The sequence below is a fragment of the Labeo rohita genome, chromosome 14 (assembly GCF_022985175.1).
Source record: "Labeo rohita strain BAU-BD-2019 chromosome 14, IGBB_LRoh.1.0, whole genome shotgun sequence".
NCBI lineage: Eukaryota > Metazoa > Chordata > Actinopteri > Cypriniformes > Cyprinidae > Labeo > Labeo rohita.
The window spans coordinates 3,515,926-3,759,718 of record NC_066882.1 but is presented as its reverse complement, the minus strand read 5'-3'; the positions used below and the strand labels follow the sequence as shown (position 1 = coordinate 3,759,718).

Genomic DNA, 243,793 nt, shown 5'->3' with positions numbered 1-243,793 from the left:
CTCTTAAGAAAAATAACCATGGTTTTATTACAGTAAAAGTAAGCATGTTTCTTTCTTTTTTCTTGTTCTTTCTTTCTTTCTTTCAGTAAAATCATGATTAACTTTCACAAGGGATGTGTTTCCAGGTTAACAAAAAAATATTACATTTACACCTTAGGACACATGATGAATAGACATGCAGTTTTGACTGCTTTAGGATGGACAGAACTTTAGACAGTTCCATATACTTGTCTAGATTAACTTTGAATAAAGAAACGAGAGATTTAGAGCCACATTTTTAAAAAAAAAAAATGTCTGTTCTTTGCCATTATGCCTCAACCAATGCCAAAATCAAGCCTGCCCTTGCAAATTAATACTTACATTTTGTACCTTTAGATTTTTTATTGTAGCCTTCTGCAGTCTGAGGAACTTCTACATCACCAGTCAAAAGTCACACACCTGAATGTATGTTTCTCATGAGCTTAAAACACTTCTCCCTAAATAAATACTTATAATGTTTCGATATGATTTTAAAGCAGTCCAGGATGCACCTCATGGAGCTGCTTGAGTGAATGAGTGAGTGTGAGAGCTGTATATCTTGACCAATTCAAATAAAATTGTCAATAACTCACTGAGCCGACTGGAGTGACTTTAACCTGCCATCATCTGACCGCAGCCATATGAAGTGTTATTCTGCCCTCTGCTGGTTCACTCATAATGGCTTACAGTTCAATAAAAGTCCATTCTAGCTACATGGCTGATTATTTAAAATGTACATTGTCACTGTTATGGTTTACCAGTTAACCAAGTTAAGATAAGCATCAAGTTATGACATAAGTCATAAGCATCTTGGGAGTTCACATGTAACTTATCGTATTCACTAGGTCATAATATTACCATGTTGTCATTTTGCATTGCAAATATAATTGCATTATAAATATAATATAATATTTATTTATTTATTTGAATCATTTAGTTATTAAAGAGTGCTATGGACATTTTTACTAGAATTCCAAGGATGCCTTGACTCATACATGCATCAATAAATCATTGCCATAGATGTCTCATAGGCTTGTACTTTAGGCATCTAATATTGGGACAAGTTGTCCTCACGGTTTAGGTCAATAATGTAAAAGGTCAGCAGAGCAAAAATCACAAAGCAGAGTAAAAGGTCAGGGTAAGAGTGAAAGGCTTAACTGAATAAAGTACATGCAGGGAAAGTTCAATGTACATTTTAAACAGACAAAATGTTATTATTGCTGTGTATTATTAATGATGTCTGTGTGTGCATAAAGTTTAATCCTTTTAATAAAGTGCTTAAAATATGTGTTATTTTATTTATTTAAGTTAGCTTCCAAATAACATTATTTGCCGTATGTATTGGGGTTTTTTTATTTGAAATTTGTCATCTAATATATAGATTTTTTTTTCCAGTTATATTTCGATTAATTTTAAATATTTTATTGTTTTTGGTTTCTGTTAACAATAACAACGTTGTTTCTAAGATTGAAGTATTTCTTCTTTTTTTTCTATTATTATACCCCAGGTTGTTGTAATGAGGCAGTGTGAGATGCTTTGAATAATAAAGTTTCTGCTATATGCTGTGTAGCTAGAAATGTCAGGGCCTGTAAATTGATTGTGCCATTTAGAAACCCTCTGCGTGGCCTTTCCATTCTCTAATGTTAAATTCTTGTTAATAAGGGTATGTTTCATAACGTGCATTTAATGCAAACCAGTCTGCAGTTACCGCAGAAAACCAGCTCTTTGCATTTCCGAACTACATTTAGATTGATGTCTGAAAAAGTGGGACATCAGATAAAGTGGGTCAAATTCATTTCACGCTGGAGTGCCCTTTAAATATCAAGAGCCAATCATATTGTAGCAGTCATGAATAATTACTATATCACACTGTTTTCATTTGCCTGACATCACGGTGGTGGGCGTGGTCAAGCGTCAACGCAACCGATCACAAGAAGCACATGGTAAGTTCTCCGTTTAAAAGCCTTTAAATGAAATAGTAATCGTAAAGTAAGAAAAAATGTCTCTGCTTCAAAATAATCAATTAACGGGGGTTTAATAGGCAAAATTGCGTGTGATCATTTGTAAATATGATAAAGTAGTGACCCACTTAGCTTAGCTTAACGTGTTCGGTAAAGTGGGACAGCCTATCTGTCAATGTGGGACACTACACTATTTGGATGAAACACGATCATTCATCAACTTATATGAGCTGTCCTGTCTTGGTTCATGTCATAAACCTGTTTGCTAGTAATTCCAATGTAACTGTGCTAGGTGTAACTGGATGCTAATGTCTAAAGATTTGCGTGCTTTGAATTAGAACTTAATAAAGATCTACTTTATCTGCAGACTGCTGGTTAGAAGATAACATTACACACACACACACACCCATAATGATCAGATAAATCCAGCCTTGATGAGCATATATAATGAAAATTCAGCTGTGCATCACAGGAATAAATTATACAGCGCCCTTTAAAAGTTTGGGATCAGTAAAACATTTTGTTTGTTTCTTATGCTCATCAAGACTGCATTTATTTGATCAAAAATACAGAAAAAAAATGTAATATTGTAAAATGTTATTGCAATTTAAAATACTTGTTTTCAGTTTTAATATACTTTAAAATATGATTTATTTAAGTGATGCAAAGCTGATTTTTTACATCATCACTCCAGTCATTAGTCTCACATGATCCTTCAGAAATCACTGCAATATGCTGATTTATTATCATTCTGTTAAAAACAGTTGCTTAATATTTTTTGGAACCTGTGAAAACTTTTTCTCAGGATTCTTTTATGAATAAAACTTTAAAAGAACAGCATTTATTTAAAAAAAAAATTAACAATATAACAATATAAACTACTGTTTAACATTTGGGGTGAGTAAATTTCTGATAGAAATTAATACTTTTATTCAGAAAGAATGTGTTAAATTGAGAAATGATTAAAATGAATGCGGTAGTTTTAAACTTTTTGTTCATCAAAGAATCCTAAAAAAGTATCACAAATTCCAAAACAGTATTAATCAGCACAACTGTTTCCAACATTGATAGTAAATCAGCATATTAGAACGATTTCTGAAGAATCATGTGACACTGAAGACTGGAGTAATGATGCTGAAAATTCAGCTTTGCATCACTGGAATAAATTAGATTTTAAAGTTCATTAAAATAGAAAACCACTTGATTAAATTGCAATGATATTTAACAATATTACTGTTTTTTTTCTGTATTTTGATTAAATAAATGCAGCATTTGAGAAACGTATTTAAAAATAATTACAAATCTTACCACTCCCAAACGTTTCAACAACAGTTTATCTAGTAAATCATAACTTTGTAATAAATAACTGATTTGTAGTTCAGTCTAGAACATGTATTTTGCAAAAGATGACAATATTAGTTGAGTAATAGGGATGCCAGAATATTAGACCTGATTCAACAACATTCTGATTTATCTTTTCAAGGAAAAATGGAAACGCAAAGCGAGTTCAAAGGAAGAAAGGGTCTGAAGATGAATCAGTGGAGTGAGGAGCGAATGAAAGCTGCAATCGAGGAGTACAAAGCGCAGGCTGAGTCAGGGCAAAAACCTGCGCTACGATTGCTGGCGAGGAAGTGGAACGTGCCGAAAACGACCCTTCAGAGACGCGTGAAAGGGCTCGTTGAGGGATCCGAGCATGCGTCTGGAAGAAAGCCATTCATCCCTGTTGAATCTGAGCGGGAGTTAGCGCGCCTTCTCACCTTGCTTTCGGAGAGAGGCTTCTCGTTGAGGAAGACTGATGTGCAGTCTCTCGCTTTTGAGTTCGCCAAGATAAATGGCATCCGAGGCTTTTCAGAAGAGAAGCAAAAGGCAGGCTATTACTGGTTCGAAGGCTTTATGAAGCGAAACCCAGGGCTGAAAATAAAAAAAGCAGAAGCCACATCACCAGCTACGAGGATGAATGATGAAGAGCGTGGAAAGTGGTTCAAAATGTATGAAAACACCCTCGATGACTTGGGAATTCAAGACGTCCCTTCGCATATTTGGAAGTGTGATTTATCAGGACTACAATATGTCCGAGAACGAGACGATCCTTTCCTTCAGATCACAACTGAGGAGGAAACAGCCTCAACCATACTAGCAGCATTCAATGCCAGCGGTGCATTCGCTCCTCCACTTCTCATTTTTAAAAGAATAAGAGTGAAAAATGAGTGGATGAACGAATCTCTGGAAAATATGTGTGTGAAAGCATCAGACAATGGCTGGATAACAGCAGAGCTGTTCATTGAGTGGGGGGAAATGTTTGTCGCACACCTCCCGAAGGATGACGCCAGGCCCCACCTTCTGCTCCTCGATGGCCAAAGCAGCCACGTCTTCAATCTCAGCTTCCTCAGTCTCATGAAGCAGAACAGTGTGGAAGTCATATGCTATCCTGCACTGCATCCGGCTAACACGGCTCTGTTTAAGAGCCTCAAACACAACTGGTGTGAAGCGAGTCGCAAGTGTAATCAGCAGTGTGCTGGAATGAAATTGCCCAAAGCGCATTATTATTCTGTGTTCATGGAAGCGTGGAAGAAAACTGCCACTACGGAAAGCGCCAAGGATGCGTTCAGAACAACAGGGATGTTCCCGATAAATGAGTTTACCCCCATTGGGCAAAAAGCACCATGCCATCCGCTGAAGACACCGCACGTTGCAGCACTGAGAGCGGCTCTGATGAGCCTCCAGCTGTTGAAGCAGGATCATTCGAAGACTTTGTGGTCATACAAAAGAGTCACAGGGGTGTAAAGACACCCAGAGCTGAGACAGTACCGCATTTACATAGAAACTCAGAGTATCTTCTTAATAATGAACATTTAAAACAAAAAAGTGAACAGATTAAAACAGCCACCTTCTACAAATGCGGAGGCTGCTTTATAAACCACGGCTCAGACGATGATCCCAAAGCTGCTGAAGCGTGGATCAGATGCAGCAACTGTAAGGCCTGCTACCACGAGTCTTGCGCAGAAGAGGACGGGATATATGAATGGGTTTATAATCGATAAACTGAAGGGTGGACAAAGAGCGTAATTTCAGAACAAGTAAAGAATCACAGAATATACAATTTCTGAAAACACTGGTCTTTCATTCGGTCGCAGCAGTCTAGCGGTGTTAAAATAAAATGCTGTGGAAATTGAATATCAGATAACATTTTAAAACAGTACTGAATAGAGCCTTAAATTAAATTTGGAGTTTTCCCTGACTAAAGTCTGTTAATCCTTGTGCACATCTTAGATAATTACATAATTTATTTATACAAAATTGTATTTCATTACTAATTTTATTTAATTAAAAGTACTTTTTTTTTTTTTTTTTTACAAATAAATAATACATTCATTTCAATTGTATGTAGTCAATGTTTTTGGTTTTCAACTAGCTAAACTTAAAAAAAAAAAACATTCAAGCAAGAAGTCAGAATTTTAAAAAAAAACACATTGCAAGCAAAAAAAACTGACTGTATTAATCAAGCAGTTACTGAATTTTCTCTATTTCTCAACATTATTACTTTTATTTTTGATGTTTCTTTGTGAAGTTTGACATGCTGAATATGAAAATCACTTTACTTTTGTGTATCATTAACACTGCTCATGAAACTAAAAACAGATTGGCTTAAACAAGTCATTCTGTTATTACTCATGTATAAAAATGACATGATACATGCATAATACTGAGCTAACAACAACAGTTTAACATAAACCGTTAGCAAAAGTGAAGCGTCCAAAACTTTAGAAGTGTACGTTGATTTTGACAAATGATTTATGACTAGTCCAACAATGTTCTGGAATGTTCTAGAACACAGTAGATTATTACTAAAGCAATAAGCCCCAAGAAGACGTGATTTACATTGAATTTATAACAGCTAAGAGTCGTTGTTAGTCACTGTAAACTACGGCTTCACTGGGCTTATTGCTTTTATAAAATAGTTATTCCATAGAGGTAGTAAGGTTTCACAAAATAAAACAGAGCAAATAAAGTGTAATGATATAAAAACAGTATTCTTCCACCAAACAATGTAGTTCCTCAGAAATGGTTGTGGTTGCAACAAAGTGGTTGCCGAGCAAAACACAGACGTAAACAAAGGTGTATGTTAATTTACAACAGCTTTGAATGCGGCTCAACCAATCAGAATCAAGGACCGGAGCTATCCGTTTTATAATTAATGATAGAGGTTCTAAAATTTACCTGACCTAAATATTTACCAAAATAATGATGCTATGTGAAAATAAATAGTACAGTAAAAATTAGCACCACAGAAGTATGGAAAAACCATTAAAAATGTAAGAATTTCCTTGTGCTATTATGTAATTATATAATATTCACAGTGGCAGATCTTATAGACTACATTCTACACAGATTTGTATTGTATTTTTGTATGTATTTTTAGTTCGGATAATAAGTAAATAAGTGTGAATTATTTTATTATTTTTCACGCTAGAAATAAATATACTTTATTAACATGTAGGCAAGAATGAACAGCTAGAATGCCACTTTGTTCTTTCTTGCCTATATAGCGATTAGATTAACTGTTTTGAACTGCCGTCTTGAATTTTAGGCTTTATCCAGCATTAGCAGCACAGTATTCAGATTGGAAAGTATAAGTACACTATTCAGTATTCAGCATTCTTCTGTTTCTGCTTGTGTCATCAATGCACCCTGCAAGAAATGGCATGCTGGAGCTGTATTCTTTGTCCTACGGCTCTTAATAAAGCTCTCAGTGCATACTAGAGCCAACAGGCTGATGTCAAGCAAGGTATCTGGGTTGCTCATGACTGCTGTGAAATAAGTTTTCATAGTATTTGCAAGCCTTCTTCCTCGTGTTCAGTCCGGGCTATTTCTTCAACATGCCTGTCATTGTAGCTGCTTTTATTGTGTCTTGCCTAGACTTTAATGGTCATATCTTGGCACCACATGATGAACATTAGTTTGCCCATGAGTTCTAAAAGAAATTCATAACCACTAGGGTATTTTCTGCATCATGCCTGTGTTGAAAGGTCACAAAACCATATCCGCAAGAGCGGTCAGTTTTTCTGTCTCTGCACACTTGTGTGGAACAGATGGGGCGGAATAGGAGGAATACTGCATGCGGCTCTTGTTCGGTCACGTCTGAGTGCAAATTACTCACAAGCAATGACCTTGGTTCATCAGAGCTGCTCTCCCTGGGCTCAGTCTGTTATTTGTCTTCAGGTTTGCCGTTCCCATCACAGACCTTTCTGCATGGCAGGACCTATTACTGTGTCTTGCCAGGACCTTAACAGTCATGTACTGGGCCCATGTGATGCGCATTGGTTTGCCTATGAGCTCTAAATAAGGAGCTACTTGGACATTTTCAGCACGATTCACGGTGCTGTTCAAAGGCCACAAAAGCATACCTACGGGACCAGTCTGTTCTTTTGTCTCTGCACATTTGCATTGACCAGATGAGTTTGAATGGCTGGAATACTGTTTATAGTACTTGTTTAGTCACATCTGAGTGCAAGTCATTGATAAACAATGACCCCTGGTCTTTTGGTTAACTATTATCCTCATTTAAAGATATCGAAGTGCAGTAAACGGTAAAACTTTTTTGCACTACAAACCAGTGTGTTCATAATTAAAATAATACATTAAAATAATATGGTAAGACACACCAGTTTGCCATATCAAGCAGCAAAACAAGCTTTTTCTGCAGCTAAAAATAGCTGGAAGTGGTTGAGACCCAAGCCAGACACAAAAAAATAATACAAATGGCTGCAACCACTCTTAACCAGAAAAAATAAGGTGGATAAACAGGTGGATTTTTTTCATATCGTAATATAATAAATCATAGCAAAATAAATGAAAAATGGACTTTAAAATTAGTTTCGACGAAAAGCAGTTAGGACTTTTATTTTGAAATTCATATCGGAAGTGAAAAACGCCTTCGTAGTCGTTTCCGCTTTCACGTTGTGCGCAGTTGCCTAGCTGTTGATCTCGTTTCACTTTGTGCAACGTAAAGAACGTGAAGGTTAAGAAGAAGAAAACGAAAAGAAATGTAAGTAGCAGCGCAATGCATTCGATTAGCAGATATATTATACCACTTGTGTTTTAAGTACAGGCTATAATAAACCCAAGCTGCAGAATTGTCGTTACACGTTTAAAGGTTGCAAGGTTGCGGCGTAACAGTTAGGCCTTGTCTTGCACGTTTGGTCCTGTGGGTTTATTTTGTTAGCTTTTATAATATTTCGTCTATGTTTTGTATTTAAAGCGGCTGCTTTCTTGGATTTTAATGTATATGGTTCGCCTAAATAAAGAATTTACACAGTTTAGCGGCTAATATCATGAATGTTATTATCGTAGCATCAGACTAAAACTCAACGGACTTTTTCTTTCATTATTGAAATCCGTAAAAAGGCGTCGCGTTGATTTATTTTGTTTCTTCTGCACTTGGAAGATTTCTGTCCAATACTTTCTTTGCATTTCTTTCATCTGCAGTGAATCTGGATATTAATGCCAATGCCATTGCCATGTCCACACATTTGTGTTGAATTCATGTTCTGCATAATGTATATTAAGCCTCATATTCCAATTCTGACTTGCACTGTGCTGATACATTCTTTTTACTAATGCATATAATTTCAAACTAACTTAATCAGTCTTTTCAACACAGTCTTATCATGTAATGCAATTAAACATTCAAATCTTATCAGCTGTAGCTATTTCAGTGCCTTGCATCATAGTGTTTATACCTTTCCACCATCCTTTCTGGCCTTGTCATCAGTTTGCATTGCATTGCTTAGAATGCTCAAAAAGTCCTTAAACATAACAATATGTGTATGCATATCCTTTCCACTTCTCATGTTTGGAATGCAAAAGTTTCCGCCCACTTTTTCCGCAGCCTTGGTTACGGAATTGTCTTCCTGTTCATTTTCCACATTGGGATTTAAAAAGTCGTTGTTATAGAGCCATTAATTAAACAGACTAGCTTGGAGGTGAATAACAACATTACAAACGTTGATTTTAGACTTTCAGATTGATTTCAGATTTGAAGTAAAACATTATTTGAAAAGTGGGAAAAAAGACAAAGATACAAGACTGTACTTAAAGGCTTTTAAAGGCTCAGAATGAAATTGATAGAAAAATATTAAACTACAAATATTTAAGTAGGTTTGTCATTAACAGTCTGTAAGTTATTTTACAAATTTGCTATTGTTTGGAGAAAATAGGGTTTTCATTTCTGGAACAGATTCCTTTATTCCTTGCATTAATGCATATTTTTGTGACTTTCTTCCACTTAAAAAAACTGGATGCTACACATTGACATTAATACATTGCTGGAACTTTACTGACCAATCAGATGCAAGAACCAGGACTTTTGATGCACTTTAAATGGAAAAGTAACAAATATAATTGGTGGCTATGAGTTTGATGTTAAATGCTTTTCTTAGTATAGTCAGTTTTTATGTTTTTAATTACGTTTTTCACTTTAATCATGTCAAAATATAGTGCCGTATTTGATTGCTCCTGTCCACGTGAAACGTTTTCATTCATTCACACAGTCCATCAAAACTTATGCTTTCTCTGTGTTCAATTGATTTCACCAATTTACTTTATTGATATTCATTGAAAATGACCGCACAGAAATCACTGTTTTTATGCTGATACTTAGTGAAAATATCAGCCTGTTTAATAAGACACACTTTTCTCACAATGTCATTTCAGCTTTCCGAAAATAATATTATCCAAACAAGGATGACAGTCTTTTGCATCATGTGTTATCTTCTCATAAAATAATAAAAGTAAATAGTCAAGTAAGACATCATGTCCATATTTTTCCATTTTGGACAATTTTTATAGTCTTTTGCATTATAACGACCACAGATTCAAGTCACAGTTAACATGTTTAAAATTTCACTTTTCTTTGGATGAAGATGCATATCCTGTTCAGAATCCCTGCGGTCTCTTTGCATCCTCCTGTGTTTCACTTGAGCCCAACTATTGGCTTTATCAAGATCTTTTGATGCCAAATTATTTTTGCATTTAAGCGCTAAAGTTGATTAGCTTGATTTCAGTTAAATTCGTTTCCATTCATGGATTTCTGATTTGTAGTTTTTGGTCATGCAGTACAGCGTAGAGGCATGAACACTATCTCTCTCCCTGGTTCTCTCCTGACCGAAAAACTGCAATGCTTTCCCTGTCTTTCCCATCCACATTTAAGGATCTAAATTTGATTCAGACTCTATTTTATTTCCTCCTTCAAAGCTCTATTGTACTTTCCCAATAAATTGCTCTTCATGGTACCTTTAAATCTTCATTTTATGGTCTATTTGGTCAATGCACCAAACTGTTCATGTGTACCCCTGTCATTTGTAAATAATTTTGACTTTTGCATTGAATGGATTTGTGGAGCTCACTGTCTTGCTTTCCTATGCCACTGCTAACCATTTCGCGAGCATGCTAGAAATCATTGCTCCATTGTGTTTCTGCAGACCTGTTTCATTCTGGAGGAGCTCTCTTTTCTCGATCCAGGCTTAAATCGACGGATTGTCTTTCTGCGGACTTTTTGATTCGCTTTGTTCCTCTCTTTTTCCACTCGTCCAGAGCGCCGTCATGTCCCAGAAACTGACCGGTGATGATGCTCAGAAAGGCTTTGCCGTTGGCCGTGGGCTTTTGGCAGCCGCCGAGACTTTGAACTTTAGTATGGGCGAGACTCACTCGGACCCCTACGGCTCGTCTTCCCAATCACACGGTGGCATGTCTGGTTTAGTCGGAGGGGAGGGAAAAGACCACGACTCTCAGCTGTCCCGCCGAGCGGGCAGCCACATTAGCAATACCATGAAACTGTTCGCCAGCCTAGGCCTGTCGCCCACCGATCTGGACGCGCTGGCGCAGGTTCCGGAGGAGAACATCAGCGTGGAGACCTTGCCCCATCTTATCATGCAGCTTAAGAACCGCAAGATGGAAGCCGGCCGCCGCATGGGTGGCGATATGTCGACCCTTTCTTCTGAGACTTCGTACAGAGGCGGCCGAGACGACTGGAGCGGCTCGCAGGGCGGAAGATTGGACCGTTCCGGAGGACAGTCTCAAAGCCGCTCGCAAAGCGACTTCGGTTACACTTCCATGCAAGAAACGTCTGGTCGTGGATACGACATGTTAGATTACAGCAGCGGTAGCGGCAGAGACCGCCAGTATTCCGATCTTTCCCATGACTCCTACCGCAGCCTTGGCATGTCGACGTCATCGACATCTGACGACATGTTCATGCAGAGAAGAATGGGCACCCCGTCTCAGGGAAAAGTGCAGGATTTCTTGGGAGTCATGCCAATCATGTTTCCCCATGTGTGCTCCCTTTGTGATTTTGATGTGCACTCTGTCATGGTGAGTAATTCAAGCCGCTTGCCTCCTGCACACACACTTTCTTCTTCTTGTGTCCTGCTTATTGAAGAAGACCCTCTTTATACACCATTTGTTGCATTTAAATCAGCACACCTTAGTATCAAATTGGTGTACAATAAAATGGCTATATATTTCATTTGGGCATCTATAATATGAACTGTTGTTAACTGTATTACTGACCTTTGGTCTTTATGCTTGGCTCCAGTTAGGACAGTCAGTATGTAGAAGTCATTTCAGATCCATTGTCGCAGGTCAAAGGACAGCTTGTCAAGTTAGCTTTGAGCCAGTTTATCAAGCCTTGAATTGTTTAGATTTTACAGCTAATTTACTGTCATGCACAGACAATGTTTTTTCAATATATTAAGGATATTTTTTCATCCTTTCCTGTGTTTGTGAAGGAATGGACTCAGCACACAAATGGGATTCGTCACTCTGAAAACCGCAGACTCCTTCTGCAAATGTAAGTGGACTGTTTTGTGAAAACTGGTAAACTGTTCAGTTACACATTGAAAGATTTGGCCTCCAATAGATGCAGTTCCACTTTGGGTCTTTAAGATCGTTATAAAGTTATAAAGAAATTTATGTGAAACCTCATTTTTTCGTCTGCAAATTCACTTTACTTTAAGTGGTAGTATTCTACTGACATGACAGCCAATTAATAAATGACAGAATTTTCATTTTTGGGTAAGCAAAACCTTTAAAATGAACCCTCTGGTGTTGTTGCATTTTGGTTTTTAAAAATTTTTCTTCATCGGAATGGTACAAAACTTGGTAAAGGTTGTGACACTTGCTATATGAACACACACACACATACAAAAAAATCACGGACATGATTTAAAAAGGTTAAATGATCTTGAAAATAATAGTCACTTGTATTGTTCACATTCAAAAATGTATTGGAAACAAATGGAAACCTAGTTTCATCTAGTGGAAAATTTTGGTACTGCACCCAAACAAAATCTTACTGAAAGCTATTTTTTTTAACTATCACCCAATTGTAACATAACTTGATTTTTCTAGTGGTTTTAGAGTAAAACATGCTTTGGAAATTGAAATATTTTGTCTGAAATTTTTAAAATAGTTTTTTTTTTTTTTTTATAATAATTATAAAACTTTTATAACTTTTTTTTTTTTCACTTTAACTTTTTTTTTTTTAATGTCAGCAATTGTCTGCCATGTTTTTTTTTAAAAGAGACTTAAGTCTGTGCTCCAAAGTATTTAAGATTTACGACAGTTTAAGTTGGAAATTTCATTTTCAGGTCTAAGCTCAAAAAGCGGCTAACAGGTAATAAATGAATCTTCATTTAAATAAAACATAATCATTTTTGACCATGCAAACAACACCAGAGGGTTATAAGAAATTATGAAGAAATTCAGTATGTCACCATTAATCAATCAAAGTGGACCGGTCCAAATTCATACTTGTTTAACAAAGATATTGAACCTTTTAGTTATTTGAATGCAGACTTCAGCCTACGTCTAATATACAAGTATAATCGAAAAGCAAACATAAAGAACATGTTTTTTTATGTGTACCCTCAGAGATGATTTTCCTATATGTGACCCTGGACCACAAAACCAATCTTAAGTAGCATGGGTATATTTGTAGCAATAGCCAAAAATACATTGTATTTTAAAATTAAAGATTTTTCTTTTATGCCAAAAATCATTAAGATATTAAGTAAAGATCATGTTCCATGAAGATATTTTGTAAATTTCGTACCATAAATATATCAACTAATATGCATTGCTGGACAACTTTAAAGTTGATTTTTCTAAATATTTAGATTTTTTTGCACCCTCAGATTCCAGATTTTCAAATAGTTGTATCTCAGCCAAACATTGTCCTATCCTAGCAAACTGTATATCAATGAAAAGTTTTTTTCATAAGTTCAAGTGTTCTACATTTAGATCTCAGCAATTTCAAATTAACCTAAAAACTGTTCCTGTTGTTTTCTAGGTACCCAGACTGGGATCCTCAATTGCCCTCTAGTCGCAAGTATGTTACTGTTGTTTTTCCAAATACCTCTTTCATAAGTATGATGCATTGTGCTTTTTATGAATATGATCTAAGCTTTAAAGCATTAAAAATACATTCCTCTCAGGTCGACATCCCTTTCCCTGGACACAAAGAGTCGTTCGGATGGCTTGCTGGGGGCAGCTCCAATTGGTGCCAGTCTACAAAGAACAGGGATGAGCTCCAGCTGGGGTAATAAATCTGAGAGAGGATGTAGTCTGGTGTAAAACAATTGCTTTCCACAGCGGACATCCTATTCACTATCTGTCTACAAGTAAATCGTTTTGCTGAATCAGCAATCCATTTTCATTCAGTGTATTTAAGAGCAGTCTGAATGTATTTGTCTTTCTGTGGGTTTCACTGTTTAAGAAAAACAGTATATTAAACATTAAGTTGACAGACACTTTTCTTTTTACGCACTGTCTATTTTTGGTAATTTAGTTTTACATTTAAATTTTCAGGATCTGATTCCAGTATGGGAATGACAAGTAAAATGACATCATATTCATCAGCACCACCCAAGGTAATAATCCACTGGACGTTATCTGTTTTGTTTTGCTTTTTACTGTTAAAGGTGTTGTATTTGATTTGACTGTGCATATAAATAGCATAATATGTTTGCAGATGTTAAGAAAACAGGCTAAATTCAAATACTTGTTTCTCAGAAAATCAATATAGTCAGTTATTCTACTTGCAAAATGTGTTTCATGTCGGAATGTCTTTTGTTTTTGGTCTGACTCTGCCCACTTACAGTTTACCCAATAGAATTTTGGCAATGTGGGTTGCCAGTTGTTGGAAAACACCGCGTATTGCAGCCATGGAAGCCAGTGAACGAACTGAATCAGAGATGGTAGATTCTACTCGACTTAAAAAGCCTTGGCATCCTACTAAAAACCTCTATGACCAGAGGCATATTAAAACGTGAATAAATCAACTCATCAACTTACAGCATAAGGCTCGTTGCCTTTAACTTTCAGTTGTGCTTGTTCATGTTGTGTGTCCTCAATCTGGCAACCCACGTGAAAGTCAGGTCTGAGAAAGAGGGGGCAAGAGGAGTGACTCTTGAGTATTTCGAATTTGGACTGCAGTACCCATTTCAACCTCTAGCTGTCAATATTAAATACTGCACCTTTAAAATCAATCCATCAGTTTTGTTGCATTGCAAATGCACCTGCAGTTTTTTGCATTAGATCTTTTGGTAAAGTGGATGGTTATCATAGCACTTGTACACTTATAAATGTTTTTGTTTTAGATAAGAAGTAGGGTGGTTGTGGCAAAATATGAAAGGAAACCGATGTCTCCAAACAGCCTGTTTGCCCTGGCAAAACCCTTTGGCACCATCTGTGAACATCTAATACTGAAGAACAAGGTAATGCTGTAAATGGGTCATTGACGTGACGCCTACATTTTCTGTCCGATTGCATTTTAATTTTCAGTTAAAAATTGGTTTAAATGCATTAAGATGCCATATCTTTTGGTGCGACTGTGCCGTAACTGTTGTTAACATGAAAACATCAGAAGGTATCTTGTTTCACCTGTGAAAAGATGTCAATACACAATTTTTCACGTTCAAGTCTACCGACTTTAATCTACTTTCCTGTCAGGTATGTTTGTCAGACAAAAATTACAGATTTGGTGTTATGATTGGTCAGATCGCCTGTTAATCAAACTCCCAGCAAAGGGTCAAGTGAGCAGCCAAGATTGGGCAAAGTTCAGGAATAACTGGGGCTAATGAAATGGGTCCCACTTTATATTAGGTGGCCTTAATAACTATGTACTTACATTGAAATGAATAATTTCATACAGTGTATTTATTGTGTACATACATGTATTTACATTGTACTTAGATTTTAAAAATACTTGCATGTAATTACATCTGCAATTAATTTCTGTAATTACATTTATAATTGTACTGTTGACCCATCCTTTACACCTTAACCTACCCTTAAACCTACCCATACCACCAGACCTCTCCCTAAACATACCCATATCCCACCTCGATAGCAGCAAAAGTGTTTTGCAATACAGTATGACCACATTAAGTACTTATTTTTTGATGCCAGTGCATAGTAGTTAAGGCCACTTAATATAAAGTGGGACCATGTCATGTGCTGCACTTTTTACACGTCTCTTTAAATAGATTTTTAATGATATAAGGCATTTGTGTCATTTGGAGCGACCACTCATCATGTGGAGTGACCAATAATAGGAATAAGTGTATAAAATAAAAATAAGATATATCATTTATGTGGTTGAAATATGTGAATGGTATTAAGTTCATGGTATTTGTAAAACATTTTTAGGAGTTTTATGCAATTTACAGGAATCTACAAGTCTGCTAACTACATTTAAAAAGGCAACTCTGAAAATCTAAAGCAAAAAAAAAAAAAAAAAAAAAAAAAAATATATATATATATATATATATATATATATATAATCATTATGTACAAAAACTCAAAATAAATGCAAATACTTTGTTTCTAAACACTTAAAAAAAACTTTTAAGCACATTTAGGAAAGGAATTAATTTCAATATAAATCATGGTGCACCACAACTTTTTTTTGTTTTTTTTGTTTTAAAGCTATGACCAATTCATTGAGATGAAAAACACTCAAATTAATTAATTTTAAATTTGAATTTGAATTTGTGTACACATTCTTAATGTTTGAAGAATTACAAAAGATATTTTTGTTGTTTTGTTTTTTTGTATTTTAAAATTGGCTTGCAAAAATCCTTATCCATCAGTGACCCACAGTGATTCAAGATCAAAAGTCATAACATGATTTTTCCCCAATTTGGAATGTGAATGCCCATAATTGTCTATATAAATGATCTGTTCTGGGTAAATAATGGCATTATTTATAACTTCAAAATTCATTATTTGTTTTGTTTTTCAAAGGCTTTCCTGGAGATGCAAACTCATGAGGAGGCTTTGGCCATGGCTAATTATTACCAACGTAAACCCGCCATTTTGCATGGGAAAGAGATACACATTTATTTGTCAAAGGAACTGATGGCTATTGAGGTAAGAGTGTTTTTTTTATGAGTAAAAAGATGTTAAGAAAATCAACCAGTCAGCTCAATTAAGCTTATTTGCTTTATCGATTAAAGAAAAGCGGAAGGCCGGACAGAGAAACTAGGCCCATTAAGAGAGCAGTCAGCCAGGTGGTGTTTTTCTCCAATTTGCCACGAGGTGGTGAGAAGAAAATGGAGCTCCTCACAATAGCTCGTAGATTTGGCACGGTTGAGAAACATCTCTTTCTAAACGATGAGGTAAGTTACATATATGGCATGCATCTTTAAAATATGTCCTGTTTTAAGAATCTCTTTTAGACCAAAATTATCTTGCCTTTGCAATAAAAGGAACTTTTCTTACTTTTAACATCTTTTAAAACAGGCATTTATTCAATTGAGCAATCCTGAGGATGCAGAGATGTTGGTGAAGTACTACACCCTCAATCCTTTGACTATCAATAGAAGAAACATTCGACTAAACATCTGCACAAAGTACAAGACACTAACGTAAGTTGTCCTTCCTATCAAGAGAAACCACTTATATCTTTAAAAAGAGAACAAAACCAGATCTGCTGTAAATGTGCTTGATTTTTCAGGGTCCCACCAGGCAAGGGCGACCAACCAAGGGAAGCACCTCCCCGTAAGAGCAGCACTAGCAGCAGTACCACCAGCAGAACTGCTGATAAACCTTCATCGAAGTCCCAGAGGTCCTCCTCTACATCTAAATCTAAAGAGGGCTCTGATGAGAAAGAGGAACCAAAGGCTGAGGAAGCAGAGGCCGTAGGCGATGGGTCAGGAGACGAAGACGCTGATGTTATGGAAGCACGCGATGGAGACGAAGAGGGCTTTGAAGAAGCAGATGCAGATGATGTCGAACTGTCCGGTGATCCAGAGCAAACCGGTGAACAACAAGAAGATATTGATGACACCAATGTAGAGGAAGAGGAGGAGGAGGTGGAGGAGGAGGAGGAGGATCCTGATGCAGAGCAAGCCAGAGATGCTTCGTATGAAGCAGAGACCGCAGAGAACCAAGAGGATGCTGATGAAAAACAGGAAGAGACTGAGCTGGAGGAACCTGCAGCTTCTGAGGCAGAGCAGGAGGAGAACGCCTCTGATCTTCCTAAAGAGCACGAGGAACAGAATGAAGAACAAGCTGAAGATGAGGGTGCTGAAGAGGACAGTGCAGAGCAGGTAGGAGTTTTAGCACATAATCTGAAATACCACTGCCTAATTCTTTGTTACAGGGATAGTTCAATGAAAGATTGAAGTTGTATGTGAAGAAATCTTCATTTAGATATTTTCCACATAACGAAAGCATACAGTGTTCAGAGGCTGTCAAGCTCCTAAAAGGACCAAAAACAGAATAATTAAAAAGTACATGGTAAAAAAAATAACGTGGTTGCCAGGTATTCAACTTAAAAAAAAAAAAAAAAAAAAAAAAAAAAAAATACAGTTGCATTGTTTCTAGTTTTACAGAATGGCATGTTAATATCTGTATTTTTTTACAACGTAACAACTGCATATTTTATTAAGTGAAATAATAATAATACACCAATCTTCTTGAACTACCAAAGTCTGTTTTTTACCTTTAAAAATGTCATGTGGGGACTGTCCTTTTTACTGCTTTACACTGTAAATTATATGGTAATTCTTGGTTTTTACTGAGGGGATTTTTTTTTTATATCAATGTAATAAACTTTACAATTTTTCACCATATCCACCTGATTTTTCCTGTATGAGTGGGCGTGGCCATTTGTAAATTGTATGGGTGTGGCTTCCAGTCTCATTCGCGTCCAGCTATTTTTAGCAGTACAATACAGAAGTGTGTCGTAGTATATAACGTACTATATAATTTTAATGTGTTATCTTAATTCTGAACACACTGGTTTGTAGTGCATACCATTTTATAGTATACTGCACGTTGTTATTCTTCTCGTTATTTCCCTACAGCGGATAATGAACCGGAAGTCTCGCCTGTAGGCTTGCTTCCGCGTTGAAGAATAAGGTGGATATAGTATGGTCAATTACAGTTAAAGGTGGAGTAAACGATTTCTGAGAAATTGTTGATATTTCAAATGAGGGTCACGCCGCCTATCTTGATAGCTCCGCCCCCTGAATTCACAAGCATGCTGTGCTACAGGCACCTCCCCCATCCTGAGTGGACACACCCCTTGCTGATGATTGGCTGCAAGTGTTTTGGCACTCAATCCAATCCACTTTCAACAGCATTTCTCAGAAATCGCTTACTGCACCTTTAACCAATTATAAGTGTTTTTTAACAGTCTGTATCCCTCATCTGCTGTATTCCAAATCTTCAGAAGCTGTGCAATTGTATGAATAACTTTGTTGCCCTTTTGTCATCTTTGGAGCTTGACAGCCACTGTTCATCACAGTGTAAATAGTCTCGTTTTGCAGTGCACTAATAATATTTAATATAAGTTGCGTGTTTTTCACTGTTTTGACCTGCAGTTCGCTTGACTCTATCTGTGTCTGCTTCTAGGAGAGTCAAAATGAAACGGATTTCCCTGAGAACATAGATGAGTTTGTTACTCTTGATGAGCTAGCAGAAGAGGAGGACGCAGAGAAACAAGACTCAAAGTCCAAATCTAGAAGCACATCAGGTAATGCTCTTGAGCAATGTCAGTGGCTTTTGCAGTGAGTCATGACAAGGGTCTTGTCTTTGGATTGAGTCTATAGCAGGGGTGCTCAACCCTGGTCCTGGAGATCGACCTTCCTGCAGAGTTCAGCTCCAACCCTGATCAAACACACCTGAACCAGCTAATTAGGATCTGACGGAACACTTGAAAATTACAGACAGTTATGTTTGATTAGGGTTGGAACTAAACTCTGCAGGAAGGGAGATCTCCAAGAACAGGGTTGGGCACCCCTGGTCTACAGTGTTAAAATAAAAAGTAGATTATCAGTGAAATCTAAAACAATGCCAATGTTCTCTGACATTGACGACTAGCTAGAACAGACATAACAGAGGTTGACACCCAAAAATTTAAATCAATGCTTACTTTACTAAATAATATACATTATTATTAAAAAGGGGGTCAGTATAATAAAATACTTTTATTCTCCAAGGATGCATTAAAAGTGACATTCAACACTTTTTATTTTTCATCAAAGAGTTTTGAATGAAACTGTAATCTTGAAATAGCTATTGATGAAGCATGATTTTTCTGTAATGCCTCTTCTCATCTTGTTTGTTTCAGGAAGCTCCAAGGATAGTGGAGTAAGTCTTTTATTTCATGCATATGTATTCTAATAATTTGCAATTAGTGACTGAACATGGATTTGCATGAGATATTAATATGTGTTTTCTAATTGTAGGGATTGAGAGTTGTAAATGTCATTGGGTTTAAACGTGGCTACGGTTATCTGGATGAAGTCCTTGCTCTTGCAAAGCCATTTGGTAAAGTCGTGCGGCACCTGGTTTTGGACGTGAGGCCTGAGGTAACAACTCTAGGATGTTCTGTTCAGGCCGCCTCACAACAACTTTAGTCTAGTTATCCACACATTTTTGATGCTAGATCAGTTAGTGATGTATGTACAAATGATTATTATTTAATGACAAGCTGCATTTATTTTGTTGCAGATTGTCTTGAGGGAATGTTTTTGTCATTTTGTCAGTTGTAAATCACTGTCTGTGTGCAATGCATTATGCTCAAATAGCCTGAAGATTTTTTTGTTGTTGTTGTGCTCTTAGGCCTTTCTGGAGCTTTCCAGTGAACAAGAGGCAAGAGCAATGGCTAGTTTCTACAGTGGAAATGTCATGCCATCTGTGTGTGGAAAACCTGTAAAGGTCTATCATTCACACACCTATCCGACCATCCAGGTAAGACTTGGGCTTATTAAATGGATAGTTTACCCAAAAATAAAAATTTGCTGATAATTCACTCACGCTTGAGCCATCCAATAACTGTAGAACAGTAAAGAATATTTTTAGCTGAAACTGTGGCCCTTGGTGATTCATAAAATGCAAGTCAGCAGCAGCCCGTCTTTAAGAGTGGGGAAAAAAAAAAAAAAAAGCATGTCAAGGAACACAAAATTAATCCCCGTGGCTCATGGCAGTGTATTGATTTCTTATGAGTTGAAACGATTGGTCTGTGCAAGAAACTAAACATTATTTACAACATTATTACCTGTAATTTAGAGACTCAGGCAAATGGTGCAGAGTGATGTCCGGCTCACGAACAAATCTTTCTTTTGAACCGGTTCTTTTTGGTGAACTGTTTGAACCAGTTGACCGGACTGAATCGTCTGAAAGAGTTCTCAGCTCGTGCAGTAGTCAATACGACTTGAAATGAGCCAAAATGCCAGCATATATGATCCTACGATGCTGGTTTTTGCCAACTCATTCAGTGCTCCAGTTCCTCCGATGAGGAAGGAAGGGGCAAAATGAATGGTTGTAAAAAGATGCTTTATACATTAAAAAACATTTAATGTTTAATAATATAGTTGCAATACATTGCATTATTGCATGATTATGTAAACAAACTAGGGAAGCATGCTTATTTATGAGTGAGCTCTCCCTTTAAAGGAATAGTTCACCAAAAAAAAAAAAAAATGCTGAAACTCACCCTCAGGACATTGAAGTAATAGAACTGTATTTGGAGAAATGCATCACTGCATCCCTTTCTCCCCAATGGATCCTATGCAGTGAATGGGTGCCGTCAGAATGAGAGTCCAAACAGCTGATTAAAAACATTACAGTAATCCACAAGTAATCCACACCACTCCAGTCCATTAATTCACATCTTGTGAAGCAAAAAGGTGTGTGTTTGTAATAAACAAACTTTTTTTTTTAACCTTCAAACCTTCAATCCTCTATCCATATTATTGCTTTCACCAGTGAAAAAGTCACAAACAGGAGAGAAATATGCACAGATCAAGCTTGTATACAAAACTGTTCTATTAAAAATATATTGGTGGATTTTGATGCGAGAGAAAAACATAAGATCGACTTTATCACTGGATTCTTTATCACTTATCATTGTCTATGTGAAAAGATAAGCTGATGAAGACTGGTTTATTCATTTTATATGCTGTATACATGTAAAAGATACACATTTCACAGGTGATAATGTTGTCAGTAATGTTCAGTTTCTTGCACAGAACGATTGTTTTGCTTCATAAGGATTCAATATATTACTAGAAGCCCTGGGAATTCATTTTGTGTTCCTTAATGTGCTCTTTTTAATGTTAGCAGCTTCTGACTTGCATTTTATGAATCATGAAGTATTGCTGGTTTCAGTTTTACTGTTTTACTGTAGAAAAAAAAAATTACCTCTTGGATGGCCTGAGGGTGAGTAAATGAACAGCAAATTAATTTTGGGGTGAACTATCGCTTCATCTCTCCTGTGAATCTAAAAGGAGCAGATTCTAACACCAGTGCTTATGTGCAATTTCTACAGAGTGGCCGAGTCCTCTACATTCGTAATATTCCACCCTTCAAAGGCTCTGATGCACTAATTCTGAAAATCGCAGAACCGTTTGGAAAAGTCAAGAGATATTATCTGAACCGAATACGTAATGAGGTAACGTGAAAATTTGACACTTTCTGGCGGATACATAAGCAAAGTAAATATGGTGTTTATGATATTTGTGGTATTTTTGCCCAGTGCTTCATTGAGATGGAAAGATGGGAAGATGCTGAGAAAATGGCAGAGGCCTACAAGGAAAATCGACCTAAATTTGAAGGCAAAAGACTGCTCGTCTATGTGAGCAGGAAATATAAGCAACTCAAAAATGGGTCAGTTGGAAATTCAGATTCTTCTGATTTTTCTTTTCAAAGAATCTTGCATGGCATGTGTTTTGAAAATATAACCCTGTCACAGACACAGACCTCCAGTCCCAGAGCCTGAGGACAAACGGCCACTCAAGAGGGAGCGCTCCGGAGAGTCTGAGACACAGAGCAGCTCCTCTGGCAAAAGTAAGGATAAGAAAGAGGAAGAACCTTCTGTCAAGAAGATGAAAGTGGATGAGCCTGTCACTGTTAAAGCTGAGGAGCAGGAAGAGAAGGAAAGCCACAATGTTTCAGCAGAAACTGTTCCTGAAGTGAAGAGCGGGCCAGAGGAGGAGCAAATCAAAGACTCATCAGAGCACCACAATATGGAGACTGAATCTGTAAGTGACCTCATCATTTTTGTTTATTCAATGAATAGTCTGCTTGCCATTCCATTCTGGACGAGGGTAGCATACTTACTAATGAGTGAGCTTTTCCTTTAAAGGAATAGGTCACCAAAACCAAAAAAATGCTGTTGAAAAGTTCAAATGTATTTGAAGAAAAGATGCACTGCATCATTTGCACACCAGGGGATCCTCTGCATTGGATAGGTGCCGTCAGAATGAGAGTCCAAACAGCTGATTAAAAACATCACAATAATCCACACGACTTCAGTCCATCAGTTAACATTTTGTAAAGCGAAAAGCTGTGTGTTAAAGAAATCCTTACCATTGATTCTGGTTAATATACTATGGAAGCATATGGGTAGCTAAATTCTTTTTGAAATGTAATGTGAAAAATGGCAATGTATTATGTAAAATAGCAATGTATTTCTATATTTAAATTTGCATTTTCCCATATATATGTGTATGTCTGTAAATATTAAAAGTAAATGTATATATGTGCAACGTTTAGTGCAAATTCAAAAAAATTCAATGTCATGTATTCATTTGCCATTTCCTACACTAGTTTTAATATGCAAATTTAAAACACTTTTACCCATTTATAAGTTGCAAAATTTAAATGAAAATGCATTACCCAAATTGATTAGATGTTTAACTGTAAATTAAAATACATTGCTATTTTACATATTTCATTGCCATTTTGCATATTATATTTGAAAATGAATTTTTCTACCCTTATGCTTCCTATAATATACTAGTCTTCTATCCATAATATTGCTTTCTCCAGTGAAAAAGTTGCAAACAGGAGTGAAATATGCACTGATCAAGCACCGTTTACAAGTGAAAACAGTCCAAAACTGTTCTATAAAAATATATTAGTGGATTTTGATGTGAGAGAACAACATGAGATCGTCTTTATCACTGGAGGAAGCGTTATTATGAATTATGGCCTCACATTTTAACAGTGATCTCAATCCAGACAGGATCCCCAGGCAGAATTTAAAGATTTTTAAAAATGCTTTCACATTGCCAAAACACTTGATTTATCCTCTGCTGTTCTTTTGCCCACAAGCATCAAGACGAAGAGACGGGTGCGACTCCCCCTGTTGTTGAATCTGAGAAGAGCGTGAAGACTGAGGAAAAACCCATTACAGCAGCGCCCGAAACAAAGCTTGAAACTAGCCATGCTACTCTTGAGCCGTATGACCCTAATGTCCCAGTGGGTAAGATCACCTTGTCTGATAAATCCATATTCATATCACATAAAACAAATTTACTAAATCAGTTTAGTTTGCTACAAAATGCTTCAACCAGACAGTGAATGTCCTATGAAAATGATGCATCCTAAGTGGTATTGGCCTCTTTAATCACAGTTGTTCACGTGTGCAATATAGTCTTGATAGATTGCATGTAAAAAGTCTTATTAATGAATCCCATTTCAGGTGTGGAGTTTGTGAAGATGGGATACTACTGCAGAGTCTGCTTCCTGTTTTACTCTAATGAAGACACTGCTAAAAAGATCCACTGCAGTAGCCAAGCACACTACGATAAACTTAAGGTGACAGTTTTTACCTTTTTTATTAGTAAGCATCAACATTATTACATTGACATATTTGTTCTTGTTCATTGTTTCTATAACAAATGTTATTTTTCTCATCAGAAATATTTGGAAAAGGAGAAAGCCAAAGCACAGAGTAACGGGGGGAAGAAATAAACCGTTCAGGCTGGACCATCTCTTAATATGTCCCTTATGCTGTGTTTTCTTGTGTTAATTTTTTGTTTTGTTTTCTAAAAAAATATTGGACTGAGGTTTTGCTCTTTTTAAAGTAGTAATGAAAGCTGGCGCATTCATAAATCATATTCCTGGCTGTTCTGTTATAGCGATTTAGATGTGAAGTTTAACACATTTTACGCCTTAATTGCTACTACTACAACTGTTTTTGTTTTTCCTTTCTTTAATTAAACTCTCAGCAATCCTCAGACTCTGACTGTTTTTAATCAGTTTTTCTATGAAAGGAGAACCTATTCATAACCCCATTATTGTAATGTAATTAATCAGCCTTACAAAGAGCATCTTGCAGTAAAACTGTGTGAATGACTTTTGTCTCAAAAAAAAAAGTTGTGAAGTTTAAACCTATTTGTCAAAATAAATTCCTCTAGTCTATAAATGTGCCTTCAGGCACAATTTTGTGAAATGGTCTCATTTAGCTATGTATGATCACATTGTTTTCCATTAGTGTCAATGCTAATGTTGAATGTGGATGACTGCTATTGGCAGAAACTGCATTGGGTTTAATTTTTAAACACCCTAAACCCTTGATCACTTGGGACCCACTTTGAAGCTGTTTTTTTTTCTCTTTTTATAAATTAGTTTTATATACCATTCTATAGATGTAGGGATATGCATGTGCTTTGGGATTAAATTAAAACACCACTATTTAAAAGTAATTGTTAATTTTTTCTTATTCAGAATTCCTTTTAAGAAGTAACTGCTACGTGGATTTTGATGCATTTTCAGCACATTATAAAATTAGTCAAATGAATTTATATTTTTATATGGTATAAAAGAGACGTTTTACTTTAAGAATAAATTGCATGGTTGTAGCATTAAGGCTAAACGTTTTACCTGTGATATTACACGTATAATCCACAAAAATCTTAACCCGTTTTTCTAAATTTGAGGGAAATGCATTAAAATAACATTGAAAGGGTTGATGAATGAATCTTGACGCATGCGCGTTTTACGCCAGACATATTTACGATACAACCCGGAGCGCTGTTTACAACCGAGCTGTGCGCAACTTAATGGGTTATGCTGCAAATTAGCTTCGCTTCCGTAGTGCATTTGTCTCCATTTCACAATGGTGCGTATGTGTGCTTTTCCTGGATGTTTCAACAGACAGAAAGCAGTGAGGTTACGACCGCGGCCGGTATCGCCAGAGGAAAGGCTGACTTTTCATAGATTCCCGTTAAATGATCCCGAGCGTCTGAAGCTGTGGCTGCTCGCGGTTCACCGGGACGCCAGTTTACCTGTTCAGTCTCTCGACGTTTTGAGGCTGTGCAGTGAACATTTTTCACGAGACGATTTTAAATCAGACGAGGGAAATGCACGACGATATCTGAAGTCAACAGCCGTTCCTGTGTTATTTTCGAGAACTGAGGTATGTGAGAGGATAAAAAGTTAAAGAGATAGTTACCTAAGAAATGTGCATTCTGATGCAAATAAAAAAAACCTTTTACTGTAATGTTGTTTAAACTTCCAAATTTATGACTGACTTTTGCGTAGTACAGAAGTAAATATTTTTAAGCATGGTTGTTTTTATTTTTTGAACTGAAGTGATTTTAATAATACAAGAAGGAGATACAGAAGAGGCATTAGAGGTAAAACATTACTGTAGCACTAGCTATATCAACATCACTGTCATCATTGTTATTTGTTGTGTAATGCACAAGTCAAGTCACCTTTATTTATACACTGTGTGCATAATTATTAGGCATGTTGATATTCTGGTCATATTTTTTTTCCAAACACATTTTACCAATTCCAAACCACATCAGTCTTAATAACTACTGTTAATTTTGTATTTAATCATTTGTAAGTGATATATAACTGTCCGTGAAGGCTGGAAGTGAAAAACTCCTTATATTCAGGTGTGCATAATTATTAGGCATTTTTTCTTTTACAGATAAAATGAGCCAAAAAAGATATTTAACCCAGACTGAAAAGTCCAAATTATTAAATGCCCATGAGAAGAATGCAATACTAATGCATTACAAGAATTTGCAAAGTTAAGGCTTGACCATTGGACAGCAAAATGCTTGTTGAGTCTGCATGGTCAGAAAAAACAGGTGGAGAAGAAAAGATGCATGTTAACTCAAAAGAATTAGGAATTAAGGTGAAGAATTAGGTGTGACACCATCAGGAACTGTTTAGTCTCCAGCGCCACCATTTTCCAGAACTGCGACCTACCTGGAGTCTTCAGAAGTGCAATGTGTCAGGTTCTCAGAGACTTTGCTTGGTAAAAAATCCTAAAAAATGCCCCTGACTTAATAAGAATAACAAGCTGACGTGTTGTGAAATACATGAAGACAGTTTTTTTGTTTGTTTTTTTATAGGCTTTATATATCATATTTTCTTGTACCTCTGATTCAAGAATTTATTTTCCAAAATCTGGCAGTAAGTTTTGGGAGTTCATTTTAGTCTCCTATCCTGAAAAGTCTGACTTGCAGAGATGGACTAAAATGAACTCCCAAAACTTACTGCCAGATTTTGGAAGATAAATTCTTGAATCAGAGGTACAAGAGGATTTGATGCTTGTCCTTCAAGAGTCACTCTCAACTTATCTGTCTCTAAAGCCTATAAAAAAAAAAAAAACTGTCTTCATGTATTTCACAACACGTCAGCTTGTTATTCTTATTAAGTCAGGGGCATTTTTTAGGATTTTTTTTTACCAAGCAAAGTCTCTGAGAACCTGACACATTGCACTTCTGAAGACTCCAGGTTGGTTGCAGTTCTGGAAAATGGTGGCGCTGGAGACTAAACGGTTCCTGATGGTGTCACACCTAATTCTTCACCTTAATTCCTAATTCTTTTGAGTTAACATGCATCTTTTCTTCTCCATCTGTTTTTTCTGACCATGCAGACTCAACAAGCATTTCGCCGTCCAATGGTCAAGCCTTAACTTTGCAAATTCTTGTAATGCATTAGTATTGCATTCTTCTCATGGGCATTTAATAATTTGGACTTTTCAGTCTGGGTTAAATATCTTTTTTGGCTCATTTTATCTGTAAAAGAAAAAATGCCTAATAATTATGCACACCTGAATATAAGGAGTTTTTCACTTCCAGCCTTCACGGACAGTTATATATCACTTACAAATGATTAAATACAAAACTAATAGTAGTTATTAAGATTGTTGTGGTTTGGAATTGGTAAAATGTGCTTGGGAAAAAATATGACCAGATTATCAACATGCCTAATAATTCTGCACACAGTGTATAGTGCTTTTTACAGTACAGATATGTTAAAGCAGCTTTACAGTATTAAACAGGAAAATAGTGTTTTCCTTTGCTGCCTTTTGACCAGGAGGCTGAAGATGAAGAGACCATTGCTTCTCCTTCTGTTGTGTCAGAGAAGAGCGTGAAGACTGGGGAAAAAGGCACTACACCAGCACCACCTCAAATAAAGCTAAAAACTAGCCGTCCCACTCATGGTAATGTCCCAGTTGGTTTTGATTTTTCGAATAAATTGTTTCTCAAAGCCATGCATTTGACTTTTGTATTACAGAAAGCAAGCAAACACTGCTGAGACATTCTGTGTCAACTCAACCAGAGGTCCCCGACTCTAATTTTTGATTTTTTTTAACAGTTTTTCTCAAGAAATATAGACATAAAATATTAAATGTCATGGATGAATATTTACTGAGTAATCCACTATTTTGTGGAGGGGGGTCAAAATGACAATTTTCACTTGAAATTCAGAGCCAGATTACAAGGGGGTAAAAATGACTTCAGAAAAATGGCAGCTTCATAATGTTATTTTTTCACAGATTGTTAGGTCTGTTAGTGAAATTTGTTGATTTTAGCAATCTTTGTTGCATTTTGTGCCAGTGGTGATCATTCAGAAATGGGGAAATTGCACTTTTCAAGTTTATACACTAAAGTTTGCATGTCTGTAACTTAAGAAGTATTAAATATATCTTAATTCCCTTTTAGATATTAGGTCTTAACCAACTTTCCTTTTGGCATTTTCATTTTAAGGCTCTGTATAGTTCAGTTCCACAGATATTGGAATTTTAATATGGCTGTAGGAGTAAATCGTTAAATTGTAGACTTTTTGACCACTGAAAATCAAAAAGTTGGTCACTTTGCAAAAATATGATACTTCTCTTCTTTTAAAGAGGAATGTCTGAAGAACAAATTGTGTTGAAACTAGAAATGTATCTTGTTTCCTTCTGTCAAAACAACTGCATTGAACATACCGGTCTGAGTGCCATAAATATTATTTTTCCTAAGTTTGCATGCCTATAAGTCAAGAAGTATTGAAGATATTACAATATGATTTTAGATTGTAGTTCTTAATAAAGGCCCTACATTCCAGGCCCTACATTGTTCAGTCCCAGATATATAGGGGCCTTAATGCAGCTCTGTTTTTAGATTCTTGAATATTACCCATTTTCAGTGGTTGAAAACCAAATGTTGGTCAAAGTCTGAGAGAACAATGTCTGAAGAATAATTAATGTTGAAATTAGAATTGTGTCTTGTTTCCCTCTATCAGAAAAATATGCATAGAACATACCTTTTGAGTGTCATAAATATGGCACATAGTCCAAAGACTGCTGAAGTCAACCGATTTTACTGACAGACCTGCCAATCTCTGTGTACAAATAACATTAGGATGCTGCCATCTTTCTGAAGTCATTTTTAACCCCTTGTAATTTGACTCTGGATTTCAGGTGAGAATTGCCATTTTGACCCTTCTACAAAATAGTGCACTACTCAGTAAATATACATCTATGACATTTAATATTTCATCACTGTTCATGTCTATCTTTCTTTAGAATCATCAACCTTCATCTTTCTGCAAAATCTAAAATTTGAGCCAGGGAATTTTGAAATTTGGTTGATTAGACACGGAATGACCCTGCTCCCTTTATGAGCAATGAAGCTGTCAGTCACTAAAGTTTAGTGTGAGTTAACTGAGTTTTGCACAAATATCTTATTTACATGGTGTCTACATTATGTTGTTGAAATGAGGTTTCACTAAAATGCAGAACCAAAGTAGTTTTGACCTCACTAATTGTGTTGTTGTTATGCAATGTGTTTCTGAAACAAATCTTCTGTTTCTTTTCTTAAATAAAATATTTGAAGACGAAGCCAAATCTCAGAGCAACGGGCTGAAGAAATAAACCACTCATGCCGGAACATCTCTTAATATGTCTGTTGTCCGTCTTTTTTTTTTTTAAATATAACAAATGATCATACTGAGTAAGTCCTAGCTGTTCTGTCACAGCTTAATTGCCACTACTGTATTTTTGTTTTACTACTTTCTAAAAATAAAAATTCTTTTTTTGCATTTTGTGAAAGAAGATACAATTTGTGACCTCAGCATTTTATTATTATAATGTAATTATTAATCAGTCAAGCTCAGAGCACCTTACAATAAATCATTGTTTTTTAAAATAAAAACCAGAGTTGTCAAATCGATTAATCGCGATTATCGCATCCAAAATAAAAGTGTGTGTTTACATAATATATGTGTGTGTACTGTGTATATTTATGCGTATATACAAATACACATACATGCATGCATATGTTTAAGAAATACACTACCGTTCAAAAGTTTGGGGTCAGTAAGACTTGTAATAGTCTTTAAAGAAGTCTCTTATGCTCATCAAGGCTGCATTTATTTGATTAAAAATATAGAAAAAAAAACAGTAATATTGCAAAATGTTTTTACAATATAAAATAATGTTTTTTATTTTAACATACTTTAAAATAGAATTTATTCCTGTGATGAAAAGCTGAATTTTTATCAGCTGTTACTCCAGTCTTAAGTGTCACATGATCCTTCAGAAATCATTCTAATATGTGGATTTATTATTAGAATGATCATTGTTGGATAATATCAACAGTTGTGCTGCCAAATATTTTTTGGAACCTGTAATTTTTTTTTCAGGATTCTTTCATGAATAACAAGTTTAAAAAGTACAGTGTTTATTCAAAATATAAATATTTTATAACAATGTAAATTATTTATTATTAACTTTTAATAAACTTTTAATTATTAACTTAATACATCCTTGGTGAATAAAAGTATTAATTTCTTTAAAAAAAAAAAAAAAGAAACAATAAAAATGTACTGACCCCAAACTTTTGAACGGTAGTGTATATATAATATAAATAAATAAATGTATGTGTATTTATATATATATACATATGCACAGTACACACATTATGTAAACAAACTTACTTTTACAATCAATTTAACAGCACTAATAAAAAATAAATTGTCAGTTTTAGACTTTGTTCTTGTCTGTGTCTGGTCAATTGGAAAAAAAAAACCTCCAAGGCTTTTATTATTATTATTATTATTATTATTATTATTATTATTTTTATTTTTTTTTTTTTTTTTGGCAAAGGAAAAAAAAAATTCTTTATATAATACAACTTCTTTATATAATTAAACATTTTAACCATAGTTTAGTAGCATCACTGGTAATGGCAAGTATTGACAAATATTGTATACATGTAATACACGATGTAATAAATTAGTGTTATCAGATCTTTATTTTTAAGTTAACCTTATATTTAAGTTCTGTTCTAAACAATTAATGCTATAGTGTGTATATTATTTATTTCTAAATAAATAAGTCATCAAAAATGTAATAAGTCATTCATTACATTTTATTTACATTTAACCATACAAACAACACATCTTTGGTGACCTCTATTTTGAAAGATCGCATTTCCGGTTTAGACACCGAGACGAGAAGAAGAGCTGCTTTCACCATAACCGCTGCTTTGCAAAGACTTAGCGATCAATTGCGCTTTATCCCAGCTTGTGCAGGTGAGTTTTTAGTCAATACAAAGTGATTAGTTCCTTACTAATATCTGTAATGTGATGATGCGTCGTATGATGTTATTGCGGGAATCTAGCGGTTAGCATTTAGGGCCCAAGACGGAAAATGGCGTTTAGCATCAGCACCCGAAAACAACAGATCAATCTTTCCAGGAAAAAAAGTTGTCAAGTTATTCATTTTTAAGCTGAAAAACAAACTACCTCGTGAAATTGCAAGCACTGGCATGCCATTGTTTTTTCTTACTTAATGATTAACAGCCATTATAAACGCATGTTGAAATGAAAGCGAAAGTGATTAAAAATGTGAGCATAAAGGTGTCCAGTTAAAGTTGCTTTCCCTTAAACATATTTTTTAACAAAGTTCATGCACATTTGTCATCTAAAAGTTACTTTAATATTTATTGTCATATTGCTGGTGTGATACAGCTTAAGTTTTATTAAGCAAACCCAGAGACATCCACAAAGTGTGAATGATTTGATTTTTCATCTCAAGGTAAGACTGATACAGGTGACGCCTCACTGGATTCACCGGCAGATCTTTCCACCTGGAGCTGATGCCTTCAATAATGTAATATCAATACGAGGAGAACAAATTCTCCTTACTTAACATCTTTTTAACAGGTGAACAGCCACTGGAACAGCTGATTTTTTGATTTCCTACATTTATCTGATCTGTCTTGGACAGTCTTGGACATTGGACATGTCGTACAACCATCCATACCGAAACCAACCTGATGATTACGGCGCGAGCAATGACAAATACAAAGACTCGCAGCGACTTTATCACCGGGAGTCTACCGCTTACAGGTCGCGAATTCAGAGCCGATCTCCAGAGCAGACGTCTCCATCCTCATCAGAACCTGTCCTCTCGTCTGTCAAGGCTTTGTCTTTTCTGCATAGCTGTGGACTGGATGCCGAAGACCTTCAAACTCTGGCCGAGCTTCCTGAGCATCTTATCGCCACCGATACTCTTCCTGACCTTCTTGCGCAGATTAAAAAGAAGAAAGCGTCTGGCACTTCTTCATCTAGGTCCACTGTGCTCCAAGCCAGTTCGTCATCACACTCCTGGGACGACAGGGGCCACACTCAGCTGGTCGAGTATCCTTTGGATATGCCAGTCCGTCAGTCATATTCCCTTCCTCGAGAGCAGCTTCCAACCTGGGACGACCACTGGGAAAATGTCCAACAAGCAAACTCTCCAGCGTGCACCTACACCAGCTCTGATTCCAACTACGTGGTTGAGTACAACCATCTGAAAGACAAGGAGCCTTATTTTGATAAATCGTCTTATGCCACAGAACCATCAAGGCAGAAAACGTCCGCTGTCTCGCAGTCTTACTCGAGCTACAGCAGAGACGTTGGTCAATCCTCACATTTGTCCAGCAGAGACGACAGCCATTCCTCACATCTGTCCAATAGAGATTCTGCAAGCCAACCCTCCCATCGCTCCAGCAGAGACGTTGGTCAATCCTCACATTTGTCCAGCAGAGACGTCAGTCAGTCCTCATATCTGTCCAGTAGAGATGTCAGTCAGTCTTCACATCGCTCTAGCAGAGACATCAGTCACTCCTCACATCTGTCCAGTAGAGACATTGGCCAGTCCTCACATCTGTCCACCAGAGATGTTAGTCTACAGCCGCTTCTATCCAGCAGAGACACCGTCCCACCCTCGCTCCTGTCCAGCAGAAACATCGCTCCACCTTCGCTCCTGTCCAGCAGAGACGTCGGCTCATCTTCTCTCCTGTCTGGCAGAGAAGGCGGTCTACCCTCGCTCCTGTCCATCAGAGACCTTGCTCCAACCTCGCACCTGTCCAGCAGAGACATCGGTCAATCTTCACACCACCGGAGGACGGAGTCGGCTCCTAGAGTGCCTACCAGGAAGGAGGCGTCAGATTTCCACGGGAAAACTCCACCAGTATTTCCCTACGCATGCGTGCTCTGCGATATCACTGTCCTCTCTAATAAGGTAAGTAGTTTATTTTTGCTGTCACAGATTCTACATTACCAGCTATTTACCTGAAAGTTGCAGGCAAAATACACATGAGCATACTGTGGCGTATGAGGTAAGTCGAAGTAGCATGTTTATTGTCGATATAGGTAGTAATGCATTAAAGGTATAGTTCACCCCGGAATGGAAATTGTGTCATGTTGATCTAAACCAGGTTTAACATAAAACTTTTACATAAAAGCAGTCCATTCGACTCATGCGCTCTATGCCAAATCTTCTAACGTCACTATCCCACTGCCGTAGTCCTCAAATCTCATTCCCGTTTCCGCATATGCAGATATGCTGCATCATGTTTGGTCACAAGACATGGAAGGACCACAGACCAAGTCATACCCGGGTGTGATGCATCTTGATGCAACAAGTTTGAATATATGCAGTGGGAATGAGATTTAAGGGCTACAATGAAGGATTTTCACTTAATGACTTAATAATTGACGGGTCATTGTGCTCTTAAGAAGATTTTGTCGTTTTTGTTTGATTTTTGACTTTAAGAGAGAAAACACCCAATATTTAAGATCTGTCAATTTTGATAGCATATGCAGTTAGAGGGTGTGAAAAACTCATTTTTTTCACAAGAGTATACATTACTTTTGCAAACACTTTTTATTTCAATTCGATGGAAGTCTGTCGTAACTATATGGGCCATAAATGTACTTACTCATACATTTTAATGCCTCATGAGTGAATATTTAGAGATATTACTTGTGTTTTAGGACTGGTCTGTGCATATAAAAGGAGCCCAACATGCTAATAGTCAACTTAGTCTTGTGGAAAAGTAAGTATCTTCAACTTTATTCTTACATTTTGATCTAAAACTCCTATGTGGTCATGTTGTAGCGAAATAGTTTTTCTTCCAAACATGAAAGAGTGAGGGCATTAACAGATTTAACATCATAAGTTAATAGTAGAGACAAGGTATGTGCACTTCACAACATATTGTATAAAGTAAAGTTTTTTTTTTTTGTTTTTTTTTTTGTATTTTCCACCATGACGCTTTGTAATTTGGTATGACCTCATATACTGATAAAATGCAAACCTTGAATGTATTGAAACCTTTAGAAAAAAGCGACGGCCAAAATGCTGAAACCTAAATATCCTTCTTCATTAGATATCCAGCATGGGATCAGACTATCCAATCTGCTCGAAGGTATAGTCATTCCTTCATTTTATAAGTCATAAAACAGCACATTTCCAACATTTGTTGAATTACGTGCTAAACATATACCCTTTAACAGAAATGACCCCCAACCTGTTCGACCCACATCCAGAACAACACAGAAACGAGGTAAAGTCTTCATCCTCCTCTTCATAGTGATTTAAGCATCTAGATATTTTAGATACTATAGATGTTGTGCTTTTGTCAGGTGGAAAATCAAACAGTAGAAATGGGTCGTCAGCCAGCAGAAGTGGAGCGTCGAACAGTAAAAGTCAATCATCAAGCAACCAAAAACGCAATAACACTGAAGCCAATAAGGTGTTTTTTGTTTTTTTTTTAAATTTATGTTTCACTTACTGCTGTTTTAATGTTTATACATTATTATACTTATTTATTTACTATGTTTGATTACAGTGCAAAGTGGTGTGTGTCAAGTTTGAAGTGGATGAAGTGAACGAAGCTTACCTGAAAAAATTGCTTGGCCAATTTGGTGCAATTTCCAAAATTATTATGTTACCTAGAATGGTAAGGCATTTTATTTTTAGAACTCCTTTAACAAATGCATGAATCTTTTTAATATATAAAACTCCACACATTTTTTAAATTTTGGCTTAAATACATTTTTTTTTATTATTATTATTTTTTTTTTTTATTATTTAATATTTTTAGGCTTTCGTGAATATGGGAACGGCAAGCCAGGCAGAGGATATAGTAAAATATTTCTACCAAAACCCTTTGAGGATCAGAGGAGAACTGATTGTATTTACTCTGTCTGCAGCATTCAGTTTCCTACAGGTGAGTAATGAATGCTCATCAGACAAAACAGCACTTCATCTAAATGATAACTGCTTATGAAGCAAAGTATGGTAATTAACTTGAATGATCCACTTCAACTACATTCACTACCATTCAGTTGTATTAGGAAAGGATCAGAGATGTTTTCCAAGTGCCATTCCATTTAGAAATTTTACAGATTTTACTTGATTTGTTTTACTTTGCCACCAATGGTGATTGAATGATTTCCTTCATGTTCCACAGACTTCTCGTGTGGTGAGCTTTTCACCGTTACCTTCTGGAGATGGCATACGCTCAGAGTTGACGGCCGTTGCGAAGCGTTTCGGAGCAGTAAAGAATTCCCTGTTTCTCCCAACCCGGGTAGCTGAGCTTATTATTTTGCAAATATTTCTACTTATTTACTTATTCTTATGGAATGTCTTTCTCTACAGTCACCTATGTTGTATAAAGACTGTGTTTTTTACAGGGATATGTGGAGATGAGCAGTGCAGAAGAGGCTGACAAATTGGTGAAGCACTATTCAACCAATTCACTCAAAATAAAAGGAAAAACCATTAATGTTTGCTCCTCAACCGAGTACCAGACGCTTGGGTAAACCTGTTTCTTTTGCATTTGGACATGATTTTAGTATGTTTTGTTGAATGTCACTAGAGATATTACACTTTTGATCTTAAAGGGGTCATATAATACGATTTCACCTTTTTAACTTTTGTTAGTGTGTAATGTAGCAAGTTCTGCGTGATACAATTAGTTCTCACTAATATCCTCTGCATCTCATTCGGTCTCAAATTGATAAGCAATATTGACGGCGCCATTGTTTACAATACAATCGGAGCACATGCCGCTGATGAGGGGCGGGACGTTTAGACACGCACTAGAGGCGGTTTAGGCAATCGCAACACAGTCGGCCAGCTAACCAATCGGAGCCCAGTGCCAACTTCTGTAGGAGGGCCTTCACAGAAACAGGAAATTGACCGACCGTTTTTATGCTAGCTGATAATATTTGACAAACAATGCAATTTGTAAAAAACGAAGCATAAAGACATGTTGCTTTGCATCACAACAAAACACAATCAACCCTTCGAAAAGATCCATTAGACCATCCCTTTAATTTGGTGTGAATTTTTCCATTCTACTTGTATAATATGCTTGATCTTTCTCTTCATGGTCTAGTACGAAGGATGCTGACAAAGAAAAATCACCAGTACCTTATAGCAGCAGCAGCAGCAGGAGGAGGAGGAGGAGTTGCAGTCCAAGAAGGAGATCCCACAGAGACTCTCCCAGCCCCAAACGAAGAGCTTCTGAAGAGAGGTCTAGATCTCGCAAGAGTCAGGACTCTAAGAAACGAGAAGAAAGTCGACGCTCACGGGAGAAAACCAAAGAGAGCTCTAGACGGGACAGCTCATCCAAGTCGCGTTCCAAAAAAAGCTCTCCTTCGAAAGACCAGAAGTCAAAAACAACGACGGAAGAGAGCGTGGAGGAGAAGGTTGAAGACGACAACGATCAGTCTGACATCATGGCTGATGATAGTGATCTTGAAGGAGTGGCTGTTATAGCAGATGATGGTGAAGCACTGAATTCAGAAGATGAGCTCACAGTAGACGATGAGATGGATGATGAGGCACATGATACCTCAGAGGAACAGGAGCAGGATGCATCTGAAGATGCCCAAGCTATGAAAGAGTCAGATGATCAGACTACACCTTTAGACATGGACACATCTAGCGTAAAGCCAGAGACGTCAGAGTGTGTACCAACTGCTACAACTTCAGATAGATCAGGTGATTGTAAGGAAGCCAAAGAGCTTCAACAAGGAGAGCAGAAAGAGCCTCAAGAAATGCAGAAAGAGCCTAAAGAAGAGCCAAAAGAGCTTAAAGAAGAGCCAAAGGAGCTTAAAAAGGAGACAAAAAAGCTTACAGAAGAGCTTCAACAAGCAGAGCAAAAAGAGCTTGAGAAAAAGCAAAAAGCACTTAAAAAAGACCAAGAAGAGCTTAAACAAGAAGAGCAAAAAGACGATACAGTGGCGATGGAGGAGGTAAACACAAATGAGAATAACAGTTACCTACATTATGAAATTGGGGACTAAACATTTAGAAAAGGAAATCAAAAATTTGTTATAGCCATGGCCTAGCAGCTTTGGTGCTCATTCTGGTGACACATGTTCAAGTCCTGCTTGCTTCATTTATGCTGAATTCATATGGGACGTCAGCTTTAACGCTTGACAGAGGGCGTGTCTGAAGCTTGGTGCTGATGTGACTGTCAGCCAATCGCAATGCTTGTGTGGTGTTGCATGAACATGAATGGCTAGCATCTGTGAAAGGGTATTTGCATAAGGCGATCTGATTGGCTGACGCTTGCGCTGGTGCTACGCCAGTGGCGCAGTGCAACGGATCCACAATTCAGTTCGGCAATGCATGACGTCACCAAAAGTAAATGAAAGCGTTAACACTGATGCCCTATGTGAATAGACTATTACTGATTCCCATTTGATTGAAAAGAAATGTACACATTTTATTTAACTTTGTGGTGATAATGTGGTATTCTGTTTTTTAAAAAGAAACACAATAGTCTGTTTGTTTGTGTAGGAGGCAGCAGATTTCTCAGAGAATCTAGACAAGGAGGAAGGTATTTTACACAGTTATTGAATAATTCAGTTTTACAAAAACAGTTTTTGTAGTTTTTCTTTAGTTACTACATTTCAAGAATATTTAAGGAAGTATGTCTGTTCTGTCTTAGGTGATGAAATGGAGATCTCGACTTCAATCACTGAGGTTAGTCTTTTTCCCTTCAAAGGGTTTGTGATTATGTATATGGAACACAAATGATGATGTCTTCTATTAATTATTCTATTAATTACATTTTTTAGGAAAAGTTTGGCAAAGTTCTTGAGGTGGCAGGTTTTCCAGTGGCTAAAAAATATAGTGAAGCAGATTTGATGAAAATCGGGAAAAAATACGGAGATGTGGCAGGCTGCTGTTTGGTTCGCAACAATCGAAAGGTAAAATAATCAAATGAAAGTATAACTTCCACATTAAATAGAAGGAAAAAGTAAGCTAAATGTCATACTGTTCATTTGCAGTCTTAATTTTTGTAATCAAGCATTGTAGGATTTGTCTCCAATGATACACTACCAATCGAAAGTTTTTGAACAGCAAGATTTTTAATGTTTTTAAAGAAGTCTGTTGTGCTCACCAAGCCTGCATTTATTTGATCCAAAGTACTAGAAATATATAGAAATATATATATATATATATATTTAAAATAATTTTGTTTGAAAAATTTTATTTTTTAAAATTATTTTTACAGTGTAATTTATTCCTGTGATTTCAAAGGTGAATTTTTAGCATCATTACTCCAGTCACACGATCCTTCAGAAATCATTGTAATATTCTGATTTCTGATTTACTGCTCAAAAAACATTTGTTATTATTACTATTATTATTATTATTATTATTGTGTTGAAAACAGCTTCTTTGATGAATATAAAGTTCAGAAGAACAACATTTATCTGAAATATAAATAATTTGTAACATTTTAAATGTCTTTATCATCATTTTTGATCAATTTAAAGCATCCTTGTTAAATAGAAGTATTAATTATAATTTATTTCTCAAAAAAACAGTTCTGACTCCAAGCTTTTGAATGGTATAGTGTATAGCATGGGTGCCCAACCCTGTTCCTGGAGATCGACCTTCCTGCAGAGTTTAGTTCCAACCCTAATCAAACACACCTGTCTGTAATTATCAAGTGCTCCTTCAGATCCTAATTAGCTGGTTCAGGTGTGTTTGGTCAGGGTTGGAACTGAACTCTGCGGGAAAGTCAGTCTCCAGGACCAGGATTGAGCACCCCTGGTGTATAATGTTACAAAAGCTTTTTATTTCGGATAAATGCTGATCTTTGGATTTTCTATTCATCAATCATAAATGTTTCTTGAACAGCAAATCAGCATATTAGAATGATTTCTGATGTAATGAGGCTTTGATCACAGGAATAAATTACATTTTAATATATAATCAAATAGAAAAGCAGTTATTTTAAACTTCTTTAAAAAACATAAACTCTTAGTGTTCAAAAACTTTTGACTGGTAGTGTATGTGTAGAATTATGTTAATTAAGTTTTCATTGCAGGTGGAGAAGGCCTTAATTGAGATGGTGAATGCTGCCGATGCTGCAAAACTTGAAGCCGAGTGTAAAAGGCAACACATTAAACTAGGTGGCAGAAACTTGAGGATAACCGTGTCAAAGATATACAGCCAATTGAACGAGGGGTAACTTATATTTACTTGACTACTTCTGCTTTTGTGCTCGTGTGGTCTGAAGAACACATGAGATGATATTTGTTTCTGTTTTAGGCAAAGTGTTGACACTGACTCTGAAAAAGAGAAAGTTAAGCAAGATATTGAAGAGACCAATAAGGAGCCGCCAAGCACACTGGCTTCCAGTGAGGAGAGAACAGTAGTGATGGCTGAGACGGAGATCTCAGAAGAAGATGCTGAGGTTCAGGAAGCAAAGGAAACCAACATGGACACAATCATGCAAATGTCTAGTGATGAGGAGGTACAATCAAGAAATAATTTCACAAAATGAATCGCAAAGTGTCTTTTTATGAAGACCTCAAAATGTGTAAACACTGGCATATCATTGATTATACATTTGCTGCTTTCCAATACTTCAGGGATCATATGGCAGAGTTCTTCGCATTAGAAACCTTCCAATGCCCGATGAATACACTGATGCAGAATTTCTGAACATCGCAGAGCCGTATGGAAAAGTAGTACGCCATTGGATGTTGCGCGTCCAACGAACGGTTAGTAGATATAACTGCCATTCAAAAGTTTGATTTTTAATGTTTTTTTTTAAAGGAATTTTCTTATGCTCATCGTGGCTGCATTTACTTGATAAAAAATTTAGAATAAACTGTAATATTGTGAAATATTATTACGGTTTAAAATAATGGTTTTCTGTTTTAATTTTATTTTAAAATGTAATTTATTCCTGTGATGTAAAGCTGAATTTTTATCAGCTGTTACGCCAGTCTTCAGTGTCACATGATTCTTCAGAAATCATTCTAATATGCTGATTGATTACTTGTATTGTCAATGTTAGAAACCGTTTTGAAAACTGATTCTTTTTTCAGAATTCTTTGATGAATTAAAAGTGAAAAAGAACAGCATTTGTTTAAAATAGAAATCTTTTCTAACAATAGAAGTCTTTGCTATCACTTCATATCAATTTAACACATGCTTGTTGAATAAAAGTATTTATTACTATTAAAGTATTTAAAAAAAGAATAAAAATAAATTGACCACAAACTTTTAAATGGTATTTTGATTTTGATTTTAAATAAGTGCTGTTATTTGTAACTTTTTATAAATTAAAGAATCCTTAAAATATATCAGACTCCATAAAAACTTTAACAGCACAATTGTTTTCAACATTTGTAATAAATCAGCGTATTAAAATGATTTCTGAAAAATCATGTGACACTGAAGTCTGGATTAATGATGCTAAAAAACAATTCAGCTTTGCATCCCAGGAATAAATTACATCTTAAAATATATTCACATAAAAAATTGTTATTTTACACTGAAATAATATTTCACAATTTTGCAGTTTTTTTCTGGATTTTTAGTTAATGCAGCCCTGATGAGCATGAGAAACTTCTTTAACAAAACGTTAAATCCCCAAACTTTTCGACGGCATTTCAAACAGATTCAGTGCTTTGTTCAATTGAATCTTAAACTGTTTTTCTTTTCCCCTCAGGGACTGATTGAAATGAAAAGTCCCGCTGATGCTGAAAAGGTTGTCGCTGCAGCCAACATGAATAAAATTACAGTTGCTGGAAAACATCCCAAGATTTTAGTGTCAACCAAACATGCTCATTTAAATAAATGGTATTGGATAGTAATTTATGCACTTCATTTTTGTGTACTGTAATTCATATTCAAAATAGCAGTGCTGATTACTTAGTTGTCATTTTTTTTATTGCGTGTTGTAAGCTATATTGTTTACTGAATGTCAAACACAAAATTGATTATAGTCAGCATCATTAACTGTTAGTCAAGTGGTCAGTTTACAGTAGGGAAAAATGTTTTTCTTTGGGTAAAAATGCTTGTTAGAAAGTGCACAAAAGCACTTCATATTCAAACAAGGTAATAAAGCATAAGCTTTGACATTGATTGCCTTTTTAGGTGTTTGGACAGTAACTGTAATAGGATTATTCATATAGTCACAGGAAAAATAAAGAGTTGCGTGTTACTGTTTCTCTTATTGAAAACTGGACAAACACTTTGTGTTGTGTAGTAGTTTTTTGGACTTTTTTGGCAACAATTTTCTCACATTCCATGTTTTGCATGTTTTCAATTTGCACATTTTCTTAATGCAAACAATGTATGTGTAACACATGTAAAATGTGACCAGTCTGATTGAATTGAATAATCAGTTACATATTATTCATTACATCCCTCCACCAAATTTACCCCTGTGTTTTGTTTGCTAGGTACTTCCTACATGGACCTCGTGATGGTTCTATACCACCACCTATTGATTTAGAAGAGGATGATGATGATGAATCCAAGATAGAAAACAGTATTTCTGAGCAGCAAACATCAGCGAATGTCAAGGTTGGTCAAATCCGTGTTTTGTAAGCTTTCAGATGCTGCAATGCAGTGTACTGACTGATACTATGTTTGATGATGAATTACACTGGTTTTAGGAGTCCTCGAATGATAATCAGGTTGACAACTCAAAGGCAGATGAGAAACAAGATTCTGCAGCTGATGATGAAAGTGGAACAAAGGCAGAAAATTCAGACGTTGTGTCTGAGACGCCAACACCTGTGCTGGATCCAGCTGGTAAGAATGTGTTTCACAGGCCTCTGAAAGCATGATGCTTAACAAAACTGAGCTATGAGAGGTTCTAACACCTATGTACAGTTTAATAAAAGCAATAAGACACTCAAGGTTGTGCTATATGGACAGTACAGTTCTGCTTTTGCACAACTGATCTATTGTACTTTCAATAACAGGTACAGAGTTTGTTCGACCTGTGGTCGGATACTTCTGCAACTTGTGTAATGCTATCTATGCTAGTGAGGAAGAGGCCAAGAACGAACACTGCAGGACCCCAATGCATCATCAAAAGCTGAAGGCAAACCAGACTTCTTACCTGCATGATTATTTTGCATGTCAGTCAGATTTCATTTAATGTGGTGGAAAATCTACTGATGTGTTTTCATTCTTTTTCTTTTAGGAGCACAAGGAGCGAAACGGTTCAACATAAACCATGATATGAATCAAGTCAATCTGTAAATAATTTGTGGACATTCGTGATGACAGCATACTGTAGCTAATTCACATCATCATAATATGTGTTAAGTGATTAACTGATTCATTACTAATGCAGAAACTGTCATTTTATTTTATTTTTTGTCATTTTAGCCTGTGTTTTGTCTTTGTTTCATACTTTAAAAAGCATGTAGTTTCTTACAGTGTACTGGATTCAATTTATATGTAAAACAGAATACACTAAAATGTTTCTCCGCAAATAAAGACACATCCAGTTCTCAAATAAGCGCGCTTGGTTTCTTGACGCGTGTTTTGATTGGACAGCTAACGGGTGTCTCCGCCCACAGCATGCCTTTTCCATGACAATTCAACATGGCCGCACACGGTAAGCAGAAGGATGTGTGGGATTTGATTTTGACGAGAGTTGATTTTAGCTTGGTGTCAGTACATATTAGCTTAAATTTATTGTGAGTTGAGCGTTTGGCTTTTATGAAGCCAAATAAAATGTTTTGGTAAAGGACAAGCGGTCAGTTAATGCCTTTTTGATTCGAATGGAGGGGAAGCGTCGTCAAGCTAATGTTAGCCATTCACAACAGCACTGTCGTTTTGTCATCTCGGTTAAATATTTGATTATTAACTCGAATTCGAATGAGTTGGCTGTGATTTACTCATGAAATGAACATTCAGTGTAATGTAACTGCTAAGTTAGACCGTAATGATTGTGTAACATGGGTTACTACTTCTTATCGCTTGTTTCATAAACTTAAAGCTGCACTCAAGGTGTCATTCGGGTAAATTACCCACTTCATTCTTGTTGTGTTTAAGATCTTTATTTGTTTAAGAGAGATCTCCAAAATCGTTTTCCGGTAATGTTAGTGAATCTGCCGTATGGAAAATAGCTGCTGAATAAAAATAAAAAGGTAATTGCAAGCTTTTATCTCACAATTCTGTTTTCTCTATAAACTAGAAACTCGCAATTCGTAGAAAATAGTCCTTTTCCCCCCTCAGAATTGGACTTTATAACTCGCAATTGCGTTTATATCTTACTATTTAGTTTGTGTCTTAATTCTGAGAAAATAAGTCAGAATTGCTAGATGTGAACTTGCATATATGTCACAAATTCGCAAAAAATAAAAAATAAAAAAATTATAATAATAATAAATAAATAAAAAATAAAATAAAAATCCAAAACTGTGAAATAAAAAGTCGCAATTTATTTAGTTATTTTATTCTAGTTTATTTTTTTAATATATATTTTTTAAATTCAGTAGTGGAAATGGGCTTCCAAACTAAACTTACTTCAAAATAAATAAAACCAATACATTTATAAATCAAATGCAGATATGATTAATTTTCTTTAAAAATGCAGTGTTATGTATTTAAATAGATGGATTTAATGAGAATGTGAATTCCAAGTTACACATTACCTAATTAATTTCACATACTCCACATCATAAAGTTTGCTTTATGATGACATTATCTTAAAAAGGCTGATATTTATAGTGGTCAGATGTGGGTAGATAATTTTTGAGAGATTTAAGACCAAAACAGCCAGAGAATTCCTTTTTTTTTTTTTTTTTTTTGAAAAAGTGTAATTTTTAGTGAGTTAACCTGCTCTCTTGATTGCAAATCAAGACAAATTTCAGGGCTCCCATGGGTCCTTGAAATCCTTTAAAGTTTGTGAATCTGGAAAAAAAAATTTCAAGGCAATAAAAACATACATAGATACAGGTCCTTGACACTGCTTGAATTTTGATAATCTGTTGCCCAAATATTTTATTTAATATAATGTTGAGTTGCTTTGCTTGTTAAGATAATCTTAAAACTTCTGGTTACATGAACCTAAGCTCTTTTCAATACAATCCATGCAAAAGTTAATATCATCATTTTAGAATACAGTGTAGAATGTATTAAATATTCTTCAGTTTTATGCAAAACAGAAATGTGACAAATAGAATAGCTGCACAGTTGTGTTTGACACATTAAAACTGCAACAGTGCATCTTACAAGGTAACACAATGTAACCGTTCTTATTTGAAATTTGAGGGTATTGGACCTGAATTACTTGAATTTGAATTTAACCAAGGTGTGGGAACCCAAGGATGAATTAACTCATTTAATTTTATTTTTGCAGGAAGACAACCTGTCGTATCCTTTCAAGCTGTCCATTATAGTTTTCTGAATTACACGTCTGTCTTCATTCATGTTGCTTCTTAACAAAGTATCTCAGTTGTCCTCCACACCACTGCAGATCCTGTTTCATTTGAACGGCTGGTATTTTGCAGCGTTCTTCATCGCTGAGATTCTTATGTTTATCTACAAAGGTGATGTATGGGCTCAATAAAGCATCTAGAGTTTGAAATTTTCTATGTGAATTAATCTGTGTTTGCACTTGCGTTTGTAGGGGTGATCCTCCCTTACCCACAGTCCAATCTGATATTGGATGTTGTCCTGCTGCTCCTCTTCTTGGGCCTGGAAACCCTCAGACTCTTCTATGGTCAGTGTTGTTTAGTGTATTGTACATTCTGCTTGATCATCCTCTTTGGAGCTGGGGTGTGCAAAACTCAAAATTTAACAATTGTCTCCTTATATAATAGTTGGAGTTGGGATATGAATTAAAATGGCAGGAAAAGGTATTTACTGAAATGCAATTCAAAATACAGCATATTTATAATATTAATACATTTGATACAATCGCACAACAGAGGAATTAGTCTTTCACAGGTTTTGCAAAATAATATTGTTAATTATTACACTATTAATTTAATACTCTGTTTACAGTTTTTCATACTTTTATTCAGTGAGAATGCATTACACTGATCAAAGATGAAAGTTAACATATGATGAAATATAAAAATGCTGTTCTTTTGTAGAATCCTGAAAAAATGTATCACGGTTCCCTGCATAACTGTCTTCCACGCAATATATACACTGTCGCTCAAAAGTTTGGGATCAGTAAGATTTTTAATGGTTTCTAAAGATTATTCTTATGCTCATCAAGACTGTGTTCATTTGGTCAAAAATGCAGAAAAAATGTAATATTGTGAAATATTATTATATGTTTTTCTATATTAATATACTTTAAAAATTGAATTTATATCTGTAATTAATCTGTAAATAAATCTGCAATCTGTTGACTTTTCAGAATCATTACTGCAGTCTTTAGTGTCACATGATTCTTCAAAAATCATTCTTATATGCTAATTTATTACCAGTGCTGGAAATAGTTGTGCTGCTTAATATTTTTTTGAGACCTGTGATTTTTTTTTTTTTCTTTTTTTTTTCAGGATTCTTTGATCAATAAAAGCTTTAAAAGAACAGAATTTATTTGAAATAGAAAGGTTTTCTAACAATATACACTACTGTTCAAAAGTTTGGGGTCAGTAAATTTTTATTCTTTCTTTTTTTTGAAAGAAATCAATACTTTTATTCACCAAGGATGTGTTAAATTAATAAAAAGTGATAGCATAGATTTACATTGTTAGAAAAGATTTATATTTTGAATAAATGCTGTTCTTTTTAACTTGTAATTCATTAAAGAATCTGAAAAAAAGAATCACAGGTTCCAAAAAATATTTGGCAACTGTTTCCAACATTAATAATTCTAATAATAAATCAGCATATTAGTATGATTTCTGAAGGATCATGTGACACTTAAGACTGGAGTAACAGCTGATGAAAATTCACCTTTGACTCACAGGAATATATTATATTTTAAAGTATATTAAAATAAGAACTATTCTTTTATATTGTAATAATATTTTGCAGTATTACAGCTTTTGTTCGTTATTTTTGATCGAATAAATGCAGTCTTGATGAGCATAAGAGACTTCTTTAAAAAACATTACAAGTCTTACCAGTCCCAACTTTTTGAGCGGTAGTGTATGTTTAAGAAAATATATTCAAATAGAACAGAGTTGTTTTAAATTGTAGTAAAAATGTCGTAATACCACTGTTTTTATATGTATTTTTTATTTAATAGAGCCTTTTTTCAGATGTCAAAATAATTATCATAGCATTCATTTTCAGTTCATTTATAGTGTTTGACATTGGGCTAAATAACATAAAGCATTCTGGAAAATATATGGGGAAAAGGAGTTTTTACATTATTCTTAAAAGTACATTTATTAAAAATAATTAAAAGTTTTAATTAAATACAATATGTTACACGTTAATGGTAATTCATATAAAGGTAGAAAATAAACACTGCTTATTTTACTATTTAATTTGAATCTAAATACCTTAAATTTAAATTTGAATAACTACTATCATTCTACATCCTGTATGTGGCATCATTTTAAATTCTGTTAAAATTCCGAGAACTGAATTTGAATTTAAAAGACTTTCTGTGTTCAGTTCTGAACCTCTCAACCTTGCTATGGCAATGAGTGGCTGAATGTCATCATAACAGATTGATTAGGCTGTTTTTTGTTTACAGTTTGTATTTGTGAAAGTGCATTGATCCATGTAGCAAATAATGACTTGTGATTAATGATTTTCAGGCTGGAAGGGAAACCTGTGTCAGCGCACTCTGGCTCTGTTTGTGAGTGTTGGTATTCTGGTGCCCTGTGCGGTGCTGAGCGTCTACTACCTGCTGCTGCAGACCTTCGTCTTACGGCTGGAGTTTGTACTCAATGCTGTGCTGCTCTGCTTCTACAGCTTTGAACTGGTTCTGGGGCTCATGACCATCTCTGTTTTTTCAAGGTAACTGCTTCTGTGTTTTTTGTAACTTTTTCAACACATTTAACCCATAGTTATAAACACGCATACACCTTATGAAAAGATATGTTCGTGGAATAAAATAGAGATGTGGAAGTTTCTGGCCTGCTTTTTAAAATACTAGATATTTATAGTTTTTCCATTCTCTTTCAGGGCCAGCGTTTATTAAGTCCGTCTGCTTTTTGGATGTCAGGATGAAAACACTGAACAGAATAAGCTGCAGTCTTTCAAACTGAGAGCTGTCAACAGTTGCCTTTTTTTTGCAATACATGTAAGTTACATAAAGCAGACATTTCACTTGTACAGTTTTTCCAAACAAATATCTTAAGCATCTTTATTAAGTTGATCTTGAGATGTTTTAAATACTATTTTCAGTGTACACAGTGTAAATAATGTGCTGTTAATTGCAATGTAAATGTATTTATGTAAATATAAATCGCCTTTATTAAATGGAAGACTAAAACAATTCTGTCATCATCATACTTACCACACATACACGTTTTTCAAATGTAAAGCAATAATATTGTGAAATATTATTAATTTTTTTTTTAATGTTCTAAAATGTTATTTATTCCTGTGAATTTTTTAAATGAAGCTGATTTTTCAGCATCATTTTTCCAGTCTTCAGTATCACATGACCCTTCAGAAATCATTCTATGATGCCCGATTTTGTGCTCAAGAAACATTTATTTTGATTATTAATGTTGAAAACAGTTGTGCTCCTTCATATGTTTGTAGAAAACCATTATACTTTTTTCAGGATTTTTGACAAATAGAAAGTTTTGAAAAAAATGCATTTATTTGAATTATGTCACACTTGATCAGTTTAATGCATCCTTGTGTTATTCATTTTTTTTAATCTTATAAACCCCAAACTTTTAAAAGGTAGTTTACACTACCAGTCAAAAGGTTTTGAACGGTAAGATTTTCAATGTTTTTAAAGAAGTCTCTTCTGCTCACCAAGCCTGCATTTATTTGTACAGCAAAAACAGTAAAAGTTTGAAATATTTTTACTATTTAAAATAACAGTTTTCTCTTTGAATATATTTTAAAATGTAATTTATTCCTGTGATTTCAAAGCTGAATTTCTAATATCATTACTCCAGTCACATGATCCTTCAGAAATCATTCTAATATTCTGTTTTGAAGCTCATAAAATATTTATTATTAATATTTTTACTTTAAATTTTTTAGGTTTATTTAATGAACATAAAGTTCAGAAGAACATTGTTTATGTGAAATAAAAAACTTTTGTAACAATATAAATGTCTTTATCATCACGTTTTATCAATTTAAAGCTTCCTTGCTAAATAAAAGTGTTAATTTCTATAATTGCTTTTGAATATATAGTAATAATATTACAAACGTTTTTTTTTTTATTTCAGATAAATGCTGTTCTTCTAAACTTTCTGTTCATCAAAGAAACCTGAAAAAAATTCTACTATATATAAATTCTATATTAATAATAATAATAAATGTCTTTTGAGCAGCAAATCGGAATATTAGAATGATTTATGAAGGATCATGTGACACTGAAGACTGGAGTAATGATGCTGAAAATTCAGCTTTGATCACAGATATAAATTACAATTTAAAATATATTCAAATAAAAAGCAGCTATTTTAAATAGTAAAAATATTTCACAATATTACAGCTTATGTTGTATATTGGGTCAAATAAATGCAGGCTTGGTGAGCAAAAAAGACTTCTTTAAAAACATTAAAAATCGTACTTTTCAAAAACCTTTGACTGGTGGTGTATTTGAATTATTATTATTATTATTTTTTAATTATTATATTTTATTTTCCTTCTGAGTAAGGATACAACTGACAGCCTGGGAATTGAAAGCTCTTGAAACCTCGATGGTAGGTTTACAACACTTAATTAGTGACAATTTAGGCAAGCAACAACCTCAGTGTTAAAACTACAGCTATTCTTTTTCCAGATGTTTTAACAGTGTCACATGTTTATGCACACTATGACTGCTGTCAGGTGAATGTCATAATCCTAATTACTATTGGACGCAGGATTATGAGCACACAGACGCCTCTTTAAAACCATCTCCAGTAATCCCAAGTGTTTCTCACCGTCCTGCTGCCCAGTTGCATAAGACAACACAGAGGCTTTGGGCATCTCTAACCCTAGAAAACCCTTTCAAGTGTAACACTTCACTGACAGCTAACAAAAAAATGGCTGCAGTGGACAAGGATGTGGCTGAGAAGTTTTTGGACAGTAATCCAACATTTGCCAAGCAGTACTACGACTCCAGGTTCCGAGCGAAGGTCATCTCCGACCTACTAGCGACCACCAAGAAAACAGAAGTGGACATCAGCTCGTACCACGACCTGAGCTCTATTGAAGAGTGCGAGATCATTTTCGACATGGTGCGGGACATGCAGGAAAACCTGCAGATGGAGAGGGCCGTGTTCAACCTCATGCGGCATCTCACGTTCATGATCCGAGCCGACCGCATGAGTCTCTTCATGTACCGCCAGAGGAACGGCATAGCTGAGCTGGCCACGCGAATCTTCAACGTTCATAAAGATGCCACGTTGGAGGAGTGTCTGGTGCAGCCAGACAGTGAGATCGTGTACCCGCTGGACACAGGCATTGTGGGCCATGTGGCCACCATCAAGAAGACCGTCAATGTACCTGATGTCACACAGGTAGGAGAACTAACCATGAAGAGGAGCAGATCCAGTCTTGTGTGTTATGAAAATGAAGTGCAATTCACAATATGACCTGTAGAGAGCAGTGTGATGTTAACAATTCTTACTCATATTTGATTCAAAGTCATTATGATCACACTAAAAGATACACAAATGACTATTCAGAATCTCATTTTTACAAGCAGAATAGTTGTGTACAGCCTGTTTAATGAATTATATTAGAAGGAACTGTTTTAAGACATGAAAATGGAAGAAATTGTTAAATAGAATCCACACTCTCAGGCTAAAAGCACAAAAGCTATCATTGCCTTATTCAACTTTGTACCTTATTTAACCCTAAAAGGTACACATTACATAAATAGTACATAGTAGTGAGAGCTTAAATGGGATCCTATGCTAATTACTAGTGGCTATTGCTGATAAACTTGAGAAATGTGCAAGAGATGTTGCACAGACAGATATGTATTCAAGTACAGCCATGAAATCTCCCCCTCTCTTTGATTAGAAATTACTAACCATTTTTCAAAGGAACAGGCTGTCTTTGGCACAGTGTGCTTCGCAGACAGCAATATACTTTCCTCTGTAGTGCTCATAATCACTTAAAAAATGGGGTTTCTCAATCTTATGTGACTGAAATACCAAGTGGGTCTGTTTGAAACCCGGAGGTGGTGACAGCTTGCTATCTCGGTTTCAGATGTCTGACAGACTGCTGACTAACCACAAATATCCACGGATATAATGTCTGTATATACAAAACGAGTGATTTTGAGCATTTTGAGAGTTAGATTTCTTCTCTTTTTATGTGCAAGACACTGTAGCTCTGTTAATATGCAAGGCTAGTGCTGGATTAGCGCAGGTCAGCGCTCTTCCCCACTGTGTTATGTTACCGGGTCTGGAGGGGATAAAAGTCTTTAATCTGAGTTGAATTAGAGCGATCCTGGATTAAATCTAAAGGTCAGTTCCTAACGCCATGTTCCACAAGTCAGCAGAATAGCACTGCTTACCTTGATTCTACATTTTACGTTCTCTTTCTAGTGTTGATGTGGAAGAGAATATGGAGAATTTAATGTCTTAGGGACACCTGGGATGAGAGAAATTTAGTAATATCAGTTATTCAAATATTATCCAGAAATATTTGTCTGATGTTTACACATGAAAACAATATGTGACCATGGACAACAAAACCAGTCATAAGGGTCAGTTTTTTTGAATTTGAAGCTGAATAAATAAGCTTTCCATAGATAATATGGAAATATTGGAAATACAATATTTGGCCGAGATACAACTATTTGAAAATTTGGAATCTGAGTGTGCAAAAAAAATCAAAACATTGAGAAAATTGCCTTTAAAGGGGTCGTCGGGTGCAAAATTCACATTTGCATGTTGTTTGATCATTAATGTGTGTTGGCAGTGTATGTACATATCTACCCCATGATGATACAAAACAATGCAGTGGTTATTAATTAATCTGTGGCGTCACACCGACAGAGGCCGCTCCCACAATAGTTGATTGACATGAGCGTCTTAGACCCGCCCTAAATCAGCTGTAACAGTCCGACCTCCATTGTTTCGATGCCGGAGCAGGGATGTAAGTTAGACAAGAACATCTCCGATTGAGCGATTGAGGTGTTGTGTTGCTGGATGTAATGATGAACATAGTGGTCGTCATTTACTCCCGACATCTGAGCTGCTGAAGATGCAGTGGATTACGTTTGTTTTTGAAGGGAATGCGCCTCCCGATCTACATAAATGTGTCTGTGTTCGCACAAATCATTCGTGATCCAGCTTCACTTACAGCAGAAGTGAGTATAAGGTTTTTTTTTTTTTTTATGAATCTCTGCAATCACCTTCCTAATAACGTGCTGGTTAGCAAGTTTAGCAGCTAATCTCTCAGAGCACAGCTCCTCACTCCACAGACAGAAGAGAGGGGCGGGGCAAGCAGAGCTCATTTGCATTTAAAGGAACAATCCCTCAGAATGAGTTGATTTTTGCAGAGCTGATTTTGACAATGTAAAAAGGGTGTTGTTTTACACAACCATTGAGAATTTTTAACCAAAGTATATTATAGACTTTTCATTAACACCATAAAGAATCTTATCAACTTGTGGAAAATGGGCATCCGATGACCCCTTTAAACTTGCTCAAATGAAGTTCTTAGCCATGCATATTACTAATCAAAAGTTATGTTTTGATATATTTATGGTAGGAAATTTACAAAATATCTTCATGGAACATGATCTTTACTTAGTGTCCTAATAATTTTTGGCATAAAAGAAAAATCAATAATTGTAACCCATATAATGTATTGCTGGCTATTGCTACAAAATGTGACCATGCACCACAAAAGCAGTCATAAGGGCCTATTTTTTGAAATTGAGATTTATACGTCATCTGAAAGCTGAATAAATAAGCTTTCTATTCATGTATGATTTGTTAGGATAGGACAATTTTGGCTGAGATACAACTATTTGAAAACCTGGAATCTGAGGGTGCAAAAACATCAAAATATTGAGAAAATTGCCTTTAAAGTTGCCCAAATGAAGTTCTTAGCCATGCATATTACTAATCAAAAGTTAAGTTTTGATATATTTACGGTAGGAAATTTACAAAATATCTTCATGGAAAATGATCTTTACTTAATATCCCAATGTTTTTTGTCATAAAATAAAAATCGATAATTTTCACCCATACAGTGTATTGCTGGCTATTGCTACAAATTGGTTGCACTTTATTTTATCCTAGTCACAGTGTAATTATGCTTTTAAATAATGAATGTTAATTAAAGGTGTATTGAACTACAATGCAAATAAAAGTTGTAAAATAAAGTGTTCCCAAATATTTATTTGCATTTATTTACAAATATTTGGTAATACTTCACAATAAGCTTCCATTTGTTGACATTAGCTTGCTGCATTAGTTATTAGTTATAATATCAGTACACTTATATCAACATTTCAAAGTTTTATAACAATGAACAGCTGTATTTTTGTTAGCTAATATTAACAATGGTTATTACACATTTTTAAAGGTGTCTTGTTACAGTATAATTATACAATTCTGAGTAATTTATAACATGTACTAACAGTATGGTTAGGTTAGGGTCTGGTTGTTGCATGCAATTATGCATGCATTGCTGTTATTACAATAGAATGTACTTGTAACATTGGTAACAAAGATATTGTAAGATAAAGAGCTAGCAAATACTGTAACAAATGTACTGATTATTGATGTTTTTCCCAGCTTAATACACGTGTGGTGTTCCCAGGTAAAAATGGGCAGCTAAACAAAAATTGCTTTTTCGCATTATACTATATTATTACCGAATATTGGATTCAATCTTTTTCTCGTTTTTTTTCCAACTAGCACACATTTTGTACTTCTTTTTGGAACTGATTTATTGTAGTCCTCAATGATCTGTGCTTATGCACTTCAGTTTTTGAGTGAACATTGCCAAAACTATTCACACTCAAAATCTGAAGTGGATAAACTCCGATCAATAAAGTGTACAGTCAATCAAATCCAAAATGAAAAACCTGTGCCACACTGAAATTAATTTTTAAAAAGCCAGTCATTTTTGATTAGGAACACCAAAATAGCTATTTCAACACAGCACAAAATAAGCACAGCTTTATTTTAAGCTAAATTAAACCATGTAATAACCATGTATTAATGTCAAGTTCAAATGTGCTTCACTCTCCAGGACAGCCACTTCAGTGACTTCGTAGACACCCTCACGGAGTATGAGACCAAGAACGTGCTCGCTACTCCCATCCTAAACGGCAAAGACATGGTGGCCGTCATGATGGCGGTCAACAAGATCGGCGCTCATCATTTCACCGCTCAGGATGAAGAGGTAGCATTCACTCATATCATCCTCTGTGGTAGCGAGTACAGCGCTTTGCATTTATATACTCAACAATAAGTCAGAGTCTCGGCAAGGATGCCAATTTGAAACGTAAACAATGGCAGAAAAATTCATTATATGCATTGTGCTCCCCACACATATTTTTAATCTCAAATCCCCAGTGAATGTAACAAGTGCAGTTTCACTGAATATTAATACAGTAAAAGCATTTTGATTAAACAGACTTCGACAGAACAGATTAAACGCTCTATTGGAGTAAATCGAACTCTCTGTCTTGTAGACGCTGAAGAAATATCTCAACTTTGCCAATCTTGTGCTTCGAGTTTTTCACCTGAGCTACCTGCACAACTGTGAAACCAGAAGAGGACAGGTGGGATTTCTGTGAGACTGAGATTTAAGACAGTGACCCATAAAGACATGATCTCATTATTTTTCCTCACATCTACATTAAAGGTGTTGCTCTGGTCTGCCAGCAAAGTGTTTGAGGAGCTCACTGACATTGAACGACAGTTCCACAAGGCCCTCTATACAGTCCGAGCCTTCCTCAACTGCGACCGCTACTCAGTGGGCCTCCTCGACATGACCAAAACTAAAGTGACTGGTTACTTATTTATTACACAAAATATTCAGCTGGATTTGTAACTATTAACATGTATATTTGTCTGTACTGAAATATTGTTTTTATTTATTTGTCTGCAGGAGTTCTTTGATCTTTGGCCCATACTGATGGGAGAGGTGCCCCCTTATAGCGGACCAAAGACCCCTGATGGCAGAGTGAGTATTACCCCAAATAAATGTTTATACTTTATAATATGAAAGCCGAATAAATAAGCTTTCCATTGATGTATGGACAATATTTGGCCGTAATACAACTATTTGAAAACCTGAAATCTGAGGGTGCAAAAAATCAAAATATTGAGAAATTGCCTTTAAAGTTGTATTGCTAAACAAAAATTGAGTTTCGATATATATTTACGGTAGGAAATTTACAAAATATCTTCATGGAACATGATCTTTACTTAATATCCTAATGATTTTTGCCATAAAAAGAAAATTGATCATTTTGACCCATACAATGTATTGTTGGCTATGGCTACAAATATACCTGTGCAACTTATGACTTGTGGTCCAGGGTCACAAATAGCAAATATGTGTTTGGGTAATCATGTCAGAGAAACACAAAACCACCCTGAATTAATTCTTACATGCTGTCACATGTTTGACTTACCGTATTAATTCTGCTTCAGGAAGTGATTTTCTACAAAGTGATTGATTACATATTGCATGGAAAGGAGGACATCAAAGTAATTCCGTAAGTTAATACATTTTATATTGCTTGTTAAATTTGAGCTTCCACTTGGCATTTAATTAAGCCCAGTATCCACATGCATTATCATGCATCATGCTACATTACATGCATTGTAATTATCGTACCTTATAAACATACTGTATCATGAAATAGCATGTCTGGCTCCAGCTTCAAGATGTAAGGCTGGTCATAGGACTCTCAAGGTGGGCCAAACTTATGAATAGGGCCTCCTGTTGATTTTAAAGTAAAAAAAAAAATGTATTTCTAGCATAGATACACTACCATTCCAAAAGCTTTTTAATACTTCTATTCAGCAAGGATGTACTAAATTGACCAATAGTGACAGTAAAGACTTTTATAATGTCACAAAAGATTTTTATTTCAAATAAAGGCTCTAGAATCTAAAAAAAAAAACACACATCATGGTTTCCATAAAATATTAAGCAGCACAACTGTTTTCAACTGTGATGATTTTAATAAATGTTTATTAAGCATCAAATCAGCATTTTCGAATGAGATCATGTGACACTGAAGACTGATGCTGAAAATTTAGCTTTGCACTACAGGAATGAATTACATTTAAAATGTATAAAAATAGAAAAGTTATTATGAATTGTAATTTTATTTCACAGTATTACTGTTTTTAGTTCTATTTCAGTCAAAAACAGCTTTGATTAGCAAATAAACTTTGTTTTTATGTTATTGAAACTACATTTTTGATTTCTGTAGACCATCTAGATTAGAAAATAAAGAAAAGTGCTCAACTGTTCTGGTTAGACGAATATGCATTGTTGTTACAGTAACCCTCCAGCTGACCACTGGGCATTAGTAAGTGGGCTTCCCACCTACGTTGCAGAGAACGGCCTGGTAAGAGTCTAGACCTCCATTCTCCTCTCCTGACGCCACAGTAGTCAGACAAGTTGGAAGCTATTATGGTTTATAATGCTCCTGTCATGTGCACAGCGAGGGGGAATAGAATGTGCTCCCACACTGAAATGATGGATAATTGTAATTTTGTGAGCAGTAATTAATCAGCAAGCAATGCCCCTTCTCAGTGAGCGTGACTTCTGCTCTCTCTTCACTCTGTCTTACAGATCTGTAATATCATGAACGCCGCTGAAGACGAGTTCTTTGACTTTCAAGTGAGCTTATGCTTCTGTGAAAGCCATAAATAATCAATGAAATTAAATTAGTTTTCCTGTACACCTCAGCTTTTTGTGTATCTACAAAACTTAAAGTTTATTTTTTGTCTTGCCAGAAAGAGCCTCTGGATGAATCTGGATGGACAATAAAGAATGTACTCTCTTTGCCCATCGTAAACAAGAAAGAGGAGATCGTTGGCGTGGCCACATTCTATAACAGGAAAGATGGAAAGCCTTTTGATGATATGGATGAAACACTAATGGAGGTATTTGAGGCCACAGTATAGACCAGTAGTGTGTCATAGCTAAATATATAGTAATGATTGATCAGCAGACTGCATTATTCATTTGTGAACTTTTCATCAAATAGAACATTTCATAAAGTAGTGAAAGTTTACCATGTTTTCATTCTATCATGCTGGGTTGCTTAACTGCTAAGACAAATCTCCAAAAAGTCTCCAAAAATTACTTTGTACTAATGTTTTATCTTAGTACTACAGTCCACAGAGCCTTTCAACTGTGTTCAATTATGTTCTCTGTGGAGATATGATGCTATTTTGTAGTTTTCACATTAATTTCCATCTGATTTAACTGTCAGAATGTTTCAGTCTTCTTGTTCTCTGGTAGATTGAGACTCATGTAATTTATCACAGTGTGAATCTTAAACTGAATGTGAATCTTAACCTGAATCTCAACCCACAGTAAATGTGAACCTAAATGTGAATGTGAATATAAACATGAATCTCAACTTTCCGTAAATGTGAAACTGAATGTAAATGTAAATCTGAATCTGAACCAAACTCTAAATCTACATTAAATGTGAACCTGAAAGTAAAATAGGAATCTAAGCCTGAATCTCAACTTACAGTAAATATGAACCTGAAAAAAAAAAGTGAATTTTAACCTGAATGTCAATCTGTGGTAAATGTGAACCTGAACATAAATCTGAATGTAAAACTATTTGTAGACCTGTATTTAAATGTGAATCTAAATCTGAATCTGAACTGCAATCCAAATCTAAACCTGAATCTCAATTTACAGAACCTGAATGTAAGTGTGAATCTAGACCTGAATCTCAACCTACAGTAAATGTGAACCTTAATGTAAATGTGAATCTAAATATGAATCTGAACCAAAATCTAAATCTAGATTAAATGTGAACCTAAATGTAAAATATGAATCTAAACCTGAATCTCAACTTACAGTAAATTTGAACCAGAATCTAAATTTACATTAAGTGTGAACCTGAACATAAATCTGAATCTCGTACTAGTTGTGAACCAGAATGTAAGTGTGAATCTAATCCTGAATCTCAATTTATGGTAAATGTGAACCTTAATGTAACCGTGAATCTAAATCTGAACCGGAAAATGAACCTACATTAAATGTGAACCTGAACATAATTCTGAATCTAAAACTATTTGTGAACCTGTATGTAATTGTGAATCTAAATCTGAACTGGAAGCTAAATCTACATTAAATGTGAACCTAAATGTAAAATATGAATCTAAACCTGAATCTCAACCTACAGTATATGTGAACCTGAACATAAATCTGAATGTCATACTAGTTGTGAATCTGAATGTAAATGTGAATCTAAACCTGAGTTTCAACTTACAGTAAATGTGAACCTGATTGTAAATGTAAATCTAAGTCTGAATCTGAATCGAAATCGAAATCTGCATTAAATGTGAACCTGAACATGAATCTGAATCTCAACCTAATTGTGTACCTGAATGTAAGTGTAAATCTAATCCTGAATCTCAACCTACAGTTATTGTGAACCTTAATGTAAATGTGAACCTCAACCTAATTGTGAACCTGAATGTAAATGTGAATTTGAACCTGGATCTGTATCTATTTCAGTCACTCACTCAGTTCCTGGGCTGGTCAGTGCTGAATACAGACACGTACGACAAGATGAACAAGCTGGAAAATCGCAAGGACATCTTTCAGGACATGGTCATGTACCACGTCAAGTGCAGGAAGGATGAGATTCAGAATATCTTGGTGGGTTTCTCCAACTTGACAGGGCTTAGTCCCTAGTGTGCACTAATTAAAATAAATCACACTACACTGGTAAAGCTAGTAATAGCAGGAAATCCTATTTGTAGGGTATGAAGTATCTTGATCATGTGGAGAAGCAGTGCTGTCATATATGACAGTATGATTGATAGTCTGATTAAAATGGGTTGTATGAACATAGAAGAAGAGTCTTAGAATATCAGCCTTGTGAAACCAATGGTTTTCTATGTTCAGAACACACGTGAGGTGTATGATAAAGAACCTGATGAATGTGACGAGGACGAACTGGAGGATATTCTGGTAAAATCTGGAAAAAATCTGCATGGTTTAAAGTCTAGTTGTTTATAGCTGCATGTGTTCAGCTGTGCTGTCACTCTCTACAGTACGAAACGCTGCTAGACTCAGAGGAATCAGAGATCTTTGAGTTTCACTTCTGTGACTTTGAGTTCAGTGAGTTGGACCTGGTGAAGTGTGGCATCAAGATGTACTATGAGCTGGGGGTGGTAGACAAGTTCCATATTCCACGTGAGGTGAGTTATGACGGCAGCTCAAATCCTGTTGGTGTATTTTGACTATATACTGTATCTAATAAATTTTTATATTTTTTAAAGAAAATTTAAGAGGTTAGAGTTGTTTTGGGACAATGCTTACTTGGATTGTTCCTGGCCAAATTCACAAAAGATGCAAAATACAAATTAAATTCTACTTAACTGCTATTTCCTTCCTACTGTCTAACTTAAAGTTAAGAATATTTCCGAACAACATTTCTTAAGAATGTTATCTTTTGTGAATCTAAATCTGAATTTGAACCAGAATCTAAATACAATAATTACATTAAATGTGAACCTGAACATAAATCTGAATCTCATACTAGTTGTGAACCTGAATGTAAGTGTGAATCTAAACATGAATCTCATCTTACGGTAAATGTGAACCGAAATCTGAATCTACATTAGATGTGAACCTGAACATAAATCTGAATCTAAAACTATTTGTGAACCTGTATGTAAATGTGAATCTAAATCTGAACCGGAATCTAAATCTACATTAAATGTGAACCTAAATGTAAACTATGAATCTAAACCTGAATCTCAACTTACAGTAAATATGAACCTGAATGAAAATGTGAATCTTAACCTGAATTTCATCCTATAGTAAATGTGAACCTGAATGTAAATGTGAATGTGAATACAAATAAAATTCTACTTAACTGCTATTTTCTTCCTACTGTCTAACTTAAAGTTAAGAATATTTCTAAACAACATTTCTTAAGAGTGTTATCTTTTGTGAATCTAAATCTGAATTTGAACCAGAATCTAAATTTACATTAAATGTGAACCTTAACATAAATCTGAATCTCATACTACTTGTGAACCTGAATGTAAGTGTGAATCTAAACATCAATCACAACTTACAGTAAATGTGAATCTAAATCTGAACTGGAATCTGAATCTACATTAAATGTGAACTTGAAGATAAATCTGAATCTAAAATTATTTGTGAACCTGTATGTAAATGTGAATCTAAATCTGAACCACAATAAATGTACATTAAATGAATGTACATAAATAATAAATAAATTTACATTAAATGTGAACCTAAATGTAAACTTTGAATCTAAACTTGAATCTCAACTTACAGTAAATTCTGTTTTCATAATACCCTTTGTTTTAAAGCAGCTTTGTGGAAAAATCTTAAACATATTTAATATCTTAATGCCGTATTTTCATATTTAGAGCTGGGCGATACTACCAGTCAGAAGTTTTTGAATAGTGAGATTTTTAGTCTCTTTGCTCACCAAGGCTGCATTTATTGGATCAAAAGTACAGCAACAGCAGTACAATTTTGAGATATTTTTACTATTTAAAATAACTGTTTTCTATTTGAATATATTTTAAAATGTAATTTATTCCTGTGATTTCAAAGGTGAATTTTTAGCATCATTACTCCAGTCACACAATCCTTCAGAAATCATTATAATATTCTAATTTGCTGCTCAAAAAACATTTATTATTATTATGTTGAAAACATTTGAATTTTTGAATTTGAATTTTTTGATGGATAGAAAGTATAGAAGAACAGCATTTATCTCAAATAGAAATCTTTTGTTACATTATAAATGTCTTTGTCATCACTTTTGATCAATTTAAAGCATTCTTGCAAAATAAAAATATTCATTTCTATAATTTCTGTACCAAATTACAAATTATACTGTCTCCAAGCTTTTGAATGGTATAGTGTATAATGTTATAAAAGCTTTTTATTTCAGATAAATGCTGATTTTGGATCTTTCTGTTCATCAAAGGATCCTGAAAAAAATCTACTCAACTGCTTTAAATATTGATAATAATAATAATAATAATAATATAATAATAATAATAATAATAATAATAAATGTTTCTTGAAAAGCAAATCAGAATATGATCATTTCTTTTATGATTTCTGAAGGATCTTGTGACACTGCTAAAAAATGTAAAAATATGTGCTTTAAAATAGTAAAAATATTTCAAAATTGTACTGTTTTTTCTGTACTTTGGATCAAATAAATGCAGGTTTGGTGAGCAGAAGAGACTGCTCTAAAAAACATTAAAAATCTTACTGTTCAAAAACTTTTACATTTTGTGATGAAATGTAAAAAATCAGGCAGCTGAGATTTGCTATATACTATAATTTTTTTCTGGAAAAAGAAAAAACTGGAAAAAGTTGCATATAATGTATACTCTGAAGTAACACCAGTGATTAATAATATAAACAATCCCATTTCTTCCTTAGGAACATTTATGTGAATCTGGCCCTGGTCTCTATCTGTCTTGAGTCCCTACTTCAGTGAATTTTTACCCGTTTTATTTTTTTTTTTAAATGAGATATAATTTATGTCTACAACAGAGCAAGTTAGGATATGCATCCAAGTTAAATTTTTAAAGCTATCATCAATGTTTTATGTATACACACCCAGCAGGCACCACTAACTATTACATCAAAAAGAAACTGTGTTTCAATGCACTGTGTTTAAGATATTTATTGCACGTTCAATGTAAATACAATATTTACAGTACTTTGTAAGACTTAGCTGAAATTGATTTCTCTCTAGACCCTGGTGCGCTTTGTGTACTCAGTCAGTAAAGGTTACAGGAGGATCACCTACCACAACTGGAGGCACGGCTTCAACGTGGGCCAGACTATGTTTACACTCCTCATGGTAAGAGAAAACCCTCACAGAATGACATTTGAAACATTTCAATTCTACACCCTGTTTAGGGGGCCTAAAATCTCATCTCAACCCCTAAATCTGCCCTCGCTTCAGATACAAGACCTCATCCTGCTCAGCAAAGGCTAGTGAATCCCTAGCTATGAATACATTTACTGTTCTCACCCTGCAAACAAGAACAATAAACAAACCAGCCATGTTAGCGTCACAACATAGCATTTGATAAATTTTTCCCTCTCTTTAGTGGGTGCAAGATTTTTAGGGAATATTTTTTAATGATACGGCCCATCTCCAACGCGCATTCTCTGAAATGGCAGACGGCCCCATCTAATTAATCAGCCGAGTGTAAACCTGCTCCCGGTTAAGTCATGTGTAATCACAGCGAGCTGGCCGTACGTCAGGAAGGATGGAGTGTTGGAGGGCTGGAAGAAACGCAGGCCAGGCTGCTAATGAGCCTTTCTCAGCACTACTCCCATGCTTCACTGAGCCTAATGAGCCCTCACTAGTCAGCCTCTTGCTCTACAAGAGTAGGGGGTGTGTCTTAAGGAGGCTCCGCCTTGAAGCCTATTAAACCTGTTCTAATGTTTTTCAGACAGGTGACCTGAAGCGGTACTATACGGACCTGGAGGCGATGGCAATGGTGACCGCTGGGCTCTGTCATGACATTGACCACCGTGGCACTAACAACCTCTACCAGATGAAGTATGTACTCATTACAGGCAATGTCCCACTGCTCTTACCAAAGAAAAATGCGTAGGTATTACAATATTTAGAAATACAGTGTGGAGGCATTCCCATTTTTATATCACCACTATTCAGAGGTATCATGCATCTGTTTTTTGAGAGGGCACAAGTGGGTCACTTGGTCTGCTACACCACCAGTCAAAAGTTTTTGAACAGTACGATTTTTAATGTTTTTTAAAATCTCTTCTTCTCACCAAGCCTGCATTTATTTGATCCAAAGTACAGCAAAAGCAATAATTTTTTTAAATAATTTTACTATTTAAAATAAATGCTTTCTATTTGATTATATATTCAAATGTAATTTATTCCTGTGATTTCAAAGCTGATTTTTTTGCATCATTATCCTTTAATTCTAATATTCTCATTTGCTGCTCAAAAATCATTTATTATTGAAAATAGCCAAGTAGAATTTTTTCAGGTTTCTTTGATGAATAGAAAGTTCAGAAGAACAGCATTTACCTGAAATAGAAATCTTTTGTAACATTAAAAATATGTTTATCATCACTTTTGTTTAATTTAAAGAATCCTTGCTAAGTAAAAGTATTTATTTCTGTTTTTTCTTTCCCAAAAAATAAAAAAATAAATAAAAAATTATACTGACTCTTAATTTTTTTTAAATGGTAGCGTGTATAACGTTACATATGCTTTGTATTTCTGATAAATGCTGATCTTTGGGTCTTTTTTATTCATCAAAGAATCCTGAAAAAGGTACTCAACTGTTTTAAATCTTGATACTACTAATAATAAATGTTTCTTGAACAGCAAATCAGAATATTAGAATGATTTCTGAAGGATCATGTGACATTGAAGACTGAAGTAATGATGCTGAAAATTTAGCTTTGATCACATGAATAAATTACATTTTAAAATGTATATTAAAATAGAAAACAGTTATTTTAAATACTAAAAATATTTCACAATTTTACAGTTTTTGCTGTACTTTAGATCATATAAATGCAGTCTTGGTGAGCAGAAGAGACTTCTTTAAAAAAAAACATTAAAAATCTTTTGATTGGTATTGTAAATCAATGCATTTAAATGTAAACAACACAGTAGTTCTTTATATAAATGTAAGAAGTTTTGTGGCACCATTTTTGTTTAGTATGCAAACAGTGGTTCAAATCCTGACTTAATATGCATTTTTTAAATTAACGAACCTGACAGCTACTAATCAACTTTTTCACATTATCCAAAAAAAGCAGCTTAGACATTTTGAAAAAATGTATTTTGTGCTCCACTGATAAAAAAAGTAAAGTGCATTTGAAATTAAATTTATGGCATGAAATATCATGCCTATATTAATCAAGTATTTAAATGGTCAAAGGTACTTTTTTAATTGCATTTGAAATACAGTTTAATTAAATATCTAAGGAGCCTATATTTACATTAGTATTTTTTAATCACATTCAGTTTATGCAAACTGGCATTTATATTAATTTCTGTTGAAAGATTGTGACCTTCTAGGTTTTAAGACTCTTCTAGGTTTTAAGACTCAACTTCTGTGATGACTTTGCCAGGTCTGGGAATCCACTGGCGAAGCTGCATGGTTCCTCCATTCTCGAGAGGCACCATCTGGAATTTGGAAAAACTCTGCTTAGAGATGAGGTAACGCTGAAAACTAATTGCATTTTGGGGCTTTTTTTTTTCCATCATTGCAATTTTGAACTCTACAGACCATTGAGAATGTGCATCTAGTTGATAAGCCAGTAAATAACTGCCTCCTCACTCACAGCCAGCAGTTTCCTCACCGAAATAATTTGTTTTCCAAGGCCTTAAATATCTACCAGAATCTGAACCGGAGACAGCACGATCTTGTCATCCATTTGATGGACATAGCTATCATCGCAACAGACTTGGCCTTGTATTTCAAGTAAGAATGACATTTTTTTCAGCCGTGTGGGATGTACTTGGCTTTTCTGAATCATTTATTCTGAGTTAGTCTTGCAGTCAGAGCGTGATTAACATGAATTTAATCACGCTGTGCCTCCGCAGGAAAAGAGCCATGTTTCAGAAGATCGTGGATCAGTCCAAGACCTACGAGAGCTGGGACGATTGGACCAAATACATGATGTACGAAACAACTCGGAAGGAGATTGTCATGTAAGCGCTGTGAGAAAATAACATGTTAACAAACTAATAGCTGTTTGCTCAGTATATAGCATGCAGCAGCTATATATAAGAATTTTGGTTTTCCCCAATGCAGGGCTATGATGATGACTGCCTGTGATTTGTCAGCTATCGCCAAGCCATGGGAGATTCAGAGCAAGGTTAGATATTCCTAATGCATAATGCAATGTCACACGCAAGGCCTGATACTACAGCAATATATTCAAACATGTAGGGCAGCCAAGGGTGTGACTGCATAGGAAAATGAAATCGCTGGGCTCTCAGCCGGCATAATGAGTCTGAAACCCCATTCATATGATAATGTATCCATGGATGGGTTGTTTACATTCATTGTTTAACACTCATTATTATATGCGTTTCATAGCAGACGGCATGCGTGAGATTATATTCTGCCGGATGTCATGCATTTTTAAAAAATGAACATTCTTTTTTTAGATGGTTCTTTTGCTCATGTTATTATGTTCATGGAAATAGATCCAAGAACAATGATAGAGCTCAATTTCATAGTTGCAAATGGGACACGTGCCAGGTCTGCCTCAGTGGAAATTGTTATGTAGCAAGTCATTAATGGTCTCTAATGCACAGTTAATATATCTGAAATCTAGTTACATGCAAAATCCATATTCGCATCTCTCCAAATGCGTCTATGGAGGCCATAAATCTAAGCTTATTATCGCTTGTGTCCTCTAGGTGGCGTTGTCCGTCGCTGCAGAATTCTGGGAGCAGGGTGACCTGGAGAGGACAGTGCTGGAGCAGCAGCCTATTGTGAGAAAGTGCCTGGAAATGAAGGCTGTGGGGAGGGGGGGCTGAGAGAAAGGGAATAAGAATGAAAAGTTCCCATGGGTCATGTCGTGATGTACTGCCTATTATGCGGTGCAGTGAATCAGAAAGAGCGGTCACAATGGCCCAGTCAAACAGACCGCTCCCAAACTCCCCATTTTCCTTAGCTGTGATTGGAAATGCAGGAATATAATGTCGACTTTTGAAAAGTGTCTTTGAACTTTCTACCTAGTTGCATGGCTTTTCACCACCTTTGTGTATTCAGTTGGCAATGCTGGGTAGGACCTTTTTAATCTAAAAGTAATCCAAAAGTAGTCAGAATACATTACTTTAAGTAATCTAGATTACATTACTGACTGCAATTAATGTAATTTGTAATCAAATAATTTCAGATTTTAATAATCAAAATATTATTTTTAAAACATTAACCTCATAGTATTATGTATGCAGTAACCTGTCATAAGGGTCCATTTTTTAGAAATCATCAAACTGAATAAATAAGCTTTCCATTGATGTTTGGTTTGTTGGGATAGGACAATATTTGACCAAGATACAACTATTTGATAATCTGGATTTTTGCAATTATGTAAAAAGTAAATCTAAAAGTAATCCAAAAGTAGTCAGAATACATTAAGTAATTTAGATTACATTATTGACTACAATTAATGTAATTTGTAATCAGACTACAATTTGTAAGTAATCTTTGCAGCACTAGGATTAGTAGGTTGTGGGATTTAATTTTGATACTGAATTAAGTACACACTGTTTCTTTTCCAGCCCATGATGGACCGGAACAAAGCGGACGAACTTCCCAAACTGCAGTGTGGTTTTATTGATTTCGTCTGTTCTTTCGTTTACAAGGTGAGGTCCTCCATTTCGATTAGTAAACAAAACGACATATGGGACTTCATTGATCTACACTTCTAAATGTTCACAGGATCCAGACGAGAGTCCATCAGGAAGCAAATACATAATCATCAGCATAAATGTGCAGTGCAGGTCTTGATCGGATGTCTGTATACTTGAGTTTTATTGACTGTGAACGTCACAATGCAGGCCTGCTGGAATTAGACAATGAGAAGTGAAGAGTCACACAAGCAGGGCTGGGGGGAAATGGATTTGCATAGGATTCTATTTTCTGCCAACTCAAATCATTCCGAAAGTTCAGAATGTTAGTTAAGTTGTTGGAACAAAAAAGGGGTGTAATATGTTGTCTACAACTTTGCACAAAAACAAAGTTTCTTGAGACTTTCTTGGGAAAGTGCTATGTTCGACTTTGATGTAGCATATTAGATTGCACTTAGAATGCCAATGAAAATAGTTCCAAACAAAGCCAGAGAAAAGCTCTCTGAGAAAACAGTTAACTGTTTTGTTTTAGGATGAATCAGTCATTTTGAACAAACAAGTGATTCAGTGACTCAGTCATTAAGACAGGGATTTTGTTTCATATTTAAAGTATAATTTTATTTTTAAATAATTTCAGATTTTAAATATAAAAATATTATTTTTAAAACATGAATCTCATAGTGTTATGTATGCAGTTGTAATTGCAGCGTAAATGCATTCATGCTACCTCTGAGCTGCATTAAAAACTGTAAATATGTGACCCAGGACCACAGGTTTGTTAGAATAGGACAATATTTGTCCAAGATACAACTATCTGAAAATCTGGAATCTGAGGGTGCAAAAAATCTAAATATTGAGAAAATCGCCTTTAAAGTAGTTCTTAGCAGTACATATTACCAATCAAAAGTTACGTTTTGATAGATTTACAGTGGTAAATGTCTTCATGGAACATGATTTTTACTTAATATCCTAATGTTTTTTGGCATAAAAGAAAAATCAATAATTTTGACCCATTCAATGTATTTTTGGCTATTGCTACAAAAATACACATGCTTCTTGCTAATGGTTTTGTGGTCCAGAGTCTCAAATACCACTTCAGATGCAGCAAAATATCTCCTCTACAAATGGAATTGTGCTGCATTCCCATGTCATTAGCTATGTTTCCATCACCCTGTTTTTTATGTGCATTTTGAAGTATCTCATCAGAAACAAGTGATTTGAAACACCACATTTCGAATAAAAATCCCTTGAGTCCCACCTCGCTTGAGGTGGTTTTTGACTTGTGCGAAAAATGGTTAATGCGAATAATGGGAGATGGAAGTGCATTTGCTGAATAAATTCCTCCATACGCATCAAAAAAGTCATGTGACTTTGCGCTGTGGGACGGCAAAACACGTGTAACCAAGTGGACTGATCTCGTTCCACAGCATCTGAAATGTTATGGTCATTCTGAAATGCCTGAGCAAAGTCTGTCATCAAAGTATTTCTGTATAATTGCCTCCCAGAACTGTCTTACACGACTGCATTCCCAAACAGCAGGCATCCACCTCCGAAAGAAATGATCACATTTATTGTGTTTCATCTGTTTGCTCGGAGGCGCAAGTAATTTATTATATATGAAAATTACTTTATTCAGTGATTTCTCCTACTTTTCTTAGTAATATATAGTGTCAGTTTATCAGGAAGTGATGATTTTGTTCTCTCTGACTTGTTGGATGGAAACGGTGCTTATTCACAAACGTTTTTATGCGATATTCAAATTTTTGTGTGCAAGTTAAATTCGCAACTTTGAATGGAAACCCGACTATTGTTGCCACAAGAAGTTGAATAGTTAAATAGATCATCTAAAAATAAAAATTCACTTATTTGCTCATGCTATTCTAACTATGCATATCATAAATCTTTAAAAAAAATCTAAATGCAATAATGCATGATCAAATTTGTCCTAAAAAATTCCTATTTACTCAACAATTCTACCTATTTCTAATACTCCCTCTTTACTCACACCCCATCCCTCTTGTAGGAGTTCTCTCGCTTCCACGTGGAGATCACACCCATGCTAGAGCGTCTGCTAAACAACAGGAAGGAGTGGAATGCTCTGAAGGAAATTCATGAGGCCAAGGTAGCCAAGCTGGAAGAGGCCAAAAAAGCTAAAGAGGAAGTAAATGCTAACTCCTCAGCTCCCAAACAAGGTAGATAATGATTCAAACAGTCTCTAACATCTCTTAAAGGAATAGTTCACCCCTAAATGTACTCATTATTTACATGTTGTATCAGAACAGTATTATTTTGTTCTGTCCGTGGAACGCAAAATATGTTTTAAAGAATATTTACACTACTCTTTTACAAAAAGTAAAAAAAAATGAGAGAATATAATCACAAAAGTCCATATCTACTGATAAGATTTGCAGGTAATAACACTTACCAAAATGAAACAGCTTCAAAATTTACTCTCAGGCCATCCAAGTTTGTTTCTTTATCAGAACATATTTAGAGAAATGTAGCATTGCATCACTTGCTCACTAATGGATCTTCTGCAGTGAATGGGTGCCATCAGAATGAGAGTCCAAACAGCTGATAAAAACACAATAAACCACACCACTCTAGTCCATAAGTTTTTTTGTTTTTTTTTTAACTGTTGTTTCCTAAAATATGAGTCCTCTATCCATAATAGTGCTTTGTCAAGTGAAAAAATGGTTTGTTCTAAATCAAGAGAGAAATACGCACAGATCAAGCACTGTTTACAAACAAAAACAGGCCAAAAACAAATATGTCAGTGTACTTTGATGTGAGAACAGCAAACAGGAGATGAATGTTTTCACTGGAGGAAATATTATGGATTATGGATTCAGATTTCAGCCTGAGACGACAATTTAAAGTTAAAGCACCTTAATGATTGATTTGTTTCTTACATGCAGCTTTTCAGTTTATAAGACAATATTTCATGGACTGGAGTGGTGTGGGTTACTTGTGGATTATTGTGATGTTTTTATCAGCTGTTTGGACTCATGCTGACGGCACCCATTCACTGCAGAGGATCCATTGATGAGTAAAGGTTGTAATGCTACATTTCTCCATATCTGATGAAGAATGGCCCAAGGCCATGCTTTTCAGCAAAAGCATTTTTGGATGAACTGTTCATTTAGTCTGTTTCTTGCACAAAATTATTGTATGACTTCATACGGACTACTTTTGTGGTACTTTTTTAATCCTTTTGCTTTTAAAGTACTAAAAAGAGCAGCACGAACATTCTTCAAAAATTCACCTTTTGTATTTCACAGAGGGAAAAAATGTTTTTTGTAAACAATAAACAAATATTGTTGCTTAAATGTCTAAAATATTCAATTAAGGTTGCATTTTGCAAACAACTGACATAATTTATTCCCTTTTCCATATCCACATTCTCTTTCCTCACAGGAAACGGACTGCCGGCCCCAGCTCAGTCCAAGACCTGCGTCATTTCCTAGACGTCAAACTGCATAAAAACAGACAATAACATTGTGTGACAATGTACTTAATTTTGGGCTGCTTTTATGATTTCTGTTCACAGGATGTCCTGTTACAGTTATCTACACTAGCCTTGCGTCTGTAGGTGAAGAAAACCTTTTTAGTGCAAGTAACAAACTACTGCAATGTCACAATAGTGACTATGGCTGAAAATGTACAGAATAGGGCATTCTTATATACTAAATACCATGTACATGAGTATAGTGTGGAAAGTCCACATTACATTTTTTCCATTTATATGTTAGAAACATATAAATAAATATCAAATGAGAATTTTTTCTGAGCCTAGCTTTCTTTTTACTAAAGCTTTTGTAACTCTGTTGCTGTGCAAAATGGACTTCTGCCCCTAGGATGCAGTGCGCTCGGTTACCCGCGTATGTGTGTGTGCTACTGCTGTCCAACTGGGACATACATAACAGTCTTACAAAAGCATTGGATAACACCTAGGGGGTGTTGGCCTAATCGACTCCGAAGGATGTGAGCCGATTGGCAGGATGGCAAAAAGAGGCGGTCTAAATGCTAGCATTTACGTCATGTCACAGACGCAACGACTGCACGTCAATGGCTATGATGTCACGTCTCTGCTACATTTACCTCACTCTCACAGCAAATAGGTGGAGTCGAGAAAATCTGCAACCACTGCAAAAGCTAAAATAAGCTCTGACGTGACAGCAAAGATACGCACACCCACTCAGATAGATGTGCATCCCCCTCACACACACACACGCACACAGAGTGCCGTAGGGAATGATTATTTTGACATCTGAATCACAAACCAGCAGAGCGGCAAATTGCCACCAGCTCTCCGAATGGCTGCGTTAACAGTGCTCTCATTCAGCATGTTCTGCTACATACCCTCAGTGAAAGGAACCGCCACAATTAGCTGCACAATCTAAAATTGTATGCGCTCTGCATGGATACAGCATAGAACGCCATTCGCCATTGGCTGGCATTTCAATGCGGCAACCAATCAGACGCTTTCCGGCTGAGCTATTCTGTTTATGCAATGTGTAATGTCATTTGGAACAAGTAAAAAAAAAAAAAAGTGACGGTCTTAAAGGAGAAGTCCACTTCCAAAACAAAGATTTACATATAATATATTCACCCCCTTTTCTTCCAAGATGTTCATGTCTTTCTTTCTTCAGTGGTAAAGAAATTATGCCCCGATTTTGAACTTTCAAAATGCAGTTTAAATGCGGCTTCAAACGATACAAAATGCGGTTGTAAACAATCACAGTCGAGAAAGAGAAAATTATCTAGCGAAACGATCGGTTAGTTTCATAAAAATAATACAGTTGATATACTTTTCAATGTCAAACGCTCGTCTTGTCTTACTCTGCCTGGACTGTTTTTTTTTTCCGTTTATGACAGTTAGGGTATGTCGAAAAACACTCAACTTTAAAATCGTCCTATATCGCTGTTTTACCTTTTTTGTTAAGGGTGTTTGATCTTCTTTGCATGTTTATTTTGCAAAGACTGGGTCGGTACTTCTGCAGTGATGTAGGATGATTTTGAAAGTTTTGAAGTTGAGGGAGAAAATATGATTGGAGTTTTTCGACATACCCTAACTGTCTTGAGCCAGAATACACAGAGTTCAACGAGAGCAAGGCAAGAGGAGCGTTTTTTATGAATCTTTGCGATCGCCTTTCCTAATAAAGTGCTAATTAGCAAGTTTAGCGGCTAATGTAAACAGGCTCGTCTATCCACTGAGAAAAGAGAGGGGCGGGGCGAGCAGAGCTCATTTGCATTTAAAGCAGCCTCGACCAGAATGAGATGATTTTTGTAGAGTTGATTTTGGCAAGGTAAAAAGGGTGTTGTTTTACACAACCATTGAGAATTTTTAACCAAAGTATATTATAGACTTTTCATTAAGACCTTAAAGAATCATATCAACTTGGGGAAAATGGGCATCTGATGACCCCTTTAAAGCATGTACGGCTTGGGTTGTTCAAAATCCTCTTTCTGCAGCATTTATTTGGCATGATATAGTAATGCAGCACATGAATAACTCACAAAGTTGAACGTTGTTCATTATGGATTTTATTTTTGGAGGCAAAACAATGAATATATGTACTTTTTTTACAGTATATGAGGATCAGTTTCTACAGTTTAATAATGTAAACAATCTCGGAAGAGAAATGTGTTCAGTTTAAAAGGAAGCCGTCATCTGCTTTTTTAAACTATTTACATGAATTAAAATATAATTTATGACATCAAATAATTTCCACTATATAGATTCGATCTAGGAAACTAGATTTTAACAATTTAAAAATACTGAAATGCATTTGTCTCCACATTCTCAAGATGTATGAAAATCACACAATACCGAGAAAAACAAAAAACAAAATTGAAAATAAAACCAACACCATTTCAAGACATCCAAGCTAAGTGGCATATAAATAAAAAAAACTCAAAACATATGTAAAAATATAAAATCTTACTAGCCGTATTTACCAAAAACTACGTTAAAAAAGGAAAATCATAGCGAATTTGATAGTCATTAGATGTAATAGTCAAAAAAATACAAAGAAGATGAAGAAAACAACGTATGCCCTTTGACTTTTTTTCATTTCCACAAAAGACAAGATCTTGAAGCAGCAAAACGACGTTACGTGAATGACAAACGCTAGATCCACTTCTTGATAAAATGATCCGAGGTTTAGCACAGACAGTATAAACTTTGCTGATTCAAGAGGAAAATTCTCTCCAATCTTGCAAGAGCATGTACTTTGGGAACGACAAATTGCAGGGCTATAGATGTAGTCAATTAAAAGTGACATTTTGTATAAACTAGGAAAAAAAAAAAACAGGACGAAATCACACGCACACTCGCATACACACACGCAGGGCCAAGCCAACGATCATGACATTCTTGAAATGGATTTGATGCGATACCGCACTTCTCCCGTATCCAAACATCAAATGTACTTTTTGGTCAACTTGTCTAGCGATTGCTAAAATGAGGGCTGGAAAAATGTATTGCATTGAAGAAGGTTCCCTTTGGAAGTTTTTTTTTTTTTTTTTTTTTTACCTTTTTTATTTTTTATGTTTTTAATTTGGATCTGTACATTCTAGATTGACAGTGTTGAAATGTATTGAAGTGTTCTGAAACACTGAATAAAATGGTCTATAACAAATTATATCATCTATATATTTATCTACACAAACACACAAATATATATATGTATATATAGAATCATATATATGTATATACCTTTTATAATATGGCTGTATTGAAAAAGTTTACGTAGTTCAGTAAAGAAAACACATTGGATTGTAAAGGAGATCAGACAGGACTGATAGCTTTGTTTTCCCCTAAGGTTTAAGGCTCTCCCTGTGAGATTGGGCTGTTTGTGTCGTTTCCTAATAAAAAAATCCCTCTCGGCCAAACCTTCTTTCCGAACGATCCGAGCCGTCTGCGACGTACAGTACAGGATTCGATTATCCTTAAAACAACCAATCTCTTCAATAAACCCTTCCGTTACGAGGAAGGCTCTCCTAGCGGTATTGCATCTCAATTGCATAAAAAAGAAAAACATATAAAAAGAACCATTTCTAAAGGGACACTTTATACAACTGTGGTTGACTTATGAAGCCATAATCAATGAAAATTCCCTTCTGGATCTCCCTGTATTGCTTGCATCTTCAGGTTCACCAACAACCAATCAGAGCCACCCTTTAAAACCACGTCGCTGTACAGCACATAACCACACATCTCATGTTTACACAAGACACAGTGCTATATACACATTATATACTTCTCCATATATATGTATATATATATATATTTATATATATAATCATGTAAACCAGCACATCTCTCGCTTATTTAGTAGTATACATACTAAGCACGAACACTCATTCAGTTGAAGATCTTCTAGGGCGAATTGGTCAAAAGCGGCTGTTGTATTCAGAGGCCGTGTCCAAAGTAACAGCTCAGTACCGTAAAAGGGAAAGCCGAAAGGCACGTCCTGATAGGGTACTTAAACACTGAATAAGGCGTTCTGTACTTAGTGTGCGCTCTAGTAAAAGTCGAAAGAGAATTCAGTCATGTAAACATTCAGGTTCGGGGTGTGTTTCTGGATAAAGGGGAGTGAAGAGAGAGGCCGCCGGCTCTCCCTAAACCAGCACATACACACGCGCACTCGCTCGCAACTGCACTAGATCCACAGGCCAAAGGTTGGAGGAGACCCCCGCAGAATAAAAGCAACGGGTCCCGGCATATAATAAGGGACCGAGCAGCCCCCAGATCCCGTAAAAGACACGGACGACACGCAGTTATACACTGGTACACGTTTAGACTTCAAAAAACACACACGAAGGACAAAGTAGCCACAAGGTAAGAGCTAGAAAAAACCCGCAGATCTTCCCCTGTCGGAAAGGAGAGAGTAAAAAAAGAGTGTTTGAGCTTATAGAGAGAAAGAGGATGAGAGAGTGACATGTAAACAAAGCAGAGATACCACCGTATCTCTAATGAGATTGAGCTCTGGAAAGATCTTCCTCTTGTTTACCGCCACCCTTCTCTAAACCAGCAGCGCTCCAATGCGCCAACCGCCTGGACGTCTGGCAGGGCTGTGCTGCTGGAAGAGTCCAAACGCTTAGAGGAGAACAACAATAATTTACAGATAATGATGTAAATTATTGATGTTTGCGTCTTTTTTTCTTCAGTCGTAAGGAAATTGTTTTTTGAGGAAAACATTTCAGCATTTTTCTCCGTATAATTGACTGCTACGGTGCCCCGAGTTTGAGCTTCCAAAATGCAGTTTAAATGCGGCTTCAAAGGGCTTTAAACAATCACAGCCGAGGAAGTTATTTTCATTAAAAAATACAATTTAAATACTTTTTAATCTCAAACGCTCGTCTTGTCTTGCTCTGAACTCTGTGTATTCTGGTTCAAGACCGTTAGGGTATGTCAAAAAACTCTGATCGTATGTTCTCCCTCAGCCGCAAAAAAGTTTCAAAAATCATCCTACGTCGCTGCAGAAGTACCAACTCAGTCTTTGCAAAGTGAACATGCAAAGAAGATCAAGCACCCTTAACAAAAAAGGCAAAACAGCAATGTAGGGTGATTTTGAAGCTCAGGAAGAATAAGAAATGGGAGTTTTTCGACATACACTGTCATGAACCGGAAAAAAACAGAGCTCAGGCACAGCAAGACAAGACGAGCGTTTTGACGTTAAAAAGTACACTAGTACACGTTTATATATATATATATATATATATATATATATGTATATAAATTGTATTGTTTTTATGAAAATAACCGATCTTGCTTGATCTCGGCTGGGATTGTTTACAACCACATTTGGGATCTTTTGAAGCCGCATTTAAAATGCATTTTGGAAGTTCAAACTCGGGGCACCATAGAAGTTCACTATATGCTGAAATGTTTTCCTCAAAAAACTATTTCTTTACAACTAAGGAAAGAAAGACATGAACATCTTGGATGACAAGGGGGTGAGTACATTATCTGTACATTTTTGTTCTGAAAGTGGACTTCTCCTTTAACTGTACTTTCGAATTGATGAGTGATCAGTACATTCTCGAAATATGTGGGATTCTAAAACGGATCGGGTTGCATTTTCAAACTGGTTTCTAATTGGTCAGCCAAACTGAAAGCCCCGCCCCTGAACTCGCACCATTGGCTGTTTCAGGCTGTTGTTTTGATACACTTGAATAGTTTTGGCTGGGACAGGAGTATTTCAACGTCAAATAAAACGTACAGTCAGGTTCGGACTCTGCGAAAGCAGCGAAAGCCCCGTCCAGAGGAGGGCGGAGGCCGGACCAAAGAAGCACTACCTCGTTTGAGTGCATAGATGAAATCAAGGAAGCACTAAAATTACAAAAAGACTACTTTTTTCTCGACTTATTGATTTGTAAACTCTACCTTGTAGGATTTTTTTGTTTGTCGTTTTTTTAAATCCACTTTTTAATCCACACACACACAACATCCACAAAGTTTTCGCTAATACAAAGCTGTTATTGTTTATATATTTGTACGACAAAATGGTGAAAGCACCTTGCAGGTCTATGAAGAGTGACAAAGGGGTACAAATTAAAAATAAAAAACAAACAAAAAGCACACGCACGTCACAACAACCGATGGAAAAGAGTGCGGTTTGCTACGAAGCCCGAGCCGCTCGCGACGTCACGAATGGCATCAAACACACACACACGAGAAGCAGCACTTGTGTCCGGTGTCTCAGAGCTGATTCTGTTCCTTTGTAATCCTCCCGCCCCAGTGTTCTCCGATCCTCAGTTAGAAGTGACAAGGTCTATTTTTTTTAAATTCCAATGTTCAAAATGTAAACATGAAGAAGTGCCTTGGTTGAGGTGCTGAGGCGAGTCTCGGACAGGGCGTGACGCTGGAGGCGTGGTAAGGCGTGTCAGCGATGCAGGCTCCTCTGGGCCTCTTTCAGCAGAGCGTCAAAGTCCAGTGCATCGTACTTGCTCTTCACCGGACCGGGACCCGCCTCATCTGAACAGGAAAAACAATCACGGTTAGTCTGATGCACTAAAGTCATCTGCTAAAAGCAATTTAAAAATTATAGACGTTTTACGTAACCATGATATAAGGACTATTAATGGATATATATTTACCTATATTTTAAAATGTTATATTTTTATAATAATATAATTTTGTGCACACCTTTCTAATTTCACTAAATTATTAAATTAATTCTACTGGTACATTCTATAGTTATATATCATATTTTATATATTATATAAATAATAAAATACATATAGTACTATAATTGTGCTTAGCGAGATGCTGAGAAAAAAAAAGAAGAAAAAATTATATATGGTTAAAAATATTTCCTGCAACAACAACAAAACATGTAGGGAATATTGATGGACTTTTTTTATAATTTTAGTTATTTTTTGTAATTTTAAAATAATATAATTTTATGCACATCTTACTAAGTTATTAAATTAATTCTACATGTGCATTGTATAATTATATTTTTGTATATTATATTATACAAGTAATAAACTGCAAGTAATAAATTACTATAATCGTGCTTAGTAAAATGCTGGAAAAAATCTGTTATTTTATAAAATTTGTAATTTTCTAATATAATTCTGTGCACATCTCTCTAAATTAATCTCACTAAATTATTAAATTAATTCTACATATAATATTCTGTATTGTTATATATTATATTTTATATATTAAATTATACAAGTAATAAAATATCAAAAGTACTATAATCGTGCTTAGTGAGATGCTGAAAAAAAAATCTGTAATTTTATAACAATTTTATAAAATGTGCAATTTAATTATAATATAATTTTATGCACATCTCACTAAATCTCACTAAATTATTAGTTATTCTACATGTGCATTCTATAGTAATATATTATATTTTTTATATATTATATTATACAAGTAATAAAGTACTATAATCGTACTTAGTAAGATGCTGACAAAAAATCTGTTATTTTATACAATTTGTAATTTTATAATATCATTTTGTGCACATCTCTCTAAATTAATCTCACTAAATTATTAATTCTACATGTAACATTCTGTATTATGTATTGTATTATATATATTGTATTATACAAGTAAGAAATAAATACAAAAAGTGCTATAATCGTGCTTATCAAGATGCTTCTGTCATTTTATAAAATTTGTAACAATAACAATATAATTTTGTGCACATCTCTCTGTAAATTAAACCTCACATTAAATTAAACCTGTACATTCCATATTATTATATTTTATATATTATATTATACAAGTAGTAAAATACAAAAAACACTATAATCACGCTTAGCAGCAAGATGTTACTTTTTTTTTTTGATAAAATTCATAATTTTATAATAGAATTTTCTGCACATCTCTCTAAATGAATCTCACCAAATTAAATTAATTCTACATGTACATTCTGTATTATATTATATTATATTATATAGAATACAAAAAGTAACAGAAAAGAGCTTATAATATCATGGTGCATATTACCTGCCACTTGATACATGTTATTTTAGTATTATTTAGTAAATATATATTTTGTAGCTTTTATTGTTTTCAGTTTTCATTTTAATTCTAATTTTATTAACAAGTTGTCTGGTTGTCATTTTTATTTATTTTTTATTTTGTAATTTTTTTTATTTTGTTTTCATCTAATATTTATATTTTCTTTTATTTCAGCTTTATTTAATTCACCGTAAATTATATTTATTCATTTTAGTTAACGGTTACACCACTGCTTGACAATATGGCAATTACTTATACAACACCTGGCCTTGTATATTTTAGGAGGTATATCACACTTGTGCTGTTGTTTATGCATTTACTCAATTCACTTCAACAAATCTTGGTTTTCCTATTCAGTCTATGCATGTCATGTTACTAATCTGCATAATGAACCTGTGCATTTCTTTGAAATCTGAATTGATTTTAATATTTTTGTTTACTTGCTAAACAAATTTTGAATTGTGACGGGAAGAAAAACCAGCATCAGTCATTTACAACACATTTGTTGACAGCAGTTTTTAACCAAACTTTGACATAGACCAGATGTAACCTGATTCAGCACACCGAATTAGACAATGAGTCGGATTTAAAAATGCTTTTTCATTATCATCGTCTGGAACTGACTTCACACATTATTTAGTCCCTGGACTTGATGTAATAGCAGGCACTGCGGCGCACCGGCCTGACTATAATTAAAACTGCACCCTGCTTTTTCAAGTGGGTCAACCAAGAATCAAAAAGTCTTTTTTTCCATTTAAATGCAAATGAAGTTGAATTAGGCCGTTTATTAGCTTAGAAATGAGAAGACACCTTCCTCTGACTTCATCTGACTCAGAACAGAGCAGCAGACGTCTGATGCACAGCCGACATCAAAGACACAGGAAGCTCTGCGTTCACGTACCCAGATCAATGTAACGCTTCCTGCCGAACCGCCGGCTCCCGCTCCCTCCGCTCGGACCGAGCGAGTCCCACCTGTGCCGTGAGGTCTGGGCATTCTGAGCGGGTCTCAGTGTGATCACCCCACAACGCTCCCTACACAAACAGACAAACATCAGCACTCCATTCACTCGATAAGGTCAGGGAAGTAAATGGAAATGGAACTCACTCGTTTTTGATGACCACTTTACAATCCTCCGGACGGCCGAAGGCCTCGAAGCGCTTACGCAGCATGGACTGAGTGACGCTGCTCGGAAGGTTGTGAATGTAGATCACTTGGCACTTGTTCTGCAAACGCACAGCGGATTAGAACAAATACGCTCAGCTGCACTTAAAAGAAAACGACTTAGACATTAGACGCATCTCTGGCTTTCATAATAAGGTTAGTGCTGCGACTAATAAAATCGGGTTGGAAACACAACCTACCACATCATTCTCTTGTCCACACTTTGTCTTGCTCCTTTTTTCAGCCGCTCCGTGGCATGTCTCTGAGCTCTCATCGCTGAAAGAAAAATAACAGGGCTGAGTTATTGGAAATGCCTAATAGATGGAAAAAGTAAGAAGTTAGCATACTGCTAATAGCAGAGCAGCACTGGGATTTGTGCTGCATTTCACTCATTTTAGACAGGATGTAGGATATTCCTCCTCTTATGAAAATTAGCCATGGTTTTACTACAAATAAAAGCAAAAACATGGTTACTATAGTTAAAAATTGAGCATGGTTTTTCTACACTAATCATAATTTAAATATGTTTTTTGTAGCAAAACTGTGTATCATAATACACCAAAAACCACTTTTACTGTAGTAAAACCATGGTAAATCATTGTAAGAGATCCCTGATATCTAGGATTTCCAAACATAGAGGTGTTTCATTCCCTGACAGTCAAATGATATTAAAAAAATATGGCAATGTTAATGTTAGCTTAACAGCTGTTTGACTGTCAAATAGTCCCTTAGCAAAGGATAAATGATGTTATTGCTAAAGCATCTGTGCACTGCAAAAATTATTTTCTTACTGTATTTTTGTCTTGCTAATGAAGTAAATGGTCTGTCACTGATTGATTAATTAGTTGAATTGATTATATACACATGTTGAAAAGTGAAGAACAGAAAAAGTGAACTGTTTCAATAGTATGTGAACACTGAGGAAGGTCCTGCGTGACCAAAACGTTTGTTGATTTTAATATGCAATAAGCACTTTTTTACACTTTATAAGAATAAACAAAGATTACAAGTATCTCGGCGTGCAGTCCTTTTGTTTAGATGCACAGCAAGCGAATTTCAAAATGAGTTTTTTGCTCTTTGATAGACTTTATTATTGATGTAATATAGGACCTTTAACTCACGCTGCGTTCACACCATGTTGTAATTACCGTAATTACTAGATGGTAACCAAGGACCCTTTTCACAACCTCAGACTCAGAATTATGCATTTCTGTGGCAACACTATTAACATTTATATGAAAAATAAATGCACAAACACAACACCAGAAAAGCCCTGTTCACAGGTAACTATATTAAAAGAACTATATTAGCCTCCACACCAACAGACAATAATTGTTTTCTGCTGTTTTAAGTCTTTGAACTCAAGTGGATTCTGACAATGTTTTATCATTCATCAGCTGGAAAAAAATTATTCTGAAAATGATTTCAATGATATTGTTCTTTTGTTTTGTTATAGTTATAGTTTTCCCTGTTCTAACAAGAATTAGAGTGATTATTAAAACTATAGTTTTTGTTATTTTGTGTGAAAAGGCTGAATAAATAACAGTCATTGCAAATGACTTATTAATAAAATTAAAATTCATTTAGCAGGACATTATCAGTTATCCAACTCTGTACTAGCTTCATCAGACTGTACTGTGTGTCATTTGTTGATATCATCCTTGCAATATTAAGTCATTAACAATAGTCAACTAAAGGAACTATTAAACAGATACATTATAAGATAACTGCTGAAGCCGTTGCCATTTTGGATGCTTGTTCCCACATGATGTTGATATAGAGAGGAGATATTGGAATTATTTATTAATAAACTAGTGATTTCTGAGTCAGTGTGTTGACAGCAAAGATGAATTTGATGATGCTGACTCACCATCTCTGCAGTACAGAGAGAATCAGATTAAAGAATTACAGAAGTTTTTGTTTTTGATTTGAATTGGTTTGTTTAAAATTAGACATGTTAAGCTTTCTATAAATAGATTTATGACATCTGTGAGGCAGATAGCCTATAGAGTTTCACCGTGCTTTAGTTTTGCGCCGCACTCCAATGCACAGAGACCAAGACGGCAAGAAAGCGCATCCTGTTTGTTTTCTTTATCTTACAAAAGCACAACATTTTGTTGATATTGTGAGTGTACACTAATAAAAGTAGACCTTTCACAGTTTTGAATGATGACTCTTATGAGCAAAAATGCGGTGTATTATAAGTTGTTTATGCTGTTTGCTAAAAAATAAAAAAAAAACATGCCACAAACAGTTTTTTTTTTTTGCGACTAACCGACTAACACAATTTTGGTTGACTAGGCCTCTTCTCGTCGACTAATGTTTAGTCATCTGTTCAGGGGGCAGCCCTCAACATCATACACACACATTTGGGCTTCAAAGGGACTTTAAAAGAATAGCTCACCCAAAAAATGAAAATGACCCCATGAATTACACACCCTCAAGTTATTCTAGATATATGACTTTCTTCTTTCAGACAAACGCAGTCAGAGTTATACTAAAAACTCTCCTGGTTCTTCCAAGCTTTAAAGCATAAAAAGCATAAAAAGTGCTCTAAACAGCTTTGGGAGGTTAATAAAGGACTTCTGAAGTGAATCAATAAGCTCCGGTGAGAATACTTTAGTCTTGCGAGAACCAAGTTTTGTTTAACGCAAAGAAAAACCAGTCTCCTTTTGGATTATATCAAAATCCTCCAACATTATTCTTCGCAAATCCTCATTTTGCACTTTTAATTTGAGACTGGAGTTTTGTGTTTGTCACTTCCACTTTCATCACTGTGCTTGCCTATGTCCTGTGTCATCTGGTGAAATGCCACTCTTTTGTGAATACGTGTACGACAATTAGTGAAATCTAGAGTTTATGATTAATAAAGTTTTAAATATAAATATTTTTCTTACACAAACGCATTGATCTGCTTCAGAAGGCCTTTGTTAACCCATCGGAGCCATGTGGAGCACTTTTAATGATGGATGGATGCACTTTATTGGACTTCAAAATCTCAACACCCATTCGCTGCCATTATAAAGCTTGTAAGAGCCAGGACATTTTTTTAATATAACACAGATCGTATTCGTCTGAAAGAAGAAAGTAATATACACTTAGGATGGCTTGAGGATGAGTAAATCATGGGGAAAATTTCATTTTTTGGGTGAACTATCCCTTTAAGTGCCATTCTATTGCACTTTTCAAAGTCAAAAGTTCAAATTCAGTACCTGAAGGGGAGTTTGCAGCCGGGGGAAGGGGGTGAACAGGAAACCGGGGACTGGGCGTCCAGCTCTGGGGTTGGAGAACGGACAGGTGAGGGTTGACCGGTTTGCTCTGGACTGGGTGTGGACAAGGCCACGGGCAAATCAGCCTCAGTCCTTTGCTGGCAATTCATTAGGAGCCTCTCCTCCTGTCCCTCCATCTCCCCATTCTTCACAGCCACCTCCTCTTCCTCATGCACCTCCACACGGCACTGAGAGCCGAGTGCCGCCGCCACCGTCTTGCAACTCTCTCCCAGACCCAACAGGCAGTAATCGTGGTCCCCGTACGCACGTTGCGTCCCGCTCTTAGAGTCCATGTCGCCCGTTTGGCCCATCCGGCGCAGCTGGGCGTACAGTTCTGTTTGCTCTGGGAGCTTGCGTATGTGTGCCCGCGCCAGACACGAGCTCTTGGTGGTGAGCTCAGCTTTTCCGTCTGGTTTGAAGAGCTCGTCCTCCACTGGTTTGTGGGGGGGTGTGGTGGGGGGAGTGAGGCCTGGAAAACACACACTCATTAATCACTTCGACACGCGCAGGAGCACCACCACTAGAATATCACCAAACAGTCTGTTATTAGTCGCAGCGCACAACAGGCAGAAAATGAACATAATTAATGACGCTTACAAAAGGAGTCATAGATAATATTAAGGATGTGTAATATATAATAATGAAAGATTAACTTGAATCAGTTATTATTAGTGGTGGTTGCTAAGGCAATTATCTCCAGTGCTATTGCTCACACAAAGCCTCTAAAACAAAGCATTAAAATTCAGAAATCTTGCATATGTACATTTTACTGTTCAAAATGTTGCAGTCAGTATACACGACCAGTCAAGATTTTCTAATGTTTTTAAAGAAGTCTTTTCTGCTCACAAAGCTTGCATTTATTTGATTCATAGTACAGCAAAAACTGTAAAATTTTGACATTTTTATGGATTTAAAATAACTGTTTTTTTATTTGAATATATTTTAAATGCAATTTATTCCTGTGATTTCAATGCTGAATTTTTAGCATCCGTCACATGATCCTTTAAAAATCATTCTAATATTCAGATTTGCTGCTCAAACATGTATTATTATTATTTTGTTGAAGACAGCTGAGTAGAATTTTTTCAGGTTTCTTTGATGAATAGAAAGTTCAGAAGAACAGCATTTATCTGAAATAGAAAACGTTTGTAACATTATAAATGTCTTTATCATCACTTTTGATCAATTTAAAGCATCCTTGCTAAATAAAAGTATAAATTTCTATAATTTCTTTCTCAAAAAAAAATAAATAAAATAAAAATAAAATAAAATAAAATATATATATATATATATATATATATATATATACACCGACTGCTTTTGAATGGTTTATTGTATGATGTTACAAAAGCTTTTTATTTCAGATAAATGCTATAATAATAATAATAAAAAATGCTTCTTGAACAGCAAATTAGCATATTAGAATGATTTCTGAAGTGTGACATGTGACACTGAAGACTGGAGTAATGATGCTGAAAATGTAGCTTTGATCACAGGAATAAATTACATTTTAAAATATATTCAAATAGAAAGCAGTTGTTTTAAATAGTAAAAATGTACTTTGGATCAAATAAATACATGCTTGGTGAGCAGAATCGAATTAAAAAAAAATTTGTTTTAAATAAATGCTGTTCTTTTGAACCTTCTATTTATCCTAAAAAATAACTTTGTTTTCCACAAAAAATATTATGCAGCACAAATGTTTTCAGCATTGATAATATCAGAATATTAGAATTATTTCTGAAGGATTATGTGACAGTAAAGAATGAAGTAATAATGCTGAAAATTCAGCTTTGCATCACAGAAATAAATTATATTTTATAATATACTCAAACAGAAAACAGTTATTTTGAAGTGTAATACTATTTCACAATATTACAGATTTTTATTGTATTTTATCAAATAAATGCAGCCTTGATGAGCATAAAAGTCTTCTTTCAAAAACATTTAAAAATCTTACTGACCCCAAGCTTTTCAATAGTAGCATTAATATCAGTAATAACAAAAAGTCCTTTACCATTCAGTTCATTTAGACATTCACTAGCCTAATGTAGACACGTCAATAGCTACATTTTAAATCCTGTGCAACTGGCAAGCTACTAGCATGTGTGAGAACATATGAGGTGAATCAAGTGCTAACAGCTCACACAATGCCAAAAACGGCACACTTATAAAAATACCCCTCGCTGAGTGCGTAATATTACCTGCTGTGCCACACAGCTCCACAGAGAGAGTCTGCTCAAAGGGTTTGTTGGCATACTGCGCGTCTCTGATCAGGAAAATACAGAAAGACATTGCATCTATTAAACTCTGTTCAACTCTTACAGAAAGAGAAAGAGAGAGAGAGAGAGAGAGAGAGAGAGAGAGAGGAAAGGATACAGCCTCAACACAATGCATCAGATTAACTGTTTTAGAGGTTTATATTTGTCTTCTAATGACATTTGGAGCAGGGTTTGATTGATCTCGGCAGTTTAAGTCGCACTACGTCTGAGCTATGTACATGCTGGGAACAACAAATGACTGTAATTGGTGGAAGAACCTCAGGGCTATTTATGGAAAAGTTTTACTGTGAGAGACTGACTGTTTTGTTATGTAAAAACAGCAACTTTACAAGCCTCCTCTAGGGCAATTTTGTAGATGGACAAAGTCCAGTGATGGTCTTAAAACTGTTGGCCTGGAAGCGTTCCAGGGCTCAAGAATAGATTAGATATGAATGGAACACACACCCGTTGGATTTGGACGCCAGTGGCAGACAGAGGCAGGAACGCTTCTCTGTAATCAGAACAACACTGTTAGAGATTTCAACAGCACACACAGCGAGTTCATAAAATGGCTCTCTGAATATTAAAAACATGCTTAATGGTACATTATAGGTTGTTTGGTTTCTGGGTTCTTAAAAGCATCACTAAATGGTTTTTCAAAGAAATAATCGAACAAAAAAGTTCTTAAAAAAGATAAAATCAACTGACAAATACAAATATATATATATATATATATATATATATAAACATACATACACTGTCACTCAAAAGTTTGGGATCAATAAGATTTTTTGTTTTTTAAAGTTTCTTAGGCTCATCAAGGCTGCATTTATTTGACCGAAACAATTTCCGAAAAAAAAAAAATTAATATTGTGAAATATTATTTCATTGTAAAACAAACTGTTCTCTATGTGAATATATTTTGAGATGTAATTTATTCCTGGGATGCAAAGCTGAATTTTCAGCATCATTATTCCAGAAATCGTTCTAATATGCGGATTTATTATCAATGTTGAAAATAGTTAAGCTCCTTAATATTGCTTTTGGAACCTATGATACTTTTTTCAGGAATCTTTAACAAAATAAAAAGTTAAATGGAAGTTTGCGGTCAGTAAGTTTTTATTCTTTCTTTTTTTGAAAGAAATTAATGCTTTTATTCAGCAAGGATGTGTTAAACTGATAAAAAGTGAGAGCAAAAACATATATTGTTGGACAAGATTTATATATTGAATATTCTTTTTAACCTTTTATTCAATAAAGAATCCTGAAAAAAGAATCAAAGGTTCCAAAAAATATTAAGCAGCACAACTGTTTTCAAGATTGATAATAGAAGTAATACATCAGCATATTAGAATGATTTCTGAAGGATTCAGCTTTGCATAACACAAATAAAATTTAATTTTTATTTTGACATTTTTATGTTTTTTATATATATTAAAACAGAACAGCTTAATTTTAAACTGCAATAATATTTCACAATATTACCATTTTTTTCTAGTTTTCATTTTTTTTTAGTTTTGATCAGACAAATGCAGCTTTCATGTGTAAGAGAATTCTTTAAAAAACATAAAAAATCTTACTGATCCCAAACTTTTTAAAATATAAATTTAAAGCGCAAATTGTATAAATTATACACAATTATATATTTGATGCATGTATGTGTATAATGTTTATCTAAAAAAAAAACAAAAAAAAACAAAAAAGTTTTTTAAGGAGAGATGAAGAGATTAATTATAATTATTTTTTTATTATTTAATTCATGTAATGTAATGCTATTTTGCTGTCACAAGATATAAGTTCCTGTGTTTGCACTGACATTGTCAACAGACATTTTCTAAATAGTTATATTTTAAAATTCATTCATATTTAATTATTTTTCATATATCAATCTCTAGACACAAATATCAAATTCATATTTTATATACATTTGTGCTATCAATCAATTTAAAAATAAACAAACTGCATATTTTTCTATAATTACTTGTGATTAATATAATATTGACATCATTTATATTGTTTATAATTTTACATCATATCTCCAAATTAATGTAGAAACAACATAAAGATGGTATATTTTAAATTTGTTTAATGGCATCTTTTTACTAAGTAGCCTATTATTAGTATCACTGATACCAATACTGCTACTGATATCTGTATTAAATGCATTTATCAGTGCCTACAGTCTACTTCAACGCTAGCCAAAAGGATGCCAGGAAAAAAACGAATGCTGCATGTTAAACTGAAAAAAATAAAATAAATGAATAATAATATTTGCACAATTAATCTGTTAATTTTGACATCTTTAATATAAATCTAACCTGATATTTAATTACATTTGAACCCAGAGACCAAATACACCATGACTCATGAATTACTAAACCATGTCTCATGAATTACTCATCATGATTTTTTTTTTTGGGAGTGTCATTGTCATGTGAACCTATACTTTTAAAGCAGTGGTTCCCAACCACGTTCCTGGAGGCCCCCCAACACTGCATGTTTTCAATGTCTGGTTAAATCAAACACACCTGATTCAGATCATCAGCTCATTAGCAAAGACCCCAAGACCTGAAATGGGTGTGTCAGACAAAAAAACAGATGCAAAATGTGTTGTGGGGCCTCCAGGAATGTGCTTTAAGGAGTGTACTTGCAGTATTTTTCCCTGTAGTGTCATTCAGGTGACTAATGTCTTACCATCACTGCAGCATGGGTTTTGGGCTTCAGACGCCTTGTGGGAGCTGCTCTTCTGGCTACTGTCAGAAGGAGGCTCAGTGGGAGGATGTTTGACCGCATTCTCCTCTTCGTTCGATTGCCCAGCGCTGGGTTCCGAGCGGCCACAGTTCACACGCACTTTCTTAGCGAATCGGCTGGGGAAGGAGGCCAGCCGGCGAGAACGCCTGACAGAAAAGGAGCCTTCCTCCGGCTCGGGGCTCTTGGGGCGCTTCGCGGCCTTCTGCGAGCTCTCGCAGTCTGAGTCTTTAAGTTCAACTTTGGGCTGACGCGCAGGGGAGGAGGAAGAAAGGTCAGCGGCGAGCCGAGTCACAGCCCCTCTGCAGTGGATATAAGGAGGGCTGTGCATTCTGTAAGGCTTGCTTACGTCAAACGAGCTGACGGCCTCTAGCAGCTCCTTCAGCAGGGAGTGGGCTTTGATTTCCCTGCGGCGAGTGAAAGGAACCCTTGGCTTGCTGGTCTGGGGAGCCGCTTTCTGAGAGTTCACAGGAAGGTTGCGAAGGACCTGTGAGCTCTCGGGCTTGGCCTTACGCGCAGAAGCCTCGCGCTCTTTGCGATCCCAGCTGGCCTGTTTGCGAATGGGCAGGCAGTACGTGTGCATGTATTTGATGAGCTCCACTACTGAGTGCAGTTCTTTTTTCGGAGGAGAACTGAGGCTTCGCCGGCTCGACGCACACCATGCTCTCGCCCTCGCTGCCGGACGACTCCTCCTCTTCCTCCTCCGAGTCACTGTCCTCTTCGTCTTCCTCTTCCTCCTCTTCCTCGGTGTCGGCGGAGGGCGCGTCTTCGGCCTCCTGCGCGGTGGTGAGGTGGCGGTGGAGTTCAGTGCAAAGACGGCCGGAGGGCCTCACTGGCCGTGGCTTACGCTCCTGTGTGCTTGATTTGTCCTTCTGCGGAGGGAGGAGGACGTTTCATTTAATCTTTTGATATTAAATGCAACTGAAATGTAATAAAGCAATAAGGCTCAAGAGGCTGTTCATTACTTGATTTTATTATGCTTGAGATACGCAGCGTGAAGCAGAGCACTAAAATCGCTCTTACGCACAACCTTGAGTGAATTACAGCTTTTATGAAAAAGCTGTCAACAGCAATATTGTAAAAGACAATATTCTTCAATAAAGTAATAATTTGTAAAATGTTTGGGGTCAGGAAGATTAATATTTTTATTCACCGAGGATATATTAAATTGATCAAAAGTGACACCTAAGACATTTATAATGTCACAAAAGATTTATATTTTAAATAAATGCACTTTCTGTTCAAGTATATGAAGCAGCACAACTGTTTTCAATATTGACGATAATCGGAAATGTTTCTTGACCAGCCAATCAGAATGATTTCTGAAGGGTCATGTGACTGGAGTAATGATGCTGAAAATTCAGCTTTGATCACAGGAATAAATCACATTTTAAAATATATGATATCAGAAAGCATATTTTAAGTCGCATTAATTTTTTAGAATATTATTGTTCTTAATCAAATAATTTTTGAGGATGTAAGACTTCTTTTAAAACCACACACACACAAAAATAAAAGCTTTTGAACAGTAGTGTATAAATAATATGCATATATACATAATTTTTATATTTATTTTTAATATTCAAAATTTATTGTAGTAGTATACACTGCCGTTTAAAAGTTTGAGATTAGTAAGATTTGAAAAAATACTTTTATACTCATCATCGCTGTATTTACTTGATCAAAAATACAGGGGAAAAAACTGTAATATTGTGAAATATTATTACAGTTTAAAATGATGGTTTTCTATTTTAATATATATTAAAATTTAATTCATTACTGTAATGCAAAGCTGAATTGTCAGCATCATTACTCCATGATGCTGAAAATTCAGCTTTTCATCACAGGAATAAATTACATTTTAAAAGATATTCACATAGAAAACAGTTATTTTACATTGAAATATTCTTTCACAATATTACAGTTTTTTTTCAGATTTTTGATCGAATAAATGCAAGCGAAGGACTTCTTAAAAAAAAAAAAAATAATCTTACTGATCCCCACCTTTTGAACAGCAGTGTATATTACATACTCAGTTATTAACAACAATATATAATCTCCAATTATATTTTTAAAGAAATCTAATCAGATTTTACTTTAACCCTTACAACAATTTTTTTTTTTTTTTTTTTTTTTTTAATAAACCGCATGTGTCAAAACTGTTTTAGCACTGCACTATAATGACAGAAGTAATAAAAATAAAAAACAGCCCCTTCGAAACGGTTACAACGTTAAGCACTTGCTCGTGGCATTCATCATTGGGATGTAGCGAGCGATCTTTTGTAACACCCTTATGAAATGACCAAACACGCGAGGCACGCGGGGCAGCTGAACCCCCTGGAGTCTATTTCAGAGCGTACTTCGCTCTAAGGTTACTGTGACAAATGTGCCAAGGTTAGTTGCAAGATATTCTCTTGGTATCTGAGGAACTACTGCGTGTTCTTTTAAGTAATCTCAAACCCAGTGAACATTGCCCTTTAGGCTGGGTAGAGGCTGTGGCTTTGCTATGACAGATGGCTGCACTCAACTCTAATGCGACAGCGGCCTTAGCCGTGGCACGGCGTGCCAAAGCGCAGGGAGTGAATGAAGAACCGCAGGCTTCACAGGCTTTGGAACTTTGAAGCGCAAATCCTCTGTGTGGTTTCTAAAGGCTGGCATAAGCTAATTAGGCATTAGCATTGTGGTGGGAATACGCCACGGCGTAAACGGGTAGTGAATGGCATAGGTTGTTAAATCCACCAAGTCTCTGCGTTCTTTCGTCACATGTTTTGAGTTTAAACTGCTAGAACTTCCTCTCACCTTTAGCACGGGCCTCACGGGTTTGACGTGTTGGCTCCTGCTGCTATGGCGATGCACGCCGCCGTCTTTGTGCGAATCGAGGCCCGCAGGCACATTAGGGGGTGACAACAGGAGCTTTTTGAGCTGTGGAGGGAATACGAGGCGAGGGGTTATAATTTGATGACACGCTGTGCATTAAAAATTACATACAAAATCAAACAAGGTTTGCATTTTGCACTCAAATACATCAACAAAAGCAAGTTCTGTGCTGTAGCCACTGTAAGAACGAGACATTAAAGTTACTGGATATTCAAGAAATGCAATGACCAGCGCAACCAGAGAAAGCAAAGTAAGAAGCAGCACAGTGTTGCTGAATCCCTTAAGCGATTGTTAAAGTGCCAACTTGGCAGGTCTGTCCAGTGTCCATTGAGGAAACTGAAGGAGACTGAGGGTTTCAGCTTCTGTGTACCAAACCGTTTTGGCATGCATTGGCCATCTATGCCATGAAAACATGTGCTCCGCTGTCTCTGTTCCTGGTTCTTCAATGCACCCCTTGTTTTGCACACAGACTGGCCTCATTTAGGGGTTGAGGTGTAACTGCGGCCATTGCCAGCAGAGGGGGCTCTCAGCTCTTACACCAGGACTTAACGCTTGCACTGAGACTCAAGGAGGAAGCAATCTCAAGGAGGAAGCTGAATTACACTGGAACAATTCCACTGTTACTGAATCATCTAAGAGAGAAATGCACCTGTCTGGACTTGTAACTTTCCGGCTTTTCTTCTTCTAGAATGAAAGATTGTGAAAAAACTGAATAACTGTTGGTAACTTTACTATCCACATGTGACCCTGGACCACAAAATCAGTCATAAGGGTCAGTTTTTGAAACTGAGATTTATAAATCATCCTGAAAGCTAAATAAACAAGCTTTCCATTGATGTATGGTTTGTTAGGATAGGACAATATTTGGTTGAGACACAATAATTTGAAAATCTGGAACCTGAGGGTGTAAAAAAATCAAAATATTGTGAAAATCGCCTTTAAAGTTGTCCAAATAAAGTTCTTAGCAATGCATATTACTAATCAAAAATTAAATTTTGATATATTTACAGTAGAAAATGTACAAAATATCTTTATGGAACACGATCTTTATTTAATATCCTAATGATTTTAGTTGCATAAAAGAAAAATCGATAATTTTGGCCCATACAATGTATTTTTGCTACTTAAGACTGGTTGTGTTAATACTTTATAATAAGGTTCAGTTTGTTAACATTAGTTACTGAAATAGATCACTTGTAATAGCCATAATGGTACTCCTAATGAATCTACTATTCTTGATGAATGTAAATTTTTTTTATGTGCACTACCATTCAAAAAGTCTGCAGTTGATAAGATTGATAAGAAAAAAAAAAAGCCTCTCACCAAAGCTGCATTTATTTGAATAAAAATACAGTAAAAGCAATAATATTGTGAAATATTTTTACAATTTCACTGTCTTCTATTATAATGTATAATTGTTTAAAATGTAATTTATTCCTGAGACGCAAAGCGAAATTTTCAGCATCATAAGTTCTCAGTGTCACACGATGCTTCAGAAATCTTTTTAAAGACTTTGTAAAGAACAATAGCGTATAAATACATTTTTAATATTTCAAGTTGTATAAATTAATATAAATGTGACCCTGAACCACAAAACCTGTCTTGAGTAGCACAGATATATTCGTAGCAATAGCCAAAATTAGTCGAAAATTAATTTTCACATTTTTTTCCGTTTTATGCCTAAAATTATTAGGATATTACGTAAAGATCATATTCCATTAAGATTGTAAATTTTCTACCACAAATATATCAAAACGTATTTTCTGATTAGTCATATGCATTGCTAAGAACTTCATTTGGTCAACTTTAAAGACGATTTTCTCAATATTTTGATATATACAGTTGTAAACAGTTGTATCTTGGCCAAATATTGTCCTAACAAACCATACATCAATGGAAAGCTTATTTATTCAAATTTCAGTCGACGTATAAATCTCAATATAAAAAAATAAAAAAAGACCCTTATAACTGATTTTGTGCTCCAGGGTCACAAATGTATTACGAACTAACATTAACAATGACTGAAACAATTAAAAAAAAGTTGTTCAGTGTCAGTTCATGATACTTAATTCATTACTGAATGTAATGTATGTAAAGAATGTATCAAACCTTATTGCAAAGTATTACTTTTGATAATTAACACTTCTGTTCTGTTTAGAACTTTCTCCATGTTGCTTAAATGTAAATGATAGTTATTATGGGACAACTACAAACTGTTTACAGGTTGTATTACTGGTATTTTCAGTCCGAGTGGCAGTATAAAAGTACTAGTCTTATTCTGAGATGCGTATACATAATTTTCATCAATTTAAGAATAATTTGTCCCTCCTTCAGACTTCTCTTATATAATTTGGTGCTACACCCTGTAAGTTCGCCTTTTTTGGTATCTCTGAGGCAATGGTTATCACGGTAATCAGATGGTGGCCTTTCATCGGCGCCACACAATGCGATCCTAGAACAATGTGAATTGTGAAAGGTATCGAGTGAAATGTAAGACAGTCATTACTGTAAGTACTACCAGTCTCTATGGTAAAAAGCACAAAACGCACATGACAAACTGGAAGAGCAGCTACAGTATAATACAGGCCATGCCAACCAATTGTTCAGGAAAAAGCAGTGAGGGAAAAGAAGAAAGCAAAACTGAAAAGCTGTCCAACGGGTAATAACTGTTATAACTGGTTTCACAACGTACACAGATTAAATTGCTGGGGTTTGTGAGCTGAGAGGGACAGATAACAAACACAACGACTTGTTCCAGGAAGTAGCGTCTTAAGAAAGAGATGAGACTTGAGTGCTCTCACAAAAAAGGTGGGAAAAGGGAGCAAAGAGAGCTGCTGTTGAAGTCCATTTCGTGACCTGAAGGAATCAAAGATCTGTATAAGCATTCCCTTAAAAAAGTACCATGGTATTACCATGTTTTTGGATGTTATCATGATGGTAAATGCCATGGGATTCTTCTTTTGAACTACTGTTCAAAAGTTCAGTAAAGGTTGGTAAGATTTTTGAAATGTTTTTATTTATTTGAATTTGAATGATTTGAATTGGAATAATTAGAATTTGAATTATTGGAATTTTCATTTAGCCCGTCTGCTTTTTTTGTTTCTGAATTTAAATTTTGAATTTAAATTTTCAAATTTAAATCAAAAACTGCTCATGCTGCTTCTTTTGTACACTGTTTGTATGAAGAGATTTATTTGTATTATTTATTTATTTGACTCTAGGATTTTTAAAATTTCAATTTAGCTTTATTATTTGACATGTCAATATTCACAAAGAAATGTGAAGCACTTTGTCTGAGAAATAATAAAAGGACACCTTTTAATTTATAATTTGTCTTAAATCTCATTTTGTCTAAAATTGTTTCACATTGTGGGTTGAGCGAATCATTACATCCCTATTTTAAATGTAAATTATTCCTCAGTGTACAATTTCAATACCATGGTGTTCATACACTGCCATGGAATAGTACCATGTTATTTCCATCTGATACTATCACAATACCATGGTATCGCCACAGTACTTTCTTATAAGGCTCAGAACAAAATAAGAGCAATGGGATGTGTGGGAAAACAAAAGCCTAGAAAAAAGCCTTAAGTTCATAAAAACGTTGTCCACGTTCCACATCCCTGCCTGTGAAGAGGATTCTTGTTAGATTGGTTGCTTAAAAAGAAACAAAAAGCCCAAAATGAGAAAAATTCAGACCTGTGTTGCCTATCATACCCATGCTGTGGGGTAGTCAGAGGCCCATCCAAATCCACCTTAAACAGGAAGGAAGGGTTCTTACTAGAGATGGGTCTTCTGTCTCTGGGCTCAAAGAGCCAGGAAGGGGCTCACTGTCCAAAGGGAGGTCATCGTCCTCCTCCTCGCCCTCCTCAGGGTCGTCCCCCAGCGAAGGGAACACAGACAGACCCCCGACTCCGTCCTCAACAATGCCGTCCAGGCTGTCTGTGAGGGCAGCGAGCAGTGCCGCATTTTCTTCCTGGAACAACGAGAAAGAAATGAAGGGGAGTGCTCTGCAAAGCAAAGATATCGATAACCTACATTTACACAGCTTGTGAGTGTCTAGAGTAAGTCTTTTTTACCTCTTTATAGCACAAAAACAGTGAAGAATGACAGAAGTTAATCATAAAATGAGGGAAAATCGAGACTGAAACAGTTGCAGGCCACACTCAAACCTGCAACACCAACATGAGCAGCACTGTTCAAAACATCCTCAGAATCCACTATGCCATGGCTTTAATTTGCACTTAAAAATGAAAACTCTGTCATAATTTACTCACCCTTCATCTTCGAAACACAAATTAAGACTTTGATGTAAAGTCCATCCATTCAAGGTCCATGCAACCAAAATGCATCAAAATGCATGAAAAGACATTTTAAATCTAAACAAGGTTTTTATTAACATGTATAAAAAACACTGATGAATGCATATACAGTACATAGATCACATCAATTATGGTAAACAGAAACTCAAACCTGCTGGTTTGAGTGAGTGAATAAGAACCAATAAGGCCAATGATAAGACTAATGATTAAATATATATATATACATTAAATTAAATATATAAATATTGAATTTATTATTATATTTAATTTATATTAAATTAACACACACACGTAAATAAATAACTATATATATATAAATATTTAATTTATGATTATATTAAATTTATATTTAATTCACATATATATATATATATATACACATTAAATGTTATTACATTATTATATGAAATATACTGTCAATATATATGTATATATTAAAATAAAAAAAAACTGACTAAAAAAATAAACACTTTTTTTTGGTATTCCAAAGATGAACAAAAGTCTTACGGGTTTGGAACAGCATTAGTGTGAGTAAATTAGGACAGAATTTACATTTTTGGGTGAACTATCTCCTTAAGACTAATGCCCTTTCCCAAATTTTGCCCTCAGCCCTTACGGCCCTTCAAGTCCAATCTTGACAAAATTCTGAATGGTTTGTTGGGTAGCAAACATCTTGGTTTGTTGGGTAGCATTATTTGGGACAGAGACCTACTGAGGCCTGTCATGATTACTGTCCAAACAAATAACAAGGCAGCACAATTACAAATACTACTAATCAGTACAAGATAGTTTAAATCTAAATGTGCACAATAAAGCAAGAACAAATGATGGTTCCCACCTCGAATAGCTCTGAGTCTCCTCCGCTGTACTGTATGGAGGCAGGGGAGTGATCTGAGTGCTCGTTGCACCAATGCAGCTCACTGAGGCAGTTCACTGAGTCAAAATCACTGGCGTCCAGCTGCGAGAGGTCAAAGTCAGGGAAGTCAGCATCCAGGCGGTCCGAGCAGACCTCCTCTTCCCCATACTGAGAACGAAAGGAAGAAAAAATGATAGGTCAAAAGGCCAACATCAGAGGACACATCTAAAAAGAATGCGCTCGGCCGTAAACGCTGGGAAATCAATAGACACGCCATGACTGTGGAGAGCCGGAGCTCGTAACAGTCATCTGAATTAGTGCTAACCCTCAGCACGACTTCATTACAGCTAATGAACTGAGAGTTGAAAGAAGACCAAAAGCTGACCTGGATTTGCACATCCGTGAATTAAAAAGCACAGTTATGGGTTTTTGCGGTGAGGGGAAACTGCAAAAAGTCATGCAAAGATTAGCTTTAGATGTTTTTTTAGTTTTAGTTTTCAAATTTAGTAGGGGTGGGAGAAAAAAAAAAAAAAATCGATTCTCCGATGCATCGCGATTCTCTCTTCAACGATTCTGAATATTTCAGGATCGATTCTGTGCTTGTATTTTTTTTCCCCCGCATATGGCACGTGTGCACGCTATAGACGTGAAGGGCTTCAGTCAGTTATGTTTTCAGAGCAGGACAAAAGATTTGATATATCGAAATAGATCTGTGCATTAAGGACAAATTTCAGGATTCTTCAGGATTTTTCTGCATATAATGGACTTCATTGGTGCCCCGAATTTGAACTTCCAAAAATGTAGTTCAAATGCAGCATCAAAGGGCTCTAAACGATCCCAGCCGAGGAAGAAGGGTCTTATCTAGCGAAATGATCGGTCATTTTAAAAATGTATACATTTTAAGCACAAAAGCTCAATGAAAAGATTTGTTTATTTTGCTGAACGAGACTCAAAGGTCTGAGATGGTAAAATGATCAGAATTTCCCGTCACTACTACGAATCACGTCTTCGAATCACCACAAGTTCATCGTCTGTGTACTCCGGCTCAAAAAATTTAGAATATTTCGAAAAACTCCATGTTATTTTCCCCTACAACTTTAGATTTGTCCGCCACGTTGTACCTTTTTGTTTGTAAACAGTGTTTGACTTACTTGCACTTTCTTAGTCTTTGCATGTTCGCTTTGTAAACACTGGGTCTGTGGTTCCGCCTACATCCACGTGACCTTACGACGTGATTCAACAGTATGTGAACACGCATCCCAGAACCTGTGCTACACAAGCTTTTGTGCTTAAAAAGTAAACAAATTTTTATTTTCCAAAAAAAAAGACAGATCGTTTCGCTAGATAAGACCCTTCTTCCTCGGCTGGGATTGTTTAGAGCCCTTTGAAGCTGCATTTAAACTACATTTTGGAAGTTCAAAATCAGGGCACCAATGAAGTCCATTATATGGAGAAAAATACTGAAATGCTTTCCTCAAAAAAACAATTTCTTCACGACTGAAGAAAGAAAAACATGAACATCTTGGATGACAAGGGGGTGAGTAAATTATTTGTGAATTGTTTATGGAAGTGGACTTCTCCTTTAACTTTGTACGCGCAGATAGCACATGCGCATTTAAGTTGCAACAACAACAGACGCGCACACTGACTTGTGAGTGACAGGATATGAGACAGCCCAGCTTTGGATTAAAAGAGTTCAGAAATATCAGATGTCAGTCATAACTTAATGTGAAAAAATACAGCAGACACTGGACATGGATAAAGATTTCTATAGCGCATGTGTCGACCGTCCGCGTTCATGCACAACATCAAATGTATTGTATATTTTAAAAAGGCTACACATTCCACTGTACCGATACGCTAGCGTATGCATACAAAAACGAAGTATACTTTGGGCTTTAGTGTGAATGCAGTCTGTTAAAGCTGCCACTGTCTATGATCTCACCAGTAATAATCAAACGGCAATAATGCTGAGGAAAAAAGAAAAACCCATAACTATTGTCTGTAAACTTTAGGATATTTAAAGAACACTTATTTTAAATAATAATAGTTTTAAAAAGTAGCCTGCTTATGTAATAATAAAAATAAAGTACATTTTGCACAAACTAAATCTGATATAAAATTTATATAAAAAAGTAGCCATGTGCAGTAATATTCAACCCGAGAATGTGACGCATCGTGATATTGAGTTGATAATGAAAATCGTAATCATGAAACCAGTGAAGATTCGCACTCCTACTTTTAAGATGGCAGTACTGACATATAGAGATTTCAACTATAAACAAAAAGCATAGAAACTGCAATTTTGGGTAAAATGTATGGTAGTAAAAGTATATTTGCACAGCAGAATAATTAATTGGGGAAAAAATGTAGATCAAGAATTATTTCGGAATCGGATCGTGACTCCCAGGATCGGAATCGGATCGTGAAGTGCCTGAAGATTCCCATTTATTTAACATGCTGACAGCTCGCTCATATTAGCATTTAGACTGTTTTCACTGTAAAATCCCGCTCGCTTGTGCCTTTAAAGCAGCAGTCTTGTGAGTGCTTTATGCTAAAAATAGCTTTCAGTTTCACTCCATCTAAGCACTTTTGAACACAAGTACGTGTCTTACGTAAAGGTCCCTCTGAAACGCGTGTCTGATTGGGGTCAGGTGAACCCAAACCAGTTTAATTCTAGGCCTTCCTAGCCGTTCAGTTAACCCACATGCTAGCTGATTCTGAAAATATGCAGTGTTGCACATCCTTTGCATGCTTGATCGAGAAGAGCGATAAAGTGTGTGTGTGTGAGAGAGAAATATAAAGAAGCATGTGTGTGTGTGTCTGTGTCAATAAGTACTGTGAGAAGGGAAGTGGTCTAAACCCCAGGGGTACGGCAGAAAACCACACATGCCGTAATATCTCCATGTGAGCGATGGAGTTTGCATGTTGCATTTGGATCATTTTGCTAGCGCACCCCACCCGCGCCTGTCTGTTTGCGGAGAGGATACCTGGAGGACACCTGGTGCGATGCTGCCTCGGTTTACAGGAGGCCGTTGCATGAATATTCTACAGGGCCGGTGCGATGCATTTTTGATGACTGCTTGCACGAATTCTCCCCTCTCTGTTTCACAAAGCTGATGATTGTGCTTATTTGGTTCTCTTTATTTTTCTTGCACTAGGCCTGGGCTAGCATGAGCAGGCAACTTGCAGGGCGCCATTTATGTGGCGGTTTTAAAACGCAGCGAACTGCGTGGAATCAAAGAAAGCAAAGATTTTACAAAGAGAGTCTCTAAAGCAGCTATTAGCAGCTGCCGAGCTCTGATGAAATGAGGTCACATATTGTAGCCCATACCTCTGCACCGTTTCAGCCCAATCTTATTATATCTGCAGTATTTTAATCTGCCTCACTAAGCTATTGTTGAAAGATGAAATCTGGTGTTGAAAACAATGAGACTAGAGAATGATACCAGTCTAGGTGTTGAATAAACACATTTTAATTTAACAATTTTTAAAAACATTATTATTACGTTGATTAGTCCTTTATATATAAGACACTATTTAATTTGATCAAAAATACAGTAATATTGTAAACTATTTCAGGATTATTTGATGAATAGAAAGTTCAAAAGAACAACATTTCTCTGACAGAAAATTTTTGTAACATTATAAATGTCTTTATTGATCAATTTAGTGCATCCTTGCTGAACAGAAGTATTAATTTCATTAAAAATAAATAAATAAATAAAATCTTGCTGAGCCTGTTTCTGCCACTGAACTGATTTTAAATTGTGAGTTATAAAGTCAGAACTGTTAGATATAAACTCGTAGTTCTGAGAAATGAGGTCACAACTGTGTGATATAAACTCACAATTGCAAGTTATAAAATCAGAATTGAGAAATATAAACTTGTAAATCAGACCTTTTTTCTCAGAATTGCATGATATAAACACAATCGTGAGTTATAAAGTTGGGGACATGTTAGGTGGTATGGGTAGGTTTAAGTATGGGTTAAGGTGTAAAGGATGGGTTAGCAATGAAATAATAAATGTAATTGCAGAAATTAATTGCAGATATCACATGCATTTTTTAAAACATAAGTGCAATGTAAAAACGTGTATGTACACAATAAGTGCATTGTATCAAATTATTAATTTACAGATTATTACAGATCAAGTAGACCGATAACCGATATTTTGAACCAATATATAGGTCTGGTGTACAAATGAAAACAAATGTCAAAATTAAGAATAACAAGGGCTCTGACAAAAACTCTTTAAATGCTTTTAAATTATTTATCGACAAATCGGTTTTGAAAATGACCAATAACCATAAAAATGCTTAATATTAGCGCCGATAATCAGCCACGTTGATAATCAGTTGACTCCTGCGTAGTAGCTAAGGCCATCTAATATAAAGTGGACATAAAGTGGGACCTAATATTTTTTATTAGAATCGTCAGTATATTTTCATATGCTATCACGCAAATATGCTTTACAGTCTAAAAGGCCACACATTTATTTTTAATTTTAACTTGCAAACACTACATCACATGCAATAAGCAAACCAATTAAGCAGAAAAGTGTGAATATGGTCCAATGTGCATATGGAATTAACGCATGTTTAAATCAACACCAGGAATCACAGCAGGAAGGCTTCTGCAAATGCAAAACATTAAAAAGCCGGAAATCTATTCCTGCCTGAAGCATGTTAAAGAACTACTTGAGAAGCCCTGAAGGTGTAGTGCATGTGCACACGTGTGCACAGATGCAAGTGTAATGAAGGTGTTCAACCATCATTCAACACGCACACAGAAAGCATGCAAACACACACACTTAGCACTCTCTACGCATCCCCCTCACATGCCACTGACTCATCTCTGTCCTTTGAGACCCCCTCCCCAGGAGCATGAGAGCTCCGGCTAATCAATCTTTTTTTTCCCAACCTTTTTATACTCTCTCTAGCTCTCTTTTTCTGTGTTATGGAGAGTCTCAATATCAATCAATAAAAAGCTCCTTGGGCTCTGAAGGTTTAAGGTCACGAGCGCGAGCGTGCATGCTGCAACAGTAGGGCTGGGCGGTGTGAGCGTACATAGCATGAAACACAAGAAGTGACTTTGCTTTTCCGGCTATACTGTCTGTATATGCGTGTGACCATCCATACTATAGCAATTTCAAGTATAAAGACGATGAAATTACTCACATATACCATAAAAATCTGGGTCATACCGTCTATCCCAATGCAAATGCAAAAGGAAGCCATGAAGTTGCACCGCTGCTGACGTTCTGTAGAAGCTGCAGCATATGTGACCTCTTATCGGCTGCACACGATTGGTGAAGGCGAGCAGCAGAGGTGCTGTTCACACGTGCTGGAATCGTCTGCATAACTCACACGCTGATAAAACCTCGGGTTCACCCCATTAACAGAGTCTGCCGCACCCAGACCTCTTGGCATGATCACGCTATTATGAGCCGACGAAATCCAGCCACATTTTCAATGCAGCAAAAAAGACATGTCCCACCAGTTAGCGCTAGACTGATGCTATTAAATGAACAAAAGTTAATGAGCATAGCTGACCTACTCAAGGCAAAAGCGGTAAAGACTAATCAGTGGTCTGTATAGTCAAGATTGACCTTTCCATTCACTCTCCATTAAAAAAAAAAAAAAAACTGTTCCATGAACCTCTCATAACAAGAAAGGTCATTACACACAAAAATCAGGCAGTGAGGGGTGATTTGCGTATGTATTTGACGTATATGAGTATGCATAGTGAGCCTGAGTCCAAGGGCGCATCAAGATAACACTTGAAAACAAGCACACAACAGCATGTAGGTTGACTGCATCAGTGTTAATATACGCCGCATGGTACAAAAAGCAACCCTAGCCATGTTGTTCAGGAGTACTTCATCTTGAAAACACAACCTAGTGCCTAATGAAATCCGATTAGTTTTTTTTTTTTCCTAAACTCTGTTTTATTCTAATTTTTTATACTCTGTTTTAATGGTTAAATTAAATTTTATTAATCATAAAGCATTAACTGACATGATAAAACTTACAGAAGTTATCAGCATTTAAAAGCAACAACAGTTACTTTTAGGGTAATAATCAAAAGCATCTCTAATTAACTGAATTTAGAAAAATATATGTTTATTATTAGTTATTTATTTTTCTCTCTTTTTTAAGTAATACTTTGTTGTGTATTAAAATATTTCTGGTAAATAATTTAGGTAAATTTCTTGAAAATATTCCTAAATTATATATTAAATATAAATATAAAAAATAATGTTTTAATAATAAATCTATTATTAGTAGTAGCACTACTAAGTTTTAAGTTTCTGTTTGTATATATGATAATAATGATTTTTTAATGGATTTATTAAATGGTTTTATTTTAATGGTTTCATTAAATTTTAATAACCCAAAGCATTGTGTATTAAAATTTTTCTGGTAAACAAATTCTAAATAATTTAGGCAAATATCTGGTAAATATTCCTATATTATATATAAAATATAATATAAAAAATATTGTTTTAATAATAATTTAATTAGTAGTAGTACTATTTGCATCACAGTTTCTTTAGGTTAAACCAGACTTTTATTCTGACGGCGAGTTGCTGTGAAGACTTTTTTACGTTTCTGTTCTGTACTGTATATGATATGATGATATTAATTTTTTGAATGGCTTTTATTAAATGGTTTTATTTTAATGGCTCAATAATTTTTTTTTTTTTATAATCAAAACCATCTTTAATTAACTGATTTTAGAAAAAGACATTATTATTATTATTTAGAAATACTGTGTTGTGTATTAAATACATTCTGGTAACTAATTTTTCAGGTAAATATACCTGGTAAAAAATAAATTTACTAAAAAAATTTATAATAAATTTTATTAGTAGTAGTAGTAATATTTCTGTCACAATTTCTTCAAGTTAAACCAAACTTTTATTTTGACGACAGGTTGCCGTGAAGACCTTTAAGTCTCTGTTTGTATATGATATGATAGTTTTTCTCAAATGAAACTGTAAAATGCTCACAAACAGACTCTAAAAACAGTTTTATATATATAACCTCACATCTACGCCATTTATTCACACAGAGAGATGCAAAACTTGCAGGATTCATATTTCAATATTTTTATGGCTTAATATTCACAGACACTAGTCTATATCACAATTTTAATCATGCACACTAATGTCCTTTTGATTTATTCATCCAAAATTAGGCAAATTCCATGACGTTATACTTACAAAAATGCCATTTTTATGACTAGATTCCGCAGTTCCGTCAGCATTTTCATAGGGCCCTTACAACCAAGCAAGGCTGACCTACTGCTGACGGTATACTGGCAGCCCCTGGGCATGTTTTCAAGCTATCTGGGGAATTTTATGAATAAATTGAAGGATAATTAGAGGCGAAGCATGTAAAAAGCCAAAGAAAAGACACAAAGTGTGACCTTTATAAGTTTGTTTGTCTTTTCCTACTGCAGGCCGATCAAATGCGCCACCTGAGACCGAACGGGTCCTGGACACCACTGGGATTTCTGTTACGGATGGATAGATAGACTGATTGATTCGGTTACGCCGCTATTCTAGTAAAGCTGCAGGTTACTCATTCATTCCTTGCATTTACGAGCTAATAGGCTCTTATCTGGGTGCCCTGTTCCCTTTGAGCCTACTGCTATCTAAGATATGTTATATATAGCCGTTATCCTCAGTCTCATGACTGGCTCTTACACAAGCTGCTTGTGACGGGCCAGGCTTTGAATGCTGCCCATGCCAAATGCAGATGGAACTAGTGGCTCTCTCCTAAGCCTCTCTCCCCAGAAACAAAGACACAGACTTGCACACATGAGGCCCTTTGAGACATCCTGGCCGGGCTGTTAAATGGATCCCCATAAAAAACTTGGGTGTAGTAGCTAGCCGGCCTCCAACAGGAAGGATTTTGTAGTAGTAACGGGTTCATGAGGTGCAGCGTACATCCTGTTGACCTCTATTTACAGCTTGACCTTTCGCCCACATGACTGTAAATAAAAATTTAGATGTTAGACCGTAGTAAACAGAAACTACTGAATGAAACCCTAAATTGGTGGCGCATCCCACCGCCTTGGTAAACTGAAACAGGAGCGATGAAATTAGCTCTTGGCATGTAGTCTTTAGAGGAGATTTCTGCCATACTGCAAACCCAAATTAACAGCGGACCGGTAGAAGTAGGGCAGTTAAAGGAAGATCTGGGCCACTCATGTACAGTTGAATGAGATGGATTGAAAGCAGATTCATGACACTTTATTGGACAGGAACCTTTCTTTTCTATCCATCTAGGAATTAACTGTCCACAACCTCACTATCCCAGCAGGCCACCTTCATCTTCCCTGTTCTGAAACCAGACTAGCCCTTTAAATTTAGTGCTTACTGAACCCGTTCATCCTTTGCTAACAATTCCCATGTAGTAAATTTCCTCATACCTTTCATTAGACTTCTTAGACAAACTTTCACAATCAACTGTTGAGACACCGGTTGATGCAATCAAAAATGACCAGAATTCAATTTACGCCCGTTTTACCGCAATCTGACCGTGCTATCACCCTTAACCTCATTGAGTCAGTGGGATTGACAGTACTGCATGTGGATTTAGACAATTCATGGCCGTTTGATTCCACTTCTACTAAATTTCCCTTTTGACTCCTCAGATATAAGCTTTCAAAAAACATGAAAACATTTCAACATCTGCTCTGACAAGCCTGAGGCTGTGTATTGGAAGTTTTCTGAGATGCAATCTAACAGCCTCAGTGCCTAATTTTAATCCTGCTTAATTGTTTTCAGATTAGCCGTCAAACTCAGTCTACATCTTCTGGGCTGAGACGGGTATCAAGTGCAAACCAAGGACAACGTCACTGGTCCGAGCGAGACGCTATTATGCAGGAAGTCTGAGAGCTAGTGCCCTCGAACGCAACCCCTCTTCAGCCAGGTAGGACAGTAATGAGATCTGATTAGAAAGCGGATTCTGTACTTAGAGACAGGACTTTGATAGACTGCCAGTTCAGTTGTGACTTTAGATTCACATGGGAAATGGAAAATAGGCTTAAATGTTTAAAGGCTCCATGTCCAAGTCTCAGCTGGACAGAAGATCCATTAAAAGCACTGCTATAAATAAATGCATCGATGTTTTGCTTGAAATCACACACTTTTAAACAAATTAAGCATGCAATGTTTTATGGTAATCAAGATGTATTGTCTTACATTCAGATTCTATATGTTCTTCCTGTCACAAGTGTTTTCTAATGCATGACGGTCATTATTTCAGCCTGATTATTCTTAACTGACATCACTTGATAATCCATAGACACTAAAGGCATGTTTGTAAGTCCTTAACAAGATTAAGAGGTGTAATAAGAAACCTACAAGTTAGGAGAGGCCAAACATCACAAGGGTTAAAAAAAAAAAAACACAATAACGTGTGATTTGTTGGTTGCAACACTTATAAATGAATAAATAAATAAATATTTGTTTTAAATAATAAAAAAATAAAAAATAAAATACAATTTAAAAAAAAATATTAAAATAAAATAATACATTTTTAGAAATATTTAATAAGGTCACTCTGGCACAGTTTATGAAGTTGGTCAAGGGTTACATCTGTACCGATATATTATATATTATGTAGCCGATACCGATATATTTCCTTTTGTTTGTTTCCTTATATTTCCTCTCCTGTGTGGAAATTATAAGCAAATTGTTTTTCATTTTGGTTAGTTTTTAACACAAACATATTTGTTACAATTAAACAAACAATAATGAATTTCTTTTATAATGACAGTACATTCAAGCTTTGCAAACAACTACAAAAAAAAAAAAAAAAAAAAAAAAAAAATGCAGCGGTAACCTTAACATTTTCTTTTATTATTTAACATTTAACATTAACATTTTTTAATATTTAACATTTATTCAATATATATAAAATTATTAAAATGATTTAATTTATAAGTGTCATGTTTGTAAGATGGATATATATATATAAATAAATAAATAAATAAATTTTGCTTCAAGAATGAGCCACACTTCTGATGTGATCTAATTGCTAGCACACCCTGAGCACTTGTGAGTTCTCGACAAGACGAATCAGCAAAATTTTTCATATCAGGACGATGCCGATATTTACATTTAAATCCATTATCAACCAATTCCGATATCGGTCCAATAATATCATGCATCTCTACCAGACAGTTTTGGTATGGACAGGTATGGCTCATTATGATGCTGTACAAATCTTCAAACTGACTCGGTAATCTCTAGAGTTCAGGGCCTCAGGTGTTATGTACTTCAGTTGAATGACAGACCCACATTAATCATAAATTGATAACATAATATTCATAACATTCTTAATTAAAATGATCCTCTGAGAAGCGCTAAAAGAGGTTTTCAAAAATTACCACAGTCTCTTACATATTAAATATGGTAATGCCACACCACACTAACGCGTGGGAAAAAAAACTTGTGAGAAAATGGTGAGAAAACGTGTGTGAGCATGTTGGTAAAGGGCCTTTAAGTGCATAACATCTTATTGACATTTTGCTGCCTGAATATCAGCACTGATGTCTAATTCATTCAAGCCCACTGATCTAAAAATAGGTGTTTTGGTTAGAAGACGATCCTAATAGGACAGGCTGCTGCCAGCATCCGTTCTTCCATAAAGTCATCTCAGAGAGTGGGCGACCATGGGGAGGGGGTACAGGGATGCTTGAGCACTTAATAGAAAATCACAGCAACTGTTATTAATTTGCAGCTACTCTCATGCTCAGGAAATTTGCTATTCTTATCATGTCACATCAACAGAGTCTTTCAGTGTCCAAGAAATGAATCTGTCGTCCTGCAATTAAAAAAACAACAACCGGATACTTTCAAAACGACTAGTTGGACTAGTCTTGGGTGCACTGCAAAATTATGCCAGTTTTGGGTTCATCTGACCTCCTTGTGTTCAAAAATCAAATTTATCCTGATGCACTTACCGAAGACATGCCTCCCTATTGTGCATGTAAAAAGACAGAGGACAAAAGGATACCTTAGGTCAAGATGAAAAAAATAGGTTTATAGGTCTAATATCATAGATTAAGACTATTTATAACATGCCATATAATTGCATAGAACTATACATTAAATTGCATATATATATATATATATATATATATATATGTTCTTGTCTATGGCTGCTAATAGGGACTTAATCTCCAGCTTAAATATATGAGGTTCAGTCACTGTGAAACCAAAGCTCCCAAGGTCACCCACAGTTCAATATGCACACCACCGGAAACATGAAAGCATACCTAGATGCTTAGATTAGAAGTCAATGCATGCCTGCAGTATGAGAAAACATAACTAGGAAATCATCAGGAGATCCAGAACGTAGTCAGCAATTCTTCCTCTGCTTCTAACCCGGATCCATTTCACTGACACAATGAGAACACGAGTCTCGTGTTTCAGAGGTTGTTGACTGGTGTCACATTTTCCGGCAACGCAATGCAGAGACTTTGTCACGAGACTGTAGGTGCGCAACCCCTCATTATCTCCAACGGGGGTCCGTCGCTCCTCAGACTAAGGTAATTTTACCTGCAGTCACGACTGTGGTTGAGGGGGGCTGCAGGACAATACAAGCGCTGTTTCCAGGCAGAAACAACCAGCTGACTTTGATAAAGATGTGAAAGTAAAATAAGGCAAAATGCTCTCACTGGATTACGGGTAGAGCGGCTCTCATTGCGTCTAATGTGTTCAATCTGTCCAGCTGACACAGACGGGATGAAGGGAATATGTTCAATTACACCTGAGAGAGAAAGGTAGATGCAGTGAGGCAAAGATGCAAAATGAGTCTTTTCAGACTTGGGTGGCCACAGACAGATCACGATGCCTGAGGAAGATGGCATCAACCCAACTTGTTTCTAATTCACTGGGAGCAGTCAGTGTCTGAGCTCTTAGTAGACGTGCACGGCTGTAATTAAATCAAAATGCTTTTCTTGCTCACTCTGCTCGAGCGTGAGGGAAGAAGACATTGTTCGGGATATAAGGGGCCGTCTAGAGTGACCATTCCCTGCAAGCTGGTAATAAGGTTAACCTGAAGCTGTGCCGTCCTTGGCGTTACTCTCCATGATGCATGTTTCATACCTCCACTGTGTTCCTAGACAGGTTTGTACCGGAATACACCAACCCCATTTGTGAGAATGCACGCACTACTGCAGCATTTTATGCAGTAATGCATGCTGCATTGATGGGTGAGACTGGGTTAATAGGATTACATGGCCCTTGTTTCCATCTGTTGCGAAGGTCATGAGTCTGGGTCAACCGATATCAGCTCACGACCACCGCTAGGGGCCAGTCGAAACCCCTAAATCCTCAGTAAACAGTTCCTCTGCATAACCATGTGCCTTGACATGATGGAGAACACTTCACAGCAGTTATATATAGAAGCCTGGTATCTTTTTCAAAAGCATGCACATAAACTTGCAACCAGTGTCAAGGAGAGAGCCATGGCTCACTTCCATAGGTCTTTGCCTCAGATAAAGAACCCCCAATTCCTCCTTCGACTGCATCAATAACAGAGCATGCATCTCTAAGACTAAATATGGAAAAAAATTTCCACTGCAGTGGTCCAGCGGTTGCTCTCCAGCGGTCCCTTAGGAGAATGTTCCAACGCAGCGAAGTGAAAAAAGGCGAGAGAGTTAAACATTAGTTCCTGAATTCAACCAGGCTATGCACAGCATGGTGGGCATTCAAAGGGGACAAAAGAACAAGGCTACGAGTGCCGGTGCTAAAAACACTGTCGTGCAGAATGTCATGGCTACCGCCATTAATCTTGATCTCCAGTTTCTCTCTCTGCCGGCCAAGAAATCGAGGTAAAGAATATTCCCATCTCTATTTTAGGGGGTCACTCTGCAAGCACAGGGTTTGTTTTGAAATCCAAGAATAGACCAAAATGCCGAGGTGACCTTTGCTTCTTGCGTCCAATGGTTGAAAGGACAGTGCTCCGACAGCTGTTCCAGTCGCACACCGAACTCTAATGAGTGAGGTTGTATTAAGAAAGCAATGCAAAAATATGAACAGACCTAGTGACAAATAAAACTTATGACCGCTGTGGATGGAGATGCTGTTTTGGCTATTCGAGTCAACAAAGATATAGTCATGTTTTGAAGAAAATGTCAATGAAACAAGGCACCATATTGTAAATCAGGGGTTCTCAACTTAGGCCCACGAGATCCGTTTTCCTGCAGAGAGAATAGCTATCCCTGCTCCTGTATGGCTACTGTCTGGCAGACTTCAGTTTCAACTCAGCTCCAACACACCTGACTATTATTATCGAGTATTTCTGAACAACTTAATTAGTTGGTTCTGGTATCTTTGATTGGGTTTTAAGCTAAACTCTGCAAGATGGTAGCCCACCAGAAGCGGAGTTGGCTACTTCTGATGTACTCTCAGCCCATGGACCATTGGCTGAACATCTAAAGCATATGGTACACAAAATTGGAAACACTTCAGGAGTTTTGAAGTCATTATCTGATCCTGAATTCGACAGGATTTCCAAGAGACAAAGATGCCGTGATGCCAAACTCTTTCATGGAGGAAAGAAAGTTGTTGTGTTTACAACTGTGACAATGGATTAACTAGGGATAGGCAACATTGGCTCTGGAGTGCCTATGTCCTGCGGAGTTTAGCTCCAACCCTAATCAAACACATCTGAACGAGCTAGTCTTCAGGATCACTAGGGCTACAGGCATCTAAACTCTGCAGGACATCAGCACTCCAGGACAGATGTTGCCTATCCCTGAACTAAATACTGGATGCAAAACGTAAAGATGTAAAATTCACGCCATAGACACATCCAACAGATTTACACACCAGTCTGTTATCGTTGGGACATTTCTATGCTCCTAAACATGATGCGGCACAAAATGAAGTGCGATTGGTTGCTTTGCCTATCAGTCATATGGCCTTACGGGCAGTCCTTGGCCATTCAAAGCGTCCAAGATTCCCGGACCTACTTCCGTCAGTCTGAAGGTCTGGCTACGCAAGACTACCTCTGATGTAGACAGGCAAAACAAAACTGTTGTGCCATCAACAAGTGACCTTTGTGAAAAGTGCATCCATAGAAAACCTGCCTGGCAACTGCATCCACATTGTTACTTTCCTATCCAATGAGATCTTCTCTCTAAATACTCACTGCTGACTTTCTGAGTCAGCAATGCTGCATGTGGTCTTCAGGCAAATCTTGAGTGGTCCACGGGACATCTCTGCGCTGGGTGAGCTCTGAAGCAGGAAGATGACTCACCCTGAATTCCTAATGCTCAAACAGAAGGCAAAGCCATCTGCCAGCCCTCATCTTTAAGCCACTGCATTAGCGGCAAACAGAGTTTGTTACTGTGCGACGTTCTGACATGAATTGTAAGCTAAGTGTGACGTCTCCTGGCCTTCACGTGCTGAGCAAATATTAAACAATGCTGATTGCGTGCATCATTAAAATAATGTTTGGTTGAAATATTGAACAGACTGCCAGTGAATGTTTCCAAGAAAGTTTAGTACTAACCAACTACTGCTAATGATGCTCACAGCATTGCAGTTTTTTGACTGTTGCATTCGAACCTTAATGTGTTAAGGATAATTACGGCAGGTTGATTCTTCAGTTTCCCTCTGTGATAATGCGATGGAGCTGTCATGTCAAGGACATCACACTAGCATAACACATGCACTTGACTCAACCCCCGAACAGAAGGGAGACTGAAGGTTGTAAAAGATGCAGCGCTAAGAATCAGCCCATTGGCTGCTTCCTGTTTTTAGCTGCATTCTTACTGGGTGAAATGACAATTTCACCATCCACACCCCTGTGGTGCTACAAGGTTAATCAGTTTCCAGAAGGATTTCCAAACCCTGTACTGTATTGCACAGGATACAACAAACCATTAACTTACAATTTATCTGCCTCTTTATCTGACAGTTCTTGCCTGGAGAGGATCAGGGGAGCAATTTCACCTGCTACATTGTTTTCTTTCCTGAAGACGAGAATTCCGGAAGAATTTCCGAACAGTTATGGAATGTTTGTGATGGCAAAAATTCCACAACTTTCCTTCCGTTTTAACGGCAGGAAAGTCAAAAGTATTCTATGACGTGCACAACGTCTTACCTCCAAGAAGAACTACTTTCTTTACATGATGAAATGTATGGGTATTGTTTCCATTGATTACTTTGGCAGAGCTGCTATGCGAGTAGCGCAAGGTCTGAAGGCCGCTCATAGCACTTACACTATGTGTACTCAACCATGACACTTCAAAGCCACACTAATTCCAAGTGAATAAATTGCTCCCTTTGACAAACTGTTATTAATTCTCCTTTTGGCAGCCCACCAAGACAAACTTCCACTGCATTTTAGGGAAACTTGTTTAGTTATGCAGTTCATGTTACTGTATCGTCCTTGTTTCCAAAAATTTGTTAAAAATCAGAGAGCCCTAACACAATATGTTAATGAGCATAAATTTAGAGTCTCTGATCCATGTGCTAACTGCTTTAGGTGTTTGTTAGTCTATCGAAAGCTGCCAGGTATCATTCTGAAGCCAGACTGTTGGTCTGCCACCTGCACTCTTTCCTCAGTGTGAGTGCGAGTACATCGGATTTGTACTCCATATCCCTTGACAACCCGCCGTGTTAGTCTCAGCATTCTTCCTGGATAAGGTCAGGTCTTTTTGGTGCAAATATCAGGATCTCCGGCTTGGGACTACATAGGTAACAGATCGCTCCAAATCTGTTGGCACGGCATGGAGAAAGATTCCAGAGTATTAGAGTAACAATACCTGACTTCAAGCACAAAACCCCACCAACCACATCTTAAAGTCCACTCTGGCCAGTATCAGATTAACATGATCTCCTCCTCTAGCAGTGCCCATTAATAATAAAAACTAAAAGAGCTAAATACTGTTTCATTCTAAACAGCACAACCTTCAACGTATTGTGCATCACTTCAGCCACATAATAAAAGCCTTTAATAGCTCCTAATGCTCAAACCGGGCTCTCAAATGGAAAACAAAGAGCTTTAATTCAGCAAGGGCTGGTTTGTACTGTGTAATCCACTGGCCTCACGCTCTCCCCTAGAGTCGTGCATGCCTTTTGTTGGGCTGCTGTGATAAGGAACATGAAAACACGCAAGGAACTTGTTCATCTTTGAGGATCTAACAGCAGTAAAGTCAGGGAGTAAGCACTCAGAAGGCCAACAAAAGAAAAGGGAAAAACCTTTAATTGGCTTTGAACTTTCTTGGCAGCTTTTCAGTTTGGATGGCTTTGTCGGGTTGTAGTGTGATGAGGGACTGACTATGAGATATGCCCATCGTGCCAAAATGCTCTGGCTCATTCATTGTCTCGCAGTAATTCAATGAGGTTCGGTGCATTTAGCTACTGATGCCTAAACTTGTTGCTGAGAAACTCAAGTGGAACCAGGCCAAGCCTGGTAACCGATTTACAAACAAATCCACAATGGTTCTTGAAGCTGATTAATCTCGACCCATTCGGTGATTCTGCATTCAGTTCACGACTCACACTCAGATTAAACCAGCTTTTCACAATCTGAAAAAAAGTCTTCACATATGCCAAAAGGGCATGGTCTGTTATATGAAAAAGAAAGGTTATGTCACACAGGTTATAAAACACACTAAAAATATTATGCTGTCAGTGCAGTGATCACACTTCCCATCATCTGAGTGCTGTCGAGTTCACGCTGACTAGGTAAAATGTTATTCAACAAGTTTCTGCAACTGCCATCTGATTAATTCTTTTAGTGATCTGTCACTGTTTTCGCATCTTACTCTCAATACAGCTGCTTTGGTTTAAGCGTAAGAGAATGAAAGCATAGAGGCGTCGCTCGTGTCCTTAGCCGACCCATGTACACGTGACTGAAGTGAGAGCTGCATGAAGCAGAGGTACGAGGAAGTGAGGGGCAGAGGGAATTGGTGAGAGAGCAAATGCTAAAAGGAAAGAGAGATCAGAGCATCAGCAAATAGGCCAAAGCAAAAGCTGGATGCTTTCTATGGACAATTTTTCCTTTTTTCATTCTCAGTCTATCTCGGCACCATTACAAGGTGCATCACGTTTGTTCTTTCACAGCTCACTGCTCCCGTTCTCTCGCTTTTCCCTTTTTTCCCCCGCATCTCCAATCCTCTTCACTCTCCTCTTTGTGAGCTGCTATCTGCAGCGCTTGTGTCTAACAGACAGCTGTCGTCTGAGGTGACTCCAGATTCCCTTTTGGGCTCCCGGCCCAAAGTGGGACATCACCTACCGAAATTCTGCTGATGCTTACAAAGCGTCGAGGGCAAACTCAGTGCAAGGACGGCATGTGCTTTGACGTGTGGCAGCCCGATCCGCATTACCTGTCCTTCCGCCGTCTGGTAAAGCGAGTCTTGAGAAAGTGTTCCTCTTCCCCCAAGACCTATTACACTTGTACGGCCCAGATTCATTGTATGAGGATCTCACAGATTCCCACCGTAGTTTTCAAAACAAACCCTTTGTTGATGCCATTCTTTAATCTCATCTTCCATCATGTTGGAAGTCATTTAATGAATATTAACACCTGAAAAACGAAGTTAATTGGATGGTAAAATGGATGTAGAGTGCCTGGAGAGCCCTTAATAGAAGAAAACAGATCTTAAGGCCAGAATATGCATTAGAGCAGCTGATAATGCACCAAATGACTCTGTAATTACCATGGCCATAAATGACTGAAATGTAGAAATATGAACTGCATAAAACACTAAGCTATGATCAAATGACTCAATATTTCCTCTGTGTTGGTTTGAACACTCATCACAGTTGTAATGTTGAATGGTTATTTCATTATAGACGCATTTAATTAAGCAAAGTGCCCTTCCAAGCATCTGAGGCCTGCCGCTATCCCCTTGCAGCCATACGACCCCTTTCCTCAAAAAGCCACTGGTGGTGAGCTTCATTACTTCATCAGTTCTCAAGCTGTAATTCACTTGGTTAAGTGATGGCCATGTCAACAGTCATCCGAGCAGACCCACGTCCTTTAAAAAGTATTCATTTGCTTTCACTTTCTAACCTTTGTGCATGTTATCGCTTCAGACCTTTGGTCACTATCATATCCATATCTTCAAACTCGGAAGTAATAATTCGAAAACATGTCAGCAGTTTTTTGTTAACAATACATGGGTGGTTTTGAATCTCATGATGAGCACATGCAGATAAAACAGACTGTTGCACAAGACACAAAAGTAGAGATAGGGATGGAACCACAGTTCCAGTTCAGACTCCACTTAATGATTTCAGTTCCTTCACAGTTCCACAAAACCAGTCATAAGGGTCATTTTTTTAAAACTGAGATTTATGCATCACCTGAAAGCTAAATAAAAAAGCTTTCCATTGATGTATGTTTTTTAGGATAGGACAACATTTACATACAACTATTTAAAAAATCTGTAATCTGAGGGTGCAAAAAATCTAAACATTGAGAAAATCGCCTTTGAAGTTGTCCAGTGCAGTTCGTAGCAATGCATATTACTAATCAAAAATTACGTTTTGATATATTTACGGTAGGAAATGTACAAAATATCTTCATGGAACATGATCTTTACTATCCTAATGATTTTTGGCATAAAAGAAAAATCGATCATTTTGCAAGAAAAATATTCATTTGCTTTAAGATGATTTAAAAGTTTAATAGAAGTTTGTTATTTATTTTTTAAAAATTTAAAGGTAAAAGTCCACTGTGTTGACGTAATTTCAACTGAAACAGGAAGACGGGCGGGGCATTTCAAACAGCCCCACCCCCGCTTTATAAATAGCCAATAGCATTTTTTTTGTATCACTGCTTGTGTACACGGTCAGTGCTGTTTGTCTGAACCTTTCTCCTCATCTATATTGCTGTGAAACACAGCAATCCGTGTAGAATTAAAATAGATACGATATGTGTTACGGTCAGCGCCGATTCACGTATATGATCCGCTTTTGGATATCGTGTCTCTGGGCCGGAACAGTCTGAATCGTTTCCTAGCCAGTATTTAGTGCACTATGTGCCATACACAGCACAGAAAGTACTAACTGTGAACAAGTGACTGATTTCAGCTGCGGTTTCAGCATCTATTTATAATGTAGGGGGCGGGACACTTCGGAATCTAGAGAGCATTTGATTGGACAGTTTGTTGAGAAGCCGAAGTGCGGAGTGACGATCCATATTGGCGGAATTTAGAGAATGCAAGTTTTGAATGCTTATATCTTTTAAATGCAAATTCTGTCATTGTTTTGGAGCCTTAAGGCTAACATACTCATAATAAAAGCCAAAAACTTCAATTACCGACTTGCACATATAAACACACCTACAGCAAAAGCGTTAAGTGCTTTTTGTGCAATAAATCCAGCGGCTGCCATGTTTGGTGAATGCCACAAGGTCATAACAGATGCTGTTCTTTCCTCCTGAGCGCATGCTATTTATGCTTGTCAAGGTCTAGTCCGTTGACACGCAACAGAAGCTATGACTCTGCCCACACTCCCGCTCCCTGTCCACAATGAATCCTGTCACTCACACACTATGGCAAACTCATAACTTATCCTTTACAATGTGTAACTGCCATTTTGGAAAATCCTAGCATCGGTACCTGTTGCTGTAATTACTTGAGCTAACCAAACACAACGCATATATGGCATGATTATTCATTGTGTGGGAACGTCTTGTGAAATCTTTTCACTACATTACTTTGTTTAAACACTAGCTGAGCGCAACCGTGTTGTGTCATCCGAGCTTGAAACGGCGCACAGTAGGAGAGTTTTCAATTGAAAGTGTGCTCAAATGACAAGCCCTCAAACACAAGCCCCCCAGCTACTTGCCAACGTCTAGCTGGGCTTCTGCCAGCACAATCAGCAGAGATGTCCTTGGGAGCCAAACACAACTTGAGGAATGCCTCTGTGACACATCATCACCGAGCTGCCAGGTCATTACTCACCTCCGCTAGTACTGCACTCATCATCTCAACCTGGTAAATCACCACATGCCCACACTCGCAGCCCTCCACCTGCTCACCGCAAGACCCTCGGCGATCAGGGGATGTGGTCAACGTGTAAACAAATTTGCACGTAATTTACACACTCGCGACTTGAGTTATCCCATCCCGGCCACAACGATTCCTGGCCACGACTCGCTCGCAGTGTCTGTATCTAAGTGATAACGGATGAAATGAAGCAAGCGGTTGACAATCTGCCCATTTCAGGAGGCCGTTGTGCCGTTTTCGATGGCGATCGGCCTGCATTCGTTTATTTTCAGTAGCTGTGAGTGACATTTGGGTGCTTTTCATTACCGAGAGATGCGGAGAGATGCATTCCCTGAGGCTCGCCGCACCACAGACGCCTGGAGGGGGAAGGCAAGAGGCGGAGGGCTGGCCAACTCGTCTTCACCTCAGACGACACCTCCGCTGAGAAGGATTTTCTGCGTAGCAGCGTAGAATGAAATGCAATGCAGTGCATTGCAATGTAATGAATGTATAAAAACAAAGCATGCTTATTTGGCTTGCTTTGCAAGTGGGCTAAGGGTCAAGAGGAATCAATCAAAATAGACGCTGTAAAGGAAGATTAACCAAATGTGAGGAGATAACCAGTGCTTAGTGGTTAAGCTCTAGCAGTTCACAGGGTTAGGAAGCACTAGGTATTACTCTAGTCTTTGCCTAACTTGGCCTTTACAGCATCGTTATCCTCTCTGAACAGGTGCAAAATGACTCAAATAGTTATTTAAATTCTTTCAGACCATTACTGCAAATGGCTAAAGGTGGCTAAAGGTTAAGTGCAAACATACACACAAAAGCAAACTATCTGCTAAGTTAGTGTTAAAACTAGGCCTGATGAAAAGAGATCAGTGCCGAAAACTTGTTTATACAGTCAAACGGTGCTGTTGAAACAGCAATGTCACTGATCTGTGTGGTCGGCATGCATGTGACTTTGGAGTTCACGCAGCACCATATTAGGAATAAGTACTGGATTGAGACAAATAAAGACAAAGAGCATTGGTTTCTCAAAGCGACATCCCTGAAACCTCACGGGAGAAGGTGAAATGCAATAGATATTGCGTCAATGGGCTCGAAAACAGACGTGGACGATAAGCTTTATGTTCTATCGATGCATCTGCTATCTAATCGTGTGCAAAAGCACATGTGTTCTTCCGTACAAGCAGGGGTACTTTGAACTTCACAGCTGTCTGATCAAAGGGGACGTTCTTTTGAGTTTCCACAAACAAGCAATTCCCTGCTCTGTTGTCCCAATCCGTGCCTTCAAATTCAATCACGCCAGATTACATCCTGCTATAGGGAGCCATAACACATGTAAATATAATCTACCAGACAAAAGTCGAAGGGCTATGAAACACCTGTTCTTTTTGATGCGTCCACCCCGTTTAGTGACGTCGCTTTTCATCCCGCGCTCGTGTCTGAAAAATGATGATAATTCGGCCTTGAAAAGAACCTGACCCTGGGGAGGATGGGAAATGTCCATCTCCCTCTTCTTATAACCTGTGTAAAACTCTGCCATGTTCAAAAGCTCTGCAGTAAATCTCTGACAGGCAGGTTAAAACTGGATCAGGCTTTGCGACGAAAGCTGCAGACGCCCCCTAAAGCTCGCAGTAAATAATACAAGATGGCTGTGAGGTGCATCCCTTCAGTCTAATGACTGACTGACCTCACGTTCACCTGATTGGTCATCCGGTGGGAGATTTTTCCAAACAAGACAAAATCTGCTGTCGTCTGGATCCCTCACGCTGGGGTAATTAGAGCACCAGCAAGTGTCAACGACTGAATGACCCAAGAAAACTGAGTTTTGTTTCTTCATATAAAGGTTTCACATTGCATTTATAGAGCCCTATGAAATCTGTTTTATTTTTTTCCAAATTCCATTTTTTTCCTTATGAATTTTTCTGGATTCTGTTTTTTTTTTCATTTGATTTTTACTAGTCTCGGTTTTAATCAATTAATCAAAAAGCATGTCTAAAAAATCATTAAGGTTACACAATTTACCAGCAATTTATTATAAGTTTAACAAAAAAACAAATTATTGAGACCCTATGAATTCTATTTTATTTTTATCCCAACTTCCGTTTAATTTTTAAAAAAAAATTCTGGATTTAGTTTTCTTCTTCTATTTAAAAAGAATGTCTAGTTATTTAAATAATGAAACATACATAATTAAACAGTAATTTATTAAAAGTTTAACATTTTAGGGTCCTATAAAATACATTTTATTTATTTATTTATTTGTTTTCCATTCATTTTCTGGATGCCATTTTAATGGTTTCATTCCATTTTAATAATCAGAAATACTGTTATTGTAAATGTAAATATTCCTTAAAAAATAATGTTTTAATAATAATATTTATCTATCATTACAAGTAATAAAAGTAATATATTTCTGTCACAATTTCTTCAAGTTAAACCGAACTTTTATTTTGACGGGTTGCTATGAAGACCTTTAACTTTCTGTTTGTATACATGATATGATGATGGAAGAAATGCTAAAATGCTCACATAGTGACTCTCAGTTCTAGAGATTACGTTTATATTATATATTGAGACGGTGCAGGCTGAAAACCAGGGTTGCCAGGTTTTCACAACAAAACCTGCACAACTGCTATTCAAAACTAGCCCAAAAGTAGTGCAAAATCATGTTCTGGGATGTAAAATACACTTTCCCCTAGTAAATTCCCATTCCAAGGACCAAATATAAAATTTTTCGGTCACTTCAATCCGCCGACATCAAAATAAAAAACTCTCAGTTCTAGAGATTATGTTTACGTGTTCCTAACTGCTACTCAAAACTAGCCCAAAAGTAGCCCAAGTAGCCGCGGACATCAAAAACAACCCGCGCCGACAGTTAAAGTAGCCCAATTTCACAGGAAAACCACAGACTTGACAATACTGCTGAAAACACAGCGACCATATGAGTATGTGTGTAGTTTCATTCTTTCATGTATGTAGTTTCATTAATTCAAACAAAGACACACAGAACATTCAGTATTCTTATCTAAATAGTATTTTTGCAGCTAAATATTTACAAGCACTAGTCCATATCATGTTTTGATTGAAGTGTACTGACCTACTATTGATTTATTCATCGGTGACATTCTGCATTAACCTGGATTCTGTGATTCCGTTCACGTTGGCCCTACTCTGTTTACAACTCACAGCTTGTGTTTGAACATGTAGTAACAATATGGACCCTTTCCCGTGTCCATATAAGAGATAAGAGCGGTTGCAAAGCAGTGTGGTGTTGTGAAAGCCCTACGGGACTTTGTGACACACGAGCAGACCTGGCCTGTGAGTAATTCATCTCCGAGGCCTTTTTACTATATCACCCCACTCATCGGCAGATTACCACACCCAGCCGTAGCTTCCATCGTCACCACACAGACTAGTCGTCCTCTGCGTATAACCGGTGTTCCGGTTTTTCCCCAGCTTAGGTGGACCTCTGGGGTGCATCTTTGCTGGCACTAACAGCCAAGCCATTCGACTAATGGCTCCCTCAGGCACCTTCCGCTGATAGCAGTGAACTGTGCATGTCTATTCTCTTCTCCCTATGTACTTTTAATGCAAGAAAAGCAGTGTCTGATACCAAACCCCTGCCTAAGGCTTTACATATTAATGCAATTTAATGAAAGCCAAACAGCCCCTCCAGCACCATGGATGCTCCACCAAAAGGTGCTCCTTAAATCGGGAAAGCTCGATGTCACCTTAACAGCAACTTGATGTATTTGTGGAAGTGAGTGGGAGTTTACATCTTTAGGCTTGCTGTCATTGTGAATTAGTGGGCGTTGGGAATTGTAGGATGCACTTATGCGAGTCAAGAGCTCTGCAATTGGAAAACAGGGTGGCGTTTTTAGCATTCATTTGCACACAGACGCTTCCTGTCTATGCAGTTAGACATACGTTTATATGTGTATATTTTTAAACAGAATAATTTTAGCGTTTATTTTAGCCAGTGTTAATGTGAAGGTGACTATCTGATTTTTGACAGCTCGAGAACGAAAACTCCTTCAGGTGCCCAACAATCCCGGCTTTATTAGGTGTACGCGTCTTGAAGAAACAAACACTCTAGTGTGCTTCACCCATCCTAATGACCCTTGCGTAAGAGACGCCCCCGAAAACATTCCAGTCACTCCAAAAGCAAAAGACAATTCTGTTGTGACGCCAGCAAAACAAAGACCATCACTACAACCCTTGCATGACCCGACTTCTAAGTAGGCAGGATTATATGAGCTACCACCAGTTGGCAACTGTCCCGAATCATGTGACCGGCCTCTTGTACGCCATCACGCTGGGTGCCAAAGTCCGTAGGCATTTAAAAACTCGGATTTCCGCTTTAAATCAGGGAATTTGACTGGAAAACTGCATGAATCTGCAAAGCAAAAAATACATAGGGAAAGAAGAAAACACATTTCTAGAGACATGTCACTAAAAGAGCATCTGAGGGTGAACTGTTTTCTTTCGGTGAAATAACCTGAGGGAAATACATTCAAAGAAATCAATAACCCATCACGGGCAGGTTAACTTCCTCCATGAACCTCCAGCAACGTTTGTCTTCCTCATGAGAGGAAGAACTCAGACTTCTGCTTCAGCCATGATGTAAAAACACAACATGTATAACATGTAAACTTCACATTTCTAAATTTAAGCCTGGTTTACACCTGATATTTGATGATATGACCTCCTCTAGAGGTTAGGTCCTGACAGACGTCTTCTATCCAAATCCTCCACATATATCTGGTGCAGCGGTATCATAAAGGCAAAGCAAATATTCAAATGACTGTAATGAAAATGCTAATGTAACCCATTGAGATTACTCCTGCTTTCGTCCAGGCACAGAGTCTAGAAATAGGGTCACACACAGCTGCGTCGCATCAGGGGAGACTCTGAAAAGCACATCGAGTACTGCGAAAGTACATGAAAGGGCTAATGGAAAAGGGGGGAAACATATTCTGTACAGGGGGTAGAATTCACATGTTTGACATAGAATAAAACCAACTCTGGAATTTTCTCTAGCGACAGCTGAAATTTTGCCCTGTGGCAATAAACAGCTACTGTTTCCAGAGCTTGTCTTAGATAGTTTATTTCACTCTGTTTGAGAAGGGCTGCCTAAGCCACAGATGGACATTACACTGTTGCCTAGACAATCACTGTATTACTGTGCATGTAAATGGGGAACTGTGAATTTATAATTCATATCAGGGAACCGTACTGCACGTCAAAATTTAAGGAATATCATCTTGTAGGCCTCTAAAAACCAGCCATCCATTTACTAAGTAATGCAATATTTTTATAAATAGTACCATGGTATACCATGTACCCTGGAGTACCATATAAATGCATACAAATACAGTAATCATGATTTCTGTGATGCGGTAAACGTGAACGGACTGAATTTACTGTATAACACAGAATTTTGCCAAATTTTGGATGGATACATCGAAAGTGGGTCAGTACACTTAAATCAAATTACAATATGGACTAGCGTCTGAATATTTAGCCGCAAAAATAGCACTAAAATATCCCAACCTCTAAGTTCTGCGCGTATTTATAATATATAATATTTAAGTACAAGAACACATAAAAGTAATCTCTAGAACATCATGAGCATTTTACCATTTCTTTTAAGGAAAACTATGGTAATATCATGTACAATCAGAAACGTAAAGGTCTTCACAGCAACCCGTCAAAATAAAAGTTTGAAGAAACTGTGACAGAAATATTATTTAATGTAATGATAGTATCACAACTAATAATAAAATTATTATTAAAATATTATTTTTAAAGAGGTAATTACTAGAAAAATTATTTACCAGAATTTATAGCAGAATACAGAACACAGTATTTATAGAAAAAATAAAAGAAGAAAATAATAATAAATTATTTTTTTCATAAAATCAATTAGACATTTTTGATTCTTAATATGTAATGAAACCATTAAAAAGGAATACAGAAAATTAATGGGAAACATAATTTGGTATAAATAACACTGAATTAAAAAAAAAAAACTATTTAAAACTATTATAAAAAAATATTTCATAGGGCCTTAAAATTGTAATTCTGATTAACCTTCAATAAATTGCTGCTTAATATTGTACGTTTCATGATTTTAATTAGTTAGACATGCTTTTTGATTCATAAAACTGTAAAAGAGTCTAGAAAAATTAAAATGGAACCCAAAAAAATGTAAATTGAAAAAATAGAATTTGTAAAAAAAATCGAATGGAATTTGAGTGAAAAAAAAAACATTGGGGTTCTATAGTTACCATAGCACTGACTTGTGTCTATGTAAGATTTTATGACTAAAATATCCAAAAACCAACAGTGTTACATATTTTGCTGACTTGTGTACTTACATTATTCAAATGTTTCAAAGAATGTTTAAATCCAGAGAAAAAAAAACAATTTTAACTAGTGTAACAGACCATGTCATTGCGTCACTTGCCAATGACGTCATACACCCTCTATTTTCCGTTTTTATTTTGTAGAAAACATGAAAACCCTAAAGACACGTTAATATGTTATGCATTTTATTAGACAGGTGACGAATGCACAGAGTAGAACTATAACAGAACTTTCAACACACTCAAATTTATCTAGTATGAAAAACTGCTTTTTCCTACATATGCATGACCAGAAGAAGCGGAAGCGGTCGACTGTGGCATTATAAGAGCTCCACTGATTTCAAGCCGTGTTTTGCTTCCACAACATTCAGCCCCACCCTCATACTACAGCGACCTTAAGTCTTTAATACATTAGCTCATATATTGACATGTTTTCTGTGGGGATGAAGACAACATCTCCCATGATTCCACACTCAATCACTACGCCTTTGGTTCTTTGTTTGTTTTGAATATGCGCCCTCTAGTGGCAAAAACTTACATATTGTGCCTTTAAAGTAAATATGTCAGTGCTGTAAGACAAAATACACTTCTATTAAAGATAGAGTGTTTAATATTTTAACTGGAAAATAAGACAAAAATACTTTTTAGAATATTTTTAGGCTTTTTAAAAAAAAAATGTTTTTCCATCTTCCTGCTTTCAAATACATTTCCCAGATTACATCATAACACTCTTTCCTTATTTAGACATTCTGATACCTGTCAGGGAGTGTCTACAACCCAATCGTTTACATGTCCTCACTAGCGAAAGGAATGCTAGTGTTTCAAAACAGTCTTTGTACCCATGTCTGACACGTTGAAAACAAACCGGAATGTGGTGGAGTGTGGGTTCAGGTTCTTTGACTTCAGTCGAACAGCAGGGAGGAGTGCTAATAATTAATGCTGCATCAGAATGAGATTTAGAACCAGTTCAAGTTCAGTTCACAGAGCATCAATGGAAAGGTGAATAAACTGGACAGCATATAAAAGTCACACAGTCCAAGAGCAAACTACCAACACTGACAGCTGAAATTGCCCAATCTCCAGAATGGCAGTCATAAGTTGGCAAAGCTTGCCAAACCAAAGGTTCATTGTTGAACTGGGTCATAGTCACAGAGTGCATGTTTGGAGATGCGAGTAAAACTAAAGTTTCTTATGGGGTGACAGAGTCAGGTGCTTGCCGAATTACAAAAGGGACCAGGAGTCGGTGAACAGCCTCTTTTGGACTGGCAAAAGTCTCAAGCCAGAACACTCTGTGAAGGAACACTGTGTAATGTCGTCGCAGTCATTGGTGCCAATAGTCTCCTCAGACTTTGGTTAGCTCTCTTACAGCTGAATAAAAGATTTTTCAAAGTAACTAACTTTTTTTTTTTTTTTTTAATTGCTAGGAGACTCTTCAGTTGTCAAATACTCATTAACACACATGGCAGAATGCAATTCATCATGAGTTAGTCTTCCAGTCCTGTTGCACAGGATCTTCTAGTGTACAGTTTATCATTCCAAAAAAACATAACTACAGCATGACACAGCAAAAATATATACTCAGGTACTCAAACTACAGTGACACTTAAAACACCAGAAACTGGGTCAGTTTGGTTCATAAAATTTGTGGGTCCATTTCTAATGTGTAATTACAGATAACTGTGTAAACCAAGAACATATACACTGGTAATTAACAACTGACAAACATCAAAACAGTTTAAACTGAATTTATTGCTGGGTGATATACCAGTTTAAATGGTAAATTTACATTTTTTAAATTAAAATGCAATTAAAATCAGCCTACATATATATAATAGCAATTAGGCAATAATAATTAGTTAATCAATTAGTTAAAGTATAAAAACCAAGTAATCTTATTGAATAAAACTGTTAAAATGCATTTTGAATTATAACAGTAGAGTTAATCTTCATTATGCATTATAACAAATGCCTGCAAAGGGTCCAAATGGCCTGACGATTGTTTTTAAACTTCTGCACAATCTAATCCTTCTTTAATATTGACTTTTAATTTAAATGTCCACTTAATCTTTAATATCTGGCCATTTCTTTACAACAGAAAAGCTACAGCCACTGTCATTTCACATCAAAATGTGTAAACTCAGAGAGACTGTTTGACCTTTTATTTTGAAATCACGATGAACAGTTAATGCACATTAAGAAAGATGATAAAATGTTTTCCTGTGTTTGTGTAGGTTTATAAATGGTTAACCTTACAAGTCTAATGAAATAGCGCACATTATGTTGAAATAGCGTTATAATATAATACGTTATAATATAATACGTTATAATAAACCCAAACTCACGCTCCACACATGTAAATGATAACAGTTTGTGTAGCAGCATTTACTGTGAATGAAGCCGCTCTGATACGCATGTACGTAACCTACACGCATGTAAATAATTAAAGCGCATATATTAAACCTACATCGCATATATTATTTTAATTGTATTGTGGCGTTTGTGAATTCGTAATAGCATTATGCTTTATTATCATTTTTAAACGGGTTTAATATATGCAATTTTGCCAGTTTTTTGCTTGACACAGGCAAAATGCAATCGAGGATCTTTTAAAATCAAATACTCTAATAGAATCAATGCATTGTTGCAGCCCTAGCAAGCAGATCAAGATCACTGTTGCGATGCGTGGAATATAGGAAGAAAATTCTAAATACTGAACTGGGGTGAATGGTTTACATAATTGTATATCTGAAAGGAAATGACTGTCTCCAGAAAAGTTTAGGTGGTATTTTCTTTTCATCTTACCTCCGTATAATGCATATCAGTGTTGTATTTAAAAGCGCTAAGCTGGTTTGATTATAGTAGTAACCGAGGAAACGCTATATTGCTGCTGTTCCATAAGCGCCACCTGCTGTTGGACAGTGAATTTGCATCCTCATTCTGCCCGTCTGCTGTTTTTGTTTCATTCAGATATATTTTATGTAGCATAATATTATAAAGCTAAAGTTAGAACATTCTGTTTTTGCTTTAATTTTAAAATTATACAATCTAATTCATTCAAATCTATTATATGACTTCATAAGATTTACATGTACATCATACCACATTATACGTAGTACAATATGGATCACTTTTATTAGTGGTGTTTTTGAAGTCTATAATACAAACAAAACAAGCTAAATTTAATTAAGGTCTATTTATGCGTTGAAAACAGTCTTTAAAATTGCATATGGGTGAAGAGATGATCTAAAGATAGAGCACTAGTTTTCTCCTGGGTTTCTATAATCCTGCTAATTCTTTTGTATACCTGTGTCATTAGGTGCTGCTTGGTAACAGCTCTTAATTATTATCATATTATAATCCACAAGACCACCAATTAGTATCCAAGTCATAATAACAAGTCAAAAAATGACTAAATAGACAGGGAATATGAAGAATACCTGCCATATTGAAAATCGACACACCTACATTAGGTCTATGTTCCAGTTACCTGCTATTACACCATAGACCTGCGTTTTATGATGCCTACATGTTCCCATTTGCCCACTGTGAGTCCCTTCCAGTCTGAGCTTGCCCTCCCCTGATGTCACGTTGCTATGGTTAGATTGGTACGCTCCCTTCCTATTCATAACATGCGAAAATTTCCTTACCCTGACCTGCTCTCTCTGCTGTGTCTGATATAAGACAAAAGACTCAGTTTTAAAAAAAAATGTGCCAGAATATGACAAATGTCTCAGTTCTTGATTCATTTATGTGAATCAAACTATGAATTGATTCAAAACTCTGATTCATTTCAGACCCTTAATCCATTTTGGAGCAAACACACAAAAATGAAGCTATCAAATATCGTTGAAAGGCTGAAAAATATTGAGATATCATTTTAAGCCAAATCACTCCATCTCACTTAGGATGCGTGTGTCATCTACAAGATCTAAAGACAGGGACCAGATACTAAAAAACATCTAGAATTTTATAGTCAGGTACATTTGATCTAAAGTACACTGTGTGCGTTATATAATCCTCAAATGCACTCGCCAGAGAGGCTGAATCTGACACAAAAAGCTTTCTGCGCTTTTATTTCCACAGTGTACAGGTGGGGGCTGATTTGATATTAGAATAACACACCTGCAACTTTGTTTAGCTTGCAAATATACAGGCCGACCTGCAACCATGCAAATGGCTCCTGCAGCTGCCCTACTAAACTCATGCATACCACATTGATTTGTACCACTCAAATTGAAACCAAACAAAATGCATATCACGCTAATCTGTGCCATGTGAGTGATTCAGAGATTATGGTATAACGTTACGTTCCAGAATACAAAGGTTGCAACTTCTTTTTCAGGTGAGGTTGGATTAGGACACCTGAGCTTTAATAACTGCTGAGACTGAGCAAAATGGTAATGCTGGCATGAAGCATTTCTCCAGGATGCTGCATAAAAATGCAGTGAGAGCTTTAATCGGTCTCTAAAAAATGAGAGCTATTAGCCAAGACATATCCTAGGTGTAAATAGCGGACTGAAAAACTGTAGCACAAAACTAAATGGCTGCTTCCATAACAAAAACGATAGCTCATCCAAAAAATGAAAAATCTGATCATTTATTCACCCTAAGTTGTTCTTGAACCTGTGCACACTTCTCTACTCCAAGAAAGACAAGGTGAAATCCAAAAAAGGTGACACTGAAGTTAAGTCCACATCACAACTAAAACAACAACAACACAGAGTAACAATATTGTTAGAATCAATTTCAGAACCATTTTTTCCACCTTATGAACCCTAAAAACACTGATATGCAATCGAAATCCACATGATTTTAACAAGATGAGCAAATGCTCAAATTAAACATACTTTTATTGTCATTTAGTGTGGATGCTAAAATAGTTATCGCTATAGTAATTATTGTTCATGGTGTGAACAGGCCTTATGACTGAACGAAAGTGTTTTTGTAGAAACCAACATGACTGTGGAACTCTTTAAACACTGTTATCAAATTCTTAGTCATGCAACAGTGCAGTTCACGATGAGCTTGTCTTACAGACCTGTTGCTCGGCATTCTCTTTTAGAATGATTTTAACTGTCCACAAAGCATGTAACCTCATTATGACACAAAAAAACATCTACATTCAGACAGTTCCTCAATCATCAGGAACTGGATTAACGACATGTAACAAAATCCCCAGGTAAATGCAAAATTCGTTTCAATTCAAAATTTCCTGTTTTTTGTTTTACTGAAGAAACATGCACGAACGTGGGCGTCAATTACAGACCACGCTAAGGGGAATGCACATCTATAGATAATCTAGCAGCAGACCGAGGAGTATGGTTACAGAAAACATCCTACCCTTGGTCCTATTACCAGACAACTCAATGAAAGGGTTTTTTAACCTTTGATGCCAGTTGAGCTCTTAGCTGATGATGGATTACTAGAGGTACGTTATTGATATCAAGGCCCTGTCTTTCCACAGTCTATCCCTTTCAGTCCGAAATTGACATTGATCTGTTACAGAGCATTCCCAGACTTCCTCACGTCCCCAAAGAGAGATGGAGGAGGCAGATGACGGACCTCTGGGGCTTCAGGAGAGGAAACAGCCCTTCTAATAAATACAAGTGTGCCCTCAGCAAGGCAAGAGACAGCGCTGTAAAGTAATTGGAGTGAAAAGAGCAAAACATAAACTGACGATGCAGAGGCTGCCGCCAATTTATCGAGCCACGTTCGGAGGTAAAGCCTTTCTGTGAAAACCAAATCAAATTATATTCCTGTGATGTTTTATGGTATCTCATTTTACTCTCGCTCTCAGTGGATCTCAAATGAATAGACTAAAAATGTGCAATTTCTTCAAATCTGACGTCAAGCGAATTCCAACCGGCAAACTCCTACCAGAACATCTGAAACATCATTTCATTGCCGCTGATTTGATTTTACGGTTCGACTTCACAGCGATAAGGCAAATGATAGAGAAAATGCTTCAGTAAACAAGCAGACACAGAGTCAATTGTCTGAACTCGCTGTAAAGACCATGTCAACCCTGCATATTTATATTTTCAAATGAGCAGAAAATTATGAGTGGAAATGAGGGAAAGCACAGCTGACTGACACGAGCTGGGGGCGGAGGGAGTCATTTCATGGTGTAAATACATTTGCCTGACTCTGTCAAGTTAGGTGACTCAGCCCATATCACGGAAGCTGAACACATAGTACTGCAGTGCCGCACATCACGACAACTGCGAGCTCCACTGAGAAACTGGTGCAGTCTAATAGATTTCAAAACCTTAAAATGTTCCGATTTCATGCAGTCAATGTGTAAATGTCAACAGCAGAACAAAAGGATGCAGTGAAGAAGGCAAACTGAAACTGGAATGCAATGAAGGTGTTTTTTTTCCATAGCACTATGGTGACAGGGCCAACAAAAATAAATCGGCTGACGAGTGAATTTCAAGAAAGCACTGTGTGAAAAACAAGTACTTCCTACTTACAATTAGCTTTTATTGCACAGCTCTGGATTCTGACTGGTCAATGACAGCATTCTGCAGCCAAATATTGCTGCTCATTTTAATCACATGATAATGCCATTTCTGTCCCCAGGACATAACATGCACAAACATGCATAAAAATTAACTATAAAATACATTTTATTATTAAGCAAAGTGTCCTGTACATTAATCTAACTGCACATTTTAAATATGTTATTAAAAAAAATAATAAAAACGACCTAAAACACTGAAAATATAGCATTTATACATGTCCCCAGTGTCTAACGACACATTTTAACATGAAATATAATGTTTGAAATCCTACAGAAATCATTTTTATTTTGCATTTTTGTGTACCTCCATATCCCATCTGTAATTAATGTACAGAGGTTTAGATAAAAATACAGATTTTAGTCATGTCCCTATTTCTCATTCCTCTAAAAAACTGGGAAAATTCTACAAGACACATTTTCAACATAATTTTGCAACATCTTCTGAAATGACCGAAAGCATGTGGTCTTAGTTTCATTTCTGTATATTTGATGAGATTGTAACTGTAGCTGTCATTATAAATATACTGTTACTTGTTTATTTTTAAAAATACAAATCTTTGATGAATTACTATAATTTGCTAAGTTTACCCTAAAATCTCAATCCTGTTAATTTCAGTACTGTTACTCATATATCCTATACTCATCTATAGTAACTGAGTAACAGGAATGAGTGATGTATTCATGTAAATATTAGGCTACATCCATATTAATCTAGATACATTTGAAACGTTTTGGCCTTTTATCCACACTAAGACAATGTTTTTGCCCAGAGAAAACTTGGTTGTTCCAGCATTGCTGTTTAATACTATGACAGAAAATATACATCATTTCGCAGTCAATATTTTAAGCAACCATTTAATACGCGTGACACCACACTCTCAACCGGACATGATCGCAAATCAATATTTGTCTCAATTCTGATACATCTCACACAATCATTTAAACCCAAATCAATATTCTTTGTCAATAAAATCAAGCAAGCAGTGTAATAAGTGGGATCTGCGCTTTACATTTCTCCGCGTAATACAAAATGCTGGATGGGGAATTTAAAATTCTAAATCCGATTGTTTATTCCTCGAATACGTTCACGAATGGCATGAATATGCATGCTCTTCCCAAATCAAAAAGGCGCTAAGCTAACGCTCTTCACATCCTCCTAGAGTGGATGGTGAATTATTAGTCGTGATCTGAACTGCTCCACTTTGCGCAGCGGCAGCGGCAGTCAGTCAGTCAGTCAGTCACATGCACGCCCGGAGGAGGGAGTGTGTGGCTGTCGTGGACGCGCGTCAGTGGTCCCGCCCCCCGCTCATTCTACTACGTCTAACGGCAGCGAGCACATGACTGCAGTAACTGTGTTCTGTAACTCCAGTCACGAGGATGGAGTACTATTACACTGACCAGACAGCGCGCTCTCAACCCAATAACCCGAAACGAGCACATTTACAGCGCTTACAATATTCCCGCTGACACAAGGACAAAGGACAAACAGCGCCGAGCGCTCCCTCAAAGCGTTCAGATGTTTTAAGGAGTGCGAAAACGAATCGTCACCTTTCAGTGACACCTGACACACCGTATGCGGAGCGCGGGATTTGTAAACATGCACAATTGACCATTTAATTCATGATACTGGATATTATACTTCACCAGCACGTGTTTAAAATAATAAATTAATGGATCGTATTCTTAACCGCATCCAATCTCCAAATGTATCTTTCCAGCGATGTATCGCAACAAAGTATCAGAATGTTTCAAAGTAGCCTTTTAAAGCGCTACATTGTAATTTCCCGTTCTAACCGTATTGTATCTATAAATAAACACTTTGCAGTGCGACAACAGCCTGTTTGACATGACAAGCACGAAAGTGCAAAACGCACAGCGCTTATTTATTAATATCAACAGCACACAGCGGCACATGAAGCAAAGATCGTTCGCCTACTTCTAATTAGCATCAAACTCGTTTTGTAACAGTTACGCAAACGCTTACGAAAACAATAAATTTCGTCAACTGTGCAAAGAGTTTCGATCTTTACATTATATCGTACAGATACGCACCCTTATGTATCACCCATATGTATGCATATTGTATAGGCCTACTGTACTGCGTATTAGTTTCTCAACTTTATGAGTGCTATATACTGCATTCTGTTTACAGCTTTTTAGCTGTAAAAGCAGGCTAGGTATGAATATAAATTAACCAAACACTGATTGCCTTTAAAAAATGCATTAATAGTAGTACTAATTGCATCGCGATGCATTACTGAGAAAACACACATCTGAAAAACCCACACAGTTTACCAGATCTACATTACATTTCATCTGTCTCACAATGAACTCGTACGGACTCAGAGCGGTTTCCTCGTATTAAAACTACAAAGGACCATCAAGCAACTTAAAGTCAAGTTCACCAGAGCACCCACGTGTCACATACTCTCTCACACACAGACCGGGAAATTGGTGTGAATTTTGGCAAACTGACGAACGCATCTGAACTTATTCTATTCCGCCTGTGGAGTTATTAACCTTCCCCTAATCGCCAGCCCTCGAACGCAGACTCCAAAAGAGCGATTATCCGCACAACATTCGCCTATAAGTCACTTTTCGCATGTATGCATTATTTCCTGTGAACTCCACGTGAAGCGCAGACGTCAGGGACTCCAGACGCCGGCTGAGACGCTCTGACAGCATCGATGAAATGATGCACATATATCGCGCCACAAGGCAGTAACGTGCAAAAATACAGCCGGGGAAAAACAGCCACGATTCTGCTCTATCAGAAATGCTGCGTGGCTTACCTGGCTGCCGGAGTTTTCAGTCAAGTAATTGAAGACAAATGAAGAGAGCTCCTCATCTAACAGTGAAGCGCAGTCCGCCATCTTCTAGAGAATGAGATGAGAGGAGCCAGAGAGCGCTGCTATACTGCTCTCTCCGCATGCAGTGAGGAGTTCTAACCGACCGAGGGCAGTGTGCATAAGTGCCTCAGTGCTTTCCAATCATTGCTGGATTAAATAAAACAGCAGAAAAGTGAATTATTTTAAGGTGCAGGTGGGTTAAACACAGGTTGGTGTCTGGAGAAGGATGTCGGTACCAGGAGCAGAATGCATGTTCCTAACTGTGACTGAACCTGCTTGCGCTGCCTGGATTAGGCTACAGTATCTATGACTCATTTATGATGCTACTTCATGATGTCTAAAGTCCATGCTTAGTGCAGATAATATATATGGGGTTGCATCCTTTACTATAGTATCTACGCACAATGCCAACACAACTGAGCTTTGTTTATGCTTATGGTGCCCTGTGCTCAACATCAGCCAATATGCACGCCTGGTTGGCTCATAAACAGAAATACAATTTGCTCCAAATTTTAAAGACAGTTGTTAATCATAATTTGTTATTGTAATTTGAATTTGAAGTGCTAGTTTGATTGAACAGTAATGTGCAACTTACTAGCCATTATATTTGCCACTGTAAATATTGTCAAATTATTATTTTTAATAGTAACAAACTGTACTAGAGTACAAGAGGTAAAATTAGCTTATTTTTAACCCTAGTACTACAATAATAAAATAATAAATATTATTTTTAAAAAGCAGATGCACTGCTGACTTTAGGCCTGGCCCTAGATCAAAATCCAAGCTTATGGTGATAAAATTTGATATAGGAGTAACGCATTAAAATGTATGTAAACAGTTAGGGTAATTACTCTCTAATCAGCAGGTGCATTGATTGCCTGCTCTTGTCAAGTGCACACACAGTCACAGACTTTCACTATGACTTAGACAGCTTCAAGTAACCTCAGTACTGCACCATGAATCCCCTAGTGAAAAAAAATACACTAAAATGCATTTAAAATGCATTTATTTCATGCTAAGTATACTACAAATACCCCAAAATTGTATTTTTACTATACTAAACTGGTGTATACTTAAAGTCTAAATTGGAACAACTAATTTAGTACTTAATGCACTTTAATTATGCTGAAGTACAACTGATTTGATTGTGCTAAAGTGGAACTCTTGTAAGTATACTTTAGGTACACTTTAAATATTTTGCACTTAAAGACAGATATTATTTAAAGATCATATAATTCTCATCAATAGTGACATTAAAACGTATTTTAGGCTTGATATTAAGAAATGTGCATTGTGCACAAGTAGTACTCCAAATAAAGTTTAATTACAGTTTTTATATCAGCAAGTCTTGAGAGAAATGTCAGTATGGTAGTAGATTTGAACTATACTTAGTATAAAATAAATGCATTTTAAATCTATTACTTTTTTACTAGAGTCAAGATGTTTAACTTAAGTCATTCCATTCAGAGTGACATCCCAGAAATCACCAGCTGGTTCTTACTCAAAAGAAGTCCGCTAAAGAAACTGCCCTATATCTGATTCAGATCTTACAGTTATTAAACTGACTAAATTGACAAGCCCTTGAAGGACTATTACAACTTCTCAGCCAAATCTGAAATTACCCCAAGGTCATATCAGTCTATTGAACTGTGTGTTGACTAGCCATCTATTGACGAAACACATGCTGTTTCAATGTTTGAGGTCAAAGCAAAACTATAAGAATGATAACAGATACATGTAGAGGGAATTAAAATGGAACAACAGTTGCAAGAAAAACTTCCAGTGACATTCAGAGCTGTTTTTAAAGGAGGACTTTAATATTGCTACTTAAGCCAACAAGCCCACCTTCCATAAGAGTGTGAAAGGTCACCGAGGGGATTTGACAGCCCTGAGCGTCTGGTAGGTGTCTCTGACAGCTGTCAGACTGGAGGAGTTCGCTCTGTGTGTTGGAGTTATCAGTCAAGAGAAGAGTCAGTTTCATCATGTCATTGATTATGCCCTGATTTATGGAGGTCAACAACATTGTGCCTTCAGCTGCAGTTGTCCAAGGACAGCAATCAATAGAGTTCACACATTGTTTTCCGACACTGAAGCATACATGACGTTCTTTTTCTTTCATGTTTTTTTTTCTTTGCTACAACCAATGGGAGAGCATGTTGCTGGTGCTGAATTACAGACATGTCTCACAGTGCTTTATGGCTGGGAGGTGATTTAATGGGGGCTTCTGGGTGAATGGAGAGGGCACTGAGAGAAGACAAATCAAAGAGCACACTTGCTTATGCACCTTCAGATGCAACAAATTTATGAAGATTGTCATGTGGGAACTCTAGGTTCAGTTTCATGGCACTTTCAGAGTCTTGAAGTTCCATATTAGACTGACTGATTTAATATTAAGGGATCTAGAATATGGTCATGCAGAATAAGGCATCAATAAGTGCTTTATAATTACTAATAAACAGGCAATATGCTAGTAATATGCAGGCTAATAAGCAACTAGTTGTTCCAAAAAGTGTTCCATAAAATCTATAAATTTACCGTAAAAAAATATGGTAGTAATATTTTCGGTTTTACGGGTTTAACTTAAATTTACAGTTAAATACCTAATTTCATTAATTGATACAATGCTAACATACCAACCTATTAAAGTACTGAACTCTATTTTGCACCTTTGTAATACGCTGTAATGCCTTTGTAATAACCACCAATTGCAGGTGGTGTTGAGAAATGAACCAATGAGCCAAAACCCATCACAAACAGCTTTTAAATATTAACATATATAGAAGGTGCACAGTGTCATTCACACAAACACTAAACACCATTATGGTAACAAACATGAAACTGAAATAAAGCAATAAACATTCATTTAACAACATTAGGTGTAACATACAACCCTATGTACAAAACAGATAAGAACTAAGAAGAAACATAGTTATTTAAAAAACAAAAAAACAAAAAAAACATCAAATTTGAAATGTAACAGACAATTCTGGGAATGTCAATTTACGGTTATTCACTGTAAATTATACTTTCTTTTTCACTTCCAGAAACGGTATACTACTGTAAAATTACATGTAGTGTCCAATACAGTTTTTCACTGTATATAGTACGGGAATTTACCGTTAACCATTTAACAGGTTTTTACTGTAGCATTTTTAGTCTTTTACCCTTAAATTCACGGTCATTTGCCTTCTTATGCCTCATCTTATTATTTACTTATATACTAAGAACAAATGTAACTGCAACAGAAGGAAACTGCATTGCACGGATCAGTCAGGTTTTTTGTTTGTTTGTTTGTTTTGTTTGTTTTAATCCAAATCAATGCTTTGAAACTCCTTGGAAAAGAAAACGCTGGCAACTAAAGCCAACATATTTCCTGACAGCATGTAACTTCTGAAGATAACATCAAACACTCTTCCTTTTGAACAGACTGAGCTATTTTAGCATCTTAACAGTTGTGTCCATGTAAACAAATGGCCCGGTACTTACCTTGTATGTGAAGAACAACCATCAGCTGGTCAGATAAGTCACAGCAGACATCCTGCTGAAATGATGTTACACTTCAGACATCACTGTCAGAGTGTAAGAGACAAGTGTTACAAACAACAATGCAATGTTTATTCTGTCGTGGCAGTAGAATTAATTACTTAGTGATACTCTTAAGTGTCAGAAGATCCACTATGTAACATGTATTGTTACATAGTATTACATACTGTATATTCAAACGTTTTTGATATATATATATATATATACATATGTTACATATTGTTGATATTTTCTTGTTTTCTTTTATTTTGCTAAATTGGGAATGTTCAGTGTAACCTTGAGCATTGCTAGGATTATGCTATCAGCACTTGAGAAGAGCAAGCTGATCCTGCTTCAAAACTACTGGAGCATTTAACTACAGAAATATGTGACTTCATTATATCCTGAAGGGTAAAGTCTAACTCACAGAACGACCGAGTCACAATGTGCCACTGTATACGCAGCAGTTACAAGCAATCTGAACTACAAGGCATAGTTCAAAAAAAGCCAAGTCGTGATTGGAGGAAATGCCCGGGACACTACAGATATGCAAAGCATGCGAGCAGAACACGCTGTGATTGGCCGGAGCTCCTCCTGTCTCTGTGCATAGTAGGAGAAGGAGTGTGTGTAGAGTAAAGCAGGCTGCATTAGAGGCTCGCTTCCCCAAGCAAACACGTGCATGCTCGTCACATGACTCCCTTTTCCACTGCCGGCGCCTGACCATGCATAGTGCTTACGCTTGCTATGTCGGTTAGATGAAAAGACAAGGATGATTGCACAGGTGAAAGTTGAAAGGAAAATGGTCTAATCTTACAAAAACACCCAAGAGCGAAGGTGACAAACAATTTGGCCGGGCTAGAGCATTTTTTCCCTAAACATTTATTTAAAAAATAATGCAAAGTATAAGATACTACCTGAGTGTAGGTGCATATATGTGAGAGATCTATAGAGAGAGACCTATATTGAGAAAAATACTATTTACCAACTAGTTAAAACATTATTTTTGCCATGTAGCTTCATTCTGAAAAAAAAAAAAAAAAAAAAAAAAAAATCATCATTTTGGAACAGTAAATATCATTTATATTAACAGTAATCAAACACAATTCTAAATATAAACATACAGTATATTAGAACTTGCATTTATAACTAAAATGCTAAAAATAATAGAGCACCCATTAACTGTGCATTGGTGCAATACCTGAAAAGCAACATCAAATATCATATAATCTTGTATTTGATTAACCAAAACTTGGCTGAGTGAAATACATCTGGAATATTGACTTAAAACGACGCAACAACTCGGTTGTGGTGTATATTGATCTTGGGTACATACACACATACACACACACAAAACTCTACTACAGCATACCTTTATACAAATAAATGATTGATCTCTTCCTTAACGGAATTAAAATTCTATTTCAAGTTAAATGGGGAAAAAAATACAAGATGCTTTAGAAATCTGTCTTCTGGAAATATGTGAAGCTTAAAACCAAATGCTCCGCTTTTATCTTTGACATGAACTATCTGGAATTTGCCAATATTCTAGTGCATATCCAAACAAGGTTTTGCATTGGACAAAAGATAGAGGCCTTTTCTCTCTGTGGTCTGTGGGCGATTGACCTGCGGGGCCATGTGCATTGGTTTGAGAGTGTCTGAGTGTTAGTCATCACAGCATGTGTGTACACTGCTGCATGTGTGGCATTCCATCACTAAACCTACAATAGTCTTTAAAAGACACACCCATCAACGCCTTCACAACTTTTGCTATTGTAATGTAACTTGTTTGTGAACTAGGTTGTGTGGAAAGTGCCAAAATTGAACATGAATTATGCATTTACCATCTACACGCTCTACTTACGCCCGTTTGCAGGAAAGAAGGTGGCTGTTGTTGCATTTACCCATGCCTTGCATGGGCTATATGGGTAGGAATGGTTGACGCCATTGCTGTATGATACAGGTACAGATCTCAGGGCCTGGTGTCCTTTTGAGAGTTGTATTGAGAGTATTGAACAGCTGCAGGGTAGAGACCAAAAGAAGATGCCCATCATAGCTTGGAAAGGTCTCGCATGAAAAGGTGCCAGATGAGTTAGCTACATGCTATCTAGCAAGGCCTCCCTAGGGCTTGTTGTCCACCCAAGCAATTCAAAATTAATGAGTATTAAATTTCCCAGACTAGGGTTTCCTTTTCCGAACTGGAACAAGACCTTTCTGGACTGGATTGCTGGTTTATATTAGTAGCAGTGTTGTAACAATTAGACATTTGGCAGACACCATCATCGACTGACAATCCATTCATGGCATGGCATTTTATCACTTCACAGGCACTTGTTTCAATAACTGCTTGCCATTTTGAAAACAGGGTTGATTTGGGTCTCAGCTGGGTCTTTGTTTTGTGGAGGATCTAGTGTTATCAGGCCATGGGAGAGGTTAAGCTATAGTCCGGGCTGATAGCCCACCTGCTGAAGCGCCGAGCGCACAGCCAGATGCCAAAAGTAGGCCAGATTAGTACTGGAACCAATATGCAGTCCAGTGTTCCTCCATTCAGCTCTACGTTACTCGTCCTCCCCAGAGATGTGTTGATTTATGACCACAAGCACCAAGAGGGACAAATGGCTCTAATCTCGACAGCACCGTTTCACAAGCTCAGTGACAAACACGTTTAGAAATATTGGAAAAATGCTTAACAATCAGAGTCATAAACATTGATCCTGTTCAATGAGATGGAAGACCTTGAATCGCAAGCGCTTGGATACAAGAAGGCACACACATGTATGAGCCCGCAACGAAGTGGAAAGCTTCAGGATGCAATAATGTGTTCTCGAGGACATTATATGAGTTTGATAGACTGTCACCTCAGAACGAGGACAGATGGAGAAGCAAGCGAGAATGGGAGGAAGATGGGTTTTTTTTTTTTTACATTTATGCAATCTTTGGAAGCCCAGGGGCATATATGGAGATATCGTAGGCATATCTCGACATTTACACGACGGAGAATTATAAACAGAGCTGAGCTTGAAGGAAGGCTAAACAGTGAAAAGGGAGTCTCTCTCCACATGTGACATTCACACCAATTTTCAGTGGATCACATCACTCACCCTCACAGTCTTCACTAGACTCATACTTTTAGCACAAATGGACTATGCAAATGAATTCCACACAATAGCCAGTGATTACCCAAATGCTTAGTCGCTTTGAGCCAATCCTAATAGTATGACTGCAGACCCCTAGCCTCTCTCTTTCTCCTCGCCTTTCTGCACTTCACTGCCACATTGGAGCCAAGAGACGTGGGCCCTGATAACCCCACCGTCTTATCACAGAAACACACTCCCTTGGTGCTGAATCCGTAGGTAATTGTATCAGGCACAGGGCTATTTGTCTGATTGTGAACAGTATTTAAAAAGAGGACAGTCAGGCGACTGGATTCGCTGGCTTCCTCTTTCAGAATGATGCTGTTGGTCCAATCCTTGCTGCAGTGGTTAGTCATATGGGGATTATACAACAGCTACAACTCGCTTCTTTCCACCTTGTGCTCACCAAGCAGGAAAATGGAGCTAAATATAAATGCAGACGGCAGCATCTCTGGAAAGGTCAACAATGCATTTGCAGGAATGAAGATTATCGCATGTAAACGCGACTTAGTTGCAGCATCTAACTCAAGGATGGGAATCATGGATTCTTTCGTAACTGTTACGTAAGACAAGCTTTTCCCTAAAGATGATCTTTCCTCCCGTTCACATCAAAGTCTTAAACGAGCTTGAAGTGTAAATTTCTGACTGCTATGAGTAGATCCTTCATAACCCCCTTTCGCTGCGATGATGAAACGGCAGAGTTTGACACTTGATTCAGGCCATTAGGTGAGCTGAAATATCTTATAACTTATATTTAGTCTCTGCATTATAATCCCATGTGACTTGGATAATCCTTGACAACCAAAACAAAGCCGTTCATCTTTTCTCAGGATCGCACGGCTGGAGGCTACACTGCTTTCATGCCCACACGCTGTCAGTGTTTTCACCAAGTCCCGTACCCTCAGCAACTTTATTATCGCAGGACTCCAGAGGACAGATTTGCTTACCGAACCGACAAACTGATGGGGTTTCCATTGGGATTCATATAGTCTCGCGTAGCCAGACCTTCAGACTGACGGCAGAAGGTCTGGGAACTGTTTTGAATGGCCAATGCACGCCCAAGTGGCCATATGACTGACAGATACAGCAACCAATCACATCTAGTTTTGTGCTGCATCAAGTTTAGGGTGGTGAAAATGTCGCCACAATAACAGACCGTGTAAAACTCTCAGATGTATTTGAAAGATTCTATGTCACAAACTTTAAATTTTTCACATACTTTTGAAAATCCAGCGTTTAGTTGATCCTGATACACACTCATTGTCACAGTTGTAAAAACGACAGCTTTCTTCTTTCGTGAAGGGGGTTTGGGCCACAGCATTTTTGTTTCCAGGTGGAACATTAAAGAACGCGACACACACATTTTCCGGAAATCCTGTATAATCTAACCAATCCGATGACGACTTTGAAACCCCTGAAGTGTTTCCAGCTAGGTGTGCTTTATACATCGTTCCGTGGGCGTTACGTCTGAGGCTGAGACTACGATTCATATATGCTTGTCCTATATGCTACTGCATTTAGGAATAGGTCCCTATTCTCATTTTTGCATTTGGGGAGAAATGTCTTATGTCTTTGATTTCCTCTCTAAACAGCTGTTGCTGGAGCTGGACCAGAACACCAGCTTACAAAGTCTGCTTAAAGTAAGCACTGCTCCGAAGGGCAGGGTGAGGGCCTTTGGATTCAACCATCAGTTCATCCTGCCCAGAGGACGTCAGCCATCACAACGTAATTAATGAGTATTTACTCATCTGTTAAGGTACATCCTCTGACCTTAAACCCCTTGCTGTTCTCCCATCCAGTTGGCCGGAGAGTTCGGGGGCTTGGCTGGCAAAAAGGTGAGATGAGTTGAAAAGAAAGATGATGCTAATAAAACTGAAAGAAAACAGATTATTCGTACGCCCATTGAAACAAAGCCTTACCTCGTTGTGACCTGCTGCTATGAGATGAGAGCTTTTTGCAATTACACAAAGATTATACAGCACATGACCCAATGAGAAATCCCAAGCCCCATACAATCTGCAAAAACAAATCTAGCACAAAAACCTGCTCTGCTTTGGGCATTTCATAAAAGCAAAGCCAAAAAGCCAGAATATGAGGGAAGTAGGATTTTCCCTCATGAGGGGAGTGTGAGAATCAATCAGGCTGAGACAGGTCTATGACAACACATTCCCACAAGACAAGGAAGTGAATCCTGATTCATCGGCGGAGGAGGAGGAAGTGCAGCAGGTTTAGGCAAGATCACCCCTGCAACGCAGACATGGCCATCTAATACTTTACTAGATACATTCATCTTCCTGTCTCTCTTTTTTGCACATGTCTAAACACAGAAAGCAGTCTCTCTTTTTGCTTCTATGAAACAGATTCAGATTTGATATTAAACACAAAATAAAGAACATCTTCATTCTGTGTTTACCTTCTTTGTCTATCTTAACAGACTGATTGTTTCAATTTCTGTTCCTACTGCGGAACTCAAGACGTGTCTCTTTAAACAGGTTAGTTGACCTCTGGCCACTGTGATAGAGAATCAGGCCCATCCTTTTTCAAGAACTGTAAAACGGGAGTTTATCTGCGGTGTAATTGAATACTTATCAAATTTTAAAAGCACTACACATTCTTAGAAATGATAAAATAAGTATAAAATAGCGTTTGAAAGAGAGCAAAGTGTAAAGAGCAAGTGTGCCAATAAAGACTGTTTACATCACATTTTACTAGTCGAGCTTTGTGATGTTCCAAATATCTGCATGAAAACAAGGAAACCAAAAATGAGAATCAAAGGAATGGAATAACACACAAAAAGTCAACTGTCTGTTGTGTTTTTCTGTGTAAGATGTGTTCTGCATATTTATTTCTGGCACTGAACAACAAATGCAAATGCAGCTAATGTGATTTAAATTTACTCACAAATACGACAGGTTTAGACGCAGAATAGAAAGACATCCTGATTTATAATAATTGTGTTTTCTTCTAAACAGTCAATTTCATCAGACATTTAAGGTAGCATATTGCTAAGTTAGTTTCAATTCTCCAAGCATAAAAAAGATTGCATAAGCAAATATGTGGTAAAACAGGAATATTATAACTAAATGTTGTTTTTATTGATACTTTCCTTCTGAATGAGTATTGATATTACTGATATATATTACTGATTATTGATATATACACTATGGTTAGCAACATAATGATTATGAATTAACATTATTTCAAAATATATAATTATATATATATATATATATATATATTTTTTTTTTTAAACAGTGCATTCTGGGACTTTTCCACATAGAATACATGCAGTGCTGCCTATAAGGCGGCATCTATTTTCGGAACAGCTTCCAAAAGCCCTATTTAGACTGTAATTGTTTCTCATGTGGACGTCTGTAAAATTTCCTCTCTTCAGGAAATAAAAGATGACTTAGACCCCTCAACTAGGAGTCACACAGTACCAGTTCTATCAAAATGTCTAGCAAACCTTAATTTTTCTGGTCCCCGGTTCTTTTCAACGTACTGTGGCTTTTTTATTTCTTTATTTGCAAATATGCTAATTTGCACTTGGTATATTGCGCCTGTGTTCTTTCATTTGCACATTGTTAGTAAACCACCCAAGGAAAGACAAATCCTAATGATTTTTGGCACAAAAGAAAAATCTATAATTTTTACCCATACAATGTATTTTTGGCTATTGCTACAAATATACCCATGCTACTTATGACTGTTTTTTTGGTCTAGGGTCACATATACTATTCTTTTTTGTTTTTTAAATTGATAATGGGGTGACTGGCATGGCATTGTCATTTATTTTTTATTCCTCTGAGGGGATCCAAGGACAGCGTTGGTTTGGCCAAGAGTTGTGATACTTAAGACTGCCAAGTTTTCCCTCTGCCCTCCACACCATGCAACCTCAGTGACTTGGAATGTTTGCATTCATTATCTTATCTATCTGAACTCAATATTGCGATAAGTGTTAAGGCATAAAAACGCTGTTGGTTATTGTCTACAAAAGAAAGTGGAGCGCATAAAGTGATTCCAAGATGCTGCTCTAATTCCTTTTATCTGCAGATCATTATTCACTAATTTTTTACTGCTTTCTGGATGAATACCTCAGAGAATGTGTGATTAAGAAATCATTTCACATGAAAGTCTGGAGCTAATGGACACCTGTGAAAGGTACTGACAGGAAATGTGCATTGTTTGAATCTCTCTTGACCTCTGAGCTGTATTCCAGATGAGGGATTGGGTGTCACAGCAACTGCACTCGCATTTTTTTACGACAGCTTCAAATCACAGCTGTCAGATTCTCTCAGTTCAAAAAGGATCAAATTGAGATTTAAGAAAGCTCTTGTTGGTTTTTGTGCATTTAGTAATCCGCCCTGGCTGAGGTAGGTCAAAGGTCAGCCTGCTTGGTCCTACGGCACATGAAAAAAAGCATCTGTCAGCAACCCAAGCTCAAAACAGTTTCATTACTCAAGGACAACTGCCACAAGTAGAAGGTTAGTTCCACACGAATGGCCCAACATTCCAGAGGTGTCGCTCTATGTCTCAGAGTCAGCTGCTTGGCAAGGGTGACCTCCAAGCACCATTTACACTAGAGCGCCGCCTGCTTCCTGGGTCACATATGGCTGTTCCATTTCAGCAACGTTTTGAATCAGGATCTCTGCTCGGAACAACCCTCTCCTTTCCTGAAGTGGCTCCTCTGTTTCTCCCCAGGGAAAGCACTGAGAGAGACTCTCGTTTAGGTCAATGGAGCAGCAGCCCACAGATCAATGTCTGTGCTCTGTCACATGGGGAGGGGGATACCGCTGGAGATGATAAGCTTCCATCTAATTACACGGCAAGGCCGTTTCAAGGCCGCTTAGGCCCTTATTCACCGTACCTCTGAAGGAATCAGCATGCATTCCGAGGCGCTAAAGCAGGTGCTTTATAAAAACACCACTGTAAGCTGTGTAAATACAGGAGAATCAAATCTAAGAGTACAGCACATGAGAACTAGATTTTTAGAATTTTCTCGCTACCATGTTGCTCGAGCAAGATTTCAGTGTTATTTAGATTCAACTAACACCACTTTATTGTGAAACTATGCATTTTTGGGAACATTTTATAATAAGGTTTGTTAATGTTATATAATGCATTAAGTACATCTTTTATAATTTAGATGTTTAAATGTTGTTTAACATTATTATTAACATTATAATTTTCTGAATAATTGGTAACACTTTATTTCAATGTATCCTTGTTACATGTTACATGTATTAGGGCATAATTGCAAGCAACTAACACTAAACCAAAACCTAAACCCTATCTTACAGTGAGTACATATTGTGTAATTACCAGTTTGGGCAGATTACTTACAAATTGTTACTGACTCCAAATTACATGACAAAAATTGTAGTTAGTAACGTAATCCATTACATTACACATTTTAGGTAATATAATCAGACTACTTTTTGATTACTTTTGACCCAACTCATTTATTGCATTGATTTAAATAGGATAATCAATACCATACTGATATAAAAAGTAAGAATAAAGAAAGAAATTCTTTGTAATTAACAACATGAAATGCATTAAATATTACATTACGTCAAGTTTTCCTAAACTGGTGTTTGTGAATGAACTTAGTTTTTTCAATTAAAACAATGTTTTTAAAAATAACAATAATCAAAATAAAATGCTTTCTAAAAGTATTTTATTTGTTTACCTGCATGTCATGTGACCATTAACCAAAACTCGAAAAAACCTGAACACAAAACAAAGACTTTATGAACATATGATTACATATTATATAATAGGAGAACATTTTAAAGATGAAAAAAGAATAATTAGGGAGAATTGATCAATTTTAAATCATGTATCGCTATTGTGTGAATAATATATAATCAGTAAAAAGTAATTGTAGTTTAAAATGTAATGTAATCTAATGGGTGCGTAATCCAGATTACATGTAATCGGTTACTAATCATAACTGGTAATTACACTGTAATAAGAGCATGTTAAAATAAAGTTGGACCAAATTATTTTACTAAAATTGTGTTTTATTTTAATTTGACCTTTTTTCTTATATTTGTGAATTTGTTCAAATAGTTCAGTTGTTTTCCTGAATTCTGCAGCATTTTAGATCCAGTTCTTTTTCTTTGAAATGTGTTTTATAAATTACAGTATTTTGAATTGACCAATGAAAAATAGTATATATATTAATTTAACATATAAAGTCAAATCATAAATAATATTTAACATCAACCTACATTAATAAATGCTGTATCATGATACCTAATGCATTAACAAATGTTAACAAACCCTACTTGTAAAGTGTCACCAGTTTTTTGAAATCTGAAATTCTATATTTCCTCTGACCCACAGCTGTACTTTTCCTACCAACCACGTGACTAACCAGAACCAGTCACCAACATCCCGGGATATTTGGACAGTTGGATCGGAGGAATCCAAAACAAGAGCGTAGCGTCTTCTCGCCGAGGCTGTGTGGCCACGCCCTCCGGCCACTCCCCCTCCACTCTCGCTTGTTATCACAACGGCATGCAAAGGTTAAATCCAGCATAGTTTGTTTAAAATATACACATGGATGATGGAGCGGAAAACAGACCTCACGTGATCTTTAACCCTTTGCAGGTGTAACAAACCCATGCTGGCGTGCGGGTAAAGCCTGCCCGAAGCAGCTGTGCTTGTGTTGGGTTGATACGAGGACCTCACAGGGGTCCCGTTTTGGTGCAAGGACGAAGCAGCGCTTCACATGATCTGACACTGACGGTTCAACTCATGCCGAGCGTGCCAGAGATTTCAGTTGTTTACTTTTATCCGTCTCTCTCTTCGTAGCAGGCCGTGAACTGCTTGCCTGCGAACCGAGAAGAACACAAAACAAAGAACATGGAAAATACATGGAGTTGCACACACATGCACACAGCAGGTGCAACCAACAGATGCAGTTCCATTAGATTAGCTCATAAAGCAATGTGCCGCTGGTAATGTGAGAGTTAATGCGACTCATGCATCTCTCTCGATCGCACGCATGCGGTGAGTGGAAAACACTCAATGCATTTAACACAACAAGAATAGAGCGGCCGGAGCAGCTGGGCGTGCGCGTCTCACGCTTCAGGTTCTGTTTAAAGTTTAAACACACTCAAGTGCATGTGGTTTGGCTCCAGTCTGGCTGTTAGTACACAGAGAGCAGAATGGGGGTGGTGTCAGCAGAGATGTGCATGCGTGCCTATTGTCATGTCATGTGATCTGCTCTGGAAATAGCCGCCTGTCACAAAGGAGGAATGGATCCGTGTGCCCTCTCCGGTATGGCGGAAATACAACTCTCAAAGGTGAACCTCAGCCCCCCCTCCGATCCAGAAATAACCCATGTAATATCAGTGTCCCACAAACAGCGCAACAGAGAAAGGGAAAGGATCGAGTGAGTGACGTGCCGGGAAAAAGAGCAGGAGAGCCGATTCTGTGAGAGCGAGAGAGAGATGCGGTTTCAGGTGGATGACGGCGGATTCAGGCCTTGAATCATTCAGTACTGCAGATCAGGGAGTGCGCTGCATCTCTACTGCATGTATATTTGCACTACAGCCCTGCAAACATGTGTGTAGCCTTGAATGTTTAAAGTGATGAGAGCAAAACACAAGAGACAAACAGAGCACAAGAGACAAACGTTCACACCACAAACCAGCGTGCAATTCTGATTTTAGTTCTTAGTGGTTGCTCACCTTTTAAATGAGGTTCATGTTAGAAAAGCCTTTGACATGATGTATTCTCACTTTCTGTTGTCAATGTTCAAAGGCTTTTGAGGCTTGAATGTACACCAATATGTAAAACAAATATATTTTTTGCACCTTTGTGTCATTCTTTGTATTGTGCAATTCTTTATTTAGTCACTAAAGGTGAATCAAGTGTACTAGGACAAAATTTCAGATTCAGTTGCTCTTTGCACTAGCCAGGTTTCCATGCTTGTACTTTTATGTGAATTAGTATTATTTTAGTAAAATTTATATACTATTATAGCATGCGTCATGGTACTCTCACAAATGCGGGTCGACTGACACAAAAGAATCACTTCTGTTTTTTTGCACACAAAAAGTGTTCTCGTAGCTTCAAAAAATTATGGTTGAATGTCACATGGACTATTTTAACGATGTCCTTACTACCTTTCTAGGCTTTTGAACATGGTAATTATATTGCTGTCTATGAGGGTCAGAAAGCTTTCGGATTTTCATCAAAAATATCTTAATTTGTGTTTGAAAATGATGAAGATCATACAGGTTTGGAACGACATGAGGGTGAGCAATTAATGACTGAGGGTGCAATATAATAAAATATTGAGAAAACTGCCTTCAGAGTTGTCCAAATGAAGTTTTTAGCAATGAATATTACTGATCAAAAATTAAGTTTTGATATATTTACAGCAGGAAATTTACAAAATATCTTCATTGAACATGATCTTTACCTAATATCCTAATGGTTTTTGGCATAAAATTAAAATAGATAATTTTGACCCATACAATGCATTGTTGGCTATTGCTACAAATATATCCATGAAACTTAAGACTGGTTTTGTGGTCCAGGGTCACATATATAAAACCACACACATATGTGTATACATTTTTTAAAAATATTTGTATGCATTGTGTGTTTGTATGTAAACACCTGTATATAATTTATATTATATATATATATATATATAAATATTTTACATATAAATCTAACATATTTTTCCTTAATATATATGTACGTGTGTGTATTTATATATACATAATAAATATACACAGTACACAAACATATAGTAAGCATACACTTTTATTTTAAATCAATTATTCACAACTAATCATTTTACAGCCCTACATTCTTGTAATTTCATGTGCTTTTGTCATTTTTATTGTTTTATTGTTTAGAATTATTTTCATTTCAGTTTTAGTAACTTAAGTAATTTACCTTAAACATTTTTAGTTTATCTAATTATCTAATGTTTTACATTATATTTCAGATGTATTTCAAATGAAAAAACAAAAACAAAAAACAAATAGTAACAAAACTGAATTTTCATGCCAAAAACAAACAAAAACTTATATGCTCACTTAGTGATTTTGTTCTTTGTTTTTTATGTCATGCTGGTTGAAAGTCTCTTTACATCCCGTAGCAAATGCTAAGTTGTCTAAATGTACTTAAATCATCTGTGGAAGGCGTAGGACCATAAAATGTTCGTGCAATCATATCCCTCGGTCCGAGGCCTACGATAGGTTGTCCTGCCTGTCTGTCAATGTATGCATTTGCATACCTCCACGCACCCTGTTCACAAGACATGATACGTCATCAGTGCCTTCCATTATGCAACTGCAAACCGAGTGAGAATGGAAGGTGTTATTATCGTAATATTACACACTTTGTACTGTAATGTTTTCTCATGAGAATATCAATGAGACATGAGGTACTCTGACAGCGTTGCATTCATCCATCTCTCTTCATGCCGCTAATTAGTCTTTGGTCTGCTTGTGTGCGTTCATGTATTATGAAGGAGGCGTGGCTTTGGAGAGTGATTTGCAGAGAGGGTGAGATCTTATGCTTTCAGCTGAATTCACCCAGAGATCATTGTACAAATTGCATTACTGACATCCAAAAAACTTAGCAAATCAAACCAAAGTCCATAGATATTTCTCATATGTGATGAAATCATTCACTTGTGGCTCACTGCATGAGTCCAGCTGTGGAAAAAAACTCAAAGGCAGCATCTTGTTAACACTCCTCCAAGTTTTCAACCTGCTAGATTCAATACTTTGACTTTGCGGGCGAACAGCAGGAGCGATGATGAGCCAGACAGACTGTGGGTGAGAAAAGTATATTTTAGAAGACGGAGTGAGAGAGGGAGGCAGCGTCTCCATCTTTTCCTTTGCCCTCCCTGTGGAACCGTTCCTGTCGGAACAGAGTGTCCCTGCATTAGCTCACCGCGCGACGCTTCCAGCTAGCTCAGCGAGAAGCACAGCGTAGCCCAGGCAACCCCAGTCACCTCAACACCTGGCTGAAGGCTTCTCATTAGACACAGCGCATGCCATGCACCTGTAAATCAGGAGGGAGGGCTTGCTGAAGGGCCATTCTGTTAGCATACACACATAGAAACCCACATAGACTGAGGTTTGATTAACACTTCAAGGATCAGTGAAGCAAAGAAATGAACTAAGGCACATGTACTTTCAGCCTGTTTATAAATATATTCTGTTCAAAAGTTTAAGGTCAGTAAGATTTTTTTTTTTGAAAAATAACTACTTTTATTCAGCAAGGATGAATTAAAAGTGACAGTGTTACAATGTGACAAACTATTTCTGTTTTTTTTTAAAGCTTTCCCTAGTTAAAAATGGATTTATTTTATACTAAGCATAGTTCAAGTCTCTTAACATATTTACTGACATATTGCTTGAGACTTCCTGATATAAAAATTGCAATTAAACTTTATTTCGAGTACTACTTGTGCACAATGCACATTTTGTAATATTAAGCCTAAAATATGCTTTAATGTCACTATTGATGATATTGGTTTTGCATGTAATAACCAATATTATTTAAAGTGTACCTAAAGTTCCACTTTTGTACAATAAGTATATACTTAAGTATATCTTTATTTGGACTTCAGCACTACTTCCACACAATTAAAGTGCATTAAATACAAAATTAGTTGTTCCAATTTAGCAGACAAAGTATACCAGTTTATTATACTAAAAGTACAATTGCGGAGTATTTTTAGTAAGTGCATAATATATAAATGTAGATTGTTTTCAACATTGCTAATAACAAATGTTAAAAATAATAATAACAAATTAAAAATGTAATTGTGGCTTTAATCTCACAAGTCAGACTATTTTCTTACAATTCTGATAACAAAAAGCATATATATATATATATATATATATATATATATATATATATATACGTAAACTTATTTAAAGTTGAAATATTTAAACTTAAAACTGAGACAAAACCGGACAATTTTTAGAAGAAAAATCTGAATTGAGATAAGAAGTCGTAATTACGTTTTCATTTTTTTTTATATTTTGTTGGGGGGAAAAAACAGAATTGTGATAAATAGTCATATTTTTTTTAATTCTGTGTGGAGGAAACAGGCTTCCATACTGAAGACTGGAGTAATGCCTGTTGAAAATTTAGCTTTGCATCACAGTAATAAATTACTTGAATGATGAAAAATGTATTAAAATAGAAAACAGTTATTTTAAATTGTAATACTATTTCACAATATTATCGTTTTTACTATTTAATATAATTATTTTCAAAAAAAAAAAAAAAAAAAAAAAAAAAGAGTAGTATATGTGTGTCACTCAGAAATGTCATAACTCAATAGAAAGTGCACATATTTACACACAATGCTTCTTTCTACCCAAGTGATGCAAAAACCAACATAACTGGAAAATCAAGGTTTTTAGTCAGTTAGTTTGTAGTTAGTATGATGTGTATAAAAACAAACATTTCAAACATATCTAATGGTTTTCATAGTGAATTATGCAACTACATCTAATAAAGGAGCGTCTGTTTCTTTGTCTTTATCCTCTGCAGTGATTAAACGCGGATATGTTCCTGAATGTGTGTGTTTTTGAGGCATGTGGGTGGTACGGCTACACTGACTCACTTTAGCTAAGAACAAAATGCTGATGACTAATGGAGAGAGAAGCTTGAGGGCCTTAAAAACAGCAGCAAAGAAACAGAAGAAGAGGTGGGCTTTGAAAAATGCATGCATCCCAAACCCAACACTACCGGGTTTACCTCAACTGCTGCATTTCTCATAAGAACATGCTGATGTATTATTGAGCAGCACAGTTCCGGTCCAGGACATAGAGGTCACTGCATCAATGCAGTCAGCTGAAATAGCCAGCAGTCCGAGCGCACAAACATGCATATGTGCAGCAAACACTTAATTAGCATAACTCTAAAGAGCAGTAAAATCTGTCCGCTAAATAAAACCAGCATTACGGCATTAAATATGCATGTCCTCTCTGGGATCTTTTTAAGAATGTTAAATTGAAATGTAAACAGGAACAGTGTTGTGCTCACAGCGATCAGGCGTATGGGTGGGGCAGCCTGGTGCTATCAAAGCTATGTAGACATCATTTATGACAGGGGCGTTTACTATTACAGTCAAAGAGGATTTTTTTTTTCTTTAAACTTAATCTCGTTGTAGTAAAAGGGATTGGCTGTGTTTGTCAATCTTCTCCATAAATTTGGAATGACTTTCCACAGTATATATGTAGGCTATAAAGTAGACTGGTTGTCACACACTTCTTGCTATAGTGAATGTTTTTCATAAGGTTTATTTTACATTTCTAAAGTCAATACCTGAAAAGTTGCTGAATAGTTCCACCACTGTAAAAAAAAAAAAAGAAAAGAAAAGAAAGAGACACACCCACCCAAAAATGAAAATGTGCTGTTAATTTACTCACCCTCAGGCCATCCAAGATGAGAATGATTTTTTTCTTCAGTAAAACGGTAAAGATGTTGTTTAGCTGAAACTGTGGTCCTTGGTGATTCATAGAATGCAAGTCAGTTTCTGCCTGTATTTGAAAATGTAAAATAGCATATCAAGGAACACGTAATTAATACCCGTGGCTCCTCACAATATATAGAGTGTTTTCACAACACGTCATCAATCGGCCATATTGGTGGCACTGAACATAAACAATGCCACTCAACTGAACGAAACTTGTATGTTTTGCCGATTACTGCTGCTGAAAATGGTCAATTATTGTCATGTTTTGGGCTGCACTAATTGATCGGACCTGGAAAAACATTTGGAGAACAACAGACTAAGTTATAAATCAAGGAGAAGAGTGCAAAAAACTGCCTGAGGAACAAAAGGCATTTGTGGTTGGCCAAACTAAACCAGGATTTCCAGGCAAAGAATCTGGATAACAGTGTTTGTTCTAATCATTTCCCGGTTAGGTAGGTAAAATATTAGGCTATTATTTTAATAATACTGCTCGTACATATCTTTACCACCTGTTAACTTTAGTTTGTCAATATACTGTGCCCTTTCCTACTTACTAAGTCCTCCTCTATATGATTTAGCAGCTTCCACATGTTCTTTCCATGGTTTAGACAGCATAAATTACCAGAATAACATGTTCAGTAGTAGCCTACAGCATGTTGACTCTGCAATCCATGCTATTGTTTACATCCAAGTATCGTCAATATGGCCACGCATCCGGGTAACTGACCAAATCGTGACTTAAGTGCAAACCCTATTGTAAGGCGAAAGTTTAAGAAACTAAACAGTATTTACAACATTATTACCTGTAATCCAAAACGTTCTTGACGTGCGAGAACAAATCTCATTGGTTCTTGCACTTTTGAGTTTACATCTACCATATTTGATGTGCTCTATTTTTTTGTGTTAATCAGTGTTTATACAATTTTGGTGGAATAATCTTTAAAACGGAGGAACAGAAATCTGTCAGGTTTCATTTAAATGTCTTTATTTTTGTTTTCAAAATGAATAACAGTCAGGTTTAGAAAGACATGTGGGTGAGTAAATGATGACAGAATATTCAATTTTGGATTAACCATCCATTTAACTCAATAGCAGGGCATGATGTCACACCATGTGGGGTAAGCTGTCACAATAGAACTTGTCATTATACACCCTATTACATGCTTTTCAGCAAATTTAAACAGTGAAACAATCATGAATTAGCTGGAATGTAGGTAACAAAAATATCAAACTATTGTTTTGACCTACAGATAATATAATTAGCCTGAGTATAAAATTACATGCGACAACTTTAATTTATAGTACAGAATTCACAAATGATTCTAATTTAGGACCCAGGTGTTTGAAACCAGTATACAAAACCATTTAACCATTTGTGAAACTGGACTTTTGACAGCAGATGTTAAAGTTACTGACTGTTATACATGCCCCAATCTCCCCTATACTCTTCTAAGGGAAGTGAAAAATAGCGTATTTACATGCTAAGTGCTAATGCTTGTGATTTTAAAATCCAGAGGTCACGGCAGTCTTATCTGGGAGATAATCATTTACAGATTGCGCCGGCAGCTACGGGCTCACCTTTATCCTGATAACAGCGTTCACTGTTTTGTTAATAGTTTGCTTTGAATTAACTATGTGATCCGCTGGTTGACTTCAGCATGAAGGGCAAGCGGTGATAAACAGGTCGTGGAAGTGAGAGAGGCCAAAAAACAGGGCCCGTACACATTAACTCCGACGCTTCTTGGAATTACAAGCGACCATGCAAACGGTCTGTTGCTGGAGGCTGTGCTGTCATAACAATATTACGAGCTATACGCTAGCTCATGGGACGGAAAAGAAATCATCCTTGCTTTATCCTTGCACACAGCACATGACGTGAGACGGTGTCTGATGTCACGGCGGGATACGCTCTGTGGGATTACACCGCGCATCAGCTGGGAGGATGAATTAGGCAGGATAAACATCTGCCTGCTTGCTTATCAGATTAGAGGCCAGAGATGGAGGTTTGGAAATATGGAAAAAGGGTATGGCATTGTGATTACACTCAACTAATTATATTTAAAAAGCATTCTTATAGTGTAGCAGCTCAACCATAACACAATATATTAGATCCAAAGCACATGAGGAGCTGGTTTGCGTGGTCAGTGTTTTCCCTAACTGTGACCTGTGATCTTGGAAGGCACAGGAAGACAGTCCTGTCCTGTCCTGCCTTTGCTGAGCTGTGTATTGCTGGACCGCTGAAGCGGGCATCCATTATTCAGCTCGTGGGGATGGGCAGCTCCATCTCCTGGGATTAAGAACTCAGCTCTGATGAGCACATCACGCTCTCCACTGACACACACACACAGCACAACAGGGCGCCGAGAGGCAGGCACACGGAAAACACACCTCCTCCGCACGAGTGCATCAATTCTGGAGTGAAAGCCTGGATATCTGGATGGGAGCATCTAAACCTTGGCCGTATCTTGAAGGCTGCTCTATATGCAGTACTGAATGCATATCATTCATAACACGTACGAGCAAAGCAGGCATGAATGCATGAGCAAAGTGTAGCGGAAAGCCCCAAGGTACATACTTAAAGTCAACATGAAACAGCATGAGGATCTATTCTATATCACATTATAGCATATTATAGATTTCACTGTAAACAATTCATCTGTGCATACGTTTCATTTTATAAGCGTTCAGAGCATGAAATATTTAAAGGAGAACCACTTCCAGAACAAAAATTGACAGATAATGTACTCACCCCTTGTCATCCAAGATGTTCATGTCTTTCTTTCTTCAGCCAAAAACTTCAGAATTTTTCTAAATATAATGGACTGATATGGTGCCCCGATTTTGAACTTCCACAATACAGTTTAAATGCGGCTTCAAACTATCCCAAATGCGGTTGTAAATGATCCCAGCCGAGGAAGAAGGGTCTTATTTAGCAAAACGATTGGTTATTTTCATAAAAATAATACAATTTATATACTTTTTAATGTCAAACGTTCATCTTGTCTTCTTCTGCCTGAACTGTTTTTTTTAAAGGTTCATGACAGTTAGGGTATGTCGAAAAACTCCCATCTCATGTTCTCCCTCAACTTAAAAATAGTCTTATAACGCTGTTTTACCTTTTTTGTTAAGGATGTTTGTTTAATCTTCTTTGCATGTTCACTGTGCAAAGACTGGGTCGGTACTTCTGCAGCGATGTAGGGTGATTTTAAAATGATTTTTGAAGTTGAGGGAGAAAATACGATTGGAGTTTTTCGACATACCCTAATAGTCTTGAGGCAGAATACACAGAGTTCAGGGAGAGCAAGACAAGATGAGCATTTGAGATTAAAAAGTTTTTAAATTGTATTTTTTAAAATGAAAATAACCGATCGTTTCGCTAGATAAGACCCTTCTTCCTCGGCTGGGATCGTTTACAACTGCATTTGGGATCGTTTGAAGCCGCATTTAAACTGCATTTTGGAAGTTCAAAAATCGGGGCACCATATCAGTCCATTATATGGAGAAAATCCTGAAATATTTAACTCAAAAAACAATTTTTTTTTACGGCTGAAGAACAAAAGACATGAACATCTTGGATGACAAGGGGGTGAGTACATTGTGTAAATTTTTGTTCTGACAGTAATGACAAGATGCGTCGCTATGCGACATGATTTCATGAAGCGAACAAGCAGTGTATCCAAAACAAAATGAGCAGAGGACAAACGTGGAGCAACGACGAGGTACAGTGCCTTTTATGAGCACTTTGTGAGTTCACAGTGATTAAAAAGTAAAATCGTACATGCAACAATGAGTGCGCTTAGTCCAGCATACGGCATTAGGTGTATTTGACTTTAAGCGGCACTGATCAGTGAATGGGTACTTTAATGCCATTCACTCGCAGCGTCACTATAAGTTGAATGCACCTTTTCTTTTTATTTGGAGTGTTCGGTGAGTTCCATCATGAAATATAAGTCATTCAACCCAACTAATCAGGTTGTAAACATTTTACTATGCCTTTAGGTTCGGTATTTTTAGGTTCGCTGTCAAAAACGCCAGTGTGAACACGAAACGCACCAGGACCAAGTGTATAATTTTCCTGTTTGGTCCGAAACAAATAAACCAAACGAACCAAACCACAAGTGTGAACACACCCCAAGTCACTTCATCCCACTCCAGCAAGCTCATGTTCATCTTCCTCCAGATTTGAGTGCAACACCCACAATGCAAACGTCAAATCAACAAATGATGCATAGAAGCAAGACCCATCCTACTTTTTCTTTTCTGATAAACTGTTACACTGGGATGTGTGTCACAATATGAACTTTAATGGGACCCCAAAAATCAGTCATCATTTATTCCCTCTCATGTCATTCCAACTTACAACTTACTTTCTTCTGTGGAAGATAAAGGAGAAATTTTAAGTGTTTTGGACACCACTGACTTTTATAACATAATTTCTTTCTTTAAAATATCTTCCTAAAGACCTTCATAAACCATGACAGAATTTTCATAAGCCATGCATTAAGAGTCGGAGGGTGAAAACTTTTGAACAGAATGGAGATGTGTACATTTTTCTTATTTTTGCCTAAATACCATACTTTTTCGTTTGGTACTGCCCTTCTAGTTACATGTTTCCCAGAAGACAAATTAAATTAAATTTACCCTGATCTTAAAATTCAAAAAGTTCTAACTATATGTAAACATATTTTATGTGAAATATAATATTTAGGTCAGTACTAAACAAACAATAGCATACATTCTGTATGATCCCTCTTATTTTGGTAAAATTTACATTTTTAATGACTCTGAAAGGGGGATGCAAACTTTTGACCTCAACTGAATATATATAAAATTTAAAAATTGAAATCTGCTGATAATTTACTCACCCTCAAGCCTTCCGAGATTAAGTATGTTTCTTCATCAGAACAGATTTGGAGAAATATAGCATTATATCGCTTGCTTACCAATGGATCCTCTGCAGTGAATGGGTGCCGTCAGAATAAGAGTCCAAACAGCTGAAAAATCATCACAATGATCCACAAGTAATCCTCACAACCCCAGTCCATTAATTAACATCTGGTGAAGTAAAAAATTGTGTGTTAGGAAGAAACAAATCCATAACTTCTAGCAAAAAAACGATTGTTTTAAAAGGTTTCTCACCCTCATGTCGTTCTAAACCCATGAACTTTTGTTCATCTTTGGATCACAAATTAAAAGATTTTTGATGAAATCCAAGAGCTTTCTGACCTTGCATAGACAGCAACGTAACTACTGTGTTCAAGGCCCAGAAAGATTGTAAGGATATAGTTAAAATAATCCATTTGTCATCAGTGGTTCACCCGTAATGTTATGAAGCTATGAAAATACTTTTTTGTGCACAAAGAAAAAAAAAATTCAACAATTTCTTCTCTTCTGTGTCAGTCTTTGATGTGTATTCACAAGAGAACGGTGCACGCTTTCGAATTTTGTTAAAAATATCTGAACGAAGGTCGTACGGGTTTGGAATGACATGAGGGTGAGTAATTAATGACAGAATTTTCATTTTTGGGTGAACTATCCGTTTAACATGCATTGTATTACCTTCCTTACCGCACTTGTGTACTCTCGAGTTGAGAATTGAGTTACCTTCAAAGACAGATGCTATTAATCCATGTTATTATTAGCACTGTCAAATTTACATGCTGATTTTAAATGCAATTGAAAAAATGTAACACAATCATGTCCCCATCCTTATTAGGTGATTTTTCTACTATAAGAACAACTGAAGCTTGACATATATTTTTTGTGAGTCTGCAGTCAGAACAACAGCTAGACAAAATGCTCAAAGACACTAAAAGTTGTGCAGATGAATACAAGGTTCAACATGAGTCCAATGTGAATGGCCAAAAACATAATCAAAAAATAAACCTGACGGAAAAGTCCTGATGGCCGTGTCTAAATTTATTTTTTGATAATGACAGCTGACTGTACATTATACCTAACTTACTAGACTCCTCTGTGTTTGAACATCATGTTACCTCCAGAATGAGTTTGAGGAAACGCAGCACAAATAAATTTTTTAATGAATGTATTCAGATGGTAGATAGTTTAATGAAGGCTCGGAGCGTGAGCAATCGATTGAGTTAAGCGTCATTATCAAACGATCTCGACAGATAGTGTTGCGCGATCAATAGTAAAAGCACAAATGCCAAAACATCTTTGGGAAATCATCCAGCAGTTGCTTTAACCTACAGAAGCGTTAAACCTGTAGTGTATTCACCAGCAGTGCTGATCAGAAGAGCCATCTGTTAGATTAGAGCCCAGCCTACAGGTGTTCCAGGAAGGTATGCTATTCATGGCGTCTCCTCATCACTCATTACATACACAGATGTAGAGAGGGCTTTTAGAGATCCCACACAGCAGCTTATGCTAAATTACGTCTATATTAAATTTAGATTGTTAGTTCGTCATTGAGGTTTTGGAATGACAAACAGCTATGGTTTGGACCAAATGGACGATATCTTTGGCTATGTTCGGAAGGAATATCAGCATACTGTTTAGTGCATAGCACACTTTATAAAGACAATCTTTTTGAAAAGCAGTATGTGTAACAATATATGCTGAATAAACATTTCAAATGATTGTATGCTATATTGTTGTCATGTGACCCTCTGTTTAATTCATCAAGAATAGTCTAGTTCTAGTCTAGTTTCAATAGATAATGAATCAACAAGTTTAAAAATGGCTTCTGCTTACCTTGTCACACTGGTCAGACTGCACTGTGGCAAGTGTTATGCATATTTGGCCAAATGTAAATATCTGGGTAATTCACTATTCAGTCCAGTTCACGCAAAAGAAAATTTGCATTCATATTTGTAAAAGAATAGTAAAAAATAAATAAAAAGCATAAATGTACAGTGTAGTACGCAATAGTTGTACAGATATGACAACACACTGAGGACTGGAGTTATGCTGAAAATTCAGCTTTGTGTCATAGAAATAAACTACATAAACGTAATTCATGTAAATAGTTATTTTAAATTGTAATAATATTTCACAATATTTCAGTTTTTACTGTATTTTTTGAATAAATAAATGCAGCCTTGGTAAGCATAAGAGACTGGTATTAAAAAAAAAAATCATTAACAACGAAAAATCTTTTAAATTTTAATTTTTTTTTTTAATGGTAGTGTGCATTTTAGAAAATGAAGTAATTCATTTTTATTTTTAATTAATTTATTTTTATAAATTATAATATAATTTTATTTTGATTTTTTTAAGTAAATAATGAATCCACAATATGTTTGTGCTGATATCACATTTGTCACATTAAAATTAAATATTAAAGTATTACATATTTACTATATGAAATAACAATAAAAATAAATATTTTTGGACCGTATGATTTTTAATTTTTTTGTTGTTGTTGTTGTTGTTGTTGTAAAAGTCACTTCTGCTCACCAAGCAGATTTATTTGATCCAAAATACAGCAAAAACAGCGATATTGTGAAATATCTTTACTATTTAAAATAACTGCTTTCTATTGAAATATATTTTAAAATCAAAGATAACTTTTCAGCATCATTACTCCAGTCTTCAGTGTCACATAATCCTTCAGTAACCTTTCTAATATACTGATTAAAAAAACATTCTTTCATGAATAGAAAGATAGCTTTGAAATCACAGGAATAAATTACATTTTAAAATACATTCAAATAGAAACCAGTTATTTTAAATAGTAAAAATAAAAAAACAAAAAAAAAAACTTTTGACTGGTAGTGTAAAAACAGAACACTATGGACAAATACATGGCAAAGAGTAAGTAATTCTACATGGGAAATCTGCTAAAATATCTGTGTGACATTTGGACAGGTGATGTATACAGTATACAGGTGATATATTAGTGTTGACAAATCTACATTTCATCATCCTTTTTCCACTGTGTCAATGTTTCACGACACTGGTTAAAGCTGAGGATGGAAAAATCTCATCCGGTACTCTGCCAGACACGACTGCTGTCGATCATGATGTAATCAAATTAGGCTTAAGACTCTTACTGGAGGCTTTATAAGAGGGCTGGGTTTGCCATTGACAGAGCAAACCTGGACGGCTGCGTGCATCTGCTGCAGCACAGCGCAAACAGGGAGGGAGAAATGGAAAGCGGTTTCCTTGCAAGCCATAATCTGACGCAAATCCCAGCAGAGCAGCAGGGAGCAGAGGTCAAGCAACTGCGGGCACTGAAATGACCCCGTCTCAGTTGATGAAAACTCGCCAGTGCTGGGCTCACGCTGACCTGCCCCTCTGTTTCCATATTGACAGCAATAACAGTAAACCGAAGCTGAGTGCCGCTTGATGTCATTTCATGCTGATAAAATGACTTCTTTCCTCAAGTTGCTGGGTTTTAGTGACACTGTGCTCCACAAAACGGAACGATTTCAGAGTTCTGCTCACGGATATCGACTCTGATTTTTCATTTCTTTGCCTTGTCATTTTTTCCCCATTTAATATCAAGGAGCTGTTGAGAAAATGACTGGTTAATTTAAATCTCTATTCGCCACAGGCGAGAAGTCGAGGACACCTTAACCTTCACATATGGCGCGCTGCCTCAGCAAGTGTGCCGAGCGTTTTATTAGTGCCACGATGGAAAAGCATTATCTGCTTGTTGTGATTTGCAGGCAGATTAATACAGATGAGATGCATAAAAGTGGTATATTTATTTGCTTTGCTGCAATGGCAGACAGAACAGCACAAAACTCCCCCTAGTGGTCACTTTTCACAATAAAGTCCATAAATACAGCTCCAGACAGCAATAGTGGCAATCACTCACATGATGGAGGATAAGAACATCACCTGAGGGGATTCACAATTCCTGCTTTAGCTCAAAGGCCAGGCAGTTATTACAGAAACGGCACATTTTAATATACTAATATTTTATATTCACGCACAATAGGATTTACACCTTCGGCACGCTTGATTAGCTTTATGAAAATTCATAAAGTTAAAATGAGCACGAGGACTTGGAATATTTTAGAGAGAAAGTTAATTTTCCTTCTTGGCTTCTTAGGATTAGTTTATGTTTTAATCAACACCGGTTTAGACAGTGTTTTCATTTGCAGTTGTCTCCTGCAGATTATTTACACTATAAACAGGGTTTTGTTGTGGGCTGTGTTTACACATAAAGCATATTACAGTAGGGGCAAAACAATAAGTCCTGTGTTTGCAGAACGCTGTACATTTGTCCAGAGGGGCCAGTTTAAAAAAAAAAGGCAGTAAATGCCAAGATTAGACTCTGAAAATGCTTCATCTGCACTACAGATTATGTAGGCGAATCGAAACAGGTGTTTCCGGCAAGTGCGATTACTGGGTGACGAGCCAAAGGTGACCCCACTGGTGCATTCCTGCTTTAGCTCAATTTGCAATGTGGTTATCGCACGAGGAGTCAGAATCTCTCTGGGTTGCAGGCTGCATGAAGCTCTGCCCTCATGCATGTGACCAACGACATTTTTAAAGCAGCTGCATTCTAGGACTGTCAGCGCTATTGTGAGTCTGACCTTGAGCTCCTGAGCAACCTTGACCAAGAGGCAGCGGGGCAGCTGGTACAGCGAGTATAAAAATGAAAGGTCGCTTAATGAGATGAACAGATAAGAGTAACGGAAGACAGAATCCAGACCTGCAGAGAGGAAATGAGATGATTAAATGGTGTAACAAATGTGTGAAATGAGGAAGCTGTTCTTGGAATGAAGAATGATTGGAGGCATTAGCTAAGACATGCTTTACTATTACTTCTTGTTCTTACTGAAGGATTTAAGCTTCACTGTAAGTCATCCTGCTCCATTTGTGCTACAAACGTGAATGATACCTCAAATCGTGTAGCTGGTTAAGGGGAAGTGCTTGTGGTATTCAGGTAGTGGAAAGGAGAGAAAAAATACCCTTAGACTTGCACCAATAAAGGAGCCAAGGCACAACTGGAGAATTGTTTTGACCACCCAAAACACCCAACAACCATCAATGCACTAGCAACCACCCAGTATATTCCAGCTACCACCAAAACACCCTAATAACCACCTATCAATGGACTAGCAACCATCCAGAACATGCCAGCAACCAACTATCAATGCACTTGCTACCACACCCTAACAACCTCCCGAACACCTTAGCAACCACTAGAATGTGCTAACAATCACTAAGTTTAGAAACCACCTAAAAATACCTTAGTTACACCCTGGCAACCACCAGAATGTGCTAACAAGTACTATAATATGTTTAGCAACCACACAGAAAGCCCTAGCAACACCTTAGCAACCACCAGAATGTGCTAACAACCATCCAGAACATCCCAGCAACCAACTACCAATGCACTTGCTACCACACCCTGACAACCCCTTATCCTTGCTCTAGCAACCACCCAGCAACACTTTACCAACCACCTATCAATGGACTAACAGCCTCCCAGGAGATCCCAGCAATCACCAGAGCACCCTAGCAACCACCAGAATACCTTAAAAATCACTTATCAATGCACTAGCAGCCATCTAGAATGTCCCAGCAATCGCCTAGCAACACTTTACCAACCACCTATCAATAGACTAACAACCTCCTAGAACATCCCAGCAACCAGCTATCAATGCACTAGCAACCACACCCTAACAATCACTTATCAGTGCACTAGCAACGATCCAGAATATCCCAGCAACCACATAGCAACCCTTTACCAACCACCTATTAATCAACTTACAATCAACAGGACATCCCAGCAACTACCTATCAATACACTAGCAACCATACCCTAACAACCCCTTATCAATGCTCTATCAATGGACTAACCTCTCAGAACATCCCAGCAACCACCAGAACACCCTAGCAACCACCCAAATACCCTAACAATCACTTATCAATATATCAATAATACCTTTAGCAACTACATAAAAAAACACCCTAACAACCACCCAAAACACCCTTGCAAAGCCCTAGCAAACTCATAGAACACCCTAGCAACTACATAACACCTTAGCAACCACCAGATTGTGCTAACAACCACTAAAATATGTTTAGCAACCACCTAGAAATGCTCAAGCAACACCTTAGCAACCACCAGAATGTGCTAACACCCACTATGTTTAGGAACCACCTAGAAATACCTTAGCAACACTTTAGCAACCACCAGAATGTGCTAACAGCAACTAGAATGTTTAGCAACCACATAGAAATGCCCTAGTAACACCTTAGCAACCACCAGAATGTACTAACAACCACTATGTTTAGAAACCACTTGGAAATAAATTAGCAACACTATAGCAAACACTAGAATGTGTTTAGCAACCACATAGAAATGCCCTAGCAGCACCTTAGAAACTACCAGAATGTGCTAACCACTATAATACATTTAGCAACCACCTAGAAATACCCTAGCAACCCCTTAGCAACCACCAGAATGTGCTAACAACCACTAGAATACATTTAGCAACCACCTAGAAAACCTTAGCAACACCTCAGCAACCACCAGAATGTGCTAACAATCACTATGTTTAGAAACCACCTAAAATACCTTAGTAACACCTTGGCAACCACCAGAATGCACCAACAAGCACTAGAATACGTTTAGCAACCACAAAGAAATATCTAAGCAACATCTTGGCAACCACCAGAATGTGTTAACAACCACTATGTTTAACAACCACCTAGAAATTCCCTAGCAACACCTTAGCAACCACCAAAATGTGCTAACAACCACTATGTTTAGCAACCACCCAGAAATACTTTAGCAACACCTTGGCAACCACCAGAATGTGTTAACAACTACTAGAATACATTCAGCAACCACCTATATATGCCCTAGCAACACCTTAGCAACCACCAGAATACACTAACAACCACTAGAACACATTCAGCAACCATCTAGAAATGCCCTAGCAGCCACCCAGAACACCCTAAACAAAAACACCAGACAAGAACAAGAACACCTTTGGCAATCACCTACAAAATTTGTACAAATGCCTTAACAACCACCCAGAACACATATTTACACCACAGCAATGACTACAATGCACCAACAACCTCAAAAACAGCTTTAGAAACCACCCAGAATGCTCTTGCAGTGCCCTTGTAACCAGACAGAACACCCTAGCAACACCTTAGCCACCACTACAATCCACTAACAACCACCAGAACAATGTAGCAACCACCTAGAAACGCTCCATCAGCCGGCTTCAGTGCCAGTTCAGAACATTTTAGCAAATCACATTGCAGTTCATTTCCATTCCCTCCAAACACTAGCATTGCAGTAATACACATCATTTATGTTTTCCTCACAAAATATTAACATCTAGTTTACATTTATAATGCATCATGCATACCATTAATGTGATTAGATATTACATTTTAAAATACTCAATCAGATTACAGTTACTTTTATGGATTACATATTATTATTTTAAAAGCATATTTTATATGCTTTTATCATTTTATTAAATTCAAAAGTAATCTAAAAGTAATCAGAATACATTACATACATAGAGTAATCTAGACTTCTTTACTGACTATAATTTTTATCATGTAATCTGTAATCAGTAACCAACTACAGTTTGTAAGTAATCATTGCAGCACTGTAAATGGATGCTATTGGACTGACAGGTTTACTGATGCTTACAGAGCGCTGTTTAATGAAAGCATGTTCAGAGCAGCTCCGTGCAGTTTCCATGGCAGACAGTTAAGTGTTTACACTCTGTTCTTTGTTAATCTCCCCTGCCGTTCCACAGAACATTCTCAAAGTTCCTCAACGCAAGTTCTCAAAACATTGCTATGTGTGTATCTAAACAAAACACGCAGTCTACCATCAACAGCTGAACTCAAACAATGTCTATAGTCGTTTTCCCAGCAGGCCCATTAAGGTGAGGATGGGAAAAGCTGCTAACTCAAGAACAAGGAGATGATGGATTTGGGAAGACAGGAGTTGGTCACATGATCACCGTGTCTCAAAACAAACAAACCGTGAGATCGGATTCGGGCCGGGTAAAGATACGGGATCCACGGCAGCAACAGCATTCCCTCCCCTCTCCCGCCTGGATGCTTTCCCAGCCGGCCGCCTTTGGGAAGGTGAACGACAGGGCTATTTTCCTCACACTTGTATGCAAAGATTGCGCGTGTCAGTTTTCAAAGAATGATGGCTGCTGGTATTCAGACTGCCAGCAATAACAGCCCTCCGCCAGCACTGAGGGGAACAGTCATAAAAACAACAGAAATAAGCAGCATGCAACCAATATTATAAGCACTCCTAATTAATGCACAGTGTAAATACTTCCGAATTAATTAGAGGATTCTAGTTGAGTAAGTAATGAATTGACAATTATATCGAACTGTACAAGGTTTAAACATGGAAGCTTCACATTTCCACTTTCAAACATCTCCAAACATTTCCCCATTCACTTCCATTGTAAATGCCTCAACATAATTTCCACAAGCATCGACCCAATGAAAGTGATGTAAGAGCACTTTCTTCCCAAAGGTCCATCATATGTCCTTATGATGATCAGAGGAAGGACAGGTTTCCATATAACACGACAACCACAGGAGCATTGGATATGAGGGCGTGAAATGGACTCTGAAAGGTCAGCAGATCTTACCTGCGTGGGCGAGCGGATGGGTCACTTCATTCCCACCGCCATTAAGATCTCCATTTGTGGCTATAGCTTCCTTTATGGCTATAATCTGCCTCATGTGTTATCAAATAGACAGGACAGGGTCTCTATCCAAACGGCATTATCATGCAGCACAGATACCGTCTGCAAAGCTGAGTGGCTCCTTCAATCAATGCTATTGGCCACTAAGATGCGTCGAGCCTTGCCAAGTGTTCTCACAGCTTGACAGCGCAAAAATATGACACAATATTAAAGATTTAAGATCACTGCAATCAGAAAACAACCTTGAGTGGGGTCTAATAATTGCTCAATTTTATTAATGAGGTTTTTGTGCTGGGAGACTAAAATAACTGTGACATTTAGGGTTGCATGATTTGGGGAAATATTTAATGCAGATCTAAAATTGTGATTTTTACTGAAAATCTGTATTTAAAAATAAAGGTGTAGGCCTGCACCTTTTTGATTATATACCTATGAAATTTAACGGATTTAATTAATTAAATGTGTGTATAACCACTTGTTCTGAAATCAGTCATACCACTGACATTATCAGAGAAGATCAAGTAAATACACTAGAAAATATACATGCAGTTAAGTTGAATTATAAGGTTTACCCTCTTTAACTTTATGTTGTTATGCTATTTTGTGTTAATCCATTTCTCTCATTTGTTCTTTTTACATTAACCATCACTGTACATACAGTGGGTATGGAAAGTATTCAGACCCCCTTAAATTTCACTTTGTTATGTTGCAGCCATTTGCTAAAATCATTTAAGTTCATTTTTTTCCTCAATGTACACACAGCACCCCATATTGACAGAAAAACACAGAATTGTTGACATTTTTGCAGATTTATTAAAAAAGAAAAACTGAAATATCACATGGTCCCAAGTATTCAGACCCTCTGCTCAGTATTTAGTAGAAGCACGCTTTGATTCTAATACAGCCTTTTTGGGAAAGTCTTTTTGGGAAAGATGCAACAAGTTTTTCACACCTGGATTTGGGGATTCTCTGCCATTCCTCCTTGCAGATCCTCTCCAGTTCTGTCAGGTTGGATGGTAAACGTTGGTGGACAGCCATTTTTAGGTCTCTCCAGAGATGCTCAATTGGGTTTAAGTCAGGGCTCTGGCTGGGCCATTCAAGAACAGCCACGGAGTTGTTGTGAAGCCACTCCTTCGTTATTTTAGCTGTGTGCTTAGGGTCATTGTCTTGTTGGATGGTAAACCTTCGGCCCAGTCCGAGGTCCTGAGCGCTCTGGAGAAGGTTTTTGTCCAGGATATCCCTGTACTTGGCCGCATTCATCTTTTCCTCGATTGCAACCAGTCGTCCTGTCCCTGCAGCTGAAAAACACCCCCACAGCATGATGCTGCCACCACCATGCTTCACTGTTGGGACTGTATTGGACAGGTGATGAGCAGTGCCTGGTTTTCTCCACACATACCGCTTAGAATTAAGGCCAAAAAGTTCTATCTTGGTCTCATCAGACCAGAGAATCTTATTTCTCACCATCTTGGAGTCCTTCAGGTGTTTTTTTTAGCAAACTCCATGCGGGCTTTCATGTGTCTTGCACTGAGGAGAGGCTTCCGTCGGGCCACTCTGCCATAAAGCCCCGACTGGTGGAGGGCTGCAGTGATGGTTGAATTTCTACAACTTTCTCCCATCTCCCGACTGCATCTCTGGAGCTCAGCCGCAGTGATCTTTGGGTTCTTCTTTACCTCTCTCACCAAGGCTCTTCTCCCCCAATAGCTCAGTTTGGCCGGACGGCCAGCTCTAGGAAGGGTTCTGGTCGTCCCAAACGTCTTCCATTTAAGGATTATGGAGGCCACTGTGCTCTTAGGAACCTTAAGTGCAGCAGAAATTTTTTTGTAACCTTGGCCAGATCTGTGCCTTGCCACAATTCTGTCTCTGAGCTCTTCAGGCAGTTCCTTTGACCTCACGATTCTCATTTGCTTTGACATGCACTGTGAGCCGTAAGGTCTTATATAGACAGGTGTGTGGCTTTCCTAATCAAGTCCAATCAGTATAATCAAATACAGCTGGACTCAAATGAAGGTGTAGAACCATCTCAAGGATGATCAGAAGAAATGGACAGCACCTGAGTTAAATATATGAGTGTCACAGCAAAGGGTCTGAATACTTAGGACCATGTGATATTTCAGTTTTTCTTTTTTTAATAAATCTGCAAAAATGTCAACAATTCTGTGTTTTTCTGTCAATATGGGGTGCTGTGTGTACATTAATGAGGAAAAAAAAATGAACTTAAATGATTTTAGCAAATGGCTGCAATATAACAAAGAGTGAAAAATTTAAGGGGGTCTGAATACTTTCTGTACCCTCTGTAGGCTAATCAGGTACAGCAATAATTTTTACAAATATTTCTTACAATATATACTGATAAATTAAACATTCACTTAAAAGGTATGAAATTTCTATATGCTTTCAATTGATTTCCTATTTCACTGTCACCATAAACGTCGTATTAATGCACCGTTTCACTAGTAAACCGGGCACCTCACCAGAATACGTCTGTATATTTGTTTTGAATGTTATCTTTGGAATGGAAAAATGCATGTATTATTTGTAAACATCATACTTTTTTCTCATATATCAGTTAATGTAATAAAACTTGCCAGCTAAGCCACCAGCCGTACTGACAGTACAGTGTAAACATGGCAGAAGACGCAAAAAGCGGAAGAACTGACGAACTAAATCAACTGAGAGTCATTTACGCTGGAACTGCTCCGATTGATTCAAACTCGTGACTTCGATCATTCAATTCAAGCGATTCACTAGCAAAAACAGACCAAAAGTGCCATTCATTTTCGAATGTCGACATCGCTTGTAAAGATTTTAAAAAAGCATGTATGTGATGGATTAAACGGAATTTTTCGAAACTCCAAATCAATTGCGTCGCAAAATGATTCACTGTTTCGAAGCGCTCCAATCAGATCGCGAATCACGAATTTGATTCAAATCGGGACTTCGGATCGCGAATCATTTGTTTTCGATCGGAACTTTGGAGCGGGTTCGCGAATCATTTCGAGAACTGAAAGATGGGTGCTCCCCGCTCCAAAGTCCTGATCTAAAATCATGGTTCGCGAATCATTTGATTTCGAGCAGAATTTCGGAGCGGGTTCGCGAATCATTTCGGGAATTGACTGATTGGTGATCCGCGCTCCGAAGTCCTGATCTGAAATGACCTCTCACGAATCATTTGATTCAAATCGGGACTTTGGATCGCGAATCATTTGATTTCGATAATCAGAACTTCGGAGCGGGTTCGCGAATCTTTTGATTCAAATCGGGACTTCGGATCGCGAATCATTTGTTTTCGATCGGAACTTTGGAGCGGGTTCGCGAATCATTTCGAGAACTGAAAGGTGGGTGCTCCCCGCTCCAAAGTCGTGATCTAAAATCATGGTTAGCGAATCATTTGATTCAAATCAGGACTTCAGATCGCGGATCGCGAATCATTTGATTTCGAGCAGAATTTCGGAGCGGGTTCGCGAATCATTTCGGGAATTGAATGATTGGTGATCCGCGCTCCGAAGTCCTGATCTGAAATGACTTCTCACAAATCATTTGATCCAAATCGAGACTTCGGATCGCGAATCATTTGATTTAGATATTTTTTTTTTCTGTATAAACACAGTTTTACTACAAATACCATGGTTAAACTATTGGTTAGTGTAGCAAAACCATGTTTAATTTGTGGTTACCATGGTTTAACTATAGTAGCCATGCTGTTTTTCGATTTCTCACTGCTTTAAGATTTACAGAACTTTGGATAGTTTCCATATATTTGTCTAATAAAGAAAAGACAGTTTTTTTAATGCATGTGAAATTTAGCTAGCAGGAAACACTAATTCAGTAAGTTATATTTTCCTATATTCTCTTTTGATTAGTCAGAAACATCTTTAAAACAAAAAGAAAAGTCACAAAATGAGATTGGATGAACATTAAAAATCTGAAATCTGACCAAAATTTCTCTGTGTGGGTACATTGCTAAACAACTTAATGAATCCTCCTCAGATGAGTGACAAAAACAGCAACTCACTTGAATGACTGACTTATATTTACATTCATACGCTTTTTCTGAAATTTGGATTCAACTCACGGTCAGTCAGTAATCTGTTGCTTGACCTCTTTATATTTAAGGAGAGAACTATATAGTTTCCAAAGTCGGACATCACATGATTTTTAAGGGCGTAGAATTTAGTCAAGACGCTATGACATGTCTCCAATATTCAGTGGCTATTAAATTGTCCCTAGTAATAATTGTGATCAAACAATTAAATGTCTGTTGTCTGCCGTTATGTCCCCACCAATGGCAAAATCAAACCTACACCCTTAGTTGTTATTATTATTACAATTATTACTACTAATTATTACATTACTTGATAAAAATATGAAACAATTAAGACACTACAAAAAAAAAAAAAAAAAAAAAAAAATATATATATATATATATATATATATATATATATATATATATATAGTGTTTTACAGCAAAAGGGAAAGATTTGGTGCATGTTGCATTCCCAAATGTATGTTCAAAGCGACCCAAACTCAAAGCACTTGCAGAGATCATTCAGCTGCATTTACTATGAACCAAGCTGCTCTGAAACTTTAAAAACACCAGATCATAAGATTAATTATGCAGCTCAATCTGACATACAGTAAAACCAAAATCAGCAGCACTGGCTGAGGTCAATTTAAGTGCGAGAGCTTGGAACCAGAGATGTTTCTCAGATCAAAGCATTCAGATGCAATACATCTGAACTTCACCGTTAAAAATAAGCAACAGCCTGTAAGTTGAGCATCGGACGAGAAAGATAAAGTATCCTATCAAATTTCCAAAGGGGGCACGCGCTGCAAACTCAGGCGTTCGTGAACATGACCCTAAACATACACACCCTTTACTCCAAAGCTCAAAGTCCTCCACCTCTCTGTTGACGCCTGACATCATTGACATTCAGGGCCAGCACTGTTTACAAGAGCCTGAAAGAAAAGCAAGGGGAGGTGGAGAGATCTGAGAGAGAGGAACCTATAGAAGAGGGTTACGTATGCATGGACGTGGCTGCAAAACGAGGTGAGTCTCGAGCCGCAGCGCCGAACGGCTTTTCAAGGGAAATGACATTAAAGTGCTACATTTTGCAGTGTGTTTCGTTATGCAGAGAAAACATCATGCCGACCTCAGGGAAAATCAACTGAGATGTTTGGATCCTCATCGAGCTGATTTATTGAATCCGTTCTCGCCTTCTTGTGTTGGACGGGATCCACAACTACCTGCTCACACACTTAAAGGCCAATAGGATTTATGTAAGCGAAAGTTCAACGGTTCAGCGTTTATGTAGGTCAACATGTAAACAGTCCGTGACAGCCGAGAAAATACACATTCATCATCTCTATATGTCAATACGGCGCGTGTGTACATGAACGTGATCGTTTTATAACGTGACAATTTATAATTCATCTCCATGTTAAAATGCCAAGACTTTACTCTATAAATACACAATCCTCCGATGTCACATAGGCATGTTTGTCTGGGCAAGAAACCCCAAACTGTGACCTATGAACTTAATAAGCTTATAGTTCAGTCCTATAAACAGCTGTGTGATCTGTTGAGTCTACATTCCCTCTCACAGAGGTCAGTCAAGGAGTGTTGTTGTATTTCGCTGTGGGAAAAACATCTCACGTGCATCCATGCAATATAAACTGTGTGCTATCTTAAGTCCTCCGTGATGAGGGACTTCAGCTGGGCCTGAGATCTGGCCAAGATGAGCTTTGGTTAAGGTTAAAGTCGGTCGTGGCACAGATCAGCTGACAGCCTTAACAATCACGACGCCAGTGCCAAAAGGTTACTAAATACAGGCCGGCATTAAGCCGGACAAGGCCATGGTGTCTATTTCTACTCAGCAGCTTTTCACAGGTCAACTTACATGAGCTGTTCTTTGCTGACCTTCCCTGGCAGCAAGAGGATTCCCGATTGTGCCGGGAAAAAAAGCCTTCCTGGATATTGAATAAGGATCTGTTTCCAATCCCTTACCCCCACTCAAAAAAAAAAAAAAAAAAAAATCTTAATCAGCAGTTTTTCTTGTTTTACAGTCATTTTTTAAGTAAATAAATATGATTATTATTATTTTTTTTAAATATTTGCGCAATATTAATAATATAACATTTACAAGTTATTATATCTTGAAACAATTTTTCATACGCCATTTTCTCTAACAAATCTCACTTTTTTTTGGTTAATTTTATGCTTAAAATGAGAAAATTTGCCATTATATATTAGTTATTAATTCGTTAAGTTAAATTCAAAGATGTATTCTCTGAAAATATTCTCATGCTATGCAATTTTGCTTCTCAAGTAAATCTTGTTTTAAAAAATAATAAATTCTGAGACATTCATACTAATAATATAATATTTATTTACTTATTTAATATTTATTTATAAAATAATGTTAACTTAATATTTACTTTAATTTAATAATATCTTAGTATAACATTATTTTATTAGGATATTCAGCCTATTTTCAGTGAATATATATATATATGTTACTTAATTTTCTTGGCATTTTGTTTATTTTAACCATAAATCCCTCAGAATTTTGTGAGTTTGCATTTAAAAAAAAAAAAACAAATAAATAAATACATAATTAATAATCTGTACTTTTGTCTTGCTTTACAATTAAATATTTGTAAACAGTTATCTTAAAAAATATATATATTTTTGAGAAATTAATAAAATGTTTACTCCATTTTAATAATACAATAAAACAATAAATTCTGAGATATTCATACTAATAATATAATATATATTTACTATTAATGAAATAATGTCAACTTAATATTTACTTTAATATATTGATATCTCAATCAAACATAATTTTATTAGGATATTCAGCCTATGTTCAGTGAACACATATCTATCATTTCATTTTCTTATCACATTGGCCTTTTATTCTTGTTTTAACCACCATAAATCCCTCATAATTTTGTCAATTTTATGCTAAAATATGATTGAATGAATAAATAAATAAATAAACTGTATTTACGTCTTGCTTTACAGCAAAATATTTTAAAAATGATCTTTTTTTTTTAAAAAAAAGATTAATTTTGAGAAATTAATAAAATATTTACTCAATTTTAATAATATAACAAATCTATTATTTATGTTATGTCTAAAACAAGAAAATACTATTTGTCATTATATATTAAGTATTTTCATTTATTTAAAAAGTTAAGTTCAAAGATACATTGTCTGAAAATATTTTCATTTCATTTTCTTATCACAGTGGCATTTTGTTCTTGTTTTAACCATAAATCCCTCAGAATTTTGATAGTTTTATGCCAAAAAAAAAAAAAAAAAGGATTTTAAAACAATTATCTTTAAATTATCTTTATCTCTGAGAAATTAATAAAATATTTACTCAATTTTAATAATATAACCTTTACCAGTGATTATATCTCGTAATTATTTTTCATGTGCATTTTTCTTTTTAACAAATTTCAATATTTTTTTATGCTAAAACATGATTGAATGAATAAATAAATAATCTGCATTTTTGTCTTGCTTTACAGCTAAATATTTTAAAACAATTATCTTTGAAAAAAAGATTAATTTTGAGAAATTAATAAAATATTTACTCAATTTATTTTATGCCTAAAACAAGAAAATACTATTTGTCATTATATATTAAGTATTCATTTATTTTTAAGTTAAATTCAAAGATATATTGTCTCAAAATATTTTCATTTTATGTAGTAAATCTTGATTTAAAAATAACCATTTCTACTGGAAAACAAATTCTGAGACATTCATATTAATAATATAATATGTATTTACTATTAATTAAATAATGTTAACTTAATATTTCCTTCAATATATTAATATTTTAATCCAACATTATTTGTTCAACCTAAGATATGGATATTCGGCCTATTTTCAGTAAATATATCTCTATTATTTCAATTTCTCATCACACCGGCATTTTGTTTTTGTTTTAATCATAAATCCTTCCGAATGTTTTGTTTTATGTAAAAATAAATAGACAAACAGAATAATAAACTCTAAAATCATCTTAATGTCTAGTAAATAATCTTGTTTAAAGCGTTCAGATATTATTACTAGAAAATAAGAGGGGGGAAAACGACATTTTTTGCAGTGCAACCTAAATAGCCAATAAATTAAATTGCGGAAATGAGGTTTACTGCAGTCTTCCAAAACCCCTCCTGCACGGCTCAATCCTCCCTTCTCTCTCTAATGCGAACACAAACAGACATCTAATGCAGGGAGCAGGAATAGAGGTGTTAGGTTTGCTTGCTCTCCCACAAGGAAACGCTTCATAGTATGTAATGTTGTGAGGGACACATAATATATCTAATTACCGTAGCTTTTCCCCACGGCTCATCGGCTGAGACGGAGAGTAGGGCCAGGGCACGATTTGATGTAATGTGAGAGACGCACCTCCCACAGGAGAGAAGAAGAGAGAGAAGAATGGCAGCCGCCGTTCCCCGCAGCTCCAACAGGGGGAGCCGTAGAGGGCTCCCACCGACAAGAGGCTATTTTTAGACCACTGAATAGAGAAATTTATTTATAGAGCTTTGAGTTCTGTCGCATAGAGGAAGCGGTAGCTGTAGGGGTTCAGTGCATCAAAGCTCTGCTGACAAGCACGGAAGCGGGAGCGATTGACAGGCGGCGCTCTCTCTCGGACGTCGAGCCGCAGCATCTCTGCTGTGCCTGCAGCGTGACAAAACACAGTCATCATCAGCCCTGCCGTGACATTTGCACGTTCTCCGAGGAATAGCTGCACTCGGGCTAAAAGCGGCCTCAAACCCAGTGCACATCTCCGAAATAAACCTCTGCAGCAGACGGAAATACTTTGCCTCTTTTAATCTGCTGGGCATAAATAGAGCACTCAGAGGTCAGGCGGAAACCTTCAGCCAAAGCCGCTCGCTTCTCGCTGCTTTTGATGAATAATTTCTGGCCACGCGTCTCTGAATAACACAAGTGTGAAAATATGAGATGGACTGCGGCAGCTCTGATGGGTTAATTCAAAACGGAATCGATTTAATGACATCTGGAATAAATAAAATAAATATCTCTTCAAAGTGACATGTACAGACGATGCCTTATTCAGTGCGTGGTACCACCAGGAGGACGGCAGCAGCCGTGAGATGAACTGCCTCTCGCTGGATCCCTGTTAAGGCGATTGTGAGGATCAGATGAATAATATATGACTCTGTTTGGAGGATTAGCCCAACACTGAGTAAGGTAGCAATGACAGTCTTTACACAAGATGCTCTGGCGCCTCTAGTGGACAGCAGGTGCAACTGCAGCCAGATGTCTATGATGCACACTGCAGCAAATCATCTGCACTCCTGAATCCTTCCATATGGGTTGAGTTCTTCATCGCAGAGGTTATGAGGTCACAATACAAGCACAATGCAGCAGACAAAACTGAATCTGCACGCAAGCAGTAAGAATAGCTTAACGATTCACTATTACAGTGTCTTCAACATCCACCACAGCGGCTCCAAAGAGTACCTGGACACTTAAGACACTATTAAAAATGTATGAATGCCATTGCATAAATAAGTAAATATCAATCCAAAAAGCATCTGCAAACAAATCATAACCATAGGTGTATTTCATCACATTAACTCTGAACTACTAACGTTTGACAACCAGAAAGCCTCAGTATTTTTTTTTAGTGCTCGACTAGATTTTGTCTACTATCTTTAAGAGCAACTAAATGTGTATTTATTTGAAAAAAAAAATATTCTGACAGAATTGAATTAAAAAATAACATTTATACCTTATACCTTCCTGATTGTGTAATTGAATTACAGTATTTTTCACAAATTAAAAATTTGTTAAAAAAAGGAAGTAAAGACTGTAACCAAGTGCATTTAGTAATCTTGTATGTTTGTGCACACTGGGAATCATATTTTATTATGGCCAGCTAATGCTAAATTCATATAAAGTACACTGTGAATATAGAATAGCAACTAATTGGATATAAGCAGCATAGCTTGAAAATAAGAATTAAAAGTTTGTTGCTTATGCGTTTTCAACGATGGCGGAACGAGTGCAAAAATAAGAGATTTTTGCACTCAAGTTTTGGCGTTTTAATCACTGTCAAAATAAAAGTCTTCCATAATTTAAATCAAAAATAAAAAAGCCAAATATTGACTGATATTGACATTATGTCAGTCAACCATTCTTTTTGCCTTAATTTCGAGCAGTATAGTCTATTGCTTATCATTTATACTATAACAAACTATAACAAAATTCTTACTGTGAAAAGTTCTGCTTGAAAAAATTGGATTGATATTTTGTTATCCATGCATTAAAGGGACAGTGCACCCAAAACTGAAAACTACCCCATGACTCACTCACTCTCAAGCCATCCTGGTTGTATATGACTTTCTTCTTTCAGATGAATACAATCAGAGTTATATCTGACCCTGGACCACAAAACCAGTCATAAGTTTGAAATTTTTTGAAAGCTAAATAAATAAGCTTTCAATTGATGTATGGTCTGTTAGGATAGGACAATATTTGGCCAAGATACAACTATTCGAAAATCTGGAATCTGAGGATGCAAAAAAAAAAAAAAATTCTAAATATTGAGAAAATCACTTTTAAAGTTGTCCAAGTAAAGTTCTTAGCAATGCATACTACTAATCATAAATAATATTTTTTATATATTTACGGTAGGAAATTTACAAAATAGCTTCATGGAAAAAAAAAATTATTATTTTGACCTACAATGTATTCTTGTCTATTGCTACAAATATACCCATGCTACTTAAGACTGGTTTTGTGGTCCAGGGTCACATATGTGCATATACAAACTTATGGGCCACTTTTATGGTATTCTAAATCAGTTTGAAATGTCCTGGCTCTTCCAAGATTTATAATGGCAGTGAATGGCTTTTGAGATTTTGAAGTCCAATAAAATGTATCTACCCATCATAAAAAGTGTTCCAAACAGCTCCGGGGGGTTAATAAAGACCTTCTATAGCAAATCAATGCGTTTGTATAAGAAAAATATCTGTATTTAAAACTTTATAAACCATAATCTCTAGTTTCTGCTAACTCTCGTATGCATGTTCCATTGGATGACGTAGGACACACACTGCCGCTCAAAAGTTTGGGATCAGTAAGACTTGTAATGTTTTTCTTAAAAAAGGTGCTCATGCTCATCAAGGCTGTATTTATTTGATCAAAAATACAGAAAAAAATTGTAGTATTGCAAACTGTTATTACAGTATAAAATAATGTTTTTTATTTTAATATACTTTAAAATATAATTTATTCCTGTGATGCAAAGCTGAATTTTCATCAGCTGTTACTCCAGTCTTAAGTGATCCTTTAGAAATTATTCTAATATGCTGATTTATTATTAGAATTATCAACAGTTGTGCTGCCAGTTTTTTATTTTTGGAACCTGTGATTCTTTTTTCTGGATCCTTTGATGAATAACAAGTTAAAAAGAACAACATCTACTCAAAATATAAATCTTTTCTAACAATGTAAATCTATGCCATCACTTTTTATTGATGAATAAAAGTAATAATTTCTTCCAAAAAAAAAAAAAAAAAAAATAAAGAATAAAAATGTACTGACCCCAAAATTTTGAACAGTAGTGTACATTGTTACACTACAAACCTTTCTATTTTAAGTAAATGCTGTTCTTTTTAACCTTCTATTGATCAAAGAATTCTGAAAAAAAGTATCACAGGTTCCAAAAAACAACTGTTTTCAACATAGATAATAAACCGGCATATTAGAATGACTTCTGAAGGATCATGTGGCTGAGAGTAACAGCTGATGAAAATTCACAGGAATAAATTATATTTTAAAGTATATTAAAATAAAATCATTGTTTTATATTGTAATAACATTTTGCAATATTGCAGTTTTCTGTATTTTTGATCAAATAAATGCAGCCTTGATGAGCATAAGAAACATTTTTAAAAACCATCTTACTGATCCCAAACTTTTGAGCGGATGTGTAGGCGTAGAATATTCTAGTCTCGCAAGAACCAAGTTTTGTTGACAGCAAAGGAAAACCAGTCTCATCTTGGCTTATATCAAAATCCTCCCACATTTTGCTTTACAAATCCTCATTTTGTATTTCTAATGACTTATGTTTTGTTTTGCTCTTTCCTCTGCGCTCAGTTAGTAGAAACTAGAAATTGTGGTTTAAAATACGGTTTATAAGTTTTAAAATATAGGTATTTTTCTTACACAAATGCATTGATTCACTTCAGAAAGGCCTTTTTTCTATCCCCGGAGCCGCATGGAGCACTTTCTATGATGGATGGATGCACTTTTTTGGACTTCAAAATCTCAACACCCATTCACCACCATTATAAAGCTTGGAAAGAGCCAGGAAATTTTTTTTATATAACTCTTAGTGTACATACACATCGGGAAGAATAAAGTCATATACACCTAGGATGGCTTGAGGGTGAGTAAATCATGGCTGAGTTTTCATTTTTGGGTGAACTATCCCTATAATAACAACATTCATGCATTTTAAATGTGCCCTAAGTGTCCAAAAACTTTTTAGATCCACAGTACAAATATAAATAACTAAAAACTCCATCAAGCATTATTAAAATGTTGCACAAGCTAGAATTTTGTAAGAATGTTTTGTAAGATCTTCAAGTCTGTTAGTCATGTCAAGTGGCTGGAAACCAGTGCAATAGAGGTCTGACTCATAAAATGAGATCCATTCTCAGCAGTAAAAAGACAAATATTCTCCAATCCTTCAATAGCAACGTAGTACAGGCCCACCAAACATGTCATTCCATTGGACAGCTGAGGTGTGAATCCGAGTGGTAATTGTAGGAAACAGCACACTCCACCAGCAGCCATGTGCTACAACAGCATGCCCGTCTGCACCGCAGCTCTTCCTTCATTGGATAAAACCATCTCCACCAGTAACAGCCCCGGGCAAAGCGGAGATCAAGTATATGGACGAGCACTCCACAGCAGGGCCCAAGCACCACTCCAGTACATACACCAGTCAAATGATGCATCAAACAGCAGCCATCCGCCCCCTCACACATGAAGAGCCCTTCAGGGAAAAATGTTTCTCATGGTCTGTGTGTGTTTGGATACTGGCTAGCAGAGTCGTATCTGCAGCAGATGATGTGCTCTCATGGATATTCTAGCGATAAGGGAAGGTGGGTGAGGCGATCACAGAGGGGAGGACGGTGAGGTAGTTGGAGGGGACGTAGCCTCTCTGGCCACGCGCCTCCACCAGGCTCCATTCCTTGTTTCCACGCTTATCGTGAGGCTCCACCACCCGCACCGGCTCACCGGCCCTCAGAGAAAGCTCGTGAGCGCTCCTTGCCGTGAAGTCGTAGCCTGCGTACACCTGCAGATGCAGAACGGAGAGTTTTAGAGTGGCTGGTAATAAGAAAAGCTGCCTTCTGATAGATTCTGTAAATTATATAAGACACACGAAAAGATTGACATCGCATATAATGGAAAAACACAGTTAGTCTTTGCTAAAGCCCACACAATCAGTGAAACTGAACAAGTGAGACGTTGAAATTTGTCTAGAGGATGAATGTGCTCTAGACAACATCTTTTTAGATTTGAAGGTTAAGTGGAATTCAGTGTTACACAATGTGCTTGAGACATTTTCAAGTGTTAAGAGTGGGCTTTATTATAGCTCATGGGGAAATTAAAGTTGTCAATGGGTGTTTGAGACAGAAAAAGAGCTCTGAAGAAAATCTGAAGCGATAGTTTAGATGAAGTGCTCCATCTTGTGGTTTCTTTTAGTAATGCCTTATGTAGCATGTTCAATAGTGGCCTTTTTTTTTTATTAAGTAATAAATAATATTTAAAAAATATATAATTTTAAAATTATAATTTATGTTTTTATATATATATATATATATATATATATATATATATATATATATATGTATATATGTATGTATGTATGTATGTATGTATATATATATATATATATATATATATATATATATAGAGAGAGAGAGAGAGAGAGAGAGATAGATAGATATACACACATAAAAACAGAAATAAACATAAAAAAAATGCAAAAAATTACAACAAAAAAAATGACTGGGAAAAAAAAATCTCCTAGGGAGGGACCTAAATCATATTTACCGAGATTTTATGAGCCAGTATGCAACCACTATGTATGCATAAGTAAGCATAACACCTTTTAATCACTCACATCATGGTGGTGAGTTTTGCATGTGCAAGCACAGTCACATTTTCTTCAATACTGTTTTTGAAAAACAATGCTTTGCAAAGGCAAAGTTATACAGTTTCCACTTGAGGCAACAAACACTGGATAAATATAATTCATCTGGCAGCCGTAACGTTAGCTGGCCTGTTTATCATTTGCACTGTCACAATGATAAACAACCCATGAAGATTGTTTAGAAAAATTAGTCCTATTTTTATAGTCACAACAGACTTATATCTCCCACTCTCACAGTCAAAAGCTCTCGCCGACATTTCTGCTTTCTTAAACATGAAGCCACAACGATAGGGAGCCATTTGACAGGCAGATCATGCAGATGAATGAATCGGTGCGTGCGTGTGGGTGCCGTGTGTTTGCGTAGGTGGTCGTGATAGACTATGTCACTTCTGCTGACAAGGAGCGGCAGTTCATTTCTGTTCTCCAATACTGAATTTACAAATGCTGAAGTGTGTGTGACTGATGATTATGAGACACTGTAGAGCTGCCATCAATCTCCAAAGGTCTCATTTTGTTTGACACACGAATCAGAATGAGTAACTCGGCGGCCTTATGACCTGTCAGTCAAACGCATGTCTATGCCTGTGTGTGTCAGTCACCTGAAAACAGGGCGTGGTCATGGTGGTTGGGAGAGGGAGGGCTCCAGGGGTGTAGGAGTGTCTTCGGGGCCCTGGACCGGAGGGCGTGACGTTCAAATGAGGAGACTTTGGCGGCTCAACGGTCATCTGGTGGTAGCGTGTCAATTTTGAGGCAGGCACATATCCCCTCGGGCCTGAAGAAAATAAAAATTGGAAGTCGTATCAAGACACTCAAATGTGCATGTGTTTCTGTTCTGCAGGTTTGATGTGCTTTATCTGTATTTGACCAGCAGATGTCACTCATAGCATTAATATAAGGCTTTCAACAGCGATGAATGTACTTGTAACATACAAGAAATTGTGGTCAATTAAAAGTAGTAGAATTTTTATATATATAAGCCTTGCCTGAAAATTTAAAACAATATGTTTTTGAAGGTTTGATTGAAGATTGAAGACTTTATTTTATCAATAATTAACAGAGAGAAACAAATGACAAATATATGTGACAAAACCAGCAAAACCACACTTAAGTAGCACGGGTATATTTGTAGCAATAGCAAAAAAATATATTGAATGGGTCAACATTATTTATTTTTCTTTTATGCCAAAAATTAAGTAAAGATCATGTTCCATGAAGATATTTTGTAAATTTCCTACTATAAATATATCAAAACTTAATTTTTGATTAGTCATATGCATTGCTACAAACTTCATTTGGACAACTTTAAAGGCGATTTTCTCAAAAAAAAAAAAAAATAAAAAAAAAATAAAAATTGCACCCTCAGATTCCAGATTTTCAAATAATTATATATAATTTTAATTGTCATATCGTAGAATAGGCCAACATTGGTCAAAATGAAATACAAAAAAATAAATAAATATTAAATAATAAAAAAAATAAAATAAAATAAAATAAAATGAAATAAAATATTATTTTAAATATATTATTTAAATACATATTCTAGCGATAAAATATTATTTATTCCTGTGATGCAAGGCTGAATTTTCTTCAAGCATTACTCCAGTCTTAAGAGTCACATGATCCTTCAGAAATCATTCTAATATGCAGATTTATTATTAAAATTCTCAGTTTGAACAGTGGTGCTACCAAACATTTTTTTGAAAATTGTGATACATTTTTCAGGATTCTTTGATAAACAAAAAGGTAAAAAATAAAAAGTCTTTGCTATCACTTTTTTAAAATCAAATAAATTTTTTATTCAAAGAATAAAAAAAAAAAAAAAAAAAAAAAAAAAAAAAAGCAGCACAACTGTTTCCAACACTGATAATAAATCAGTATATTAGAATGACTTCTGAAGGATCATGTGACACTGAAGCTTTGATCACAGGAATAAATCTATATATTAGTACTATTACTGCTACTACTAAAATGAAACAACATTATTTTTTAGGGTATAATCATACAACATTTCTTCCATGTTTTAATTTTAATAGTAAATTCCTCTTTGTTTCCAAAAAAAAAAAAAAAAATTAATTTTCAATAATTAAAAGATAAATGAAATGAATGTTTTATGCCTTCATTTGATAACCAGAACATTTTAAATACACAACACACAATTTCTGAGGGTAAAACAAATGTTAATAAGGCTATTTTAAGAATAAATGTGAATAAATTAAGTATGCATTTAAATAAATAGACATGCCAAAACACAGAATTTGATAACAATAAAACATATGGTGAGAAAAAATAAAACATTTCATAGGGCCCTAAACATGTCATTTTTGTTAAACCTTTATTAAATTGATGTGAAATTACATAAGTTTCATGATTTTAAATAATTAGACATGCTCTTTAATTAATACAATTTAATTTAACCATTAAAAAGTTGTTGAGAAAAATTAAAATGGAAAAAAAATGGAATCCAGAAAAATTAAAATCAGAAAAAACGGAATTTGGAAAAAAATTAAATGGAATTTGGGAAAAAATAAAATGGATTTCATAGGGCCCTACATAAGCATGAGCGTAAACTACCATCAGATGGTTTGTATTTTGCAATACAAAGTGATAATAACTCCTTTATGATTTTAAAGACCAATATAATAAGATAACACCTTTTGTTTGAATTGCATTTAAATATTTTACAGTGTATTCCTAGTGCAAACAGGAATTTACATCCATCTGTATGCATTATATGAGACAATTTATTGAAGCAATCTTGTTCACACAATAACATAACTAGATTATGACTTATTTCTCCAAGTTTTACCTCCTGCATCAACCAGCCAGCGGCGACGGTCTCCTCGCGTGTCCATCTCGCTGACGACAGCTACCAGCTCTCCCTTGTTGAGGGTCAGGTCGAGGTCACGGGTGCCCACCACCGGGCCTGTCAGCTGGTAGATTTTCTCCGAGCCGTGCTTGACGGTCAGAGCCTTGAGACGCCGCTCACACGTGGGATTGAGCGCCTGAGACAACACAGACACGAAGCAGAAAACCCTACTCATATTTAACATGAAATTACAGCAGCATAAATAACATTTTGAATGCAAATGCACATGAAATGAATAGAACTGCAGTAATTACAGTGCTGGACCACTTTGAACTGAGACAGGAAGTGAACATGAGAGCAAGATACTCTAAGGATTTATATCCGTGATCTACATTTTGATCCCTGACAGCAGACACGCAGCACTTCTGAAGCACCTCTCTGTTTGATCCTCCTGCCTGCTCTCTCAACTCATCAGGACTGATGTCTTTATGATGCCAGATATGATATTGATTAGAATCTGTCACTGAGACTCTGGGTAAAGACGTCTGTTTGTCATTAGCTGTAGTGATGGCCTAATGCCATGACATGACATAACTTGACACCAACACACAATATTAATATTGCTATGAAATATTAAACTTGACGTTGGTGCCGTCTCTGCTTCTGCTGTCAAAAAAAAAAGAGGAGCTACTCTACGGTTGTTTTCATAAATCTTCTATTCTCTGATAATTAATCTGGACCCATTTAATTTATTCAGTAACTGATACATGGAAACACTTTATCAAAAGGTTCCATTAGTTATTGTTGGTTACTTTATTAACCAACATGAATGAACAATGAGCAATACATTTATTATAGTATTTATTTATCTTCATTAATGTTAGTTGATGAAAATAAAGTCGTTCATTGTTAGTTAATGTTAATTCATAGTGCATTCACTCATATTAACAAGCACGACTTTTGATTTTAATAATGCTTTAGTAAATGTTGACATTAAGATTAATAAATGCTGTAGAAATACTGGTCATTCTTAGTTTATGATAACTGAAGTATTAGTTAACTAATGTTAACTAATGAAACCAAATTAACCGTATTAACTACTTAACCGTATTGTAAAGTGTTACCATATATTACTTTTTCCACAGATCTTAGACTAGGCCACTATTTTCACTTTTTCCAGAAAAAAATAAAATAAAATAAAATAAAATAAAATAAAATAAAATAAAATAAAATAAAATAAAATAAAATAAAAAATTAAATTAAATTAAAATGCATTAGTAAATGTTGACATTAACTAAGATTAATATATTTTGGAGAAGTACTGGTCATTTTTAGTTTAAGATAACTAAAGTAGTTAATTAGTAGTTCATTAGTTAACTAATGAACCTTATTGTAAAGTGTTACCATATATTACTTTTCCCCAAATCTTAGACTAGGCCAATATTTTCACTTTTTCCAGTTGTAAAATAAAATAAAATAAAAAATATTATTAAATACTGTAGAGGTAATGGTCATGCTTAGTTTATGATAACTAAAGTTGGTAACTAATGTTAACTAATGAACCTTATTGTAAAGTGTTACCATATATTACTTTTTCCTAAAATCTTAGACTAGGCCAATGTTTCCAGCTTTTCCAGTTGTAAAATGAAATAAAAGCATTGGTAAATGTTGACATTAACTAAGATCAATAAATGATGTAGAATTATGGGTCATTCATAGTTTATGATAACTAAATTAGTTAACTAATGTTAACTAATGAACCTTATTGTAAAGTGTTAGCATATATAATTCTTTCCCTAAATCTTAGAATAGGCCAATATTTTCACATTTTCCAGTTGCAAAATCAAATAAAATCAAATAAAATACTAATTTTCACAAACCATCAGTTTCTGATGCATAATACAATACAATACAGTACACTACTATTCAAACGTTTTTGTTTTGAGCATCAAATCAGCATATTAGAATGATTTCTCAAGGATCATGTGACAGTGAAGACTGGAGTAATGATGCAGAAAATTCATCTTTGCATCACAGGAACAAATTACATTTTAAAATATATTCAAATAGAAAACACTTGTTTTAAATTGCAATAATATTTCACAATATTACTAATTTTTTACTGTATTTTTGATCAAGCAAATGCAGCCTTGGTGAACAGAAGAGGCTACTTTCAAAATCAGTATAAAATCTTACAGACCTCTAACATTTGGACAGTAGTATATTTCCTATGGTTCCATTTATAATATTTAAGAGTTACTTTGCTATTACTCTAAAATGAGGAGAATATTAATAATAAAGACTGAGTAGACCAGTAGTATATTTTCACTGTAATTTGCATTCGAATTTGACTAAATGAATGGCAGCTGTTTATGGCCACCCATAATACAGTAACCCCAGGACATAACATATTTTACTAAGGTATGTTTATAATTAATGGACAGACTAATGCAAAACACATGAGAGCTAAACTATATCAAGACGAATGAACTGCTGTGGTTTTATTCCAGCACTGTCCACAGGCACCGTTAAACTGCAGTAAAGAAAAACAAACTGTCCCGCAGGAAGACATCTCCACCCGGCAGCAAACAATAGTGCGTCTCTGTGTTGGAACTGACCTGTACAATGGGAGCATTAAGCTCATCCTGAACGCTCTGACACAGGCTCTCCATCCTCCTTGAACCCTCCAGCACCGAAGTCTCTGCCCACTTCCAGAACTCACCATCCTCTAAATAACTGTGTGGGAGCTGCCGGGAGACAGAGAGAGCGATTCATAAACACTGCCAGCCTGCAAACAGCTAAATTTAATAACACTTTTCCAACCACACGCTTGCGGTGTTGTCGTTCAATGGTGGATTACTGCACAGAACGTCCAACAGTTTCTAAAATTGATGGGTATTCAAGTGTAACTAAAAATCACGAGGATGAGCTAAATGACTGTCAAAGTGAATTTCACGAAAAATAAGAACATGTCCAAAAAAGAAGAATGATAAATAATGTTTTGAAAGAAAAAAGAAAATAATAATGACACACACTTGCCTAAAATGTTAAGATTTTATTCTATTATATTATTATTTTATTCTATAAAAGTGTAATATTATTTCTTCCAAATTGCAATTTTTTTCTCATCTGATCCTCTTTTACCTAATATATTTACATGAAGTACCCCTGAAATTTTAAAATAAATATTTTAATTAAGTATCACGTTCTTTGGCTCTCTGACATTAGTTACGGACACATGACATGCAGGTAAACAAATAAAATATTACATTTTTAAATATTTTTTTTTTTTTTGATTGATTTCAAAATAATTCATTTTAATGTTACATTTTTTTATGATTTAATGAATTATTAGTTTTTCATTGAACTCATAAACCTACATTTCCTTGACAGAAACTTTGACGTAATGAGATATTTAACAAATGAAATTTTATATATAAAACAGATAACTACATTTTTATAACAGATACATTTTTTTTATTTGCTTTTTTACGTTATCATGTTTCATCCCAAATGCAGTTTGAAAAAAGTTAAAAGTGAAATAATCATTTATACATTGTCTGACCAAAAAAAGTCATTCTCTCGCCATTCTGATTTAAGCAAACACAAGAAAGTCTAGGATTTGATCATTATTGCAGTGATTAATATGTTTGTGATTGTTATGTTTTTGCAACAATTAACAGTTTTATTAACCTTAATTGATGCAGTGTCTAGCTTACATTACTTAAACAACCCTGTTGGAAGACGTTATGATGTCCATATTTTAGGTTGTCATTGTCAAGATTCATCAGGTCAAAACAGTGAAACAGTGTTTCATTAGTTGAGCATGAGGAAACAAAACCTAATGCAACTCTTGATGAAAATAACTCTTGTGAAGTTGCAGGACATTGTGGAAACAATGCCACAGGAAATGCACAATGTTATCGAGGCTAAAGGCACTCCAATGAAATATTACAGTGTGCAACTTTTTTTGGCAGGCAGTGTAAAGTCGACTCCAGCACGTCCCAAAGACTTTCAATGGAGTCAAGTTAGGACTCTGTGGTGGCCAATATTTCACAGTTCGGATCCAATAAATCTTGACAATGTCATCCTGGAATATGTACATTGGTATGTCTACTGACTAGGGTCTACTGACTAGTTAACTAATGCTCATTTTGGTTATTTTTCCTAATCGACAGCCGATGCTTATTAACTGATTATTAACCGTTAACTGGCAAGATTATTTAAAATTAGCACAGGATAAGTGTCTGTGAAAAATACCAAAATTTGTTTTCCAGGGATTCATTTTACATGCGCAAAAAGCAGCAAACAACAAGACATGAGAATTAACATTGTCACATCACGCACCTGCAGTACTTTTCTGCGAATGGAGAAAAAAATAATAATGCTAGGCTATATATAATAAATGAATAGGCATATATAATAACTATTTTTACTTAATTATCACAACGAAAGAAAAAACTGTGCAACAAGTAGCTAGTATGCAGAGTTTTGGTTCATTTTTGCGCAGCAGGAAGACGACTGAAAGCGGCATGCTATTTTTCTTTATTTTACAAAAGCACAAAGATTTGTTTTTATTGTGAATGTACACAAATAAAAGCAAACCATTTACGGTTTTGATTATCTGTATGACTATCTGTAATTCCACTGTTAGAAGGGGAAGGAAAAAAAAAAAAAAAAAAAAAAAAAAAAATCAAGTGATTGCACTGGTGCTGCACATGTGAACACAGTTAAGAATTGCTAATTTGACAATGCAGCCTTTCCATTATCATAATAATATACAGTCAGCATATGGAGGAAAAAGAAAAATCACACTGCTTAATCGTTATCAATGTACTGCGGTGATATTATGCCAAACAATTTGTTTTATGTGGATATTGGAATGCGAGTGAAGTAAAAAACAGGTTTACATAATTAATAATATTTTGGCATTCAAATACATCTCGAATATGGAAACATTTGGATCTGTGTTGTATGAGAGACGTTAGTTTCAGTTTCACTTTAGCCTAAATGAATTCGTTTTGGCTTGTCAGTTATATAGCTTAGCTTCTTATTTTCTCATTCTTGTTCTTTTCTGAATAGTGTCAAATTGAAAGGATTTTTTGTGGAGCAAGGGGAATTAAAATAGCCTACCCTATGTTTATAGTGTTTGTTAACGTTATAGGCCTATGCGTTTTTTTTTTCTCTCGCAAAAATGCTATTTTATTTTATTTTAACCATCCAGCAAATGTTTTAAAATATTTTGATAAATTACTTAAGGGGGGCATTGGATGCCCATTTTCCACAAGTTAATGCTTTAGGGTCTTAATGAAAAGTTTATAATATACTTTGGTTAAAAATTCTCAATGGTAATGTAAAACAACACTCTTTTTACCTTGTCAAAATGAGCTCTGCAAAAATCATCCCATTCTGATGGATTGCTCCTTTAAATGCAAATGAGCTCTGCTTGCCCCGCCCCTCTCTTCTCTCTGTGGAGTGACGAGCCTGTTTACTTTAGCCGCATTTAGCGTGTTTAGCTGCGAAACTTGCTAACTAGCATGTTATTAGGAAAAGTGATTGCAGAAATTCATAAAAAAAAACCTTACACTCACTTCTGCTGTAGGTGAAGCTGGATCACGAATGATTTACGCAAACATAGACGCATTTATGTCGATCGGGAGGCACATTCCCTTTACAAACAAATGTAATCTACTGCATCTTCAGCGGCTCAGATGTCGGGAGTAAATGACGACCACTATGTTCATTATTACATCCAGCAACACAACACCTCAATCGCTCAATCAGAGATATTCTTGTCTAACTTACATCCTTGCTCCAGCATCGAATGGATTTTTTTCATTATAGTGTAGATTTGTACACACACTGCCAACACACATTAATGTTCAGACAACATGTAAAAGTGAACTTTGCATCTGATGACCCCTTTTAAAATTAATTAAAGGACTTTTAAAACCATTTAACTGACTGTATTAATCGGTCAAAATTCTTTGGGGTAAGGGTTAACCGGTTAAAATGAGCATCTCTACTTCTGACATGGTTGTTTGAGAAATAAAAAGTTATTATTTGCTTATTTAAATCCAGATGGTGTATATTTTTGGCCGCACAGTGTACATTTTGATTCTCTCTAGAATTAGGTACTGTAGATATTATATATCCGCTTGGTTATCTCTAAAGCTTTCTGGATTTTGTCCTCTGCATTCAACCTCAGTATTTTAGCTTATTCTGTAATAAGTACCTGATGGGTGAAGCTGGTGGCCAGCTGCTCCATATCAGCCGCCAGGTCTCTCTGCAGGCAGCTATAGGCTTCTAGCGTGGCCCACAGGAGCTGCAGGGCTTTGCCGTTGAACTGCGGTAGCTCGTTCAGCAGGAGAGTGTTGATGGTCTTGTAGGTGTTCGCTATGGCTTGTTCCTCAAAGCTCAGGCTGCTCTTCTCCTCGATTGTCTCATAGTCCAGAAGCTTGTCCTGACGTTTGCGGATGAGGTTACGTGGTCCTGCCATCAGTTCCCGCAGTGAGCTCAATGGCTTAAAGACTAAAGTCTTCAAACGCTCTTCCTGTAAGTAGATGTACAAAACAATTTCAGATACCAGAGATGTAATAAAAGACTGAAAAAAAAAAATCAAATATATCACTGCTGTGTACAACCATTTCAACCATAATTTCAATGGCTGGTAAATAGTTAAAAGATCTTGGCAAAATTTGTACCCTTACATGATACATGGCGTTTTGCAGTAGTTTTGGTTCCAGCAGGATTAGACACTGATGAATGGAGAAACACTAACTTTGTGTACAGTGAGGAAATACTGTCTCATGACAAAAGCTGTGACAAATGTTGCCGTTCCAGACTTTATTCAGATATGCTGTATTTAATTTGACATGCACAAAAATAAGGCAGTGAGGAATCGAGGTACAGAGTGTTACAAACGCTGCATGAATGAGTACTAAAGCCTGGAGAGTTCCATCGTCCTGAAATCAATGGGATTTTGAATGTTTTTGGTTAGATACAAGCCCAAAATCATTTCACGCCTTATTTTACAACATAAAATAAATCCATTTTATCCAACTCGTGATTTTGAGTTCTTTTCGTCTTAAAAAGATGGCTGCCAACAAGTGGCATAATGTACAATGGCTGAGAGAGCTCAACGCACTGCAAATGATAAAAACATACAATTAGAAATAACACCTGCGTATTAAGAAAACATCTTCATCAATTTGACAACATGCTCCAAATGCTCACAACACATCCAAATAAAGCAACGTGCTGCAGAAACGCGCACTGCATATACTCACAACACACACAAAAACAGAAAGGCAGAAGCATGACAGACCACAACAAAATTAACTATTAAAGTGACGAACATGACTAAGACATACTGATCAATGTTTGCTCTGAAAGGTAAGATTTTTTTTGCATATTATTAGCCTAAATAAGCCGACGAAATACACAATTGCTGTAACTGTGAAAGGTTATATAAGCTGGCTAACTTATTTTTACAATTTCCCTTACAAAATTTAACCATAGCCTATGGTATTAAAATTAATTAATTAATTAATAAATACATTCTCATATGTATAAAAAATAAAAATAAAAACAAAAAATAGTTACTATAGTTAAATCATGGAAACCATGCATAAATTAACCATGGATTTACTACACTAACCGTATTTTAACCATCGTATTTGTGCAACTGTGGTTATACAAATGGTAAACAATACGCCAAAAACAAAAAAAACAAAAACTTGTGTTATGAGTTTTTGCAGCGCATTTCTTTGTTTGTTTGTGTTGTGAGGATTTGTAGCATGTTTTTGTATTTGGTTGTGTTGTGAGGATTTGTAGCACATGTGCTGTCAAACTGACAAAGATATTTTCTTAATTTGCTGGTGCTTTTTCTCTTTGCATGCATTTTCTGAGGTTGCAGTGCATTGAGCTCTCTCGGCCACCATAGTAATGGGACAAAAGAGGTTGTTGGAGACAATAAATGTCATCACATCAACCAGCTAAACTTGTCTAGCCTCATTGTGTTTGAAATCACACTCTTGCAAACTATTATAAATAAAGCTTTCCAACTTGCAGATATTAAAGACTGAAATAGTGGTTGGAAACTTAGCGATGGTCACATTAAAATCATTTAATGGTAGCATAGTTGGTTTATAGAATAACCAACAAATGTTTGTTGGTCACAGAGCTTATTTTCTGCAATTATCCAAGAACCAATGGGAAAATCCTATTGTCTTTTTGTCAAGGGAACCAGGGTCATCCTAATTTCCAGGCTGGCCTACAAAATTACATTAGAAATGAATTCACCTTTCGCAGGGAGTTTGACTGACAGGCGATCTGACAATCACAGCGCCAGAACTGGCATTTTGTTTGACGAACAAACAAGACAAGAGAGTAGATTAATGTTGGGGGACTTGAATTTGGAAAAATGGTGTTCACTGACATCTTTCCATGTTAAAACAAGACGTCATGTTTAGTGATCGACCGATATTGATTTTTTTTTTATAACCGATACTGATACCGATTATTTGCATGTTTATGTGCCTGATAACCGATATGCAGAACCGATATTTATTTACTGTTATAAAGCAAATAAATGACTGAGTGAAGTAAGTCCATACTTCACTTTGATTTTTCCTCCTTAATCTTCATATTACAACAATAAAAACTTTTTATTTATACATATATTTTTTATTTATAAAATGCATCAGCTGCAACACTAAGCAAAACAAATGTAGAATGTCTAACCTTTTCAAATGTAGAAAATAAATAAAGGACATGAGTCTGATCAACTTCACTTTAAACTACCGTTTTATGTTTACAAAGTGAGTGAAGAACAGCTCACTGGATAATGTTAATTCACTGAATAATATTCTCTAAAATACTGGAATATAACAAACAAAACATTGTATTTTATTGCATTTCTGGTATATTATATTAGAATCACTAATATTTTGTCGTTCTAGATTCTGACAAAGCACTGTTTACACAGAACTATACTCAAACTGCGATCGCTAACGGAGATAACAAATAATTCATTTCCGTAGAGTTGTATATTTTTAAATGTGTATTAGCGAAATAATGGTTATATAGTAAATGATATAATTTAGGGTGTTTTAAACAATTGAATCTTGTTAAAAGTTACATGCGGTGGCCGTGCTGGAACATTTCCTGAGCATCAACCCGATGAGTGAACAGCAAAATGAAACCGACTTCATGAGATTAAACAGAGAGAATTAAATTAAGCGCTTTTATTTCCAACATGTGCTCATTCATGGCTGTTTATTATTTTATTTAGACAAATTTACGTGTTTATTAGGATGGATTATTTTACGTGACTCTGTGAGTTCTTCTATTTCTTAGATCCAAACCTGAATAAACTAGCTACATATCAGGCATTTATGTAACACATCTAATATGTGCATTAATGGCTGTTATGTTAAATAAAGTTTATTAATTACAGCTAAGCAAGTGCTTTACCTATGCATGGCGTTGTCTCGTCTCCCCTCAGTCGCGCTAAAATGACAATCCTGCCGGTAATTCTCAAAACACCCACAAGATGGGGGCGTTTATTGGTGAATCCGATATTACAAAACCGATAAAGATTATGGTAAAATGCTTAAATATCGGGAAAAATATCGGTAAATTGATATATCGTTCAATCTCTAGTCATGTTTATTTCATGCAACAACTAGTACAGCGGAAAAGATGATTGGTTCACATGCTACTTGAACTGAGGCGCTACAGCGATCTGTCACGACATGTTAAAGAGCCACAAAACGGTATTTACTGTTTAAATTTCTTAAGGAACGACAAAATTTAAAAGCCGAGACTGTTTTATACAAAAAGTAACCTGCTCTGTCTTGTCTGTCAGCGTGTTGTCATTGTCGGCTCCGCCCCCTCAATTACAAACATGATATGTAACACATGCACCTCCCCCATCGCAAGTGGACACACCCCTTACTGCTGATTGGCTACAAAACTGTGTTTTGGTGCTCAGTCCAATCCACTTTCAACAGTGTTTTGCAGAAACGATTACTGCACTTTTAAGTGGCTAAAAGAAATGCATTTTTATCACTAACAATAGTGAATTTCTCTAAAGGGTGGAAACTGCAATCTCCTTAAGGTCTTACATATGAGGGGAAGATCCACTGTCTGAGTGCCACTGTGATTTCTTTAGAGAACAAGGCGGTTTTCTCTCCCTCCAGATCAAGATCTGCTTCCTCCGGTCTGCATCTGAGAAACCTCTGCACACAGAAACAGAGCTCAGATGGTTAAATAAATCTTTACTAACACTTCAGGTGCATAACCATCATCTGAGCCTCACAATCTTCAGCAACCCCATCCATCTGCCCTGGGATCAACCCTCCTACAGATTTTCCATTCATTCAGCAGCAGCTGGAATAACAATGGAAAATGTTGAAGAGGTTGATCCATGGGCGTACTGGCTTCACAATGAGGGTAAACCAAAACAAATGAGAGGATCAGCTTGTTTTAAGCTTTTAACTATACTCATTAAGAGTAAGAATGCTAAATCCAAACCTGCAGATGGTGGAGATAGGCCTGCAGATTGTCATGAAGCTCTGAGACACCCCTCTCCAGGACAAAGAAGAAGCCGGTAAGGGCATCGAATTCTTCATCCTTTAACTACAAAGGGATTGAATTACAAAGCATAAATGAAGAAACAGTCATAGAAACATCTCAGGTGGCAACAGGCTTTAAAGAAACAATGTGGTTCTTTCAACATTCCAAATTTCAACATTTCTTTGTTAACACTAAGCATTGTTCAAGGCAGTTACCTTTGGCACCATTCCTGTCTCATGCTTTATGTACTGGCTGAACCGGGCCGTCTTCTTAGCAATGCTATGGCCACTCAAGCGATTGATCTTGTCCTTGATTGTCAAGTTCTCTGTTTTCTTGTACTTATCAGCTGTGCGAATCAGAGAGTGAGAATAATGACGGAAATCAGAACCTCAACTTTATTAATGTTCCTGTGCTGATGTTATCAATGGATTGGCATGTCCTCACCGACTTCACGGAAGCGCTTGTATTCATTGATCCTGCAGTTGATCTGGATCGACGTGTGTGCGGCGTGCTCCAGTATGGGGTAGGCAGGGTGCCCAGGGTCTGTGTGTTTCTGGATGGTCTGGAGCAGCAGCGGGTAACGGGCGATTCTCTGAACCGGCATCACCAGAAAGAAGCTCAGAGCGGATGCATTCACATCAGGACTGAAGACACAAGGATCAGGGGTCAAAAATGACAGGAATGTTGGATAATACACTGGTGTATTTGTCTCTCAACAGCCTTCAATTCATATACAACCTCAGTAGGTTGTTGTTTATGAACTTACGCAGATGACTTGATGATTCGGATCATTTCCACCCACAGGGCCTCTTTCTGTTTATAGCTGTTCTCTAAAGCAGTTATGTTGTTGTAGTTGGCAAGATATTCCTTATATGCCATCTCTATGTCTTGAGACAGACTCAGAAAAGAGTCACCTGAGAAAGAATGAGAGAATTTATAATATACAACAAGATTTAGATCATTTCTATACAACATACACTGCTGTTCTGAACTGAAAAATGACTATTTGCTATTGTTCTCTTGCATTATTGACACACTATTTTCCTGTTTAACATAAAAACAGGATTTTTCACATAAAATCCACAAAACTGAGCAGCACAACTGTCTTCAACATTTAAAATAATCAGAAATGTTTCTTGAGCAGCAAATCAGCATATGTGACCATGGACCACAAAACCAATCATAAGTGTCAATCATCTAAAAAAGTTGAATAAATAAATTTTCCATTGATGTATGGTTTGTTAGGAGAATATTTGGCCGAGATACAACTATTTGAAACTCTGGAATCTGAGGGTGCAAAAAAATCTAAATATTGAGAAAATCGCCTTTAAAGTTGTCCAAATTAAGTTCTTAGCAATGCATATTACTAATCAAAAATTTAGTTTGAATATATTTAGAGTAGGAAATATACAAAATATCTTCATGGAACATGATCTTTACTTAATATCCTAAAAATTTTTGGCATAAAAGAAAAATCGATCATTTTGACCCATACAATGGCTATTGCTACAAATATACCTGTGCTACTTATGACTGGTTTTGTGGTCCAGGGTCACATATTAGAATGATTTCTGAAAGATCATGTGATACTGAAGACTGGAGTAATAATGCTTAAAATGCAGCTTTGATCACAATAATAAATTACATTTTAAAATGTATTCAAATAGAAAATAGTTATTTTAAATTGTAATAATATTTCAAAATATTATTGTTTTTTCTGTATTTTTTAATCAAATAAATGCAGCCTTGGTGAACATAAGAGACTTCTTTCCAAAGTTTTGAACAGTATTTTAAGTGTATGCTGATTCATACTGACTGTCAAGCTCCAAAAAGGACGTAAAGATGTTTCAACATTCTATCAATCATACATCATCCTTCACATCTTGAAACTCAACTTCTGGATTCTTTAATCATGAGCTCAAGATTAAAAATATTTTAATCTGTGGGTGGGCATGACACGCATTGTGTGTGATGGCAAACTGAAAGTGAACCAGAAATTCCAGTCGGTCCGGCTGTACTCACAGAGAGTTTCCAGGTATTTTGGGTCGCTGTGATGTATCTGTGCCTGATCGAGGAGGCTCAGGAGTCTGCTGGAAACATCCATCACTTCATCTATGTGCTGGAACATGTTCTCAAGGTTTGGGGGAGGAGGCTGCAAGAGACCCAATAAAATTTGATATTAATCAAAGCTTGCTTACCTACAGTGGTTATACATTTCAAATATGAGGAACGCAAAATCATTTAGTCCCATTTATTTCAAATATAAGGAAAGCAAAATCATTTAGTCCCATTTATGATGTATACACTCTGTAATAATAATATAACAATGATTTAAAAAAGGATTTTTGCTTTATTTCCCATTCCTCTCAGACGGATTCAAATAAAATTAAAGCTACAAGCAGCATTGAAAGGGCCCTCGTAGCGGGCTCATAGCCCCCCTTGTAGTGGGCTCACAGCAGGTGGCACTATGGCTATAACTGAATATGGTCATGGTCATGTGTTCAGGACAGGACTCTTATCAAACACGTGAATTTTGGTGCAGATCGGACATTGTATGCCTGAATTATAACAACTGCCTTTTTCACGGCAAAACATCGAAGTTTGTCAGGTCGCCAATTTAACATCACAAAGGGCTTTAAATTACACTGACCAAATTTGGTGTCGATCTGTTTAAATCTCTAAGAGTAGTTTTTTTAAATAGAATGCCTGAAAAAGGCAAAAACGGCACAAAACTTGCAGAGAAAGTTCAAAATATGACTTCAATGACTTCCTGTTGGGTTTCGGACGTCGTACCGAGGGATTAATTTGTAGGTATTGGTGTGTTGCATGTGTCTAACAAATTTCGTACGTGTACGTGAAACACCGCGCAAGAGACACTTCACTGAAATTTCATAGGTGGCACTATTGAGCCGTTTTGCCACAACCACTTCTGAAAACCCATATCAGATGTAAATTTTCACGACTTTTGGCACGTGTGTAAAGTTTCATGAGTTTTCGAGCATGTTTAGGCCCTCAAAAATATGATTCTGTTTACTGGAAGAAGAAGAATCTGAGCAATTCCAATAGGGTCCTCACACCACCAGTGCTCAGGTCCTAAATATTAAAACTATTTTTGAGTATTCTTACGTTGTTATCATTAGTCATTATTTAAGTTATTTTCTTTAAATATGACTTTTTTGTATGTTGTTTAAAATATACATGTTTACTTGGTTTTTGTAACTAATGTAAGAAGGAAAAGAAAATCTAACAATTTACATTTATTTAAAAATTAATAAATAACACATCACATCATTGCATTTTTCAGTTTAGAGGCCATGTTAAATACAACTTTCCAGAAACTATTTTATTATCTAAATAGATTGCCAATGTTTATATTAATTTAAATGGGTCATGAACTGCATTTTAATATTATTTTGTACTGTTCTCTGAGGTCCACTTATAATGTTGTCAAGATTTTTACAACAAAAACATTCTAATTTAGAAGTAACAGGCTATTTTCCTAACGTTGAGGTCATAAGTAAGGTGATGCGAAAACTGTGTTTTTCTAAAACTTGGTAATGCACAGTGTCTTCTTGTCTTCAGAGCCATCTTTATCATTTGGTTTCTGCGTAACCTGCCTGCTTTTGTCTCTCTCTTTATTTACACTGCATGCATGAATCGGTGGGCAGGGCTAAACGGTCAGTGATGTAGAAATAGACATTGATCATCTTCTGCCGAGGTGGTGTTTTGTCATAAAGTGGTACATTACACAACCTCGTTTTGGCAGATTGGCTTCAATATAAGCTGTTTTTAGACTAATAAAGAGTTCTGAAACTTTTTTTTATAGGACAATGAGCTCTTATATGTAAAAACATCAAGGGAATGTTGATTTCTCAGTCAGAGCACTTTAATGGTATTTCAGTGGTGATGGAAGCAATATGTATAAAACACAGAAGGCTTTTGGTCTTATGATTAACACGTGTCACCTTAGCAGATAAGACTTTTACTGCAATTAAATGGATGTGATGCGTCAAAATGGCTGCTTGGGAACTTGCCTACCTCTAGTTTCTGCAGGTTGCTGTGGATGGTGACCGTACAGAGCTGCAAATGTTTCAGGTAGTTCCTCTCAGTCTGCACCAACTCCTCTATAGCCATGAGCTGCCTCTGAGCGGCTCTCTCTCTGGCTGCCGTCTCCTCTGCTGCGGCCCGTGCCTTCTTCTCCTCTTCATCCTCTTCCTCCTCCTCTGCAGCCTCATCCAAGGTGTCATCCACTTCTTTAGTTCCCTCTTTCTCCTCTTCGATCTCCTCCTCTGCCAGTCTTACATTTGCTTTCAGGGAATTCGCCATAGCAGGGATGTCTAAAAGGAAAATAGAGGAAGTTAAACAGTTTTTTCTTAATTTCCAGTGAAGTGCATTTTAAAAGTGTGATGGTGATGCATAACATGACATGCAATTTAAAATATGCAATTATGCATACACTTGGACAAGATACTGTCGATTGATTTAGTGTAATAATATGCTCAATAATATTGCTTTTTTATATTTTCAGTTTTTAAATATTTGTTTAAATTAAAATTTAGTTATTCTTATCTGTGCTTTTGTCATTTTTTGTGTTTTATATTTTATTCAGCTCTAATTTTTTGCATATTTTAGTTTCAGTCATATTAGTACTTTTTTTTTTAAATGTATCTAACCTCAGACCAATTCTCATTTAAAATCAATGGCTTCCGGTTGCTTTGTATCTTCAAATAGCTGTTAGTATAAACTGCCCTTAACAATGCTGATCTTAAATTGCATGAACTCACCTTTTAAGTTCATTCAACACAAAGAAGTTAAAACCGCTCATCAATCACGTCTAGTACACATGTAAACCAGACTCTGCCGTCACACATTATATAGACCTCCCACAAAGAGGCGAGTACTCTGTATTGTCACCTACAGAGATGGGGGAAGCACCATGTGTCCAAACACTTTTACACTTTCAAAAAGATGCTACCAAAGTCAGCTTTTGATTGCAATTTAGCTCATCATCAGAATAAAATCATTAAAAAGACCCACAGGGAAAGAAACTCAATACAACTTGAGGTCAAAGTCTGACTAAGCAAGCTTTATGATATTTGTGCAGGCATTGATAATGATAGGTTCCTGCATCATCAACACCTTTGTTACAATTCCAGCTACACCCACATGCACATAAAACTGCAAGCGCATCTACAAATAAACAAACACACTTAAGCACAAACTTCACCACATCCGTACTCATTATTAAGGAAACAACATACTTGTAGCAAGTGCTCAAGGCCAGCACGCTCAAAGCGAAAACCACAAACTCAGCATGCAGCGCAGAGTGTACGCTCGCACACTGAGAGCTCTAACAGTGCTGCACTGCAGTATGACAAACCCCTACTTAAGAAGGAGTAAAGAAATGACAGGTTTACAGCAAGAACTATCCCAAGAAAACAACCGAATGCATTATTACCTTTACAGAATGGGAAAGACTAACCCTGGGTGTCTCTTGCGCTGGCAAAATGAGGTGTGCGGCTTGGAAAAAGCCTGGCCCAGACTCTCAGACTGGTGTAAGTTTGTCCACTGAGTCACACTGCAGGGCCTCATGTGGCACGGGTGTGTGAGGGAAGGGGGGGATGGGTGGGTCAGCTGGGAGGACTGAGCTGGGGGGAGGTGGGATTTTAGCAGTGGGGATCTGGATAGGACCACTGCGGATACACACACTTTGATGAATGCACAGACTGACTGCAGTAGCCACTAGGAAGGAAGTGACGCCTGCGCAGGACGAAGCTGATTGGATGGCAGGAGTTCAAGAGTTTGTTCACAACACACATTCAAAAGCAGTAAACAAAAGCCACATGTGGAAAGGAAATCACTCGTCAATTTAATGGTCAGAGTTGTTAAAGGAATAAACCTTTAAAATCAACCATTTCAGATACATCCTAACAACTTCAGGTGTAAATGGACATGAAGTGCTTGTAACATTGAGATCATAGGTTAAAACTGAAACAAAGTGAGACCATAAACTTTTAATTTTGGTTTAGAGCTACATACAGATTACGTAATCTGATTCCAAAAATCAAGTACTTGTAATCAGATTACTTTTTTTATTGATTACATGATTACATAATATTCACACAAGTCTTTGCCTTTGGAAAACTTTTGTCTTTCAAACACATTAAAACACACAATTCAAGTTTCTTCTTATTTACATGTAATGTGGGGATTGCTAAACTTCTTTTGTCAGCCGAACCTCTATCACCTAATATATTTACTTGAAGTACCCCATGAGATTTTAAGGTAATAAATTAATTAATAATTAACAAAATTAATGCACTTTAAAAGTGTGATGGTGATGCACAACATGCATTTAACCTTTAAAATATGCAAACATGAATTGTCATAAGTACTTGGACAAAATACTCTAGCTAGATTCAGTATTATATTAATATTATTTGTATACAAATATAGTATTAATTAATATTGTGAACTTGCTTTTTTACATTTTCAGTTTTTAAAATATTCATTTTCATTTTAAGTTTTAGTTATTGTGTTTTTGTCATTTTTTTAGTGTTTTATTTAATTCAGCACTAATTTATTTTATATTTCATTTTCAGTAATTTTAGTAGTTCAATGCAAACTTAAAAAAAAAAAACAGTTTGAAAAAAAGTTTATTTTATGCATTTATTTTGGCCTTTGGAAAACGTTTGTCTTTCAAACACATTAAAACACAAATTCAAGTTATTTCTTATTTACATGTAAAACGGGCATTGCTAAACTTCTTTTGTCAGCTAAACCTCTTTCACCTAATATATTTACTTAAAGTACCCCATGAGATTTTAAGGTAATAAATTAATTAATAATAATTAATAAATTAATGCACTTTAAAAGTGTGATGGTGATGCACAACATGCATTTAACGTTTAAAATATGCAAGCATAAATTGTCATATGTACTTGGACAAAATACTGTAGCTTGATTCAGCGTTATATTAATATTATCTGTATACTATTATAGTATTAATTAATATAAATTAATAACATTTGCATCTTGACGGTTCTCTGACATTGGTTAATAGTCACATGACATGCAGGGAAACAAATAAAATATTTCATCTTTTTTAGTAAGTGTTTTATTTTGATTTTTGTTATCACTGAATGATTTATTTTAATTTGACATTTTTATGATTAATTAATAATTAGCTTTTCATTAAACTTACAAACCCAATGCAGTTCCTTTGTAAACCCAAATTTAAGAAACCTACGTAATGATTAATAAACTTAATGTTGTTAATAGCAGTGAATGGAAGATATTTTCATTCGCTGTGTATTTTTATATCAATATGCTACAATATTATCAATTTCAATCAATGTGAACAACGAGTCAGGTCACAAGTAATCTAAAAGTAACCAAAAAGTAGCCTGAGTATATAACCTAAAATGTGTAAAGTAATGGATCACGTTACTAACTACAATTTTTGTCATGTAATTTGGAATCAGTAATGGATTACCAAATGCTGTTTGAGACCACACTGAAAATGTAGGATTTTTTTTCTCATTTAAACCTTGAAATAAACAGGATTACATAGAAATTTAAACCAAGAAATGTTAGCACTTAAAATGAAAAGAAATATTCATGGTTAGACACTTTCTAGACACTAATCAAAACATTTAAGTATGGCAAAACAGGTGTAAACCAAATACTAAAAGTATGGTCACAACACTGTTAGTGTCTTGTGTGTCAAAAAACATTATTAAATCACCATTATGTCAAACATCCTGATAGGAGAAGATCCTAAAGAAATTAATGATTCTCATTTAGAATTCTCCTAACAGCTCTGTTCTTGAAGTATTCTATTAATGATTCTTGTAATATTTCAGAGTAAGAAAATCTGGGTAAATTTCTTATATAATATGAATGTTTAGATCAGATATTGTATCAGCAAACCAGGAAGTAAGGGAATTATTTGTAGTTATACAACTGTCCTTTAACTGTAGCTTCAATAAAAATTCATTTGAGGTTAACAGATAGGGTGAATTTTCATTCAGGTTTCCTGTCAGCTGCACAAATCCTCCCAGACTGCAAACGCTTGTGGAATCTGGAGACTCCATGTGTGTTTTCTCAGTTTATTTAGCAAGGCAACACCAAGAAAAGTACACGCAACCCTTGACACTATGTATGTGAGTTAAGTAGCCTACTAAACCATATTAACCATGGATTTCTACAGTGAGTTCTCACATGGAAATCAAACATTTTAATTCGTTGAATTAACTAAATATGAAAAATAACTTTCTTTCGAGGAACACAAGTGAAGATACATTAGGCAGGAAGCTACTGACAGACAGACTTTCGATTTTAATACACCTTTTCACAGACAATTACAGTAAATGATGACTGAGACTATCATTCTAACATCTCCATTTATATTCCACGTCAAAAAGAAAGTCAAACGGGTTTGACAGAAAATGACAGTGAGTAAATAATGACAGGACTTTCATTTTGACTGAATGGCTGACACTCAGCGTGAAATCTCGATTTTATAGCTAAATGTATCGACTACGCGTTTGCATCTCACCTGCGTTCTTACCTGTACGTGTTTACTGCGGAGATTCCCTGGACGCAGAACGGTGAAACACCGCAACCGCGAACATTTCAACGCTCTGTTAAGTCAAACAACTAAACTGGAAAGCGGCGCTGACGGATGTTGCTTTTAAAACCTTCAGTATCACCTGTTCTTACGGTCCTCGCGTTCAAGTACAGGCCGCGTCATGCATTCCGATCATACCGCGCGACTTCAGCTTAGTCATGAGAAGTATGACATAATTGTTTTTCTCATTCGCATATTAACCCAGATGAATGCGGCAGAGTGGCATCTGAGAGGCGTTGCGCTGATTTCCTATACAGGTTATTAGCGATATCGATTAAGCGCACGCAGTAAGGGAATAACGCAGAGGACAAAACGTTGCCAAGGTAAAAGTGCGTGGCTCCGTGCTTCATCCCGGGTGCGCGCGAGCTGTTACTTGGGAAACAGAGACATCACGTGGTCGCCTGGGTGCATGAGCTGTGTGCTCATGAAGTCTACTACATGCAAGCTAAATGCAAGTACAATTGTAATTCATTTTTATTTTTTATGCTAAATAAAACTGTAAAAGTTATACTATAAATTATAAATACACTAGATTAATTAAAAGAATATTTCTACTTCAGTAGTACTTCAGTGTTATTATACTACATACTAATAAAGTATACTACTGCACAAATATACAGGAGTTTTATAAGTGTATTTCTTAAAGGTGTGCTTTGAATGCTTTAAAAATTAGTTCAATCTTAGTAGACTTCAATTAAATTGGTTTTATTAAAAATATATTACTAGTGTACTAGATCTAAGTACATTTCCCAACTGTGGCACATTTAATATAACAGCACTAATTAGCACTGACACTTAAATTGATTTTAAGTAGTCAGATGTAAGGAGTTCACTTGACTGTACTATTTAAACACCATTAACATGTACTTAAGTATATCAAATAAAGGAATTATTAAAGGGGTCATCGGATGCCCATTTTCCAGAAGTTGATATGATTCTTTAGGGTCTTAATGAAAAGTCTATAATATACTTTGGTTAAAAATTCTCAATGGTTGTGTAAAACAATACCCTTTTTTACCTTGCAGAAAAAAGGCTCTTGCAAAATTTATCCTGTTTTGGACGAGGTTGCTTTAAATGTTAATGAGCTCTGCTCACCCCGCCCCTCTCTTCTCTTTGTGGAGTGACGAGCCTGTTTACTTTAGCCGCTAAACTTGCTAACTAGCACGTTATTAGGAAGGGCGATCGCAAAAGGTTCATTAAAAAACCCCTTATACTCACTTCTGCTGTAAGTGAAGCTGGATCACGAATGATTTGCGCGAACATAGACGGATATATGTAGATCGGGAGGCGCATTCCATTCAAACAAATGTAATCCACTGCATCTTCAGCGGCTCAGTTGTCGGGAGTAAATGACGACCACTATGTTCATTATTATCACATCCAGCAACACAACACTTCAATCGCTCAATCAGAGATATTCTTGTCTAACTTACATCCCTGCTCCAGCATCGAAACAATGGAGGTTGGACTGTTCCTGCTGGTTTAAGGCGGGTCTGAGGTAAGACGCTCATGTCAATCAACTATCATGGGAGCGGCCTCTGTTGGTGTGACGCCACACCAACAGGCATTTGAGAATGGCTCGATTTAAAAAAGGGGATATTATTTTTACAGATTAATTAAAAACCACTGCATGGATTTTTATCATTATAGGGTAGATGTGTACATACACTGCCAACACACATTAATGTTCAAACAACAGGTAAAAGTGAACTTTGCATCTGATGACCCCTTTAACATACAGTCATGGCCAAAAATATCAGCACCCTTGCAATTCTGTCAGAAAACGCAACCCTTCTCTAAGAAAATTGTTGCAGTTGCAAATGTTTTTGTACTCACATTTGTTTTGGTTTTTTTGCACTGAAACAACACAAAAAACAGAAGAAAAGTCAAATCTGATACAATTCCACACAGAACCCAAAAAACGCACTGGACAAACTTATTGGCACCCTTAACTTAATATTTGGTAGCATTCCCTTTGGAAAAAATAACTGAAATCAATCTTCCTGTAACCATGAATGAGTTTCTTACACCTCTCTGCTGGAATTTTGGACCACTCTTCTTTTGCAAACTGCTCCAGGTCATTCAGATTTGAAGGATGCCTTCTCCCAACTGTTGTTTTGAGATCTCTCCACAGATGTTCTATGGGATTCAGATTGCTGGCCTTTTCAGAACTCTCCAGCATTTTGTTTGTAACCATTTCTGAGTGCTTTTTGAAGTGTGTTTCAGGTCATTGTCCTGTTGGAAGACCCATGACCTCTGGTGAAGACGCAGCTTTCTGATACTGGCTACTACGTTGCGCTCCAAAATTCTTTGGTAATCATCAGATTTCATGATACCGTTCACACAGTCAAGGCATCCAGTGCCAGAAGCAGCAAAGCAATCCCAAAACATCTTTGAACCTCCACCATGTTTGACTGTAGGGACTGTGCTCTTTTCTTTGAAGGCCTCATTTCTTTTTCTGTAAACAGGGCCATGATGTCCAGCTCTACTTTTGTCTCATCTGTCCACAGTACGTTCTCCCAGAAGGATTGTGGTTTTGTCACATAAGTTTTGGCGAACTCCAGTCTTGCTTTTTTATGCCTTTGTGTCAGCAGTGGTCTCCTACCATAGCGTCCCTTTTCATTCAGATGGTGACGGATAGTGCAAGCTGACACTGTTGTACCCTGTGTCTACAGATCAGCTTAAATTTGTTTGGAAGTTAATCAGGGTTCTTTATCCACTGTTCGAACAATCCTTCATTGTAATTTTTCAATAATTTTGCTCTTCCGTCCTCATCCAGGGAAGTTAGCTTTGGAGATGGACTTGTAGCCTTAAGATTGTCCATGTTTTTACACTTCTTTCTTTTCTCCATGCTCAGTGTGACACACAACACAATGGATGAGTCAGCTTTTCTCCATTTTAACTGGTTGCAAGTGTGATTACTATATTGCCCACACCTGTTACTTGCCACAGGTGTGTCTACATACAAATTACAGGAGCATCACATGCTTGAAAAGCAATTATTGCTATCATAGTTTTGACAAGGTGCCAGTAATTTTGTCCAGTTCATTTTTGAGTTTTGTGTGAAATTTTATCAAGTTTGACTTTTCTCCTCTGTTTTTTTGTGTTGTTGCGGTGCAAACAGAAACAAGAAGCATGTGAATACCAAAAATATTTGCAATTGGAACAATTTTCTGAGAGAAGTGTTGCATTTTCTGACAGAATTGCAAGGGTGCCAATATTTTTGCCCATGACTTTAGTTACAATGCATTTGAAGTGAATTATTTAATGTATAAAAATATGTGGGCAATACATTATAAATACATGTTGTATATATTTATTGTATATTATTCTTATATTTTAAATAATTCATAAGTCTATTTTCTGTATAATGAATATATTCAAAAGTGTATGAAAGATGGGTTCAAATGTACTACAAATGGTAACTACTTTTTTTAATACAGAGATAATATGTTAAAAGCACATTAGTTCATATTCATGGTGTCCCGAAATAGCACAGTTGAGTACACTTAATAAGTACTAAAGAATAAGTTTTAGTATATTAAGTTCAAATTTAGTGTGCAAAAATAGATCACTTTACATTATGGAAGTGTACTAAGTGTACTGAAATAAAGCGTATTTTATTGCACTTTTTCACCTGGGCAAGTAAGATACTCTTCAAATTAGGCTTTCAATAATGTTTTTGTAATATTTGTAGTGTTTTTAATTGTATAGACCCAAATTTCAGGCCTATATACTGTGTACAACCATGCATGCTGGCCAGTCAAAAGTTACTTGAACTTTGAATGTGTGAAGGCACACATTATTGATTATGTTATTTGTTACTCTAATAAATATTGCAAATCTTGATTTTAAAAGGTTAATACAGTTGAAGACATAGGCCTACAAATACTGTACAAATAAGTGAAAGCTAGGGTTTAAAAGCACACTAACATTGCCTGTTATTTTCTAGTCAGACTTAATATTTATTTATTTTAATATTAAATTACATTAAATTAATAGTCTTAATCTTACAACTTCTTCTGGTCTTTTATGTATCACACATTTTCCATCTTGTCATTTACAGTAGTACAGTAGTAAAAGCACAAAAAGCAATACATTGTTATTATAGATTTTCAGAGCTTTTTCTGTGTATCTTCTAAAATTGTTCTTAGAAAGGTTTATTTTTTTGTCCAGCTGACAGAGTAGCAGAGACATTTAATATGAATTTTGCCCGAGGAATTGAGGAAGTAAAAAATAAGGTAAAGTCGTGACTATGCACACATTTTGTTTTTTGGCATTTAGTGTATTTCACACATAAATCTTCCATGAATGCATGCTTGATTCCAACTCCCCGCTGTGGTTTCCTGGTTATTGATGTTGGTGAGGTAAATTGCAGCTCCTTCCGAGAAAAAAAAAAAATTCAATTCGACACAAGAGAATGGAGGCTGCACACGTTATAGGTCAGCTTTACATTGCTATGGCAACAGATAACAGCCCAACCTTATAAAACAAACTACAGCACACAGAAACAGCACCTGTTATTCTGTCCTCTAACCACAACTGCACTAAACAAGAGTAGGGTGTTAAGAAATTACATTTTAAAATGAACAAAATAGTAATCAAAAGTAATCAAAATATTATAAACACAATAATTAATATATTCCAGGCCCAAACAACAGGTCTGTGAGAAATTACTGTAAGAAGTCCCTTAAGAGTGGGTACTTTCTTTCATTTAGAATTATTCATTCAAAATGAGTCAGCTGAATCACTCACTAGGAGACCAGAAAAGGCTAATTTAGCCCCTTGTCTCTTGATCCCCATCATTTGTAGTGTGATAGTCAACAGCGTGAGTCACCTTTATCATTTATGTTAAGTGCTGACCATTATGTCTTTTGAGGACTGGGAAATTAGTTTCTCATCAGGGGGTCAATTTAGGTTAGAAGTCTGACTCTGACAGCCAATGAATGACAATAAACATTCTGTGTTCCTGTAGTGGCCAGGAGGGGGCAGTATGAGCAAGCAAAAGCCTTTCCCTAGTGCCTTATTAATTGACTGAACTAAGAGGCGTGATTTGTTTTATCAGTTAGCTGTTTTTGTTTATAAAAACGTTTCAGGAATATGATTGTCTGTTGTTTTTCATATGCTCCACTGATTTTCATACTCTGCTACAGCCAATAGGCTGGAACGTATTTCTTTTTTTTTTCTTTCTTTTTTTTTTTTTTTTAAATATTTTTCTTTCTGTTTGAGGATATGCCAGGTCCAGTGAGTCAAGAAAAAGACTCAGAACCTTTGAAGTCCAACTTAAAAAAACGAGAGAACCTGGAGTAATGCGCTTCGGGGCTTGTTCCAGCTCTCCCACATGTTTTGCCCTGTATTTCACTATAGTCTACCACATACTGTATAAACACACACACAGACTCATACATATAAATTTGCGGTACATAAAGTCCCCACAAACAACCAACACAAACACCCCCCCTTTTCATTTGTTAAAATGAAATACCGCTCCGTGGTAACATTACTAATAGTTAATATTAATAATATCTTTATGTTGCAATGGGATTGACATAAACCGAAATAAGAATCATTTTCTCGGATAATATTTCAGCAATCAAGTCATGTGTATTTTCTATCAGTTGTTCAGAATCAGAACTATGAATCACTTATTTGATGCCGTCAAACGCGGTCTGAAACAGCTCGCTATTTAGTTTTATTCATTCAGGCATTATGATTCCATTACTAAAAATAAATCAACCATAGGTTTACTACAAATAGGCTAAAACCAAAAAAAAAAAAAAAAAAGTACTAAAGTTAGACCATGGTAACCACTAATTAACCATGGGTTTGCTACATGGTATTTGTATTAAAACTGTGGTTATACAAACGGTAATTAAAAAAAAAAAAAAAAAAAAAACTTTAGAATTCTTTTCCAGCATTTTTTTTTGAACTTCCGTTTTATGTGGTAGGCTAACTCTATATATTTATCACTGCTGTTGAAGAATAGCTGATTAGCTGGTGAAGACTCTAGAGTTCTCTTAAATTCATAAATTCTTATTAAATTCATAAATTCGTACCACCTTACCTTCCTGCTGTGAAAACACAAAGCAGATGACAGAAGACAACGAACGCAGCGCTGAAAGGGGGCGTCTATAAACAGTTGTGCGCCATTGTGGTGGCAGAAAAACACTGGTAACAAGTTGAGGGAAACGGGTAAAATCCATGGAATAGGAGAAAAAGGCATTGTTGTGCCTTTGGATGTCAGAATCGGAAGGCAATTCATTTTTATAGAATACTGTGGTCAGAAACGCCATTTGAAGCTAAATACAGTCGTGTAAACAGATGGACTATAGATGAAACCTGCTATGATTACTCTACTTTTAAATCATAAATTAGATTTAAACAATTTGTCTACATAATATTCACATATGCAGTTCATAGGAGACGTATTGTATTACAGCTACAGCATGAAGTTAAATTTAAATCTGTAATTTCTTACATATTTACACATTTACCTATTTTATCCCATTCTTTTTTTACTCTGCAAATGTAAGTTTATAATTCAATTTAACTAAATTCTGACACACACACACACACACACAGAAGTGTGGGATATAAACTGAGCCAAGGGGAAAAGAGAGAATGAAGAATTGATTTTTCGTTTCAGAATGGAGATGTAAAGTCGGAATTTTGAAATATAAACTCAGATTTATTCTTTTATTCCATGGCTTCCATAGACCGCTACATTTCCTGCCATCAGATAAGCTACGCCCACAAAAAACGTCATCAAACACTGAATTGGTCTATAGGACAGTTTGTTTTGGTCCTCAAATCTGATTGGCTAAGAGACTTTGTGGTATGGCTGATGTATGTCTGCTCGTGTGATATTGGCCAAACCATTGTAGAAAACAAAACTTGCGAAAGTCTTACATTGTTTGTCAATGATGAAGCATTTATTTATTGTGTGTGTAGCATGTAAATGATTCTGTGCTGCAGGTAAAGACGATTTATATCCATTTATATGTCCAAAATAGTCTAAAAATGCCAGAGGCTATAAACTCCCCTGGTCGTTGTTAATATGAGTATTTCCACTTTCTATTTGCTTCTGTCAGTTTTTGTCATATTATGTGCCCAAACACATAAATACTAGTGCACGAGAAGTGACCGGCGCTAAGCAAGTAAACACTGAGCTCATTCCTCCAAGGGCTGGGCGTTCAGATTGATTGGCACTGCAGTATCGGAACATACATCACGGCGGGCTTTTATTCTCCTGCCAGACAGAGGCACGGTCCACAACCTCTTCCTGGCTGTCTCGATTCCTGTGCAGATGTGCTTGAAGATTGGTCGAATGTCCCTGGCTCACAATTTCCTTACCTGAGTGATTTCTCTGTGAGTAAGACTTGGTCAGATTGGAAATAGGTCATAAGTGAAAGAGAGAATTGGAGCAGGAAGAGTTAGGGGTTGTTGGGTTTGAGAGTAAAGGCTCCATTTCATTTTACCACAAGCAAAAATAATCTCTTGGCTGGCAGAGACGTGCAGGGCTTCACCCAGAGCCCATTAAAACATGTCAACTGTGTCATTGATTTTAGTTCAGTCCGCCATTGATTGGCGTCTAAGCTCGGTCAGGCCGCATTTGCATAGCTGCGTCCCATAAGCTGCTAATTGGTAGTTCGCCAGCAATCATGGCTGAACGATGAGAACGACCAGGCTGGGCTGATGTGAGGCAATTGTGGTTTGTTTGCAGCTAAGGGGTATCCATGTCAAGTAAAATATTGCTGGTGTGCTGCCCATGGTTTTTGCTTATATAAGTCACACGTTTATTGCCTTGTCTAATTGTATAATCGAGATTCAGCACAACACTCTGTCTCTTACTCCAAATTTAGGTTTGTAGGGAAACGCGGCCGTGCATATCGTGGCTCACATTGGTTTGGCAGCGTTAACAAACATGTTCTCTCTAATAAAATCAGGGAACGCAAGATAGAGGGGAGAAAAGCATGAACAAATAAATAAAGTGGAGTTCAACAGTCTGAGTGCTGGGGGAAAGGCTTTTATTTATTGTGTTTATCCATCAAATATGTAAAGGATAACTCTGAGTGATCACTACCTAATTAATACTTTTTATTAGTATTACTTTTAATAATACTTGGTATTATTAAGATATTTCTTGCAAAAGAATTCCTATTCTCTTGAACTTTCTTTTCATACGAAAACAGTTTTCAACATTGATAATAATCAGAACTGTTTCTTGAGCAACAAGTCAGCATATTAAAATGATGCTAAAAATTCAGCTTTGCAACACAGGAATAAATTACATTTTACAATATATTCAAAGAGAAAACAGGTATTTTAAATTGTAATATATTTAGCGATATTTTCCACTAAGAAATAATATTCCATTACACTATACCAAACAGTCGGCCTAGTAAGAAGACGAATGCCAGGACTGACCAATCAGAATGAAGTATTCCAAAAGCGTATTCACATTACGTCATGAATTTTCTTTGTTTTATTTAATTTTATTATTGCTTTAAAGGTTTCAAGTTTAGAGTGACATATTAAATCCCAGATTTTTAATGTGGCCTAGACTGCATTATAAAAGCATGGTTGAATCAAAATGTTTAAACCAATCCTACTAATGAGCTTCAGTTTTGAATTTGAATATAAATCTGAGCTATTCTAATTGTGTTTAAAGACACGGTGGTCAGTTGCTATGCAATATATTCATTTAAAGGTGGAAATGGATGTCCTGCAGCGTAAGAAACAAGGCATGCACAAGCCAAGCCACTATTGCGTAATGGTGCAGGGAAGAACGAATGTAGGCATTTATGAAAGAATTCAGTAATTTCTGCTGTGGTTTGAGCTTTTTCCTTTTACAGGATTTTTAGGGCACAAATAATCGAAAGCGGCTGGCAATACAATTTCCAGGTCCCTTTTAAGGAGTTTCATAGTGAGTACATTTGACCTCAGCCTCTCAGAGAAACAGTACAGAATGAAAATAAATAAAGACTCATTGGTCAGCCATAGTGCTCTTCTTCCCGCACATCTGGATCTGAGCTGGATAAAACCAGGTACCTAGAGAACCGGCCCCGCCAGGTAAGGGGGGCTTGTTGTGGAAAGGGGAGAGATTTACCATGAGCTGGGGAAATAAACCTGTATCAAAATGTAATGGGCCAGGTTGTAAAAGCATTACATTTTGCTCAACATAGCCGGAGGGTACCTTGGCCGACCCAGAAATGACTACATGCAGCCACGGCAAGTTAACAAACTCAATGAGCATTCATACACACCGTAATCACAACCGTGTGGGTTTCTTAGTCACCGCACAAACACCGTGCCACATGTATCTCTCGCTTTGACCATGTTCCAGTTTTACACAATGGGCAACTGTTGGACACTCCACATATCCACGTGTCATTGTTTAGCTCATTAAAGTGTTGCTCGCTTGTGCATTTGTGCGTGTCCCCATTTGTAGGGCAGATTTTCCAGATTAGGACATCTTCTCAAACACCCCCCATGATGACTGTTGCTGATATTTATGTACTAATTTTATAGTTACAGCATTGCACTCCAAGATTTCTGAGTCTGTTTCCTACATAATTTGTTTTTCTGCCTTGTGTAAAAACAAAATGAGCTAATGATTTTTGTAAGTACATATCTGAGGTGCCATGGGTAAAAAAATGTTCACTGTACACTCTCAGAAAAATGACTCCCTATGGTTTTTGATGATCTAAAAATGTTTTGAATAAGAAGAAAAACTGATAAATTCTCCATTTGTGATGCAGCTTTAACTATAACCCAAGTTCAGGGTTCTCATTCTCTTTATTAGAGGTTGAATTCAAATCAAATCCTGCCATACTGCCCATTAATACTTCTAAATATTAACTTCATAAATACTGTAAGAAGTATGGAAAAATGTGTTTCAGATCACTCAAACCATATTTCGAGGTGACCTATATTTTCAATAATGAAGTTTGATGGTCATCTAGTACAAAGGTTTGGTACTGGGCCGAAATAAAATCTTACAGAAAGCTTTTTTTTTTTTTTGAGATATCAACCTCAAATTTGACACTATTTTCTTTCCCATTTTTTTCTAGCAGTCTTTGAGACCAACTTGTTTTGTAAAGTATATGACCCTGGACCACAAAACCAGTCATAAGGGTAAATTTTATGAAATTGAGATTTATACATCATCTGAAAGCTGAATAAATAACCTTTCCTTTGATAAATGGTTTGTTGACAATATTTGGTTGACATGCAAATCTAGAATCTGAGGGTGCAATAAAATATTGAGAAAATCACCTTTAATGTTGTCCAAATAAAGTTCTTAGCAATGCATATTACTAATCAAAAATTAAGTTTTGATATATTTACGGTTGAAAATTTACAAAATATCTTAACGGAACATGATCTTTACTTAATGCCCCAATGATTTTTGTCATAAAATAATACATTTCTTTTATGATAATTTTGACCCATACAACGCATTGTTAGCTATTGCCACAAACATACCTGTGTGATTTCTGACTGGTTTTGTGGTCCAGGGTCACATATTTTATATAAAACATAAACATCTTAGTTTTTACAATTTAAGTTGAAAATGTCATTTTTAGGTCTATGGTCAAAAAGTGGAACGGACATTTAACAGGTTAAAGATGCATATTAGTACTTTAACAGTGCATAATAACACTTTAAAAGTACATACTAGTACCTTTAGTGTACATAGTAGCTTTTCCCTGACAGTTTCCCTGACCAAGTAAATTTTAGTATTTTTGACAATCAACTCTTACTGTATTTACCAAAATTTGTTGAGGTTAATGGCATCGGTCTTGGAAACATATTTACAGATGTGTTTGAGACAGTAGCTGTAACCCATATAGAGAATTGTTCTGTTTTTATTTAGTCTATGAAATGTACTTACGGTTTGCCAGAAAGTCTATTTATATATTCTATTTATAGTATTTTTAAATAGTGTATTCTGCCTATAGCCGCCTACTGACTGACACTGCTGTGCAATTATCTGAATGATTTTTGACCTTGTTGGCCTATTTCTGCAGTATCAATTATTTTAGATAACCCACCCCTAAATAGCATGCAAAAACACAAAAAATAACTTTCTGTGTCAGTCAGTTTTACAGTATAATTGGGTGGTTCTTGGCTATTATAAGCTGCAATGTGGAGCAGATTTTATGCTACAATTCAAAACTCTGCCTGCTGATCTTATGTTAAAGACATCATTTTTGTTACTTTGACGTGGTAGAAATAACGCTCACATGCATGTATCATGAGAAATAACATGCGTCATTACTTTAATTTGAAAGATTCCCTCCATTTGTCTCCAAACAAAACCATTATGCCAGCCTACACTAAGCGCTGAGGTCACTCAAACTGACCGGCCTGTTTTATGAGTGCTGAAAGATACTCTAACGTCAAGGTTATGACTTCATACTCTACACTTTTCCAGTCCAATCCTTCTTTACCGGGCCTGCCAGGATGCGTCAGAGCATTTCTGCCACCGCACTCATAAAGATCATGTTTACCGCAACACTCCACACAAGTGAGCGTACAGTTCATTAATTATACGAACACACATGCCCGCCGCTTAAGCGTTCGCAGTAAAAATGGAAAATACAAAAATAACAAACCAGTGAAATATTTCGAGGCAAACTGCAAAGGGCTGGCAGTGTTTTGTAAGCAGCGGTCGCGAGATCATTGCCGAGAGGTCGGGTTGAAGATTTATAGCCCCTCTGTTCCTCAGTCACACCCATTAAGCTGGTACAATGCATGCTGCAGCATTTATGGAGGAAAAGAAAGCTTAGCACAAACACTATTCCTGCTACAAGGTGACAAACACCGTGCAGCATTATCAGAATTATTATAACTACTATTTGTCATTTTTTTCCCAGCCTGATGGTCCGTCTCGGAGGAGGGAGACTGAATTTAAAGTCGGAGAAAAAGGCAGCGACTTTAGGTTTGCCTACCTGTAAATCATCTGTCATGATCCATACTTATCAACAGTGTTTCCAGCATGAAAAATGTATTAGGTTTGAGCACAGCAAAAGCATTCCACACAGATGTCGTTTCTATGAATTATAAAGCATACCAATTTTAAGTGCACTATTTTCCTATACGCCTAACATGCTGATTTAAAGCGGTCGTTTTTTGCGGCCCTATTTCCTCATGTTTTAATCTTTTATAGACTCATTTCTGCAAAGAGGTCTTGCCCGCAGTACATAATATCCACTCTCTCACCTGGAATTACAAATGATTAAACCTTTACCTCAGCCAGTACTGTTGCACATAAACTTGGATGGAGTGTGTGTGTTTTGTGTTTGCTTTGCCATATCTTCAACACCCTGCTTGTTCCTGAAAACAGATATGAGACAAAAGTGTAAGGGAGCACTAAAGACTTTTTCCTCTGTTGACAGTGTATGGGTTTGTGGACTGCAGTGAGGCACGTTTCCTCTATCACCAAAGATAATCGGGGAGGGAAGGTGACTATCATCGCCGGCGTTCCAGCTCTTTCCTCTTCCTTTCCCTTTTCAGGATGTCAGCCCAGTTCCCCCTGGCTGAACTACACAGGGCCTGGCGTGACGGGGCCCGATGTCGATCCCGGCGCTGGATAACACGCTCGCTTGCGGTCAGATCTCCAGCGCTGACAGGAGTCAACAAAAGGGCATCTCTTTGCGCAACACCTCTGACAATTATCGCTTTCCTAAATGACGACTGTTGCTAAAGCACAAGTGGAGAAAAACGCCTTTGAAGTGCTCGCAGGTGACGAGTATAATCTACCTGCTGATGGAAGAGATTCAGTAGAGGGAAAGATAAGTTCTGGGAGAGCCCCTCGGCTGGCTGATAACACACTCGACTGCATGTTTTCTGGTGTTGCCATGCTTCCACGTCTTTGATCCGCTGTGGTCTGTTTCTCTGCTTGAAGGGCATTCATCTGTGTTGTCACACAGTCGCTGCTGTTTACCCTGTTGCTATTGCTGCCAATGTTGTTGTTGTGGCCCTGCATTTTAAGAGCTCTGTAATGAGAAGGAGGGAATGCTTTGTAAGATTTTTCAAAGATTACCAGTCCTGGCATGAATCACTGCAGAATTTCACAAAATCCAGGCCTTATTGTGAGAAGTGTGAAGTCTTTGATTTCTATTATAGGGATAACAATAAGGCTAAGTCAAATGCCCATGGGACAGTGTTTGGCTAGTTAGTGTGGCTCAGTAGATATGCTGGTAGATATCGTAACTACATCATCTAGTCATTCACATTGTTAGTGTTTTTTCACTTTTTTGCAAGCAGCATATTGCAAATATTTCATAGCAGTTCATCTTTTCTGTTTTACAGAATAAATAAAGTCATGCAGGTTTTGAAACAACACGAGGGTTAGGAAATGATAACACATGCGATAACAACAAAAAAAACATGGATTTTCATATGTCTACTTCCAATTTCTTTTCAGAGAAGTATTATTTTTACCTAAAATAGGATGCATAAGCGTCATAAATGCATGTAAAGTCTGTTTCATTTATAATCATAGCCAGAGATGTTGTACCACGTAGTTCAATATCATATTGAAAAATTTGGGCAACTCTATTGCTTCACTGAGATTCAAAACTCCTCTCCCGTGGCCTCATGGGAGAGTAAAGTGTCCACTGGATGCACACTTCAAAGTATTGCCAGAAGTAGTAGGTTGTCTTGTACGTTTTGTCTGCTGTTTTTATGAATAATGTGAATTCGACATACTCTATTCCCATTCAGTTTTTCGACTACTATTGAAGGAAAATATACAGTTGAGGTCAAAAGTTTTCATACACCTTGCAGAGTCTGGAAAATGTTTTTTTTTTTTTTTTTTTTTTTTTTTTTTTTTTAAAAAAAGAGGAATCATACGAAATGCATGTTATTTTTTTATTTAGTACTGACCTGTACTATTTCACATAAAAGGTGTTTACATATAGTCCACTACACTGTAAAAAATAAAAAACACAATTTGTTGAGTCAGCTTAAAATAATTTGTTACCCTGCTGCTTTAAAATTTTAAGTTCAGTCAACTAAAATAAGTTTATTCAACTTGAAATGTTAAGTTGTACTAAGTAAAAACTTAGATATTTGTGTTTGCTGAACTTAACAGATGGGTAAGTAACCCAGCTGCCTTAAAATTTTAAGTTGATTCAACTCAAATATCTAAGTTGTCACTTAGTATAATTTAATATTTCAAGTTGAATAAACATTTTTTGAGTTGACTGAACTTAAAATTTGAAGGCAGCCAGGTTACAAATTATTTTAAGTTGACTCAACAAACTTTTTTTTACAGTGTAGAGAAATTAATATTTAAATGACTCCATTGTATTTGTGTATTCTTTCTTTCTTTTCTCTCTTTTTTTTGGAGTTCCAGGCTAAATCAGTGATTCGCAAAACGGGAAGTTCCGATCGATCCAGTAAAACAAGGAGGACTGGATTTTTTTTTTTACTCTGTAATTATAATGTCTCAAAAATCCCTATCAAACTTTCTAATTTCCAGAAGCAGATGCTCTTGGCCTGGTCCCTCATATACAAACACAACTTCTCTACACACAAATATTACTTATGGAACAATGAGAATATTCTTTACAAGAATAAATCACTTTTTTTCAAGGATTGGTTTGAAAACAACCTTCTTTTAGTTGGACAGCTTTTTAACTCACAAGGCAGAGTTTATAATTATTCAGATTTTTTACAGAAATATAATATTCCTGTATCTGCTGATGAATATGCAGTTGTTTTCAATGCCATTCCCTCTGGTGTGTCTTTTCTGTTGCAAGGTACTACATTTCCATGGCCGTGTTCTTACTCTCTGAATTTAACTGACACAATGATTGGAGGTGTATGCTTTTCTGCAAATTGTCAGAAAAATAACTATAAAATCAGAGCTCTCTTCCAGGCTGAGATAACAACAATTCCCTATGTAATACCGTATTGGAGTAATATTGTGGAGAATATACCTTGGGAGAAAGTACGGACCTTGCCTTATAAGTATCTGCTTACTAACAAAGTAAAAGAGATGATTTTTAAACTTAACAAATGTTACCCGACTAAAGTCTTTTTTAGGAAATGTAAGCCTGACATTGAAGTGAACTGAAGTTTTTGTCATTCTTCTGAAGAAGACTTCATTCATTTGTTTTGGCAATGCACCCACAAAGAGAAATTTTGGTCAGATTTTTTGGTGTTTATACAATCTTATTTTGTAAGTGACTTCTCATTTTGTTTTAAAGATGCTTTGTTTGGATTATCTGAATATTCTATGGAGAATACAGGACAATATTACATAATTAAATTGTGTTTTCTGTTAGCTAAATTTCACATTCATAAACAGAAGTTTACTTGCTCTAAACCTCTTTTTTCTTTGTTCAAAGTGGACTTGGATAAGTATGTGGAAACAGAAATCACAGCAATAGTGGTTTCATACACATATATTTAATTGTTTAAACAATTTTTTTGTTAGAGACAATTTAGGTTAAAAAGTTGGCTATTGGTAAGGATGTCCCTAGTGTCCCTTCTCAAGTGTATGCCCTTGGAACATTATTTACACTCTTTGGTAAAATTAACTTACAAATGACTTATTTATACTTGTCTCTGCATATTAAACTGCAAGGAAAAAGTATTTTAACATCCCAAGAATTACACACTTCAGCTTTAATAAAAAGAGCCTAGTGTCTTCATTAGCCTGTTCTTTCAGATGTGCTTCCGAGGATTGTAATGTTCAGCAGATGTACTCTGCTCATTTCTCCATTATATGGTCCGGCCCTCTGTTTCGTCTGATTTCTTATCAGTCTGAACCACCATCAGTCCTCTCAAGAAAAACACAACTCCTTCTCTCCCTAATTTAGATGTTTTCCAGACAGCCTTGTAATGCTGTAGCACTAAATGCCTCTACCTCACCCAAGACCTCGATTCATTTAGACCAGCCGGTGACAGACCACTGCAATCAAACTGTTCAATATGATTTAAACCAAGAGATAATGAAAATAATGCGGTTGTTAACCATACACCCTGGTAAATGTATTGATCCCATTCACCAGTTTGTGAGTTAACGTTCATGTATGTAGCGTTTTTCTGGTAAAAAAGCTGGTAAAGCCTTTCACACAAATCTAACCAGTGCTATATCTGCCATAAATATTACATTTGTTTCAGGTATTTCCAGTATTAATAGCACAAACATATTAAGTCACTATGTAAAGTTATTACTTTAAGAAGCTGTTTGTACCCAATCTGGCTCTTTAAAATGATTATCAGAATGATTTTAAATCCATCTTTTTTGCCTACATAAACATACCCCGGTAGAAAATAATCTTGTTCCAAGCTGGTGTCGGCCTCTTTAATCAACAGGCCATATGAAGTGTAATTTCTCAACCTGGTTTCCTTTGCAGTCAACTGAAAACTAGCAAATGGAATCATTTTTCGACACAGTTTGCAAATATTATGACAAGCGCGTAATGTTCCACCTTTAATTCCTAAAATATTCAGTAATCGGCTTTCGCAGAGATAAAAATTGGTTTGAGTTTCACGTTTGATTACGTGCCAAATGTACATTTTACTCTGGCATCCGCAGAAATAATACGCCAATTATTTTTCCCACTCAGGAATCTCGGTAGTTATTCCAGCCCTGGAATAGGAATCTCTGAGAAATGTAGCCACACAGGAAGAAATGTTTCACGTCATATAAACTTCAGAAACATGTTATATTTTAACTTGATCAATCTCAGGAAAAGACTAAATGTTTAGAGGGGCCGCATTCCACGAAGTTCTCGAAAACCATTGAGGAACGATTATAGCCATAACAGCTTTCCGGTTTTTCTAGCTGAGAAATGTTTCTGGTAATAAGCAATTCCTAATAGCCGAGACGATTGCAGCCAGCAAAATAGCGTGCATTCTTTGAGTTACGCCAATCAATTATGCTTTATGTTTCAAGTAGTTAATTAAATCCAGTTGATGTCCTCATTTAATCTGACAAATGTAATGATATCATAGAATGCGATTCTCTTTATAAAGATCCAACAAAAATCTCCGAGACACTCTCATACCATGCTCTTACGGGAATTCCTGATGAGTTTTATTGCTTGATTAATTCTGATTGATTTATATAAGTGTGTGACAAGCAATAACACATGCAATAAATCAAAACCAAAATTTATACAGGAGTGGTGGAATTACGCAAAACCAAAATAGCTTTGTCGAGCTCCTTAACAAACCGAGGCTCCATTCCAGAGCAGTGTGAGAGATTGATGACCGAGCTTCGCGTGGGGGGGTGTGTGGGGTCGGGAGCTTCAGAATGCTCAGAATTATTGGGCTGCTGGGAAGGTGCTGAGGAAACAGATTGTGGCCTAATGGCAAACTCCATGGGTCCGTGGCCTATAAAAGGGCTGACATGTCACTTTTTTTCCACAGTGAGCTGTGTGAAGAGGAGTAGGGGGTTGGGAGAGGTGACATCCTGGTCCCCGTGTGTCTCTCCTGCAGTCTAGATTACCGTTTCCACAGTCTTTATCTTCATTTCACTTCTGCCCATTGTGATTTAAGGGAAGCACTTTCAGCACAACTGAACTGCCTTAACAAAACAACTATGTGGTAAATGGCAAGTGTCTGGGCATGACAGCGAAAGCGTTCTAGACTGTGGCGCCCCATGAGGTCGTGATTTATCCCTGAGCAAACAATGTTAACGTCTGCCTGCGTGCCTCAAAAATATCTGCTCGGTTGCCAAATTAGATGCCGTGACCTATGCAAAGATCATTGTTGTAGTCCACAAGGGGGCAGTGTGCTCAAAAATAGGCACCACTGATGCCACATATGGGGCGATCAAGATTTTTTTTTTTGTCATGGTTTGGTTCAAATGGGGTAAAGAGCCTTTACGATTGCCTTTATAATTGCAGTTTCACCCAACTTAGCACTTAAAAGGTTCAGTACTCTATTGAGAATTCATTTAAAATTTGAAAACAATTCCTGAATTTGAATTAAGGTAGCAAACGGATTTGAAATTCAAATGTAATTTTAAAGAAATTCATAAAATTTAATTTGTAACGAAAAAGGTGACGGACAAACATACACTACCAGTCAAAAGATCTGTAATGTTTTTTGTAAAAGAAGTCTCTTTTGCTTCCCAAGCCTGCATTTATTTGATCCAAAAGTACAACAAAAACGGTAACATTTTGAAATATTTTTACTATTTTAAAAACTGTTAAAAAAAAAAAAAATGCTACATTTTCAGCATCATTACTCCAGTCTTCAGTTTCACATGATGCTTCAGAATAGAGATCCAAACATCAGCATTTATCTGAAATAAAAAGCTTTTCTAACACTATACACAATACCAGTCAGCTTTTTTTTAAAAAAGATATTAATACTTTTATTTAGCAAGGTTGCTTTAAATTGATCAAAAGTGATAAAAGATTTCTATTTCAGTTAAATGATGTTCTTCTGAACTTTCTATTCATCAAAGAAACTTGACAAAATTCTACACCGCTGTTTTCAACAACATAATAATAATAATAATAATAATAAATGTTTTTTTTTGAGCTGCAAATTAGAATATTAGAATGATTTCAGAAGGATCATGTGACTGGAGTAATGACGCTAAAAATTCAGCTTTGCAATCACAGGAATAAATTACATTTTAAAATATATCCAAATACACTGTAAAAAACAATTTGTTGAGTCAACTTAAAATAATTTGTAACCTGGCTGCCTTAAAATTTTAAGTTCAGTCAACTCAAAAAAAGTTTATTCAACTTCGAATGTTAAATTATACTAAGTGACAACTTAGATATTTGGTTTGAATCAACTTAAAATTTTAAGGCAGCTGGGTTACTTACCCATCTGTTAAGTTTAGCAAACACAAATATCTAAGTTGTTACTTAGTACAACTTAACATTTCAAGTTGACTAAACTTATTTTAGTTGACTGAACTTAAAGGCTTGGTGAGCAGAAGAGAAGTGTTCATCTTAATGCAGCATTAAACTTGCAACGTGTTTAATGTCAAAGAACAGCAATAGAGTAAGTATACTACTGTTTAAAATGTTATAATAAGTACTGTTTTACAGTATTCTTTGTATATTTTACATTGCAAACATTGCATTTGAAATAAAGCTCCCAACAACATGACTCTTTTGCTTACAACAAATCCATCTACATATTATGTCCATACTTTGAGACTGGGATGCATAAAATTACAAGCAGTATATTGAAGTTAAAGTTTGCTTTAATCACAGAGTTAGATTGGATTTCTACAGTATAAGCGTTCTTCTGAAATTTGAGCCTTGAATCACGTACATGGGCAAAGAAATCACAGCCAGAGGATCACACACTAAGACAAATAAACGCTGTTTACAAAATAGCAATTTGATCCAAAGATATTTGGAGGATCCAAAAATGACAAAATCATGTCAGCTACTCTTTAAGTGAATTTATAGCGATGGCTTTCATTGCAAGTCATGCTGTATCATTATGTGGTTAGTGGTTACATTTATGCCTCCAAGCATCTGCGCCAACCCCATTTTGTTTAAACAAAAGCCTAATTTTCTCAGAATCTGCAGCTCTAGACCTGCTGCTTCCCTCAGATGAGCAACAGGAGAGGCCGCAGTTCAGGGGAGCAAAGTCTGAACAATGAAATCGTGTCCTACTGAGGGCCCTTAACATAAGCCACATTTTTTTATCCATTCATCTCCACTATGGCCAGTTCAGCACCTCCTGATTTTAGGATGAGGATCTTGGCAAAGCTGTACAAAACAACAGCCTTAGGGTAAACCTGAATGACATGTTTTTCATATAAACTATTGAAACCTTTTTGGTCTCTCTCTGGCTATTTTTTTCCTCCTCCATTTTTTTAGTCCACCACTAATCTCTCATCCTTGACAAGGTCCAGATGTTGCCTTCAGAGGTGCTAGAGTGAGATTCACTTTCTCTCTGCCTAATAAAATGTCTGATATCTGTTGACCAGGTCAGCGTGACTCCATTGATCATTTATTGCTAAAGGTTTCCACACCACATTGAAAGAAAACTATCCATATGGGAATGCTGTGTTATTGCAGCACATATAGTTATATACGAGTATGACTGTACTGGTCAGTGCACGTTCACATAAACTGCTGTTTAAATTAAGGTGTACAGTAGTTCAAAAGAAATAGGTGAAGTCTTTCCATTTGCAATGGTGACCTGTATTTCTTCTCTCCACAGTCAGTTGTGTTTTGGCCATCCATCACTCAGTTATATTATCTTAACTGTTATTTTAAAGAGACAACAGCTGTCTTAGTCTGTACCAGAATGGGATAATTCTCAAAATGCCAAACCAAACATTACCGTCATTGATGTCTTCCTTCATTTCTACCTCATCATTCACTAACTAAATAAATAAAATAGCAAGTTGCGTTTTAGCGAGTTGCAACGTTATGTACGGTTGTGTAGAAACGGACAGTGCGAAGTATGTGCTCAAACGTTAAAGGAATATCCCTGCAATGAGTTTGACGGAAGCGGAAGGATGTCAGGTACCTCACACAGCTACAGTTACACAAACAAACATTTTTTTCTGTCAAAGCTAGTTTAACCGTCACTTGCCCTTTTGGGCCAGCGCTGCCTTTTCAACTGAATATTTTACATTAATTTGTCTTGTACGCCCATTTTTATGGCTTGCATCATAAGCGTCTGGTTTTCTTTTATGTTTTCTATGTTGTTGTTGCCAATTCTGCTGATTTGTTTCCGTGGAAAAATGATCTGGTTAATGTGGTTGAGGTTTTGCAAGGATGGCATGTGATAATTTTGAAATCATCTTGTGTTGAACTACATACCAGTCAGTAATGTTTTGTATTGTATGTCATTTTTTTTTTTTTTTCAGCAAAATTGTTTATGAATTTATGGAAATACATTACAGCTGAATTTTTTTTTTTTTGAAGAAAATTTTGTAATTTGTAAACCTAGTGAAAAATCTTAAAAAAAATATAAAAAAAATAATTTGATTAAATATAAAAAATATAATGCAAATGAAAATGCTTTAGGTGTCACATTAGTATAGTATGGGAGCCTTATTATCTCACAATTCTGACTTTTTCCCCTTAGAATTGTGTGATATAAACTCACAATTGTGAGAAGTAAAGTCAGAATTGTAATTCTGACTTTTTTCTTGCAAATGCGAGTTTGTATCTTGCAATTCTGACTTTTGTCTCACAATTGTGATTTTGTATCGTGTAATTCTGACTCTATTTATGCAAATGCGAGTTTGTATTTCCCAATTCTGTCTTTTTTCTAGTAAATGCAAGTTTGTATCTCGCAAATCTGACTTTTTTTCTTGCAGTTGTGAGTTTGTATCTTACAATTCAGACTTTTTTTCTTGCAAATGCGAGTTTGTATCTTGCAATTCTGTTTTTGTTCTTGGAAATGTAAGTTTATATCTCACAATTCTGACTCTTTTTGTCACAATTCCGAGTTTGTATTTTGCAATTCTGACATTTTTCTCGCAAATGCAAGCGCGTATCTCGCAAATCTGACTATTTTTCTCGCAATTGTGAGTTTGTATCTCGCAATTTTGATTTTCTCGCAAATGTGAGTTCATTTCTCACAATTTTGACTTTTTTCTTGCAATTTCGGGTTTGTATCTTGCAATTCTGACTTTTTTTTCGTAAAATTGCGAGAATGTATCTCTTGAATTCTCGTGAATTTTTCTCAGAATTGTGAGATATAAACTTGCAACTGCAAGTTATAAAGTCCAATTTTGAGGGAAAAAAGACTGATATCATCTTAGAATTGCAAGTTTATTGGCCTATATCACAGCTCTGACTTAATATCTTGCAACTGTGCCTTTTTTTCTCAGAATTTCATATAAACTCACAATTCTGAGAAAAAAGTCAGAACTGTGACTTTCTCGCAATTGTGACTTTTTTTTCCTAAGATAAGCTGTTTTTTTTTTTTTTTTTTTTTTATTCTGTGTCAGAAACAGGCTTCCTACTTTGTAGGGGTTTTATCAAAGTAACACTGTGATTGAATTTTATAAAATAATCAGACATTATTACTGTACCATGGTGCATGGTAGTACTTTTTGCTCCTTACTCTGTGTGTACCTGTTTAGTTTGCAGATTGTGTTGAATTACCTTGTTTTGCCATATTTCTAAACTCTAAAAGGATTAATAGCAAAACACAGCGTGAAATCTGGCTTGAGGCATGCAGCTATTTGCTGACTGGAGGAACTCATAAGTTAGTGCATTCATTTAAAATCAACATTAACAGAAGGCCACGGAGGAAGAGAACCACTGCTCTATTCTGCCTTACAGGCCATAAGTGTTGTGGCATCCATGCCTGTTTAATTGCGTGAGGAAGCAGCATGCGTTTGTTTTTCACGCTACTTCTTTGCTAACTCAAACCAGTCCATATCTGTTGCCAAAAAGCCTTTTTGTGGGGCTGGTTATTGCCCTTTGGACCCAAAGAGCTGGCACTTGTGGATACTAGTGGAAAGGAAGTCTAAAATGGTCCTCAGGAGCATCTTAAAAAAATTTTATTGTCATTTTAGAGTGTGTGTTTTGCACTGCCAAATGTGTTTTGGCAAACTGTTCCTGCAACACTGTTTGGCAGTAAAACGTGTAAAGGAATCATCTTTGGGCTGTTGTGCTAGGCAGGAGTTGCAGAGGAGAGAATATCGACAGCTTGAAGTCCTGCGAAACAACAGTAAACAAATAAACCAGCACCCGAAGCGGCTTCTATTCTTAGCTCTTTTTAATTGTGAACAATTTCTTCAAAGAGCAAGGCAGATTAAAAGCCTGTTACTAAATACATGCTTGTTAAATAAGAAGCCAAAAATGCATCCAATAGGAACGCTCGGATTTATCAGAAGCTGAAATTGCACCCAGTCTCACTTGAAAACTTGCTATTAGATGGATTTAATGCTGGCCCCATGCAGAGGGGCTTCTGGGAAAGCTCAGCAGGTGTGGTGCTGATTATGATCTGACACCCCAGTTTTGGATAACAAGAATACCATACATCGCTATAGCTGTTTCAGCTAACGCACTGTTAGTACTCCTTTACTTTCCAGATCTTACATTGATTTTCTGCAGTTGTCCTCGAAAGGTGCTGCTGTATGAAGGTATTTAACATGATTTTAGTCACAGACGTCTGACCTCTTATTTTTTCCAAGTTTCATTTGAAGACTGAAAACTATTGCGTGCAACTATGAAAAAATATTAAGGAGCACCAGTGCAACTGATCCGATCAGCATATTTGTGTGAGGGGAGCTTCAGACGTTTTCTACGTGTTTTTGCAACATTGAGTAATGTATCACCGACATGTCTCACCAATCCTTTAATAAACAAAGTGTAAAAATAGTGTAAATAAGATTGCGATGAACTAAGATGAGTGGCGGCTTTTAATGATTTTAAGGGAGTTTGTAAATGAGATATTGATTTAATACAACAGTTACATAAACAAGAAGTTAATATTAAGTGACTTACCTTGTCTGACTGTAACACTATTGCCTGATTTTGCTCTATTTTGTTGTCAAAAATAGTTTGAAACAAGTCACAACTGAGCCGCTGCGGATCTCCATTCAAACACAGCGGTGTTTCGTTTATGAATGAACGTGCATTTTTAAACAAATCTAGTGAGTCAGTGATTCAATTTCCCATTCATAAAGACAGTCACTTGCTTTATTCCTGAATGAATCAGCCGTTGGAACGAATCAAATGAATGAATGATTCAGTAATTAAATCAGTGATTGCACTCATGCCACCTCTGAGCCTCATTAAACATATAAAAATACACCTACAAGCCACTTTTGTGTTCTTCTGTGCCACCTCTGTAGTACAAATTAATTTTGTTAATACTGATTTTATTTGATTGGTAACTTATTCTTCTTATTGTGTTGTTTTAATTAGAAATTGTACAATATCAATTTCTAAAATATTATTATTATTATTATTTTTTAATTTGACCTAAAAGATGACATACTTTTAATAGAGTTATAAAAATGCCATTACAAATGTAAAAACAAAATTCCTCTATAAATCACTTTAAGGAGTCAAATATCACCTCATAATGGAAGGGCTAATTTTTGATCAGAGTTTTTGATTATTGATTAGAAGGTGCTCCTAAAAAGAAAAGTAAGCATAGAACCCTGAGTGTTACCCATTCACGAGAGTAACAATCTTTATCAAAATTAAAAAAGGAGAAAAAAAAAAGATTTAGCTGTCGAACCGAGATTAACCTTCCCTACCGCACCAGCTGTTGATTATCTCCCTGTTGTCAATCTTTGGATAAGGTTGTGCACTAACTACTAATCTATGGCAACATGGTATCAGCCTTTCATCCACAATGTAGTTTTCCTCACTTTGAAATCTGGGAAAGGGTAGAGCAAGATGGATATCTCATCATGCCTCTATGAGCATGCAGTGAGCTTTCTGTAGTTTGATGTCCTTGTGTTTCAGTCTCCCACATCAGTTGTATTTCCACTGAAATGTTGTTTACAAATATCAACAGGCAAGATGTTATCCGGCTCCCCACCCCCATTGGATCCATCAATAATAAAGTGGGTAGAATGGCCCTAAAATTGGCTTTATCTGTAACGCAGACCAGATGAATAAGGCAAAGCGCTGCGAGTGGTTCAGTCTGATGGCTTTGGGACTCATGATAAAGCCTGTTGTTTGAAGAAAAGCTAAAATCAAATCTGTACGTCTTATCTGCAGTTTTCATTGCCTCTTTGATCAGACTGAAGCAGCGGTGGGACATGGGGATGAATGCAAAGGTCTTCTCCCCAGGACCAATATGTTCATTTTCTCTAGCCCCTGGCATGGCTTTTGAACCCAGACACGCTGAAGAGCGCTCGCCCGGTCCTAAACCACGCTAGGTACGCTGGCATCCCCCTCTTCCGAACCTAATATTCACATCTGAAAGCAATTCTAGGTCTGTGTGTGGGGGCTGCCGGATTCCAGCAGGACCCCCTCACCGGCAGAAAGGAGGGAGGTAAAGCGTTGGGAAAAACAGGGATGGCAATTAAACAATCGCTGGCCTTTTGATGGAATTCCCGGCGGAGTTAGTCAAAGCGGGATTAATCACGAGACTGATCCTGGTTATCCCACCACATATCTTTTTTACAAGCTTGCGCTATTTCCTCATTATTATTATCCTGGGAAAGGAAATCTATGACAGGTCAAGAAAACTGAAACGTTATGAAGGTATAAATGGGTTTTTAACATCCCCATGTGTTAAAACCCAAAGGCATACCACTCGGATTATGATTCGATAAACTGACCTGGAATTACAGTGCAAAGCATCTTAATTAAAATCTTAAAATGAAATTAAGTACAAAATCTAGTATTAAGAACCACAACAGGAAAACTTCCAGCTTAAGTCTCCTGAGTTATCAGCTCAAGTCAAGCATTGTATTACAACTAGCAATTTAGTTTACATTCTACCCAGGCAATTACATGGATTTAAATTCAAAATGACTACTTTCTCTTTGTAAAATCAAGATGAATGCATTTTCTCTATCCATGTCACACAAAGTTTGCTAGCTGTTTATTTGAACATATAATTTTACCCTACTTAATGTAACTTCAGCGCAATCTTATAAACTTGGTTAGAGTTTCCTCCTCTTCAAACGCAGCATCATTTATCAACCCTTTAAGATGGCGTGTGTATAATTGTCGGATGTGTTTTCGGTAACACACAGACAGACACATATGGCTGTGATCACGTGTGTGTGTTTCCTCCGTGGCCTTATGCGGCTATGAGTCAGACAACAGCATTGATGTTTTATGGTACAGCTCACCCAGCCTTGGCAGGACTAGAGACAGAGCGATACGCAGGATGAATGTTTTACATCATGTGCTTTACGGCCTCATTTGGAGACAACAGCTTGTACCGTGACCTCAAGACAAACACCACTCCAGAGGCACCCCATCTTTAGAGAGAAGGAGGGAGAGAACATTTGAGAGAGAAGAAAAGGAGGAGGCCCCAATAACAGAACGTCACACCTGGAGCCGAGACACCCGACACTAGCCTCTGTCGGCGAGTTAGAAGTTCTCTCAGTGGCCAGACGTCAGCCGTAACTTGAAGCAGGTGGTGAGATGCGGTAGCCCAGTGCTGGGACTCTTTGCTGTCACAGAAAGGGACGGTTTCATTTGATAAAAGAGGTTGGAGATTAAAGCGACCTGAATGGAGATCCTCCAATGGCAGGCCTTGATTTATGATGCCAGCAGGCAGAGGTGGCAGCATGACAAATAACCTGCGGAGGAATTGGAATGTCATTTGTTTTCTCGAGTTTGGATGCATTCGAAATAAGACGCTATGCTCTCAGATGTAGGACTGCAGTGATAAGGTCTGGCGGACGCCATTGCTGTAAAGTTGACCTCTTCGATTTGTATTCTGAGCTTTATTAACAACCTATGTGCATGTATGTGTGGATTCGCAGGGGTGTTAACAATAGAACAAAGCTTGATCAAAATCCAGCAACCCTTTCCAGATAACCCTCGCTTCCAGGGTTGCAGCGCTGTTGGAGCCAAGACTATTGCAGGTGCACCATGCTCAATCCCATCAAACATCACATGTTCAATATCAGTCAAGTGTTTATCTTAAAGCCCACTTGACACGGTGCATTAAAGTCCGCTGAACAGTTCACATGCATTTCCTTGTACCAAGAATTTGGTACAAGGCCCCATTTGATGGTTTAATTTACTTAATGTCTTTAACGTTTGTATCGGTTCCTTGAGCGTGCATATTGGGGCCCCTAACTCCAGGGAGTGGGTTACAGCGAGACATCTGGCAGGTTGTGCCAGTTACATTCTTTCCAATCTGATAGAGGCTCTTATCGTTCTGAGATGGAGGTGCTGAGCAGGAGATGCGTGTTGGGCTTTACAGTAACATCAACACATTCCTGCTCACATTCCTCACGGCCAGTGAAAACACTGCCGGTGCGATAACAGAAAGGGCAATCAAAACAGCGATAAATCGTGCCGGATATAAAGAGCAGCTAACCAAAACGTAAAGGCTTCAAACAAATACTTTCCCTGGCAGCGCTAAATGCCTGTAATACCCTCGACTGGGGCCATTTCAGCTTCACTGACTGTGTTTTCTCGCGTCTTTGTCTCTGTTCCCTAGATTGACCGTGTGTTGTTTCCAAAACCCGGATGTAAATGAGAAGACATGGGAGTACCTTATAACTAAATGACTGATAAAGAAACCGTTAAGGTGGACCGCATTGCTCTTGAATCTAGAGCAGCACAATTGGCTTCCTAGAGCACCAGTACCAAACGCAACCTCTTGAACTCTTTTTGAGATCTTCCACATGGTCCATGCCTGCTGCTTTATTCAGAATTGATAAGGAACCGATTTGTCATTGTTCAACAGATGCATTTTCATTCTGCACAGGTTTTCTTAGTCCTGGATACAGGACATAAGTTCTATCCATCAGCATGGCGGGATCTTAATGGCAAGCAGCAGGCCCATGCTGGGTCGGGCCACGGCGGTAATGGGGATCACTGGGAATAGGTCGATGGCAGGAGAATGGAGGCTTATCATTGATCCACCATCTCCCCTCCCGCGCCACTCCCACTTCAAAGCCACATAATGAGAATCACCTGTGCTAGCCAGCCAGGGAAGTCTTTAGTAAGAAGTGCAGATTGAGATAAAGGAGAGGAAATGCAGAGAAGCAGGAGCTTTAAATGAGCTCAGCGGTGATCAAGAAGCTCGGGAGATGCACTGTGAAAGCAGGAAGACCAAGAAGACGTGTTGGCTCGGCGGCGGCTCAGTGGAGGTCTGGTGGAGATTTTGCACAAAGCCTTTTCCTTATTTTATATTAGACTGGTTCAGACACCCACTGAGCCCCTTTCGTAGACCCCCTGCTCAGCCCCCAGTGAGGGGTGTTTGCTATTAGCCACTGACCTCCATCTATTCACTCTTACTGAGTCTCTGTTCCTGCCTTTAGATCTGCCACACTAATCAAAAGCAACTCAGCCTCTCAATCCTGGCGTTTTCTTTTCTTCAGACAGGTATTATGAGGTGGACCCTGAATAATGTGGGGGTTGCAGGATATTGATAATTTAATAATAACAGAAACATTAAATAGGATAAATATCAGACATTTGTGAACCTCAGTTCAGAATGTCAATAGCTACCTAAAATGATATGATTGAATATTTAAATATAAAGATTATATGAACTTATTTAATATGAGAATGATTTAGTGCAATTCAGGACCAAGTTCACAACTTCAAAGGACTAAGTTGTAAAGTTTTAAATTCCTTAATTATCATATAGATGTGTTTTGAATCAACTTGATATTGCATTTCACATATTGCATTTCCAGTCATTAAAAAACAGTTTGAAGCTGTTTGAGTTTTTTTTTTTTTTGCATTTTGTAGGCTATTTGTTACTTCATAAGAAATTTACAGTTGAGTTAAAAGTCAAAAGTTTACATACACCTTGCAGAATCTGCAGAATGCTATTTTACCAAAATAAGAGGGCGTTAACATATAGTCCACAAGAGAAAATAATAGCTGAATTTATAAAAATTACCCTGTTTAAAAGTTTACATACACTTGATTCTTAATACTGTGTTGTAACCTGAATGATCCACAGCTGTTTTTATTTTTTAGTGATCGTTGTTCATGGGTCCCTTGTTTGTCCTGAACAGTTAAACTGCCTGCTGTTCTTCATAAAAATCCTTCAGGTCCCACAGATTTGGTTTTTCAGTATTTTTGTGTATCTGAACCCTTTCCAACAATGACTATATGATTTTAAGATCCATCTTCACACTGAGGACAACTGAGGGACTCATATGCAACTATTACAGAAGGTTCAAATGCTCACTGATGTTTCAGAAGGAAACATGATGCATTAAAAGCCACTTCAAATTCAAAAAGTGTTCACCCTTAATGCTCTTAATGCATTGTTTTTCCTTCTGAAGTAAGCGTGATGCCTTCGGTAATAGAGTCCCTCAGTTGTCCTCAGTGTAAAGATGGATCTCAAAATCATACAGCATGTAAACTTTTGAACGTAGTCATTTTTATAAATTCAACTATTATTTTCTCTTGTCAACTATATGTAAACGTCTTCTATGTGAAATATCTTAATCAGGTCAGTACTAAATAAAAATAACATGCATTTTATATGATCCCTCTTATTTTGGCAAAATAATGAACTTTTTGAAGATTCTGCAAGGTGTATGTAAACTTTTGACTTCAACTGTGTAACATTTATTATGCTACTATGCACACACATGTGATGCAACAAAACAATTTCATAAAAATGACCAAAGTTTACATTGTAAGTGGTGTGAACTATTTAGGGAGTTTACATTTGATGCTCGAAAACTTTTTAACAAAATGCCACTTCATGGTGATGGTGCAACATTACATTGATGAATTTACATTTTTAAGTAAAAACAGCAGTTACAGTAGTTATGTTCTTAAGAATGCAATAATGTAACACTTTTTTAGTAACATTTCCCAACACTGGTCCTAAATCTCATCAAAGTCATAGAAAGCCATGCCTATCCATCCAATATCTGGCCATCTAACGTTTTGCCACTTGTTTTAAAGCACCTCACAAAACTATAAATCTACCAAACTTTCACACAAATGGAGGACTTTGAACCAACTATTTAGTTTCTCAACTATTTAAAGTCTTGCATAGTTGAGAAAATCAATAAGTAGTTTACGATTAACCTCAGTAATTTTAGACCATTATTCATCATGTCATTCTGCAGCAAGACTTCTTCAGAATTTCCTTTCAAAATTTGTAAGCACACCGTCTTGCTGTGCAGCTGTCTCCGGATTTGTCACTGATTTATCCTTTACAGGATTTGGAGTGATGGTGGACCCCAGAAACAGTCGTTGCCTCTGACTCTATTTTATGATTTTATGGGCAGTATCCCATTTACAGACCACACTCACAGTGGTTGGGCCAAGTGCAATTAACATGACTGTAACCTTGACCAGACTGCAACTCTAAATCTCTGATGTCATCATGTGGGGGATCCGGTATTTATTAAAAATCTCAGCTGTGATGGCCAAGAGCTCCTGAGCAGTTAAAGAGTCGTATAATATTGTAGTTCCCTACAATGTAACAAATGTTTGTCATTTTTAGAGAAAGTAACACTAGAGTTAAAATCCTGAATGTTATCTTACCATATATGTTCAAAATGGTGTCATATTATGATATCATTTTAACTGTAAAATACTGTCACATTAGTTTTTTGCAAGTAAAATCTGAGAAAGAGTAAATGGTTGTTCCTAGAAATCCCTGTATGACACATCACATATGATGAGCTCCAATTCATCATTCATCAATTTATCAGGATTTGTTTTTAGTACAGTGTAGGTTTAGTCACGTATCGCTTACATTTGAATTGTGGATTTTGGGTTTATTCAGTGGATTACAAAGGGCAAACTCCCCTTGAACATGTTGGATGATTCCCCGAGGTGTATTAAGTTTGACTGTAGATGTAACTGGAGGCTTTTGCATTTATTCAGTCAGACCACTGTCTTGAAATAAACATCTCTTTATAACTGAAGCAATTATAGTAGTGTTAGTCATATAATTATCCTCTGAGCAAACTTTCTGCCAATCATGCATGCTGAGTGCATTGAATCAAATCTCTAGAGGTAACAGAATAGGTCCAATATACTTTAAGAAACATAAAACAATGCAAAAGCTATAATTAATGTGTTGAAAATAAAAAAGTGCAATGAAACATAGAAAGATAGATTGAACAGATGTCCAGACTGCAATCCCTGAGTGCAAGTTAACCACAGAGAACAGAGCTAGAGGCTAAGGGTTGTCAGACAATAGGTGGAGCTGAGGATGGTGAAAGTCATAGAGGTCATGAACAACTATGTGTCACTTGATTGTATTTTACTAGAATATAGACCTCTAGACATCAGATTGCTTTTAGCTTGATATAAGGCATTGCATAACTCAATTCCATATTATTCCATGTTATGTTGATGCTGGAGTAACAGTACATCAATGTAGTTCAGCGGATTAAGAAGCCAGGTAGGGTCACTAGTATTCAAACCACAAAATATTGTTACCAGCTATGCTTGACTTTTCAGCATGGTTATCTCAGCAAGTGCTGATAAACTGCTCTACTTTGGCCTAGACAAGGATCTGTCATTCCTCACCACTGCTAACTCCATCTTGTCACCTAACCCATTTCTGGAGCCACCATTGTGGCCTCTCTGTTAAGTGTAGGAGGCTAATTGCTGTGGTTTGTCAGCAATTAGTTGAAAGTATGTGGGCTAGTTTCACTCCTTGGTATGTTTTATACCTATAGTCCTACTCCATCATTGCCCCACGACACAGGCTAGCGTTGCAGGTTTAGAGAAGAGTGCTTGGTAACACAGAGCCAAGCAACATCAACTCCTGGAATCATCTTCCATCCTGCACTTGGGGTCAAAATACAGCTGTGGCTCTTCAGTATTAAATGACCATGGACTTGATGCACTGTACTTGTCCAGTCAACACTATGACCGGGACAATGAACCGCATCACCTCGGTCCGTCACAGATTTCACTCATTTTCTGTTGGAGTTTTTACGTCAGTTCTGAGAAATCGTAATTGTTTTTGTACATAACTAGACTAATACTTTCCTTCTCTTTAGAGTTTGCATGGGAGTGAAAGGATTTCTTCTTCTGGCCAGTCACATCCATCACTCAAAGCTATGCATTTGGGGATAACACGCTTATTAGGGCCACTCTGCAGAGAAGTTAGGATACTCTTATTTCAGGAACTAGTAAATGACAGCTGAGTTTTACACAAGGGGCTCTCATCTCTGGAAGCTCCATATTCCTCTGTGGTTCCGCCATCAGTCTACAGAGAACCTGAGTGGAACTGGCAGTTCAAACGAGGAAAGAGCAATTTTGTGCTGGCCCCTCTTTCGACTTAGACAAAGTGACATGTGGAAATGTGTTTGTAAGGCCTCTGTTTTTACTATGACTATTTCCCTTTCTACATTGAAAAAGGGATCAAAGATCGCTAGGAGCTGGAAGTTAGTGCCCCTGCTCTGACACATTGAAGTGTGGTGCTTATAGTGCATGTTCAGATCTGGCCTGCAACACTTCCTGATCCCATTCCTCCTCTTTCCCTACCATTCCCTGTCATCACTTTACTCTACGTTAAATAGGAATGGCAGAAAGCTAGATAGATAGACCCAGTGTAGAACAAGCAGTTCATGGTTGTCATGTTTAAGATTGGCCCTTCAAACCTGAGCCTGTTTCCTAGCATCATATGCCAATCCAAGTTAAACAAAACCAGTCCAAGAATCTTAAGATTATTTATTTTTATTATGAATCATCCCTTCGGTTGACAGCGGTTATTTATACGCTCTTCGGATTAGTTGAAGCTTGGGATGGGCATGGCAAGGCGGGGAGGGCGTCCCCTCTCAAAGTGATGATACAAAGTGGTTTAAATCCAGCTATAACACATTCTGACAAGTTGAGTCTGCCATTGATAATCACTTCCTTCACCTCACCGCCACATCCAGAATCCACACAAGCCCTCACTCGAGAAAGAAAAAGACGGGAAAAGACAGTAAGAGCAAAAGGGAAAACCATTGCATCGGGCCCAATCAGTAGCAGCACGCAGCTTACTGCGTATATTTAGTCAGGTGGAATAAATTAATGAAATCCATCCTGTAGATCACACCAACAATAATCAAAAGCATATAGCTCATTCAGACCAATGGGGCTCCTTTTATAAGGCACACTTAAAGCACCCACCGCGAATTGGCACATTTAACTTCCTATGGAATCCTGTCAAATTCCTGTTTCCACATACGCCTTGTAACACTAGTGCCATTGTTAAAGCGCTGCGTTCGGCGGTAATCGCTGTCGAAGTTTCCAAAGAAAGTTGCAAAAGTGCTGCGATTCCCCACACAGCGTCCCGAAGTAGGCCAACTGATCTGGTTCAATCATCCTCAAGACTATTGCTTCAACGGCACACAATTGCGGTTTTATGGACTGGAGTCCTTCCCCAGTCATTTAAGTCACCACACAGTGTTGCGTTTGCTCAGCTCAGCCTTTTTCTCTCATCTGTTTTCTCCTCCTTTGTACAGTGGAGCCGCTGTAAACATAATCTCAGGCTGATATAGCCAGTGCCTCTGTGCCCATGTTAGACTGCGGCCCGCTTGCTTGTTGAGGGATTGAGTTCCCACTGCCAGTTCAGCACTGAACATTGTTTTCTTTGGGCCCAGGCCACTCGAGGCATTACCAGCCCATTCAGAGTAAACAGCAACACAGCTGCTAAACTCTCCTGTCAATGAAAAAGGGGTTGGCATTCGACCTCCACCTTCCAGGCTTCTCCTAATAATGCGTAGCATTTCTAATTTTCTCATGTTGACAAAAGTCTGAGTGAGAAAAGGAGGTCATTGTCTAGCCTTGTTGAGCCTTTGTGTGACTTCACCCTCTCTGAACCGTGAGGCTTTCTTAACCAACCTCTCGCTGTTACCAACAGAGACCCCTTAGCCCTCAGTCCTGTTACCATTCTCTCATGGACAAAATTCACTTTTTCAAGTCAGGTTAATTAAAATGCCTCGCTGGGGATTTCGAACCTTGCTGTTTTTCAATAGCTTGTGCTGCAGACCCCCGTTCCGCTCCCCGAAAACTTTGTTTCTTTGATTTAAATCCGCAAAACCCTCAAAAGGTCTACTTGTGTTGCATCTGGCGTCATTTCGCTTTCCTGAAAAACAAAACACAAAAAGCCAATGGGGGGAAACCGCGTGGCCAGCCAAGCAGGAAGGCGATAGACTTAGCAAAGATTTGATAATTAATAACAATTTCTGGTCAGACAGAATTTCAGGAGAGAATAAAAAACAGGCCGTCAGGCAATCACAGTGCTGTAAGAGATGGATGCTGGCCAGCACAGGGTCAGCTCTGTCAACCGCAGTCCCATGAACACCGAAGGCTGCAGTGTCTACAGGCCTGGCTGTGATGTCTACAAATAGCTCTCCGATGGCCAATCGCTAACGGTTGCTGCTGGCTAAAAAGTACAAGCTCTGTCCAAAATTTCTTAAAGCCTCCCTACAGAGAGTCTGATGAATGCTAGTAGGACGTCACTATGTAAACAGCTCTCGAGCAGCAGACTGAAGGAGGCAGAGGTCAGTGCATGTGGCCTGCACATGCTGGACTCAATCAGGGTGCTGATCTCAGAGGTTGGTGTTAATTACAGATTATTACTGAACCACAAATGCAGTCCGGGCAGGACCGTTCGGTTGGGGGGAATCTTAATAATGAGTGACGGCTTTGCCGTATGTTCGAGACTGCCTATGAGGTCACCGTTGGAGATGTCAATGTGAAAATTTGATTTGTGTTTTTGTGGGGTGTTGTTTTTGGTTTCTTGTTTGATTAGATTAAAGGACGCTGAGATGAGCGAGAACATTAGACTCTCGCTAAGACCTCTACGCAAGTAACCTATAATCATCCCATCACAAAAACCCTTATTCCCTCGGATGGATATTGGTCTAGCCCCTGAGTGAGTCTCTGGGAACAGTCACGGGAGGAGTGTAAAGTTTATCAAGTGCACTGAGAGACTTGCATCTGACCACACGAACATTACTTCTCCATCTCCCTGTATGCAGATGAAATTCCGGCCGAAGGAAAAATCGAGGCAGAAGAGCCAACAGCTGGCCGCTCCTCTTAGTTCTTTTGAGTATTCGGGTCCATGATAACTCCCTAGTAAATTGGATCATCAATCTTCCAGTCATACCGGTGGAAAAAGTCTTACATTGTAGCGTCAGGGTTAGCCCCACATATGGAACTGCTTATAGGCTAATCCTGATAGAGGCACGAGGAGCGGAAGGGCACCAGATAGATCCCACCTCCCACCGCATCCCATTCTCTGAAAAAGATCAACCATATTAACCACTTCCACATTACGAAACCTTTCTGATTGTAGCACTGAGCCTGTCTAATTGTGCACTTCCTACAACTGGAAGGAAAAGGCTTGGATGTTGTTGTTTTTGTTGGAGTTTCTTTGCTCGGTTTCATTCCCATTGTTGAGCGGCGTTACGCGGGACGCACGTCGCTTTTAACGTTCTTTCGCCTGCCAGCCGTGAGTAATTGAAAAGGAGCGAGTGAGAAGGAATGTTTGCGTCCCAGGGTTCAACATCAAATGTTGCAAATTCTGACATCAGAGCCAGGTCAAAGATCAACTCGGTTTAAAAAAACACCTCAGGTTTGGCATAACCAATGATGTCTGCGGGGCTTGAGCAGTTCCCATGGAATGTGAGCTTGTAGAATTACAAACAAATCATTCTGCAAGGCAACATCTGGCCATAGTTTCCCCATGTGTTTGTTTGCTAAAACCGAAGGACAAGAATCAAAAAAGAGCGTATACACTTCTGAAGCTCTTTTACCATTCTGCGGATTAGCACACAATTTGAGCTGAGCGTTTCTGGCTGTCTGAAACTCACGGCGCCCGGGCCCTGACAGCGTGTGTGTCCGAGGGACCCCAGGCTGTTGTTCCTGGCAGGCCCCTGTCACAACTCTCCACCTCCCGATACTCTCCCCTCTCCGCCTCCTGCCCGCCCCTGTTCGTACAAGCTAGGACAATGTGCATGTAATTAGCAGTTCTATGTGGCAGCAGCAGCTGAGGTCTTGCTGCCTCATGGGCACACGCTGAGTTGGCTCTGGAGACTCGCACACAGGAAGCTCGGGCCTCTGGTTGAAGTGGCCACTGTGCAGACAGCAGGATGCTACAGAGGGCGGCTGTCTTTCCAATTATCACCCAGCAGCAGTTCACAGAGGTGCCAGACAACAATGCAAACCGATGCCTGAGAGAAATAAGCAACTTCCCATTCGTGTTCCATTTGCTTGTGGGAAAGAATTAATATCCATAATGTGGGCTAACAGCCGTTGGCCGGGATACAAACGGGACAAAAGTGGAAATCTATGAGCCATAAAGTAAATTTTGCTGTGGAATTAAATGTTTGACTGTTTTTCTCAGTTCTGTGTGTTAGCTGAAGGGAGGAAATTTCCACCCAGGAAGATGAGAAATCCTTCCCCGCTCTTCTCGGTTACAAAGCTGCAGAGCAGAACGACAATGTAAAATGCATACAAACTGACAAAGACGGGAAATATATGGAGTGAGGGAAAATCTATATGAGGCAAACCTTCCCCCTTCCCCCTCACGGCAAACGGATAGGCTGAGAGATTTACGTAATTGCTGAAAAGTTTGGATTTCTTTTTATGTTCAAGTGTTCCATTTAAAAGCAGTCTCATGTCTCATGGTATGCTAATGGCTTTTTTCCTCAGACAGGTCTTTGGCTAGCCCTTTCCCTTCCCTGCCAGAAGTGCTGGTCTACACCACCCATGCCAGGATTTTCCATAATCTGGCCACTCACTTTCCATTGGGTGCAATACATAAAATGGAAAGGTCAGTTTAATGTCAACTGTCCGGCCTTAACTCACAAAACTTGTATCGTTTTACAAATAAGATCCTTTGTTTTGACATTTATAGTGCGTATTTCATTGCCATGTGTAGTTGAATGAAAACGTAGGTCAATTCAATTGGATGACTAACCTTTTAACTTATTTCAGAACAGCCAAGTCATGATTAAAAGATAAGTCACAATTTATTTTCTTGTTCAATTTGTCTTATTTGTAATGTCATGTGCTCGGTTTTTAAACGCATTATGACTGCGTATGTTTTACTGAAAATGTTCAGCCCGAGGGCAGCTGTTATTTTTCTCAACCTCTCAAAGCGCACAAGCTTTCGACCTGCAGTCCAGCTCCTTGCTCATGACGGCAGAGAATTAAAAACAAAAATGACACTCTTCCTTAATAAAGACATAAATTTGAGTGTGTAAGACAGAAAACGCTCCTGTTGCTGTATAGACCGATCGTGCTTAAGTGTGCAACATGGCTGTTTGAGGGTCACTCCGTGGGTAAGAGTTTATCACATGAAAGCCTGACCTTAGACAAGCTGATAGACAGCTTCAACACATGTAGAGTATGGATCTCCCTATCACGCTCATTCTCCACAGCGTTCCACAGGTGGAAGCTCTCTGGACATTCCTCACTCCTGACGTGAACAAGCGAATAGAATAAAGCAGTCTGTAAATCTGGCACATCACCCTTATTGACACAAATCACAGATTTATGGACTCGCTGCCATGTGTGTGTGCATTAAAGGAAGTGTAAAGCACATGTTTTGCAGCTTAACTTCACACACGTACCTGCAGCCTTCCAGCAGACGCTTAATGCACCTCACTTTGCTTGCGGAAGGAATAATGTAAGTAAATGAATTTGGCATATGGGAGTTGATTCAATTTCTTCAGTGTGTTAAACAAGGGTTCTGCGCTGCACTGTAAGCGTTCAAACGGTTCAAATTATTGAGTGAAGCTTTAACCAAACCAGACATATGTTGTTGTCTTTTACTGACTGGAGTGGATACCTTGTGTAGCACTCCCCCATAATCTATTATTAAAAGCAACTTCTATTTAACTATACTACTAATCTAAACTATTTTATATCTTTAACGTTTTTATTGCAATTCTCATCCTCTCAGTATAGTAAAACCAGTGGTTTCTGATAGTGAGGAAGGAATTTGAATTTAGTTAGAAGAAGTTTCTCACCAGAGGGGGGCACTACGACAGCAAAATGTGGACCAAAAATCATGAAAAAAGAAAAAAGCATGTGAAACTATTTCAAGAGTGACGTGACTCAAATTATCTACACGAAAAGAGATATTTCTGCAGTATCTGAATCACTGCGTGATATAGTTAAATATACTTGCTTTTATAAGTTTCTACATGCAGTGCATAAAATAACTAAACTTTAGTAATAAAACAATTATTTATTGGTTATGAATTCATGTATTTTTCTTGTTCATTTATTTTTATTATTTATTTATTTATTTATAAGTAATCACCGTGCAGTAACTCACCACAGACCTTTCTTGGTGGTGAAAACGGGCAATATAAAACCATATCAGTCTAGTTTTATTACGATTATCTTTGTGATTTCGAAAAATCTAGATGACGCAAGTGTGTTTTCTTTTCGCACTGCGGTTTCTAATTCATAACTACGTGTTCGTCTCTCAAAGTTAACGGGGGTTTGGTGCGGGCTGAGTTATTTGAAGCTGTCCCAACAACTTCTCGAGTCGAGACCCCAAATATCCCTGAATGACATCACGCAGATTAGCCAGTAGGAGTGTGGAGCGCAGAGTTTGGGGGCTGGAAATCAAATAGGTACGAGCTCCGCTGAAGTTTCTCAATCACTATCAATGAGGATTTGCATGCCGGACCTAAAAAAGCGGAATTGGTGAAGAATGAGAAGGAATCGTTTTGGACATTTTCAATGATTTTTGCAGACTTTTCAAGGGCTTTTTTACTAGTTAGCGATGTGCTTTTCTAACTTTTGATGCGCATCTGTATATTTCAGTGGAGTGGAGAGACAGATGCAACTTCACGTTTGAATGAGCAAAGCCTTTTCTGATGCATTTCGAGAAGTTTTCAAAGTTGGAACTATTCTGTGCTTGTATTGTAGCTCATCGTTAAGTTTTTTTCCCAATCTCGTCCTACCTGTAGTTTTCTTTTTTACGCGCGGGATTTAATTGGCAGTGGACAAGACGCGGATACCTTTTTTGTTGTTTGTTTTTTTGTTTGTTTGTTTTTCATATAGCCTACGCATTAGTTTCTTTTGTTGTTTTTGATTTTTTCCCTATTGTTTTTGGGCTGCTATCAGCCTCAGAGGATTTATGATGCGGTGGGTGAAGTATTGGGGGACAGTGGCTGTGCTGTGCGGGCTGCTGTGCTGTGCTGTGAATGGATGCCCGCATAAGTGCAGTTGTTCGGGCTCTCATGTGGATTGTCAGGGTCAAGGCTTCAAGACGGTGCCCAAGGGAATCCCGAGGAATGCCGAGAGACTGTAAGTACGCCTATTATCGCGTTGTTTGAACACCGATAATATAATGACAGCGGCGCGTATCTCTGTTCGTAGACAGTGGCACCGTCGCGATTTCATGTACTGTGAGCGGGAGATGCAGAAGTTTTTTCTTCTCTTTACAGCTGTTGTTGACATGCAAGTGTCCATGTTACACGTATTCAATAGTGCTATTATTAAACATTGAAGTATGTAATTGCGAGCAAAAATAATAATTGCAAACTGTTTTGCAATAAGCAAACTTATTTTTACTTATGGGATACCAGTGAAACTGCATGCCTTTTACTAAAAGGCATTTTAAAAAATGATCAAAACTGTAACCAGAGTCAGAAAGGTTACAAGATGTGAAGTGAGAAGTGTGCAGAAAATATAATGCTAATTTAAGAAGCAATGCATTTATTTTACTTGCAATTATGCTTTGAAATCTACAATTTTATAATGCGTATCAGTCCATTATTTAATCAAAATGTGCTCTGGGTTTCCCACTGGTCAATGAAATGTTTATATACTGTGATCGTGATTTATATGAGAGAGTGAGCAAATTTACATCATTAATAAGCTCTTTAAAAGACATCATTTCTCAGATGGACAGACTGGAATTAATCAGCTCTGATCATCAGGCGTTTTAGACCAGCTGTGTTAAAATGTTCACATGAAATCAAAACAGTCTGAACTCCATTTGTAGTGGACAACTCACTACACATCAGTAGCTTAACAGATCTTTAAATGAGTGCAGGTCACAAATGTTGCCTGTGCGATTAAATGGGTTTTAATGTAGCAATAGTATTTTGTGAAATATGAACACAAAGTAGTTTTTCGTATTAAGATGTGTGAACTACAAGGCACCTTTTATGTTACTTTTGCTCAGTTGCTCAGGTTTCCTCTTTAAACATTGTTACTGCAGTTGTTAAAGCAGGTCACTCTTAGAGTGAAATATAGATTTAAAGCAGAGGTTGAGTTTTTAAAAAACATTTATTTTAAAATCAGTTTGGGATATACTCAGCGTCATGTTTTTCTGTAGAGGATATAAATCAGTTTTAAGTACCTAAAGTTTTAAGTTTTCTTTAAACGTGAATGAATTCCAAATATGTTATAAACTGTCTAACGCATGAGGAGTTTCCATTCAGAGTTTTGTATTCGTTTGAAAGTTTGAGAAGTTGAGTAAAATCACATTTCATTGATTGCATCCAGAATGTTCTAAATGAGGCTTGAGATATTAACTGCTTTTCATATGCGTCCACATCTGAATGTTGAACAGCGTTGTAGCTGATTCTTTCATCCAGCATAATGAGTTTACACAAACATTAACATGATTAATGGACATATGGTGTGAGTGTGTGTATGTACCTTGGCTGTATTCGTTGGGGAAGTTGGGGAACCACAAGTCCGTTGAGGGGCGCACTGCAGCTGAAGACCGACTCTCTTACGTGTTTAGCTTACTTCTAACCACTGCTGAATTTCGCTGTGAAAATATCCTTAATTTCTTTGTTTCCACCTGCGGCTCTTCTGTCGTGATAAGCCACGACGGTTCATTAAGTATCACAACCATCTGTTATAATATAATATTTTTTGGGGAAATGCTTCCAGTCTGTTCAGTGGCCAGAGGTCTGGTTGAACCGTCCAACCTTTAACCCCTAAAGGGCTTTTCAGTGGAATTTTTCATGTGGAGAGAAAAATAAATAAGGGTCGTGACCTCTAGGTATATTGGATTTGGTTTAAAATATGCCATGTTAGGTTGAGTCCTGCTTAAAGTAGAGACAGCTGCAAGTCTTTCATTTGATTAATGACTTATAACAGACTTTATTCATCGAAAACCAAGCAATGTTTTGCACCAACCTCCGCCATCCCTAAAGTAGCTGTTTTCAAGACCAGTCCAGAAGCACCCGTCTCCACGTCTCCTGGGTACGATTAACACGCCACCAGGTTTCCCAGAGCACCCTGGAGTGTTGATTTAACTGTAATGACTGCACCCCTGCCCTAAGCAAAGCCTAGTTACCCATATTTCCAGAGTTCAGGCACATTTCCCTCTAATAAATGTGCATTTATTTGAAAGGCTTTTCTTTCTTTGACAGCTCGTATGATTTTGCGCTCATTAGTAGCTCCTGTCGCAACTGTAATATCCCCTTTCAGTCACTCACACACGCTCTCTCTCGCTCTTTCATCTCTCTCGCTCTAATTTGCACCAGTTACGCACACACTTTGTAGCATTTAATAGCAAATTCTCTCCGCCGGAGTCTTAGGCCCTCTCGCAGTTAACACTTCAGGAACAATGTGGCACTTTGTGGCTGGCGTAGCGTGGATCAGGAGAGAGAATGGCAGCATTCCCTTCCTCTCATTGCACTCTGGGTGTCTTAATGAAGTTTCGGTGTGAAACCGCCAACTCCTGCTTTCCCAACTGGAAGCTCCGCCCTCGAACGCATATCCGTTCGTCAGCGTTTGTCCGCTTTTTATTATCGCAAAGAGTCAGTCAGCGGGATAGTGCGTGTGTTTGTTGTGTTGGTGTTGGAGCGAATCAGGAGGTGGGTTTGTGGTCTCCGGTGCCCTGCTGACCTCAGTGGGCATATGAGGAGCATATGTGAAGTCTCTCGCTTAGCGAGCATTCGCACGCTGCAGTCTGCCAGACAGCTGCTGGCACTGCTTGTGGGCAAAGTCTTCGGGGAAAGATTCGCCACCCAACTTCAGAAAAAAAAAGTTTTCGTGCATGGAAAATATTTAATGTGCCTCATTTCAGGCAGTACATCAAAGCTGAGTGCTGTCTTTGGTGAGTCTGGGAGCCAGCAGACCTTTCGTCACAAAAGTCTCGAAGAGGTCACTCCGAATGTCAGCGACCCAGCAGTCTGTGAATCTTCCAAGCTTGTGTCATACTTTAATGCAAGGCTGGATTCGATAATGCACATGCCTCCGGGCCGTTTCAGGTTTACGAGGGCTCTTGTTTTGTGGGCTTTGTCACCAAAGCAACACATCAAGGGCTTCGTTATTCTCATCAGTAGATCTTGTTAGTTGTGGCGGAGTGTAGCTAGAACTGACAGTGTTTATCCTAAGCTAACAAATATGAATAGTACCGTGTGTGGTTTTATGATTTTGTTACTGTGATGTAAGTATCACGCACTTAAACACTTGGTTGCGGCTAGCAACCAGTAAACAAAAGAATCAAACCAGCGTTTCTGAATGATTTGATGAGGGTTGTGCTAGGCTTTCGGTAGGCAGAATGAAGTGTTAGGGAGTAAAAGTAGTGATATATTTTTTCACAAGTCAGACAAATAATGATGTAGTGTGAGAAATAGTACATCTGTGTTTTGTCACATGTGAAAATGCACACTCTAACGATTTTGAACTTCCAAAATGCAGTTTAAATGCGGCTTCAAACAATCCCAAATGTGGTTGTTAATGATCTCAGATGAGGAAGAAGGGTCTTATCTAGTGGAACGATCAGTTATTTTCATTAAAAAAATACAATTTAAATACTTTTTAATCTCAAATGCTCATCTTGTCTTGCTGTCCCTGAACTCTGTGTGTTCTGCCTCAAGACAGTTAGGGTATGTCGAAAAACTGCTATTTTTAACCTCAACTTCAAAAATCGTTTCAAAATCATGCTAAATCGCTGCAGAAGTACAGACAAAGTCTCTGCAAAGTGAACATGCAAAGAAGATCAAACACCCTTAACAAAGACATGAGATGGGAGTTTTTTGGCATTTTCAAAGTTCAAAACAGGAGCACCATATCAGTCCATTTTAAGAAAAAAAAAATGCTGAAATGTTTTCCTCACAAAACAATCTCTTTATGGCTGAAGAAAGAAAGTCATGAACATCTTGGATGACAAGGGTTGAGTACATTATCTGTCCATTTTTGTCCTGGTAGTGGAATTCTCCTTTAAGCAGCACGGATATGCCTATATTTGTAGCAATAGCCAAAAATACATTGTATGGGTCAAAATGATCATTTTTTTCTTTCATGCCAAAAATCATTAGGATATTAAGTAAATATCATGTTCCATGAAGATATTTTGTAAATTTCCTACTGTAAATATATCTACACTTCATTTTTGATTAGCAATATGCATTGCTGAGAACTTGGACAACTTTAAAGGTGATTTTCTCAATATTTTGATTTTCTTGCACCCTCAGATTCCAGCTTTTCAAAGAGTTGTATCTCAGCCAAATATTGTTCTATCCCAACCATATATCAATGGAAAGCTTATTTATTCAGCTTTCAGATGATGTATAAATCCCAATTAAAAAAAAAAAACCTGACCCTTATGAGTAGTTTTGTGGTCCAGGGTTTTTATAGTTTTATTGCATGCTTTGCAAAAAATGATTTTCCTCCTTAGTATTTCCTTTATATGTCTTGTTTTCTAGTATAAATATCTAAGAATTCTTTAATCAGGATGCATTTACTTGACAAATAAAATGATTTAAGATATTATGTCTTGTTTTCTGAAAGAAATATTCAAATTTTGTTAGTTTTCGTTTAAAACAAGCAAAAATATCTGCCAGTGGGGTAAGAAAAATAATCTTAAATCAAAGGCTAAACAAGATTATTTTTCTTGCCCCATTGGCAGTAAAAAAACAACAACAACAAAAAGTTGTTTCAACTTAAAGTAAGTGTTCGTGCTGTCTTAAAATTTTAAGTTTAGTCAACATGAAATGTTAAGTTGTACTACATGAAAATGTGGATATCTGAGTTGAGTAAACTTAACATTTTAAGGCAGCATGAACACTTACTTTTTTGTTAGTTTAGTTGTTTTTCACTGTGTATTTTTGCTCGTTTTAAGCAAAAACGAAAACAATTTGAGTATTTTTTTCAGAAAACAAGACATAATATCTTAAGTCATTTTATTTGTCTAGTAAATACATCCTGATTTAAGAATTTTTAGATATTTATACTAGAAAACAAGACAAAAATACTAAGGCAGAAAAACATTTTTTGCAGTGTGTATTTAGTTTAAATATACATATATAACTGCTATTTAATGCAATATTTTAAAAAGTTATAGTCTTCTTACATATTCAGTTGTTCGCTACATTTCAAACAAACATTTCATCACTTCAGCCTAGGAAGTATTGACTTCAAAGTAAACACTCCCATGCCTAACATCAGTTACGATACAAGAAAAACAATCTTTTTGGAGAAATTTATACAGGAAGCTTAGTGGAAACAGAGCGCCACAAAGCCAAATAAATAAACCCACGGTGGCCTGGTACAGAAGCTGTTGTTCGATATGGCCAGTCGGAACACTCATTTCTTGACTGTTCTTCCCGGTAATGACGTCTGCAGAAAGTTGGTGGGAGGGTATCCTTGGTTACCCCTGGAGTCCAAGATGAGACTTGTGTTATTGATGAGCCTTTTGTAGCCCGGCTGTCATATTGACTTTCACACAGACGTGTTGAAGATGCCCTTGTCACCTCTCAGCCAAGCGTTACTCTAGTAA

The 243,793-nt window shown here is 36.7% G+C and overlaps 9 protein-coding genes across 16 annotated transcripts in view; 7 read left to right on the top strand and 2 right to left on the bottom strand.

Moving 5' to 3' along the window:
• Positions 1-1,893: 1,893 nt before the first annotated feature.
• On the top strand, positions 1,894-5,353 carry si:rp71-1d10.8 (uncharacterized). Its single transcript, XM_051127873.1, has 2 exons — positions 1,894-1,961; positions 3,463-5,353. Exon 2 carries the CDS (start codon positions 3,468-3,470, stop codon positions 4,761-4,763), a length of 1,296 nt encoding a protein of 431 aa, XP_050983830.1. The 5' UTR covers positions 1,894-1,961; positions 3,463-3,467; the 3' UTR covers positions 4,764-5,353.
• A 2,553-nt stretch (positions 5,354-7,906) lies between these two features.
• matr3l1.2 (matrin 3-like 1.2) lies at positions 7,907-24,510 on the top strand. Of its 3 annotated transcripts, XM_051127723.1 has the most exons (21): positions 7,907-8,025; positions 10,460-11,348; positions 11,765-11,826; positions 13,327-13,365; positions 13,472-13,575; positions 13,845-13,906; positions 14,636-14,752; positions 16,284-16,409; positions 16,496-16,657; positions 16,782-16,906; positions 16,996-17,590; positions 18,900-19,020; positions 19,618-19,637; positions 19,736-19,858; positions 20,112-20,240; positions 21,820-21,942; positions 22,027-22,157; positions 22,243-22,531; positions 23,607-23,757; positions 23,977-24,092; positions 24,195-24,510. In XM_051127723.1, the coding sequence occupies exons 2-21, from the start codon at positions 10,581-10,583 to the stop codon at positions 24,246-24,248; spliced, it is 3,417 nt and encodes a 1,138-aa protein (XP_050983680.1). In that variant the 5' UTR covers positions 7,907-8,025; positions 10,460-10,580; the 3' UTR covers positions 24,249-24,510. The 3 variants fall into 3 exon arrangements, with proteins under 3 accessions (XP_050983680.1, XP_050983678.1, XP_050983679.1); XM_051127721.1 differs by having other exon boundaries at positions 23,977-24,510; XM_051127722.1 differs by having other exon boundaries at positions 7,929-8,025; positions 10,572-11,348; positions 23,977-24,510.
• Positions 24,511-25,181: 671 nt separating this feature from the next.
• LOC127176389 (peroxynitrite isomerase THAP4-like) lies at positions 25,182-29,629 on the top strand. The gene is made up of 3 exons (XM_051128032.1): positions 25,182-25,695; positions 27,621-27,747; positions 29,405-29,629. Exons 1-3 carry the CDS (start codon positions 25,396-25,398, stop codon positions 29,440-29,442), a joined length of 465 nt encoding a protein of 154 aa, XP_050983989.1. The 5' UTR covers positions 25,182-25,395; the 3' UTR covers positions 29,443-29,629.
• A 1,368-nt stretch (positions 29,630-30,997) lies between these two features.
• Positions 30,998-42,646, top strand: matr3l1.1 (matrin 3-like 1.1). 2 transcript variants are annotated; one of them, XM_051127665.1, is made up of 22 exons: positions 30,998-31,103; positions 31,609-33,081; positions 33,837-33,898; positions 34,232-34,270; positions 34,359-34,408; positions 34,488-34,597; positions 34,694-34,804; positions 34,949-35,074; positions 35,318-35,434; positions 35,541-35,665; positions 36,248-37,109; positions 37,660-37,699; positions 37,811-37,845; positions 37,941-38,072; positions 39,203-39,342; positions 39,427-39,631; positions 39,750-39,881; positions 40,838-40,968; positions 41,574-41,697; positions 41,790-41,928; positions 42,102-42,223; positions 42,326-42,646. In XM_051127665.1, exons 2-22 carry the CDS (start codon positions 31,816-31,818, stop codon positions 42,353-42,355), a joined length of 4,098 nt encoding a protein of 1,365 aa, XP_050983622.1. In that variant the 5' UTR covers positions 30,998-31,103; positions 31,609-31,815; the 3' UTR covers positions 42,356-42,646. The 2 variants fall into 2 exon arrangements, with proteins under 2 accessions (XP_050983622.1, XP_050983623.1); XM_051127666.1 differs by having other exon boundaries at positions 31,008-31,103; positions 31,801-33,081.
• Positions 42,647-44,590: 1,944 nt separating this feature from the next.
• On the top strand, positions 44,591-47,348 carry tmem216 (transmembrane protein 216). Its single transcript, XM_051128362.1, has 4 exons — positions 44,591-44,684; positions 44,765-44,857; positions 46,863-47,064; positions 47,233-47,348. The coding sequence occupies exons 1-4, from the start codon at positions 44,669-44,671 to the stop codon at positions 47,246-47,248; spliced, it is 327 nt and encodes a 108-aa protein (XP_050984319.1). The 5' UTR covers positions 44,591-44,668; the 3' UTR covers positions 47,249-47,348.
• On the top strand, positions 47,240-69,577 carry pde6a (phosphodiesterase 6A, cGMP-specific, rod, alpha). The gene is made up of 24 exons (XM_051128360.1): positions 47,240-47,350; positions 48,899-48,944; positions 49,107-49,745; positions 53,449-53,601; positions 53,894-53,983; positions 54,067-54,207; positions 54,313-54,387; positions 54,861-54,925; positions 55,723-55,789; positions 56,017-56,064; positions 56,181-56,330; positions 57,931-58,074; positions 58,324-58,389; positions 58,473-58,619; positions 61,181-61,288; positions 61,890-61,999; positions 63,559-63,646; positions 63,811-63,911; positions 64,034-64,141; positions 64,245-64,308; positions 64,859-64,933; positions 65,726-65,809; positions 67,818-67,986; positions 69,212-69,577. Coding segments are annotated over exons 1-24 (2,790 nt in total). The 5' UTR covers positions 47,240-47,348; the 3' UTR covers positions 69,262-69,577.
• Positions 69,578-72,096: 2,519 nt separating this feature from the next.
• ppargc1b (peroxisome proliferator-activated receptor gamma, coactivator 1 beta) lies at positions 72,097-130,744 on the bottom strand. Its single transcript, XM_051128361.1, is given in 13 exon segments — positions 72,097-75,779; positions 78,187-78,317; positions 78,391-78,509; positions 78,648-78,723; positions 81,660-82,185; positions 83,921-83,985; positions 84,443-84,488; positions 86,672-87,344; positions 87,346-87,597; positions 89,525-89,647; positions 93,387-93,581; positions 94,766-94,951; positions 130,451-130,744. Coding segments are annotated over 13 exon segments (2,565 nt in total). The 5' UTR covers positions 130,532-130,744; the 3' UTR covers positions 72,097-75,687.
• A 41,534-nt stretch (positions 130,745-172,278) lies between these two features.
• arhgef37 (Rho guanine nucleotide exchange factor (GEF) 37) lies at positions 172,279-199,859 on the bottom strand. Of its 5 annotated transcripts, none has more exons than XM_051127901.1 (13): positions 199,439-199,859; positions 194,917-195,215; positions 192,901-193,030; positions 191,645-191,792; positions 191,323-191,522; positions 191,094-191,224; positions 190,837-190,941; positions 190,428-190,541; positions 186,533-186,850; positions 182,916-183,044; positions 180,298-180,493; positions 178,091-178,263; positions 172,279-176,630 (listed from the first exon to the last, which is right to left on the bottom strand). In XM_051127901.1, exons 2-13 carry the CDS (start codon positions 195,202-195,204, stop codon positions 176,421-176,423), a joined length of 2,142 nt encoding a protein of 713 aa, XP_050983858.1. In that variant the 5' UTR covers positions 195,205-195,215; positions 199,439-199,859; the 3' UTR covers positions 172,279-176,420. The 5 variants fall into 5 exon arrangements, with proteins under 5 accessions (XP_050983858.1, XP_050983856.1, XP_050983857.1 ...); XM_051127899.1 differs by having other exon boundaries at positions 199,451-199,859; XM_051127900.1 differs by lacking the exon at positions 199,439-199,859 and adding an exon at positions 196,337-196,462.
• A 37,666-nt stretch (positions 199,860-237,525) lies between these two features.
• slit3 (slit homolog 3 (Drosophila)) overlaps positions 237,526-243,793 on the top strand; it is a 185,955-nt gene continuing 179,687 nt past the window's right edge. Inside the window, exon 1 of the mRNA XM_051127821.1 lies at positions 237,526-238,350. Coding sequence (XP_050983778.1) covers positions 238,181-238,350 — 170 coding nt within the window. The 5' untranslated portion in view covers positions 237,526-238,180. The remainder of the gene's footprint in view (positions 238,351-243,793) is intronic.

What these genes read in the sequence shown, in the direction of transcription:
- si:rp71-1d10.8 (XM_051127873.1), top strand. Translation starts at nt 3,468, where the DNA reads ATGGAAACGCAAAGCGAGTTCAAAGGAAGAAAGGGTCTGAAGATGAAT.
- matr3l1.2 (XM_051127721.1), top strand. Translation starts at nt 10,581, where the DNA reads ATGTCCCAGAAACTGACCGGTGATGATGCTCAGAAAGGCTTTGCCGTT. An exon ending in CAATTGCCCTCTAGTCGCAA is followed by an intron (nt 13,366 to 13,471) that starts GTATGTTACTGT and finishes CATTCCTCTCAG; the next exon opens with GTCGACATCCCTTTCCCTGG. An exon ending in ATCTAATACTGAAGAACAAG is followed by an intron (nt 14,753 to 16,283) that starts GTAATGCTGTAA and finishes TGTTTTTCAAAG; the next exon opens with GCTTTCCTGGAGATGCAAAC.
- LOC127176389 (XM_051128032.1), top strand. Translation starts at nt 25,396, where the DNA reads ATGGTGCGTATGTGTGCTTTTCCTGGATGTTTCAACAGACAGAAAGCA. An exon ending in TGTTATTTTCGAGAACTGAG is followed by an intron (nt 25,696 to 27,620) that starts GTATGTGAGAGG and finishes CCTTTTGACCAG; the next exon opens with GAGGCTGAAGATGAAGAGAC. An exon ending in AACTAGCCGTCCCACTCATG is followed by an intron (nt 27,748 to 29,404) that starts GTAATGTCCCAG and finishes AAATATTTGAAG; the next exon opens with ACGAAGCCAAATCTCAGAGC.
- matr3l1.1 (XM_051127665.1), top strand. Translation starts at nt 31,816, where the DNA reads ATGTCGTACAACCATCCATACCGAAACCAACCTGATGATTACGGCGCG. An exon ending in ATAACACTGAAGCCAATAAG is followed by an intron (nt 34,598 to 34,693) that starts GTGTTTTTTGTT and finishes GTTTGATTACAG; the next exon opens with TGCAAAGTGGTGTGTGTCAA. An exon ending in CCCTGTTTCTCCCAACCCGG is followed by an intron (nt 35,435 to 35,540) that starts GTAGCTGAGCTT and finishes TGTTTTTTACAG; the next exon opens with GGATATGTGGAGATGAGCAG.
- tmem216 (XM_051128362.1), top strand. An exon ending in AACCCTCAGACTCTTCTATG is followed by an intron (nt 44,858 to 46,862) that starts GTCAGTGTTGTT and finishes AATGATTTTCAG; the next exon opens with GCTGGAAGGGAAACCTGTGT.
- pde6a (XM_051128360.1), top strand. An exon ending in TCACCGCTCAGGATGAAGAG is followed by an intron (nt 53,602 to 53,893) that starts GTAGCATTCACT and finishes TCTGTCTTGTAG; the next exon opens with ACGCTGAAGAAATATCTCAA. An exon ending in CTCCTCAGCTCCCAAACAAG is followed by an intron (nt 67,987 to 69,211) that starts GTAGATAATGAT and finishes CTTTCCTCACAG; the next exon opens with GAAACGGACTGCCGGCCCCA.
- arhgef37 (XM_051127898.1), bottom strand. An exon ending in AGACAGGAATGGTGCCAAAG is followed by an intron (nt 190,942 to 191,093) that starts GTAACTGCCTTG and finishes ATCCCTTTGTAG; the next exon opens with TTAAAGGATGAAGAATTCGA. An exon ending in TGACCACGCCCTGTTTTCAG is followed by an intron (nt 176,631 to 178,090) that starts GTGACTGACACA and finishes CTGCATCTGCAG; the next exon opens with GTGTACGCAGGCTACGACTT.